The sequence below is a fragment of the Equus asinus genome, chromosome 2, assembly GCF_041296235.1.
Source record: "Equus asinus isolate D_3611 breed Donkey chromosome 2, EquAss-T2T_v2, whole genome shotgun sequence".
In the NCBI taxonomy this organism is placed as follows: domain Eukaryota; kingdom Metazoa; phylum Chordata; class Mammalia; order Perissodactyla; family Equidae; genus Equus; species Equus asinus.
Window position 1 is genome coordinate 122,689,578 of NC_091791.1, and position 255,205 is coordinate 122,944,782.

A 255,205-nucleotide genomic window follows, 5' to 3' on the forward strand; every position below is an offset into this window, starting at 1 on the left:
GAGGCTTGCACGTGTCCAGGCCTCATCACACTGTCTGAGGGTGGAGGGGCATCAGGCTTGCTTCCTGTCTGTGTTTGCAGCAGCCTGGCTGGCCCAAGGAGGCCCTGGGGACCCACACTCTGAGTAATGGCTTCCCAGGGCTTTCCACTGTCTGCACGGCAACCCCTTACAAGGGATGGGGAGCAGGACCTGGTGCAGTGGCAGAGCCCTGGGGTCCCCTGTCCCAGCTCTGCCACTGCTGTTGTGCTGTGCGACCTCAGACACTCCCAGCCTTGCTGAATCTGTATCCTAGGAGGAGACACGCTCCCAGGTCCTTGGCTGCTCCGTCTGTCTGGGAATACTTGCTGGAGCCACCCCTCCCCCACACGGTAGAAAGACATTTGATCTTAGTCATTCTCCAGTGTTTTTCCGATGATGGGGGTGGTCCCCAGCAGCAGCTGGGCCTGAGCTGTCAGCCTAGGCAGGAGGCAAACAAGCCATGACTCAGGCAGGGCATGTCACAGTGGTGGAAAGAGGGGTACCTACCATCCTGCAGCTAGGGGGCTGCTCCCATCTCAGTGACCCCAGCCCTCACCTGCAGCTCGGCCATAGCTCTTGGGGCCTCCCAGGCCCTGCCCCACCCTCCAGCCCATCACAAGTGACTATAACTGCATTTCAAGCCAGAGCTTTATACAAATTAGTTTATTTTGCCTTTTAATATAATTCCCAAATTTAACTTGAAGATGAGCATAGAAGCTGTTGTGACATAAAAGGAGTCACTTGGCAGTGTCCTCCTGAGTCCTCCAAGGCCAGCACCCAGCCTCCCGCCTGCAAGGACTGCCCCAGGCAGGCCCTGCTGCCCAGAACATATACAGGAAGACAACACTGCAGAAAGCGAGGGGTGAGGATTTGTGCAAGAATACAAACATTTAGTTAAAAAAAAAAGAAAACAGACTGGCTATTTACCTAGAATACTTCCTATATCAATATAATGTAGTTGAAACCAGAATTGTTCCCAGCAATCAACACTCCTGGCTGCTGCTAGACAGCTGTCAGCATGACTACAAGTAGCACCTGAGGCTACCTGGGGTAAGAAGTGGGCCCAAGCATAAGTGAAAGTAAGCAGTGGGCAAGGCTGGAGGTCAAACATGGCACAGGAATGAAGAGCAATTTAGGAGGTTCACATTTACATAAATACACACAAGGGAGTCATGACACAAAAGAACTTGTTATACAAAATAGATGTACATAATCTAGAAAAACCTTGATAAAAATAGCATATAAAAATATAAACTGTAGTGAAAATATACAAAAGTATTAACAGATGTTCAACCCATAAAAAACCAAAAACCCATCGATGTGAAGGCTGGCAGTTCCCACCTGGTGTGATGAGGGTAGCTCCTCTTGGCCATGGTGTGTGCATTTGGGCAAGCAGGCTGGAGGCTGCCCCAGCCCCCCGGCCTGCAGCCTCAGCCCCTGGGGCCCATCCTGTGGGGGTCCCACGCTGGGGGTTGAGGCATTACCTGTCAGAAGCACACTCCCCACAGGGGCAGGTGGAGGTGGCACTGGAGAGCACAGAGCAGCTCTTTCCTCAACAGCACAAGGAGAGGGGAAATGTTGGCTCAAAACAGTGGGACGAGAGCCTGCAGTTGTGGAGGAAAGAGTTGGCTCCATCCTGTCCCCAGTCTGGAATCAAGCCAAGCATTCCCTCTTCTGCCTTCTGGACACCCAGCACATTATTCCAGAGAGGAGGACCTCCAAGAAAGCGTTCCCAGTTCACTTCCTCCACCATCTCTCTGCTCTCACACCCACTGCCCAGCCACTGAGAACAACTGCCTGGAAGTACACACGGCTGCCGCTCAGGGAATGGCTGAAAGCCTGGGCTTGCCACAAATGGCAGGTACCTGGACCTAATTCGGGTGCTTTTAAGATGCATCTTTTCAGGGCAAAACAAGCCTATGCCTAAAGACAGCATTTTAGCCTCAGGACTTCGCAGTTCCAGGGGGAAATCAACTTGGAAACTGACATCTGAGGGAAGCTGGAGTGGATCCATGGGGTCCCAACTGCATTCTGACTGCTCATCCTCTGCCGACAGCCCGCGTGGGAGGTGGGGACTGGAAGGGGGTCTCCAGCAGCCCCAGTGGTCTTGCCAGGGGTCTGTGACTAGCAGTGAGGCTGTGATACCCATCTTGGAGCAACTCAGCTTACAAGGCAACTTCTTGAAGAAGTCAGACCTCAAACAGCCGCTCCCAAAGACAAAACAGTGATAAAACACATTTTTGATAACCTGAAAAGAGACAAGGTTTTGGCTAAATATAGAGACCAGCTCCCTCTACAGAGTGAAAAATCAAATTTACCAACTTAAGACAGAAAAGCTGAGCTCAGTCTAGTCTTGAAATGCTATCCTAACTATGTAGAAGGTTGACAGTAATGAACAGAAAAACCATACTTAGGAAAAAAGCACTTCAGATTATACCACTTCCATTCTTGGTTTGAGTGTGTTTAGCTAGGATATCAACTAAGGATTATTTCCAATTTTTTCCAGGTAGTGCAAAGAATTCCATTTAAAATTCTTATTCTTTTTTTTTCCTTCTTTTCTTCTTTTTCTTCTCCCCAAAGCCCCCCAGTACATATTTGTGTATTTTAGTTGTGGGTCCTTCTGGTTGTGCCATGTGGGACACTGCCTCAGCATGGCCTGATGAACAGTGTCCACATCCAGGATCCAAACTGGTGAAACCCTGGGCCACCGAAGCAAAGTGTGCGAACTTAACCACTTGGCCATGGGGCCGGCCCCTAAAATTATTCCTTTCATATTTGAATAATACTATGCCAGAAAACATTCTCTCATACCTACACATTAGGGAAGGCCCACATAATGATTAGGCAAAAATAACCTTCCTTACACAAAGCCTCTTTTCAGGGCTTTCAGAGAGGTGGTGCTCGGAGTCCCCAGAACTACCTGACACCCTGACCTGCTGGAGGCGATGGTGACCCCAAGTGAGAACCACACTTGCCTTGGGGAAGGGGAGGGCAGCAGCCGAGAACAGGGATGCTTCTGGGCGGCAGTGGGGAGGGGACCCGTCTGGGAGGACTCACCCAAGCTCTGCCCCAGCAGCAGTTCCCAGCCCCTGGCACTGGCAGCGAGCCTCCTGCCGTCCCAGCCAGGTGGAAGAGACACTGGGAGCACTGACTCTTCCTGAGGAAGCCATGGTTTCCGGCTGCCCAACAGCAGTCACTCAAGAGCTGTACCACTGCCCTGCAAAGCACCCCCAGAGAAGCTTCCTCCATCCCGTCCACCAAGGCCCGCCGGAGGGTGGGCCTGCTTTGCAGGATGATGATCCACAGTTTCCCTGGAATCCCATTCCATCCAGACATGGAGAATGATTCCAAAGGTCAACTCTCGGATGGAAAGAAGAGCTTTCCAGAGAACCTCACGGCGCCGTGCCAGGCAGGGGGCAGAACTGCCCGACAATCTGCCAACACCAGCTGGTGATAAGAAGCGAGCACAGGGTGTCTGGAGAGCCAGGCCCCGCTCTAGCAGGTTGGGAGCCATCGTTTGAAAAGTTGCACATGAAAGGGCAAAAGCTATTCCAGAAACAGGGCATGGCTGGCAGCAGGAATCCACCAGCAGAAGTTTTGTGGGCTTTCTTTAGGTCTTTCCTGAACAAGGGATGTACCTGCTTTCCTAAGGAAGTCCCTTTTTTCACACCAACCTCCTGCCGCCTGAAGCACACTCTGGCCTAGGAATGTCTGAGTGCAGTGCACATCCTTCACAGTGCCACCATTCAAAAGATGCCCACAACTGCCCACTATACAGGAGATCCAACATGGGGAGACGGCCCATGTAAGGGTTTCTAGGGGCAAAGACACCAACATGACTGACAGGCTGTAAACAGGCTCTTGAAAACAGCAAACTGCAAGCCTGGTAAGGCACCGTCAGTCAGAAAGCATGACAGGGATATGTGTGACCAAATGCCATGGCATGCTGATGGCTGTAAACAGATTAGACCCCTACCCCGAGTGGAAATGAGAAAGTGCAGTGTGGCCTTGGATGTCTGCCCAGCAGATTTCCAGAGACCATGGGTGTGACATTCTGGCTTTTAAATGAGCAGAGACATCTCTGCAGTTCACTCTTTTGGCACACTTTGGTTGTAAAGGCAAGAAGAGCAGCATCATGGGGCAGGGGGCCACTCAGGTGTCCTCCTCTTCATCGCTGACCAGCTCACCCTTGTCAGGGCTGGTGTCCCGTTCACGCAGGAAGTCCTCCCGGATGGCCTCCAGCTCCGTCAGCTCCAGCCGGACCTTCTCCAAGTGGTAGGTGCGCCGGTTCCGGATCTGGCGCAGGGGGAATGGGTTCAGGTCGCCAAAGGAGATACTGATCAGCTTCCTGGCAGGACACAGGACAGAGCACATCAGGGGGGCTCAGGCGAGTACTCATGCACAGCCCTCACTTCAGCCCAGCCCAGAGGCCTGGGGGGCGTAGAGAGGTAGACCTTGGATACTTTGCTGAGGGGCTGCTGTAGAGATGTCACCCAGAGGCCAGTCCTTATGTAGAGGCTACAGGGGCAGGGCCAGCTCCACCACATGCGCACTGTGTGATGCGGGATGGGTGAAGTTACTCCCCTTTCCGGCCTCCAATTCCTCATCAGTACTCTGGGATAATAGCAGTCCTGCCTCCTAGGGCATGGGCTGACTTGAGTTACCACCCGTGAGCACTAGGACAGTGTTTGGCACTTGCTCTGTGATCTCAGGGGCCTGCGAGCCTCTGAGTCCTTGGAACCAGCAGGAGGCCTGTCACAGGGAGTATCCAGGAAGACTGTCACAGGACTGACTGAGGGGGAAAGAATGGACGCCCGAGCAAACCTGGCAATAACTGTCAGACCCAGTCCACGGTGTAACAAGGGTCGAGACCGAGCCTAAGGAGCAATGTGTGGTTTGTGGGTTTCACACTATCCCCACATCAAGGCACTGATCTCCAATAAACATTTAAAAATCCTGGTAACTTACCCCTAACTACTGGCTAGCAGTTTAATAAAAACAGAACTAAAAAGTGCCCCAAGGCCTGGCTATAGATTTTCAGCAGTAATCAGGTCACCCATAGCCATCTGGCGGGCCACAACAGAAGCTGGTTCCTCCAACACTAGGAGCCCCCAATCCCCTCGATTCTGCAGGCCCCAGATGCTCTCTTCCCAGCATTAGAGACCAGAGACCCAATGCACTTACAAACCCCAGGAAAGGCTGTGATGGAACAGAACCGTCACCAGGGACTTCCTCCCGATCTGTCAGAAAACAAACATGCTCCTGCCACTAGTCAGTCACTTGAACTACTTTAAGATGACGTAAAAATATACAGGCCTTTAGCACTTCTCCCTTTTTTTTTTTTTTTTTTTTTGCTGAGGAAGATTCACCTGGAGCTACCATCTGTGCCAGTCTTCCTCTGTTTTATATATGAGATGCTGCCACAGCATGGCCACTGACGAGTAGTGTAGGTCCATGCCTGGGAACCAAACTTGGGCCACTGAAGCAGAGTGCACTGAACTTAACCAATAGGCCATGGGTCCGGCCCCACATTTCTCCCCTTTATATTTTACAATACCTACTACTTAGATTTGCCTGGGTCCAAGCCAGAGGATTCCTGCACAGAGGGAGAAGGTCAGAAAGGATGTCTGTAAATGCTGCATTCCCCAGAGTGTGTTCTAGAACATGGGACAACACGAGAGGCCTGAACATGAATATCAGTCTGTGCAGGTTTATCAGGTTCTGCCTCCTGCTCAGCTGGGCTGACTGGGGCTGGAGGAGGGTCTCTGTGAAACAAAATCCTGGCTGGGGCTGGGCACCAACCCCTTTTCTCCCAAGCTATGAGTCACAGGCTCCACACGCATGAAACCTAGAGTGTCCAGCCCCATCTTTGCAAACACAGGAAGTACTACATTACATTACTATTTTCACTGACTTCTTCAGTTGGTCATCACTGACTGCGGCCTCTCAGCCGAGGCTGGGGGACACCAGGAATGTACACACTACCTCTGCCTCGGGCCTGGAAGTTCCAGTCAAGAGATGAGAAAGTTCCCTGTGGTCAGCTAAGTTTAGAAGACAATGCTTGGCATGTTAAAGGCTCCCAGAAATCCTAATTCAGAGACTGGTTTCATCTTGTTTAACCCAACATGCCCGGAACACATCTGACTCAGAATTCTCTCCTTTTCTGTAGAGCCAATCAGTGTACTACAGAATTGGGGTGCCTGGGAACCAGTGGTCCAGGGAGCTCATTAAAATACTGGGGCATCTGCAATTTTAACAATCCTTGGGTGATTCTGCTGCAGCCAGCCTGGCTCATTAATGCATTTGGGAGCTCCTGGTCCAGTGGACCTGGACTTCTTAAAGCAAACTGATGGGGAAACTGCCCCAAGAGCCACTGAGAAGGCGGTACCGCAGGAGCACACAGGACCGGCCTGGGCGGGAGCAGCCCAGCTCTGCCTGTGGTGGCCAGAGAGGGGCCGGTTGGTTGGGTGGCCGCCCGCCAAGCCAGCACCCCCTGTACCTGTACCCTGGCAACACCGACAATCTTCATAAGACTTATCAGGGGCCAAGCAGGATGGCCCTTTGGAACCAAAATGCTCTCCAAATGTATTACTTATTGGACTGAAGTTCATTTAATGCCATTCATGTCATCTTGACCCAATGCGAGATTAACGAACACTCAAGGCTCACTCAGAATCAGTCTTTCACAGGCAAACATCATTCTCAGATACCCTTTTTCATTTGGCAAAACTAAGGTCACTGTTTATATATCAATAAGCCTGAAAATATCTTAAACATCCAATTCCCAAGTAAAAGGTCCTAAAAATAGTGGTGACTTCTAGGAAGCCAGGTATGGCCTCAGCCAGCACCTTCTGCTCCCAATGTCCACCTCCCTGGTAGCCAAGGCCTCACTCATTAGAATCACAGGGCATGGAGCCTCGGCATGGTCCTCAGCCCCATCTCTCCAGCCCTGGGTGCTCTCCTGCCCCGACTCCCACAGCGCTGATGCGCTGCAGCTCCTCCTGGCTGGGCCTTCCCTCACTGTCAGGTGAGCTGAACAGGTCGGCAACTGGCATTTTCCAAGTAGGTTGTGACTCATTAGTGGATCGAGGAATCAATTTAGTGAGGCAAGAGGAGCATGTTAAATATGTGATATGGAACCTAATGAAAATAGCAGAGCGTATAGCACAGATCTTTAGCAAGAACTGCAAATATTTCAACAAATTTTTTTGTTTCAGTTATCTACATACACTCTACCGTGTGTCTCCTAGATTGGGAGATAAAATGTTGTTCTTATTAAGAGTTGTAGTCAAAAAAGTTTGAAAAACATTAATAAGCCCCAAATACTTCTCAGCAAAAGGACTTGTATGGTTTTCACATGGGTGCCCAAGTCTGTTGCAGGACTCCATCCCTATGCAGGGAGAGGCAGCTCACAACCCTTCGGCAACAGTGTATTTCAACACCACCTCAATGGTTTGGAGAGAGGGGCTATCCTCACTTGCCGAGTGAGCAGCAGGCCCACAGAAATCCCCTTGGAGAATGGGGTCTCAGCTGCCAGGGCCAGAGCAGCCACCGGCTATGGTCCATGGGACACATCAACAACAAGGGTAGCCCAGAATAGGCAAGAACCACGTGGCTGGGGGAAGACGGGTGAAACAAATCCCAAACACTTGGCTGCCCAGGGGAAGCCAGAGGTCTTCCAAAGTCAAATTCTTCCTCCACTCTCCTCAATCTGGACCCCCGGTCTCCCAGCTGCTAGTCCTGCTCCAACCTGACATGCCCCTCTCTTGCCTAACCCTGCAGTGACTTCCCAACGTTCTTAGGATGAAGCACAAAGTCCTGGGCAGTCTGTAAAGGCCTTACCTTAACAGCCCAGCTCTGCTCCAGCCTGGCCTCCATCCCTGCCATGCTGGCCCCACCTTGGCCAAACCACATCTACAGTTCGCCAGACACACTGTGCTCTCACATCTCTGTGTGCTGGTCCTGAAGTTCCCTCTGCTCAGGATGCCCTCTCCTCGTGCCCCTTCCCAGCCCAGTTCACACAGCCTTTCTTCTGCACTTGCCGTGTCCCTGGCCTGGGCTTCCTCCATCACAGCACTGATCAAATGATGCTATAACATGCCCCCACAAGTTCTTCAAGGACAGGGGCTGTTCCTCATCTATAATCCTCAACGCCTGGCAGAGGGCCTCCCACATCACTGATACTCAGTGAATGCTCATGAGACAAATAAAAATGTGGCTTTGGCTGTGGGGACATAGGTTGGTTGGATAAGGGATAAATCCATCTTTTACCCTAGTTCCTCCCTATTTTCTGGAGGCCACCTGCTGCTTCCTTCCTCCCCCTTCCCAGGAAGGAAACATCTCTCACACTGCACAGCTGGCAAGGCTGCGTTCAGGATGTGAGGACAGGCTGTTCTCAAGGAAGCAGAGGTCAGGACTCCTGCTCTCTGTGACGTCTGGGAATTCCCCCAGGGACTCACCTAGCATCAAGGATAGTGCGAGTGAAGTAACGGAGATACTTGAAGATGGACATTGAATCTTGCAATTTCAGGATCTCCTCTTCCTTGTATTTAAAAAGTGCCAGGGCAAAACGGAAAATAACCTGTGGAAAGGATGAGAACCTGTAAGGAGAGAAGCACTGTGGCTCCAGGCACCAGCTCTGGGCACACAGGCCTCCCCGGGGATCAGCAGGCACGGGTCCTGCCCTGGGGCAGACATTTGACCTGAGGTGCCATGTCCACTGGCAGGGGCAAGGCCTCTTTCTTACAGAAAAATTAACTGTCTGGGGGTTTTCACAACACTTCAGCCAAACCCAAAACTTCCCTTATGGCGTAGAACCTTTGTGGGATCCTTCCATATTCAGTTAACATTTCTAGTCACTAAGGTTTACAGAACTAAAAATAATTTTTAAATAAAATCAAAACCAGGGTCCTTGGATTCTGAAACTCTTAAAAACCTCCATCTCCAAAGGCAGTTTTTATTTCAACTAGTGAAACTAGGATCTGAATTACTGACTTTTGAATATGGTGAAAGAATTCAGATCCCAGGTACAGACCTAGCGCTGCTTGTCAGGCCATGCTGTGGCAGCATCCCACATAACATAGACAGAGACTGGCAACAGATGTTAGCTCAGGACCAGTCTTCCTCACAAAAAAGAAAAAAAAACGAGCCAGATCCATATGCTCTGATACAGAACTATCTCCAACATATTTTAGACAGACATAGAATACCCTGAGAAGGATATATAGTAAGTTGAGATGAGCAACAGCAGACTGGGGTCGTTCTTTTCTACTGCATGCCCTTAGTTACCTGATCTGAGTTTATCATGTGTTACATATTCACAAACTGATTTTTTAAAAACATAAAATAGACTGGGTGGGGGCCTGTGGCAGTAAGGCTCTGAAGTTGGCCTCCTGCGTTTGTTCCTGACTCTTTGCCTGCTCTGGGCCTCTACCTCCTCATCCATACCATGGGGATAATACTGCCATCTGTTTGACAGATGGTGAGGCTCAGACTGCAAGCCATCAAAGCCCCAGTGCCTGGTACAAGCTTGGCACAGACTAAATGTTTTTGATGAACTAGCAAATAACTGCTGTTTCCTGGACCCCCAACCGGCCTCCAGCAGCACAGGGTGCCAGGATCCCTCCATCCCTGTGGTAATCCCCATGTCGCAGGTGAGCCTGCCACTCTGCCACCACTACCCACACAGTCATCCAGCGGGCAGACTCACCTTTGGTCCCTCATAAAGGAAAGAGTCCCATATTTTGAAGAGGATGTCACTAACAACGCTATCCACAAACACCACCAGAAACCAGTTGAACGTGATAAGCGTGTAGTCAACTTTGTACTGTTCAAAGTGGGTGTGCAGTCGTGGCAGCTTCTCACTCATGAGGTCTCTGAACACCCGCTGGTCCACCTGGAGAGAGAGCAAAAAGGAGAAGTGTATGACGCCTGCCATAGTACCGAACAAGCGATCTGGGGCTCAGGGGTGCAGGCCCGTCACAATGCATACAGCACAGCTGTTCTAAACGCATGCTGGGCTCATCTCAGAGCAGATTACTCTGTGTCCTAGAAGCAGCTGATCTCACACACTGCAGGTGCTCAACAAGGGGCCACTGACTGTCACTCTGTCCACAGGGCACGGGGGAGAGGGTTCTATGGCCTGAAACCCACCCCTGCACTCAAAGTGCCCCGTGAAAACAGGCTGCTGCAAAGAGCTGGTAGAAGAGTCAGAGTCAGCCTTGCTAATCCATTTGTAAAGACAAGGATGCTGCTGCAAAGGGTCAGGGCCCAGGACAAACCCAAGTCCTGGGCCAAAGAGGAAGTGTGACATCACCACATCCTTTCAACAAGTATTTACTGGGCTGTGCAGGGCAGTGAGGGTAGCCCAGGCTCCCGAGTCAGATGGACCTGAGTTTGAATCTCAGCTCTACCACTTACTAGCTAGGTGGCCTTGGGCAAATTATGTTCTAGATAGCTCTGTGCCTCACCTGGAAAACAGTTCATGATCTGTCTCTCACAGGGCTGTTGTGAGGATTACATGAGACTTATGTAAACTACCTATCAAAACAGGTGGCTATTACCCCTCCATGCTCTGTGTCAGGCACAAAGCCAGTGCTGGGCAGAGGGTTGAATCAGGTTCAGTCTTAACCTCAAGGAGCTGAAAGAAAGTGGGGATGCCAGACATATGGACTCTTATAATAGCTGTGGTCAGGGCTCTGGTAAAGATGTGTTCATAGAGCATTACAGAGCCCATGGATGGGTCCCAGCCAAGCCTGGAGGAGAAACAGTATCAAGGGCAGGAGGACAGGCTTCCAGGCAGAAGGGATCAGAAGGAGGCAGCACAGCCTGGGAGAAGCCACTACATCACACTGAGGAGAGACATCATCTACATGCCAGGGGCTTCCCAAGCCTTTGTCTGGGATCTACAAGGAAACATATGTCAACCATCACTCAGTCGGCACCTCGCTGTGTGTATGCATAAAACAGAAATGTTTCATAAAACAATACTTAGGGGCTGGCCTGGTGGTGCAGCAGTTAAGTTCACATGTTCTACTTCGGCGGCCCAGGGTTTGCTGGTTCCGATCCCGGGTGTGGATGGCACCACTTGGCACGCCATGCTGTGGCAGGTGTCCCACATATAAAGTAGAGGAAGGTGGGCACGGATGTAAGCTCAGGGCCAGTCTTCCTCAGCAAAAAGAGGAGGATTGGCAGCAGTTAGCTCAGGGCTAATCTTCTGCCAAAAAAAAACCAAACAATACTTAACCTCACATAGTAGGACACACTTTGCTGTTTTTAATTTTCGTGTATTCAACTTCATTTGATGAAAAAAAAAGCTAGTGCCAACCCACTAAACCAATTTCTCTACCCATGTGTGAAAAGTGCAGCAGGCAATGAGAAGCACGTTTCAGCAGGAGAGTGATCTGAGTGAATCTGTACTGTGGATCCGTCTCTCCACCTGCAACAGGGGGCTGAGCTGGACGGGAAGCCAGGCTGGAGACAGAGGCCCCATGAAGGCTCCATGGTGGCTGAGGGCGGATGTGATGAAAATCTGAACCAAAGAAAGGTGGTGGGGAGGAGGGGAGCATTTGGATCAGAACTATGTGGAGGTAAAGTCTGTAGGACCTAACAACCCCCTTGCTATCAGAGGTAAAGAAAAGAGGGGGCTCAGACAGCGCAGACTTCCCACCTGGGGGAGGGAGAGGGCAGATCCCAGGAACAAGGGCTGGGCTGGGGAAGACTGGGACATGCCAGTGCCCAAGAGGCACCTCTATCAGGAACCTGCAGGACCGGAGACCCAGGCTGAGGCCCCAGGGGAGGCCTGGGTGGAGTGAGATGTCACCAGAGGTAAGTGGTGAAACCACGAGGAAGAAAGAGAGCAGCTGAGGAGAGAAAGCTGCAAATTCACAAGGGGCAAAGCCAGGTCATCCAGCAGAGAAGGGAATGGTGATGAAGAGCCAACTGCATGTGAAGTATGTTGACCTCATTAATGTTCCCTGAACTGTCTGTGAAGACCAAGAGCTATTCAGGAAGTCTTCTGGTACACTGCTAATGGGAGTGTAAACTGGTACAACCTCTGGGAGAGCAATCTGGCAACACCCAGAAAATATGGAGACACTCACACCCCGCAGCAGGTCTACTCCTAGGAATAAATCCCAGAAACACCTGCAAAACTTTGAAATGCACATCAGCTAAGTTAGGGTAAAAGGTGCAATAATTCCTGGGATTACTGTAATAATAAAATAACTACAAACAATCAAGAAAAATGTTAAAATGGGGGCCAGCCCAGTGGTTAAGTTCGCATGCTCTGCTTCGGCGGCCCAGGGTTTCGCTGGTTTGGATCCTGGGCACCGACACGGCACCGCTCGTCAGGCCATGTTGAGGCAGCGTCCCACACAGCACAACCAGAGGCATTCACAAGTGGAATATACAGCTGTGTACTGGGGGGCTTTGGGGAGAAGAAGAAGAAGAAGAAAAAAGATTGGCAAGAGATGTTAGCGCAGGTGCCAATCTTTAAAAAAAAAAAAAGAAAAATGTTAAAATGGCATTTTTAAATGTTCTTTTTTAGGACAATCCAAAACTTTAAAAACCTCAATTATTTTTCGTTTTTGGAAGATTGGGTTTGTTTGTTTTTAATATAGAAGTCTTGACAGTCAAAAACGTTTTTCAAAAAAGCATGTTACATAGGTTCAAGTAAGCATTACTGGTTGAAACTGAAAATTTTAAAAGGCAAAGTAACAAACTAAAAACATTGTTTTTTACAAAAAATTCTAAAAAGTTGTAAAGTCACTCTATGGTGCATAAGGACAACAAAATACAGGAACCATGGTTAGAAACGTACATTTTTGACCTGTTTGCTTTCTGGCTAGAATAAGAGACAAAATTTCAAAGTCCCAAATTGGCTGAAATGAATTACAATTAATTTTTCTTAGAAGACTTAAAAAGCAAACAAAAGGGGAGGGGCTGGCCCTGTGGCCTAGTGGTTAAGTTTGGTGCTTTCTGCTTCAGCAGCCCAGGTTTGGTTCCCAGGCAAGGACCTACACCACTCATCAATGGCCATGCTGAGGTGACCCACATACAAAAGAGAGGAAGATTGGCACAGATGTTAGCTCAGGGTCAATCCTCCTTGGCCAAAAAAACCCCAACAAATAAAAAAACCAAGTTTATAAGACGTTATAAAACCATTATCCCATGGTGTGTAAAAACTATCAGCCTCTCACCTTCTCCTCCACATCCATTCCCCGCCCCTGTACAATTCTGACAGGTGGACAAAGGCAAGATGCAAATCCATCCCGGGGTACACACAAAGTAGCTAGGATGACAAACCACACGTGCACATCCTCTTCAGTCAGTCTCTCTGGAAGCCCTGTTCCCCTCACTGGCAGGGTCAGCATCACTCACTAGTGACGGTACTTCTTTTCTGCTGGTGTTATTCCATTCCTCAACATTCAAAGGATGACTATGTATTTGCACACACTTCATGCCTGGCACTGGCCAGTGCTGAGGATAAAAGACAATAGGGACCAGGTGCTGCCTTTAAGGGGCTGTAAACTGGCAAAGGAGTTGGACAGCTGACCACAGGACCAAGTGATGGCAACGTGATTCATTCTGCCTGGAGGGTCTGGGCTGAAGACACCTGAGAGGAAGGGACCAGTAAGTTGGCGTTAAAGTGCCCACACTTCTCCTCCCAGTTACGTGGCAGATGGCGCCTTGTTCTTGAAGCCACCCAGTGCTTGGCAGGGGGTGGGCATGGAGCAGGCTGCCAGGGAATGCTTACTTGGGCCTCTGTTCTGCCCCCCTCTGCCTCTGAGCTCAGGAGGACGTGGAAAGACTGTATCATTAGTCTCTGTGTTCTCAGCGTCTAGGAAGGTCCTAGCGCACAATGTGCATTCAACTGATGGAACGGATGGAAAAGCTGCCAGGCATCTGGACTGCAGCAGGAAGGGGCAAGGGGCTCGAGCACTCGGTTCTGGAAGGAGGTGGGATTTGCAAAGCACTGCACACATTTTAAGAGTAGCCTTACACAACATTAATCATAAAACGGCTAAATACACTTAGATGCATTCACCTGATGGAATATTATAGTCACCAAATACGATGGGTAAAAAGAATATAAAGACATGGGAAAATGCTCATGCTGTCATGTGAACCAGCCAGAATGCATCATGCCCTCAATTTGGATACCTAAATGTATTGGGGGGAAAAAAAGCAAAAAGGAAATATATCAAAATGCTAACTGTATTCTCTAGCTGGTAGGATAACAGGTGATTTTCATTTTCTTCTTAACATATTTCTATATTACCTAACTTCTCTTTCACGAGCATTTATTACTTTTATAGTCAGGGGGAAAAAATCTCCTTGGAGTTTACATTTATGGTTATGTGACAACATGATGCAGATTTTATCTTAAATCCACATACTTTAAATAGGTCTGGAGCCCTGAAGTCAGGGGGAAAAAAAAGTCTCCTTAGAGTTTACATTTATGGTCATGTGACAACATGATGCAGATTTTATCTTAAATCCACATACTTTAAATAGGTCTTCCCTTCTGCCTATAACAATAATATTAATAATTTCACTGACTTTTTACAATGTTCTAAACATTACACTAAACTATTAATGCATCAGCTGAATTCAATCTCTATATGAAAGGAGAACAGTGCTCATCTTAAAGATGGGGAAACTGAGGCACAGAGATTTTAAGTGATGTGGCAAAGCTTCGCAGCTCACAGGAGGGAGGGCCTGGCTTCTGACCCAGCCGTGTGGCCCTCAGCCCAAGCTCCTCACCAGTGTGCTCAACATACGTCAAGGGAATTAAGAAAGATCAATGCTTTATTTTTCTTATTCTGAAATACTGAGTTACCTGAGATTTTTAATTTGATTCTTCACAGCTATTAGCTTCCAGTTGTCCGGGAATACATAAAACTTTCTTTACCGACCTCTCTATTCACACCCAACTATGACTGCTGCCTCTTCTCACTGCTCTTCATTTCTTAGTTTATACACTATTTTGACAAAAAATAATCTCTAGGTTAATTAGCAAAGTGAAGTGATCACAGAGAGACCAGATGAGCTTTTCCTGGGATCTGTCAACATCCATGAAGCTGGGACAGGGACGCAGGTGAGGAAAGTCCACTCCCCAGGATGGCCAGAGCTCAGCCTACTCCCACCATCCTTCTGTGGTGTTCTAGAGGCAGGGGGCAGAGGGGGAACTTGGGCCCAGAGCTACAGAGGTCTGAGTCCACACCCCAGCTCAGGCCCTCAGTGGTGGTACCTCAGGCAAGTTGCTTAGTGTCCATGATCCCCAGTTTTCTCCCAAGTGAAATGGGGATAATGATGCCCCTACTCATATGGCTTTGTGCAGGTGCACAGCTGCTGGCATGGGGCTCAGGCTCCCTAAATGCCAGCTCTCTTTCCCTGGTCAAAGGGCTCATGTAAGTTCAGATACTTGCTGTGCTGAGGGCTAGGGAAACTAAAATGAAAGACAAGGCCACAGCCCTCAAGGCACCGCTGACTAGCTGGAAGACAAGCCAGCACACAAGGATAATCCAGTAAGATAATGGCCATCACCGAGGCCTGTGCCAGAGCAGCGGCAACAGAACCGGAGCCCTGAAGTTGGCCTTGGGAAGCCAGGAAAGTGTCACAGAGGAAGTGGTCTATGAGCTAAGGCTGAGCAGGAGCTTTCTAGGAGGCAAGCAGGGCGATGGTGTTCTAGTAGAGCAAGTGTTACATATCAAAAATACAGAGCACGACAGGGCAGGGCCAGAGAGCAAGTGTTCTATCACACTGTGCTTCCTGCAGCCCAGGGGGCAGGCAGCGTCGGAGTGTGGACGGAGGGCCCTGGGCTTTACTGTGAAGGCCTTGAGAAGCCCTGGGAGCCCAGCAGCAGGCGACATGGCTAAATCTGTGAATGAGATGGATGGGGGAACTGGGGAGGTCAGTGAGTGAAGGCAGGAAGAAAGGGGAGGAGGCAGCTGCAATGGTGTAGGAGAGGGGATGGCAACCTACCAGTGTAAGGGGAACAGATGGGGAACAGACATGAGAGCCACCAGCAGGTGGCAGTGATCAGAAGTGTAACTATGGGGACAGAGAGGGAGAGGAATGAGAAATCCAGGCTGATGCGTTTCTGGCCTGGGGACCTAGAGAGGTGGTGACAGAAGGCAATAATGAGGGCCCCTCCCAAAGGCAGAAATGCACAAATAACATGAAACTCAGTCAGGGCCCGACCAAGCAAAAGAAGCCACCCAGGGAGATGGTCACATTGGTGACAGAAAAGCTAAGAAGCCAAACAGCCAAAGACGAGGTGGCCCTGAAGCAAAGGCAGGAAGCCACCCCCAGGCTGGACCAGAGAGGACCTGGAAGACAAGCTGGCGCCATGGAGGAGATAAAGCCACTGACAGGCAGTGCCCCTGATGAAGAGGGAGAGAACTACCCTCAGCTCCCTTTCTGCCATCCTCCAGTCTCCTGCCAGTGCCTCCGCGGGCCGAGTCAGGAGCTGGGAGAGGGCCTGTGGGCGGAGCTCTGTGATCTGGAGCAGAGCAAGGGTGGGGGGGGGTGGCGGGGAGTGGCTCTGGGAGCAGGCTGGCTACGCACTGGCATAAGCTTGAAGAAGAGGACACAATGGAGCACAGACAGGCACTGCCGTTGTCAAGAGAGAGAAAGGTTCTTGGGCAGGACCTAACTGAAGCTCAGACATGAGAAGGGTTGCCAGTGGGAAAGTGGGGAAAGCCCATCATGGAAGCCAGTGACAGCAGCAGCCCCAGCCCAGCCTAGGGAGGAAACGCCCTGGGCTTTAAGGGTCAAGGGTCTGGTCCAGAGCCAGGACTGTCCCAAGCAGAGACAGAAACTCTGGGCTCTCCCAGTCCACGTCATCCGACCCTGTCCCCTGGCTTCAGACTTCAGGTGTGGCAGGCATGAACTGCACCGCTCAGGTCTCCTGCTGCAGGAGGTGACTGATGGCCCCAGCACAGCCCCTCTGGATCCATCACTGGATTCGTCTGCAGAAGCTTTCTGCCCACTGGCTCCTCCCAGCCACTGAGTGAGCACTGCAGGGGCACTAACGTAGCTCATTCCTATGAGACGTGTGCGCCTTTAACAGGTGACCTTGGCTTGACGACTCCCCACTGGCCTAGCCAAATCTTTCTCAGAACCACATGGTACCCTGAGACCCTTCCCACCCAAGCCCCCTTCCTTCCCCTGGTCTGGGGGTTCTCCTGGCCTTCCCCGCTCCCTCCTCTTGGTCCTTCACAGGTGTTTACCCTCAGAAATCTCCGGCACATCTACTCCTGCCTTGGCCTCTGCTTCTTGGAGAGCCTAAGCTAACACATCAGGCTCCCCAAGCACCCCTGAATTGCGGCTTAGCTGGCCAGGTAGGCTGTGCCCAGGGGAGAGAGTGCTGAGCAGGCACCTAAACAGCAGGTTTGCAGGGCTGGCCTATTTCTCACAATCAACCTGCTGGCTTCCAGCGCGCTGAGGGAACCCGACCCATCGCTCGCTTGCTCACTAACAGCCCAGCTCAGTCTCCAAGGCATGCCCCGCCTTGCTGCGCACCTTCTTCAGGGGTCAGTCGCTGAAGCCATGCACATGGAGCCCCCCCGAGCCAAGGCTTAATTCAGGTCACATTTCAGCTCTAATTCTACAAGCTGCTGACTGAAGGACAATATTTTTAGAAGTACCTGAGATCCTAAAAGAGTCTTTGTGTAATAGTCTCGAGGCATGAAAACTTCCACTATGGTAACTAGACACCAGAAAGCATCTTCTTGTTCCAGGTACAGGAGGGCCACTGCCACCAATCTACAAGCAAATGGAGAAGAAGGTGAGCACCAGTGCCCTGCGCCCAGACACAGACAGTGCAGCCCGTCTCCACGGAGACACGTGCAATGTGCCATTTTCTCCCTCACAACCACGGCTACATCTACTTCTCCAGTGAAGGAAAATAAGCAAGTGTTCCTTGGCAAGCAAGGTGCTTCCCAAAGTTTGAGAAGCAAAGCTACACCCCACACTTCATTTGGTTTTTGTTTAAAGATAATGAAATTGTTTCCCAATGATCAACCAGCCTCATTTAAAAAAGATGTTTTCATTATAAGATTTTTGCTAATGCAGCTAATTCTTCAAGTTCATCATTCAAGAAGTTCCAACTAAGCCTTTTATGCACAAAAAACCCAGAGATGAGTGAGTGTAAGAGACAAAGAACATATGATGGTTTAAAAACAACTTTCCCGGTACCATTCTGCTTGAAATGGGGCTTCAGACAAATGAGCCACTCTGTAGGGCTTTCTAAAGGAACTGTGTCCACAGCATGCACACGGTGGGAAAAGGAGACCATATGTCTAACCACATGTTATTCATAAGGAAACCTGGGTAGAGCTTTTCCAATGTCAGTCATCAAGAGTACTTATGCAGTCATCCCAGGTTTGGCTCCGCGCAGGCACTCAGAGCCGAAGGATGGAAAGACAGAGAGCAGAGAAAAACTCCTCTCCACGTGTCTGAGAGCTAAGAACCTCTGCTCATGACATGAAGCTTCTGTGCATTACTTATGGGAAAACCCTAAAGCCATTCTCAGAATTTGTTTTTTCGCTTCCTTAGATAAAATTATAATGAACTCATCTCAAATTAAAAGGTTAAAAAAAACTAAAAAGACTTGAGATGGATGGGAAGGGGGTGCCTCAGGTAGGCATGAATGGGACGGAGAGTAGAAAGGCGACAACGTGCAGAGATGGGTAAGGAGAGAAAACCAGGACATGCAAGCACAGAAACCAAATCCACAGCATCTGAGGATGCCAGGAAAAGGGGCAAAGAGCCTAAATCAGCAGAGCATTTGAGGACATCACTCTAAATTAGCTGATGTTCAAGATGACAGGCCTGAATCACTTAGAAAAGGCTGAAGTTATTCTGGTAAAGTTCTGGGTTCTCAGAAGGTAGGTACAAATATTTTGAAGAAAAAAATCCAATAAGATGATTAAAATTTAGAGGCCCTAATGGTGATGGGGGTTGAGGTACACAGAGAAAGCTTCAATTTCTGAAGTTGTACTTCTGTGTGAAAGAACTGATTCCATGACTATGCCAGATAAATGGGGTGTTACTGTACTCCCAAACAGGCATGCTCAAGTCCTCGCCAGAATCCCTTGGGTTTCAGAGGTTTTCATCTTTCAGGAATTTTTAGATAGAGAACAAGACTGTTTTATATTAGGAGTATTCTATTTACAGGCTTTTCTTTCTTTCTTTCTTTCTTTTTTTGGTGAGGAAAATTGGCCCTGAGCTAACATCTGTTGCTAATCTTCCTCTTTTTGCCTGGGGAAGAATGTCTTCCCCACACATAGTGGCATAACATCTATGCCACTCTTCCTCTATTTTGTATGTAGGATGCCGCCACAGCACGCCCTGATGAGTAGTGCGTAGATCTGCGTCCAGGATCCAAACCCACAAACCATGGGCCACCTAGTTGAGTGCATGAACCCAACTACCACGCCACCAGGCTGCCCCCTACAGGTTTTTTTTAAATGGAGACCACTGAGGAGCAGCTGAAGTTCCTTTTACTTTCAGGGCACAGAGAGACCACCCTGTCCTCATCATCACAGGGGCAGTGAGTTCCTGGAAACTATTTGGTTTCAGGTCTTAACCAGGTAACATTCCAGTTTAAAAACCTTTCTTCCTGCAATACTCTCATTTCAGATGCAAATAGATACCCTTATCTGGAGGTCAGTATCTGGCACGATGAGGATTAAAAAGGCCCATAAGCAGCCAGAATAAATGTCAGCATTCAAAACTCAACTCACGCATTTGACTTACAGGAGAATTCCTAAAGAACGCACACTGAACTTCTCCATTTGTACCTTATCCAAATTTATAACAAGCTTGGTTACTGACTTTCACTACACAGAGAGGAATATAAATGGACAAGCGCAAGGACAGCAGTGAGCAAAAGCAGCAGATAATGGATCCCGCTTAGAGCAGCAGACAAGAGGTAAAAAGCCACCAGCACTCAAAGTCCAGTGACAGGGAGCAGCTTCATGGAGAGCAGACCTCAGGACCTCCCAGGGTCTCATCCTGGCCCAGCTCAGCTCAGAATGAGGAGCCTCACTCACCATGAAAAGGTGAGAAGCTTTTCAGTGTCCTCTGCCTGTGGAAGCAGGGACATATGCAAGACCTGTAGAAAGACTCTAGTCCAAAAGAAAACGAGTTTGGGCTCTTCAAGAGCTAAGTTTCAACCAGTTGAAGAATTGTTTGGGGCAAGTTCTTGATTCACAACAATCCTGTATAGACGAACAGAGGCTACCAGTTTTCACTCATGTCATGAAATTAAAATTCTGATCAAAACCGGAGTGTGATGAGCACAAGAAGGAATCAAAAATGAGAAACCTTGGGGCTGGCCTGGTGGCACAGTTGTTAAGTTCGGTGCACTCCACTTCAGTGGCCTGGGGTTCACAAGTTCGGATCCCAGGTGTGGACCTACACTACTCATCAGCCATGCTGTGGCAGCACCCCACATACAAAATAAAGGAAGACAGGCACAGATATTAGCTCAGGGACAATCTTCTTCAGCAAAAAAAACCCTTAGTTGTTTTTAACTTTGGTATTCTTAATACTTTCTGAAAGCATGTTTGTTTCTCTCAGTTATTCTAGAATTAGGGATATTGCACAATCAAAACTAGCTCATTGCAACTACTTCTTTCCCTTAAAATATTGGCTTTTCTTGACTAGAAGGGAAGGGAGCTGTCAGGCAGTGCCTGGTGCCTACAAGTTATCTTAATGGCAAAGAGGCATATTCTGTGGGCTGAGCACACACCTGTTTAGACCTTGGCAGTAGCCGATATCTGGATTCCGCCAGGAGAAGGCAAGCAGGACATTGCGTAACTTCTGTATGCCTTCTGAGGTGGGGCAAGAGTAATGTTTGTTGTTGGGGAGAGTCCGCAGCAGGTCCAGCTCAATCTGCTTGGAGGCTGGGTTCTGCTTCTCCAGAGCCTTCTGAAGCAAGGTCTGGAAGTAACCTGGCTCAGTGCTGTCCTTGAACTTCTTGGTGTGAAGGTCCACACACCACTTCCACACCTTGGAACGGTGCTCATGTGGAATGCCTGCACGAATCAGGTTCTTCAATTCTGGAGAGCACATCATCTCCCTGTTCATTGTGCTAGCAAAATAGTTTTCCCACTTGACCCCAGTGGAAACCTCCTGGTTTTCTGTGAGGTAGAGAGTCTTCAGGTCCAAAGCTCGGACTTTGGCAACCAACTTCTCTTCTTCGTCATCCTCTGGGACAGTCCTAAACCCATAAATATCATACTCACTGTTGAGAAAAACAAAGGGAAAAATTAAATGATGTGATCTTGGCAAAAAGATCAATGAAACAGAAAAGAGAACCTAGAAATCAACCCATGTATAAGTGGCACTTTGACATATGACCAGGCATTCAATCCAGTGAGAAGATGATAAATTTCCTGACACACAGGGAGAGGAGAACTGGCGAGTTACATGGAAAAAAATTTAATTCAGCTTTCTTCTTGATGATATGCGGGAAAGAAAAATCAATTCTAGATGGCTTAAAGCCCTAAATGTGAAAAGCAGTGAAGAAAATATAAATAATACTGCAAAAACAAGGCTCAAAAATCTGGCTATATAAATGTATGTGTGTATGTATGTTTATATATTATACATATGTATAACTTTTTTTTTTGTTTGTTTTTTTTAAAGATTTTATTTTTTCCTTTTTCTCCCCAAAGCCCCCCGGTACATAGTTGTGTATTCTTCGTTGTGGGTTCTTCTAGTTGTGGCATGTGGGACGCTCCCTCAGTGTGGTCTGATGAGCAGTGCCATGTCCGCGCCCAGGATTCGAACTAACGAAACACTGGGCCGCCTGCAGCGGAGCGCGCGAACTTAACCACTCGGCCACGGGGCCAGCCCCAACATATGTATAACTTTTATGTTTCAAAAATATCATTTTAAAAGGTGAAAAGACAAGTGGGAAAATATCCGTAAGATATTATGGATAAAGAAGAATTAAGGCTGTGGTAGGAGAACAATGGCCCCAAAGATGTCCTTGCCCTAACCCTGGAACCTGTGACTATGCTATGGGACACGGCAGAAGGGGCATCACAGATGGAATTACAGTTACAGCACACAAAATGGGGAGATGCTCTTGGGCTTTCTGGGTAGGCCCAATGTAATCATAGGAGCCTTTAAAAGTGGAAGAGGAAGGCAGAAGAGTCAGCCAGAGAGATGCAACAATGAAAGAAGAGATAGGAGAAATGTGAAACGAGATAGGGACTGGACCTGCTCTTGCTGGCTTTGAAGACGGCAGAAAGGGGTCATAAGCCAAGGAATGCAGGTGGCCTCTAGAAGCTGGGAATGGCCACAGCCGAGAGCCAGCAAGGACATGGAAACTTAGTCCTACAACCATAAGGAACTGTTTGACAACCTGAATGAGCAAGGACACAAACTGTCCCCTAGATCTTCCACAAAGGAACAAAGCCCTGCTGATACCTTCATTTGCATCCAGTTAGACCCGTGTTGGACTGTAAGATAGTAAACATGTATTGTCTTCAGCCACAAATTTTGTGATAATTTGTTATGGCAGCCATAGGTAACTAATACAAAAGCCTTTCACACATTGCTGCTGAGTACATAAACTTGTACACGCACTTCAGAAACTGCAGCTAGCAGAGTTCACGACAGGCATTCCCTGTAGGTCAGGAATTCCACTCCTAGTCTGTACCCAAAACTCTCTCACATGGACACACGGACATGATGTTCATTGCAGCAAGGTTTGTAACAGAAAAAATGAAACGATCCTAAATGTCCACCATGAGAGGAAGGAAAAAAGATGTGGTGGCATACTCATACGATGAAGCTGTGTGAGGCAGGTGAAAAAATGCTCAGGAGCTACATTTATCAACCTGGATAATTTCAGAAAATAATGTTCAAAGAAATAAGTTGCAGAAAGATATGAATATGGTGGGATTAGTATATTAAAAAGTGTCATCAGAAATACATATTGTAGTGTTTAAAGGTGAAGCGACATGATGTCGGGCACTTGCTTTAAAATATTCCAGAAAAAGAAAACTTGGGTGAGGGGAAATAAGACAAGACAAGATTGGCAGAACATTAGTAATTGCTGAAGCTGGGTATCAGTTGCATATGGGTGGGGGTTGATTCTGCCTACTCTTTGTGTGTTTCAAATTTTCCATAATAAAAAGTTAAAAATAGGGGCTGGCCCCATGGCTTATTGGTTAAGTTCAGCGCCCTCTGCTTTGGCAGCCCAGGTTTGGTTCCCAGGCGCGGACCTACAACAATCGTCAGTGGCCATGTTATGGCAGCAACCCACATACAAAATAGAGGAAGACTGGCAACAGATGTTAGCTCAGGGCCAATCTTCCTCAGCAAAAAAAAAAAAAAAAAAAAGGAGTTAAAAATAAATCAATATGCACAGTCATTGTTCTACTTATAGCTAGTTTGAAAACATACAACATGAATGGTAAGAGTCCAAAATCCACAAAGGAAGACAATGCGGTGCCTTCAAAGCAGCTTGCTGGAATGCCCTCACAGCTTACCACCACCACCACTGTGAACAAAGCAGAGGTATGCAGCCTGGAGATGCTGCTCCTGAGCCTGGGAATCTGCCTGCCCAGGCTGAGGTCCCATCCTTGCCACTCACAGGCTGTTACATCACCTTCCTGACCCCAGCTTCCTCATGTGTAAGTCTGGCACACAGACCTCAATAAGAGTTTTGTAACAATGGTATGGGTCACGTTCTGAGCATATTTTCCACTGTCATCTGAACTGATGAAGGCCAGTGCTGTATGCTCAGAAAACAGAAGGATCGTGTCAAACTGAAGCAAGGAGGGCCTAGACCTGGGCAGCAGGCCCCTGGTGGCAAGGGGGTGGAAGCAGAGGAGACTGGACTGAGTGAAGTGGCCGGTTTCTCCTCACTCCAATATTTCATGATCTTATTTTTCAGAAACTAGGACACGAAGATTCTTAATCCAAAATCCATCATAGGCTTCCAGACTGATTTTCTGAAAAATATATGCAATACTGTGTGTGTGTGTCCGAGTGCATTCTGCAGGCAAGTGTGTCCACAGCTCGTATCAGACCCTTACTGAGTTCTGGACCACTGAATCAGGCTACTCAAGTGTTTTTCCCTTACAAAGAAGCCATTCCCCACTTAGGGACCCCCTTTGTTTCTGAACTACCTGTGGGTGCGGCTGTGTTTCAGGAAATGGTTCCTACTACTTGGAACACTCCTTGGAAGACTGGCTCCTCTGGCTGCAGGATGGGAACTAAGGCTATCGTCTACCTTGGCATGGTACATGGGAGAAGGGTCTTGGAATCAAAAGACCTGGGCTGAATCCTAGCTCCATCACTCATTACAGCAAGAATGATGAGATTATCTGTTCTAATGACTGGACAGTACTTGTCATGAGCATCAAATGAGACACATGCAGTTGTGTCAAGTTCTTTGTGAATGACTACTGCTGTTGAAAGAGGGGACTTCAGAAATGGGTCACAATAGCCCCAACAGTTGCTAGCACCTTTACCTGACAAGATGAGGTTTAATGAATGCTTGTTCCGGCTGCTCTGGGCTCTCAACCTGCAGAGCATCCTCCAGCAACTGGGCTATGACATCCCGAGCGGGCCCCTGTTCTTCTGAGCAAACTGGTGTCTTCATTTCTTGGAGCAATATCAAGTATTTGCTTTCTATCTGACAGAGCTTGGCTTCCAGGCTAGAATACTGCAGAGAATGTGGTGGTTACCTCCATCCAGACAGAGACACAGGAAAAGCAATCTTTAGGTACCTCAAGCAATCAATGAATGACAAGCCCAAAACTACTAGGAAGTGAGCCAGAGACTATATCAAAGACAAGAGATGACTTTACGCTATAGGCCACTGGTCATGTTTAAAATGGCCTGCCGTGAGCCCCCCTCTTCCTTTTAGGGGTTCTGGCACAGAAGAGGTACCGGTAATAAGACCTCTGGATGCCATCACATGCATCAGTTCTGGACAGGGTTGAGGTGAGCAGCAGAAACCAGGCTACATGCCAGTTACTGAGGTCAAGCTAAGTGCCACTTGGCACATGGGCCATGAGCAGCCACCCCATGCTATATCAACACTTTTTTAGGATCCTGTGACCTAGGACTAATTCCCATCTGCCACCTTATCAGACAAACCAAATACACTCCTGGAAAATATGCAAGAACAAGGTTTGAGAAGATGCTTTGAGGAATGTTCAAAAGGTATACTAGGTAAATAACAGCTGTTGACACAAGCGTCACTGAATTTCATTGGATTATAACTGTAATGTTTGTGATGTCTGTACACTTTGCAAAGTCCTTTCCAGCCACAATCACATCGGACTCTCACATCAACCCTATCAGGTTCACATAGGAGGCATTATCCTCATGATACCCATTTATAGATATGAAACTGATTCACACAACTCAACAGCATAAACCAAAATCCAAATAACCTTAATTTGGGAGACCTTAGAATTGTATTTAATTTTTTTTCTATAAACTCCATTATATGTGTGAATGGAAACCACATCTCAGGGCATTTCTCTTTGTCTTCACCAGAGACAAAGTGAGACTAAGTACATAGCTCTGTGCACCACATATATTTCAAATATATTTTGGCATCAGTAACCACAGCCCTCCAAATGGGAGTTGAACTGATTTTAAAGCATAACCATTTTTAAGTGGTTTCTGAATCATATCTCCCAGCAGATAACAGAATATATCCATGCTCACCCACCTTTGCCATCAGATCTCTCTCTCTCCTTTCTGCATTTCTCCGTAGAGCCGAGAGTTCCAAAATTTCCTTATTTAGAAATTTATTCTGGGTTTTATACCCCTGTAGATTATCCTGTTGGAAGAAAAACCCCATCAATTCCTACTGGTAGAATATTGACCAACTGTTCTATATAATTAACATTCTGCTGCCGCACCAATCAAAAAGCCCTGCTGATTAGAAGGCGCTCTAAGGAACCGAAGGTTGGCTGTCAGGCACTTTCTGATTAATCTTTGTGGCCACTCTTGGCAATGGGAGGAAGGCAGGAACTACCACCGTAATGAAGGAGATGGGGAAAATGAATTCATTTAACGGTGGTGATTTTTCTCAACTGACCACAGGAGAAATAGCAGGACATATTTCCTAGATCGACACAACTATTTTATCTACCCGCATTCACTGAGGTGGTACAAAAAGCAATATCTTGCATTCATCTCTTTTTTAACTAGCGGAACTGAACATACTTTCTGTAGGTTCTATTTTTATGTATCCAGTTTACACAGAAAGGGTACACACATATATACAAAGCCCTTAATTAAAGAACCACAGGTAGCAACGAGCACCTACAGCCTACAGTATACAAGGCACTTGGGAGAACACGCTCCTCAACATCTTTACATTGAAAAGTTTCAAACTTACAGAAAAGTTGAAAGAAAAGTATAAGGAAAACAATATATCGTTCATCTAAACTCGCCAATTGTTAACTTTTGCCACATTTGCTTTATGTTTTTAAGAGATCATCACAAGCTGGTGACAAGTTCTGCCAAGTCCAACCGAAAGTTCAGGCTTGGCAGAGGTGGATGCTATGTGTTAGCTTCAGTCCTTGAAACTCTGAGCAACGAGAGTGAAAGGAAACCTTTGAGACAATCAGGGCAGGGACTCCTAAATGCTCTCTACCAATTCAGTAGTCCATAAATGTGTGTCCCCCCACACACTCTGTTTGAAGTTCTGAGGAATTTCTGATCCCTCAGTCACAGGAAAAATTCTGGTTATGACAGCTCCAAGGGCAGGCCAGGAGTAGTCAAGAAAGGCACTGACTCTTGTGCTGTCACAGGACAGAGACTGTGGTCACTCCCCAAAGATGTGTCTGGAGATGTGCCCCAATCTCCAAACTAGAAACCATCATGGGGGTACACAATTTCCCCTACAAATTACAGAAGAACTGAAAATGTTTCAACGGTCCTTTTAACTGCTAACATGTATGGAACACTTGCTATGGGTTACAGGTGCCCCATGCTAGGCACATAAGATTCTTAATTTCATTTAAACCTCACAACTCTTAGGCAGCCACTCTCCGCATCCCCATTTCCTAAGTGAAGAATTGAGCCATAGGGAGACTGCACAACTACTAAGTGTCAGGGCTGGGAAACAGACCTCTAGAGCCAGGCCTGCTGGGCTCTTGGCCCCAGGTGCTTGGCCCCCCAACTCCCACTGAGCTCTGATATGCATCACACCTGCCCAATCACAAGATATCCAATTTCAAAGCCCAAAGGACTTCCCTTTCTGATCCAAATCATGATGTTCTCCATTCTCCTGGCATCTTAAATACCACAGAATTTATCAGAATCTCAAAATACCACAGAAACAGAAAATGGCCATGTATTAGACCAAAAAAGAAATGTTAGCAAACTCCAAAAAGCAGAAATCTTTACAAGCCATGTACACTTATTATAAAGCAAGAAACAGGATAGTAACAGTAACCATAAAAAAGGATAGCTCCCCCCAACCAATATACACCTAGACGTTTTTTTCCCCACCTAGATATTTTAAATTTGGGGTCAAAGGAAGAAATATGGAAACACAAAGCGAAAGGCAGAGAAGTAAGAACAGACCCCCTTATGTCCACAGCTCTCCCTCCAGCCTTTCTTCAGTTCTCCCAGTGCCACTGTGGAGGCGGCGTGGGTTAGGTGTGAATGCCTTCTGCACGGCTGAGGGGATGCCCCTACACTGGTAGTAACAGGCTCCAGGCACAGCAATGTCAGAAAACATGAGGTCAGGACCCAGGCAGGACTCACCTATCCCACTCAGAACCCACAGGCCACAGGTAGGTCCCTTAACAACCATTCTGCCTCTTCATAAGCTATGTCACCACTTAACCTGACTGTTGTGGAATTTTGGAGCTACAGGATTTAAAAGTGTAAAGTTGAGAAATGCTGGAGAAAAAAATGTGACTGATTTAAAACCACCCACCCATTATGCTGCAAAAAGACAAGGGTGAAAAGTCTAATTCTGATCAACTCTGTTAGCTGTCTCCAAAAGGAGTTGTATAGAGCCACAACAACAAAGTGACACACTTTCCCCACACACCCAGGCTCGGCTTCCTGTAAAAACTTGCTCCATGTGCTTCCCCCACTGCCCAGCCTTGCGCGCTGCAACCTGGGAACCAAAAGCCCCAGCGTCAGTCTCTAAACACTACAAAAATAGACATCCTTGCAAAATATCAATTTCAGTTGACATTAAATAAGTAGTTGTAACATGGTGTATTACCGATGGGATGTATACTTAGGGTCAGGCACATTCCAGGTTTTATATATAAACAAAACTGACTTTTACTGGCAATACTAACCAAGACCTCTTTTTTTTTTTAAACACGGCTATTTTTGTACTGGATATGATTATAAAGTAATGAGATTTGGGTTTTTGTTGGTTTTGTTGCCCTTATGGCTTTTCTCACTAACCAGTCCTTCTGGCCTCACACATCGACTGGGTGTCGTCACTGACAAGTGGTCACTATGGAGACCACATACACATTACAAGTTACACATTACAAGAGGTTTCCATTATTCCAGTGTTTCTAACTGCCATTGTGGAATTACATTTAAGGCTCCACACATCCATCATTTAGTCATCCTGCTCACTGACACTGCATGAGAGGTACTGCTGGGCATGAAGTAAGTGCTCAGTAATGAACTCAACGGGAGCCAATCTTTGCCCTTAAAGGATGAACGGCATTTGGTGGGGGGGGTGGGGGGGGGCGGCAAACACCCCTGTGTCAAATTATTTGCAAAAAGAGGGTAGTCAGGTGAGGAGGACATGGGGCTACGTGGGACCTACAGCTACAGACCTGTTTGGGGTCAGCTAGTGTCAATTGGGCTAAACCCAATGTCTCATGTCCTAGGAGACACTTCACCCAGAACTTCTCCAACTCAAGAATTGGTGGCAGCAGGACTTCTACAACCCTGCGGCCTGGCTGACAATGGCCCAAGGCCATTCAGCTCTATGCTCAGGATTGGCAGGCTTTCCCACAGGCACAAAGAGTCAGACTGCCCCTGCCTCCTACAAAAGCTGTGTGCTCCTCCTACCTCATCAGCTGGTCACCATTCCAGAGAGTCACCTCTCTGCAGGAACCAGCCTCCCACCCCTGGGGCCAGCCGACTGGGAGGGGAGCTCTTCCCTCCCTTCTCACAATGTCAGGACCCTCCCAGTTTGGGTGCAGGGGACACCGACTCTGAGCAGGCCCTCTTCCCAGGCCTGCCTGACAGCCGGGGTCTACTTTCCCAGCTGACCCCACACGAGCTGTTGGGAACAATGATCCCTCACCTGGCCCCCATTAGGTCCTGAGGCAGGCTGTGTAAATGATGCTGGTGGGTGCATCCATGCACAGAGGGAACAGCCTTAGTAGGTCACATGGAATAATGAAACCCTAAAGATATATAAGTAGAGAAGTCTCTGCTACATGAAAGCAAGGGATGGGAAAGAGCTGAAACTGTTTTGAGGAACGGCAGTATGGCTGGACTTGGACTGTCATTGTCCAAGGAAGTTTCTTAGAAAACTAATAATTATGTGACTACAAGTACTGTTGTACAGCTGTTCTGCTATCACGTCAAATTAGCTCCCTGAGACCAGCAGCTCTAGAGTGACACCAGCAGACAGACTATTAACAGGCTTTTGGATTTCTCGTCACAGTAATCAGGGCCCACGCCCTGTACTTACTTTCAGCCTGTCCAGTTCTAGCTGGTCCCTGCCGGAGGGGGCGGCCGAGGGGGAGCCAGGTGCTGAGGTGGGAGAAGACACACTGCCCTCGCACTCACTGAGCTGCCTCGAGAGCTTTATGATGACCTCATCCTTGGCTTGGATGGTCTCCATCAGCATCCCCAGCTGCTCATTGAGCTCGCCCACTTTGCTCTTCAGAGTTCTCACTTCCTGCTGAAGACTCTCTTTTTCCAGGTTGAACCTCTCAAGCTGGCTGGTGAGGCCCAGAATCTGGTCATCCTTTTGGTGCAGAAGTTCAAGAGTGTCCTTTGGGATCCCCTCACAGAGTCGGCTGCTCGTGAAGTACTTGTCGTACTGTGACGACCGCACGGTCTGCTGCAGCAGCCGCACGAGCTCCTGGGAGCCAGAGGAGGACGGAGTGAAGGGTAAGGAGTGCCAGGGAGAGGAGGAAAGCAGAAAATGTGACAACTCTACCTGGAACAATCACTGGAATTTGAGGAAATGAAGAAACTTTACTGGAAACATTTTAATACTGAACTTGCTCTTGAAGGATCTCAAAAATAGAGGAAAAAAAATTTACTCCATAAAGACTGTAGAGAACAATAATAGGAAAGAGGAAACAACAAGCACACATACTGTAATTAGCAATGCTTCCCTGTAAATGTTCATGCATACTAAAAAACCTAGCTCTAAAATTCACTGGCCTGCTGAGCAATTCAGTGTAATTAGATCTAACTAGCACAGATGGAAACTGCATTGCTGAACAGGATGTAGAACCTCTTTAAACAAGTGTTAATGGACTCTGGGCTGAAGCTATGTTCAAAGAGACTTAATGTGAGGGCAGCGGGGGGCATGGTGCAGACCACACCCTCCCCTGACCCACTTTGAGGGTCTTCATTCTCCTTGGAAACTCAAATGTCACTGAACAAACGATCAAGCAGAGCAGCAGGGCCTGGGACGGTGGCCACAGAAACATAAAACTTTCAGGGGAAGAGTACCTTCTGGGAAATAAAGGATTCAGAAACACGAAAGCCAGGCTTTGCTCCTCAGGTCCCTGGGCTGCTGATACGGGATGGGACAGAAACGTGAAGAAGAAAAGTTACCTTCTGACTCGACAGGTCTTTCTTTAACCGGTCCAGCTCTTCCTGCTGGTTCTGGACCTGCAGCTGCATTTCGGAGATGGGCTTGCTGGTGCTGCCACTGCCCGAGGTCCCCTCAGCTGAAGGGTCACCACTACTGTGACGATTTTTGTACGATCCAATCATGTCTTTCAAAGGGCGCTTTCCTTTGTAGGGAATGCGTCCAAAATCAAAGGGAAATCCTGAGCCAGTTACTCCTACATAAAAACAAAACTTGATCTTTAAGTACAGGCTAACTCTGCCCTTAGGAAACTGTAACACACAGAAGCATCTCAACTACCAGCCTCCAAGGAGTTCTGCATTCATCACCTAGAGGACATGGGCAGGGAGATGCCTCTCTGCGCCCACCTCATTCTCAATAATAACAAGTCTAAAATCAGATGACTCTCCCCACTGGCTCCTTCCTTATAAAACTCTACCATGTGATCATTCCAAAAGAAAACCTTCTATTGGATTGCTCAATCTTTGCTTTAAAACAAATGAAAAAAGGTAGACTGGTACATTGGCACTAATTAGGAATTTATTACAAAATGGTACCATAGTTCTCTAAAAATGCTTTTGTAATGCTAGGTTTATTTTCCAAAATCTATTCACAAAAGCTCACTATTAAACCCATATGTTCACATCACCATTTTTCCATTTCAGGTATTTTCAGGACCAAACAGAACAGACACAGGCCAGGGAAGAACATGGGTGCTCCAAGCTCCCACAGCATCCTGAAAAACCACATCCCTTCCCCCAGGGCATCTTATTGAGGATGGGCCCCCACCTACGAAGTTAGACAGTATAGGTTCCAAGGGCAGGACTTAAAGACATACTAGGAATCCTTAATTTCTGTTAATCTGTCCTTAGTTAAAAAAACAAAAAAGCATCCAAATGTATGTTTTCTTAATTGTAAACACATATTTTAAAGCATGATGGTATTCCCTTCCTTAAAAATGGGTATTTAAAAATATTCAGGGATCCAAACAAATTTTAGCGTAGATGAATTCAAATATATATTCAAAACATACAGAGGAGACACAAGAGTACATATAGACAGATCCCATTTATATAAAGTAAGAAAACACAAAATAAATCTCTGCTGTTCGGAGTCAGGACAGTGGTTGTCCCTGGGGCAAGGGGGTAGTGACTGGAAGGGGGTCTGGGAATGGAGGTGCCTCCTGAAGTGCTGGGATTGTCTGTTTCTTGAAGTAACTGGAGGTACATGGGTGTGTTCACTTTGTGAAAACCCATCAAGCTACACATTTCTGATTGGAGGACTTTTCTGTATGTTAAACTTCGATTCAAAAGTTTACTTAAGGGGCTGGCCCTGTGGCCAAGTGGCTAAGCTCACGTGCTCTGCTTCGGCGGCCCAGGGTTTCACCACTTCAGATCCTGGGCGCAGACATGGCACCGCTCATCAGGCCACACTGAGGTGGTGTCCCACATAGCACAACCAGAGGTACTCACAACTAGAATATACAACTATGTACCGGGGGGCTTTGGGGAAAAGAAAGAAAACAAAAAAAAAAGTTTACTTAAAAATAGAGGGAAAAAAATAAAAAGAAGGGTAGTCCATTCCCCATAAATATAACACAGACTAAAAACTGGTGGGGTGATTCTTGGGGCCATTAAAGGAAACATCCATGAATCAAGCAAGATCAAAGTCCAGAGACATCTTTGTCCCTCCATGTCTTTCACACAGGCTCCCCTCTCAAAGGGATCAGGGGCTGGGCAGAGGCTGAGAAGGCTGCTCCATCAAGAAACTGTCTAGGGTGCTAGGAGTTTCTTGCCTTTCCCAAGTTTCTGAGCCTTTCTCATTCCTCCTTCCCAATCTTGTTCACATTTATCCCTTCCATTTCATTCCTCCAGTCTCCACAGGAAGTCAGAGCCAACAATGCTTATCTTCAATAATTCAAATCCCCAGCCCAAATCCCTCTGCCTCCAGAAGGCATTCCCAGTTCACAATGAGCCCCTCTCCTGGGTCCTCCCACTGGCTCTGCCATGCATTACTTAATGAAGCATACTCGGCTTGGCCACATTTTACACCAGGTCACACTGGATGGCAGGGTTCCATACTACGATCCCGTGGAACACAAGTAGGCTTCCCTTAAAGCAAGTCATGGCAGTCCTTTCCCAGGGGACAGAAAAAATACTTCCTTTAGTAAATACTCTCCCAGCAAAGACTTCCTAAAACCCTGCCTCCTACTCCTGCCAATCTGTGCTAGAATCAAGCATAAGGCAGAATTTCAAAATTATTTATTGTTATTTTACATTTAAAACATCAATACAGGGGCCGGCCCAGTGGTACAGCGGTTAAGGTCACACATTCCGCTTCTTAGCGGCCCGGGGTTTGCCAGTTAGGAGCCCGGGTGCGGACGCGGCACTGCTTGGCAAAAGCCATGCTGTGGTAGGCGTCCCATGTATAAAGTAGAGGAAGATGGGCATGGATGTTAGCTCAGGGCCAGTCTTCCTCAGCAAAAAGAGGAGGATTGGCAGTAGTAAGCTCAGGGCTAATCTTCCTCAAAAAAACAAAACAAAACAAAACAAAGCAACCATCAATACTCCCTCAATGGATCAATGGATATAGCACCAAGAATGGCTGCTAAACACATCAGGCAAAAGGCCGATGGAGAACTGTATGAATGGATCAGGCTGACAACCCTAAATCCTGATTGATCTTAATACCACAAAAAGAGAGAAAACCAGACACGACATGCTTCTAGATGTGATGAAACAGGAAATACACAGCACCCCTACGCCCCTGCCCAAAAAAAGTACTCTTATCATAATTAAAAGTTAACCTTGAATCTGGGCAGGCCTCTGTTCTATCGACCAGTATACAGGAAAGACAGCAATGAAGGAGGATGTTAAGTTGACCCCAGAGAAGTACAATTAGCAAAATCTGGAACGTGGGAAATTCCTTGGCACAGAGACTCTGTTTCTTCAACAAGCATGGCAAGAGAAAGGGAAGACAAAAAGAGAGCAGGGAGCTGTTCGGACTGAAAGATCTAAGAAGACACAGCATCTAAATACACCTGCAGGCCTTGTTAGCCCCTCATCTGAACAGGCTGACTGTACACAGACATTTATGGAACAATTGGGGAATTCGATAATAAAGAAATAATAAAAAATAAAAATAACTGTCCACAGACTGGACAATTATTTATTCCTTGTTACATCTAATTTTTCAAGCCTTCGTGTTTTATCTCCCACAAAGAGAATGCAACTCCCATTGGGCCTTATGCTTCTAGAAATACCTACTACCAAAGGGTCTGCTACATCACTGGTGAGTAACAGATAGCAGTGGAGAGAATGACAGACAACGGGAGCCCTGTCTATACCTCTGTTTCCTTCAGGGATTGGCTTCTTCCTTTCTTCCTGTACCACAGACTCTTCCAGGTCCTTAGGGCTTGGGTCTAAAAGCTCCCACTCTTCATTGGTATAAAACACGCTCTTCCGACTTTCGTTATGTCCTCTTCCAGGACGGAAAGAAGACATTGAATTTCTAGTGGGCAAAAAGGAAATGCGTTATTTTTTAAAAACTGTAACAGAAAACAATTTCACATATATAGGGTTGGCAAAAATTAAAAGATGTGATAATATCAATTGTTGGCGAGGATATGGAGAAATGGGAACTTTTCAACATTGCTGGTGGGAGTATAAATTGGTACTATTATCATGGAGATTATCTCAGCAATATACAGTTCAGGTGAAGAGGTGCCTGCCCTAAGACCCAGCATTTCCTAAACAAATTCTGGACATGTGCACAAGGAGACACAAATGAGGACATCCACTGCAGCACTATTCATATTAGCAAAGAAAAAAAAAGCGACAGGTATCATATGGATAAATATTTTTTTAATGCTGAATGAAAAAAGGAAGAAAACTGAAGAATGACATGACATTGTTTTAAATCTTCAAGATAATACTAGTAATAGATATTATCTATTGATATACACATAAGTAGTAAAACTATTAAAAAATCCAAACATCAATGATAATTATCAAATATAGAATACTGCTTACCTCTGTAAAGGGCAAGAAAAGAATGGAATCATGGAAAATAGAGGACTTGAAATGTATCTGTAATGTTTCATTTTTTTAAAAGTGTATCAGACTCTTACTGTTTGCAGATGACATGATTTTATATATAGAAAACCCTAAAGAATACACTGGAAAATTATTAGAAATTATCAACAACTACAGAAAAGCAGAAGGGCACAAAATCAACTTACAAAAATCAGTTGCATTGCCATACTCTAATAACAAACTAACACAAAGATAACTCAAGAATACAATCCCATTTACAACCACAACAAAAAGAATAAAATATCTGGGAATAAATTTAACCGAGGAGGTAAAAAAACCTATACAATGAAAACTATGAGACATTACTGAAAGAAATCGATGATGACATAAAGAAATGGAAAGATATTCCACGCACATGGACTGGAAGAATAAACATAGTGAAAATGTCCATTGTACCTAAAGCAATCTACAGATTCATGCAATCCCAATGACATTCTTCACAGAAATAGAACAAAGATTCTAAAATTCACATGGGGTAATGAAAGACCCCGAATAGCTAAAGCAATCCTGAGAAAAAAGAACAAAGCTGGAGGCATCACAATCCCTGATTTCAAAATATACCACAAAGCTACAGTAATCAAAACAGCATGGCACTGGTACAAAAGCAGACACACAGATCAATGGAACAGAATTGAAAGCCCAGAAATAAAACCACACATCTGGGGCTGGCCCCGTGCCTGAGTGGTTAAGTCCGCATGCTCCCGTCAGCAGCCCAGGGTTCATCAGTTTGGATCCTGGGCACAGACCTAGCATCACTCATCAAGCCACGCTGTGGTGGCAGCCCACGTAGAAGAACTAGAATGACTTACAACTAGGATATACAACTATGTACTGGGGCTTTGGGGAAGGAAAAAAAAGAGGAAGATTGGCAACAGATGTTAGCTCAGGGCCAATCTTCCTCACCAACAAGCATAAAAAAAAAACCCCACATCTACAGATAGCTAATCAAGGAGCTAAGAACATACAATGGAGAAAGGAAAGTCTCTTCAGTACATGGTGTTGGGAAAACTGGACAGCCACATGCAAAAGAATGAAAGTAGAACATTATCTTTCCCCATACACAAAAATTAACTCAAAATGGATCAAAGACATGAAGGTAAGACGTGAAACCATGAAACTCCTAGAAGAAAATACAGGCAGTACACTCTTTGACGTCGGTCTTAGAAGGATCTTTTCAAATACCATGTCTACTCTGGCAAGGGAAACAAGAAAAAATAAACAAATGAGACTTCATCAGATTCAAGAGCTCCTGCAAGGCAAAGGAAACCATGAATAACACGAAAAGACAACCCACCAACTGGGAGAAAATATTTGCAAATCATATATCTGACAAGGGGTTAACCTCCAAAATAGATAAAGAACTCACACAGAGTGACATCAGCATCATGGCAGAGTAGACTTGCCCGGGACTCTCTCCCTTCCAACATACAATGAAAAGGGACATCTGTACTCCAACAGAAGACATCCTAACAACACAAAACCTCAGAGAGACATGCAGCCACACGACAGAGGGCAGAGAGGCTAGAGACCCCCTCGGATGAGCTGGAATGGGGTAAGAGAGAACTTCGCTCCCTCCCCTAAAGACTGTGATCACTGCTGCGGGAGGCTCCATGAGGGAAGGAGTCAGGGAGGGGTTGCTTGTTTGCGGGATCACCCAGGACTCTCAAGTGCCCTTGCAGCCTAGAGGGAAGCCTTCTAACAGGGCAAAAGCTTTCGTGTGGGGGTGACCTCATCAAGCCAAGACCCCAGGACCCCAGATAGCAAGAGCTGATGGAGAAATCCTGGAGTGCACGCAGGAGAAAGCACCCCTCACCCCACCTGCTCAGCACAGCTCCAGCCCCTGGGATCTCAGCTGAAGGCAGAGGGCTCAGAATATGTGGCTCTCAACCCCCACCCAGTGGGGACAGGCTGTACCTGCAACCGAATAATATCAGAAGGAGAAAGACCTGACCTTCCAACATCAGATGCTACACCAAATCTCCAGATCAGAGAGAAAATGACAAGCACCAGAACTTAGTCCAGAGGACACAGAAATATGTAAGCTAAACAACAATGAATTCAAAATAGCTATCATCAAAAAACTCAACGAGGTAAAAAGAGAATATAAACAATTCAATGAGTTCAGGAGCTACTTCACAAAAGAGATTGAAACTATAAAGAAGAACCAATCAAAAATATTAGAGATGAAGGACATGATGGAAGAGATAAAACAAAATACGGATTCCCTGAATGCTCGAGTGGACATCATAGAGGAGCGTATCACCATAATGGAAGACAGATGTTGAAATGCTCCAGACAGAGGACAGAGAACTAAGACTAAAAAGAAATGAAGAAAGTCTCCGAGAAATATCCAACTCAATGAGGAAATGCAACATAAGAATTATAGGTATCCCAGAAAGCGAAGAGAAGGAGAATGGAGCAGAAAGCACGCTCAAAGAAATAATAGCAGAGAACTTCCCAAACCTAGGGAAAGAGAAGCAAATAAGTGTGGAAGAAGCTTCCAGATCTCCTAGATTTGTTAATGTAAAAAGACCTACTGCAAGGCATATAGTAGTAAAACTGGCAAAAATGAATGACAAAGAAAGAATACTCAGGGCAGCAAGGGAGAAGAAAATAACTACAAAGGAACCCCCATCAGGCTTTCAACGGATTTCTCTGCAGAAACCTTAAAAGCGAGGAGAGAATGGAACGACATATTCAAAACTTTCAAAGACAAGAATCTTCAGCCAAGAATACTCTATCCAGCAAAAATATCCTTCAGATATGAGGGAGAAATTAAATCTTTTCCAGACAAACAAAAGCTAAGGGACTTTGTAGCCATGAGACACCCCCCTCCCCGCCCCCCCCACCCCAGCCCACAACAAGAAATCCTCAAGAAGGCCCTCATACCTGAAAAAACAAAAAAAGCTAGAAAGGGGTCACAAAACTCAGAGTAAGGAGATAAATAGGTCGACAGAATCAGAATAGGATAGCAAATATTCAAGCTTAATGCCTGGGGACAGTTTCCAGGCCACGGTGCAGGAAGGTGGATTCCAGGTGGAGTTCTGCCATGAGTTGATAAGACAGAGTTGGGAATCCCAAGGCAGGTGGAGTTCACAGGGCATAGTACTGGAGAAAAGAGAGCTGTACAGAGAGGTGCAGAGATAGCCAAGGTTCCCCAACTCTTGGGGAACTACGGTTTCCTAAGTCTCCAGCTGAGAACTATCAGGCTTGTGCAGAAGAAAGCTACCCAAGAAAAGGAAAGAACCACCTGAGAGAGGCAGAAGGAACAATCCCTGAGGCTCAGCAGGATTAGTGTCTAGTTCCACTAGCCAGAATGGAAAACCTCATATGTCATGGAGCATCAGATAGAGCACTCAGAAAAAGGCTACTAACATTATCCCTAGACTAAAGGCTGCTCTCATCCCACCTAAAAAAGCTTAAAAGAGAAATTCAAAAGCATCAAACTGTTTCTGAGTAATTAAACTACATTCCAGGACAAAGCTAAAGAATATTTATAGGAATACAAAAAAAATTAGTACTCAGAAAGGTAAAACTCACGCTATCAGCCATTCAATAAAAAATTACCAGGCATGAAAAGTAGGAAAATACAACTCATTACAAGGAGAGAAATTAATAAACAGAAACAGACCCAGAAATGACAAATGTTAAGTAGTAGTTAAAAGTTATAATTGTTTCACCACATTTAAGACACTAGAAGAAAGACTAAACCTGTTAAATAGAGACACGGAAGATGTTTTAAAAAATCCAAATCAAAACTTCCAGAAATAAAATGCAACGTCTATGATGAAAATACCCTGTATGGGGTTAACAGCAGATCAGACATTGCATAAAGAGAGATTAGTGAACTTGACGACATTGCAATAGAAACTATCCAAAATGAAACGAGAGAAAAAAGACAACAGAAATGAAGTAAGGCAGGAAGGATCAATGAGCCATGGGACAATGTTAAGCTTGTAATAATGTCAATGATGGGTGCCAAGAAACTCAATGGGGAAAAGACAGCCTTTTGAAAGAGCAGTATTAGAACTGGTTATCTGTATGAAAAAAAAATGAACTTCAACCGTTACCTCACACCAAACATAAAAATTAACTCAAAATATATACATGACCTAAAGGTAAGAGCTAAAATCACTAATCTTCTAGAGGAAAACATGGGAGAAAATATTTGTAATATTGGGTTAGGCAAAGATTTCCTAAACAGAACACAAAAAGCACAATCTATAAAAGATTAAAATGATAAAATGATAAAATCTTTTTATCAAGATTAAAAGTTTCTCTTCTTTGAAAAATATTTGCAAAACACAAATCTGAGAAAAGCTTGTATTCAGAAGATATAAAGAACTCCTACAACTCAATAATAAGAGGACAAACACCACAATTAAAAAATGAGTAAAAAATTTGAACTATTCTTCAAAGAATATATGCAAATGGCCAATAAGCACATGAAAAGATACTCAACATCACTAGTCATCAGGGAAATGCATCTTAAAACCAAAATGAACCACACCCACCACAATGGCTAAAGTTAAAAACACTGGCAATGCCAAGTGTTGAGAAGGATACAGAGCAACTGGAACTGTCATGTACTGCTAAGAGGAATGCAGAATGGTGCAACCACCTTGGAAAACAGCATGGCAGCATCTTATAAAGTTGAATATACACTTAACTAAATGACACAGCAATCCAAATCCCTGGTATTTACCCAAAAGAAATAAAAACATATGTCTACACGTAGGAAGTGTAAGTGATTATTCATAGCAGCATTATTCATACAAACTGGATACAACCCAAAAATCCATGAACTGGTGAACAGATAACCAAATTGTGATATATCCAATACTCACTGCATATCATGCAGCAATAAAAAGGAATGCAATATGAAAACACTCAACAATATAGATGAGTCTCAAAAACATTACCCTAAGTGAAAGAAGACAAATAGAAAAGACTACATACCGTATGATTCCATTTATATGAAATTCTTTAAAAGGCAAAGCCACAGTGACAGAAAGCAGATGAGAGGTTGTCTGGGACCAGGGGTTAGGGGAGGGGACCAACTGCAAAGGAGCATGAGCAAACTTTGTAGGGTGACTGAAATGCTCCATAACTCAACTATGGAGGTGTTTATGTGACTATGGCTAATTTCTAAAATTCATCCACCTATACACCTAACATAGGTGAATTTATTGGAGGTAAATTATACCTCAATAAGGTTATTAAAATAAACAAACAAAAAGGAGGAAGAAATGTGCATCATTTAGTTTTCCTGAGGTCGACAAAAGGTAAGGGCAAAAGGCAGCTTCATCTCTAGTGTGAGCCAGGCATTCTCATGTAAAATAGTCATTTCCCAATGTTTATGTTTTTTAAAGCATGATTTTTTCCCTTATTTAAATTTCATTAAAGTGCTTTAAAAATTTGGAAGAATGCAGAGAAATTACTTAAGACACTTTATGTTCCCATCAGTCTATCACAATACACGAATGGATGACTTTTTGCTAATTGTTTTAACGAGGAGTCACCAGGAACCTGGCAATTATACCTGCTTATATGTTTATACCTGAGATATGTTTTCTTACAGCTTATTTACTTGGGACCAAGAGGGAGGAGGCAAATAAACAATGTAAAGCATCTTACACGTTCTATTTATTTTCCAAGTCTCTTCTAGAGTCTGGCAACTTCATAGAACACTGCATAGCAGGATTCTAGTCAACTCCCCACCATAACCCAATGAGCAAGACAGTGTTGTGGCAATGTCTGATTTCACAAAATTATAGAATTGTGAGGAAAGCTATTTCAAAATAGTTGCTCCGGAAGAAAAAGAAACTCTCACAAATGCCTGACATACTTTTGCTCATTTCTTTGACACAAATGGTCCCTTACTTCGCTGAGCACTGAAACCACTGGGCCCATTACACTATAAAGCAGCAGTGGCCCTGCTTAAGGCAGGGTCTCTGAGCAGCCTTCACTCACATGTGGCACGTTATACATCATCATCAATGTGAGGAGTTAAATTCTCCTGGCCATTTGCCCTAGCCTTTAAACTGTGCTACTCAGCTCTGGTTCTTAAAGGGTGGATGCAGGAAGAAGGAGAAATAAGAGGGCAGGGAAGACCCCAACACGGCCTGGGAAGAAAGAACAGCTATTTACATGACGCAGAACTTCCACACACCCTCCTGCCCTGAAAGATGGTTTCACCATTACTACCCTGTCTCGAGGCCCACTTGCACAAAAGTCATGCTCTCATCTGCGGCTGAGGGACTGCGGTCGGGGGAGGTACCAACTGCCAAGCCCTGGGTAATGAAAAGAAACAGGACTGGGCTCAAATCGAAAGCCTCTTTAAGCTGTAACACTATAGGGCCAATCCCTGTTTTAGATCTTACATGGTGAAACCCAATTCTGTGATTCTGCAAGGGGGTCATTAGAGTACATACTTCTCAAAGCACTCATCCTATCTCCTCTGCCCTCTGCAGAGGCCTCTGTACTGACCAGGCATCCTGCCTGTGCACTCTACTTAGAGTTCATGGCCAGTCTAAATGGAGTTCTTCTCCAGGCTGACGTTCCAGGCCATTCTTGGACAGTACCTGCTCCTTAAAGACCCTTCTCTCATTTAACAAACCTTCTCAAGGGTCTTTTGTGTCCTTCCAGGCACCATGATAGGTGCTTGTTTTGTTCAATAAACACTCAGGGTACTCTGATCCAAAATGGAAAGTTAGGGACCACCAGGTAGCCAAAGGCACCTTGACAGCTACAGTATTCAGCCTGAAATTTTTTTAAATGAACACCAGCAATCTATATAACTAACAAGAAAACTTGTTTCCAAGTTTACATATTTCAGATCGATTTCTTCGCAAACAGTTTAAAATGTCCAACTAAAACAGTAATAATTTATTCAATCTTAATTTGAATTCTGATAATCAGCTAGAACTTCAGAAGTTGACAGAACTGCTGGGAAACGCCCCATCAAATCCCTCCGGTGCTCACAGCTCCACAAACTCCCTGCACAGGCCAGTTTTGGCCTCCAGCACCACCTTGTCCAGTGCTGGGAAGAAATGGCAGGAGAAAAGCAGGCCACCACCACAGCAGCCAATCAGCTCCCTCCTGCCCAACTACAAACCCCATCAAGGGAAACAAGAAAGATGGGCAACACTAGCCCATAAATGTGAGGCAGCATTTCCTCTTGTACAAATCAACTCTTTGGGTATATTCTCACAAGGAAACATAAATATATGTATAAGGCTATCAGGACAGTGTTATTTGAAATGACAGAAAAGTAGAAATAACCAAAAGGAACTTGTGGGTGTGACTAAATCAAGGATCTTGAGATACGGAGATTATCCTGGTTTATCTGAGTGGGCCCTAAACATCATCACAAGTGTCCCTATAAGAGGAAGGCAGAGACAGATTTCACTACAGAGGAGGAGCAGGTGAGATGACTAGGGCAGCACGGGTTAGAGTGATGGTGCCACAGGCAAGGAGTGCTCACAGTGACTGGAACGGATCTCCCTGGAGCTTCCAGAAGGAACCAGCCCTGCTGACACCTTGACTTTACTCCAGTGAGACTCATTTTGGATTTCTGGCCTCCAAGACTGTAAGAGAATGAATTCGTGTTGTTTTAAGCCAACAAGCTGATGGCAATTTGTTATAGCAGCCAGAGCAAATGAATACAACCACTCTCCAATAAGCTACTGCCCTTCAAACCATGGACTTTGAGAGATTCTTTTTGTTATAGTGTAAACTTCAGCAGGCGTTCAATTTTGGAACATCACGTTTAAAGTTAAAATATATTTACTGCCAATAGAATGACCTGGGAAAGTAGCACTGTCAGAAAGACCCTCTCCAAAATATCCTATACTTTTAGGATGGATAGATGAGTATACCATCCTTCCAATTCTGAAAACATTTAGAGGAAACACCTGATAAAATGATCACTGCCTCAAAAAAAACAAGCATCAAAGTAAAAATATTCTCACCAGAGAACTTTCGGGTCAGCTCTACGGGTTCCCCACTGCCTGAAGGACGGACACCACCCTACTCCTTCACACTGGGCCTCAGCTCCACTCAGTGCCTAAGCTCCTGGCACAGGAACTTGTGAACTCAGGAAACCCTGTTCTGACTTCCACACCTTTGCACAGGCAAGTCTTTGCACTTGCCTTTCCCTTTGGTAGGTCCCTCCATATCCTTCAAGTCCTAAGTCAAAACTCATCTTTACCTCAAAGGATTCCCTCACCAACCTTCTCCCCCACCCCGACCCCCTGGTGCGCCAAGGGAGGCAGCACCATGCTGGGTTTAGCCCTCAACTGCACTGCACAGTGCCTCGTGACAGATGGACTCCTTACCTGCCTGTCTGGCTATCTGTCTCCCTTGAGGTCTGTAAGTACCTCAAAGGTAGGGAGGAATCGCCTCTTATCCAAGGGACCATCCTCAGCACGTGACCCACAGTGGAGGCCGTGGAGTGGGGAGAGGAGGATGCAAAGGTCTCTAGAAGGGAGCACCAGCCTACACAGCCAGGGCAGTGCTTCTCAAACTGTGTGTGGAAACCCATTAGCGGGCCATGAAATCAAATTAAGGAGGCATGAAATCAATTTTGAGGGTCACAATGAGAATTTAACACACTGGAAGAGAAAACAGTTACCTAGCTTTACTAGACGTAACAGTGAAAATTTTATGAAATTTCTGTTTCAGTTTTATGTGCTTACAAACAGTAGACATTTATATATGAACATATATTATTTGCTCTGGGTTCCCAGTCAAAAAGGTAAACAACACTGTGTTGGAAGGTGACCTCCTTCCCAAGAGGCCACAACAGTACCGCGAGGAACTGTGGCTCCTGGCAGGGAAGGGAGCATGACACAGTTCAGATGGGTGTAGACAGTGCCACGCACACTGTGTACAGGGCAGAGGATAAACAGTCCCCAAGCAGCAGGAGCGGAGAATGTTTCTGCCCCTGGAAGGGTACTGAGCTCTTCATTCATCATTCACTCCTCAAGCAGGTTCTGGACACCCACCACATGCCAGGCACTGTGAAAGGTGCTGGGGATACACTCAGCCAAGACAGACAAGGTCCCTGCCCTCATGGAGCTCCCAAGCTCACAAGGGAGATGGACCATAAAGTACTCAAAGAAATACAATAATTACAAAAGTTACTAAGGGCTTTGAAGGAGAAGCACAGGGTGAGGGGTGGGTGGAACAAGGCTCCCCTGAAAGGTAACCAGGAATAACCAGGAGAAGACAGAGCCTCCCAGCAAAAGGACAACCTAAGGCAGGGGCCTGTAGGGAAGACAGTGCATGTAAAGAATGGAAAAAAGCCAAGAAGGCCTGCAACAGAGGAGATGAGCCTCCTGGACCTCAAAGATCATGTTTAGCGGCACAGCCTTCAGCCTAAAACAATGAGAAGCCTCTGAAAGGCTTGAGGTAGTGGAATGAATTGATTCAGGTCCCTGAGAGTAGGGTCCCTGCAATGGGTGGGCACGGGACTGGCAGAGGATGCAGACAAATCTCCCTTCCCAGTCCCCAACTCTAACTACAACAGGAGACATGGGCCAATCGCTCCCTTGGGGGCCCTGGACAAGGCACCTAAGTTCTCTGAGCCTGAGTTTCCCATGTCGAGTCAGATGACTACACGTCCCTGCAAGGGTTAAAGGCTTCTGAGTCTATAAGCCAAGTTGTTGTTTCTCATGACTGCAGTGATCCTCATGAAGCAGTGTCATGCAACAGTGGCCCTGCTGATGGGTAGCCCCTGGAAGAGCGTGGACAGAGTCAAGATCAAGAGGACTGATGGGACAGAACTGCTGAGCACAACCTCACACTCCCCAGGGAGCTGTCAGAGAAGACTGGGCACCAATGCCAGCCAAGGTGCAGAGAGCCCAGCCAACACCCACCATCACGGAAACTCCACGGGCCCAGAAGCAGGTCACCTTCCTTCATGTTTCCCTCTCCAGGAAGCCTGGCTTCTAAAACATCAGTGTGGGGCAGCAGCATACTGACTAAATTCCTCATCTTTCTTGGCATAGATAGAGCTGTGCCTTATAACAAGGCAAACCACAAATATCATGTTACAGCTACTGGGCATAAACTCACCAAACTCACCAAACATCTGGGTACCTGCTTCAGAGGGCTGGGCCCTCTGCTACAAACTGGGGCTGAAAAGATGACCCACCAGGCATGGTCCTAACAGTCTCCTGGGAACACCAGCCATGCACACAAATAACTATTTCTACCAGAGCTGAGGGGTCAAGAGGGAAGAAAAAACAAAAGGTCAGAGCAGGGCCAGTTCCAGGGCCAGCAAAACACACCTCAGAGGCAAGCCTGGAAGGATGAGCACACCTGCCCAGCCATCTCGGTCTTCACACTTACCCTCGAGAAAGGCACCCGATCCATCAGATGGATAAAGTGACGATCCACTCCACTCACTGGCTCAGTGAGGCAGGGTAATGACAGTGGCAGCAGGACTGGTTCATGCAACCACCATTTACTGAGCACTTACAATGAACCACACACTGGGCTCAGCAGTTGTTATTGATAATCTTAACACTCAGCCCCCTACACACACACCAATTTACTAACAGAAAATATAAAGCTCAGAGAAGTTAAGTAACTGGCTCAACAACACAGAGCTAATGAGTAGCAGGGCTGCGATTCTAAAACCTATGCTGACTGCAAAGAGCACTAGCCACAGGGTGACCCTACTCCTGAACTGAGGGAAAGCTAGGCCGTGGGAGCTGCCAGTCACACGTCAGGCACAGCTCAGCACCAGCGATGGACTCACAGTCCAGGCCCACAGAGCCCTGCTCCCTGCGGTCACATAACCTGCAGCACTGCTGCAGCCTAAGCACACCTCCCACGCACACCCATCTTGCTCAAACGCTGCATGGGCACCAGGGCACATACTCACCGGGTGCTCAGGTATGTGCTTTCCATTCTTGCTCACACACTCCCACTCCCACTCCCGAGCATGCACACTCATACACATGGACTGGCCAGAACTTCACAGGAGAGCTAATTCTATTACCTCAAGTGACCTGGACTGCTGGAAGGTTAATGAACAAGTTGGTTATGGCAGGAAACCATTTAAAAATAACTTAAAACAAACACATGCACCTATAAAGGCACAGATGTCTGTTCGCTGATTTGCCAATCTCCTGATGCAGGCCAGCCAAGGCCTCTTCCTCGTGTCTGGGGCTATGGACCCCAGTTCCCTATTATCTTTCTTGGATAAATCACATCCATGACACATTGTCTAACTTTTCCAAATTTGTTCAGTTTTTTTTTAAAGTGGAACAGCAACTTACAGTTGTGAAACAATCTAAGTATAGAATCTTTACAGGTTTTAACACTTTTTTCCTCTAATCTTTTGCAACTGTGTTACCCACATCCTGACAGCAATTTTTTAGTGACTCACCTTATTAAAATCTCCCCAAGCGTTCAACTTCTTTTTCATAGGAAAAACAATTCCTTTTTATACATTAGGGATTTACTAAGTATTTCACCAAATTACGTAACAAGCACAACAGGCATTAACTAGTTAGGAACAAACCCAGCTGACTCTTGGTGAGTTGGTGACTGGCTGGTGGGAGCTGAGGCACATGGTGCCCTGCAGGAGTACTTACTGAGTGTCAGGTGCTGCTCAAAGCAGTTTATATGCATTAACTCATCATCATCATGTCAATCTTCTGTTATTACTCCCATTTTACAAACAAGAAACAGAGGCACAGAATGTTAAGCAACTTACCCAAGTTACCCAGCTACTAAGTCACGGAGCTGGGAACTGCACACAGGCTGTCTGGCTCTTAATCACTACGCTACACTGTGCACAGTTGATAGAAGATAACTCCTAGTGACGTTTAACCCTGAATGTAATCCGTCAGTTGTTAGAAACAAAAGTACCATGTGCTCACTTTCCTAGGGAGGATGCCCTGTAATCACCCATAGCTCAAAGAGCACCCAGTGTTACAGGTCTGTCTCCCTCTCATTGCATTATCTAACTTTGAGGGCAGATGAGACTAGCTAGGTATGAAAATATGGCAAATTGACAGTTTCCCAAATACATTCTTTTCATGAAAGGTGGAAGGAACACTGGGCTCCAATCAAGGGACCTAGGTGCCTTCCAGCTGTCCACACACTTGCTGTGTCCCTTGAGCAAGTTGCCTTACTTTTCTAAGTCTCAACTTTCCAGCCTGTAAAATGAAGGGACAGGCTCTCAGCAGCTTTCTAACATTTTAGGAGCACAGCACCCTTTTGTTAAGGAGCAGGCTGACAGGCTGAAGCCGATAAATGCAGTGCTGCTCGAGTTGCAGGACTCTGAGGATGCAGCCCCACCTCACCTCCTCCCTGCCACCTTCCCCTGGGTGCTGGCAGATGAGTGGGACTGAATCAGATGAGATGGGGCACACCGGGCAGAAAGATATCCTGGGGATGAAGGTCCTGGGTGAAGAATAAGGTGCAGAATGACAGGAACACAGTGGCCCAGGGAGTAAGACTATGGGGAAACAGTTGCCCAAGGAATAGATTCAAGTTAGACTGCAGAGAACCTCAGATGTCGGACCAAGGAGCTTAGAGCTGACCCTGCAGGCTGAGGAGCATCAGTGATACTTCTGATATGGGGTGACAACACAAGCAGAGCTGTCTGGAGATGACAGAAGAGCAGAACATGAATGGATGGGAACCAGCAGGACCAGGAGTGTGGGACTGCTGCAACAAGCCAGGAGGGGGGCAGCCAGGAACCAATCCAGTGCTATAGGGGATGGGAATCTCCCTCACGAGGGCTGGCTCCTGAGGTCTGGGTTGCCCTGCCACATCTCATTCAGTTTCAGTATAAGGCTAGGCCTTATCTTAAGAACTGACAACACAAAGAGAATCAATTTGTTAATTTGAATTCAACCATAAAGGTACAAAAAGAAAGAAGTCACTTTCTGAAACAGCAAGTCCCTGTATGTGTAGCAGTTCCTATGGCCAAACCACTCCCACCCTGAAAACCCAGGGGACCACCTCTGGGTTCAGCTGGCCAACTGCATACTGACCACTGGGCTGGGCACTGCAGGAGAGCAAGAAGCTTCCAAGTCCCACAATGCACGGCCTCTACAGCCTTCCTACTAATCCTCATTGTCTAAACAGAGGCTCCTGTTCTGTGGCCACCAGGTGGAATGCTTCAAAGAATAGTAAAAACACCTCTACACTCAAAAACTACAACTCAATAATAAAAAGATAACATGGACCATTTCCAATTCTGCATGTAAGGAGCCCCTCTGTCCTAACAAGTAAAAAGCTAAACAGACTGAAAAATCAACAACTCTCCTTGGATCAATAAAAAGGGAGGACACAGGGCAAATCACTGCCCCAAGACTAGAGAGACAGACAGGCAAACACGGGAAGACGTGCCTTTCTGGAGCAGAGAGTCACTAGTGGAACCAGGGCCAGGTAGGAAAAACTACTATAATTGACAAGTTGCTGGAGGCTGAGTGCAAACAACTCTGAGTTAACAACTCTAGGGGACCCAGGTATAGGGGGCCCCCATAATATAGTGAGATTCAGCCCAAGAGCTCCACCGTTCCCATAGCGAATATCAGAGAAAAATCCCCTCAGGCTTCTGGGCAGGGAGAGCTGAACCCCGTTGAAATACTCCAAAGCATGCTGTTCTTAACAAGACCTGCCTTCAGGGGAAACTAGTTAACCAGAGCCTAAACTGCTGGGGTATTATCAGAGCCTAATGATCTTCGGGGAGGGGAAATACCTAACTCCAGCCCCCTCTAGTCGCCCTGTCCCACCTAAGGGAGAAGAAAAAGACTGAGACACACTTGTGAAGTTCAGAGTCCAGAGGCACAGGCTTACTGAAAGACAGAGACCTAATCGTGGGACTACAGTACACTTCTCCTCCCCCATACCTCACCACTACATCACTAAAGGCCTATTTACAGCAGTTCCTTTTACCTAGTACATCACGTCCAGCTATCAAGAAAAGATTACATGAATGGCAATTAGATTTTTGGTGGTGAACATGACGCAATCTATACAGAGGTCAAAATATAATAACGTACACCTGAAATCTATATAATGTTATAAACCAATGTGACCTCAATTAAAAAAACGAAAAAAATCACAAGGCATACCAAAAGGCAAAAAACACAGTTTGAAGAGACAAAAGCAAGTATCAGAACCAGACATGGCAGGGATGTTGGAATTATCAGACCAGGAATTTAAAACAACTATGATTAATATGCTAAGGGTTCTAATGAATAAAGCAGACAGCATGTAAGAGACGGATAATGTAAGCAGAAAGACGTAAATCATAAAAAAGAACCAAAAAAAGTGCTAGAAATAAAAAACACTGCAACAGAAATGAAGAACACCTTTGATGGGCTTATTAGTAGAAAGGATACAGCTGAGGAAGGAATCTCTGAGCTAGAGGATAGATCAACAGAATCCTCAGAAACCAAAATGCAAAGAGAAGACAGACTGGAAAAAAAACCCAGAAAAGAATAACCAAGGACTGGAGAAGAATTGCAAAAGGCATAAGATATGTGTAATGGAAATACTAGGAGGATAAAAAAAGAGTGAAAGGAACAGAAGAAATATTTGAAACAATAATGACAGACTATTTCCCCAAATTAACATCAGACACCAAACACAGCTCCAGGAAGCTCAGAGAACACAAAGCAAGAAAAATGCCCAAAAAACTATACCTCAGCATACCATTTTCAAGTTATAGAAAATCAAAGACAAAGAAAAAAAAATCCTGAAAGAAGTCAGAGGTAATAAAAACACCTTACCTACAGAAGAACAAAGATCAGAATTACAACTTCTCAGAAACCAGGCAAACAAGAAGAGAATGGAGTGAAATATTTAAAGTGTGAGAGAAAACCCCACCAACCTAGAATTCTGTACCCTTCGAAATTAGCCTTCAAAAGTAAAGGAGAAATAAAGACTTTCTCAGGCAAACAAAAATTGAGGGAATTGGTTGCTAGTAGACCTGCCTTACAAGAAATGTTAAGAAGTTCTTTAGAGAGAAGGAAAATAATACAGGTCAGAAACTTAGATTCAACATAAAGAAAGGAGTATCAAATAAGGAATAAGTGAAAGTAAAATAAAAACCTTTATTATTCTTATTCTAACTATCTAACAAATAGCAGTTTGTTCAAAATAATACCAACAATGTATTTGACTATGTATACTACATACACATATCATGCATATATATATACACTTATATGTATGCTTTATATGCAAGTAAAATGGATGACAACAATGATACAAGGGACTGGAGGAAGGAATTCGGAATATTTTGCTACTATAAGGTACTCACATTACCTTTGAAGTGGTATAGTGTTATTTTAAAGTGGATGTGGATTAGTTGTAAATGCATACTGTAAATGCTAGGGCAACCACTAAAAAAAGTAAAGTATAACTGATATGCTAAGAAAGGAGAGAAAACGGAATCATATAAAATGCTCAATTAAAACCACAAACAGCAGGGGGCCAGCCCCATGGCCTAGTGGTTAAGTTCACATGCTCCACTTTGGCGGCCAGGGATTTTGGGGTTCAAACCCTGGGCACAGACCTAGCACTCCTCATCAAGCCACGCTGTGGCGGCGTCCCACATAAAATGGAGGAAGTCTGGCACAGATGTTAGCTCAGTGCTGATCTTCCGCACACACACACAAAAAAAACACACACAAAAAAACCCACAAATGGCAGAAAAAGAGTGGAAGACAAAAATAGGAACAAAGACCATGGGCAACAAATAGAAAACAGTAATGAATATGGTAGATATTAATCCAACTATATCAATAATCACTTTGAATGTCAATGCAACCACCTAAATGCACCAATTAAAATACAGAGATTGTCAGAGTAGGTCAAAAAACAAGACCCAACTATCTGTTGTCTATAAGAAACCCACTTGAAATATAAAGACACAGACAGATTAACAGCAAATGGAGAAATATATACCATGCCAAGACTAATCAAAAGAAAGCACGAGAGTTATATTAATTTCAGACAGAGCAGACTTCAAAGTAAAAGAAGTTATCAGGGATAAAGAAGGGCATTACATAATGACAAAGGTGTCAATTCTCCAAGAGGACATAACTCTTACCATGTATGTGCCAAACAAGAGCATCAAACTATGTGAGGCAAAAATTGATAAAACTACAAGGAGAAATGGATGACTTCAATATTACAGTTGGAGATTTCACCCTTCTTTCAGAAATGGACAAATCCAGCAGACAGAAAGTTGGTAGGACATAGTTGAACTCAACAACACCATCAATCATCTTGATATAACTGGCATCTATAAATTACTTCATCCAACAACAGCAGAATACACATTTTACTCAAGCTCACGTGGAATATTCAACAAGATAGACCACATTCTTGGCCATAAAACATACTTTAACAAATCTAAAAGAACAGAAATCATACAATGTCTGCTTTCAGACCACAATGGAATTAAACTAGAAATCAGTAACAGAAAGATAATTGGATAATCCCAAAATATGTGGAGATTAGACAATACACTTCTAAATAACACACGGGTCAAAGAAGAAATCCCAAGAGAAATTAAAAAACATTTTGAACTAAATAAAAATACCAAAATTTGTGGGATGCAGCAAAAGCAGTGTTTAGAGGAAAATTTATAAAATTGAATGTATATATTAGAAAAGAAGAAAGATCTAAAATCAATAAGCTAAGCTTCCACCTCAGGAAACTGGAAAAAGAAGAGAAAATTAAGCCCAAAGTAAGCAGAAGAAAAGAAATAAGAATTAAAGCAGAAATCAATGAAATTGAAAACAGGAAATCAATAGAGAAAATCAATAAAACCAAAAGCTGGTTCTTGGAAAAGATCAATCAATTTGATATGCCTCTAGCCAGGCTAACTAAGAAAAAAGGAGGGGGCCAGCCCCATAGCCAAGCCGTTAAGTTCACATGGTCTATTTCAGTGGCCTGGGGTTCACCAGTTCGGATCCTGGGTGTGGACCTATGCAGCACTCATCAAGCCATGCTGTGGAGGCGTCCCACATAGAGGAACTAGAGAGACTTACAACTAGGATATACAACTATGTACTGGGGCTTTGGGGAGAAAAAAAAAAAAAGAAAGAAAAAAGGAGGACACAAACTACTAACATAAGAAATGAAACAGGATATCATTACAGAGCCCATGGAAACTGAAAGGATAATCAAAGAATACTAAGAACAACCACTCACAAATTTGATAACCTAGACAAAATGGACCAATTTGTTGAAGGACACAATCTGTCAAAACTCACACAGGAAGAAATAGATGATCTGAACAGGCCTATATCTATTAAAGAAATTGAATAACCTTCCAAAACAGAAAGCACCAGGCCCAGATGGGTTCACTGGTGAATTCCATCAAACATTTAAGGAAGCAATTATACTAATTCTCTATAACCTCTTTCAGAGGACAGAAACAGAGGGAACACTTCCTAACTCATTCTATGAGGCCAGCACTCCCCTAATGACAAATCAAAGACATTACAAGAAAACTACAGACCAATGTCTCTCATTAACATAGATGCAGAAATGCTCAACAAAATATTAGCAAATCAAATCCAACAATGTATAAAAGAATTATACTCCACCAAGTGTGATTTATCTCAGGTATGCAAGACTTAGTCAACATTCAAAAATCAATTAATGTAATCCATCACATCAACAGACCAAAAAAGAAAACTTACATAATCATATCAATAGATGCAGAAAAAGAATTTGACAAAATCCAACATCTATTCATGATAAAAACTCTCAGTAAATTAGGAATAGAGGGAACTTTCTCAATGAGATAAAGACTATCTACAAAAAACCTAGAGCTAACATCATACTTAATGGTAAAACACTCAAGGTTTTCCCACTAAGATAAAGTACAAGGCAAGCAGTCCCCTCTCACCACTCCTTTTCAACATCATACTGAAGTCTCTGCCACTGCAGTAAGACAAGAAAAGGAAATTAAAGGTATACAGATTGGGAAGAAAGACATAAAACTGTCTGTATTCACAGGTGACATGATCATCTATATAGAAAATCTGAAAGAATCAACAAAAAAACTCCTGGAACTAATAAGCAATTATAGCAAGATTGCAGGACACAAGGTTAACACACAAAAGTCAATTGTTTTCCTATATACCAGAAATAAACAAGTAGAATTTGAAATTAAAAAGATAGTATCATTTACACTAGCACCCAAAAACATGAAATACAGGTAAATCTAACAAAACATATACAACATCTATATGAGGAAAACTACAAAACTCTGATGAACAAAATCAAAAAAGAATGAAATAAATGGAGAGATATTCCACATTCATGGATAGGAAGACTCAATATAGTTAAGATGTCAGTTGCTCCCAACTTGATCTATAGATTCAATGCAATCCCCTAATCAAAATCCCAGCAAGTTATTTCGTGAATACCAACACAATAATTTTAAAGTTTATATGGAGAGGCAAAAGATCCAGAACAGCCAAAATAATACTGAAGGAGAACAAAGTTGGAGGACTGACACTACCCAACTTCAAGATTTACTATAAAGCTACAGTAATCAAGACAGTGTGGTATTGGTGAAAGAATAAACAAATATATTAATAAAACAGAATAGAAGGCTCAGAAGTAGACTCACATAAATATACTCAACCGATCTTTGACAAAGGAACAAAGGCAATACAATGGAGCCAAGATAGTCTTTTCAACGAATGGTGCTGGAACAACTGGACATCCACACGCAGAAAAATGGATCTAGACACAGACCTTACACCCTTCACAAAAAATGGATCACAGACCTAAATGTAAAATACAAAACTATAAAAATCCTAAAAGATAACACAGGCGAAAACCTACATGACCCGGATATGGTGATGACTTTTTAGATTCAACACCGAAGACATGCTCTACGAGAAAATAATTGACAAGCTAGACTTCATTAAAATTAAGAACTTTTGCTCTGCAAAAGACAACATCAAGAGAATTAGACAACAAGCCACAGACTGTGAAAAAATATTTGCAAAAGACATATCTGATAAAGGACTGTTATCTAAAATATACAAAAAATTCTTATAACTCAGTAATTAGAAAACAAACAACCCAATTAAAAAAATGGCCAAAGACCCTAACACATCTATTAGAATGGCCAAAATCTGGAACACCAACAACATGAAATGCTGGTGAGGATGTAGAGCAAGAGGAACTCTCATTCATTGCTGGTGGGAAGACAGTTTGGTAGTTTCTTATAAAACTAAACATACTCTTACCATCCGATCCAACAGTCATGCTCCTTGGTATTTACCCAAAGGAGTTGAAAACTTAGGTCCACATAAAACCTGCACACAATGTTTATAGCAGTTTTATTCATAATTGCCAAAACTTGGAAGCAATCCAGATATCTTTCAGTAGGTAAATGGATTAACTGTGGTACATTCAGACAATAAGATATTATTCAGCACTAAAAGAAAATTACCTATTAAGCCATGAAAAGATATGGAGGAAAAAAAGAAGATATGGAGGAAACTTAAATGAATATTACTAAGTGAAAGAAACCAATCTGAGAAGGTTAGATACTGTATGATTCCAAATATATGACATTTTGGAAAAGGCAAAACTATGGAAGCAGTAAAAAGAGCAGTGGTTGCCAGAGATAAGAGGTGGGGGCGAGATGAATAGGCAGAGCACAGATGATTTTCAGGGCCGCAAAAATACTCTGTATGACAAAATAATGACAGATAGCTGTCATTATACATTTGTCCAAACCACGAATACCATGAGTGTACAATACCATGAATGAACCCTAACCTAAACTATGGACGTTGGCTAATAATGATGTGTCAATGAAGGTTTATCCTTGGTAAAAAAATGTGCCATTCTGGTGAATGATGTTGATAAATGGGGGCTATGCATGTGTGGGGGCAGGGAATATATGGGAAATCTCTGTACCCTCTTTTCAATTTTATTGTAAACCTAAAACTGCTCTAAAAAAATAGCCTTAAAAAATGCAATTAAAAAGTAGACACAGGGTCTAAATAGATGTCCCTCTAAAGGTATACAAATGGCCAATAAGCACACAAAAAGTTTTTCAACATCATCAATCATCATGGAAATGCAAATCAAAACCACGAGATACCACTTCACATCCACCAGGATGGCAAGGATCAAAAAATCAGATAATAACAAGCGTTGGCAAGGACGTAGAGAAACCATAACCTTCATACACTGCTGGTGGGAATGTAAAATAGTGCAGCGTCTTGAAAAACAATTAAGTACCTTCTCAAAAGGTTAAACACAGAGTTACCATATGACCTAGCAATTCCACTCCCAGGTATATACCCAAGAGAAATGAAAACACGTGTTCACACAAAAAACTTGTGCACGAGTGTTCACAGCAGCATGATTCATAATAGTCAAAAACTAGAAACAGCCCAAACGTCCATCCACTGAAGAATGGATAAACAAAATGTGGTATACCCATACAATGGAGTGTTATTCAGCAATAAAAAGAAATGAAGCACTGACACATGCTACAACCTGGATGAACCTTGAAAACATTATGCTAAGTCAAAGAAGCCAGACACAAAAGGTCTCATATTGTATGATGCCATCTATATGAAATATCCAGAATAAGCAAATCCATAGAGATAGAAAGTAGATTAGGGGTTGCAGAGGGCTGGAGGGTAGCGGTTCGGGGTAAATGGGAAGTGATTGCTAATGGGTACTGGGGTTTCTTCTAAAAGTGATTGTGGTGATGGTTGCACAACTCTGCATATATACTAACCACCACCAAACTGTACATTTTAAATGGGTGAATTACATGGTATGTGAATTACATCTCAATAAAGCATTTTTTAAAAACAAAAACAAAAACAAATCTACCTCCCCTCTCACTAGCCCATGCACAAGCAGATGACAGAAGTCCAGAGCACAGCACCTAAGGAAACCCTGGGGTCCTAGAAAGGGAGCTGGCCCCTGGGGCAAGAAGCCCCACCTCTGCAGCCTGGGACCTTGGGACCTTAGACAAGGACGCTTCCTGAGTCAGTTTCTGTTTCTGTAAAATGTCAACCATACGACCTCCCTCACAGAGTGGAGCAATTAAATGAAACCATGAGTGTGAAAGTATTTGGCACAGTATCAGGGACATAATAGGCCCTCTATACAAGCTGAGAAAACCCAATGAACTGTGTGAAAGCACCTTGTAAATGACAAAGACCTTCACCAATGAAAGGTGGTTTTATAATTTCATATATAAAACCATAATATATATTATCAGAAATAACCCATTTTCAGTTTCATATGCTGCTTTCCAAAGACTCACTTGAGCTCAGTGCCCCACTGTTTCAAAGAGAAATTAATGGGATTTGGATGCCCTGGGGCTGGCTGACTTGCAGCTTGTTCTCCCACCAGCTCTCCAGGGACAGTTTCCACAGCTAGGAAATTTCTGGCTTTTTCTGCAGAAGCATTTGGGTGTGGGTAAATTAAATCTGAAAGAAAGGCAAACAAATGTCAGTTACTCAAAGCTTCTACACAGAACTTGATATCCTACATAAAACACTGACGATATACTATAGAAATCTACACTATATGTATTCTAGTATATTTTTAATGTATACTAGATAAAAATTCAATCTGTGGGTGGCTTTGGTGTTCTGCAACCATTTCATCTAAAGTAGATCCATGTTTCTCAAAGGAAGGTCGTGATATGCTTCAAACCCCCCAGTGCTCACAGTGGCAGCCCAGGGAAAGGAGACACTGGGGCTGTCCTCCGCTGTCCTGTAGACCAGGGGACCTGGCACAAAGCTATGAGCAAAGTCCACTCACTGGTACCAACACAGAACAATTTTCAGGATAAACTGTCAGGTAAGAAAAGCAAACTGCAGATCAAATTATACTACACCCCCTTTTCTCTAAGAAAGTGGGAGGCATACAAATATACACATATTTACTAGTATGTGAAAAGAGTGACACTGAAAAAATAAGTTTGCATATCACAGAATAGTAGTTCAGTAAATTCATAGGCAAATGCACCGATGCTAAAGCATAATCAAATTTCAGACTACAATATCTTTAAACCGTAGGCTTTTGAAATATTTAAGGTTGAAATGATATGATGCCAGCATTTGCTTCAAATAACACATTATTTGCTTCAAAATAACAAAATAAAGTGGGGAGGGGTATCAATGAAACAAGATGGGTCATGAAATAATAATAGTTGAAATTACCTAATAAACAGGGGGGTCATAGTATGTTATTCTCTCTTTGCAAATGTTTAAAACTTCCCATAATAAAAACTTACTTTTTAAAAGTTTTGCCAAAAACACATCCACTACAAATACTTCGTATTCTTCCAGATGATATAATCCCCCTGAGAATACGGCATGTTTGCAAACAGAATTAACACTGCTTCACAATAATCAATTTGATCTACACTTCCCTTTAATAAAGCACCTCTACATTTGCAATATCAACCAAAACAAAATCAGAATGGGACTGCTGAACACTGATATCCAAGAAAAACTTAATTTCTAATCAGATGAGCACACCACCTGAGTCACTCAGGACAGGTCTCTGCAAAAGTTACTGAGCACTGGTGGAGGAAGCAAGCACAGGGCATCCTGGGCCACAGGGGCCCTTGGAAATCTGTGTCCCAAAGGAGAACACCTTACGATTGGCTTGTTCTTTGCAGGCAGGTCACTAACTTGACCATGGGCAGTGTGAGAAGGGTTCCGAGAACACACTGGAAAAGCATCCTGAGTGTGACATGAAGAAGTGATTGCTGTGTACCTATCAGGGGAATCTGGCTCTGGCCAGGAGAGTCAATACCCGGCTTATAATAGGAAAAGCAAAAGGGTGTGTTAGGAGACAGAAGAATTACGGGCTTGGTAATGGATTACCAGTTTGAGTTAAGAAAGCCAGAAGTTACAAACCACCATGGATTCCCAATTCTTGGTTCAAATGACTCTCAAGTATTAAGCACTAGGTGCTGAGAGTTCAACAGATGAGGAGACAGAGCTGTTGCCTAAAGGAGAACACATCTAGGAGAGAGACACAAAATAGTAAAACGTCAAGCTAGAAGTCACCACAGAACACCTCGAGTCCCCGGTACCCAGACCCTTCCTCTGAGCCTTATGGTTCCAGGAAATGCCTGGGGACTATTAGAGGAAGAGGAGGAAGGAATCCCACCCCAGCTTCCACCACAGCAGTTCCTCTTTTCACTCTTTTATATATTGGAGCTCCCTTGAAGATTTCATTTGGAAAAGGACTTCCCATAAACAAACAAAAAACAAGTTCAAACACCACTAATAGGGTCTAGTCTCCTCTACCTACTTTATTTGTCAGCAGATGAAAGCCCAGAGCCAGGGCTAAACATGTCACCTGCCCCTGCGGTAGACAAACCTCACAAGCAGGTGCAGTAACTGTACCTCTCAGAGGTGGCACCCCACATTTGGAGTGTGTGTGTCAGTCAATGGGCAAGAAGGATGCTCAACCTCCTTTATTCAGAGAAAGATAAAACTGACACACAGGCTTCTCAAAGGTGGGCTTTCACAGACCCCCTCACAGGCAAAGCACTCCAATTCTAAGCCAAGCCAGGAAAGAAACACAATGCACTGTAAGGAGCCGAGCCCAGCCTCTCCTTCCTGTGTGGGCTGGCGGCAAGGTGAGGAGCAGCCCCTCTGCAGGAGGGTGCAGACTATCAAATGCTCTTGTGTGGCAAAGCACCTACAAGCAAGGAAACCCCAGACCTTGCAGCACCCCTCAGCCCACACTGGAAACGCTTCCTGAGGAACTCGGGGCCCTGGGGGTGGGGTGGAGAAAAGCGACTGGAGGCCAGGGAGGATGTAGGCAAAACAGGCCATTTCTAAAAGTAAGTATGTGACATGAAAAAGAAGCTATTTCCCAGTTTTTGCTATTATTGTTATTTTTGTCTGGTTTTCGGTTTTTAACAGACCACGTGAGATTTAATTAAAAAGCGGAGCTGCTGGCTTCTCCTCAACACATGTCCTAACATTAGCATTCAGGGAACTGCCCCAAGAAGGACACAAACTAGGACACGGCAATATTTACTTGAGGTCTTCAAGAGGATGGACTGGATTCACAAACGTGCTTTATCTTGCAACCTCAGCGGGAAGAGAAAGTCTATGCTGGAAGGATTGTGGTATTTAGACCTTCTCTATTCTTTTTAAACATTTGCAGCCTAAATGACAACTCTGTGTGAGTTTTAGACTACAAGTTTTACATTTCCTGTGTTGTGACTCCAGCACGGCCTCAGTGCCAGGGTGGTCTGCAGCCGTCTCGGCTTCCAGAGCTCCATGAGCCCTTCCTACTGGACAGCACTCTAACAGACAGGGACCCACCCAGGGGAGGCTCCTGCTCACATCTGGGAGCCTCAGTGAGTCTGTCCCCTCCTCCCACGCTGCCTCAGTCGGGCCCAGGCCCTCTGCAGAGAGCAGAGCTGAGTGGAGGATTCCCAGAAAACCAAACCCTGGACGCAGTGTCATCCAAGAAAGAAGAAAAGGGCACTGGGAGAAGGCCATTCCCACGTGTGTCCAAGACCACTGGTAAGCAAGCCTGGCAATCACTGTTGGGAGTTGGAGGAGGACAGAGTGGGGTTAATCTGAAAAAGCTGCTTCTTTTCTTTATCTAAGTGAATTTTAGTCTAGATTGTGAAGGAGTGGTCAAGAGCAGTAGAGATATCTTCCAAGTGAGGGCCTAGTGTGCATCTAAGCACCAAAAAGGAGATGTCGCAAGCCACCTGGTTCTGAGAGGCCCCAGGGTAGGCCAGCACATGTGTCTAGTTAAGTTACTTGTCCATCTACTTTCTCCCATCCCCCACCAAGGACATACATCTTGTGAGAAATGGACACGGGTCTGATTTCCTAACAGCTGCATACCCAACACCAAGCACAGAGGAGGGACTTAATGAATACTGAGGGACTCAATAAATTTACTAAGGGATTCAATAAATGGCTGAATGAATAAATAAAAAATGGAAACCTACTTACATGGTACAGCAGGGAGGGCCTTCTTCAAGTTGAGAAAATTGAGCAGGAGGCAGGAGAGGTCCCTGCAGTTTTCTAATCATTGTCCTCTCTCCTGCCACCTCTGAAAGACCCCCTGAATTAGGGGTAGGAGAGCACACCTGATTCCATGGCTTCCCTCTCTTTCCCCTCACATGTCTCTGCTCTCCTGAGATTTCGCTCAGTTCCCCAACCTCAACATCAACACAGCAACATCAACCCTGTGTTCCTCTGCACCTGATCCCACCCAGAGCATGTCTGCACTGGCACCAAACTCCAGCCTGTTCTGGACAGTCTCCTTTCAGATCTTCTCCAGGAGGCTCCCAGAAGACTCCTCCCAGATATCCCTGGAATCTAACCCTGCTCATCATCTCCGTCCGCCCTCCCTCCCACACTTAGGCTCCCTTTCAAAGCCTGACTTTAGGAGTTACAAAACCTCCAAGTCAGAAGGAACCTCACACAGCATCTTGTTCACAGATGCGGAAACACTGTGCCCAAAGTCTCCTAAGCTTTCTCCACTAGATCACGCTGCCTCTCAAACACAATGCTGCTAATTACCATGACTTATACTTAAAAATAACACGTGGCATTTTATAGTATTTTACAAATGAGATTACATAAAAGCACAGCTTCTTTGATCACTTTCTGGGATCATGACATTCACTGATTACGAAGAACTCCCGTGACTTTGCCAAGACTGGGTCTGCATTCCACCCTGTGGTTTTCCTTCTCCAGCCCCAGCACTGCACAGAGAGCACAAACTGCAGGAGGACAAAGTGAATTGCCACTTCCCTTCCCCTCCCCCTGCTCCTACACAACAGTTACACTGTGTGATGCAGCTGCTTCAGAGGAGGAAACGTGTGGTCATCCCTCAAACCGTCTCCACGAGACCATTTTCTGCAAGAAATACCATCTGTACTCCAACTCAAGAAGTCTCAAAAACACAAAGTCTTGTTGTCCCTTGCTTGATTGCTTATTAGTTTGAGGGAAATGAAGTAAACAGAATGTGCTGGACATACATCCTGAAACGAGGCTATTAGCTATTTATGGATGCCTCCTGTGGCTCTGGCTGCCTCATTCTCAACCACTGTGAAGGTCTGTGGACCTTTGCTTTTATTTTAGCAAGTTATTCCTTCATGTAGAAAGCAGGTCTTTATTTATCATAACACAGAAGACGCTGCAGAGTGGTGTCTGAGGCATGGCATACTTTCAGAGGCCATGCTGCAGAATGGACAGCAGACAGAGCAGATAAAGAGATGACAAAGTCATCTCACTTTCTAATACTTGCTTGATTAATATAAAGCTGCAAATTCCAATCACACAGGTAACAAACTCTTACTCTGAAGACGTGAACTCTAGAAAACAAATTTAATGTGGGCAATTATGTGACAGTGCCAGCTGCCTATGCAATACTCATTCTAATTCTGCCTTCTTTACAGACTCTGGTTTTGACAGTGGCAGCATGCTTGGTTTAAACACTTGCCTCCCGAAAATTCCTTCCAGCAAAGGATGGCCATGTGACATAGTTCTAGCTAATGAGATATAAGCTGAGGTTTTCTGGGAAAGTGTTCTTTTTGATATAGGTGCCACCCCAAGGGACAGCTAGCATGAGCAGGAAAGCTAATACACTAAGAATGAAGAACAGAATGCGTCCCTCAGTGGCACTGGTGAGTAACTTTGCCAGCCATAAACTGCCTATCATGAGACAAATCCCTATTTGAAAGTCTCTATTAGTCAGGTTTCCTGTTAATTGCAGCTGAACATAATCCTAACCATTTCAAAATTATATCTCATATATATATATATCTTTACACTTAATAATACAGCTTGCCATCTGATCCTCATAACAGAACTATGAGGGGGGTTGACAAGGTCATCGTGAGTATTGCAATCCCATCTGAACAACTGCCTGGGGGCCAGCCCCATGGCCAAGGGGTTAAGTTCACGCACTCCGCTTCTGTGGCCCCCGGTTTTGCCAGTTCGGATCCTGGGAACAGACATGGCACCACTTGTCAGGCCATGCTGAGGTGGCTTCCCACATGCCACAACTAGAAGGACCCACAACTAAAAAAATATACAACTATAGACTGGGGGGATTTGGGGAGAAAAAGCAGGAAAAAAAAAATTTTTAATAAATAAACAACTGCCCAGGCCTGGGGCCTGGACAGTACTCTTTACCCTCCCTCTCCCTCAAATCTAATCTCATCTCTGAAGCCTCCAGTTCTTCCAGCCTACAATCTCCCAACTCTGCCCATTTCTACTCATCCCCTGCTACAACCCTAGTCAAGGCTACCACGATTTCTAGCCTGGACCACACAACAGCCGCCTAACTGGTCTCCCTCCCTCTTGTCCTGCTGACAAATCCATTCTCTACCATTCAGTCACAGTTAATGGTCTCAAAATGCACATCTGATACTATCACTCACCATGCCTTCGCTTGTCTTACAAAGCCCTTCCAAGTCTGGTCCCTGATCATCTATATCGAGCTTCCTCTTTGTCACTCCTGCCCACCCACTCTACCTTTGAGCCAAGGACTTGGTCTCTAGGGCCTCCAGGTTCTTAGTTGACCTCCAGGACTCAGTTCAGCTGTCTCCAAGTCCAAGAAAGCTTTTCAGACACCACCAACACCCTGTGCTCCAATACCCCAGGCACAGATAAGTTTCCTGTGCTCATCTCTGGCTCTGTGCTTATCAGACTACATTGTACAGGTCTCTACCTGTCTGGGTCCTTCACTAGACCAAACACTCCTTGAGAACATGTACTATGACTTACTTGTCTTTACATCCTGGGCACCTGGCACAATGCCTAGAATACAAGAATGGCTGGAGTGAAAGACTAAATGAACAATCTCCATTTTCCAGATAAGGAAACTGAGGCTCGAAAAGACAGAGAGATGCCCAAGACACTAGAGCAGGGGTCAGCAAACTTTTTCTTAAAAGGCCAGATAGTAGTAGATATTCTAGGTTTGTGGGCCATATGGTCTCTGTCACAACTATTCAACTCAATGACTGTTGTGCAAAAGCAGCCACAGACAACACACAAACAAATGGGTGATGAATTATTCCAATAAAACTTCATTTCCACAAGCTGTAGTTTGCTACCCTTGTGCTAGAGGAAAGATGACTTACTCAGAATCTGACAAATAGTAAATATCAGATCCAAGTCTCAAACCCAGGACCCTGGAGCTTCTTCCACCAGATTGAGCTGCCTTCCAAGAACTATACTGCCTATCAATGGAAAATGTTAATTCCCTACATCTTTCCCCATATTGACTTTCGGTGCTAGGAGGGTACTAATGGGTGACACCCACTAGACAACAAATGAAAATGTTTATAACAATTGGGTAACGAGGAGAGAACAGTAGGAAAAGTTTTATTTTTTAATGCAAATCAGAGTTAGAAAAACATTATCTTCGATTCTAGCTAGAGTTAGCATGGTTAGGCTATGCTGAGCAGATAACTGCAAACATAGCTTCAGAAACATCACAGAGCACCATTACAAACTGTAACACATTTTACCTCTTAACCAACTTTTACCTCTGATGATAAAACAAAAGGGGCTAAAATACAGCCTTCTCTCCTTGACTTCCTCCTTTAGACTTTTTGACTTCCTGAATAATTATAGTCTCGCAAGTTGCCCAGCGTTTCCAACTTTCATTATTTGTTCTTAACAGCTATCTAAAAATCATTAGAAGTCTAAAATTATAGTCATTTCCACACATAAAATCTTCAAAGGCACTCCACTGCTTTTAGGATAAAGTCTAAAATACCAAACAGGGAAGTCAAGGCTCTCTCCACCCTGGCCCTCACTGTGCCTCCAGGCTCAGCTCACTACAGCCTCGTGGGCCTTCTTTCAGTTCCTTGAAGGCACCACCAGCTCTCTCCAGCTCTCTCGCCTGAAACTCCTCTCAGGCTAACTCCTGGTCATCCTACAGGTCTCAGCTTAGATGCCACTTTCTGAGAGAGGGCTCCCAACCACCCAAAGCTGTGCTGGCCCCTTTCCTGGGCCCTTGGGACCCTGTAACTTCCCTCTCACACTTATCTCATTTTTTCTTCACACTCTGCTTGACTAGAAACTCCATGAGGAGAGGGACCAAGCCGATTATGGGTGCCTACTTTGCTGAATGAATAAGTAAATGTCAGATGGCACAAACTCTAATTTCCCATACTTAGAGTCCCAAAACCGAATGAAGAGAACCAAATATGGGCTTCAGATGTTCTCTCCGGCTCCCTAGCCACAGCATTTGGGCTTAAAAGAAGGAAGGGTATGTGTTATAGAGATTACAGGGCTGGGTGCTACTTCTTTGCCCCTCCTTTCAGTTTAACACCTGAGTCTCTGTCAGAGAGAAGCACTCTGTGTTCTCAAAATACAGGAACTGAGGCAAATCGAGTGTCTTCTATGCCAAAGGCATTAGCTACCATCATGAATACTGCCGGGTCCCCTACGGGGGTTTCCAAATGTCTCAAATGACTTTGATACTGAGTTAGAGAGCTTCTTTTGATCAAAAGCACTATAATAGTGGCTTTTAAAAACACTCAGTAGAACTGTGAACTAAACATAGAAGGGGTTGAAGCTTGAAAAATGAAGGCATCACCTCAGCTCTTGGTATAGTTAGAGAGTTAAGACACCCATGACGATGACTTGAGAACTCTCACAGGACAACATATCCACAAGTATGAAAGTGCATACGGTAATTTCTCACTGACGGAGAGGACTAACCTGCTGAAAAAGACTGTGAATGGTAAAAACAAGGTTGGCAGGAAAACAGGGGATTTGGAGGAAAAAAAAGAATTAAAAGTCTCAGAAGGCATCTGTTTCTGAAACAAGTTGGTTGCCCATGTGCCCACACCATCCTTAGTTTACAGGGAACTCAAATGTAGCCTGTGTTCTGCTGAGCAGAGGGTTCCACAGGTGTTCTGAAGTGCCGACCACATCTCTTTAAAGTGTCAGAACTAGCCCTCACTGGCTTAAGTTTCAATGTGCACTCCTTTGATCCCTAAAAAATGCTAGTGTAATGGCCCGGCCTTTTCACGTCTTACTTGAGGACTCAGGGGACTGCTTTTTTCTGGGCCTGCTCTTTTTCCCTGCATGAAGACAAGGGGCCACAAAAACAGTCCTACCCTCATAATCTTGGGGGGAGGGGGCGGGACTGTCAGCAAATAACTGTTGCCCTGTTCTTTGCTTAACACAACCAGTCATGAGAAGATCACAGGGTTTTAATTTTTGATATTCAAATATAAAACCACATTATCTCTACATTGCAATCGGCCAGGGATCACCAAGAGTTGTAGAAATGCCACAAATCCAGAATAAAACGGAAACAGTGTTTGATAGTTAAAGTTTTCCTAAGAAACAAGGAATCACAAGCAGAATGCTTTGGGAATGCTTTCCTGGTGTAGACACACATCTGTAAACTCCAGCAACCCTGCCCTGCATGAATGTGCAGGCATGGGCCTTTCACTTTCAGGCAGGGTGGAGCAGGCTGACCCTGGAGTCAGAGTGGGAGTTATACTACCACAACTCACCACCTGCCGACCTCAGCTGTATCATCTCTTCAGGGTGCTTGGCACTGGCCTTGCCTGACTCCCAACGTTGTCATTAGGCTTGAATATGATTCATGTACATGGAAGTACTCAGTAACTATGGAATGCTGCCCATTCATGAGGAATCATCATCATTATTTTCATTCTGAATTTCCCTGCTAAGTTGATTTGCTGTGCCAAATGGCCTTACACAAAGAACTGACACATTACCCTCCATTTCTGACTTACCTGTGTTATCTCTGGCTACGAGACCCTTAGAAAAATCCCCAGGGGTTGGGGAGGTCCTGCTGGCCCACTTTACCATGTCAAGACTGTTGCAATATTCCCATCTCTTCTGCTGAAGCTCCTGTAACCAGTAAGTCATGAGTTGACGATTAGGAGCCTAGAAAGAGGGAGGTGGAGGAAAGTGTTATGGCCACTAGTAAGATGAAGAACTTAAAAAATTACATTGTGTGAGGACAGACTATACACCTCGTCACACGAAAGGGAGAGCTAAAGACAAGAGGTCAAAGAAATTTCAGTCTCAAGATTAGTAGCTTCTGCTCACAACAAGCTGGTCAAGCAAATAGCAATTTTAACATAAAGAATGTTAAGAAATCTTTTTAAATTCTAAAATTACAGAATGATACAATATAACATCTTCCTCAAAAGGTTTTAGGAAGGCTTGATATTCCTGCAGCTCTTTCACTCTGAGCACCTACAAATCCCATCGGAAGAAAGCCAATCTCACATAGGTACTGATGACCTCCTTGCCAAATCACATCAAATAATGGTATTTAAACTCTATGAGCTTCTGGGAGAGCATACAAAGAAAAGGGAGGATTAAAAACCACAGTCATATGTTGCTTAACGACAGGTTCACGTTCTGAGAAATGCATCGTTAGGCCATTCCATCATTGTGTGAACATCATGAAGTGCACTTACACAAACCTAGATAGTATAGCCTACTACACACCTAGGCTATACGGCGGTAATCTTATGGGACCACCGTCGTATATGTGATCTGTTGTTGACTGAAACGTTGTTATGCAGTGCATGATTACAGATGGCCCATCTACTGTAATGGCTAAAATTTTTTGATATTGACAATACCAAGTGCTGAAGAGGGTACAGAGCAACTGGAATTTTCATACACCACTGGTGGGAATGTAAAATGGAGCAGTCTCTGTGGAAAACAGTTTGACAGTTCCTTATGAAGGTAAATGTACACTTACACAGTGATCCGGCAACCCCACTCCTAGGTATTCTATTTGCCCAAGAGCAATAAAAACATATATTCACACAAAAACCTACATGCAAATGTTCAGAGGCTTTATTCATAATCATCAAAAATTGAAAACAAGCCAAATGTCCTTCATCTGGTAAACAGATAAACTTTGGCACATCCACACAATGGAATACTATTCAGCAATAAAAAAGGAGCAAACCATTAATTCACACAACATGGATGAATACCTAGACCCAAAAGGCTACATACTGAATGATTCCATTTATGTAATATTCTGAAAAACCAAAATTATAAGGACAGAAAACCTATCTGTGGTCGCCAAGGTTTAGGGGTGAGGGGAGGAGCTAACTACAAAGGGACAGCACAGGAGAATTTTTGGGTGATGGAACTATTCTGCATCATGACTGTGGTGGCAGATACATAATTCTAGGCATTTGTCGAAACTCATAGAACTGTATGCCACAAAGAGTGAATTTCACTATTTGTACAGTAAAAAAAAAAATCAAGACACAGAGGGAACCCAAAACAACGAACCCAGCTATAAACAAACTAGACGGCAGGTGTGGGTCATAGGTCTCCAGCTGCCCCCACAAAGGAGTCCCAAGGAGAATGATGCCATGGCACGATTATGGGAACCTCATCAACACTGGCGTCCTGCAGCCATAGTACACGTCTGAGTAGACAGCAGACATAGGGGGTCCCAGGGTCAGAGACAGTCTGGAAAACTGTAGGCCTGACAGCAAGTGACAGGCCAGAGACCAAACTGCTACTGTCCACAAAGAAAGGACAACCTCTGGGTGCTCTGACTACAACCTGGAGACTTTTCAGTGACATGCGCCCACACAGACCCAGGTAAGGAAAACCATCCACTAGAGGATCACTGTGTATTTTACAGAAAATTTTTCCAACTATCAGCCAAGCTATCATTTCATCCATTCATTGAACTAGCATTTACTATTAACATTTACCTCCTAGGGACCTGGAATCGGGATTTGGCTGAGCAAGAAAGATAAGACAACAAACCAGTAGTTTCCAGTCGTTTCAAGTGTTAAGTGCTATGACAGAGGTCAGAGAGGGTGAGATAGGGCTGGCATGACTGAAGAGCACAGATGAAAGACATCTAGCCCAGTGAGGGAGGTGAGGCAAAGGCCAAGGTACTCAAAGGTTAGGAAACCTGCCACCTGCAGATTCAAAAGGTACACAAGATTGGCTTAATGTCTGTCTTCTCCAATAAACATAAACTCCAAGATGTCTCCATTTTCTAGCACCTAGCTCAATGCCAGATACATAGTAGGTTTTTGTTGCATAAATAAGTGAAGAAATGAATGAACAAGTAATCAGGAGGTAATACAAGAGCTTGGTCTTAAAGGGCAAGTAGGAGTTAGCTGGAAAGACAAGGTTGAAAGAAGAAGTTCTAGGCAGTGAGAAGAATATGTGGAAGGGTCCAGAGGCAAGACAGCAGAAGTGAGCGGAGGCTGGAGGGATCCGAGGGAGGTGAGGCTCAGATAGGCAGGGACCAGGCCAGAGGGGACTCAGGTGCCTTCCTGGATTCTCAGCAGGGCAATGACATGATTAGACAACTCGCTGCTGTAGAAAAGGGGAAGCAGAGTTCAGAGAAGGGAGGAGACTAGCTCAGGCCTGGAAGCTGTGAGCCCTTGAGAAACCCAGAAGCAGAGCCTGAGTCTGCGGCAGGTAGGTCACAGGGTGGATGGTGGGGGCTCAGCCTGGCCCTGGGGCAGAACAAAGAGAACCCAGCATTCTCAGAGGAGGGAAGACGGGAGTGGCTGAGAAAGTAAGGGACTGGGAGACACAACCACAGGCAAAATCAGATCCCTAAGCCCACCTAGACCCGCTCCTTCCTTTCAGAGTTCATAGTGAGCCTGCAGTTTCCCAACCCCCAGCTTAGAGGAAAGTATGTTTGGGTGGTGTGTGCTTGCGTGCAGTGTGCATGTATGTTTACGCACGCATGTGTGTTCTGGTCCTCCCACAGGTTCCCCTGCCTGCCTGGCCCCCTATGCCCATCCTAGGGAGAAGACCACTCGGGGTTGCCCAGACACTTGCTCGACTCTCTCTCCTCAAGCCTGCACATGCTACTCTGCTCCTATTTGTGCTCGGTAGCAACAGGCTGCTCAGAAATCAGGCACACACTCACCGGGTCAGATCCCTCACTGCTCTCAAGCTGTCTCCTGCAATGCAGGCACCATGAAAAATCTGCTTTTTACAAGAAAAAACCTTTTCCTTTTAAAATTCTGGGTATTAAATCGAACTGGGGAACAATTACTAACCTCTTAATCATCTCTCACTAAATTCCTGGGGCAAAATAACTTTTTGGATCACATGCTTTCAATGTCCGACATATTATTCATGTTACAGAAATCTGGTCAATAAAGCAAAATTATCTTGAGACAATGATTAACTGGGGCTTGTCTCTTTTTTAAAAATCACTAGAAGAATCTGACTTCAATCCCCAAGTGGCTTGAGAAAGGCTGCTGGGGGCTGTCTGCACATGGCTCTGGGGCATGTGCCATCATCAGGGAGGCCGAAAAGCCCCAAAGGGCCCTTCTCCCAGTGGGCTGAACCCAAAGGCAGAAATGCACACAGGTTATCAGACAGGGCAGGACTCAAAGTAAAACACAGCAAAATCAGCAGAAATCCAGAGAGCCTCTGCATTCTCCATTTGGTATCTTTTTAACAGAGTCTGAATTGAGATTTGGCCTCGAACAGTACTAAATAGATGTAGAATCACAAACTAGCCTCTTCGCCCCAGTCAGTTTGACATATAAAGTCGGTCTACATCTGCCCTGTCCAACAACACAGTAGCCACTGGACACACATGTCTACTGAGCACATGACATGTGGCTACTGCCACATAATGAAATATTTTGGATACACTGGGTTAAATAAAATATATTTATTAAAAGTAATTTTACCTGTTTAAATGTGAGTATTTGAAAATTTTAAAGTGGCTATTATGGCTCACACTGTATTTGTATTGAACAGTGCTAGTCTAGATAATGATGGCAAATAAATTCCATTTTGAAAGCCAAGATTGGAGGGAAACCCATCAGGGTGGGAAATGGCCAGGAGATTAAAACACAGGCCAAGGGGGCTGCCCCATGGCCGAGTGGCTAAGTTTGTGAGCTCCGCTTTCACGGCCCAGGGTTTCACCAGTTCAGATCCTGGGCACAGACATCGCACCGCTCATCAAGCCACGCTGAGGCAGCGTCCCACATAACACAACCAGAGGCACTCACAACTAAAATATTCAACTATGTACTGGGGGCCTTTGGGGAGGAGGAAAAAAAAAAAAGATTGGCAACTCAGGTTATGCTCAGGTGCCAATCTTTAAAAAAGAAAAACGCAGGCCAAGGGCATGGGGTTCTTGGGGGTGTGGGGCAGCCAACATTATTCCCCTTCCACAGGACTTCATGACTTAACTTTCTTCTTTAACTGGGCACCTCCATATCTCCAACCACCCCATGCTCTGTTAACGCCCACTGAGATGCCAAAATTATTTCGGCACCCAAAAGAATGGGTCTGCCTCGTCTGGCTGATGGCTCATAGTTTAAGTACCTTTATTATCCCCTACCAAAGTGGGGCAAGTAGGACCCTTGAATGATCTGGCTTCACAGATAGCACCTCACGGGTCTATTACCAGGAGTTCTGTCCATGGAGCTACAGCTCAGCTGGTGACAAAGAGCACGTCATTGCTGAAGCTTATCACCATCACACTATATTCCCCAAGCACCCAGGGGCCAGAGAGCTAAGAACTAAGACTGGGAGAGAATCAGTATCTGCCCCATCCTACCCTCAAATGATGATTTAAATGCTTTAATCTCAAATTCTGGAGAGCCACCAGACATTCCCAACATGCTGGAAGGAACAGAGATAAGGCAAAGCTCCACAGCTTAGCAGAGAGTGGGAGCCAATGCCAGGCAAGCACCCAGCAGGAGGCCAGGTATCTGAGGTTCACTGGGGCCATATCTTGAATCTCCCATAACAGTTATCTCTCCAACTTCTACTCATCCTTCAAAATCTAATGCAAATGCCACCTCCAGAGGAGGTTTGCCTGACCTGAGCCTGCATATTCTCTCCACTCTCTGAATAGGGAGCTCACAGCACCATTCAGCCTAGGTCAGCTTCCCACAGGGGTGAGAATTCTGAAAAAACAAATAAGGTGTGGGGCTTTGACCACCGAATAGGTAAGCATATTATAAAGCCACAATAATTAAACCAGCACTGTATTGCCAGAGAATCAAAATATGGAGCTAAGTAGACATCAAATGCAGGATTTCAAATAAAATCAGTGGGAAAAGCATTAATTATTAAACAATATCATTAGGACAACTCATTAAATATTTAGAAAGAAATAAAAGTATCATGAACTATGACCTAGGTGTGAAACCTAGGTCATAATATAAAATAAAATGAATTCAAATTTGATTCAAGATTTGAATGTAAAATAAAAACCATTTAAATTACTAGAAGAATGCCTATGTAATTAAAATTAAGTTTCTATCTCTTTCTGCATCTTGTAACAACAGTTGCATACATTTCTACCAAATTTTAAAAGTATGCAAGGGATAGTCAGACTTAAAAATCCAGCCATGTGGCACAGCAGAAATTCACACGGAAGGTTTCAGCAGAGACCTCCAGAACAGCTAACACCGAAGCGCGATCAGCAGCCACGAAGATGCTGTGGACAAGGAAAACCAAGCGCTCTTTCAAAACTGAGCCCCAAAGTGAAAGCTAGAAAGGCAGATCTTCAAACTGTAAGCCACAGACCTGCTTCTCACAGGGGCAACTCTAGGGAGCCGGCTCCAGGCTGAGTAGTGGCAGGGAGGCACTGATTTTAACAGGGTTAATTATTCTCCCCAGCAACATAAAGAAACCACTTGCTGTTAACATTTCTATTCTCTTGGAATGTAAACGCCTTTCTAAACCCAAAAAGAAAGACAGCAGAGAAAATGTCTACGTGTTCAAAAACACCACAAACAAAATTCAAAGACAGACAATAAACTGAGAAAAAAACCACAATAACTTCCAAGTTGCTGAGCATGGTGTGACGTTTCATGCCACCACAGCTGTGCAGAGGCACCTCGCTCTGCCAGCAATCAGAGAACTCCTGTTTGCCTGGGGAGCTCCTATTCATCTTTTTTTAAAAAAAAAAAAACATATTTTTGGCTTTTATCTCTAATAATAACAACAACTCACATTTGCTGTGTAAAATTTAGAAAACACAGAAAAACAAAGAAGAAAATAAAATGAACATAACCATGCTGCCAGTAATAACGTCAATCAACTCTTTGTTGTACGTCCTTTCAGATATTATTCTATCCATAAATACATATACCAATTTTCTTTACAAAACTGGAATAAAATGATATAGACTCTTCCATAATGTATATTTACATATTAGTAATAATATCCATTAAGTAAACAGTTACTACATGCCAGACATTGTACTAAACATCTCATACACACTAGCATCTAAAGCTCCTAGCAATCTCACAAGATAACATTACCAAGTGCCCACGGACCCTGGAGCCTAAATGTCTTGGTTCAAATGCTAGCTCTGCCATTTGCTAGCTATGTTAAGCAAGTTACTTAACTTGTCTAGGCCTCAAATTCCTTCCTCACTGGTAAAATGTGAATAATAACAGGAACCTACTTCATGGGGTTGTTATGAGGATTAAATGAGTTAATGCACGTTAAGCTTACAACCGTGCTTGGCACACAGTAACTACTCATTAGGTATCAATTATCCATATTATCCCCACCATCTAAGATCTCACAGCCAGTTGGCACAGTCAAAATTCAAACCTGGTCTGTATGACTTGCTACCAAGGAGAAGAATGAGAAGTGCATGTCCAAGACAAAATCCATCCTCTCAGCATTTCAGCAGGAATCAGAAGTTCCTCTATGGTTTTTCTCAAATACTGAAATGTTGATGACCCCAACGAACAGCAAAGTTTAATTTAAAACACTGTAAATGTGTTGGCTTCATGGGCAAGGACAACTCCCGCATCAGAGGCTGATCCTTTACCCACCCCGCACCCGGTCAATGGAGAAGGTCCTCTAGACATCAAAGAGGGGTGGGCACAGCTTTACTGAGTCAGAGAGAGCATGACCATCAGTTTATAAAGTGCTTCCACTGGATGCTGTTAGCAACAATTCTGCTCTAAGGACCTTTCTAAAAAATGGACTGCAGTGAGCAATAACACCACCATGTATAAACAAATATGGAGAAGAGAGAAACTGTTCTCCAGCATAACAGAATCACCAGGTCTCCAGGTCCAAAGAACCCTCCTGTCAGCCTCTCAGATTCATGCTCCCTGACATTCTCCAGGTTTATCTACCTCAAGTCTCTGCAGCAGCATCTTAAGTGCTCTTGCTGTCCTCAGTTTCCCCTCTCCAAACCCTCTACTTACACCTAGCCAATGAAGTCATATATAAGCCCATGCTAAAAACTCTCTGACGGCTTTCAAGTGCCAAGAAATTTGGCATGGTAATCTGGTCCACACTGCCCCACACTCCACAGGAGTACAGCCTTTCTTCCACACAGCAGGCACACAGAAGCTAGTTCAGCTTCCACAACCCCTGTACTTACTGCACTAACACCCACCTGCAAATTCCTACTTACTCCTCGAGATGCAACTCAAACATCCTATCTATGAGGCCATCTGAGATCCCTTACAGAACCAATCATGCTATCTGTGATGACACAGCGCTTCAGTCACCCATTTAGGGTGCAAACTCCGGGCACCTCCCCAAAGGGTCAGGGCCTACCATGTTTATAAGCCAGAAGAACAGCATAACCAATGGTCACGATGGAGCCACAGAAAGGAGAATACACAGACAGATGGGTTAAGTTTGCACACTCCACAGAAAGCAATTTAAACTGGATGGATAGTTTGACTCACTCATAAGTCTTAAAAGGATGCAATGGCTGCTCATAATGAAGGAATTTTTGTTTTAAATCTAAAGTAGGATACCTGGATTTCCAAGATGTGTCTAAGGCAATTCTTCAAAAGCAATACAAAGCACAAGAATATTATAAGCAGCCTGATAACACAAAACAAAACTCAGATGAAAAACAGACCACAACTCCAAATCTGATAAATAACTTTAGGTTCCAAATTTTCTTTTGAATGTTCCAAAATCATGAGCCTGGAAACAATCTCAAGGGATCTGGCCCAGCAGCAATGAAAAAAAGTGAAATTTTTCCCTGGGAAGGTTTTGAAATCTTCCGTTTCAGTCCAGTGACAGATGCTGAGAAGAGAAATGACACTGATCTCCTGGCTCCTCAGAAAATGGAAGGCCTCTGCATGGACCTCCATTCCTCTAGGAGACACAATAAATTCTTATTTATCTTTTTACACTGCTATCTTAAAATCAGTTGTTTTCACATATCTCATTAAAATAATTATATGAATTCTAATCTAAATCCTTTTCAAATGCTGAGCAAGAATCCAGGTCCCACCGTCATCGTCCCTGGACAGTGTGAATGGGAGGCGGGCAGCCTTCCCCTGGGAAGGTGCCCCACTTCTCACCCACTCTGGAAGGTGGGAGTCTGAGTTTTGCCATCTCTGACAGTCAAGCATCCTCTTCTAAAAAGCAAACACCTTGAGAGAAAAGCCGTTTCTTAAACTCTTCTTCAGCTTCTTAAACCCTTCTTCAGCTGACACCTTTTTCAGCTTTAATGATTTAACAGAGATTAACAATAAGGGCAACGGAAGAGGAGAAGAGAGGCCAAAGACAGAACAAAGACAAGCAAGCACATGTTCATAGAAAAGGTGGCATGAGAGATTTCATGGGCTGGGCTGGGCAAGAGATTTCACCCAGACAGGGACAAGGCCACTCTCTGGGCCTGCTCTTCCCTGCAGGAAATGTGGAAATGTCAAAATGCTTTCTGTTTCAGAGAGAAAGGGAGCACGTGGCCTCCAAGTGACCACAGGGCTACATTCCTAAGGCTCCCTATCAGCTCTGCCATTGCACAATAAGAGAGAGCCAGGGTTTTATGAGCTCAGGATAAATAAAAACTCTGCAGCCACAGCCAGCAGCCTGTTGGAGAGCCCCATGCCACCTCTGCCTGCAATGGTTTCCACATACCATGCAAAACTGCATGCGTTGCTCTGGCTTGATGTTTTTTAACTTAAAAGTAGGACACAGGGGGGCTTGCCCCGTGGCTGAGTGGTTAAGTTCGCGCACTCCACTGCAGGCAGCCCAGTGTTTCGTTGGTTCGAATCCTGGGCGTGGACATGGCACTGCTCATCAAACCACGCTGAGGCAGCGTCCCACATGCCACAACTAGAAGGACCCACAACAAAGAATATACAACTATGTACCGGGGGGCTTTGGGGAGAAAAAGGAAAAAAGTAAAATCTTAAAAAAAAAAAAGTAGGACACAGGAATGACTGACTTAATATGATGTTTTAGGAACTGGGTTTTGGGAGGGGCAGACTCCCAGGCTCCACCAATCAGAAATGTGGAGGGCAGGGGAGCCTGGTACTAGAAATCTGCCCAGGCCTTCAGTGAATTTACAGGAGTGTTTGTGGAGCATGTTGATTTCTAACAGTCTTTTAAGGTAGAGCTGATGTCTCAGGAAAGTGTCAGATGGTTCTTCTACACTATTCTCTTATTTACCTCTCTCTGGGTGAAAAGTTGGGGGCTCTAAAAGTCCTTACCAGTTATTCAATGGCGGCAATCATTAAAACTTACTCTCCCAGAAACACCCTAAGGACGCCAGGCAAACACTACTGCCCTCAGAAGCTTCCCTCTGAATGCCCCGGGAGGAGCCTTGCACATGGGGGTGTGCCAGTGACTAGGCAATCCACACAAGAGACAGAAACCTCAGGGCTATCAGGGAATTGGGGGGAGGGCGTAACTGACCCCAAATCATTGCTCTGGAGCATAGAAACTCAGAATGCAAAAAAGATATGCAGATAAAAACCAGAGTGTCAACCTAAGGATAAATACTTCACTGCTCTCCACCCACGTAGTTCAGTTATTTCTAGTTCACTTAGAAAACCATCAACAGCGCCAGTCCTTACTTCAGAGCCAAAGAGAACAGTCATTCATGATCTGGAGAGCAGTGCTTCTCAAAGAAAGGGCCACAGAGGTCTGTAGCAGAAGGGTTGGGATGACGGATAATAACAGATTTCTGAGGTCAATCCTGGCCTACCAATTGAGTCAGAATCTCTGGGGGTGAAACCCCAAAATTTGCATTTTAACAGGATCCCAGGAGGCTGCTTCTCCATGCTTAGTTTGAGAACCACAACTCTGAAAGAGATGCATCCCTTTAAAGAGAAATGAAAGAAAGCTTTATCAGCATGTTATCTCTGGGATAGCATACGGTGAGAGAGCTGTGTAAGCTGTAAAGCCTAAAAAGCCGGTTCACTTCCAAGGCTAGAGTGTATGGCTCACAGAGCAGCAAAAGAAAACACAGCCAGCTACCAAAGGTCTGATCTCCTCTGGTGCACATTTCCAAAGAGAAGCCTGCTGAGCAGGGATGCACAGGCCTAGTTCCTGCCAGGGAAGCACCACTAATGTCCATTATCAAGTCAAGCCCACTGGAAGGTCATCATCTATACTGTTAATTTCCAATCTTCATGACTAAACCTCTTAAGTCTATGCCAAAGCACAAAATAGGTAACAGTACAAGTTAAATATCTGGATACAACAACTAAATAAACAAAATAAGCCTAATTTCCTGCCGATGGATTAGGATAGAAACATAAAGCAAGTATCATCAAACTGCTGGGTTTAAAATAGTAAAATATCATGTGTCTGGGGAGGTTTTAGTGCCAGAGCTGCCACTACCCAGCTGTGGGACTCAGTTTCCTCACTGTGTCACAAAGCGGGCAGGGCAGGCTAATCTCTGAGGGTCTCTTCAGTTCTGCCTAAGGGATAATGACCCTCGGAGCCAAAACACCAAATGAGTTCCTCCAGCTCACAGAGCCACTTACTGACAATGCCCTAATCACACCCCAGAACGGGACAGGACCAACTCCCTGAGGCCAGAGTAATAGTTAACTCCAGCTAGATGCCCATCAGGGCCTTGCTCAACACAGTCTGTTAGGCGAATGGCTGGCCGGCTACATCACATTTTGAAACTTGGGCCACCTTCCCTGCAAACACAGCCTCCCCTGGACATCACAGAGTTGGAAAGGGAAATGAAAACTGGGCCTGCTGCCTAGAAATAATTCCTATAATCCAAGATCAACATCTCTGATAACACTGGCCTGCCCACCTCCAGCCTACCGCCAGGCCTACCAACCAAGACTCACACAAATTCTCACCTGAGGGGCAGATTGCTCAGGGAAAGTCTGCTCTTTCCGATAGGGCTGGCCCTGGAAAGGGGCGGAAGAGAAGCCCAAAGGATCTCAGCTCCTAACTCTCCCCCTTCTCCACCAGATCCCAGTTCTCCTACACAATCCATCTGAAGAAGTTAAGCAAATGGCCAAGCATGCAAACTCATTAAAAGACGCTGATTGCCATCTGAGTGGGAACACATCTTGCTGACCTAAGAAGAACTAAATCTTTGAGCAGCTACACAATTATACCAAAACCTTACCAACTCTCCAGGCCACCTTCTCCAGGGAGCGCTTCCCAATCATCAGTCATGCAGATCTCTCCTATTCTGCAACGCTCACAGAAATGGGTATACAAACCACAGATTTCTGGCTCTGGGCCATATCCACATCAGTAACTTACATAGAGAACTCCCCCTCCTCTTCATCTGCTATGGAAAAACGCCAGACCTCCCTCAAAATCAAAAAACTCGCAGACATTTGATATTTACTCCCAAGGCTGAACACTACAGACAAACATAGTTTCTCTCCAAATTTTTTTTTGAAGCTATCAGGTGCTAATCTGTTTTTAAAGTCTTAACACTGTAGTTTCCTAAATGAATGGAAAAATTTCACTGCTGTATCTGCAGAAAAAGCATAATGCTTACAACATGGCAGATGCTCAAAAATATTTGCTGGGGAGGGGCCAGCCCCGTGGCCGAGCGGTTAAGTTCGTGCACTCCGCTTCAGCGGCCCAGGGTTTCGCCGGTTAGAACCCTGGGCGCAGACATGGCACTGCTCATCAGGCCACGCTGAGGCGGCATCCCACATGTCACAACTAGAAGGACCCACAACTAAAAATACACAATTATGTACCAGGGGGCTTTGGTGAGAAAAAGGAAAAAATAAAATCTTTAAAAAAAAAAAAAATTGCTGGGGGCTGGCCCAGTGGTGCAGCGGTTACATTTGGCGCACTCTACTTCAGCAGCCTGGGTTTGCAGGTTCAGATCCCAGGTGCAGACCTACTCCACTCATCAGCCATGCTGTGATGGCAACCCACACATAAAATAGAGGAAGACTGGCACAGATGTTAGCTCAGGGTTAATCTTCCTCAAGCAAAAGAAGAGGAGGATTGGCAACAGATGTTAGCTCAGGGTGAATCTTCCTCAGGAAAAAAAAAAATGGCTGAATGGATAAATCTCAATTTGCAGAGGGACACTGCAAATCTCCCTCTGACCATGCAACAAGAGCATACCACACACACCCCAAGAGAGCATGAGGGCCTGAAGCATTCCTTCAGTCAACTAGTATACACTGAGCATCTAATACATGTCTGACACTCCTCTAAGCATAAAAAACACAATGGTGAACCAGAGACAAATCTCTGCCCTCAGGGGGCTTCTGCTCTACTAGGACACAGCATCAGATGCTGCAAAACGAGACCAGGACTAGATCCATTTCAGGGAGCAACACCATCCTGAATCTCTGTCGATTTGGGGTTTCCCATGCTCCCTAGTGAGCTACTGTTTATTGCACAATCATGAAACCTGCAGTCTCCCCAGGGACCATCTCAGCCTCTTGTCCCTCAGAGTGCCTTCCACACACAAGTGCCAAGCATGTTCACTTCACTGATTCTCCAGTTAGAGTATCTAGCAGCAGGCTAGTTACAAGCATCACTACTTCCTAATTCACCATTCCACACTGCATTCACTCTGTGAAAGCAAACAAAATCCACCTGAGGACGGGCTATCTGACAGGATGTAGGCAAACACCCACTCTATTACATAAATAGATGCTATTACATAAACCTCTAAGAGAACTGAAAATTCCTAATCAAAACCTCCTCCCCTCCCTTAATCTGGGAGTCATTTCTACAATAACAGGGTTCTTTTCTTTCTTTAGAGGGAAGGTTGTCTGTGTTTTGTTCTGACCGCAGATGGGAAGGCTGTACCAACCCAGTGGCTGATGGGTACGGGCACCAGGACAAGGAGATCTGTCCACCCCTCAGAAGCCTACGTGAGGAGGGAGCTCATGTTCACAGCCCTCCCACGAATGCATTTGACCCCTCCTTCCATTTCTCAAGAAACAGTTACCTCCAAAGGGGAAGGAAATTGGCGATGTGCGTAAGAGCAAAGCAAATGGAAAATGAGAGAGTTTAATGAAGGTGGCCATTAGGAATGCTTCAGGAAAGGCAGCCCACTCTGGCAGGACAAGCCCCAGACACACAAGCCCCCAAAGCCTGCAGTATCCCCCACTCAGGAACAACAGGGCTTAAGAAGCAATGGACTATGATATCTTCAACTTTACATTTATTCACTTTTAAGCCAACCTGTCTGCCAGTGTGTAACACAGATACTTCAACCCTTAATACACAGACAAGGTAATCCTCCAACATAGTTAGATGAAAATACTGGACGTCACCCAACCATCAGTTTGAGAGAAAGAAAGAAAAAAAAAACTATTTGTCAACCCCTCCTTAAAACTCTTCACTTTCCTACAGCTCTGGCCCCAAAGGCCTCCCCTTACACAGGCTATGTCCCCTTTACCCAAGCTGCCATCTGGCACTCCTTGGGTCCCACACAATCAATCCCCCCACCGAAGGGCCTCTGCTTCTGCCATTTCTTCTCCCTAGAACACTTTACTTCCCTCTCCATTCCTCCAGTCAACACCAACTCATCCTTTATTCCTTTTTTTTTTTTTTTTGAGGAAGATTAGCCCTGAGCTAAAATCTGCTACCAATCCTCCTCTTTTTGCTGAGGAAGACTGGCCCTGAGCTACCATCCGTGCCCATCTTCCTTTACTTTACATGTGGGACGCCTGCCACAGCATGGCTTGACAAGTGGTGCATAGGTCCGCACCCGGGATCCAAACCGGTGAACCCTGGACCACCGGAGCAGACCATGTGAACTTTACCATTGAGCCACTGGGCTGGCCCCCCAACTCATCCTTTATATCTCAGCTCAAATGTCACTTTCTCAGGAAGTCTTTCCTAGCCCTTGCCCACTCCAAACTAGCTTAGGACCCTCTATTATATATGCATCACACCTCTTTCCTTTCATACTTTGTAGCACTGGTTGGCGTTTTACTTGTACTAATGTCTGTCTCCCCACTATACAGAAAGCTCCACAAGGACAGACACTATGTTCATCTTGTTCAGTCTGTAACCTCAGTGCCTAAGTACACAGAATGAGTGAGTGAATGAACGAATGAATGCGAAGTGCCCGAGGGCTTCCTAAAACACAAGAGGCAGTGAACTACAGCCCAAGGGCCATATCCAGCCCACTGCCTATTTTTAAACACCTATGAGGCACGGATGGTTTTTACAGTTGTAAACAGTTGAAAAAAAATCAAAAGAACAATATTTTGTGACATGTGAAAATTACATGAAATTCAAATTTCAGAGTCCATAAATAAAAATTATGGGGACACAGCTACACTAATTCTATGGTTGTTTCTGTACTGCAACAGCAGAGTGGTCACAGCAATGGTATGGTCACAAGACCTAAAATATTTACTACATGGCCCTTTACATAAACATTTACCCACTGCTATAACAGTGTCCTCAGAGTCCAGACTGTGTGCATGAAATACAAGAGACCTGAAATACAAGACTGACTGTAACCTGGGTGAGTCGTCCCTCTTTGGTTTCCTGATGCCTGTTATACTTAGTGGGCATTCACTGAATGGCAGACACCTCCAGGACATGAGGTAAGAATGTCATTTAATACATTTGAGAATTCTGGCTGATCACTTCTAAAGGGTTGGAGCTCACACCAAAAACAATGCTTACTGGGTGACCACCTTCTACTCATTCTTTCAACAAACGTCTACCCAGGCACCTGCTTTGTGCAGGTACCATTCTGGGAGGTGAGAATACCAACAGCAGCCCTCAGGGGGCCTCCTGAGCAGGAAATAGGGTGGAGACTATGCTATAATGAGGACTATGTGCCAGGCAGCGGAAGATGGAAAGCAACTGATATGATACTGTACTTGCCTTTAAGGAATTTACTGATTGGAAGGCCATGACAAACCCATGAAAAGTTAAGTCTCAATAAAAGATTTAAACAGTACTTCAAGCCCCTAAGCAGATGCCCCAGGGCAGGATGTCTTAGCAGAACCATTCAGTCAAGAAGACTGGCTCATCTCATCTATTTTGTAGTGAACACACTATGATTACCCAGGCTAACAAATGTTTGTCATTAAGCTGAGAGCAGTTTCAACACTAGAGAATGTGCATCCTTCCCACAAAAATGGGTTAAAAATGGGATGCATGACTGTTGAGTTATGTGTGACTTGGAAACCCAACACACCTGTCCATTTGAGCACCAAATGCCTCAAGAAAGGGAGTAGAGGGAGCAGAATTCATCTGCCGATAGGCTGATGATGCTCCTTGCTCCAGAGACTGCAGAGATCTGACAGAGCAGGGTCGTTCAAGCTTTACCCCCAGTCAGTCACATGCTCTCCTTCCCAAAGTGCCAGCTGACTCCAGAACTGTCTCCCGCTCCTCAGATCCCAGTGAAGCTCAGTAGAAGCCTCCACCACCCCTACACACAGACACACACACACACGAAGCCTCAGCCTCTGCCTGCCCAGTGTAGCAGTTTCCAAATATGTAGTAACAGGTACTGTAGAGCCTGGTAAAGAATTGTTCAGTAAAATGTTCATGGTGCATTCTTACTCACTTTTCTGTGAAAAGGACAGAAATCAAATGCAGTAAAGGAAAAACCACTACATCTTATCTAATCCAAAACCACTGATATCCAAAGTAAAAAAAGGTAGACTTGTCAGCACATAGAACACAATTAGACACTCAGCATTTTGGACACTCACTGTTCCAGAGTCTCTACTATTAAAGAGAGAATGAGTGGAGCATCACGACCTCAGGCAAATCACATCCCCGCTCTGGCCTCCATTCTCTCATCTGTAAAATAAACTGGACCAGATCCGAGTTTAGGAATAGAGAAGTTAACTAAGAAATTCCAGTATCAGCTTTCATTAAGACTCAAGCAGCAAAACATTTTGGAAAAGCCCAACAAAACCACAGCTTCTCCAGAGAAGGCAGAGAGATGCTTTAAACAAGAAACATGATAATACAATAAGACTTTTCTTTTCTCTTTAACTCATCTGTCAAAAGAAATGGTATCTGTAAAATTATATACAAGTAGCTGAAGTTTAAACAGGGCTTAATCATCATTAGCCTAGAATCCCCCTCAGAAATCAGGGTCTCCCCTATGGCTGAGCAGCCCTTAAGTGAAGCAATAAAGCTTATGGGCATCAGTTCTTACATCTGAAGGTGAAAAGGAAAATAAATTGCTAATTTCCACTCTTGCCACCAAAAAATTTTTACTCTCACAGCTCAAAAGGAATCACTGTACACTAGAATTCATCCTTCTTAAAATGCATGCCTACTCTGAAACCCTACATCCTGACTGCTCCTTTCTTTTGGAAAGCCTTGGTTGTGGTTCCATTTCCACTGTTTTTTTTTTTTTTTTTTTAGGAAGATTAGCCCTGAGCTAACATCTCCTGCCAATCCTCCTCTTTTTGCTGAGGAAGGCTGGCCCTGTGCTAACATCCGTGCCCATCTTCCTCTACTTTATATGTGGGATGCCTACCACAGCATGGTGTGCCAAGCAGTGCCATGTCCGCATCCGGGATCGGAGCCGGCGAACCCTGGGCCGCCGAAGCAGAACGTGCGCACTTAACCGCTGCACCACTGGGTCGGCCCCCCATTTCCACTGTTTTTATGAAGCAGACCCTTGGCCTCTGGCATTCGGTCTCATTCTGTGACTACTTCAACTTCACATATCAAAATATTCCTGCAGAGTCAGTAACTCACACAAAAATGGATTTCCTTTTTTTAAAGAAATATTCTGAACATACAAAAAGATGGATAGAATAATATAACAACACAGGTGTATCTACCATCCAGTCCTAGAAATAAAATACTGCAAGGACAGTGGAAGCCCCTGGGCGCCCATCTCCATTCACATTCCCCTCTATTCCCATCAGCAGGAACCACCATCCTGACTCCAGGACTCTTCACACCAGCAGCTCTCCCACTCACCACACACCATGTACACTTACATGATCTGCTTAATCTTTACTAAACGGTATCATTCTGTGTGTACTCATTCTGTAACTTCATTTTTCTTGCTCAATTTTATGTTTATGAGAGTCATCCACATTGACACCTATAGCTCTCATCCCTTTGTGTTCACTGCTGCATAATATTCCGTTATAGGAATATAACACATATTTGGCCAAAGACACTGCTTGTTGTTTCATTTGACTGCCATGTAGTGTCAACTCTGTCCCAGCCGTTTTCCATAACATTTTCCAGAATCCTCACAACCACCTAATGAGGAAGGTCAGATTCCCAACAGACCAAAAACGAACCTGGAACAGAGAGGTGGCGTTAACTTGCCCAAGACATGTGAGTTGCAGACTCAGGCTGTAAGGTCAAGTCCACCCAACTCGAAAGCTGCCGACACTGCAGCTTGTAGCCCCACTTATGCAGATACCTCCATTATTTAATTTTTTTTAATGAAAAAACTGATACAGGGCTCCAAAGTCACCTGAGAAAATCTGAAACAGGATGCTCTATTTTCTTTTTTAACAAACAATTCCATAGGAAATTCATCTGACACAAGAATAGTCCATGTACACAGTGAGGACAAGCCTTTACCTTTGGCAAACGTCCCTGTGTACTGGCTGGAGTCATTCCCAAGTTTATACAAATGCTTTCTAACTAAGCCCGAGTTGAACTGCAAAGCTGCTTGGCTTCCTTTGGAGAAAGAGGCTGTCTGTGCCCACTTAGAGACAGAATGGAGGAGCCTGAAAGAACGTGGGAATCAGACTCTGCTTGAAATGGCAAGAGCTGAGTTGACAAAGCTCTAAGAACGACCTCAGGGAGCAGCTCCAGCTGCTCTGGAGGTCCCACGGACGCTGTGCTCACAAGGCCAGAGCGCTAGGCACAGCCCACTTTGCTCTCCACTTGGCCAGCTTTGCAGAGAGCATTCATACGTCCCAGCCCAGCCCTGCTGCTCTGGAGAAAGCCCAGCTTGCAATACGGAAGAGAAGTAAGAAAGACGAGCAAGGGTGGAGGCTCACAGGAACCAGGCAGAGAGCAAGGCCAGGAGAGAGGCACCCGGGTCCAAGCCATTGCCCAGATCCCCAGGTGCTCGAAGCAGGAGGGTCACTAGGAGATGAAGGGGTTTAACACTCTAGGAACTCCGAAGGACAAGGGAGGCCTCTTAGCACCAGGACCAGGACTCCTGACTCTAGCCCCATACTTCTACACTGCATCTCCCACACCGTGTTTCTCTGCTAAAAGATTAAGGAAGCCTGGAATGAGGAAGGCAGAAATGGTTGAAGCAATCCTTTCCCACCTCTCCCAGCCAAAATAAGGAGCAAGAAAGGCTCTGCCGCTCACTGGCTGTGTGACTTCAGCTGGAGCAACACTGCCCACTTTGGAGGGGACTGTAGTGGATTTATCTCTAAGGGCTCTGCCATCTCTGACTCTGTCTATAATACCGAATGCAATAACATTTACTGAGCAGTTTAGAGTATAATTCATTTAATCCCAACATTCTTAAGGTAGATCCTACTAGTATCCCCATTTTACAGAGGAGGCAGCTGAAGCACAGAGAGGTTAAATAACTTACTCAAGGTCAAGAGGCCTACAGTCATGGATGCCTGGGAGGGATGCACAGGATGGGGACGTCGGGCGCACAACAGTGGGGCCTGAGGGTAGGCTGAGGGAGATGAGCGGTCAAAGCGTCTGAGGAAAGGAGAGGTGACTGAGCAGCCCCCAGTCACCCTGGCCTAAGCCTAGGTCCTTAGGGCATAAAATGGGGACTCGCGGACAGAGTCTGGGGAAGTGGGGAAAGGAAGGCAGACTAGGGCCTTAGAGAAAGCAGGATGCATGGAGAAAGTGGACATAGCTAGGCTGGCTGGGGGTAGGGGGCGGACCTGGAGACTAAGCAGGGGAGCCGACCAAAGGGCGTGTGACGGGTTCTGCGAGTCCGGGTGCGGGGATTTGAGGGGCGGGAGGTCGCACCTTGAGCACTGTGACGGTTCCCGCGCTGTGCACCTGGAAGTGCGCGGGCAGCTCGGCGCCGGGCTCCGCCGCCTCGTCGGGGCCCTGGTAGCTGAAGCAGGCGTCCGCGATGTCCAGGTGGCCGAGGGGCAACGCGTCCTGCGGGCTCTTGAAGTAGTAGAGGTAGCAGCGGCGAGCGTCGAACACGAACCAGCGGCTGCGGTAGCCGCGCAGCGGGCCTTTGCCCGACAGCTTCTGCAGGTAGCCGCACAGCCGCGCTGGCTCCCGCCCGGGCCCCACCCCAGGCTCCGCCGCGGCCCCCGGGGCCGCGCCCTCACTACCGCTGCCCTCCTCCACCCGGGCACCGGACCCCGGCATGGCCGGGCCGCGCGCCCACCACCAGCACCCCGAACCCCTCGCCTCCTTGCCGCCGCCGCCGCCACCGCGCCCCTCCCCGCAGTCCCGCCGTTCCGCACGCCCTGCGGGCGCGCAAAGCAGCCTGGGACTTGTAGTCCCGCCCCCGCCCGCCCCCGGGAGCCCCTGCCCTAGTCCCAGCCCTGTTCCCAGCCCCGGTCCCAGCCCCGGTCCCAGCCCCAGTGCCAACCCCGGGTTCCTCACCGCCCCAGAGGCGAGGTCTGGGCGGGTCGCCCTAGCGCCTCATTACTTTCCTGTAACTTGAGGCTCAGAATCCCGCACTGCCAGGGTGAAACATCGTTCTATTTCTTTACAGGAGTGTGGTTTACATGGGAATGTGCGTTTCTCAAAACCCATCAGAGTGTCCTCTTAAAACTGTGCATTTCACTGTGTGTGAATTATACTTCAGCGCAAAACTTTATTTTTAAATCTCTGCCCTGCAAGAATCACGGGCTAATGCAAAAATGAGAGAGCCTATTGCCTGGCCCGGAGTGGGTGCTCAGTAAATATTCGCAGAATGCATGAATGAAAGCATAAGCATTTCTAACCTCTCCACACTTCAGTTTGTTCACTGAAGTCAACAAATATTTATTAAGCACCTTCTGTGTGCCAGGTACAGTTCCATACCCTAGAGGATGCAGCAGTGAATGAGCCAATCATTTCTGTCCCTCATGGAGATGATATTCTAGTGAGAGAGAACACACACATGAGCAGATAAATACTGTATTGTATAAATGCTGTGATGAGATTTAAATAAGGATTACCACTTAAATAGCACTTATTGCTTACCAGTGCTTTATAAACCAACTCATTTGAACTCTCACAACTACTTCAAGAGGCAATTACCATTGTTTCTCAATAAAGTAGTACAAAGACCAGGTGATAGAAAGCAGGAGTGGCAGGCTGTTCCACAAAGATCGGGAAGGCCCCTCTGAGGAAGTGGCCCGGAGCAGAGACCTGTATGATGTGAGGGAACAGGCCTGCAAAGATGTGAGGGGGAAATACTCCAGGCAGAGGTGACAGCAAGTAAAATGCTCACTTTTCTCAAAGGAAAAAGGATGGTTATAGTTATGTTTGTGAAAGAGCCAAATCAAGACAAATATCTCACCTTCATTTTGCATCTTTTTACAAGACACACTAATAGACACAAGTGGAAATCAGGCTTTCTGAGACGGACGGGGCCACCAAATTAGACTGCCTACTTGGAGTCAAACAGGTCGGAAGGGTGAACCCTCTGGGCCTCACCCTGTCAGCCAGCCAACCATCCACAGGCCTTACGTTAGCTTCCAAATGAACTCCCCTTTTCCGGGGCCTGTCAAGGGTGCCTCAACCTTAGGGCCCTTTGGTTCTCTTTGAGCACAATTCTGCATAGTGTTAAGGGCTGGGCTCTAGAGCCAGACTGACAGGATTTGTCTCCTAGCTCTGCCACTAAGCAGAGGTGTGGCCTTGGGCAAGGTACTTAACCTCTCTGAGCCTCAGTCTCTTCATCTATAAAATGGATATAATACAAGTAGCTACCTCATACCATTGTTCTTGTAAAGGTTACATGAGAAATGCATATGAAAGTACTTACCACAGTGCCTAGCACGCGGTGAGCACTCAATACATATCAGCTGTTATTATTATTATTCTTGTACAGTTAACATTGATGCCCTCCTCAGCAGATTCCAAAAGGGGGGAATCTAGCAGTCAGACCAGCCCCCACACATGGGAGGCCAGAGAACGCACTATAGGAGAGGGATAAGCCGCCCTCTGGAGCGAGGGAATGGAGTTCAATTTAAGCCTCACCCTGTGGGTAGGAGATGTTGTGACTAATTGGCTCGTGGGGAGGCAGCCCGGGTGGGGTGTGACCAGGAAATCCCATGGAAAGGCGAAGAGCTGGGAGAACTGAGTCTGTACAGCCATAGTACTGGGAGGCTGCAGGGCAGGGCAGGGTACAGCCCATCTCTGTCCTCTGCTCTATCAGTGAGTTGTGAGAAAGTGTGGGTGGCTTTGCCCTGCAGTCCCAGAGAAGAGAACTAAGCCTTGTAGGGTATTGTGTGGAGGCAGACATCTGCTAGACGTGAGGAAAGTGTCCTTCACAGGCAGAGGGAGTGAGCCTCCTCCCTGGGGCAAGAGTCTGGGCTGGCTGGCTGGGGCATGGCAGATGGTACTGGACAGAGGACCTCTACAGTCCCTGCTGGAGCTGCTGTCTGTGCTTCTCAGTGGGCAATCTGGGCCTTGACCCTGACCCTTCTACCCTTGAACCTCCGCTCTCTCCCTGGTCACCCAAGGCAGAGGAGCAGGGCCATTTTAACATGCTTGCAGGCCCTTGCCCTCTTCCTTTTGCAGGCCACGCTCCACACCACATCAAACGTGTTAAAATTGCCCACATCCCATAGTAAACGTGTGCATAATTTTTGTTCTAGAAGAGTTCGAAGGAATTTCTATAATTATGCTCTTGATATTATCTGACTATGAGGAATTCATTTTAATTTATGATTGGCTCCAGACTCTTGGCAATCATCACGTCTATGTGAGAAACCTGGCTGAATGAGAAAAACCCAACCTACAATTTTTTTTCAAAGGGAATGACATCTTTATGGTTACTGCAAAGTTGACATAATGTTATACTTTGTAGACATTTAATTAAATGTTTATTAATGATGATTTTACTCTTTGTCTCAGGTTTTGGAGTCAATATATTTTTCTTAGGCTACAGACATTTCATAGGCCCCTTGAAAGTTGGCGGACCCAAGCACTGGGCCTAGTATCTAAGAGATAAACTGGCCTGGCTCTTGCCTGGTCTGGCCAGGCCCAGAATGTGACCCTCTGAGGAAGATGCTCAGCCACAAACCCTGAGACCCCAACGAGAGTGTGGAGGCCTCGAACTCAGCAGCAATGCCTCAGCGAGGTTCCTGGAGGCCCTGAGTCTCTGCCCACCCAGCCAAGCCCAGTAGAAGTGGCCTAAGCACTTCCAGGGCTCTGTAGGGCCTCCAAGATCAACCCCAAAACCCTCTTGGCCCTCCAGACCTATCCCAGGTCCCCCTGCCCTGCCATGTCTCTCAGGGCCACTCTAGGATGCTGGTTATTTCATGAGCAAACCCTGTGTTGTCTCGCCTCTCATCCCCACGAGCTGAAGGGGCCTACACAGCAGGGCTTTAGCTCGTCTCTCTTAGCACCTCCTCCATCTTCAATTTGTATAATTTTTATAGTTTATGTAAAATGGTAAACAAATGCAGCTTCTGTTTCCCCCCTTTTCTAACCAGATCACTGCCCTCAAGGCCCTCCTATATGGAAATTCTAGGGCTGCCTCTGGTGGCTCCTAATTCCTTAGAACCCTTCTTAAATGACTTGACATTTTGCAGTTCCCAAGGTCTCTTAGATTTAATATCACTGTCCCGTGGTCAGGGGCCCAGCTTTACACAGCCTATGTTCCTCCCCTTTGGCTAAAACAGGTATGCTTGGTGTCAGAGGGTTTGCCCTGCATGCCCCTGTGAGCCTCTGCCCCCTCAAGACTCTCGTGGACACTGGAACTCAGTGACCAGAAGGAAGTGGCCAATCTAGGAGGAAGTAGCTGCTGTTTACTGAAAAGGGGAAATCTGGGTAGTGAACTTGCTCCCACATGGCCAGTCTCTGGGCAAACCCCAGGGGGAATACAGAGCCAGTGACTCATCCTAGGCCAGTTTCCCCAGAGAGGGACGGGGTGAGAGGCCTCTGAAGAAGCACCCGGCCACACACTGCCTCTGAGTCTCTCAGACCCTATGGAGACAGAGCTGGCCAGGAAACTGACCTGCCACAGCAGGAGCTCACAGTCCTGTGGGGAGCCCAGAGAGGCTCTCACTTGATACACTGTGCGTCCTTAGGGGTGTCTGTGCCCTCTCTGGACTGCAGTTTCCCACCTGTAAAACAAGGGAATGGATGGCTAGGTGATCACCAAGGGCCCTGCCCCTGCCGGCTCTGAAATGTATCAGTGGCATGAGGCACAGCTGTGAGGGCCTGTGGTCATTCTTCCTATAGCTCTGCAGACCAGTGGAGGTTCTGCTCTTTCAAGCTCAAAGGCCTCTTGATTTTTCCAGCCATCCCAGCCAACCTATCCCTTCCCTTCAGGGCTCTCTGCCATCCTACAGGCTTGGCTGCCCACTGTGGTTAGTGCAAGCATTACCACCTTGGGGTCACATATTTGCATCTTCCCTGGGCCCTGCTGGAGAAGCTGCCCTAACCACCACCCTCACACACAAATGGAGGCCTCTGTCCCTGAGACAGAGAGTACAGGCAGAGATGGCTCCATTATTTGGGAGTGGGGGACACAATGCAATCCTGGTAGGGCCTGGTAGGGCCTAGCCCAGCAAACATCTGGAGGAAGTTGGCCTGGATGGGGAGAGGATTGGAGGTTAAGGGGGTGAGGTTGGAGTACTGGAGCTGTGAATGGGTTAAGCACTGGAGGGCTGGAGAGGGAGCAGGAAGAGCAAGACCATCTTCAGAGCAGAGGCTGCAATGACCAGAGTGAAGGGCTCCCATGGGGAGACCCCTCCACCACCACCACCAGGGAGAAGGCCATCCATGAGCTTCTACACAGGCCTGCACCATGCCTCCTGCCCTGATAGGGTGTCAGTAGGAGGAATGGACTGGGCTCCTGGGGGCAGGGAGAGGGTTCCAAAATAAGGGAGGAGCTCTGTGACATTAGGCAGATCACCCAGCCTCCCTGTGCCTCAGTTTCCTCATCTGTAGAATGGGGCATAATAATAGCATTTACCTCCTAGAGTTGTTGTGAGACTTAAATGAGATAATAAACGCAAAGCGCTTGGCAGAGTCCCTGATACACAGTGAGACCTCAGTATGGTGGCTAATTCATTCGACATCCCCAGGCCCTGCTCTTGGCCTCTGCCTGGTGTTAGGTGATGCTGAAACTCAGAAAAGGCCTAGGCCTGGCCTTCCTGCAAGGAGCTCTCAGTCTGGGCAGGTAGGGGAGCTTCAGAGAGAAGAGCCCCGCCAGGGAACCCTCTCGGCCTGGATTTGCAGACTCTGACTTCCAGGAGGCTTCATTTCCCTACCAAATTGACAGGCAAATCTACACAACTTGTGGTTCTCCTTCCTGGAGGGAAGGCATCTGAGATGCTGGCCAAGCTCCCAGCCCTGAGGGCCAGGAGACCAGGACTCGGACAGGGAGAAGCCTGGGTGCCTCTGGGTGTGATGGAGGGTGGAGGTTTGTCAGGGGATGGGTGCCAGGAAGGGGAGGCCTGCAGAGGAGTTAGGGAGAGCCACACTGCCCAGGGAGCAGGTGAGGACTGGACCCCAGGGGAGGTGATGGGGCTGCTGCTGCAGAGGCCCAGGGTCCTTTCTCTTTACTGTCCTGGTTCCAGGCCTGGCCCTGTGCCCAGGAGACTGTAAGGCCCTCTGCCTTCACCACTCCCCTTTCCTGGAGGCCCTCTTGCCATCCCCTTCCCAGCCCCCAATTCCTCAGCCAAGCCTGATCTCAGACCTCAGATTCTTCCTCCCTTCCCACACAAGCACCAGGGATGGCTGACTCCATCCCTGACTCTACCGCCCTCCTGAGGCTTAGTCTGGGAGTGGGGTAGGGGGAGCATTTTAACTGACAGCTTGAAGAGATGCTGTTCTGATGGCAGACATTCAGGCACCATCCTGGTTGGGCGGAGGGGGTCTCCAAAAGGAGTTTAAAAGGTGCTTATGCAAGCAAAGCAATAAGGGGACAAGACTTTGGAGGGAAGATCCGGAGGGCAGTCAGGATGTGATAATGGGCAGTGAGAACACCCAGAAAGGGCCAACCCTGGAGTGAAGAGGGGAGTGTTTTAAAATGTGTTTTGTATTTTGAAGTTTGAATATAGTGACTAAACAGTTATGAATTTTGATTTACTGCATTTTTAAGGTACTTGCAGAATTTGAGTAGCAGGGAAAGGAGCCCCAGGCAGGGAAATGGCAGGAGCAAAGTCATGGAAGGTGGATGCAGCATACATAGGGAAAGCAGGATGGGACAGCCAGGTTCTAGTCTTGGCCTTGCCACTGACTTACTCTGTCTCAGGCAGGCCCTTTCCTGTGCTGAGTCTCCGTTTCCCGTCTTTACAATGGGGACAAATGGAGACGGCAATACTGCCCTGTATACCTGTTATAAAGATGAAAGGAAGTCATGTATGCACGTATTTGAAGTGCTTGGCACATAGTAGGGGCTCACAGGTCATTAGAGATCTACTGTGGGCCTTCGTTTCCCCAGCTCTGAAGAGAGGGGAGGGGAGACTGGGACAGGAGTAAGTGAAGGGCAACCCCAGGGGTCCTGGCTGTCCAACCTGTCAGCTGTGCCAGGCCCCATGGCAGCTGTCTAGCCTCCAAGAAGCTAGAAAACAAAGATTCTCAACAAGTGGTCCTTGACCCGTGATCGTCTCACTGGGCCCTAAACTAATCCTAAATGCTTGTCCCTTCTTCAGTTCTCACGAGCAAACGGCACACAATTCTGCAGATTTTCATTTTAATGTGGGACTCAGAACTATTCACTGGTGAGGCTGGAAAATCTATAGAGAAATTAATTTGTGTCTTGTTCTTGCTGCTAAAATGACAGGAGGAGCCCCTCTGATCTGAGGGGTGGTTTCTCTTTTCTCTGGGGACGTCAGAAACCCATAGGCCCATTGCAGGGGTGCTTCTTGGAGCAGGTGGAGCTAGCAGAGTTTTTAAGACCTGGGGAGGTCCAAGACACTCTTACCTTTGGAATCCCCATCTCACTACGAATCAAATAAGTGTGTAATTTTTTTTAATGACACAGCCACATTAAAAAAATTATATATGTATATATACATTGCTTTGAACTCTTCAGAAAAGATTATTTTCATGATATTGCTTTCAGATGATTTGGCTTTGAGATTCATTTACTTGACAATTGGTAACAATTTCTTGGCAGTTTTCCTGCACACTCAGGAATTCTTATGAGGTAAGACAATCTGATCTCCAAACCATTTTCAGATACGATGAAACTTTTATGAATACTAAATGAAGCTGATGCAATATTACATTGTATAGACATTTATTCATACATTTATTAATTGTGATTTTGCGGTTTTCTCTTTTTGCATTTTGGAGCCAATGCTGGTGGGTTGTTTTTTTCAGGTCTCAGACATTTTTAGAGGCCCCTGAAAGTTCCCAGCACCTGGCCATCAACCTATGAATAAAACAGAAAAGCTTGTGTTTGGTGAGAGGATGGCTCTAAGGGGCATCTCTGGGTACCGCCCTCCCACCCCAGCAGCCATGCCCTACAGATGACAAGACAAGCTTGCTCCGCGGCATCGAGGGGCCAAAGAGTCACAGTAAAATTGGTGACTTCTCTGAACCAGTGTCAACCTTCTCTCCAGTTTTTCTTGGAAGCTGGGGGCCCCAAAATGACTGAACTTGAAAATATTATCCATTTTTCTATTCATTCATTCAACATTTACTGAGCATAAATGAATACAACCCGTAAAGATGGCAATTTGGCAGTATCTATCAAAATTACAAATGCAAATACCCTTTTGATTGAGCAATCCTACTTCTGGGAATGTATTCCATGGATGTATACACTCTTACACTTAATCAAATCTGTACAAGGTTATCTATTGCTGCATCGTTGGGGGCGGGGGGACATTGAAACAACCCAAAAATGGTCAATGGTGGTGAGGTCTGAGATCTTACAAAAATTGTGGTGCAGCCATATGAGGGAAAACCACACAGCTGTAACAAAAAGAATGGCGTCCTTCTATGTACTTTAATGGAAGGAGCTCCAAGATGTATTATTAAATTGTTTCACAAAGCAAGGTGCAGAACATTGTATAGTATTCTACCCTTTATATAAGAAAGGGAGGAAAATAAGAATAGACATATTTATTTGGATATGCATAAAGAAACCTAGGAAGGATGTTCAAGAAATGAATAACAGTGGTTACCTATAGGAGTGAGATGGGAACTGGCTGGATGTGGTTTAATACTTGGGGGGAGAATATTTTTTTTTATTTATTTTTTATTTTTTTTTATTAATGTTATGATAGATTACAACCTTGTGAGATTTCAGTTGTACATTTTTGTTAGTCATGTTGTGGGTACACCACTTCCCCCTTTGTGCCCTCCCCCCACCCCCCCTTTTCCCTGGTAACCACCGATCAGATCTCCTTGTCAATATACTAACTTCCACCTATGAGTGGAGTCATATAGAGTTCGTCTTTCTCTGACTGGCTTATTTCGCTTAACATAATACCCTCGAGGTCCATCCACGTTGCTGTGAATGGGCCAATTTTGTCTTTTTTTATGGCTGAGTAGTATTCCATTGTGTATATATACCATATCTTCTTTATCCAATCATCAGTTTCTGGGCATGTAGGTTGGTTCCACGTCTTGGCTATTGTAAATAATGCTGCGATGAACATAGGGGTGCAAGGGACTCTTGGGATTTCTGATTTCAGGTTCTTAGGATAGATACCCAGTAATGGGATGGCTGGGTCATAGGGTATTTCTATTTTTAACTTTTTGAGAAATCTCCATACTGTTTTCCATAGTGGCTGTACCAGTTTGCATTCCCACCAACAGTGTATGAGGGTTCCTTTTTCTCCACAACCTCTCCAACATTTGTCGCTCTTGGTTTTGGATGTTTTTGCCAATCTAACGGGTGTAAGGTGATATCTTAGTGTAGTTTTGATTTGCATTTCCCTGATGATTAGCGATGATGAACATCTTTTCATGTGTCTATTGGCCATATTCATATCTTCTTTTGAGAAATGTCTGTTCATGTCCTCTGCCCATTTTTTGATCGGGTTGTTTGTTTTTTTGTTGTTAAGCTGTGTGAGTTCTTTGTATATTATGGAGATTAACCCTTTGTCAGATAAGTGGCTTGTAAATATTTTTTCCCAATTAGTGAGCTGTTTTTGTTTCAATCCTGTTTTCCCTTGCCTTAAAGAAGCTCTTTAGTCTGATGAAGTCCCATTTGTTTATTCTTTCTATTGTTTCCCTCAACTGAGGAGTTATAGTGTCTGAAAAGATTCTTTTGAAACTGATGTCAAAGAGTGTACTGCCTATATTCTCTTCCAGAAGACTTATTGTTTCAGGCCTAATCTTTAGGTCTTTGATCCATTTTGAGTTTATTTTGGTGTGTGGTGAAAAAGAATGGTCAATTTTCAATCTTTTGCATGTGGCTGTCCAGTTTTCCCAGCACCATTTGTTGAAGAGACTTTCTTTTCTCCATTGGAGGCCCTCTGCTCCTTTGTTGAAGATTAGCTGTCCATAGATGTGTGGTTTTATCTCTGGGCTTTCAATGCTGTTCCATTGATCTGTGGACCTGTTTTTGTACCAGTACCATGCTGTTTTGATCACTGTAGCTTTGTAGTATGTTTTGAAATCAGGGATTGTGATTCCGCCGGCTTTGTTTTTCTTGCTCAGGATTGCTTTAGCAATTCACGGTCTTTTGTTGCCCCATATGAATTTTAGGATTCTTTGTTCAATTTCTGTGAAGAATGTTGTTGGGATTCTGATTGGGATAGCATTGAATCTGTAGATTGCTTTAGGTAGTATGGACATTTTAACTATGTTTATTCTTCCAATCCATGTGCATGGAATGTCTTTCCATTTCTTTATGTCGTCGTCAATTTCTTTCAAGAAAGTCTTGTAGTTTTCATTGTATAGATCCTTCACTTCCTTGGTTAAGTTTATCCCAAGGTATTTTATTCTTTTCTTGCGATTGTGAATGGGATTGAGTTCTTGAGTTCTTTTTCTGTTAGTTCATTGTTAGTGTATAGAAATGCTACTGATTTATGTATGTTGATTTTATACCCTGCTACTTTGCTGTAGTTGTTGATTATTTCTAATAGTTTTTCTATGGATTCTTTGGGGTTTTCTATATATAAGATCATGTCGTCTGCAAACAGCAAGAGTTTTACTTCTTCGTTACCTATTTGGATTCCTTTTATTTCTTTTTCCTGCCGAATTGCTCTGGCCAACACCTCCAGTACTATGTTGAATAGGAGTGAGGAAGAATATTTTTAAGGATACTTTTTTATATTTTTTACTTTTAAAAACCATGCGGACATATCATATGTTTGCGTAATAATTTAAAATGCACCTATTGAGCATCTAACTATTCCTAGCACTGTTCTAGGCACAGAATACAGAGGATATTAAGGCAGACAATTTGAGAGAAAAGAAACAGGATTGTCAATTCTCCACTCCCTAGTATTGTCAAACAAATTCATGCCCACTAATGGAATAACTAAGAGGTAAGAAAATATAGTGTTCGTAAACTAAAACAAGCATGTGTCAAGAATTTACTGAAAAGTCCACTTTGGCTTTCTACCTGGGAGTCTGGCTGCCAGCAGCACTTGGCAATGTACTGGGTTTCCACTGCACAGGCTCAAGAAAGCAGGAGTGGGAAGCTTCGTGCTGGGGTTCTGGCCACACTCAGTGAGCCTCATCAAAATGGCTGGAGAGACACTGCCTCTGAGCATCCTTCTGGAGAAACCTCGGAGGTTTCCCCCTAAGAGGGCAAGCCAGACAGAGTACCCTCAGGAGAGAGAAGTTGATTGGAAAATCTTTTATCATCTACTGGTCCTACAGGAGAAGTATGACTTTGAGAGAGGAGAATCCAGGACAAGGAAGTTTTGATGAGACAGAGACTTAGAATTCTGGGGACTTCCCAGCTTGGCAATGACTTGGAGCTGAGGCTGACATTTCTTGCATGTGCATTGTGCCTCCCACATTGTGCCACTGTCCTGCATGGATTAACTCACTGAATCCCCAAACCCTACCAAGCAGGCACTTTTTCTCCCCTCCATTTTTGTAGATGAAGAAACTGTGACACAGTGAGGTTCAGTACCTCCCTCAAAGTCACAAAGCCAACAAATGTGGGAGCCGGTATTCTAGGCCAATTAGTCTGATTCCAGAAGCCTCTTAACTCCTCTCTTTACACCTCTGGGCACCCAGGGGTGGAGAAAGAGGGTAGGGCTGCTCCAGTGTCATCTCTATGTCCCAGGGCCCAGCCCTTGGTAGGTGACCACAAGTGATGAACTGAACAGTGGGAGGTGGAGCACTGTCAGAGACAATCTACCCCAGTCCCTCACGGAGCTCATGTGATACCCCCAAACCTGGGCCTTACCCCTCCTCGGCCTCACATTTCCTCTGAGCATATAGATTCCTTATTTGCCTGACTCTGGAATCTTCACCCCTGGCCTGCAGCTGTCCTGGGCTCTGCCCTGAGGTTGTACACAAAGCCTTTGTCTTCTTATGCAAATGACCAGGTTCTGCTCATAAAAAAATCTGGCCTGAAAGGGAGGTGGAGAGAGAACACATCATGGAAAATTATAGACACACATTTCTTTGTATTTGAATACTTCCAGGACTTTACACTGGTCTGACCAACTGTGGGTCAGACCCCAGCTTCTTAGCCTTTTTTGGGCCATGACCTCTTTGGTATCTGGTGAAGCCCATGGACTTCTTCTCAGGATAGTGTTTTTATTTATTTAAATTTTTTTTTTTTGAGGAAGATTAGTCCTGAGCTAACATCTGCCACCAATCCCCCTCTTTTTGCTGAGGAAGATTGGCCCTGAGCTAACAACCATGCCCATCTTCCTCTACTTTATACATGGGTCGCCTACCACAGCATGGCTTGCCAAGCGGTGCCATGTCCACAGCCAGGATCCGAACCTACGAACCCCGGGCCGCTGAAGCAGAACATGTAAACTTAACCCCTTCACCACTGGGCAGGCCCCAAGGATAGTGTTTTTAAATGCACAGAATAAAATACGTAGAATTATGGTGGAAAGCAATTATATTAAAATAGGATTATCAAAATATTTGTGATGTAGTAATACAATGTGCTTCTTTATTAGCATGTTAAATAACAAGATCCAGCACTGGGTCTAATTATTATAATTTTAAGGTAATTATGAGCGAAAATGATATCTTAAGATGTCAGCAACAGTTGTAATGTGCTATGAAAATATCCTTTGCTGTTGTGATATGAAATGTGATATGAAAATATCCTTTCCGTTATCACCAAATTTCTGTTGGTGACAGTCACAGGTGCTGCGAACACTAATGAGGTTTGTTCCCTACACTTGCCGTGGAAAGAAATGCTGAATTTCAGTGAGAAGGTTAGGGAAAATAAAGGTCCACCCATCCCTCTGCCCTAATTTGGAAAACTCCAGTCCTTGCCAGCTTGGGCCTGGGATTTCCATTCTGACCCCAGTATATCCCTGACTTATATCTGTGGCAGGAAGATCAATTAGTAAGTATGTGAATCCATCCTGGTGTTGCCTGGCTGGAGTTGGTTCCTCACTATCAAGGCTGAAAATTGTTTATGAAAGTGATGTTCCCAGTAGCTGACCCTCTGGGAACACTTGCTGTGTGACTATGTGCCTGCCACTGCATGGAGAGCGTGACCTGCACTGTTTCACTCCAACCTCAGGTGAGGCAAGTGGATGCCCTGTTACTCTTTTTTCAGATGTGGAAAATGACTATCAGAGATGGGGAATAAGCTGCCCAGACTGAGGTCGCAGGTTTGCCTCATGCCCTTTCCCTTCCTCGAAATCATATGCATCACACACCTGCCATAGTCATTTTTATCTTGATTGAGATGACCATAATGAAGTTATAATAATAGTAATAATAAAAATAGTTACCAACAGGGGAAGATCCACCATATTTCAGTCATTACATCATTAACCATCATCATAAATGTAATGGTTAATCCTAATTGCTTATGTTATTCCAAACGCTGTTCTAAGGACTTCACTCACTTAACCTTCCTTACAACAGGTTGTATTATAGTCCCCATGTCAAAGATGAAGACACTAAAGCCCAGAAAAGTTAAGTCATTTGCTCAAGATCACATAGCTAGTCAGCTGGAATTGGAACCAAGGAAATATGGATGTAGTAGCTTCATTCTTTTAGTAAACTGCTTTGTTGAAGTAGAATATATGTATATTGAGAGAGAGAGAGAGAGAGAGGGAAAGAGAGAGAGACAGAAAGGGCATAGATCGAGAGTGCAGAGCTCAATGATTTTTTTTTTTTTTTTTTGAGGAAGATTAGCCCTGAGCTAACATCTGCTGCCAATCCTCCTCTTTTTTGCTGAGGAAGACTGGACCTGAGCTAACATCCATGCCCATCTTCCTCTACTTTATATGTGGGATGCCTACCACAGCATGGAGTGCCAAGCGGTGCCATGTCCTCACCCGGGATCCAAACCGGCGAACCCTGGGCAGCCGAAGTGGAACGTGTAAACTTAACCACTGCGCCACCGGGCTGGCCCCCTCAATGAATTTTCACCAAGTGAACACACCCACCTAAACCACCACCCAGATCAAGAAATAGGACATTATCAGCACCCAACAGCTCCTGCCCCCTCCTAAGTCATTATTTCCCCAAGGTAACCACTATGGTAACTTCAGTCACCATTGATCAGTTCTGTCTATGTTTGAATTTATATATATGTTCCCTCATTCTTAACCATTATGCTATCTCATTTAGTCTTCATAATGACTCTAGAGTCTAGAAGGTAGCTTATTATTATTCATTCCCATTTTACAGATGAGGAAATTGAGCTATCTGCAACAATTTAGTAACTTCCCTGAGGCCCCATGGAAGTGGGATTCTAGCCCGGATCCTGGGGGCTAACTTTGCAACATCTGCTGCCTCACTCTTGACCAAGGCTGGATTTCTCCTGTGAAGCTCGGAAGCATATTAGAGATTCAGGGATGTTTGCATGAACAAATATCCTGTGCCCTAGCTGGTCCAAAGCCTGCTCTCAAAGGTCTTACTGCAGCCCTTCTAGGAGACCCACCTACTCCAGAGGCCCCCCTGCTCCAGCCACTCCAGCTTCTGGGTGGTTCCTTGGGATTTCTAGCAAAGTCCCACCTCATAGTCTCTGTACGTACTCTTCTCTCTGCTGATGAGCAGCATCTCTTCCCCTAGACACTTGCCTGACTTCCTCCTCCACTGGTCCAGTGTGCCCTCTTGGGCAAGGCTTCCCCCAACCCCAACACAGACCCCCTACCTAAATAATATGACCCACATGCTCTTCTGCCTCTCTCTTTTTCTTGGAGTGCTTCTTACACTTGGTGCCATATTCCATGTATGTATTTGTCTGTGGTCTGTCTCCCTCCTCTAGAATGCATGTGCTACGAGGGCAAAATGCTGTTTTATTCACTGCTTTATTCCCAGGGCCCAGATGTATGTGGCATACAGTAGACACTCAATAAATCTTGAGTGGAAGGAGGAATTAATCAGCACAGAGGCAAGAGGCCTCCACGAGGAAGGATAAATAGAATTTAAATCCACTGCTTTGCTAACGGTGGCCTTGCTGTGGACTTTAGCCAAGGTCTGGTCCTTAGATGTGACAAAGACTGGAGGTTGGAGAAGAAGGGCCAAACCCAGTAGGGTAGCTCATCTGCTGGCAGGAAGTCAGGGATCTCCTCCCCTACCCCACGGTGGCTGCTAATGTGACCCTCCCCCTAATGTCTCCAGCTGGCCAAGGTGCTCCACCCCAAAACCTCAGAGAGATCAGCCAGGAGCCCAGAGGTGACAATAGGACTCCTGTGTGCTGCGGGGGTTGGGGAGGGCATGGACTCAGGCAAATGAGGCAGAGCACATACAGATATAGAGGCCTGTGGGTGGTCAGCACTCTGCTTCCACTTCAGTGCTCCCCAGAATGGAGGGCAGCCTAAAGCAGCTCAGCCTGGGGAGGGGGCCCGAGGGGGCAGGGGATAACCAGGCCCTGGCCGAGCTGCAGGAGCTGGCCCTGAGATGGTTCATGGAGACGCAGGCCCCCCTCATTCTGCAGAACGGAGCCCTGCCCCCCTGGTTTCACGGATTCGTCACCCGCAAGTAAGGCTGCCCCTGTCCACATGCCCAGCACAGCTCACAGCCCCTTGGGGATGAGAAAATGGTCTGGGAACTCTGGGAGAAGACTAGTTCCTGCCCTCTCCCTGGGCTGGGCAGGGCCCTGGGGAGGCAGTGGGAGGGGAACAGACAGGACCGCCACGTTCCCTGGCAGCTGCTTCTGCGGGCAGGGTGGGCGGCAGCGGCACTCCCACTCTGAATATAGGGCTAGGACAGAGAGGGCAGGGGGGAGCAGAATTAGGAATAACTTGATGAATAACTAGGGGTAACATATCATGTATCATTCAGACCAGAACTCTATTAGTACCTAACCCAGGAGAACTGTTCTAAGTGGGGACTATCCCAGGCAAACCTGGCTGTACAGTTGCCCCAGGAATAAAGGCCAAGATGTGGGGTGGGTTCTCTGATTGGGCTGGATCTCCAAACTGCCAAAGCACTAGATGAAGGAATGACAGATACAGCCAGCCATGAGGTCCTTCTGGCACAGCACCTGGCATTGAACCAGTGCCAGCTTTATGGGTATCAAATTGTATAGTTGCACAGGGCCCTCTGCTCAGAAGGACATTATTCTTGTTTTAATGCTCTACTGTCACCATCTTGAAGTTCTTACTTTTTAAGTAAGGGGCTCCACATTTTCATTTAGTGCTGGGCCCTGCAAAATTTACAGTTGGTCCTGCACAAAGCAGGTAGTCAGTAAGTATTTGGTGAGTAAGTAGGTGAGGGAATTCTGGTCTATGTAACTGCTAAACCAGAAGACAGCTGGAATTTTTCACCATGCCTCTAAAATACTTGGCACCATTTAGAAATATCCATAGCTGCCTGAGGCTGAAGGGAAACATGCAGGGGGCATGAAAACCTATGAGTTGCTACTGTGACCAGACTCCAGACATAACAGCACCTTCTCCCTGAAGAAACTGTTGTGTAGTGCACATCCTACACAGCTGTACACAGCGGTCCAGAGACAAGGACCTCACAACCCTAAAAATCTCCAGCTACATGGATTCATTCTTGTTACAGAGCCATTCAGGTGGAAAGTGGGTAGCCAGGGTCAGTGGCTGCTGGTGAGGCTGCAGTGAAGGGTGGTGACTGTGGCCTCAGGACTGCAACCAAGCCCCAGACTGAGTCTTGAGCTTGTTCAACTGAGCCCAGATAGACCACAGACCCAGCCAAAGTCCTGAGGGAATCCTCTATAAAGGGTTGAAGGTCTGTGCACTGGGTCTAGCACTCATGGGCGTGGTCAGCAGGGATGTTAAGGTTGCGCTGTAAGGGCACAGGCCTCAGCTAACGGCATGTCTTCTGCCCAGGCAGACGGAGCAGCTGCTCAGGGACAAAGCTCTTGGCTCCTTCCTCATTCGCCTCAGTGACCGGGCTACCAGCTACATCTTGTCCTACAGGTAAGAGAAGAAGACCTCCGCAAGGGAGCAGGCAGGCTCACACTCCCATAACCTAACCTTGCAGATAAGGACAGAGGCCCCACCAGCCCACACTACCTGGCTTTCCCTGTGGGCCCTGACTCCTTGACTCCCTCGTTCATCCATCCCATGCTCATCAGACATTTCCTGAGCTGCAATGGCCAAATACTAGGGTGAAACTCCAGGGTTCAAAGGGGTGGGTGGGGAGCAGGGAAGAACCTCCTCCTGAGGGGAGGATGGGAAAGGCTTCACAGTGGTGAGCTTTGAGCCCAGGATAGAAGGAAGACTAGCAACTTGCTAGGCAGAATAGGAGGTGTGTTTGGGGTCTAGGAAGGCATTTCTAGTAGATGGAACTGCATGTGCAAAAGCACAGAGGCATGGAAGACTAAGGTGTTGTGGGGAGGCACAAGATGCTGGGTGCAGCAGGATGCATGGTAGGGAGGAATGCCTGGAGAGATGGGCGGGGGCAGCGCAGGATGGCCTTGGATGCCTGGCTAGGTCTGTGGACTGTGAAGGGTCATCTGGTCAGACTTTGGTTTTGCAAGGATCCTTCAGGCAGCCTATGGAGGGAGGACTGGAAGATAGATGTGGAGGTATGTGGGCAGTGGGGACCCTTGGGGGGTGAGGTCTGGGCTAGATGACAAAGTCTAGCCTAGGGTAAGGCAGTGGGGATAGAGAAAAGGAGACAAGATGGCCAGGACAAAGTCAGAGATGGTGATGTCAGAGCCTGTCCCTGAGTAGGCTGGGTTTAGAAGGCAGAAGGAAGGAAGAAGACTCTCCCAATGGCCTCAGATTCAGAATTATCAACTGCTCAGACTGCCCCTGTTCAAATCCTGACCTTGAGCAAGTTAGTTCGCTTCTCTGTGCCTTCTTACTCATCTGTAAAATGGGAACATTGTAGTACCTACTTAATAGGATTGTTGAATGGGTTCGATGAGTGTATACATTTATTTAAAGTGATTGGGACAGTGCTTGGTACAGAGTAAGGACTAAGTAAATTTTGGTCATTATTAAAATAATTATTGTTATTCTGTGTGCCAGGTACTGTGCTGGACACTTTGAAATATATGAACTCAACAGTTTTCAAATGTCTTTTCAGCATTAGGGCTTTTTTTTTCAAATGTGATCTTAGGTGGAGTTCCAACTTATAAAAGAGATCAAAGTGAGGCTGCTCAAAGATATACAAATAGACCAATGGAACAGAATGGAGTCCAGAAACAGTCCCATGCATTTGGTTACCTGATTTACAACAGAGGTTCCACTGCAATTCAGTGGGGGAAAGGCCAGTCTTTTCAAGAAGCAGTGCGGGAGCAACTGGATATGGAAAGAGTGACCCCACCTCACACCACACACAAAAATTAATTAATTCTAGATAGATCATAGATCCAAGTGAGAAAAGCACTTTAGAAAACAATACACTTCTAAAAGAAAACATAGGGAAAAAATTTCATGGCTTTGAGATAAGCAAAGATTTCTTAAGACACAAAAGTATTAACCATAAAAGAGAAGATTGATTGGATTTCTTTAAAATTAAGAATTTTGAGGTCCGACCTGGTGGCGTAGTGGTTAAGTTTGCATGCTCCACTTCAGCAGCCCAGGGTTTGCCAGTTGGGATCCTGGGCGCAGACCTACACACAACTCACTAACCCAGGCTGAGGTGGTGTCTCACACAGAAGAACTAGAAGGACCTACAACTAGGATATACAGCTATGTACTGGGGCTTTTGAGGAGAGAAAAAAAGAGGAAGATTGGCAAGAGATGTCAGCTTAGGGCCAATCTTCCTCACACACACACAAAAAGAATTGTTGTTAATCAAAAGATACACTTAAGTGAGTAAAAGGACAAGCCACAGAAATTATATATTGCAATACCTAGATCTAACAAAGAATCCATTTCCAGAATGTATAAAGAACTCCCGCAAATCAATAAAGCAAAGACAATGCGTGAATAAATGCAAAAGACTTGAGCCTTCATAGAAGAGGGGATGCAAAAGGGCAGCATACTGGTGTTCAGCAGCGTCAGTAATCGGGGGAATACACAGGAAAACCACAATGAATGGCTAAAATGAAAAGACAAGAGGGTATTGGACAGTTGGTTAGGACGTGGAACAACTGGAACTCTCATACATTGCAACAATTTTAGAAAATGGTTTGGCATAATCTACTAAAGTTAAACACAGGTGTATGCCTGACCCACCAATTCTACTCCTTGGTGTATGCTCAACAGCAGTAAGTACACATCTTCACCTGAAGACATGTACACAAATGATCACGGCAGCCTTATCTGTAACAGCATATCTGGAAATAACCTAAATATCCATCGACAGAATAGGTAAATTGTGTCATTAAATGGAAGACTACACATCAACGTGGAAAAAAGAAGCTAATTCCACATGGACATGAATCAATCTCAAAGATAAAATGTTGAGTAAAAGAAGCCAGACACAAAAAAGAGATACTGTAAGATTCCATTTATATGAAGTTCCATAAAAAGCAAAACTAATTTATGGTGATGGGGATCAGAATGGTGGCTGCCTTTGGGGCCTAGACTGGAAGACGACCCAAGGGAATCTTCTGGGGAGCTGGAAATGTTTTCTATTTTGTGGTGGTTACATGGGAGTATTCATAGGTGGAAATTCATCGAACTGCACCCTGCTGACGTGTGCACTTCACTGTGTATGTATCACTCTTCCATAAAAAAGGAAAATGAAGAGGGTGGGACTTTACAGCCTGGAGTGGGGGAGGGAGCTGGAACTCCATCTTTTCAGCAGATCCAGGATGAGGGTGGGGCAAGTGAGGCTGAGTAGTGCAAGTGCAGGGTCGGACTTTGTCTTTATTGTAGATTTTTTGGTATTAATTTTGATTTTCTAAAATATTGGATTTTTACTTTTCTTGATTACTGAGTTTTGTGGTGCCCCTTTAAATTTTGCACCCAACCTGAGTGCCTCACTTGCCCCACCCTAGCCTGGCCCTTCCCTCCCTGGTCCCACTAGAGCAGGCCTGGATGCTTCCCAGTAACCAAGGGCCTCATGGTTTGAAAACCACTCCCTAGCTCCCAGCCCACCCACAAGGCTAGACTTGCTGGATGTCAGTCCCACTTTATAGAGGAACACACCAAGGCCCAAGTGGGCAGCATGGCCCGAGTCTGTGCTGGAGCCCCTCCCCTGCACATAGGCCCCGAGCTCTGACCCTGGCTGAGGCTGGGCTGCCCCTGGCCAGCAGCCCCAGGCCACAAGAGCTTGTGTTGCAGGGGCAGCGATCGCTGTAGGCATTTTGTCATCAACCAGCTTCGAAACCGGCGCTACCTCATCTCAGGGGACACCCACAGCCACAGGACCCTGGCCGAGCTCGTGCGCCATTACCAGGAGGTGCAGTTTGAGCCCTTCGGGGAGACCTTGGCTGCTGCCTGCCCCCGGGTAGGCACCCCCCTTCCCCTGGGTGAGGGTGGCGGGGCAGGGTGCCCAGGCATGGGGTGTTCACCACTCGGGTGCCTTTTCTTGCCTTTCCTGTTTACTGCTGTCCAGGGGCAGTCACTGCAGGCTCATGGTCCCCGTTTGAAAAGAGGAGACCGAGGCAGTGTCTTACTCGAGGTCAGGGACCCGCTGGGATGTTTCAGTCCCCTGCCAGCAGCCTCTGGCAGGTGGCTGGAGTATGGCTGGGGATATATGACCACGCGCCTGCTGTACCCCCACCACCCCCAGCCAGAGGACAATGATCTGTACGACGCCATCACCCTGGGCCTCCACCAGACCAATCCAGGCCTGGAAAATCCACCTGCAACGGCAACCCCCACGGTGGTCCCAGACAAGGCTGCCAGCCCCCGCCCCTCTCCAAAGCCCCAGGTCTCCTTCCTCCACACAAAGAAGAGCTTTGATGCGAGTCCCTGGAACCTCTCCGAGGAGGAAAGCGTGGAGGTGAGGATGATTCTGGGCCAGCTAGGGTCAGGACTGCTAGACCAGGAATGCAGGTGCCACGTCCAGTCAGATCCTGAGAGGTCACATTAGCCAGTCCCCCAGGCTGCAGAGGGTGAAAATCAGGCCCAGAGATGTGCAGGCCCAGCTTGGAACCACCCGGTGGTTCACCCATGCCAGGGCCTGTCTCTGGCCAGCTGGATTTGGTTCAAACCTTGGCTTGGGCTTTCTAGCTGTGTGACTTTGGGAAAGTCACGTAACCTCTCTGAGCTTCAGTTTACCATTCCTGAGGTTCCTGTGAGGCTTGAATGAGAGAAGGGATAGGAAATGCTGGAAAAATCCCTCTGTAAACTGTAGAGCAGGTGCCTGTGAGTCAACACCTTATTCTCCTCCATAGCACCTCATGGGAAGGGCTCAGAGAGATTTTTCTTGATATACATCAGATCACAGCATGCCAAGGCTTCTTCTCATGTTTAGCATAAAATCTAGTATCTTCACAGGGTCCACAAGAGCCTCACCAGATGCCCTGCTACCTCTCCCCCTTCTCACTCTTCTCTAGTTTCATTGGCCTTCTGGATCTTCCTTGAACACACCCATCTTGTGCCCAGCTCAGGACCTTTGCACTTGCTGTACTCTCTGCCACCAGATATCTGCATAGCTCACACTCTCTGCATTTCGTTCTCTGCTTTTATGTCATCCTCTCAGAAAGGCCAACTAAACTGTAGAAAATACCCCCTTTCCCACCTGTCATTCTATCCTCATACCCTGCTTTGTTCTTCTTCATAGAAGATCATGACCTGACAGTATATTATCTTGTGATATATTATTCTGTCATGTATTACATCAATCATATTAAATAATACAGAACGGTATACTGTCCATCTCCCAGGTTAGAACAAAAACTTCCAAGAGTTGGTCTCATTCATCACTGAGCCCTCAGCACCTAGGATAGTGTCTGCAGACAGTCAGTGCTCACTTAATATTTGTTGAATAAACATGAATAATGGACTTGGGTGTTGGCCATTCTGAAGGGCAAGGGAGCATGGGTTCGGGGGCTCTGAGGGACCAGTGGACCATCCTGAAGGGGAGAGGAGCAGGGCAGGATGAGCTTGGGTGGGAGGCAGAGCTGGTAACCTGAGGCCTTGAATGCCAAAACAAAGACTATACTCACAGGCCTAGAGAGCTGGCAGGGGCCCTGAATGCCAACCAATCCCTGTACATGATACTCAGGTAAACTGAGCCCATGACAGGAAGCCTCAGCCTGTTGGGAGAACTTCAGTTTACCCGAGCGCCTCTTATCCATGGGTCACTTTTAAGAGATTCTGTCCCTCTTTCTCCAGGCCCCCAGCAGGGTGCCTTCCCTCCCTGAGAGGAGTACCTCCCTTCTGGACAAGTCTTCTGGAGGCCCCAACAACATCATCTATGCAGACTTGAGGAAGACGAACCAGGCACAGCTAGGCCTGGGCACAGACATGTCCAGCAGGCATGGGCCAGTTCCAGCTGGCAGCCAGGCCTGCTCCACAGGCAAGGAGACCCCAAAGAGAATCTCAGATAGAAGCCAGAACAGGCCTGATGGCCTAGGGTTTGCCTTCTCCGAGGTGAGCCCAGACCAGGGCCCTACAGTGTCTCCTACCTCCTGGGGCATCCTCCTGCCTCCCAGTTCTGAGGCCCTAGGATCCTCAGCTGCTATCTGGAGCCAGGAGTCTCCGAAGTTGAGCCACAGGGCTCAGCTCCACTCACAAGGCAGTTCTACAGACACCTCTGAGCTCATCCAGACAGCAGGCCTCCTGCAGGAGGCCAAGGATGTGCCAGACCAAGAAGGTGGCAGTACCTATGAGCAGATCCCAGTCAGCTGGGGTGGCCCAGCCAGGCCCTGGCATCCTGGGACCAGTCCCACATATAGCAAGCTGTCAGGATCCACAGACTGTGGCTATGAGAGGGTCTCGGGGGCCCCAGAGCTCCCTGAACCCAGAAACACCTATGAACAAATTCCAGCAGTCAAGAGCAAGGAGACTGGACGAACACACAAGGTGGGCTCCCTGGGCAGGGCAGGGTAGGGTGGGGTGACTGCCAGCCCTTAGAGAGTACTTGTGGTAGGAGGGACCTATGGCCCTCAGGCATGGGCAGGTCAGGTCACCACCGCTGCCCAGAGGTGCCCAGAGCTTTCCAGCCCTAACATCTGCTTGAAGGTGGTGGGAGAGGCAGCTGTTAGGTTTGGATGTAAGATGGGGGCTTCCAGGCCCTTCTGCGGTCTTTCTCTGCAGACCAGGGATCCCTGCCCCTCTCTCTTGGCTACTGAAGGGGTCTCAGAGCCTCTAAGGCGTGGAGAAGGAGCCCTACCTCCAGGTCTGACTTGCCTTGGCCCTCATCACAGCTCAGCCAGTCCCTAGCCATGTGACTTTGGGCAAGACAGACATCCAGTTAATTTGGATTTCAGATAAATGGGCATTTTTTTTTTTAGCACAAGTATGTCCTAAATACTGCAATTATTCCTTGTTTATCTGAAATTCAAATTTAACTGGGCATCATGTATTCTTATTTAGCAACCCTACCCAGGACCTCCATTTCCTCATCTGTAAAATGGACTGGTCCTCTGGCTGTGTCCAGGGGTGGCTGCCCAGAGGATAATGCTGGACATCCTCACATGCTCAGGACACAGCCCAGAGATGGCTCTTGGTGAACAGAGCTGTTGTTCCTGAGGGTTTCTGATGAGAAAGGAGGAAAGGGGATGCAGGGATCAGGAGGGCGGAGGGAGGTATTCAGGGCTTCCCAGGGAGGCACAAGAAACCCTCTTGAGCCCTCAGCCCTGGCGTCCTCCAACTATATCTGGAGCTGATGAGCCAGAACAGTCCACTCCCTGTGGGGACAGCCTCAGATCTCCGGCATGAGCAGACCTCCTCTCCTGGCCTGAACAGTGAAACCCTCAGCTCCCAGCTGAAAGGCCTTCACAGGAAGCTCTGCCATCTCTTCCCTTGGGGCAGAGCTGTGCCCACACACCCTGGGACAGAGAGCTCACTCCACCCTGACTCTCCTGGGACCAGAGATTCTGCCTGGGGGACAGTCCTTCTAAGAAACACAGAAGCCACGTCCCATGTCTGCTCTTCCCCTGCCTGAAAAGTCCCATGTCCTCTCTGGTCCCTGGTGGCATCATGCACAACCCATCTGCATTCCACCCAGGATACTGGCTAGGGCAGAGAGTGCTGGGGGTTGGGGGCCCCAGGGAACTCCAATGAGGGCACGTGGGAAATGGCCTTTCTTCTCCACCCCCTTTCCAGACCCCTTCCTCCCTTAGTCTGCTTAAGCAGAAGAGGGCAAATCCTTCATCAAATACCAGAGGCTGGAGGTGGAATTTCCAGCACTGTGAGAGGCTTGTGGAGCAACCATCGGTGTTCCAACCTGGCCTTTTTCCGGGCTTGAACACCAGACCCCGGTCAATGCCGATGGACCCTCTGAGGCTGGGTCTCCCCTTTCCTGTCCAGGGACCCCAGGCTCCAGCCTCTTCTCCCTCCTTGCAGCCTGACAAGCTCCGGAGGCTCTTCTTCACGGACAAGAAGCACAAATCTTGAGGAGGGTCTGGTTTCCAGCAGCCCACCAGTGGGTTTCCCAGGACTCCGGCTACGCCAGGGGTGATTGGGAAGCCCTCAGCCCACCAGAAGGCAACCTTGGACCCTCAGATCCAACCAGCCTGCTGTGGAACCAGGCTCAGAGACAGAACCTAGGTGCCTGCTTGGAGATGCGGTGGGAAGAGACCTTCCAGCTGCCTATAGCTCTGGGCTATGTCCTGCTTGCCAAGAGCCTCCCACCCATCCAGAGGAGGAAATCAATGCCCGAGAGGAGAGAGGATTGGCCAAAGGCAGGGGTCAGCAACCCTGTTTCCGAGACGAACCTGCTGAGGCCTGGTTCAGCTGAGCCTGCCTCCCCCCACGGAACACTTACTGAGCATGTGGCAGGCCCTGTGCTAGGGCAGGTCTTTTCCTAACTGGCTGAGTGACATCATGCAGTTGCTCTTGAGGTCAAACCAGTTCCTTTTCTCATGGCCCTATCAGCACAAAGAGGAGAGGGCCAGGAGCTACATCCCTACTCCTGCCCCATGGGTTTAGGGCAAGAAGCCAGGCAAGTGGCAGCAAAGCCCGAGCCTCAGGGGTGATGGTTCTGATGCTGGAGTGGCCAGGCTCCCAGGGACTACCCCCTGAGCCACTCTCTGCCCACTGCTTACATCCCAGCCTCACCATGCAAGCCAGGCAGACCCTAGTCTGACCCCTTCGTGTGCAGATGGGGAAACTGAAGCCCAGAGAACAGCAGCAACCTGATTGAGTTTATATAGTCAGAGGCTGTGCAGATGCCCCTTAAGGTAGGTCCAAGCCTGGCTCGCTGCCTGGGGTCAGCCTGGGTGGTTTTGGAAGCACCCAGTGGCCCCCTGCCGGCCATCTTTATATGACCAGGTCACTCTCATCTGCCCTCTGCCTCTAGCCAGTGTTGGCCTTGAGGGGTGGCTTTCAGGCCCCTCCCATGAGACCCAGACCCAACCTGGTGGCCCTGCCCTTCAAGGAGCCCCTAGGGCCTCACCCAGGCACCAGCTCTGGACATGGGCACTCAGAGCCCACTCACTACAGCCATTCCCGCAGGTCAGGCTGGCTCTTCCTGCATCCCCTTCCCTCGGGATCTGCTTCCTCCCTTACCCATGTGTCTCCACCTCCATAAAGGTGAGCAACTGGCCTGCTGCTCCCTCCCCACTGCCCCCGGGCATAGGAGGTGGAAAACAGAACTGACCATCCCCAGATAGAACATCACAGGCCCCTGCTCCTCCCTGCCTGCATCCCTGGGCAGGTGGCTCAGTTCACATTGCTGGGGAAAACCTACCCTTGGCAGCCTCTTAGCTCGGCTGGTTCTCCCTCTGACAAATGGGGCTGTAAGAGTCCCTACCTCCCAGGGGGGTTGTGAGGATGCAGGGTAAAGTAACTAGCCCTGGGCCTGACCCACGGTGAGCACTCCACACATGTTCACCACGATTCCTATTGTTATGAGGGAAATGGAAACAGTTCTCTTCCAACATCCATCTGTCCTTCATGGGGCTCAGTCAAAGATTCGGGGCACAGATGTGTCTTCCTCCCAAAGACACAAGCATTGAAATAAAAGTTAGGAATGCAGTGGTCAACCCTGAGAGGATTTCAAGGACCAGGAGAAAAGGGACCATCGAACATTTCCTAACACTGGCAGAAACAGAGACCACGGGGACATGAAAGTATTTTACTACCAGAAGTTCACAAACCCATGGACAGCACACACCAGTGATGACTCCACACCACTGGGGAGGGTGAATGGGGTGGTACTCAGGAACCAGACAGAGACAGGGACAGAGCCCTTGGACCCACCATTCACACAGCTTCACTTTGGGAAGGGGGAGGGCATAAGACAGGTGGGGGCAGAGGGCAGCTGTGTGTTTTGGAGAGATTGCATAGCTTGTTAAAACCTTGTCCTCTCTTTTTTTTTTTCTTCCCTCTTTGCCCTGGGGGACTGGCATGTCTGCCTGGCACTTAGACAAGTCAGTACCCCCTGCCCTGTTAGGTGTTTTGCCTTCCCCTCTCAGTGTGGCCATTTCTGATGGGGAGAGGACCAGGATGTAGGGGAGGTCGGGGGGACAGAGTGAGGGCCTGAGGAGGGGCCATGGGTCCTGGGGCCAGACCACAGGAGACATGGGAAGGGCCCTACTCCTCACATCCTCCCTTCCCTGGTTAAGGATTTTTTGCTGAAGGGCCCAGGAAATGTTCGTGGGTGTAAACCCCGGAGGCCACAGCTCCTTTCCTGGGGAGCTTGGAGGTCACACTCGTGGAGAGAGCAGAGCTGGATGGTGGGCTTCTGGGCCCTTGCGACCTGCACTGTCCTCAGATCCGGATGTGGAAAGTGCTGGAAAGAGAGGGAGAGCAAGAGAGAGTGAGAGGCTCTGGGCAGGTGGATAAGGCTCCTCAGCAAAGAGCCAAGCAGGCCCCGTGCCCAACCCTGGACAGTTTATTAGGGAGGATGCAGAGGACACAATTAATCAACACTGAGGAAAGGAAGGCATGGAGGCCGAGCTGTCCCCAGTGATTCCAGCCCCCAACATAATCAAAGGGGCCCTGAATCTGTATTCTTCACCAGAGAGTCCAGCTCTGCAGGGGTCAGGGGACTTCCGAGTCACACATTGAGGGAAGCTGGACCTAGAGAAGCTGGACCTCCTGCCTCCTGGCCCACACAAGGCCTGCCAGGTACCACTACTCTCCTGAGCAATGACAGGGCCTCAGCCCCCATGGGGGTCCCAGAAGGCCAGGATTCCTGGCTGTGGCCCCTGCATTCAACCTGCCCTGCCCAAGCCAGCCCCTCAGGGGGGGCACCTGAGGAAGTCAGGAGCCTTGGCGATCATATCCTCAAAGTCAGCAAAGCCCAGCTTGCCATCGCCATCCAGATCGGCCTCCTCGATGACCTTATCGCATACAAGCACCACCTCGTCTTCGTCCAGCTCTGACTTCGTGAGCCGGGCCAGTGTCCGTTCCAGGTCCTCCTTGCAGATAAAATTGTCGGTGTTGAAGTCTGTGGGGCGAGGGGTAGAGACACTCAGGCCAGACCTGGCTCCCACCCTGCATCACCTCTCCTCCAAGCTGGTCACACCAGACACCTCCATCAGCCTCTGCTTGCACACTCTGGGGACACTGGATTCTTGTCCCCAGCCAACAGGGACCAAAGGGACTCACCCACAAGGCACATCTTAAATACTGCATTCAACGAATCCACATACACAGCCTCCTCACACCCCCATAGTGACTACATGCACAACCTTGGCCTGAGACACTTCAAAAGTCCAAATCTGAGGCCTCCTGGGAACTTTGGGCCCAGGCCAAATGGCCCCCCAGCCGTGCTCCACAGTGGACGCTGTGTTCCCTCTAGAGCTAAGGAAACCAAGGCCCAGAAGGGCCAAGAGACTGAATCAAGGTCGGAGGGCTGCTCAGAGGTAGAGCCGGGACTCTGACTGGGCTTACAGCTGCATTTGCTACACAGCATCACAGAGCCTCCAGCAGGCCCCCAGCCAGACACGCGGGTCAGGAGACTCAGGCCTGTAGAGAGAGGCCTCATGGCTGGCCTTTGTACATGCAGAGCAGGGAACACAGTTTGATTCTAGTTGGCAGAAGTCACTACCACTGCCCCAAAGCTCAGCAAAATGCTCAGAGCACTGAGGCCCGCACAGCCCATCAGTGAACTCAACACCCTTCTGACCATTTTCCAACCTATCAGATCTTCACACATGACGTTTCTTCCGCCCAGAGGGCCTATTTACCCTTCAAGTTTGGGCTCAAACCTCACCTCCTGGTGGTGGGAGCTTTCTAGACATAAGGGCTCCCTGCACTGAGCTGTCCTGGCTCACTGCTCAAAGCCTGATACTAACAGTAGCAGTGATGAAGAGCATAACCGCTAATACGAGCAATGCATTCTCTGTCTTGTTTAATTTTCAAAACCAGCCTATTTGGTAGGTACAATTAGAATACCTACTATACAGATGAAGAAACAGTGGCTTAGAAAGGACAAGAGGTCACATCCCTGGTCAGTGTTGGATCCCAGAGCCCAAGTTCAGGTCCCCTGCACTGCCCATCTCAACACTGGCCTGTGAACCCCCTGGGCAGACACGAGGCGGGATGCATCTCTGCCTTGCAGTGGTGCCTAGTACGCTCTCTGGAAAGATCTGCTAGCTGAATAGCTGGCTGACTGGATTCTTGTAGGGTTGCCGAGATGGAGATTCCTGTGCCCATTTTATATGGGAAGACTGAGGCCCAGGAAGGGGATGATTCTTGCTAGAGATCAGACCCCAAGTCTCCCCAGGTGCCCAGCTGCCTGTTCCCCTGCACCCCACAGCCCAGGACAGCAAGGGAGCCTTGGTTCTCTCTTTACATGTTTACATGTCCCCATGCCGCATTCTGTACCTCCCCATCTCTGTGACAAGAGCCCTTCCCAGGAGGGAATGCCATGAGGTCCAAGACTAGATGGATGACGGGTAGAATTCAAGAAGCCTTTTTTTTTTTTTGAGAAAGATTAGCCCTGAGCTAACATCTGTCCTCATCTTCCTCTACTTTATATGTGGGACGCCTACCACAGCATGGCTTGCCAAGCAGTGTCATGTCCACACCAGGGATTTGAACCAGCAAACCCTGGGCCACTGAAGTGGAACATGTGAACTTAACAGCTGTGCCACCGGGCCGGCCCTCAAGAAGTTTTTTATGTGAGCCAAAGCAGGCATGCTTTGTGGAAGCTAGACAATGTGGGTTCTATGTTTCTGATATGCAAACACAATGTGGATACACAGACCAAAATCCTCTGAAATAAACATGAAAAAACAGCTCCTAGTAGGTCTGTTGCCTTGGTATCCACTGGTTGATCAAAGGTGAGGACAGGAGGTTTGTCTGTGTCTCCTCTGGTTCAGGACACGTCCCAGCCCCTCACTGGGCCTTGGTGTTTCCATCTGAGGAGTATGTAAGGATGTGACACCAGTCTGGAGGCCAACACAACGGGTAAGCTATGTGATGAGAAGTTTTCTCTTAGCGCTGTAGAACCATGGGCATGGGTTTCATGGGTACCTGGTGCCCTCTGGTGGACAGTGGGACAGCAGGACCGAGGGCTGGTCTAGGGTGAAATGAGGTAGCCCCACCACTGGCAGCATGGGGGGCCTCTGGGAACTTCACCACCCAGCAGAGGCCTCCTTTCTACTTCCTGGCCTCAGTCTAGCTCCTCCCATTCACACCACCAGGATGCCAAGTGATCTTTCTAGAACATAGAACTGCCCTGCCACACCTGAAACCCTGCAGTGGCCCTGGTGCCCTGGGCACCAAGTCCAAACTCCTTGGTTGGCTCCCCACAGCCCAGTTGCAATGACCTCTCCTGACTCACACCGCCCCTCGTCCCACCACATTCCTCTCCCCATCTCCTCATCAAACCCTGCACTTTCCTGCTTCCCTGAGTCTTCACAGGCTGCTCGCTCTACCAGGTACGCTCACGCCAACTTCTCCTGTCAGTAAATCTCTTGTCCCCCAGGCCCTGCAGAAATGTCACCACCTGTGAGTTCTCCTCACATTTACCACCCACCCAAGGCGGGTGGGTTCCTCTCTCCTCTGCTCTGAGGATCTCACAGATGTCTCTCAAGCACTCTTTGTCACCACTGGCCCACCCATTGGACAGGCACCCTTCAGAGTGTTCTTGGTGTCCCCAGCATCCCAGGGGCAGGAGCAAGCAGTACTGGATGGCCCAAGGGACCTGAATGCCACCACTCGCAGCATCATGGCCCCTCCCCCAGCCCCTTGTTACCATAGATCTTGAAGGCGTAGTTTGCCTTGAGCTCGCGGGGAGCCGACTCACAGAGCACAGAAAACATGTCCACAAAGTCATTGAAGGTGAGGTTTCCCTCGCCGTCCTCGGAAAAAGCCTCCACGATCCTTTCCTTGAAGGGATTCTCCTGAGGAAAACAACCGCAGCAACCAACATGGGTGGAGGTGAAGTGGACGGACTCCAGAGCCAGAGAACTTAGAGCCTATGTGACCTTGGATGAGCGACCTAATCCTTCTGAGCCTCAGTTTCACCATAAGTAAAATGGGAATAATAATAGCACCTACTTACTTGGGCTGTGAAAGGGTTGACTACGTTAAAGTATGTAAGGTGTTGGTATGAGGCCTGGCACTTGTAAGAGCTCGGCGTTACGTTACATCTTGTTGCATCATTAAGATGAGCACAGAGAGCTTAGCAGAGGCAAAGTGTGCTCACTGGAGGCATTAGCTCATGTGGGGACAATAGCCCCAAGTATGGGCAGCCCTCAGCTCAGGCCATGTCAGGCCAGGATAGTGGGAGGCAGAAGTCGGGCCCCAAATGGCCAGATAACTGGACTGGGACAAGAGTTAGAGGGCCAGTCTGACCCCAGGCCAGCAATCACCCAGCTCCTACGAATTCTCCTAGACCGGCCCAGAGGCTGCCTCCTCTGGGGAGCCTCCATCGACTCCCTCTTCTGATCCCAGATCACTTGGGCTCGCCTCTCCAGGAGTCCTCCACCCGAGGTGGGCCAGCACTTGGCTACCCCGACTCTGTGCCCAGCCCAGGTGGCTCAGGGATGGACCATGTGGTTCCTACCCAAGTGCCTCACTCTCTCCAATGACCCTCAGCCTGCTCTCAAGTCCCTCTCTAGGCAGGCTGGGCACTTGTCCAGGGCTGAGCTTGCGGCTCATTGTCCCTCAGGACTGAGGTCACAACAAAGGCACAGGGCCCAAGTGGATGCCATGCGGTACCCTGACCCCAGAGTCACACATCCCAGGCCTGGCGAGGGGCTATTTGCAAAATACCACAGCCATGTAGAGTTATGCCCCAAATGCCTTCTTACTGCTGGGAGTGCACTGTATGTATATTATGGATAAGAAACTCATGAAATGAGACTTTTATGTCAAATATATCCTTGGGCTGAGGACCAGCAGCATCAGCCTCACCTGGAGCTTGTTAGAAAAACAGAATCCTGGGCCCCACCCCAGACCTACTGAAACTGAATGGGCGTTTTGGCAATATCCCTAGATGATTCCTGGGCACATTAAAGTCTGAGAATGATGCTATGGATGGCTGTGCTGTGAGATGCCATAGCCAGACAAGGTGGAGACAGAAAATTTATCTAAAAAAGCAGATACAAGGTCTGCAAAGACAGCAGACTGGACATTTACCAAAGGAGTGAGCAAGTGAGCTGTGCCAACAGCTCTGCAGAGTGTAGGGCAGCACCGATACTGCACTCTGAAGGGGCCCCCAACACAGCACATTTATTAACACGGTGTAGATGAGGAAATTGAGGCACAGAGAGGTTCAGCGATCCACTTAGGGACACATAGCTACAAAGGGTAGAGCTGGGGGTCAACCCAGCTCTGGATGCCTCTGCTGCCCTGCCCCATCCAGAGGGGCAGATTCCCCGTCTCCACCTGCCTGGCCTTCTCTAGATGCTTCTCCTGCTCTGCCCAGCAGTAGTGGCCTCTCACATACCCGGAGCTCCGGCATCTGGATGATGAGGCTCATGGGCACGTGGACAATGGGGCTCTTTCTGTAGTCCATCGGGACGAGGTTAGGGGCCAGCTCATAGAACCGTGCATGGAGCCTGCAAGGGAAGCAGAGGAAAGTGCTGGAGGGGGTGCAACCCCCAAGCTTCTGATAGCCCAATACCATCTGCCTGTACCCTGGCCTTCCGCACCGGAGACCCATGTTGGCCTGGGGCCAAGTGAGGGGTCAAGGGGAGGCCAACTGCTCTGCCCACAGGGTGTGGGGTTTGGGAAGGAAGCAGGTTCTGCCCAGACCCCTGTGCTGATAACCAGATTGTGTCCTGGCCCTGTTTCCACCACATACCCCACACCCACCACTATGCCCAACCCTCATCCCCCACCCCCAGGGGCCTGAAACAAGATATTTTTATTTTTCCCTCTTTGGGCTCTCTTAAGGTCTGCCATGTGCCAGGTACATCACCTTGTTTAATTCTCCCTCCCACGACTGTGCAGACAGATGCACTGTGACCCCAGTTTACAGCTGGGCAAACTGAGGCCCTGAAGAGGTTAAGAGTGACTATTGTCCAAGACCATATAACTAGGAAGTATCAGGGATCCGGCTGGAACCCAGGACTGGAAATCCAGAGCAGAAAGTATTAACCCCTCCCCCACCCCATGCTGCTCCTGCCACCCCCGACTCCTGAAGCTGTCGAAGCTCTGGCCGAGGTGCTGCCCCTAGTCCCCAAGCTAGGCCCCAAGGGGTGGGTCTCTGCAAGAGCTCCCAGCAGCCCTGACATCTTCAGGAAGCCTCTGTGAATGGGCCACTCACAACCTCTCCCCAGCTGGGAGCCATCGGGACCAAGCCCACTGTCCTCCTCTAGGAGGCCTGGCCCTCCTCGCTGACAGGTCAGGTCCCCAGTTCCCTCCCATCCTCCTGCCCTGCTTGTCAGGCCCATCTGCCTCCCCGCATGCTGTGCAGATCCTCAAGGGTGTGAGGCATCCTGACACCATCTCAATTGGAAACTCCTCCCCCATTAGTCAGTCCTCTTCTGCCCTGTGTCACTTTGTCCATGTCCCTAACATCCCAGAGAATAGCCCCCCACTCCCACTTCCAGACAGGTACAAATTAGGTTCAAATGAAATTGTGTCCGTGAAGTGCTGCCAGATGGGGGGACAAGTGTAAGGGGCATTGACTGGGGGCTGTGGTAGGTAACCTGCCCAAGGTGAGGCCCAGGGCAGTTGGGGATTGGACCAAGGTGTGACCTCATATCTCCTGGGGCCCTGCCAGCCCTGCTACCCCAAAGCCAGATCAACCCTGGCTTTCTTCTAAGTGGCCTTACTCAATGACACACTTCTAGGCTCACCATTAGCAGGTCCTTCAGCACAGCCACCCAATCTCCCATCAGTTCCACCCAATTCTTGTCGCCCTGCTGCCCAGTCCTCTCCAAGAGAGCATTTAACTACTTGCCCATTCACGTAGATAACATCAGCCACCATTTAGTAAGTGCCAAGTCTGTGCCAGGCTTTGGGTTAATCTCGTGTGGATTACTTTACTCAATTTAATCCCCAAAACACCCTGAGAGGTAGATATCAGTCTCTCCCTTTTTCAGGTGAGGAAACTGAGGCTCATAGGGTTAAGTGCCTGCCTGGTTTACAAAGCCAACGAGTGGCGGACCAGGCCCTCTGGACTCCAACCACTTGGCTCCTCCCTACAAGCCAGGCCACCCTAGCTAGCACATCAGCCAGCACCTGGTTCAGAGCATGTGCAAGGCAAACACAAAGCAGAATGCCGTGAGCCCACTTTCCCAGCCACGCCTTCCCATAAAAGGGCCTGAAATCACAAGGAAGCTCCGTGGCTTGGAAACACAAAGCTGAAAGGAAAAAACCCCAAACCTGGTTCTTTAGGTGGGAGAGGGTCAGCAGATAGCTGAATGACAGGGACTGGGACTCTCCACAGGGGGCATTCGACAACTTTCTTTGCTCTTACTTTTTGCATTGAGGAAAAATTTGCCCTTTTTTACACTGTCCCCTAACATGGAACCAGGACTTACAAATCACAATTTATGCATCTGGTTTCATGTACTTTGGACAGACCTGTTGAATTTCTAACGGTTACATTTCCCACTTGAACTTGACATGTTAGGATATGATGTTGATGGGGCTGACCGAGTGGTGCAGCAGTTAAGTGTGCACGTTGGCTTCGGTGACCCAGGGTTCACTGGTTCGGATCCCAGGTGCAGACATGGCACTGCTTAGCAAGCCATGCTGTGGTAGGCATCCCATGTATAAAGTAGAGGAAGATGGGCATGGATGTTAGCTCAGGGCCAGTCTTCCTCAGCAAAAAAAAGAGGATTGGCAGCAGATGTTAGCTCAGGGCTAATCTCCCTCAAAAAAAAAAAGGGATATGATGTTGGGGTGATTCTGGGGGTTGCCTTACACTGCCAAAGTTATGTGGGGTGGCTGCAGCAGGAGCTTGAAGTCAGACTGGGATTGGAGCCCTGCCTACATTTCTCACTAGCTAGTGGGCTAACCAATCCGTGAATAAATTTCCCTCTCAGTAAAATAGGGATTGTCCTACCACCCTCACACTTGTAAGGATTAAATAGCATGACATAAGTAAAACCACCTGACCCTTAACTGGTAGCTATCACTATGCTGCCTGCATGTCAGGGGCTCCCTGCAAGTGGGGGACTTGGGAGAGGGGCTGTGAGGCCGGCAGGGTTGAGGGACTGTCTTCTGGGTTGGGAAGGCCAACTTCTGCCCTGGGACACAGATCTGTTCTGACTCTATGACTAAGGTGATGTGGGAATTTTTTTTTAGGAAAACTCCAGGAGAATTTGGAAAGCTGAATCTGTGGGAGAAACTCCAAAAATAGCTAAAGAACTGCATCCCTGTTACCTTTCCTCCCAACAAAGGGCACAACTGAATTCAAGACAATTTACATATTAGTCCCATCATAAGATCCAGGAGCAGAAATTATACCTATGCTACTTGACCTGTTTCAGAGCATGGGGCAAAAAAGCAAAAACCTCCTACTTTATTTTGGAAAGTTAGCAAGAAGAACCCAGCTGCCAAAACCCAACAGGTAGCATCCAAAATGGACCAATGGCATTTACACATACAGATGCAAAAATCTTATAAAATAACATATTGATAAATCAAATCCAACAGCATCGAAAGAGTAATACACTAGGACCGAGTAGGATTTATTCCAGGAATGCAAGGATGGATCAATGTTTGGAAATCTGTGACAATAAATCATATTAACAGGCAAAAGAATATTTTGATCAACTTGATGGTTGCATTTATGACTAGATGGTTGTATGGACACAGAAAAACAGCTGAGAAGTATACACCACATGTTTACACTGATGGTCCCTGTGAGGTGGGAGTGGACAGGAGTGATAAGGAGGCCAACTCACTTTTTTACCTGCTTCTGAATTGTTAGTTTTTAAAGTATTTATTAATAAACATAAAAATAAAAGCATTTTTAAAATATGTATTACTTTCGTCAATTAAAAAACAAAATCTTTAGTAAAACAGAAACAGAAAGATACTATCTCAAATCAACACCTAAAATCACACTTAAATCATGAAATACTAGAGGCATTCCCACAAAGGGGGATGCCTACCATCACAACCTGACATGACATCTCCCCCAGGAGTGCTAGCCAGTGTAATCTGTCAGGGAAGTCAAATAGTATATTGAAATATTAGAAAAGAAGAGGCAAACTATTATTTGCTGGAAAACCAAAAATAATCAGTTTAAAAACTATTTGGGGGCCGGCCCCGTGGCCAAGTGGTTAAGTTCGCGTGCTCGGCTTTGGCCGCCCTGAGTTTCGCCAGTTCCTGGGCAGAGACATGACACCGTTCATCAGGCCATGCTGAGGCGGTGTCCCACATGCCACAACTAGAAGGACCCACAACTGAAATATACAACTATGTACCGAGGGGCTTTAGGGAGAAAAAGGAAAAATAAAAATCTTTAAAAAAAAATAAAAAAATAAAATCTAGGAGCCGGCCCTGCGGCCGAGTGGTTTAGTTCACGCGCTCCACTTGGGTGGCCCACGGTTTCACTGGTTCGGATCCTGGGCATGGACATGGCACCACTCATCAGACCATGCAGAGGTGGCGTCCCACATAGCACAACCAGAAGGACCTACAACTAGAATATACAACTATGTACTGGGGGCGCTTCAGGGAGAAGAAGAAAAGAATTAAAAAAAAGAAGATTGGCAACAGATGTTAGCCCAGGTGCCAATCTTTGGGGGAAAAACAAACAAACAATTTGAATGAGAAAAAACTCAGTAGCTTTTCTACACAATAGTTTTTCTATATATTAGCATTAGCCTATTCAAAAATATGATATCTAAAACAGATCTAATTCACAATACAAAAAAAGAAACCAAAACAACTAAGTATAAAATAAATATGAAACGTGTACAAAGAGAACCATGAAACTTTACCAAAGGATATAAAATATTTAGGGAGTCAGATAACTCCCTACGTGTTCTATAGATAACTAACTCTATATCCTGACTGGAAAAGCTTAACACTGTAATGATGACAATCTGCTCTTAATTTTCCTGTAAAATGAATACAATCCTAATTGAAATCTGCAAAGGATTTATTTGAGAACTTGCCAGCCTGATTCAAAAGTCTGTCTGGAAGAATAAATGAGGAGAGTAGGGAGAAAAATCCTGAAAAAAGAGCAGTTGGAGAAACACTGGCCCCATCAGATGTTGAAACATAGTTTAAAGTTATAATAAGTAAAATCGTATGGACTAGACATTGACATAGACAAGGCAGATTGGTAAAAGAGGCAGACCCGACTATAAATGAGGATTAGTCCATGATAAACAGCACTTGAAATCAATGGGGAGAAGATGGATTCTTCTGGAAGTCACAGGCTGGTTGGTGATCCATATTCCTGCCTAGCTTTCATGTAAAAATAATTAAGTTAAAATAATAATTTAAAATGTAGTTGCCAACACTTACAAATTAAAAGATTTTACATGAGGGGCTGGCCCCGTGGCCGAGTGGTTAAGTTCACATGCTCCGCTTCGGTGGCCCAGGGTTTCGCCAGTTCGGATCCTGGGCGCAGACGTGGCACCGCTCATCAGGCCATGCTGAGGCAGTGTCCCACATGCCACATCTAGAAGCACCCACAACTAGAATACACAACTACGTACTGGGGGCTTTGGGGAGAAGAAGGAAAAATAAAAAATAAGGGGCCAGCCCCGTGGCCGAGTGGTTAAGTTCATGTGCTCCTCTTTGGTGGCCCAGGGTTTTGCTGGTTCAGATCCTCGGCGCGGACATGGCACCGCTCATCAAGCCACGCTGAGGCGGCATCCCACATGCCACAACTAGAAGGACCCACAACCAAAATACACAACTAGGTACCAAGGGGCTTTGGGGAGAAAAAGGAAAAATAAAATCTTTAAAAAAATAGATAAATAAGATACAATATTTAAAAAAAAGATTTTACATGAAAACCCTGGATTCCCTGATCACGCTGGGCCTGGACTCCCCCAGGCAACAACCAGGTGGGGCTCAGGAGCTATTTCCGCAGATCCCAGTCCTAATGCTTTCCCAAAGGACTGGATGGCTGCATTTATTTACAGTATATGTTGGCTTCTACACACAGCTGAGTTTTGAGACTCTTGAGATACTCAATAAATGATTTGGGGACAGAAGACAAAAAAGATATAGCAGCCAGTGTGATTGTGGAAGTAGAGAAACAGGAACTCATACCGGCTGCTGGGGGTCTAGACTGGCTCAACACCTCTGGAGAGCAATCTAGCCATAAAACCCAAAAGTCTTACACTGTCCATACCTTTTTTTTTTGAGGAAGATTAGCCCTGAGCTAACATCTGCTGCCAATCCTCCTCTTTTTGCTGAGGAAGACTGGCCCTGAGCTAACATCTGTGCCCATCTTCCTCTACTTTATATGTGGGACGCCTACCACGGCACGGCCTGCCAAGCGGTGCCATGTCCACACCCAGGATCTGAACCGGTGAACCCCAGGCCACCGAAGCGGAACGTGCGCACTTAACCGCTGTACCACCGGGCCGGCCCTGTCCATACCTCTTGATCCAGAAATCTCTGTTAGAAATTTACCCTGAGGAAGTAATCTCAGATGTGTAGGTGCACATCATGCTATCACAAGGATAGTAACCACAGTGCTCATTATAATGGCGAAACGTTGTAACTAAAACGACCCACTAAATGAATTCAGGTGGTGGGATCATTTTTATTTTTAGCTATGTTTACAATTTGCCTAAAGAAAAACAACTTTAAGCTAATTACAAAACAACATGACCCAACTTTTTGATAAACACACAAAAGAAAAATACTGGCACAATACACACTAAAAGGTTAAAAACACCAAAAGGTTAACAGTTGTTATTTCTGAGTTGTAAGATCATAGGTAATTTTTTGTCCTCTTTTTTAAAATGTATTTTTATTTTTTTGCAGAAGGTTAGCCTTGAGCTAACCATCTGCCACTGATCCTCCTCTTTTTGATGAGGAAGACTGGCCCTGAGCTAGCATCCGTGCCCAGCTTCCTCTATTTTATATGTGGGACGCCTACCACAGCATGGCTTGCCAAGCTGTGCCATGTCCGCCCCCAGGATCCGAACCATTGAACCCCAGGCTGCCACAGCGAAACGTGGGCACTTAACTGCCGCGCCACCAGGCCAGCCCCTGGTCCTCTCTTGACTGGCTTTATTTTCTAATTTTTCTACAGTCATCATGTATTACATGTGGAATAGAAAATTAAAGTTGATTATACAAAGTTTTTAAAAGGTTGAGAAAATAAAATAGACAAACAGGCAAATACCCTGGGCTGCTAGCTGTGTGGGCCTCTGTACTGAGGGGACAAGGACTCGTGTCCCATTTATTGAGGAATAAGGAGGGGCAAGCAGGAGTCAGAGTACTAAGCTCTGACCTACAGGAAGAAAGGTGGCCAAATGGGGGTGCTGCCCACTCAGGCTCAGCGTGGGGATGGAAGAGCTGTGCTCAAGGGAGCAACTGGATCCACCTGTGGGGGAGGGCAGAGGAGGGGCGGAGGGAGAGAACTTCCCCAAGGGTTATCTGTGACTGGGTATCACTGACCCAAGGCAGCCAGACCGCTGGGCCCCATGCTGCAAAGAAGCACCTACTGCTCATATTTCCTCCTCACCATCTGGTCGTACTCAGGATGCAGCTCACCAAGAAACCAAACAGGGGGTGGGGGTGGGGGAAGCAGCACTGAAAGGCCCTTGGGAGGAAGGCCCTGGGTCTGGGGCCTGGCTCTGCCACTGACCTGCTATGTATTGCTGGGGAGTTCCTTGCTCCTTGCCCTCTCTGGGAGCTAGGCCTCTGTTGTCCCACCTGGACCTGAGACGTGGATAGTAGAGAGGGCTAGCCTGGCAGAGGTGGTCAGTCTTTGCTGGGGCCCAGAGAGGAGGTTGGAGAAAAGTGAAGGGGCTAAAACCGGAATTGAGCTATCGTAGCCATGCCTGGTCCCTCCAGGAACAAGTAATCCCAAGCGCTGCCTGGTCTCACCACCCTTCTTGAGGGCAGATGGGTCGGCAACAAAACTCCAAGCAGCCCTGCATTTTGTGGAATGACACTGTCACCCTGGCCCGCCCAGCCACAGGGGCCTGTGAGAAAACAGCTCCAGGGAGCACTGTTATCCCCATGCTAATGTGGCAACTGAGACACAGCAGGTGCCACACGGTGGGGACCAGATCCCAGGACTCCTGCTCCCAGGGGGGCTTTATCCCATCCCCCTACCCACATGACTACTTCCCAGAAAAAGTACTGGCTCTGGTCCCTTGGGTCCCCAATGAGTGCAGACACAGAGGTGGAGCCTGAATGAACCAGTGACAGAGCAGGCAGCAGGGGACTCAGGAGGGGCATCCAGTTGCCAGGAGGGATCCTTTCCCCCTTTCTGGAGCCCAGGCATGGTCTGGGCTCTGGTTGAGCTACAGAGGCTAAGGTGCTGAAGGGTACAGAGTTGGGCAGGCCAGGGCTGTGGGGAGCCAGGACCCCATCCCCAGTGCTCCCATCTGCCAGGGGTTCACCATTTGCAAGGGGCAAGGGACAACCCCCAAAGGCATATCATGGTGAGTCTAAATTCCTGGCCTGGCCTTTGAGCCACCCTCCTCCCCCACGGGCAACCCTGCTCTCTCAGTAAGACCACTGGAGGGTGGGGGTGGGGTGAAGCAGGCCTGTGTCCTTGACCCTGCTACTTCCAGCTGGAATGTTCTCCCCTTGGCCAACCCTACCATCCTTCACCCACACTCTTCAAGTGCTCACTGTGGCTTACAGGTACCATGCCCAATGCCAGGCACAGGGAGCCTGGGTCCTGCCTGACTGCAAGTCTGAGGGAGCTGGGCACCTGAGACATGAACCCACAGAACTCCCTAAAAGAGTAACTGTGAGAGCTGGGGTGGCAGGGAGTTGGGGAGATGACTCTGGAGTTGGGCCTTGAAGGATGTGTAGGAAGGCAGTGGGTAGAGGTGATGAAGAAGGGCACTCCAGGAAGCGGAGACAGCATGCAAAGACCTAGGGGTGAGCTGCTGTTGCCAGAATAGAAATGGTCAGGGGGCCGGGCTGGTGGTACAGCAGTTAAGTTCGTGGGCTCTGCTTTGGTGGCCTGGGGTTCACTGTTTTGGATCCCGGGCGTGGACCTATGCACCACTTGTCAAGCCATGCTGTGGCAGGTGTCCTACATATAAAATAGAGGAAGATGGGCATCGATGTTAGTTCAGGGCCAATCTTCCTCAATAAAAGAGCAATTGTCGTGGGCCTCAGAAGACAGCATTCTGGGCTTGGTATCTACAAAGGTGGGAGTTCAGGATGGTGGGAGTTCCCTGCAACAGAAGATGAACGTGGTGAGGCTTAAGTGGGGATTTGTGCCAAGAACTTGAAAGGTAAGAGGTACCAAAGAAATGCCAGGGATGATGGCTGTTATTACAGTTCTAAGGAGCATCCTGTCCAAACGGGACCCCATCCCACACATCACTCAAGCTACAGACCAAATCTCATTTATCAAACACCACACCCTGGTGTTCCTGCCTCTCAGCAATGCTATGAGGGGAGGTATCATTATCTCCAGTTTACAGAAGAAACTGAGGCTCAGAGAGGCTCCAAGCTTGCCCAAGGCTACAGAGCTGGGCAGTGGAAGGAGAGCCCAAATCTGCTGATGCCAAAGCCTGGGTGCTTTGCCCTTCACTCTGCCTCTCTGGTAAAAGTGGAAGCAGGTCGGAAGAGCAGCCTGGGCAGAGAGGAAAGGCCCAGCGAGGGACACTGCCTGTCTGAGCAGAGTGGTCAGGGCAATGACAAACCACAGCTCTCCGGGGAAGCTGTAACAGGCTCTAGCCCCAGCATGCCCATCGACCTCCAGGGAAAGTGATCCTGAGACCTTGCTGGCTTTTAGTGCCACTTGATAGCCCAGGCAGGGGGCCCAGCAAGGCCCGTGGGGCCAGGTTTCCTGGCATTCTGTGAGTCCGGCTCACCGTCTGGTCCTGGTGCTCTGAGGCTGCCAATCCCTTCATCTCTCCTATCTAGGCCCACCTCCCCCACCCTCAAAGAAAGGGGATGTCCTGGAAAGGGAAAAGACCCTGGTGGACAGCTCAAAGGTGGTGGGGGCATTGTAGGCCATGCTGCTGACTTTTGGGCTTCATAGGAGTGGGAGGACATCAAAGCCAGAGCTGGAGGGTCCTTAGAGACCCCTAGTCTAAGAGACAGGGACCCCTTAGTCTGACAGGCCCCAGGATACAGCAAAATAGCAAGGGGCCTGGAGTCAGAGGCCAGGCCTTCAGTCCCTGGCTATATGACTTTAGCCAAGTTGCTAAGCCCCATCTGTGTAGTGAGGATAAAAGGATTCTCCTGTTACAAGGTCCCAGTGAGAATTACATGAAAATGTGTCTGACATCACCCACCACAGGGCCTGGCACTCAGTAAGCAGATGCTCAATTCCTGGCAGAAGGATCTGGGTCCAGGGGCAAGTGGGAAGTTCTTGAGTTCACACAGCAGCCTGTACTTGGCTCCTACGGAGGTGGAAGCTCTTCCTCAGCTCACGCTGGTGCAGCCAGCCCATGAGGTGGGGGTCCCCAGCCCCCACCCCTGCCCCCGTCTCAGCTCCAAAGGAGTGAACAAGAAGCCACACTTACTTGAGGATGTCCTTCTTATTGAAGAAGGTGCAGTCCTGTAGAGGGAAAACACACACACAGTTGGTTGTATGGGTCCCACGCTTCTTCTTTCCTCAGCCTCACAGGAGCAGCACTGGACAGGGGGCAGAAGAGTCCCTACTACCCCTTCCTGTCTCCGCCCACTGGGGATAGCAGTCTAGTGGATCCAGGACCTGTCTCCTGGAGCTTTCAGCCTGACCCAGGGAACTGAGTGCATGGCATGCGGGGGCTGGGAGGCATGCTTGGGGGAGTGCTTTTAGAGGGCAGATGGAGAGTTCAGAGGTGGATGTCATTAATTTGTGGGGTCAGTGGGATACCCTGTGCGATACCATGGGGAAGTGGCTGGGAGAACTCAGGAGACAAACTCAGGAGTGAGGACTGATAGGGTCACCACAGAGGGCAGCTGCAGGGGCGCCATCCACACTGCAGCCCCTGAGAATCGTGCCTGGTGGAGTTGTGTGGTGTGTGTCCTGAGAGGCCACGGGCCGCAGCCCTGTGCTCAGAGACTGTGAGTTCCAGGCACACAGACTGGGGAAGCACCAGCATCTACCTGGCATCTGAAGCCACAGGAATAGATGAGGTCACATGAGGAAGGCAGTGGAGAGGCCAGAGGCATGGGGAAGTAAGCGGGAGAGGAGGAGGTAGGCAGGGAGGAACTGGTAGCATCTGGACAGAGACAAGGGCAGAAGCTGCTGGGGACCCCCAGGTAGGCATTACTCAGGGTGGGGGCAGCACTTGGTCCTGAGGTCATCCAGATTATAAACTCATCTTGGGGTTCTGGCCTTTGTCTTGATGACCTGCCACTCATAGTCTGCCACCTCTGTCCACAGCTTGGCCTGCTTGGTGATGATGGCTACTATGCCAGGCCTTGGTGGGAAGTACGGAGGTGAAAAGGACCCAGCACTTGGTAAAATGCCCAACCTTGTAGGGCCTTTATGCTTATCCCCTGCTGTTTGGCTCCTCCGCATGAGGGAAGAAGGCGCCTCAGGATCTGCAGAGCCCAGAGCCCGTGGGGCCTCCTAGGGTGGTATGCTGACCAGAGCTGCCTCTGATGAGGGGCTAAAGGCTGCAGCCCAGGCTTGCAGACAGCCAGGCTTGCACTGGATGAGACCTGGAGCTGCTGGGCACTGGGGCAATTGGATTGTACAATGAGGAGGACCCAAGAAAGGAGGCCCACAGGATGCATACATCTAGGGTTTCCACTGGGCACCTGCAGGAGAGCTGAAGAGGGGAAAATTGGTGGGAATTTCCAGGCCCCATTTGGCCCCACAAGTCTGTCTTTCTGAGCCACATGCTGCTTCCTAGGAGTTAGACTAAGGACCCCCATGCTGCCTTTCCCTTCTTGGAAATATAGGAGCTTCTCTTGCGGGGCTACGCTTTGCTTTTAGCAATAGCTCCTCTGTAGGGGCAAGGAAAGGCTCAGGCTGGGGAAGCAGTGCCCCCGTCCCTACCCAGCATGGACAGAGAACTCCCCACCTAGCAGGCCTAAGACTCAGACAGACTAGAGATTGTGTGGGCTGATTTCTCAGCGGACCCCAGAAACGTGGAGTAGGCAGCAAAGGTAGCCTAGTTGAGCCTTCCGGGTACAGACTTCCCTTGGCCCCAGGGTTGGTTCTATGGCCTGAAGGTGCTCAGCGGAAAGGGCCAAGGCTCTCCCAACCAGCCTGGTGGCGGGGGGGAGGGCAGGTGTCAGCATAACTCGGAACGGGGAGAGGTCTTGGCTTCTGCTCTCTTTTCTCCTGACCTATCTTCTTCCTTCTTCCCCATCTCCTCTCCTCTCTCCCATCCCTGGGTCGGAAATGAAGTATCTGAGTCCTGACTTGAGGGTTCCACTGGCAGAGAGATGCAAAAGCTTCTCACAAGACCCTGGTCCCTTATCACAACTACTTACACCTGTCTACATCAATGGCCCTCAAGGCGTGGTTCCAGACCAGCAGCATCAGCATCATCTGGGGACTTAGTGGAAATTCAGATTCTCAGGCACCACTCCAGACCTACTGAATCAGAAACCCTGGGAGTGAGGCTCAGGAATCTGCATTTTTAAAAGCCCTCCCAGTGATGCTGTGCTTACTAAAGTGTGAGGGCCTCTGCTATAGAGCAGAGTCACCTGAGGAGCTGTTTAAACTCCCTGTGCCCCCTCCCACCACTACCAACAGACCCCAGACCAACTAAATCAGAATCTCTGAGGGTGGATCCAGCCATCAGCAGTTTTCAAAGCGATTGTAATGTGCAGCCCAGGCTGAGAACCACATCACAACCAGTCCACGATTACCATGGGCCTGCTCTGTGGGGCCTCTGAATAGCCAATTTTGTTTAATCTCATCACTAGCCTATGGGGGAGGGGCAGGCATTCTCTCCCCTTTTTATAGATTGGAAAACTGAGGCTCAGCACAGTTGAATGGCTTGCCTTACATTACACACGCAGCCCAGGAGGGCTGGGCTGGAACTCAGGCTTATGTGCTTCTTGACTACTGCCCACTGACCGTAAACAGAGCCGCAGTCCACCCATGACCATCGTACACCAACCACTCCTGGTCCTGCTTCTGCTGTGTATTCCTGTATCTGGCACACAGTGGGTGCTCAAGACAGGCTGGCGGGATGAGTGAACAGACTTTTCCACATAAACTTTCCATTGCAGTTCCATTATCATCTCACTGGCTGCAGAATATCTCACTGAAGGCACTGGCTGGCTCCGTTTAACCTAACCTTTCTCCTCTTTCTAAACATTTAGGAACAGCTATTTCTAGGTTTTCAACATTACCAATAGAGCTGCCATGAACCTGCTCATCGACTGATGTTTTGCTTTTTCTTCTGTTGACTTATTTCCCTGGAACTCATCCCAGGGAGGCAGCTCACAGGGGATGCACATGGCAAGTGCCTTAAAAGCTTCTTAGGGCTCTGAGTAGTGTAGCACCATAGCAGAGGAAAAGGTTTTGTAGTCAGATTCAAATTCTTGTCTTGCTTTGGACCCTTAGGCAAGTCATTCACCTTTCTGAGTCTCAGTTTCTACATCTGTAAAATGGGATACCGCCTCTCTGAAAGGGGCAGTGAGGGGAGCAAAGGAGATAATGGGAAGGAAGCCTATTGGCCACAGCTTGCCAAGGTTCTCTCCCTCTTTTGTGCAACAGCTCCATCCACTACCCCATGTCTCAAAGGCATCCCTTCAGAGCCTGCAGCTCCATGTCAGCCCCCACTCTGAAGTAGCCAAACAAAATCCCCACCCCCTCCATATACTCAGCTGCCCAGGGAGTTACAGCCATCCGTCTGCAAGAAGCCTTCCTTATAATCCACTGAGAGCAAATGTCCCTGTCACTGCTTGCCTCCTGACAGTTCATAGGGATAGGTCTTCAGGCAAGAGTCCCAGCTCAAGTCAGAGTCATGAGGGGTAGGAGCGAGAGAAGGAGGCAGCGCAGCCCAGCAGAGGTGGGCCTTCAGGACTCTGGGGTAGCAGAAAACAGGGCAGGCTGGGCTTTTACAGTGGAGGCTCAGAGGTTATGCCCTTTAAGGCTGGAGTTCCTCCTCCAAGCCTATATTCACCCTGTTCCCCCACCTGGAGTGCACTCCCCTTCTCTGAATCCTTTCCACTCTCCAAAACTCAACTGAAGGGCTGCTTTGTTCAGGCCACTTCCCTGCTGTCCATCTCACACATCCCTGCTCTGCCTGTGCCAGTGGTCATGAGCCGAGCCACAGCCAGTCCCAGCTGAAGTGGTCTCTCCATCCAGCTCTGCCAGCTCAGGCCTCAGCACTGCCCAGCTGACCACCACACAGCTCAATTGATGCCCACAAGAGCCCTGTGACATGAGCACAGCAGGGTTAGTAGTTATTCCCATTTTATTTTATTTTTTATTATTTATTTTTTTTTTGAGGAAGACTGGCCCTGAGCTAATATCTGCGCCAATCTTCCTCTTTTTGCTGAGGAAGACTGGCCCTGAGCTAACATCTGTGCCCATCTTCATCTACTTTAGATGTGGGATGCCTACCACACCATGGCTTGCCAAGCGGTGCCATGTCCGTACCTGGGATCCGAACCCCAGGCCACCGAAGTGGAATGTGCGAACTTAACCGCTGTGCCACTGGGCCGGCCCCTATTCCCATTTTAGAGGTGGGGACACTGAGGCCCAGAAGGGGACAGTGGCTTACTAATGCCTACAGCGTATACAGCCCAGCCATGACTTGAACCCAGGACTTCAGAATCCCTGGAGTTCTTTCCCTTCCTCAGAGGCATGCCTTAACAACCACTCATTCATTCATTCATTCACTCGACAACATCCTCCAGGGCCTCTTGTGTGTCTGGGCAGGGGACACACAGGAAGGAAGACAGAGTATAAACAGACAGTGGTGACTGGGTATAAACCATTCTGTGTCCACAAAAAGGATTTGGGGGAGGGGGCCAGGGAGACTTTCCTAAAGAGGTAAGGCCTCACCTGGACAAAAAGATGGGCCAGACTGGGTTGGTGCAGAGGGGAGGGGAGTGCGCCATGAGAACAAGGCCAGAGGTGAGGGCTAGAAGCCCTTCAGTATGCCTGGAAGTTGGGGTGCAAGAGGAGGGGAATAAGAATGAGGCTGAGGGCTGGCAGAGCCCAGACTAGGTCAGGGTAAGCTCTGCTCTGGACTCCACTCAGGCTATTATCCCAAGACACAGTGGAATTACAGGGAGAGGAGAGGGTCATGCCCATGTTCTAGAAAGATCTCTCATATCCTGCATTTCTGCTCCAGGCATTCATGTCCTACGGACAACTCCCTAGGGTCTCCTACAGCAAAGGAGACTGGTTAATACAATGCAAGTCTCTGTCCGTGGATTCTTTTTATAGAAAAAGTTGCTTTACAATGGGATACCAATTGTGTCTGTTGAAAGAAAGAGAAAGGCAGGAAGGAAGCTAGGAGGGAAGCGGGAAGGAAGAAAGGGGGTGGAGTGAGAAAACTAAGGGATTGTGGTAGAAGCATATGGGTGGCTGAAGAGGGCAGACAGGAGGGGTGGGCAAGGAAGTAGTTACACCTTCAGTTCGCATGAGATGAGGAGGCCAGGCCCAGGACTCTGGCTGTGGAGGCATCCCTGTGGAGGCTGTGGGGTATCCCCAGATGAGACCTGATGGAGGCTGAGTTACAGCACTTGTTCTTAATGGAAAATGTAGGCTGCTGAGAGCAGAGCTGGAACAGCTGGAGGAGCAGTGTGGGTTCCGGGGAAGGCAGTGAATCCCTTCTGGGAGTTTGAGAGGTCTGGGGAATGGAACTGGAAGGCAGAGAAGTGGTCTGGGAAGAAACCTGAACTTTGGAAGTCATTGGCACCTGGGGGCTGGGGAGGGGATCACTTGGGGGAATGGCTGGCTATAACTTGGGGTCACCTCCAGCTGCCCCTGGTTGGCTGGTGGCTGGTTGGAGTCAGAGGGAGGGAGAAGTGGGGATCTCAGGCTTCACAGCTCTCCCTTCTCCTCCCCGGCCCTGATGGGGTCCAGCCAGGCTCTAGCAAAGCATCAGAATCCTGGGACTGGTTCCGAAGGATAACCCAATGCCAGGCTGGCCTGAGTAGGAACCCGGGCTGCCCAACCCCACAGGACTACTCTTTACTTCTGAGCATGGTCTACCGGCTTGTCTGTGCCCACCTTCAAGCCTTTACCCAAGCTGTCCCCTCCACCTGGAATGCCTCCTTTTGGGACCTCCTGGGCAAAATCCTATCTTTCAAGTGCTGCATTATTTCTGAAACTTCCAGTCAAAGCAAAAGCCCCCCTTCCCTGCTAGTCTCCCACTGCCCATTACTGCCCTCCCCTAGAGCACACTCTGCCACCTGCCTCTGACAAGGGCCACATGGTGGTAAGGGTCTGTCTCTCCAGCCAGTGAGTGCCTTGAGGACAAAGAGCACACACAGCCCACCTTCCACCCCCGCAAAAAGAGTGAGCCTTGGATTCATGATTCACATTCCTGTGTGAGCCCTGAATGGGCAGGGTGCTGAATGGCTCCGTAGCCTTTGTGTACTCTTTTGTAAAATGGGGTAATAATCCACCTCACTGTGATGATCAAATGAGTTGATGCATAGAGGGCATCAGTCACAATGCCTGCTAGACATCCATGAATGTGGTCCCCCCCCCCATTCCATCTCACGGCCTCACATGGAGCTGAGAAATCTGTTACTGGATGAGAGGGGACCTTTATTTTACATCTGCCCACATCAGAGGACCCACACTTCAAGCCCGATCCCAAAATAAATACGCAGGAAAGCAGCAGGCGCCTACGGAGACCCTGCTGGTGTTCATCTTTCTCACAGCACACTCCACACAGGCAACAACACAGTCCGGCCCCCCTTGCCTGGGAGAGTCAGGAAAGAGGCATCAGAGCTGGGCCTTAAAGGATGGGAGAGATCATCTGGAGATGGGAAGAAGCATTCCAGGGCACGGGCAAAGGGAAGGAGGACAGAGCCTGCTGGTGTTAGGGAACTGAGGGTAGTTCTGGGGTGGCTGCAGCGCACAGGGCAGGGGAGGAACCGGGCAGGCTGGCCAGTGCTCTGGGCAAGTCAGGGGGTTGGGCTTCATGCTGCAACCACAGAAAAGTTTGTACATGGGTGAGAGGGCATTGGGACCGCTGATCTGGACAGCTCCCTGGCTCTGGAGGCAGGGGGCCCTAGAACGGTTTAAGGGGGTGGCTGCTGCCAGCCTGAGGGAGCTTGGAGAGGTGACCATGTAAGACTGGTACCTGGCTTGCCTTCTTGCTCCAATTATTTCCATGCTGGGCCAGATGGAGAGACTCTAACGGATAAAAAAGACACCCCTAACTTAAAACGGCATTGGAGACTGATGCAGCTCACTCCCAACCCAGATAGGGCCCCAGCTCATTTCTGCTTTATAGAGACTCACTCTCCTGGGCTGCTTCCCGGGATTGGAGGAGGAGAAACGGGGTCCTCCGTCCGGCCCACATTTGCTGACTCTCCATCTCCCTGCCAAGGTGGGCGCTGGGATGGGAGGCTGGGGAGGGGTTGGGGTCCAGCCCGGGTACAAGAGTAAGAAGGCTGAATTGGGGAGGGAAGAAGGGGTAGCTGGAGCGAGGCACGCCTTGGAGAATCTTCTAACTTGAAAGCGCTCTCATTCCACGAGTGGGGAAACTGAGGCTCGGAGAAGTCACCAGCCCAAGGTCACGCTTCCACCTAAAGGCAGAGGCAGGGTTTGAACCTGGTGAACCGGCTTTCGGGCCTCGGCAAGCGACGGGAGAAAGAGGGGAGGGGCAGAGGGGCGCCGCTTCGAGCTCGGGGCACGCCGGGCTCACCTGGTAGTTGTCTAGCTGCTCTTCGGTGAAGATGGTCTGCTTGTTTCCCATGGTGGCCCCGGCGCAGTCGCTGCTTGCCCGCCTGGACGCCGCCTCCCATCAGCGGCCACCGGAGCCCCGCGCCCGCGGCCCTGCCCCGCGGCGGAGAGCGTCCGACGGCGGCCCGCCCCACCCCACCCCGCCGCCCACCCGGAGGAGGCGGGGCAGGGGCCTGGGAGGCGGGGAGCGGGACCGCGAGCGGCGGCGACTCCGCCCCACGGCGGGAAGAGGGTGGGCACCCCGCTCCCCGGCTGCACGGCGTCCCGGGCCCGCCAGGGGGCGGCCTGGCCGCGTGAGGCGCTGCCCGGCTTGCCGGGTGCCCGCGCCAGCGTCGGCGGCGCTGACCTGGGACTTCCGGCCGGCGGGAACCCACGTCGCGCGGGCGTGAGGGTGCAGGGCCTGGGCACATCCATTCGAGGGGTGCCGTGGGAGCGAGTGCAGTGATCCTGGAGCCCCGTGGCCTGGGGCAGGGGCGTCAGCGAGGAGCAAGGGGAGACCCCTGGACTGTGAGTGTGGGGATCCAGCCGGGGCCCAGTTCTGCCACCTGTTGCTGCACGACCTTGGCCACGCCCTTCTGGACCCCAGCTTTCCGCGGAAAAGAAGGGGGTCAGTCCAGCTGACCTTTGAGGCCCCTCTCAGGCCAGGCCCAGGGAAGCCATTCTGGTCTTTGACTGCGGCCGGGGCAGGGCGTCTCAGGCCCTCCGGGTCCCTTAGGGAGGAGGACGGGATTTGCTTACCTTTCTTTGAGTCCCCGGATACAAACGTGATGATGCCCGCCCTGCTATCAGTTCCCCTACGTTAAAGGCAGCATATATGGGGTTAAAACCAAAGCACTCTTTCCCTACTTACTCTCTGGCTCCCTGGCTCCGGAATCCACTAAGATGCCTTGGAGACAGACAGGGTCAAGGACAGCCGCCTGAATTCCTTATTATCTCCTCCTCCTCCCTGCAAGCGGTGTCCCAAGGTGGAATGCAGGCTGGCTGGAAAGCTCCCACCGGCAAGGCCACTGACTCCCCCCTGCCATCTACAAACAGCCACATTCCTTGCAAACCTTTAGAACCCCTGGCCTCCCCTCTTTCGAGGAGACCAGAGGAAAGGAGAGGAATTTGAGGGCTCACTCTCGTCTCCCAGCTGATATCATCGGAAATAAAAACCCTTTCCTTCCAGAAGCCTGGGGTTCCAGTTGTTGTTTGGCTCCTCTTGTGTGGCAGTTAGGGAACCTATGTTTGTAGGTACTAACAGTGAGACTTGAGCACATTGAAAGGATTTACTGTGTCCAGAGATATACTGGGACAAAGGCCAGGATGTTTTCTGGGGCTTTTAAACAAATGCCATCCACCAGCAGCAAATGGAGCAACTGCTAAGTACTTTTTAGGGGTCCAGGTGGTACATGTGTTATTTCTAACCCCAGGATAACTGGTTCTATAGGTATTATCTCCATTTTACAGGTGAGGAAACAGTTTCAGTAACTTGCCCAGAGTCCCACAGCTGGGAACTGGCAGAACTTGGCCTGGACTCGGGCTGGCTCAGCCCACTCTTCCACACTTGGATTTTGATGGAGGGGACAAAATTTGTTTCTTTAATGCGTCAGAATCGCTTGGGAGGCTCCGCCCCTAGAGTTTCTGATTTAGTAGGTCTGGGGACCAAAAGTGTGGGCATCTACCAAGTTCTCAAATGATGATGATGATGTTGCTGGTCCCGGGACCACACTTAGAGAATCATTGCTTAGGCTGAAGGTTGGGGGTTCCAGTAGGAGCAGGGGTCCAAGTTTGGCAGATGATCCTTGATGTTTTCACATTTTCCTTTTATACCTGAGGTTCCTGGTTGGGGTTTTCCAACTTTATTCTGCCACCTGTCAGTGAGAATAGCAGCCATCAGCTAAGCAGACAAGCCCCCCTGTTGATATCGTGAGAGTCATCAGAGGCATAATGAGTTGTTACCAGACGGGCAGGAAGAAACTCAGAGCCCCAGGGGATTGTTGACCAGCCTTCAGAGGCCACATCATCAGCCTTTGTTTGTATTGGACACATGTGATAGGGGCCTCAACCTTGGGAAAGAAGGCAGGATATGTGGGATTTCAGAGAATGTGGAGTCTTAGAACAAAGACAGGCCTTGATAAGATTCTCTCCATCTATACTTCCCCTTTCTCCCATGTTAGAGTTGGGAACCTGAAACCCTCTCCGAACCATGCAATGACTACTACAAAAGTTCTTCTTCCCACCCTAGATTCCACCTTGCCCACAAACAGGCCAGAATTGTGTGTGTTCAGATCCTGCTCGGGTACATTCTGTTACCACAGCTAACATGCTGTTCATTTGCATACCAGGTGTTCCGGGTAAAAAAGCCAGAACCTCTACAAAGAAGACTGTGTTTTTGGTTCTGGGAGGTCCCTCCTTTTACAGGTGATAAATAGAAGCAACCAACCTGACTAGAAGATTCCCTTAATAAATCCTTGTTGATCGCTATTGCCATCGCCTTAAATAAGGCCCTCTCACTTGAACTATTACAATAATGTTGTGAGGAGGGTGAAGGGAAACAATTCTCATGTTACAGAGGAGAAACTCTGGGCTCAGAGAGCCAAAGGGACTTGCCCAATGCCACGCAGCTAGGAAGGAGAAAAGAAGGCTCTAACCTCATTCTCTGATTCTAAATCATGTGCTTCTGCTGCTCTCAGATGTTGGGTGTGGTTCCTGAGAAAGACAATGTGTGTGTTTTTTTGAAGGGATGGTGGACAGAGGGAGAAGAAAGACATTGATGACCTACTCTGTGCCCGGGGTTGTGCTGGATGCTTTATCATTTACTGAATATGATTATTCCATGAATGCCTCTTCAGTCTATAGAGCTTGGTATTATTATCCCATTTCACAGATGAAGAAACAGCCTCAGAGAAGGTGACTTGCCCCAGGTCACACAGCTGGTAATGGGTGGATTTTAATCTGGGTCCTGACTTTCTTGATCACTCTGTCTAGGGCAAGGGAACATGTGGTTACCACTGTTTAAAGGGGGCCAACTCCTAGTCAGATAAAACAAGAGAAGGTAGTGACAAGGGATAGTTAGGGGTGTCATGGTGATGCCAGGCATTTTGCAAGTACTCATTAAATGTTAGTTTCATTTCTGACTGACACAATAAACTTGTAGGGAAAATAGGAGGAATAAATACTACAAAATGCCCAAAGAGTAAACACGACAGGAGGTGAAGGGTCTCAGTAGATACAATCAAACATTCGTTTCTTTCCTTCTTTCCGCAGTCCTTCCTCCTTGACTAGTTGCTGTTCTTTGTGATGAAATATCATTGATCTGCAAGTTGTTCTTCTAAGACTTAGAGTCTAAGTTGATCTTGATGGCAGAGATGGAGTGCCCTGGGCCCAAGGCCTGGGCAGGAACATCTCCTAAAGTAACCCTACCTTCTAGCAGACCGGTAGGCCCAGTGAGCCACTCGCCAGAGCTCCACTCAAATCCTTTGCTGTCCCATCTCTAATTTGTATCAGCTTCAAGGCCCCTTCTGAAATGTCCTGCAACTATCTAGCCTCATCTGAGTCTTGTCTGTCTTAGGGGCAGTTCAAACCTCATTCCTCCCTGAAGTCTTATATTTTCTCACAGAGTACTTGACATCTCGGCCTCTCCTTCGACATAGCTGCCATGTATATTTATATACTAGGTCTGCCTCACTCAGTCTCTTTCTCTGTCTCTCTCACCGCCCCCCCTGACCCCGCAACTGACCTATATCCTACCACTGAACAGCTTGTCTGGTAATTTTCCTGTATCTCCAGCATTTTGCACATAGATTCTTTTTGTTTTCTCTTTTTCTCCCCAAAGCCCCCCAGTACATAGTTGTATGTTCTAGTTGTAGTTCCCTCCAGTTGTGCTATATGGGACGCCACCTCAATGTGGCTTGATGAGCGGTGCCATGTCCGCACCCAGGATCTGAACTGGCAAAAGCCTGGGCCACTGAACCACTTGGCCAAGGGGCCTGCCCCTAAACATAGATTCTTAGTGAATATTTGATGGGTTAATGAATATACAGCCTGGGGCTGTCTTCTTTGAAGAGAGATTTATTTCCTCTCAAATACTAACATTTAGGAGGACTGGCACCACATCTCATTTGGCTCCATCCCCAGGGTCTAGGACAAGGTTTTAATAAATATTGAATCATCATTCTTTGAAAGAATACATTTTCCTGGACCTGTCCACACACTGAATCAAGTAACTCCCCAAATATTCTGACCTGGAAAAGATTTTCCTACTGGAGAACTGAGTGACCAGGCCCTTTAGTACAGAGCACAGTGAACCCACTCTCTCCCTTCCTGAACGACCCCTTTTGGCCAGTTCTAGACCCTCTCCCAGAAGCTATTCTGGATGTGAGAAGTTCCTAGATGGCCTAGAATGAGATCCCAACCTGATGGTGACTGTCCTGTTGTTGAGGGAGGAGGGGTCAGTCTCCTCCACAAAACTGCTTCTCCTGCAGCCTGCCATGTCTGTCCTTTCAGGTGCCGTTAACATCCTCAAAGCCTTCCTTGATTCCCCTCTTCTCCTCACACCTCACACTCAGCCCATCAGCACAGCCCCTTATATCTAGAATCCAGCCACTGTGTAGCATTCGATCACTATCACTGTGGTCCAAGGCCCCCCTCACATCTCTCCTGGATTGTTGTTGTAGTATCTACCATGAAATGACTAAGCCGATTCATTCACAGCTTGGTTCAATTTTGCTGTAGATCTCAGTAATCTCCAGTAATGAGCAGTAGATGAGCAAACCTTGCTCATAAGGATATTGAGGCAAGTGGGCAAGTCTCAGACTGAATTCTACTCCATGGACCATCATTTATTAGCCAGTAGGTCCTCAACTGTTATATAATCTGCTCTGTAAGTTCAGTGAAGGCCCAAATTCCTGTCCTTTTGAGTGTTCCAACAAGTTTCCTTCTTTAAAGATTTAGTCCAAGGCAGAAGCAACAATATTTGAGGAACAAGATTTGGACAACCTTCAGTTTGGGATCAGGTGACTGCATCCTCACTCAGTGGCTTGAACTTGAGAGCAGGTGGACTCCTAAGATCTAGAGACCATCAGAACTCACTAGATTCTTATGCTCTGTCTGTGCAAGGGTAGAGGCCCTTGCACAGCACTTCACACACCTGGAACACTGCTTGTTTGACCAATGGACAATTATTTTGTGCATTCATTTTGCTAATGAACGGATCCTCTGCCGCTGGAATGGCATTAATACAATTGAAGCACTGGGCAAGTGTCTCTGGAGTGTGCGCTCCTGGGTTAAGTCCCTATTGCCTGCAGGGCAGCAGTTCTCAAAGTGGTCCCTGTGGTCCCTGGGGCCTTTTCTGAGGGTCTGTGAGGTCAGCACCATTAGTATTTTCATGATAATACTGAGACATTATTTGCTTTCTCACTCTCATTTTCTCACAAATATAGAATGGAATTTTCCATAAGTTACATGTGTAGTATTGCAACAGGTTGAATGAAGAGGCAGATTTGGGAATCCAGCTGTCTTCTATTAAGCCAGGCTTTAAAGACATCGGTAAACATGTAAAACAATGCCACTCTTCTCACTAAATATTTTTTGTCTTCAAAGACATAATTTTTCATAAAAATATGTTAATTAAACTAACATATAGTGGGTTTATTGTTATTTTAAAATTATTTAATACATATTTTAAAAATACCTATGAGATAATGTGCGTTTAGTTTCTAATATGATAAATATTAATAGATATAATTTCTATTAACAAAATTTGAGTCCTCAATTTTTTTTATACGTTCTTTTGTGTGTGTGTGTATGTGTGTGTGTGTGTGTGAGAGGAAGACTGGCCCTGAGCTAACATCTGTGCCCATCTTCCTTTGCTTTATGTGGTATGCTGCCACACTGGGGCTTGACAAGTGGTGCTAGGTCCATGCCCGGGATCTGAACCTGTGAACCCTGGCTGCCAAAGCAGAGCATGTGAACTTAACCACTATGTCACTTGGGCCAGCCCCAAGTCCACAGGTTTTAAGAGTGAAAAATACCCCTGAAACCAAAATGTTTGATAATCATTGCTCTATGGGTCAGCAAACTTCTTCTGTTAAGGGCCAGCTGGGAGATATTTTAGGCTTTGCAGGCCGTATAGTCACTGTCTCTGTTACATCTACTCCCCTCTGCTGTGAGAGCAGCTATATGAGACAAATGGGCATGGATGTGTTCCAATAAAACTTTACTTATTGACAGTGCAATTTGAATTTCATATAATTTTCAAGTGTCACAAAGTATTATTCTTTTGATTTTTATCAACCATTTAAAAATACAAAAACAACTCTTAGTTTGTGGGCTGTCCAAAAACAGGTAGTGGGCCACTGTAATTTCCAACCCCTGTTATAGGGGATTTGAACCAGTAACACACACATATACATCACATTATTTAAACAGAAATGTTTAAAGACAATATAGTAGTTTTCTAATAGTTTCTGCATGTGATGTCTACAGGCTATGCTTGTCACAGCAGCCAAACTGATGGTCACATCTTGTCACTCTCTGCTCAAAGCCTCCAGTGACTTATCTCATTCACCATCAGCTCTTATAACCCCCTACATAATATGCTGCCCATCCATCTAACACAACTCCTTCTACTCTTCTCTTCATTCTGCTCTAGCCTGTTCCTTGAAAAAGCCAAGCCCACTTCTTCCTCAGGACTTTTGCATTTGCTATTCCCTCTGTCTGGAACGCCCCTTCTCCCAAATATCCACTTAGCTCATTCAAATGTCTCCTCAAATATTTTTTCTCAGTGAAGCCTTTCTTTTTTATATAACAGTTTTATTGAGATATAATTCATATACCATACAATTCACCCATTTGAAGTATACAATCAGTGGTTTTTTTGTGTGTTTACAGAGTTGAGCAACCCTCATCATGATCAATTATAGAAAATTTTTCATCGCCCCAAAAAGAAACCTCATACACATTAGCAGTCTCTCCTCATTTCTCCCCAACCTCCTCAATCCTCCTCGCCAATCTACTTTCTGTTTCTATATATTCACTTATTCAGGACATTTCATATAAATGGAATAGACAATATGTGCTCTTTAGTGACTGCTTTCATTTAGCATAGTGTTTTTGTTACTGAACCTGAAGTGAGTTCGCTCACCCATTGCGCAGCAAGCCAATCTCTGACACCAGGTATAGTGGAAGAAAGTAGGAATTTTATTATTGCACAGCACTGAGCAAGGAGAAAGGGCAGCTAACGCTGAAATCCCAAACTCCCCAAAAAGCTAAAAGGGAGAGTTTTAGGTAGGGGAGTGGGAGCATATGGCCTTGCTGGTGGGAGCTTTCCCACCAGCCTCTCGTTGGTCTTGAGACTACTTGCAGAGAGGAGGGAGCCCATGACTTTGCTGGTCAGCAGCTTTCCCACCAGCCCGTATCTCTTTGCAGCAAGGAGATAGTAAATCCAGTTGCTTGTCTTTGGCGATGTCTGTCTCCATGGAGGATAGTGGATTCTGGAGCCAGGAAGCCAGGAAGTAAGCAGGGAAAGAGTGTTTTGATTTTAACCCCATCTAAGCTGGGTTTCATGTAGGGAAACTGATATCAGGGTTGGTATCGTTCTCAAGATTCATCCATGTTGTAGCATGTTTCAGCACATCATTCTCTTTATGTTTGAATAATATTCTGTCATGTGGATATACCACAACTTACTTATCCATTCATCAATGAATGGATATTTGGAGTGTTTCACTTCTTGGCTATTAGGAGTAAGACTGCTATGTGCATTCATGTACGAGTTTTTGTGTGGACATGTGCTTTAATTTCTCTTGGGTATATATCTAAGGAAAGAACTCCTGGGTTCATGTAGTAACTCTATGTTTAACTTTTCGAGGAAATGCCTAACTTTTTTCCAAAGTGGCTGCACCATTTTACATTCCCATCAGCAATGTATGAGGGTTCCAATTTCTCCATCCTCTCCGATCCTGGTTATTAGCTGTCTTTTTGATTACAGCCATCCTAGAGTGGGTGAAGTTGTATCTAATAGTGGTTTTGATTTGCATTTTCCTGAAGGCTAATATGAGCAAAGCCTTTCTTGATCACTCTAAGTGGCAACCGCTCCTCCCTACTTCATTTTTCTAAAGCACTTATCATCCCCAACATACCATGTATATTTCACTTGTTTGTTTACTTAGTATCTGTCTCCTCTCAGGGGTAAATTCCAGGAGGGCACAGATTTTTGTCTGTCCTGTGCTCTGCTGTATTCTCAATGCCTATAGAAGATCTGTCCAATGGAAATACAATATAAGACATGTATGTAATGTTAAACTTTCTAGTAGCCACATTAATAATATTTTTATTTAACCAGATATATCTAAAACATTGTAATTTCAACAAGTAGTCAATATAAAAAAATTACTAAGGTGATAATTTATATTCTTTTCTTTACACTAAGTTTTTGGAATCCAGTGTGTATTTTCCACATGGCACATCTTAATTTGAACTTGCCACCTTCCAAGTGCTCAATAGCCGCATGTGGCTAGTGGCTTCAGCACTGAACAAGATAAGCCTAGAACATTCATTTGATGACTGTATGAATGACTCCTTCTTAGAGACAGTTTGATTGATCACTGCCCTGGGGACTTTCATAAACGTATTTACATGTGGTCTTGCAATTGAAGGTAATCCTGGATTTGTGTTTCCAATCCTGACTTGCTCACTATGACCTTGGGCAAGTCATTGTTCCTCTCTCAGCATCAATTTCTGCAGCTGTGAAATAATCTTATGGTTCCTCCCAAGCCATCAGAATCAGAGAGAGAGATGGGGGTAAAATGGGGTAAAAATGGCACCCCAAATGCCGTAGATCCCCACAATTTTTAGGAGCAGGCTACTTTCGCTATCACTTAGAGGAACTCTTAACCATACAGAAACGTTGTTCAGTAAGACCTCTTGGAGAGTCTCAGTGAGCTGAGAGTTTCTGTGGCTTAGAGAGGCCCTGGGGTCATGACTTACACAAAAGAAACAAAGGAATCTGTCTAAGAACCCCTGGCGCCTCCCAAGTCCCATCATCGTAACATGAGCTGTCTCCCAGAATTATCTGTGTCACTGACTGGCTGTGGGTTCCTCAACATCTGGAACCAAATGATCTCATATTCATTTCTGTGTTTGGAGGATTGTTAGGAAGTCTGTGTAGAGAGGACTCTGATTTAGTTCATTTCCCTGCATCTTTCTGATTAACTCAAGAGAATGGGGGATTCAACAGGTCTTTTGCCAATATATTAGCTTCTACTTGGTAAAGCATTTAACGTGTTATAAGGTGTCACATTAATCATAGAATATTCAGAACCCTCTGTGGGGTGGGAATGGGGACTCAGGTTTGCTGAGATCTTTCTCTATTGCCCTGGTACCTTCACTGAGAGTGGACATTGTCTCTTTGAAAGTGGTCATGAGTTCCTCTGTCTACCCCAAGGATTGTGGGAGTGAGCTTTCAAGAGTTCACTCTATTAACCTTGCAGACCACAGGCTGGCTTCTCTAGGAGGAGTGCTGGGCTGGGAGTCACATCTGCTTTCAGGGAAGCATTATTACTGTTTATGTAGCTTCTCTGAACTTGATCTGTCGACTTGGATAGACAAAGTAAAGCCAGGTCCTGCAGTGTATGGGAATGGAAGATAAGTCAATTTGATTTGAGCAATACCCCTGGGTTGCATTTCTAGGCCTTACTTCTGGCCTGGCTCCAGAGATATTATTCCCAAAACGGACCTCAGGGGAGCAAATCTTTTGCCCAGCGTTCATTAAGCAAAATAATGCACTTATGAGTAAAACACATAGTATGTCAGATGGCTCCCCATTACCTCCCCAGGACAGAGTCCAAACTGCTTCCTGTGACAGGAGTGTGAGCATCTGGACCTTCCCTGCCTCTTCCTCCAGCCTCTTCCTTCCTGGCCCTTTGTGCTCTAGCCCTTGTATTTCCCCACTAACCACATGGATTATCATCCATCTCCAGCCTTTGCTGATGCTGTCCCTCTGCCTAGCACCCCTTCTTCCCGTCTTTCTGTCTGAAAAATGGGCCTCCCTTAAGTCTTGTCTGCTTGTAGTAATCTCTGCCTGCTTCAAATCCCGGGATACTCTGTCTCCTCTCCCCTAGTTCCTGAGGCACCCCAGGCTTGGAGTACCCACAGACCCTGGAATCCATATCACAGCACGCGTTACACCAGGTTGGGATCAACTGTTTGAATATTGGCCCTCTAGACCAATGTTCTGAATGGAATTCCTGTTCCCCAAGGAATACTTCGAAGTGAATGGGGTGTTCAGTGGATGCAGTGACAGGAGGGTGCTGCTTCCTTTTAGTGGATGGGGTTGGGAATGCTGGATGTCCTGCAATGCTGGGACAGTTCTGCCCCACAGAGAATGTCCCATGTCCCATGGGACTTTGAGAAGTACCACCAGATACTCCTGTAGGTAACATACCTGTTTGTAGTGATCTGACCTTGGAAACTAACTATTTCACACATAAACTTGGTATTTTGGGGGGCATGGTTTTAAAATATGATGAATTTTCCAGGAATGCAACTACTATGTAAATCAAAGGAAGACTGAACTTTGCTTTGTTCAGAGCTTCAGCAAGGATTGATGACCATTTTGGAAAATCACGTCAGTGGTGGCAACTTGACTCATGATTGAGAAAGGAGAAATCACCCCCGACGCCTGCTGGTATGCTAACTGTTTGACGATTTTGTTTGACCATGGCGAGTCCCCATATGGCACACCTGCATTCGTCTGCATTTATTGATGTCACCATCGCCGTCATCCATGGTATATAAAAACCTACTTTTTTAGCTCTTATTTTCAAATATCAAAAATAAATGAATAGTACCTTACCTCTCTTAAATCCAAACTTCTTTGTTATAAGTAGGTGCAAACATGTGACCACTTCATGATGTCTTCTAGCGTATTAGGCCAGAGCATTTACAGATTGAAACACATATTTTATTAGAATGCTCTTTTTATTTCTCTTTTATATTAGTTATATTATATTGGTTTTGTTTTTTCATTACATGTATAAGTAGGTTATATTATCCATGAGTTTCATTTCAGGATGACAAAGAAGATATGAAAAACATTTGATATAAAAAGGGGGCATTGGGGCCAGCCCATGGAAGAGGGGGTAAGTTCATGTGCTCTGCTTTGGCAGCCCGGGGTTCATGGGTTTGGATCCCAGGTGCAGACCTACACACTACTCATCAAGCCATGCTGTGGCAACATGCCACATGCAAAACAAATGGAGGAAGACTGGCAAAGATGTTAGCTCAGTGACAATCTTCTTCAAGCAAAAAGAGGAAGATTGGCAACAGATGTTAGCTCAGGGCCAATCTTTCTTACCAAAAACAAACAAACAAAAAGAATGGGGGCATCATATCTGGCAGTGTTGAGAACCACTCTAAGGTCCAAGAGGGCAGGGACTTCACCTCCGTTGTGTTACTGCTTCCTCCCCTGTGCCTAGCCACAGGCCTAGAATATGGCAGATGCACAGAGATTCTTCTTCTTTTTTTTTTTTGCAGGGGACAATTCACCCTAAGCTAACATCTGTTGCCAATCTTCCTCCTTTTGTCCTCCTTTTTCTCCCCCAAAGCCCCAGTGCATAGTTGTATATAGTTGTAAGTTCTTCTGGTTCTTCTATGTGAGCCACTGCCATAGCATGGCTACTGACAGATGAGAGTGGTGTGGTTCTGCACCCAGGAACTGAACTTGGGCTGCTGAAGTGGGGCATGTCAAACTTAAACCACTAAACTGTCAGGGCTGGCTCCAGAGAATCTTTTTTGAGTGAGCGATGGAAGAGTTGAGGGTGATTCCCTGGTTTAGGTTTGCTGAGATGAGGAACATGGGAGAGAGGGCACTTTAGAGGGAAGAGTGATGAGTTCAGTGAAAGTGTGGAGAGCCCTGGAACTTCCAGGTGGAGGTGCCCAGGGGCACTGTCTCTGCAGCCTGCATTGCTCTCCAAATGCCACTGAAGAGTGGCAAATGCAGTCAGAGTATCAGTTCATCTGTTTGATCAGTAAACATTGCTGAGTGTCTCCGTGCGTGTGGGATGAACAGACCAGCTGGGGCTGCCTGGGAGAGGCTCACAATACTAGTGTGTGTCTCTTCCTGTGGTGATTTGTGTATCTGCCCAGATCCTCAGAGGGCAGGGGCTCCTCTGAGGTTGGGGATGAAGCTTGATCTCTAGCCCCAACAGATTCAGACCTGGCCTGACAGAGCAATCAGCAGTGATTGCCAGAGGGACCCACACAGAAAAACCTGACTGTGGAAACAAGAGGATTCAGGGCAACTTTCTTTGACCTGAAGTCATTGCAGTGGAGGAAGTAGGAGTAAGTTTGCCCAAGGCCCACCTCTTTCCCACTAGGCTCTGTTGTGCCTTTGTGGCGAGCCCTGGGGCACGCTCTTGTTTTCTAACTGGGAGGTGTGACAAAGGGAGAAATCACTGGATTGAAGACTTATCCAGTCTTATTGCAGACAGGCATCTTTTCACTCCCCCAGGAAGGGAACAATTCCAGGCTTTCGTGCCATATAGTGCGTGTTGTTTGTGTGCTTTAGGCAACACACATGCTATTAGAAGGTCAATGTATGGGGATGTTTTGGAACACATAATTTTTATTGCACAAGTAACATTTCAGGAACAATAAAAGAAATCAAAGGAAAGTGGATGCTCTTAGCAGCATTATTCATAATAGCCAAAAAGTCGAAACAGTTGAAACGTCCATCAGCTGATGAATGAATAAGTGAAGTGTGGTGTATCCACACGATGGGATATAATTTGGCAATAATGAGGAATGAAGTACTGATACAAGCCATGACATGGTATGAGATAATAGGAAATATATATTGGTCTCTGCCCTCGGTTCCTGACACAAGGCTCCTGAAACCCTTGTAAATCCCTAAGTGATATGAGCACTAGGAGCATCTTTTGTTCTAATATTTGACCTTTGATCCCAGTTCCTGACACAGGGCTCCTGAAGCCCTTGTAATTTCCTGGGTGATAGGAGTGTCTTTTGTTCTAATGAGGTGACTCTGGGTGGGCTCCTGTATGGCTCTTGGATGGGAGAGGGTCACCAGAAAGAACAAGCCATGATTAGATCTTGGGATTTTCAGCCCTGCCCCCCCATTCTCTTGAGAAGGGAGAAGGGCTGGAAATGGACTTAATGATCAATCATGCCTACAGGATGAAGCCTCCACAAGCATCCCAAAAGTGTGGGGTTCAGAGAGCTTGCAGGTTGGTGAACACATCCATGTACTGGGAGGGTGACACACCCCAACTCCACAGGAACAGAAGCTCCTGTACTCGGGACCCTCCCAGACCTCACCCTATGTATTTCTTCATCTTGTTGTTCATCTGTATCCTTTATCACATCCTTTAATAAATTGGTAAATGTTGGGGCCGGCCCGGTGGCGCAGCGATTAAGTTCTCACATTCCGCTTCAGAGGCCCAGGGTCCGCTGGTTCGGATCCTGGGTGTGGACATGGCACCACTTGGCAAGCCATGCTGTGGTAGGCGTCCCATATATAAAGTGGAGGAAGATGGGCATGGATGTTAGCTCAGGTCCAGTCTTCCTCAGCAAAAAAAAAAAAAAAAAAAAGAAGAAGAAGAAGAAGAAGAAGAAGAAGAGGATCGGCAGCAGATGTTAGCTCAGGGCTAATCTTCCTCAAATAAATAAATAGATAAATAAATTGGTAAATGTAAGTAGGTGTTTCCCTGAGTCCTATGAGCTGCTCTAGCATATTAATCGAACCTGAGGAGGAGGTTGTGGCAACCTCAGATTTATAGCCGATTGGTCAGAAGTGCAGGTGACAACTTGGACTTGTGATTGTTGTCTTAACTGTGGGAGGGAACAGTCTAGTGGGACCGAACGCTTAACCTGTGGGATCTGACACTATCTCCAGGTAGATAGTGTCAGAATTGAGTTAAATTGTAGGACACCCTGCTGGTGTCACAGAGAATTGCTTGGTGGGGACAAATCTCTACACATTTGGTGACCAGAAGTGTTGTGAGTGTGGCAGTAGGAAACAGGATGAAAAGAACTGAGGTTTTTCCAACACACATGGATAAGTCTTGAAAATATTACTTAATTTCTAAGAGAAAGAAGCCAGTCACAAAAGAGCGCAAATTGTATAACTCCATTTATATGACATGCCCAGTGTAGGCAAATACATAGAGACATGAAGTAGATTGGTGGCGGCCAGGGATAGGGGTGGGGAGCGGGGGATGAGGAGTGGCTGAGGGAGCAAGCCATTTGGAAGAGCATTCCAGGCTTTAGGAACAGCAAGGGCAAAGGCCCTGAGGTGGGAGGAAGTGTGACCTGACGAAAAACAGCAAGGAGGCAGGTGTACCTGGAAAAGAGTGGTGAAGGGGACAATGGTGGGAGATGAGGAAAGAGAGGCGGTAGCAAGACCAGACTATTTAGGGCCTTATGGGCCCCTGTCAGACCGTTGACTTTTGCTTGGAGAGAGCTAGGGTTTCACTGGCTGTTTGAGCAGAGGAGGGGTATTTGTCCTATGCTTTCAACAGGATCCTGAGGGCAGGAAATGGGTGGTGGGCAAGGGTGAAGCAGGGAGGTCAGTTTGGAGACTACTGCATCGGTTCACGCGGGAAATGACTCTGGCTCGGACCAGGGTGGGAGTGGTGGAGGTGAGGAGAAGAGTCCAATTCTGGATTTATTTTGAAAAATAGAGCTGACCTTCAAGTCTTTTGGCCTGAGCAACTGGAAGACTGGAGTTGGATTTTATTGAGTAAAGGAAGACTGTGTGAGGGCACAGGTTCCTTGCTAGTTTTTGCTCACATACAGGAAGAAGTGAGAGCAGAGCATAGGAGATATTTTAAATGTTGATATTTTTTTCTTACACTTACAAAGAGTTTTCATTATGATCGCTTGTGAGGGCTGTGTGGTGTCCCATTCAATTCATTTTCCCTAAATTATATAACCATTTCTTCGGTTAATCATCTAAACTGGTTTTGTTTTAATTTAAAAAATTATAGATAATCTTATAACGAATATCTTTGTGCTAATGGCTTTGTCTTTGTGGATTTTTTTGAAAGGATTAATTCTCAGGAATGGACTTACTAGGTGAAAGAGCAAGAACACAGTAGCTCTTAAGACGCATTGCTAAATCGTTTTCCAAAAAGATTGTGGCAACGTATAAGGCCAGCCAAAACTTAGAGTGTAGCAATTTCACCATAAATTAGTATAGGACACTAGCATTTTATTAACACTTTCTAATAAAAAGGGGTAAAAAAGTTTCTAATTTTTAAAATTTTTGCATGCATTTGATTATAGTTAAAGTTGGACTTTATTATAAAAACACTTTTTTTAAGTCTATTTAAGTGTGCTTTATTTATTTAATTTAATTTTACTTTTTTTAGGAAGATTAGCCCTGAGCTAACATCTGCTGCCAATCTTCCTCTTTTTGCTGAGGAAGACTGGCCCTGAGCTAACATCCTTGCCCATCTTCCTCTACCTTATATGTGGGACGCCTACCACAGCATGGCTTTTGCCAAGCGGTGCCATGTCCCCACCTGGGATCCAAACCAGCAAACCCCATGCCAGTGAAGAGAAACGTGAAATTAACTGCTGTGCTACTGGGCCGGCCCTATTTATTTTTTTTAAAGATTGGCACCTGAGCTAACACCTGTTGCCAATCTTACCTTTTTTTCTTCCCTCTTCTTCTTCTCTCCAAAGCTCCCCAGTAATAGTTGTATATTCTAGTTGTAGGTCCTTCTAGTTGTGGCATGTGGGATGCTGCCTCAGCATGGCTTGATGAGTGGTGCCACGTCCGCACCCAGGATCCGAACCAGCGACCCCCTGGGCTACCGAAGCAGAGTGAGTGAACTTAACTACTTGGTCACGGGGCCGGCCCCAAGGTTGGACATTTTTGAAGTTTCTTTATTGTGTTTCTTTGGCTGTGAACTAATTGTTCAGGTCCTTTGCCCATTTATTTACTAAAGTCCTAATATTTAGGAAAATACAGAAATTCTGTTGAAATAAATTTGTGTTCCTTTCATAAAAAATAAAAAGAAGCATTTAGTATGGCAATAAGTATACTTTATTTAGCTGATTTATTAATTTAAAAATTGCCATCTTGATTAAAAAATTTTCTTAGAGTGAAGCACACCTGGTTTTGGTACTGCTGTAGTAACAAATAAGGGCACACCTAGATCCTTCTCCTGAGTTGCAATGTTTTCCCATTATCTGGTCCAAACATACCTTGCTGATCCTATCTCTGGACACCACAAAGTTCAAGGGACAGGACAAAGGGGCTTGTCCTGAGGAGAGTGACCTGCATGTTGGAGGAACTCTGGAACATGTGTGAGGAGTAGTGACTGGGAGTTCTGGAGCCTAAGGGCTGACTCAGGGAGCAGGTCCCAGCTGAGAGCGAGGGAGCTTTCTGTCTCTCTGACACCCCTCCAGCTGCTCAGGAGGCACGGAGCCCCTTGTTGTGGGAGCTGGACTGTGAAACTTGTGAGGTTCCTTTCAGTCTCCAGAATCAGAGCTTCTGAGGGTTCCACACTTTCCTGCCTGGAAGTCTTTGCTGGCACTGTTCCCTTTTCATGGCCTCAACTCAGGCTGCTGACATTTTCCCTCTTCAAGGACTGATTCAAATGCCATCTCCATAGTGGAATCTTCCCTAATCAACCCCTCCCTCCAGCCCTTACAGCCCCTGTCACTATCTGGATTTCTTCTGTCTCTCCCTCACTGGACTCAGAGTGCAGGGCCGGAGCTTACTCACGTCGTTGTCCTCACAGTGCCCTGATAGGGACTGTGCTTGGGAAGCCTTTGTGGAACTGGTTGGCTCCTCAGAGGAAACTTAGCAATTAGAAGAACTGCCTTAGTAATTAGGAGGCTTCCTAGTATAATGCTGGCATCATTGCTTACTAGATGTTTCTCAGTTTCCTCATAGAGTTATTACGAAGATTAAATGGAAATTGGAGAAAGTCATTCAACTTTTGTTTTATAATCACCGTGCAGCAAGTACTCTTGATGTGCTAGTCTCTCTTCCAGAAACAAAGACATAAAAGATAGTCTCTGGGCTTGAGGAAGATCTTCTCAGTAGTACACAGCAGAAAATAACATGATAAAGTTCCCAGGAGAGCTGGGAACCAGGTGCCAGCGAGCTCTGAGTAGGGAGAAGGGACACGTGAGCAGGTCTTGGGGGCTTCCCAAAGGAACCAATATCTAAGCTGAGTCTTCAAAAGTGCCTGGAATTTCAACAGGTTGAAAATGGGGCAAGAAGGCATTCAGGCAGAAGGAATGGCATAACCAAAGGGCAGAGAAAATATGGGAAGCATTTGGGGGCTAGCCAGAATCCTACTTGGCTGGCACTCCAGGACTTTAGGGCTGGAAGGAGTAACAGGAAATATGGCTGAGAAAAGAGAGTGGTGAGAGGTGAATGCAAGGGAGAGCCAGGAGGTTTTAAAGCCAGGGTGGAACCCTGGTTAGAGCTGTGCCTGAAGGAGAGGACTGTGGGGAGAAACTGGAAGGGGGAGGTTGGTGGGTGAGGGGGCTGTTGCAACAGTCTGGGCATGAGATGGTCAGGCCTGGATGAGGGCAGGGGTGGTGAGGGGGATGAAGGTGATGAGGACTGTGGAGAACACTTCAGGATGGGACTCCAGGGCCTGATGAGAAGGCCACGGTGAAGAGGCTGATGGGATTCCTCTATCCTGACAAGGCCACAGACTTTGCTGCAGGTTTATTACTTATCTCATGAAAACCTTTGGCATCGTTTCTCCACCTAATTCATCAGCTCTCTGGGCGGCTGGGTAGCTCCTCTCTGGACAGAACGCTTTCCATGTTGGGGTGAGGGGAGACTTAGTCTAAATCACCCCACCTCCTGGGCACCCAGCTAGGGGCCGAGATCAGTGGAACTTCAGGATTGTGGTTGCTGAGCAGAGGACAAAGAGGAAGGTGAGTAAGGGTGTTATTTCCTGAGGGAAGCCTGCTCTGGTCTCTCTGTTAGATTTGAATCAGGTTCCTGATTTTGCCTTCTCATAGCTCTGTGCACTTTTGCTTCTTGACACTCATCGAGGTTTTAAATTACGTCTTTGTGTGATACTTGAGGTCTGTCTTTCCTACTGGACTGTAAGTCCAAGCACTTAGAACAGTGTCTGGAATCTAGTTGTAGCTCAAAAATATTTGTAGGGCTCTAAAGAGAGAAAGCAGATCAGTAGCTGCCTGGGACCTGGCATGGGAGACAGGATTGAAGGCAAACGCACACAGGAACATTTCCGTATGTTCAAAGACTGGATTCTGGTGATCTGTGCAACTGTTTACATTTACTAAAAATCACTGAACTTACAGTGAGTGAATTTCATGGTATATAAATTTTACCTCAATTAAGCTGTTAAAGTAAAAATCCGTGGAATGAGTAAATTATCTATCTGCCTCCACGAGACTGTAGACTCCGTGGGAGAAGCCATATCCCCCAAATCTAGAAGAGTGACGGGCATCTAGTAGGCGCGGAACAAACTTCTTATCTAAACAGTGAATCAACGAACGAAGGAAAAGCGAGAGGAGACTTCCGGGAGATCACGGTCAGGCAGCTCCCGGGTCGCTGCTCCGCGCTCGGCGGCGTCCGACACCGCGAGACTAGCCCGGCGATTGGCCGGCGGAGGTGGTGGGCCCCCAGGGCTGGGGCGGGGAGCGAGAGCGGAGAATCCCTCAGGCGTGCCCGCGGGGGCGGGGCCTTGGGGCGGGGCCCGGCGGGGGCGGGCTCCGGGCGCGCGCCGCGCATCTGCGCACTGCTGCCGCCGCTGGGGCCGTGCCGAGGAGGGGGCGCGATGGCCGGGCCCGCGTGGATGTCCAAGGTGAGCGCCGGGCAGGCAGGCGTGGGGCAGGCAGGCGGGCCGCGTGCTGGGGTGGGGCGGGCCCGGATGGGGAGGCGGCGGCGCGCGGCCGCCAGGGACCGTTTGGGCGTCTGTCCCGGTCGCCCGTGCGCCTCACACGGTGGCCCGCGTGCGATGTGTGGGCAGCCCTGCGCCGGATGGCCCCGCCTGAGGCGGGGACGGCGTCAAGGTCAAGGCGGGGGGCGCTGGGCCTGCTCCTGGCGAGCCCTGGTGCCACCGCCCGCATCCGCCCGGGCCGGAACGCGCGCCTCGCGCTGAGCCCGGGAAGGTCACAGGAGCCGTCTGCCCGGCCCCGCCGGCCCGGCCGCTCCCGAGGCTGCGGCCCTGCCCCCGTGCTGTTGCCGCGGAGCGTCCCCCTGGCATGGCCCGGGCCTCCCCCGGGGTCTGCTCGGCCCCTGGCTCCTGACCTCACGGGCTGAGGCTCTCCCAGATGAGGGAATCGCGGGGCCACGCCCCGGGCAGATGGTTGCGCCCCGTGGAGCTCCTTCCAGTCTGCCCTTGCGGCTGTTTCCCCGTCGGAGGACGCGAGGCCCCTTCCACCGGGGCAGTACCACCGGGACCCTCGGCGAGGGAGGCGCCGCGCCTGCCTTTCCCCCTTTGTTGGTGGGAATGCTGCGACCTGAAGAGCTCTCGCTCTCCTTAACAGCTCATGCCGGAGCTGAAAAGGGTTTCCGACCGGCTCTGCGGTTCCTTGGTTCCTCGGGGAGGTAACCTGTTTCTGAAGGCGTAATTGCTCAAGGTCACACGGGAAGTCGGTGTCAGAACTGGCAGAGGAAGCCAGGCGTCGTGGTTCCCAGTTCTCAGTCCCATTCTGCCTGCTCTGTGGCCGAGTTCACACAGCACAGTATAGGCACAGGGAAAAATGGGTCCTCGAGTCTCCTGTTGCTCTTAAAGAGTGGTGGCCTAGAAATCTTCCATAAGCAGTATAATTCTTTTTCTGTAAAATTTGATACTATTTTTCTTTTTTGTGTTGAGTTTAAAGAGAGGTCCAGATACACTGTTATCTAGTGAAAAGAGCTCTACACTGGAATTCAGGAATCTTAGGTTTAAATCCTGGCAGTGCCACTGATTGGATGTGTGACCCTAAGGAAATTACTTAACATCTCTGAGCCTTATATGTCCATCTGTGAAATATCTATACTTGCCTCATGAAGTTGTTTAAGGATTAAATCAAGTAATCTGAAAGCACCTAGTACTTGCAGAAGGAACACAAATATCTGAAGCTTTCCTAGCTATCAATATATTTATCTTTCAGTCACCAAGCAGACACTGGTTCTTGGGCATCAATAACTGGGTTTTATTCAGTAACAGGATTCTTTGTTACCCTCTTCACACCTGGGTTTGTGTGTGCTGGTAACTTACGTCACATTTGTTCCTGAAGGTAAAGCAACTTATGTCTCACTGTCTAAAAAGGAATCAATCCTTTAATCACTGAGCTTACTCAACACCTAATTCATTTTGGTAGGTACAGTAAGCCTTCAGAATGAGGGACTGAAGCAGCCCTGTTGCTAAGGAATGTGCTAGTAAATTTGCTTTGTCTTTAGTGTGGTCTACAAGAAAAAATCCACATGCTAGGTGTTCAGAAAGTCATGGGTTGTGGAATCAGAAGACGAGGTTCTCCTCTGGCTTGGACTCCCTGTGTGACCTTTGGCAATCATTTGACCTCTGTAGGCCCGTTTCTCCCTTTAGGGATTGGAGCAGGTGCTTCAGAGACTTGATGCCCCAGGATGGTGGGGATGCTGAGCTGGATGTGGGTTTCAATCAGAGCAATTCCTCTATTGGGGTTCCATTTAAGTTTTTATTTGAAAAAAGGGATCTGTAGCTTAAAATTTTTTTTTCTAAAAAGCTTTATTTAGAGAAAATAGTGGGTTTCTAAAGACCTTTCTGGCTCTAAAGTAGTGTATTTACAGTACAGTATTTACTGTACAATGCGCCAATTCCCCATCAGCAGGCATTTATTGAATGAGTACCTGCCATACCTCCAACACTGTATTTGTTTTTAAGTTGGAGTATGAAGGTGAAAAGGGAAATGAGGAGCTGTGAATTAGGATGGCCCAGAACCTGAAGTCAGAAGTTCAGTCCAGGCTCTCTGAGCTTGGCCTTAGTCTTTTTTTTTTTTTTTTCAAAGATTTTATTTTTTTCCTTTTTCTCCCCAAAGCCTCCTGGTACATAGTTGTATAATCTTAGTTTTGGGTCCTTCTAGTTGTGGCACGTGGGACACCGCCTCAGTGTGGCCTGATGAGCAGTCCCATGTCCGCGCCCAGGATTCAAACCGACGAAACACTGGGCCGCCTGCAGCGGAACGCGCGAACTTAATTAACCTCTTGGCCACAGGGCTGGCCCCGGCCTTAGTCTTCTTATCTGGAAAGGACCACTAATACCTATCTCTCCAGGTTTTATAGAAATAAAATAATGTAGTATATATGTACAAGTACATTATAAGGTAGATGACCATCTATGCTTTAAGAAATCTTACTTTACTGAAAGTTCTGGGTGATTTTAATGATTCAAATGTAGTACTACCTATTCTAAGGTCATGTAGGAGAGATGACAACCATGGAAGTGACTGGTGGTTAGAGAAAATCAATGCAAATATTAAAGCTGTTTACTGGTGTGGGAACTTGTCAGATAGATGCTTGAGGCTGGCCTCAGTTTTTCCAAAAAATGTTTTTATTGAGCACCCACTATGAGCCAGCCACTGTTCTAGGCCTGGAGATAAAACAGTGAGCAAAACATAAAAATCTTTGCACTCGTGGATTTACATTTTAAATCAGTCGTTGGCTGGGTCATTTGTCACAAAGACATGGGTATGTTTTGTGTGAATGTCTTTCCCTTCTTTTTGGGGGGTGGAGAGGAGGTCTCATGCAAATTTTATAACGTTGCTTGTCACAGAGTAGCTTTTATTTTTATTTTTTAAAATTATTTTACTGAGGTGACATTGGTTTATAACATTGTGTAAATTTCAGGTGTACATTATTATATTTCAGCTTCTGCATAGACTGCATTGTGTTCGCCACCAAAAGTCTAGTTTCTATCTGTCACGATACGTATGAGCCCCTTTACCCCTTTTGCCCTTCCCCAAGCCCCGTCCCTTCTGGTAACCACAAATCTGTTCTCCTTATCTATATGTTTGTTTATCTTCCGCATAGGAGTAAAATCATACAGTATTTGTCCTTCTCTGTCTGACTTATTTCACTTAGCATAATACCCTCAGAGTCTATCCATGTTGTTGCAAATGGGAGGATTTTGTCTTTTTTTTAATGACTGATTAATATTCTATTGTGTGTGTGTGTGTATATATATATATATATACCACATCTTCTTTATCCATTCATCAGTTGGTGGGCTTCCACATCTTGGCTATTATGAATAATACTACAATGAACATAGGGGTGCATATATCTTTTTGAATTGTTTATTTCATCTTCTCTGGATAAATACCCAGAAGTGTAATAGCTGGATCATATGGTATTCTTTTTTAATTTTTTTCTTTTTTAAAGATTTTATTTTTTTCCTTTTTCTCCCTAAAGCTCCCCCGGTACACAGTTGTATATTCTTTCTTGTGGGTCCTTCTAGTTGTGGCATGTGGGACGCTGCCTCAGCGTGGTTTGATGAGCAGTGCCATGTCCATGCCCAGGATTTGAACCAACGAAACACTGGGCCACCTGCAGTGGAGCGCGCGAACTTAACCAGTCAGCCGCGGGGCCAGCCCCATTCTTTTTTAATTTTTTAAGGAATCTCCGTACTGTTTTCTATAGTAGCTGCACCAGTTTGTATTCCTACCAGCAGTGTATGAGGGTTCTCTTTTCTCCACAACCTCTCCAACACTTGTTATTTCTTGTCTTTAATAATAGCCATTCTGATGTGTGTGAGGTGATATCTCATTGTAGTTCACAGTAGCCTTTAACTGGCCTCTCTTCTAATAGCCCATCCGCTGGTGGATGAATCATGTTCTAGGATTAAAATTTTTTTTTTATTGAGGTTATGATAGTTTACAACATTGTGAAATTTCAGTTGTACATTATTGTCAGTCATCTTATAGGTGCGCCTCTTCAACGTTTGTGCCCACACCCCCACCACCACCCCCCTTCCCTCTGGTAACCACTAATCTCTTCTCTTTGTCCACATGTTTATCTTCCATATATGAGTGGAATCAGACAGAGTTTGTCTTTCTCTGTCTGGCTTATTTCGCTTAACATAATACCCTCAAGGTCCATCCATGTTGTTGTGAATGCGATGATTTTGTCATTTTTTTATGGCTGAGTAGTATTCCATTGTGTGTGTGTATAGATACCATATCTTTATCCAGTCATCAGTCAATGGGCACTTGGGTTGCTTCCATGTCTTGGCTATTGTGAATAATGCTGCAGTGAACATAGGGGTGCATGAGTTTTTTTGAATTGCTGATTTCAGATTCTTTGGTTAAATACCCAGTAGTGGGATAGCTGGATTGTATGGTATTTCTATTATTAATTTTTTGAGAAATCTCCATACTGTCTTCCATGGTGGCTGTACCAGTTTGTATTCCCACCAGCAGTGTATGAGGTTTCCCTTTTCTCCACATCCTCTCCAACATTTGTTATTTTTTGTCTCGGTTATTATAGCCATTCTAATGGGTGTAAGGTGATGTCTTAGTGTAGTTTTGATTTGCATTTCCCTGATGATCAGTGATGATGAGCATCTTTTCATGTGCCTATTGGCCATCTGTATATCTTCTTTGGAGAGATGTCTGTTCATACTCCCTGCGCATTTTTTGATCGGGTTGTTTGATTTTTTATTGTTGAGTTGTGTGAGTTCTTTATATATTATGGAGATTAACCTTTTGTCAGATATATGATTTGCAAATATTTTTTCCCAGTTGGTGGGTTGTCTTTTTGTTTCAGTCTAGGATTAAAATTTTTGCCAGTGGTTTTGGCAGAGTATTCTTTCGGGTCTTGCCCTATCTTTTATTTTCAGTCTGGAGAAATGACTGTAGACACCAGGTTAGAGAATACAGCTCATTCGTATCTTCTTGACTGTTCGTTGGTGTCTTGTTAGTAGATGCCAATATTACAGCAAAGGTTCAGGTCTTGTAAGAACTGTCCCCAAAAAGGAAGACTAAGGCAGGATGTAACAAATGCATCTTTGCTCATGTATCTAGCATAAAAAAAAGTTACCTTTAAAACTTTTAATACATTTTAATACCTTTGGTCTATGTACCCAGTTTCTTTGATTACATTCTGTTTCTTATAATGTAATATGACTTTGTACCAGTTTTCAAGGGCCAAGTTTTTCAAGTTTGAAATAACATTTTAAAATTTATATTTCTGGCATGTAATAGTGTTAAGTGGAAAAAAAATGTACCAGTGGTAACATCTTGGGGTAGTGAGGTTACTAGGTGATTTTTTTTTCCCTTTTTGTATCTTTCCCCATCCCAGCAATTAATAATAATGACCACATTACCTGTATTATCAGAAGAAATAAATTATTTAGTTAAAATCTTTATTGTATATGACACAGATGTCAAAATAGCATTAAGTAAACTTTTTTTAGATTTTATTATGAAGTGTGATTTCTTAATATTCATGGGAGAAAAAATCCAATATTCATCTGAGAAAAATCCATTGTTTGAGCTAAAAAAAGTATAGTTTCATTCTACCTTCAACGTCTTTTGACAACTTATATTCATAAAATTGATTTAAAGTATATAGTACTTAAATTCTCAAAGCAAAGGTAAACTGAATGTTTAGGTTTTCAAATCTGAGATAGCTTGCCACTTTGAGCTAATATATGAGAAAAATATGCCTTGAAAGTTCCCAAATATGTCTGTGCAAATTTGCAGCATTATCAGCCATCAGAAATGGCTTCATCTCTACCTTTTACTATATGTGGTTTAATTCTGTGCATGATATTTTTTTGTTGATATTAATGTAGGTCTCTCGGCTGCTGGGGGCATTCCACAACCAAAAACAGGTGACCAGAGGTTTTGCTGGTGGTGTGAGTATAATTACATTTTTATATTTTCCTTTTAGAAGTTTCTCAAGAAAGATGCTCTAACACATTTATTATATAGCATTTTATCTCCATTTATTTAAAATTAGGGAATATTGGCCATACTTAGACTATGTATTTAAATTATTGGCTAACATGCATAAATTTATTAGGTCACTTGCACATTTGAAAGAATTACATTACAGCTGGCTGTGTAAGCCTGTCACATTAATGTCTTCAAAGAGCCTTGTTAAAAATAGATAGAAATTACCCTTGAGCCTGTTACTTTATTTCACAATCTCATTTTGGTAAGATGGTGTTTTTCAAAACTAGTACAAGTTGAGAGAAAATTGTTGAGAAGCTTCAAAACCCGCTTTGCATTTTTATTTTGTGAGCTTCCCTAAAAACAGTTGATTGGTCGCCAGTTAGGAATGCCTCAGACATCTGTAAGATAAGCCCTGTAGGCATATACTTTCCTTAGGAAGTCTTTATAAACTAGCATGTTAGTGGATCACCTATTTCTCGTTAAATCTGCTGGTTTTAGAATTCTCAACATTAGAGTTCTGTGCTTTAAAAGCTGATGCCACATTTTTAGAGTGTTCTAAGACTGTGGGTCAGTGACTTCCTATACGTTTTTATTTTACCCCCTTCTTAGGAAATCTGATTTGGATTTCATAATGCCTATACGCCCATAAACATCTTATTCTGAGGGATGTATAAGACCATGGCACGTTTTTTCCCATTTGCCTTTGGTACTGTGGAAGAAAAGTAGATTTTTCTGGTGGCCTGATGACATTTATTATTACATGTTGGGAGAATCAAAAGAAGAAGCCAAAGATTTCTTTTGTCTCTGCTTATGCAAAAGAGGCAGAATGAGGCTTGCACTTAAAGCTCAAGAATAGTGAACCTAGCTTTTTTTTTTTAAAAGATTGGCACCTGAGCAAACGACTGCTGCCAGTCATCTTTTTTCTTCTTCTTCTTCTCCCCAAATCCTCCCAGTATATAGTTGTATATATTTTTTTAGTTGTGGGTCCTTCTAGTTGTGGCATGTGGGATACCACCTCAACATGGCCTGATGAGTGGTGCCATGTCCACGCCCAGGATCCGAACCGGTGAAACCCTGGGCCCCCGAAGCAGAGCGCTTGCAACTTAACCACTCCGCCATGGGGCCGGCCCCCACATATGCTATTCTTATTGGTTGCAGATAAACTTTGCTGAGCTTATTTAGATTGCATTTGTCCTTAAGGAACCAGTTTTATAGAGGAACTCGGAAAAATAGAGACCCTCTCTTGATGTGAAGTCTGATTTTCTCTGAGTACCAAAACAGACCTCAGTGGTATTCTGGAAATGTGTCTGAAAGTGTTTTGTAAGACTGAAGAAGTGGTGTGAGAAACTAAGCTTTCCAGGATTCCACTGGAGAAGAAAGCGCTTACTCTCATTAGAAACCCTGTAAATTTTAGTGAGAGAACATTGTTGAAATTCTTTGTTCTTTTGGTTTTACAGACTTGAATTAATTGGTCTCTTTCTAGCTTGTCCGAAAAGAAATATCAATTGGGATGTCTACTTGGTAGTTTAATTTATTTTTGTTTTATCTATAGGGCATCACTTAAATTCTTTTTAAAACCCCTGAACTCAGGTAAAGAGTAGAATTGTGGAGTCTCTTGACTCTTACCTCCATTTTGACGAGCCCTTGGGCAGTTGGTAGGTCTCTTTTCTTAAAGGCATTTGGGTTTTTTTGAGATCCCCCCCCCCCCGCCATAAACTGGATTTCTTTGTCAATGATACTCTTTTTTAAACCTTCAAAAATCAATCCTTACTATCTTCTTTGATGATTTCTTGTATTCAGGTTCAGACAGTAACTTTAATTCCAGGAGATGGTATTGGCCCAGAAATTTCAGCTGCAGTTATGAAGATATTTGATGCTGCCAAAGTAAGTGGGCTTAAAAATTACCTTTAATAATAATTTGTAGAAAAGTTTTCTTGGCCAGTTGGAGTCTGTGAACCCTGTGAAACGGAATGAATTGTTCCCGTTTGTCTGCAGTTCGTAAGGTCTGTTGTTCGTCTTCACAGATTTTAACTTTAACAGTGTTGTTTGCAGCTGTCTTTGTCGATAGTTTAAGCTCCTGCATTAGCTTCGGTTGTATATGAAGTAATCAAAGTAGTGCTGGCATATTTGTGGATTTTTGAATCCTGCCTGGGTTTAAGGTCTTTAAGCCCTGCCAAGTCACCGGTCTACCTCAGTCTGCCTTCCTGCCAAAAAGGAAAATTGAATTGATATTTCAAAAAATGATATAAGAGATTTTGAAAGACTTCTTAAAAAAAAAATTTCTGATGTGGTATTATCATCAAGCCTGAAGTAGTATTATTCTAACAGGTAGATATTTTAATAGCTTCAATGCAGGTAGATATTCTTTTTAATTTAATTTTTCTTCAGTTAATAATAGGTTACAATCTTGTGAAGTTTCAGTTGTACATTATTGTTTGTCAGTCGTGTTGTAAGTGCACCCCTTCCCCCCTTGTGCCCACCCCCCACCCCACCTTTCTCCTGGTAGCCACTGATCTCTTCTCTTTGTCTGCATTTTTAAATATTTCATGTGAGTGAAGTCATACAGAGATTGTCCTTCTCTATCTGGCTTATTTCACTTAACATAATTCCCTCAAGGTCCATCGTGTTGTTGCAAATGGGACGGTTTTGTTCTTTTTTATGGCTGAGTAGTATTCCATTGTGTATATATACCACATCTTCTTTATCCATCATCTGTTGATGGGCACTTAGGTTGCTTCCATGTCTTGGCTATTGTAAACAATGCTGCAATGAACATTGGGGTGCATGGGACTTTTGGAATTGCTGACTTCAAGCTCTTTGGATAGATACCCAGTAGTGGGATGGCCGGATCGTATGTTAGTTCTATTTTTAATTTTTTGAGGAATCTCCATACTGTTTTCCATAGTGACTGCACCAGTTTGCCTTCCCACCAGCAGTTTATCAGGGTTCCTTTCTCTCCACAATCTCTCCAACATGTGTTACTGTTTGTTTTAGTTATTTTTGTCATTCTAATGGGTATAAGGTGATATCTTAGTGTAGTTTTGATTTGCATTTCCCTGATGATCAGCGATGATGAATGTCTTTTCATGTGCCTATTGGCCATCTGTATATCTTCTTCGGAGAAATGTCTGTTCATGTCTCCTGCCCGTTTTTTGATTGGGTTGTATGATTTTTTTATTGTTGAGTTGTGTGAGTTTTTTATATATTATGGATATTAAGCCTTTGTTGGATGTATGACTTGCAAATATTTTTTCCCAGTTAGTGGGTTGTTTTTTTGTTTCAATCCTGTTTTCCTTTGCCTTAAAGAAGCTCTTTAGTCTGATGAAGTCCCATTTGTTTATTCTTTCTGTTGTTTCCCTTGTCTGAGAAGACATGGTGTCTGAAAAGATCCTTTTAATACTGATGTCAAAGAGTGTACTGCCTACATTTGCTTCTAGAAGCCTTATGGTTTCAGGTCTCACCTTTAGGTCTGTGATCCATTTTGAGTTTATTTTGGTGAATGGTGAAAAAGAATGGTTAATTTTCGTTCTTTTACATGTGGCTTTCCAGTTTTCCCAGCACCATTTGTTGAAGAGACTTTCTTTTCTCCATTGTAGGCCCTCAGCTCCTTTGTCAAAGATTAGCTGTCCATAGATGTGTGGTTTTATTTCTGGGCTTTCAATTCTGTTCCATTGTTCTGTGCACCTGTTTTTGTACCAGTACCATGCTGTTTTGATTACTGTAGCTTTGCAGTATGTTTTGAAGTCAGGGATTGTGATGCCTCCAGCTTTGTCCTTTTTTCTCAGGATTGCTTTGGCAATTCGGGGACTTTTGTTGCCATATGAATTTTAGGATTCTTTGTTCTATTTCTGTAAAGAATGTTATTGGGATTCTGATTGGGATGGCGTTGAATCTGTAGATTGCTTTAGGTAGAATGGACATTTTAACTATGTTTATTCTTCCAATCCATGTGCGTGGAATGTCTTTCCATCTCTTTATGTTGTCATCCATTTCTTTCAGAAAAACCTTGTAATTCTCCTTGTATAGGTCTTTCACTTCCTTAGTTAAATTCACCCCGAGGTATTTTATTCTTTTTGTTGCGATTGTGAATGGTATTGTGTTCTTGAGTTCTTTTTCTGGTAATTCGTTATTAGAGTATAGAAATGCTACTGATTTATGTAAATTGATTTTATACCCTGCAACTTTGCTGTAGTTGTTGATTACTTCTAAGAGTTTTCCAGTGGATTCTTTGGGGTTTTCTATATAAAAGATCATGTCGTCTGCAAACAGCGAGAGTTTCACTTCTTCCCTCTCTATTTGGATTCCTTTTATTCTTTTCTCTTGCGTAATTGCTCTGGCCAAAACCTCCAGTACTATGTTGAATAAGAGTGGTGAGAGAGGGCATCCTTGTCTTGTTCTTGTTTTCAGGGGGATGGTGCTCAGTTTTTGCCAATTGAGTATGATGTTGGCTGTGGGTTTGTCATATATGGCCTTTATTATTTGAGGTAGTTCCCTTCTATCCCCATTTTGTTCAGAGTTTTTATCACAAATGGCTGTTGGATCTTGTCAAATGCTTTCTCTGCATCTATTGAGATGATCATGTGGTTTTTATTCCTCAGTTTGTTGATGTGGTGTATCACGTTGATTGATTTGCGGATGTTGAACCATCCCTGTGTCCCTGGTATGACTCTCACTTAATCATGATGTATGATCCTTTTGATGAATTGCTGAATTCAGGTTGCCATAATTTTGTTGAGAATTTTTGCATCTATGTTCATCAGCAATATTGGCCTGTAGTTCTCCTTTTTCGTGCTGTCCTTGTCAGGCTTTGGTATCAGTGTGATGTTGGCCTCATAGAATGTGTTAGGAAGTGTTTCATCTGCCCTAATTTTTTGGACTAGCTTGAAAAGGATAGGTATTAAATCCTCTCTGAAAGTTTGGTAGCATTCCCCAGGAAAGCCATCTGGTCCAGTGCAGGTAGATATTTTAAAATTCTTTGGGGAATTTAGGAAACTTGGATTTTGTTTGACATGATGCTTTATTATTGCTATTTATAGCTGCTAGGTGAAAAAATGTGTAAGATTAAAACAGTGATGGTTATATCAACAGCTGTAAATCAAGAAATGCAATTTATTTAAATTATACATACATTGTTTTTCTATATGAGCTTCTAATTAAAACTCCTACAGAGGAAATGATACTCAGGCAGTAGCAAATTCCCCGAGTGAACTGAAATATGATCGCTCACTCAATTGTAAGCTCCTTGTGAACAGGCTCATGTCTTACTCTGTTCCTATTCCTAGTACATGCTCAGTCAGTGTGCTGGCTGTTAGATGTGCATGTACACATTGAAGGATGTGGGTGGAAAGAAAGGAAGACACTGGTTTATACCTTAAAACTGGTGCCTTCGCAGGTTATGTAGTATATCTTGTTTTTTGTGTTTTTCTTTAACTGCTTTATTGAGATGTAATTCACATACCATACAATTCACACATTTGAAGTATGTAATTCAATTCAGTGGTTTTTAGTACAGTCATAGAGTTGTGCAGCCGTCACCACAATCTAATTTTACAACACTTTTATCACCCAGAAAGAAACCCCATACTCTTTAGCAGTCACTCCCCATTCCTTCTCTCTCTCACCTAGCCCCTCTCATCACAAGTCGTAGGTAACCACTGGATTTACTTTCCACCTGTAGATTTGCCTATTCTGGACATTTCATATAAATAGAATCTTATAATATATGGTCTTATATGATTTATTTCTTTCACTTAGCATAATGTTTTCAAGGTTCATCCATGTATCAGTACTATGTAATGTTTCTGCAAACCATATTTCTCCACTCCTTGTGGTATTGTAATTATAGCCACATTAAAAGTTGTGAAAAAAAGTGGGGAGGTGGCAGCTAGGAGTGATGGCTGGGCAAGGGTAACGTGGAGAATCCCTCTGGGCATGCTGGAGAATGACATCTCATCTTGCATGCCAGGAACTTCCTAGACCTTTATTGTGTGTGTTTTCACCAATTGCATCCAAAGTTGAAGAAGTTTGTTTGTAATTGTAGTGTGAATGGCAGGCATGTTTAAGGCTTTCCAGTTCACTGTGCTCTGTGGTGTGACATCTAGGCGCCTATTCAGTGGGAGGAGCGGAATGTCACTGCCATTCAAGGACCGGGAGGAAAGTGGATGATCCCTCCAGAAGCCAAAGAGTCCATGGATAAGAACAAGATGGGCTTGAAAGGTAGCACAGAAATGGATATGATGGTTATTATTGATTTCTGCTACAGGTGCTATATTTTTAAAGTTTATGCATTTAAACTAACTAAGGCCTGACTATTAAAGTAAAACTGTCCTTTTATGAAGCAACTTATTCATAGTAAGATGCTTTATTTTTAATTTTGGGACATATTTTTCCCCAGTAAAAACATTAAAGTACTATTGGCAAAGGTCAAATGAAAGTATATATGTATCTTCACATAGATTGGTCTTTTGCATAATTTTTTACATTTTTATTATTATTTTAATTAGTTGATGCTTATGGTCATGATTCAAAATACTAACATGTGACTGATTCAAATTCAGCATAGGCTTTAAATCCAGACAGATCCAAGTTTGAATCTCATCTCTGACGCTCACTGACTGGGGGAGGCTTGGGCTAATTTCTTACTCTTCATTTTGTTTTTTTTCCTTCTTTTTTTTTTAGCTGAGGAAGGTTTGTGCTGAGCTAACATTGGCTGCCAATCTTCCTCTCTTTTTTTTTTTTGTATGTTAGCCACTGCCATAGCATAGCCACTGGGAGATAAATTGTGTAGATCCGCACCCAGGAACCAAAAGTGGGCTGCTGAGGAAGAGCATGCCGAACTTAACCACTAGGCCACCGGGGCTGATGCTTTCCTTCACTTTTTTTTTTTTTGAGGAAGATTAGCCCTGAGCTAACATCTCCTGCAAATCCTCCTCTTTTTGCTGAGGAAGACTGGCCCTGAGCTAACATCCATGCCCATCTTCCTCTATTTTATATGTGGGATGCCTACCACAGCATGGCTTGCCAAGCGGTGCCATGTCCGCCCCCGGGATCCGAACTGGCCAACCCTGGGCTGCCAAAGCAGAATGTGTGAACTTAACTGTTGCGCCACCGGGCGGGTCCCTTTCCTTTCCTTTTCTTTTTTTTTTTTTTTTTTTTTTGAGGAAGATTAGCCCTGAGCTAACTGCTGCCAATCCTCTTCTTTTTGCTGAGGAAGACTGGCCCTGAGCTAACATCCATGCCCATCTTCCTCTACTTTTATACATGGGACGCCTACCACAGCATGGCTTTTGACAAGCGGTGCCATGTCCGCATCCAGGATCTGAACCGGCGAACCCCGGGCCACCGAGAAGCGGAACATGCAAACTTAACCGCTGCGCCACTGGGCCAGCCCCCCTTTCCTTTCCTTTCCTTTTAAATGACAGAGTTGATACATCATGGATTGGTGGCAAGGATTAGATCATGTCAAGCACCTGGTACAGTGCTTGGTCCTCAGTCAGAAGGTGCTCAGTATTATTAAGGAATGCAATAGTGTTCCAGAAAGCCTCCATGAAGAAGTTTTCTTCCTCCATTTGAATCTGAGGGAGAGGGTCAAGTTAGAGGCAGAACACATTTTACCAGATAGCCCAGGGGGTTAGTAGGTGATATAGAGAGTGAGCACCGAATGATTGCCTGAGAGTGACCAGCCATGGGTGGACTCATTCACGATGAAGAGAACATCACACTTCGAAACAGAGTGTCTGCCTGTCCTTTCAAAGGACTCTTGCTTGGTTCATAAACACGTGTGTTCAACATGTGGCACAACTACATCACGTCCAAAGAAAGGATCCTAAGTACAGCTCTAATGGAAAAGTGAAAAAAAATTGAAATTTCAAATAAACATTATGTACTTGTGTTTATAAAGAAGAAGAAAAAAGATTAGAATGTATCCTATTGTCATCTGGGTATTCTTCTTTATTACAGGCCCATTAAAGACCCCAATAGCTGCTGGTCACCCATCTATGAATTTATTGCTGCGTAAAACATTTGACCTTTATGCAAATGTGCGGCCATGTGTCTCAATCGAAGGCTATAAAACCCCTTATACTGACGTAAATATTGTCACCATTCGAGAGAACACAGAAGGAGAATACAGTGGGATTGAGCATGTGGTATGTTTATTTCAGATACTTTTTTGTTGTTAGTTGGGTTGCTTTCTGTGCCTTTGGCACAGTTGGTCAAATGCCTAGCTGAAAATATCTCCCAGAGACAGTTCACTTTCACCTCTGTGAGGTGTTGGTGTTTGTCTTGGTCCTGGGTCTCTGGCCAGCAGTGCTCAGATGGATGCTAGGAGGAGCAGGACATAGTGGTTAGGAATATCCCTCCGTTTGTATTTTGAATCCTTAACTTCACAGATGTGCTCTCAGGCAGGTGACCATCTCTGCAACTCAGTTTTCCTCGTCTGTACAGCAGGGCTTATAATCTCTACCCCGTAGGGCTGGGGTTAACGTTAACCACACTGACATACTGTACGCATGGTGCCAGGGTAGCTGGCACTGTGGGAGCATGTCACAAATGCTGTTGGCTACACACCACCAGCTGTGTAGCACTGAGTTGTTGCCACACTCTTTCCAGTGAGGCAAGACTTCCTCTCTTTCAGATCGTGGATGGAGTTGTGCAGAGCATTAAGCTTATCACTGAGGAGGCGAGCAAGCGCATTGCTGAGTTTGCATTTGAGTACGCCCGGAACAATCACCGGAGCAATGTCACAGCCGTGCACAAAGCCAACATCATGTGAGTCCCTGCGGGGGCCAGCACCCTGTCTTGCTTTGTGGGAGAGGAATGACAGGGCTTTCCTTTGTTCGCTCCAGCTTGCTCATTGATTCCTGATATTTCTGAAAAATAACCTTGTAACCACTCAGAGGGTCAGGCATTTCTCTTGTGTCATAAACTCCTATTAAGTGTGCCTCACTGGGTGAATGGAGCAAATTTGGAAGGGACAGGAATTCAGGTCCTGGAAGGTTAAGGAGGGACTGAGAATTTTCAGAGAAGGAAGCTGGAGACTGGATCCCCAGATACTGTGTCCAGTTAACTAAGTCCACATAGATAAAAGGGCAGGGTCATTTAAGTTGTAGAAGTGGAATAGTGGGAGTGTTTCTAAAATGGCCACATGCTCAGGGGCTTACAAGTCAGTGCTAATAGTGCTAACGCCATCTGATGTATTATTCTAGCTGTTTCAATTCTCCTCGTCCCCAGTCTATTAAAGGCCAACTCTGAATGTATAAGGAAACATGTTTCCTAACCTAAGGAAAGTGTTGAGCATATAAAATAGTAAAGTCATTTAAATAATTGAATAAGTTAACCTTTTAAAGTAATTTTAACATTTTCTTATTAATAGATATTTCTTAATTTTTGCTGGACAGCACTGTAAAAGTATAGTCTTCTTTATTATGCTCACACTGTTTTACGTTTTTGTGCTTTCAGAAGTATCCCAAAATATTTTTTTTCTTTTAAAGATTTTATTTTTCCTTTTTCTCCCCAAAGCCCCCCAGTACATAGTTGTATATTTTCAGTTGTGGATCCTTCTAGTTGTGGCATGTGGGATGCTGTCTCAGCATGGCCTGGTGAGTGGTGCCATGTCTGCGCCCAGGATCCGAACTGGCAAAACCCTGGGCTGCCGAAGCTGAGCACACGAACTTAACCACTCGGCCATGGGGCTGGCCTCCCAAAATATTTTCAATTTGCATTTTATTAACTGCCTAAAAAAAGAATTTTACTGTAATTGAAATCAGACATCTTGTCTTCTGGAACTTAAATATCTTTAACTTACTTCTCTGATTTGATCCTTTTCTTTCTGCAAGTCTTTGCTTTCAGCAATTTTTATTTGATTAAATACAGGCGAATGTCAGATGGACTTTTTCTGCAAAAATGCAGGGAAGTTGCAGAAAACTGTAAAGATATTAAATTTAATGAGATGTACCTGGATACAGTATGTTTGAATGTAAGTATATATTCATACTTACCTGCTATTTTTTGTGGTGTATAGTGTGTATGTATGGTGTGCTGTTTTTGATTGCTAAATGCACAAATCCATTCCTTGTAGATGGTCCAAGATCCGTCCCAGTTTGATGTTCTTGTTATGCCAAATTTGTATGGAGACATCCTAAGGTGAGTCTAGCTGCACCCTTTTAGCATATATTTATTTATAAACATCCTAGGACAAATTATGGCTTAAAAATTTCAATCAAATATTATAAAATACAGCATTTGTTATAAGATATTAGTTGAATTCTAATAATTCAAGTGGTGATACAGGTGATTACAAGTTGGCTGGGTTATTCTTTCATTTATTTGCCAAATCACCTCTGGGCTGTTGTTCCCTAATCGTTAGTTCCCTTTTCCCGGTTTTCAGATGTTTTATGAGTTAGTTGATTTCAGTGTTTTGTATAGCTAGGTAGGTGGGTAGTCATTTTTACAATTTTTTTTGTAGCTTTTGACATAATTTCAGACTTAGAGAAAAGCTGCAAGAATGATACAAAGAATTCCTGTGTACTCATCACTCACATTCCCCAAATGTGACATTTTACCACACTTTGTTACTCTCTCTCTTTCTCTCCCATTCCCTCCCTTCCCCCTCCTCCTCCTCCTTTTTCTTCTTCCTCTCTCTCTACACACACACGATGCTGGCCATATGGTGATTTTCTAAGTCCATTATTCCTTCTACGTTTATTAGTTGACATTCTACTGTAAGGATAAGCTTTTTCTTCTCTCTTATTTGTCTGCCTAATTATCTATATCAGTTTGGCCCATGGTTTCTATTTTATTCAATGGCTATATCTATCACTCTCCTCATTTGTATTGGTGCTGTCCCGACTTGGCCAGTGGGAGTCCCTTTGAGCCGTCTCCTGTGTCCTCTTGGTGCAGCCCATCATTAGGTTTCTGACACAGTAAGATGCTTCAGCCTCATCCTCTCTTTTCCTAACTGTAGTCCTGGCATCAGCCATTTCTCCACAGAGCCCTGCTTCCTTTTATTGGAGAATGGTATTTAAAACCTGGAGTCTGAATGCTAGGTGAGATGCTTGATTTTTCAAAACATCCTTTGAAGTGCTTTTCTGCCCCTAGTGACCTGTGTGCGGGATTGATTGGAGGTCTTGGTGTGACACCAAGTGGCAATATTGGAGCCAACGGGGTTGCCATCTTTGAGTCGGTAAGGACCCTGGTGACGCCTGAAGCAGAATTCGAGTCAGAATGGCATGAGACCCTAGGAGGCGTTATCTGCATAAATGTTTTAACTCTTGAGTTTTTCCAATTGTCGAAAGAAAATGATGCTTTGTTTAGATTTTTGATATAAGCTTGGTTTATTCGTTCATTCCTCTCTAATTTATTTGTGTATCCTTATTATTTATTATGTATCCTTCCTCAGTTAAAGTATTTTACAGGGGCTGGCCTGGTGGCGCAGCAGTTAAGTTTGCACGTTGTGCTTCGGCGGCCCAGGGTTTGCCAGTTTGATCCCGGGTGCAGACATGGCACCGCTTGGCAAGCCATGCTGTGGCAGGCGTCCCATGTATAAAGTAGAGGAAGATGGGCACGGATGTTAGCTCAGGGCCAGTCTTCCTCAGCAAAAAGAGGAGGATTGGCAGTAGTTAGCTCAGGGCTAATCTTCCTCAAAGAAAAGCAAAAAACAAACTAAAATAAAAAAATATTTTACGAAAGGTTGATTGGAAAAGATTGTTAGTCTATATTTTTGCAATTTAAAAAAAGGTTACTTTAGCTCTTTATTTTTCTGAGGCTTTATTTCTAAGATCTCTGTCTGATAAATTGGAACAGTAGCTATTCAGTAACTGTTTCCATTGGTGAGGAAAGATGATTAAGATGCCAGCTTCCCTGGAAGAGGGCTGTTTGTTCTTGTCTCTCTCCTGATTGTGCTGTTTTTCTCCATGGGTAGGTTCATGGGACCGCCCCGGACATTGCAGGCAAGGACATGGCCAATCCCACCGCCCTCCTGCTCAGTGCTGTGATGATGCTGCGCCACATGGGACTTTTTGACCACGCAGCAAGAATTGAGGCTGCATGTTTTGCTACAATTAAGGACGGAAAGGTATCAGTCATCTTGCCACACTTGTTCTGGGTAGAATACATTTCTTCCCTGTGTTTTATCTGAGTGAAGGGAACAGGTGATGGGTCTCAAGAGGGCCAAGGGATCTGATGTTGAACAAGTATTCTTAATGTGGGCTCCCTGAGTGAACTCAGGGTATGCGTGCACACGTGTGCATTTTCTGAAGGGAGGAGCCACATGTTTCATCAGAAGAGGGTTGAGAAGCACTGATAGACATCAGTGTGCACTGGGAAGAGCAGTGGTTTGGGAGTCAGAGCCGGTTCCAGCTTAGTTACCCTGTTGTTAGCTGTGTGATCTTGGCCAAGTCCATTAACTTTCTAGGGAACTTTTTCCTCCTCCTAACAAACATCTATTGTGTACGTTATAAGGTATGAAGAATATAATAAAATGAGGAATAAGGTAAGGTCTCAGGCCTCAAGGAGCTCAGTTCAGAAGCTAGTGGTAGATAGAGATGCAGATGTGTCTCTAATACAGTGGTGTTATATGTTATAGTCTGTGCTCTATAGTACAAAAGTAATACAGAAGTTGTGTAAAAGTAATGATAATGGCTAACATTAATTGAATACTTAGATGATTTTATGTTCTTTATATATATCATCTCAGCAAATCTTCTCTTCCTCTCTGTGAAGTAGATACTATAATTAATCCCATTTTATAGATGAGGAAAATGAGGCACACAGAGATTAAGTAATTTGTCCAAAGTCTGACAGCTTTTAAATGGCAAAGTTGGGGTTCACACCCAGTCTGGCTTTTACCCAACAAGCTTCAGTGTTTCCATAAGCAGTTGTGGCCCACAGAAGGGGTGTGATGGATTATTTTGAAAGTAAGAGGAGCACGGAGGAGGTCATGGCTTCACAAGGCTGAACCTTAATGGCTGATCCCTAATCTGAGGTCTCTCTCTTTTCTTTATTTATGGTAAAATGTACATTATATAAAATTGACCATTTTAATAATTTTGAAGTGTACAGTCCAGTGGTATTAAGTACTTTCACATTGTTGTGCAACCTTCACCACCATCCATCTTCAGACTTTTTCATTTTCTTAAACTGAAGCTCTCTTTCCATTAGACTGTAACTCCCTATTTCCTGCCCTCCCCACCAGTGCCTGGAAACCCCCCTTCTACTTTCTGTATCTATGAATTTGACTGCTCTAGGTGCCTCATATAAGTGGAATCATATAATGTTCGTCTTCTTGTGACTGGCTTATTTCATTTAGCATAATGTCTTCAAGGTTGGCTCCTTCTTTTTAAAAAATTCTATAATTTGAAATTACTTCTTATGGCCAAAATATAAGAAATCCAAGCTTATTTGTAACAACCTGATAGTCATATTGAAGGGCATGTGACTTTGTTTTTTATTCTGATGCTTTCTTTGAGAAGCCACACTATAGAGTGCAGCAGAGAGATGCCTAAATTACACAGTGGGCCCTTTTAATTGTGTAGGATGCAGTGAGACAAGAGAATTAAATATATTGAGATCTGTTGAGGAGTAAAGAGAAGATAAGCTGATAGAAAACAGAGTGGCCGTATGGAAGAATTTCTTTCCTGAAGGGGGAAGTTTAAGCATTAGTGTACCTTAGTATTTGTTCCCCATCTTCCAAAAATAGGTGAAAATATGTCTTAGGTTTTTTAAACTTTAAAAATTCAAGGGATTTATGAAATCTCTTGTTTGTATTTTCTTTCATTTAAATGTCCATAATCAGATGTTCTTAGGGTCTATTGTATAGATGAAGGGACAATTTGGGAAAGCCTCCCTGCTTCCCTTTGTAGCGAGAGCATTTCTTTCTTTTCAGAGGGTTTTTGTGTCACTATCTAATTGGATTTTCCCAATCCTCTTGGGGTAGGTGGCTGGTGGGGGGCTGGGGCCTCACTTGGAAATGAGGAACTAAATGAAAGAGCAGCCAGGTAACTTGCTCAGCTGCTATCTCACAGAGGGCTTTAAATAAATGTCTTTTTTTTTTTGGTTTTTCCTTTTCTCAGAGCTTAACAAAAGATTTGGGAGGCAGTGCAAAATGCTCAGACTTCACCGAAGAAATCTGTCGCAGAGTAAAAGATTTAGATTAAGGCTTCAAATGGTGTTTGCATCAGTCACTCCTAATGGACACCACATAAAGTTATATTAGAATACCTCCCATTATGTATGCATTTGCTTTGCTTGTTTCTTGACAGTACATTTTTAGATCTGGCCTTTTCTTAAAATATGTACAAAGGATGCAGGTAATGTCCCTAGGTCTGCTTTCAAAGGACTTTTTCAAGTGCTTGTTTTATTTATTAAATGTCTGTGTTTACAGTTTATCATTTGCTGTTGTTAACCATTTTACACTAAAGTTAAAACAGTTTTTCCTCAGCTGTAAATATCATGAGACAGAATTAATAAGAGAAAACATCTAACTTTTTAAAGAAAAACTGTTTTCCTTGTTTATGAAAAATATAATAGAAATAAAACAGAATATTGACATAACAGCACAAGACAACATTCTTATAAAACTAAATGGGCACAAGAGAAATTTCCTAGGAAAGTTCACATCAAAAAAAGGGAATACAGTATATTTCTTAGTGATGTAGAATTAGGACAGATTTTTTCCTTTACATGAATTACTGAATATGAATAAAGTCTTCTGATCTAAGAAATATGTAATGAGAGATGTAATTTTTGTTAATAAGATGTAGGTAATATATTTGGTACAAAGACAGAAATGCATTATGTATTCAATTATTTTGTTATCCTGAGATTTACTATACTTTCTGAGAGCTTTTAATGAAGTGAAGGGGTGGTACTTCTTTTCATTGGACACACTAAGCATCACAGCCTTTGAACCCCTGGACTGCCACTCTTGAGTCAGACATGGGAGCTACCATTGTGTGCAGTTACTCTTCTGCAGCACGCATGTCACCGTCTGGAAATTGACCACACTCCAGCTGATACTGCTAAAAGGCCTGACCACGTATATTTTGGCTGCAGTTGAGGAACTGGGGATGCTGGCTATTAATTTTATATTTTAACGGCTGCCTTTTCCCTTCCCCAAAGCACCAAATCACTACCCTCCACCTCAACACCACCAGTACAAGATGAGATTGCAGAGACTGGAGCAGACTCAGCCTGAGTGGATACATAAAATTGTGCCATACTGGGGCTTGGGCTCAGTTTTTGACCTTCAGGCATCTCCCCTGCCCCTTCCACTCCCTGCCCCAGCATGAGTTTTCTTAATCTTTGGGCAGTAAGTTACTGTTTTCATGAACAGTTACCCATTGGCCTCACATCAAAGGTAGCTCATGCCCTCCCTTGCCCCTTGTGTAACACTGTAACCTGTGGCTTTGCAAAATGTACCCAGGTCACAAGGGGATTTCTTAACAACAACAGATATCTCTGCCTGGGTTCTTTTTTAGGCTTGTAACCGGACTTAGAATCTTAGATGTATTTTAATTTCTTTAAGCTGCTGCTTCCTGTGTTTTATTGGATTGTGCTAATTATCAGTGATTCTTGGGTTCACACAAATAAAAGAATTCCAAAACTGGTTGAGATATATGCTTTCTCTACTGTTTCTTGTTTAGATGCTTTAGTCATTTTGGCTCAGTTTGCTGCTAAGTGGCTGCTTGAGGTATTCAGAGTGGAAGGGGTGGCGTGGTGGGGACAGACTAGCACGAGTCGGCTGCTTTTACTAGAATGCTCCGCTTGACCCCCTCCTGCACCTTTGCTTTTTCCAGGGCACTAGTGGTCACTCATATGCCTATTGCACACAGTCTTGTGGGTTAAATACCCACTACTCTCTGGACTGATCCCACCTGCTCAATTGACAAAAAAATCAGGTACTTGTTGGCAGTTCTGTTAAAAAGTTTAATATTCAAATTACACATTAAATACAATCAAGTAGGCAGCAGCAGTTTTATTAAGCATCAGGTCAGTTGGCATGTGTGTAGTGAGGAAGTCCCTGGTAATGGGACGGTAGGGTTGGCAGTGTCCACTGAGATGCAAAGGCCGTTAGGTAAGTTATAATTATTGGCTTTCCCCGTAGCACACACTAGTAAGATGAGCCATCTCCCCCATCCTCCCTCCTCCAACACAGCCTGCCACTGGCTAGCCTGTTACGTGAGCTGGCAGTCTGGTAAATCTACCTGAAGCTAAGGCCAAAAACTGTCAGCCCTTAGTTCTGGAAGGAAAGCTGATCTCACTTGTCACTTCAACAAAAAGCAATACTTAAACAGAATTAAACTACCCACACTTGAAACTTCTCAGAATTGTCAGCTATTGTTGGCAGAAGACCTGGAAAATGTAGATATCACTGCTGTATCCTGACCTGGAGACCTAACAGACTTGCCAGAAGTCCGTGTACCCAGACTGAAGAGGACCTGGAGCTCAGGAAAACACTTGGGAAGGCCTGCCATCTTCAGTAGAAACTGCGGAAGCACGGCCCCTGTTACTTTTGCTCTTGGTAAAAGGAATCAATGATATCTTTGTACTTCTCCAGAACTATGAGCCGTTTCAGTTTCATTGTGGGACCTACAAGAGAAATTGGAAGAAATGAGTGAGGCCTAGGCTCTGAGAAGGTGAGTGGTAAAGATCCAGGCCCAGAGAATCCTCTAACTCTGGAGACAGATGAGTAGCCAGCCTCCAAGATGGCCCTCAGTGATGCCTGCTCCTGGCAGTCACCTCTTGCTATAGTTTCCTCCCACCTTGTACCAGGGCTGGTCTAAGTGGTCAGCAGAATACAGAGGACGTGATGGTATGTCACTTATGAGAGTGGTTATGAAAGATTGCACTTTTTCTCAGATACATAGTAAAGTGGTGTAAAAGCCACATCCACCTTACCCTTGACCTGCACCCATTTCTGATCCTCAGTGCATCTTCTGTTCTGTCCCTTGAATGAATAAATGATTCAGGCAAGCAAAAGACTATAATTTCTGTCTTGGTCTCTCGAATTATTCTTTCTGGGGCAAGCCAGCTAATATGTTGCAAGGACACAAAGGCAGCCTGTGGAGAGATCCACTGGTAAAGAACTAAGGTCTCTGGCCAACAGCCAACAGGGAACTGAGGCCTGCCAACAACCATCTGAGTGAGCAAGGCAGTGGGCCCTCTGAGCTCCAGGGGACTGCCACCCAGCCAACGTTTAGACTGTCACCATGTGAGACACCTGATCCAGAACCACCCAGCCAAGCTGTCCTGGATTCCTGACCCACAGAAACTTTAAGGTAATAAATGTTTATTTTTTTAAGACATTAAACTTTGGAATAATTTGTTACAGAGCAATAGGTAACTAATATACAGATCATCCCCGCGTTTCAGTGGAAGTTCATCCAACGTTGGATATTATGCTTTGATGGCTTGTGATGGGGCAGGGGAAAGCCCTGGCTTAGTGAGGGCCTCTGCTACGTCTTTTCTAGAGGTTTTCCCCACTTCTGAAGGTTCCCCCCTCTAAAGATTGAAAGAGCTCTGAGTTGAGGTCCTGGGTAGTTTAAAGTCCTTTTTGTGTTAACTCACAGTTGGCTGGTAACTGGAGACTTCAAAATCAATCATTTATATCAACTGCTTGGAGGAGACATCTTCTATCTGGTTGACCTTGCATTCAACTTGTTAGCACCAGACAACCAGATAAACTCAAGGTCTCTGATTGCAGCTCAGCATTACTGTAGATAGTTGCATCTGGGTTCAGCCTTGATGGGTTGCAGGGAATCTCACTGAAGAAGCCATTTCCGCCTCCTCCTGTGCTGTGCACACCCTAAGATGCTACAGCCAGGAGCAACTTCATCCATCTAGCTGAGGCCATACCAGAGGCCTTTTCTGGTTCTGTGGACCATAGTCTAGAAGGGCTTCATCCCTTTACCTGTCGCATGAGCTGACTTTACAGAAGATTATGGTGGTCTCACCTCTAGAGCCAGGTGACTCCAGCCCAAACACTAATAGGGCCATGATGTCTGCCTGGTGGTCCCATTAGGTGATTTCAAGGGAAAATGATCCCATAGTGAAAGCAAAATTAAATGTTGTGTCTTCAAATTAATAAGTTCCGGCACGTATCTTATACGTTTAATAGGCTCTACACAACCACAAGCCCATGCACTGAGTATTCAATGTCTTCCCGTGGGAAGGAGGTGGGTGTCATCTAAAGTGCTGACAGTGACCTTCTGCTTGTTATGGCTGCTTCCTAATAGCCACCTCCCTGGTTCTGTCATGGCCTCTGCCCTCCCACACCCCCTGGAATAGTGAAAAGAAAAAAACCTACCCAACTCTCCACCCGAAATGGAGAAGTCCCTCTCGAGAATGGCCCACTTCTGGATGTGGTAGGGTTGGGCAGCTGCATTCATGTTGACCCTCTGTATCCCCTCTTCAATGGCCTGATAGACAGCCTCATCCTTCTTCTGCACGATCTCAGATACTGTGGTAGCTTTGCTGCCTACTCTCTGGCAGAACTCCACAGCCCATTCGGTGAGATTATCAGTTGGGTCAGAGGTGTCTGGGTCCAGAGTGCACTGAAAAGCCAGAGACCAGATCAGGACCAAGCCTCACTCCATGAGACATAAGTCCTGGTCTTGGAGGAGGTCTTACTGCTAACATCTAGGATATGGATCACTGTGAGCTCTGTTTCAAAGAGTTGGCTCTAGAATGAGTAGGATGCTACCCTGACTGTGTTGAGCCCTATGGGGTGGTGGAAGGAGCAGTGGTCAGAAATCTAGAAGATGTCAGCCAATGAAGTCATAACTTAAAACAGGGACCATAACTCCTGCCCTGTCTACCATCCTGGGAGACTGAGTATCTGCTGAGGAGAATGAGGGCAGCAGCACTTTGTAAACATGTTGTAGTACACATTAAGGATCATCACAGCAGCATATTATTAATTGTACCTCTGGGGACAGAAGGAACTTCCACATGCTACGGCTACCCCTTAGTGCAGGCAGTACTGGCTAGTTATACCAGAATGAAGTCATGAGATCCAGATGTGTCCTGGGCTCAACATAGCTTCTGTCTGGGTCAGACCCCCAGACCACCCGTTGGCTGCTTCTCCAGAGCCAGAACCCCCAGACACACCTTCAAGGTGAGCAGCATGGACAGGAACTTCCTCTGGTCCCCAATCAGCATGGCGTTGCTGATGATGGGCAGCTCTGTCTTCACGGCTTCCTCAATGGGCACGGGGGGAACATTCTCCCCGCCGGCTGTGATGATTAACTCTGGGGAGGCAAGGCCAGGCCCCCAGCACAGGCTTTAGTCCAGGTGCCCCGGCTGAACCAAGACTCAAGTCTTGGCCACAGCTGGGGAGGCCAGAGCAGTAGGCAGTACTATTGGAGACTTGGGGAGGTTCAGAGATGCCCCCTGACAAGCAGGCTCTCAGAAGGACCTCACACCTGCGGGGGGTGATGGCAGTTCCCAGAGGACAAATTCTCGCCCATGGCTCCCACTCTTCTGCTCGTCACTGAACTCTCCTCTCCTCATTACTGGAGACTTTGCCTGCTCAGACACCTCATGTACCACCCCCTTCTGCTAGACCCAGTTCCTCAATGGACCTCCCCCTCACCCCTGAATAACCATGTCATTCCCCTCCCTGCCTTTGCTTAATAACTGTCACCCATCACTTATAAGGCACTCTGCATGTGCCAGGCACTGTGCTAAATGCTCTCTGTACAGTAATTCATTTAATCCTCACAATAGGCCTATAAAGAAGCAGGCAGTATTCTCATTTTACAAATGAGGAAACTGAGGCACAGAGAGGTTAAGTAACTTGTGCAAGTTCACATGGCAGAGCTAAGATTTAAGTGCAGTGCATTTCCAGAGCCCCTGCTCTGACCCACCCTATTCTGGTACCTCTCACCCGGCTTATACCTTTCCCAATGAATACTCTCCCCTTTTCTCCATCTGCCCAACAGACTGCCTGTTCTTCAAGGACCCACTCAGTGGCCTCCTTCAAGAAGCCTCCTCCAACTCTTCCAGTACACACTAACTCTCCTTTCTCTGACCTTTTCTCATAGCATCCATCCACTCATCCACTGGTTCATTCTTCTATTCAAATATTTTTTTGTCTCAGTGTGCAAGGCCAGGTACTGGGCACTCAATGCACTGGTCTTCTGTTCTCTGAATGATGTCTTACTTTCAGGCTAGATGGTAATAAATAGGCATTTAATAAATACACCTTGACTGATTTTAGCTAGATTGTACTCCTATCTCCCCAGTTACGTCTAATTCAACAAAGATAAGTTGGTCACATTCTGTGCATAGGTCCTGTGTTGACATCAGGCACAGAATAGAATAAAACAGTCCCTAACTGCAAGGAGCTCACAGTGCAGTGGGGCAGTGGATGTTAAGCATGAATTGGGTTTGACAGGCAGAGGGTGCACATATGCAGAAGTACACAGGCCTTTAGGGAGCTTCAGGTTATACAGGGAGGGAAAGGCTGGAAAGGGAGCAGGGCCAAGGACAGAGGCCTCCAATGCCAGCTGAGGAGCTGGCCTGGACAGGTGGGAATCACTGAATGGCTGGGAATCAAAGTTTTAGGACACTCTGGTGACCAGGGTAAAGAGTGGTTATTCAAGGGGCGAGCTGGCCAGAGAGGAAAGCATGACAAAAATTCAGATGATCAGAGTTCATTTAGGGAAGCAGGAGTGGGGCAGAGAGGAAAAGATAGACCCCGGAAACATGTGGCAAGGCAGGATGCAGCCTCTCACGCATACACTCATCATTGCTACCTCATTCTTGCTCTTTTATCACCCCCCCGTTCTTACCAGCATCTATTACTATAAATGAATGATAAAAACCCTTAGCAAAATAGGTATAGGAAGGAACTTCCTTAATCTCATAAAGAATATCTACAAAAAATCCATACGAAACATACTTAAAATATCGAGAGCTTTCCCCTGAGATCAGAAGCAAAATAAGAATGACCACAATCACCACTTCTATTCACCATTATTCTGGAGGTCCTAACCAGTGCAATAAAGCAAGAAAAAAAAAAATCATATGAAATGGAAAGGAAGAAATAAAACATTATTTGAAGATGATCTGATTGTGTCCATTGAAAATTGGAAAGAATATACAAAGTACTAGAATTCATATGTGAACTCATCAAGGTCATTTGACACAAGGCCAATATGCAAAATCAATCCCATTTCTATATGCTAGCAACAAACAAATAGAAAAAAAATTTAAATGACACTATTTACAATAGCATCAAAAAAATACTGAGGAGTGATGTCAGCAACATGGCGGAGTGAGAAGTTTTCTTTGTCTCTCCCCTTTTGAACTACAACTAACTGAACATTCATCGGTCAACTAAGGATATCCACACGGCATCTCAGGACGCTTGAGAGACCCGCGCTGCTATACATCAGAAGGTGGACGGACTTCCCCCTGGGTGGAGGTGGAGATAAGTGAAAATTCTCCAACCCCTGGACAGCCTAGTACCTGCAAGTGACTTTCTACTGGCTGACACACTCTTAGAATCGCCATGGCACCAAGGGCGGGCGTCCATGTGCATCAGCGGCACGATGGTTGAAACAGGTGACTACAGCCCTACCTAAGCCCCCCGCGATTGCTCCATACCCCAGTGGGAAAATCCACGGTCTCACAGCAGCTGCAGGGAAAGCCTCTACCTGGCATTAGCGGAGAGACCCTTCCCAGCAATCACATGCCTGGAAGGCCCTGGGGCAGGAGTAGCACAGCTGGGTGAGCTAACCACAGACTGCAGTAGATAACCATAGCTCTGCTGCAGACCATAGTGGACAAGTGAGATCTTGCGGGCCCTGACAGTGGCAGAGCTGCGAGTCTAGGTGAACCTGCTCCTGGCCGCTGTGAAAGCCCATAACACTGCTGCAGACCCTAAGGAGGGAGCATGTCTAGGCAGTCTGTGACAGCAGGTACCAGCAACCCAAAGGCCCCCTTGCGATTGTCCCCCCAGCCGACGAGAGACTCCACAGGGCCACTGTGATCACGAGGAGGGGCCCAGGTCTGGTCAGCAACAGCTGACAGGGATCCTGGTTGGTGCAGATTACACAGCTGCTGCTCTGCCTCACCCCCCCCACACACCAGTAGAAGCAAGTGGAAGCAGTAACTAAACTCTGTCTATATGCAGAGGCACAAATCCATGCCATCAAGCAGTATGAAAAAATATATTAAATCTCCAGAACAGAAGGAAAATGACAAGTACCCGGAAAACAATCCCAAAGACACTGAAATCTATAACCTAAATGACAATGAATTCAAAATAGCCATCATTAAAAAATTCAATGAGATAAAAGAGAATGCAGATAGACAATGAGTTCAGCAGCTATGTCACAAAACAGCTTGATACTATAAAGAAGAACCAATCAGAAATGTTGGAGATGAAGAACACAATGGAGGAAATTAAGAAAAATCTGTACTCTCTGAACAGTAGGGTTGATAATATGGAAGACAGAATTAGCAATTTGGAAGATAGGAATGTAGAAATGCTGCAGATAGAGGAGGAGAGAGAACTAAGACTAAAAAGAAATGAAAAAACTCTCTGAGAAATATCTGACTCAATTAGGAGATGCAACGTAAGGATTATAAGTATCTTGGAGGGGGAAGAGAAGGAGAAGGGGGCAGGAAGGCTGTTCAAAGAAATAATGGCTGAGAACTTCCCAAACCTGGGGAGAGAGATGAAACTCCAGGTGACAGAAGCTAATGGATCTCCAAACTTTATCAATGTGAGAATACCAACCCCAAGGTATATAGTAGTGAAGCTTGCAAAAGTCAATGACAAAGAGAAAATACTAAGGGCAGCAAGGCAGAAAAAATAACCTACAAAGGAATCCCCATAATGCTGTCAGCAGATTTCTCAGCAGATACCTTACAGGCTAGAAGAGAGTGGAATGATATATTCAAAACTCTGAAGGACAAAAACTTGCAGCCAAGAATACTCTATCCAGCGAAAATATCCTTCAAATATGATGGAGAAATAAAAACTTTCCCAGATAAACAAATTTAAGGGAGTTCATTGCCACAAGACCTCCCCTACAAGAAATGCCCAGAAAGACCCTCATACCTGAAAAAACAAAACAAGGAAAGGGGTTACAAAACCCAGAGCAAAGGAAATAAGAAGAAAGACAAAATCAGATAGTTGCAGCTCTGCATCAGAACAGGTTAGCAAAGGCTAAGTATAACATTAAAGATAAAAGGAAGGGAAACACCAAGAATAAATATAATCTTGTCATTTTAACCTCAAACTCACAACACAAGAAGGAAAAAAAATCTGACAATAACAACCTAGAAGGGGAAGAGGAAAGGGATGGAATGGCTTAATCTAAGGAAATAAGAGGCTATCAGAAAATGGACTATCTCATCTATGAGATGTTTTATACAAACCACATGGTAACCACTAAACAAATATCAAGAATGAAGACGCAAATTACAAATAAGAAGAAAGCCAATATAGAAAACTACCTACCTGAATTGGTAGTCCAAAAATCATGGGGTGAGAAACAAAGGAAATGCAAGAGAACCGGAAAACAAGCGATAGAATGGCAGCATTAGGCCCCTAAATTTCAATAATCACTCTAAATGTAAATGGATTAAACTCTCCAATTAAAAGACACAGAGTGGCAGGATGGGTTAAAGAATAAGACCCAATAACATGCTGCCTCCAGGAAACACATGTCAGCCCCAAAGACAAACACAGACTCAGGGTGAAGGGATGGAACACAATACTCCAAGCAAGTAATGAACATAAGAAAGCAGGTGTCACCATACTTATAACAGACAAAGTAGACTTCAAAGCAAAACAGATAAAGAGAGACGAAGAGGGACAGTATATAATGATAAAAGGGATACTCCACCAAGATGACATAACACTTATAAATATATATGCACCCAACACAGGAGCCCCAAAGTATGTAAAGCAGTTATTAACAAAACTAAACGGGGATATCAACAACAATACAGTAATAGTAGGGGACCTCAACACCCCACTAACACCAATGGACAGATCATCCAGACAGAAACTCAACAAGGAAATTATAGAATTAAATGAAGAACTAGACCAGATGGACTTAATAGATATATTTAGAACACTCCATCCCAAAACAGCAGGTTACACATTCTTCTCAGGTGGGTGTAGAATATTCTCAAGGATAGACCATATCTTGGGAAACAAAGCAAGCCTCAACAAATTCAAGAGGGTTGAAATAATAGCAAGCATCTTTTCCAACCATAATGCTATGAAACTAGAAATCAACTACAAGAATAAAGCTGGGAAAGGGGCCAAAATGTGGAGATTAAACAACATGCTACTGAACAAACAATGGATTATTGAAGAAACTAAAGAAGAAATCAAATATTATCTGGAGACAAATGAAAATGAAAACACGCCATACCAACTCGTTTGGGATGCAGCAAAAGCGGTCCTAAGAGGGAAATTCACTGCAATACAGGCTCACCTAAATAAACAAGAAAAATCTCAGATAAGCAATCTCAAACGACACCTAACAGAATTAGAAAAAGAACAAACAAAGCCCAAAGTCAGTAGAAGGAGGGAAATAATAAAAATTAGAGCAGAAATAAATGAACTGGAAACACAAATGACAGTAGAGAGGATCAATGAAACAAAGAGTTGGTTCTTTGAAAAAATAAACAAAATTGACAAACCCTTAGCCAGGCTCACTAAGAAAAAAAGAGAGAAGACTCAAATAAATAAAATTAGAAATGAGAGAGGAGAAATCACAACAGATACCACAGAAATACAAAAGATCATAAGAGAATACTATGAAAAACTATATGCCAACAAATTGGACAACCTAGAAGAAATGGATAAATTCTTTTTTTTTTTTTGAGGAAGATTAGCCCTGGGCTAACTACTGCCAATCCTCCTCTTTTTTTTTTGCTGAGGAAGACTGGCCCTGAGCTAACATCCATGCCCATCTTCCTCTACTTTATATGTGGGATGCCTACCACGGCATGGCTTTTGCCAAGCGGTGCCATGTCTGCACCTGGGATCTGAACTGGCAAACCCCAGGCCGCCAAGAAGTGGAATGCGCGAACTTAACCACTGTGCCACCGGGCTGGCCCCCAGAAATGGATAAATTCTTAACAAAACTGAAGCAGGAAGAAATAGAGAATCTGACTAGACCAATCACGAGAAATTGAAACAGTAATCAAAAACCTCCCGAAAAATAAAAGTCCAGGACAAGACAGCTTCTTTGGAGAATTCTACCAAACATTCAAAGAAGATTTAATACCTATCCTTCTCAAACTATTCCAGAAAATTGAGGAAGATGGAGCATCCCCTAACACATTCTATGAAGCCAACATCACCCTGATCCCAAAACCAGACAAGGACAATACAAAGAAGGAAAACTAGAGGCCAATATCACTGATGAACAGATGCAAAAATCCTCAACCAAATTTTAGCAAAGTGAATACAGCAATACATTAAAAAGATTATATACCACAATCAAGTGGGATTTATACCAGGGACACAGGGATGGTTCAACATCTGCAAGTCAATCAACGTGATACACTACATTAACAAAATGAGAAACAAAAACCACATGAGCATCTCAATAGATTCAGAGAAAGCATTTAACAAGATCCGACATCCACTTATGATAAAAACTCTCAGTAAAATGGGTATAGAGGGAAAGTACCTCAACATAATAAAGGCCACATATGGCAAATCCACAGCCAACATCATACTCAATGGGCAAAAACTGAAAGCCATCCCTCTCAGAAAAGGAACAAGACAAGAGTGTCCACTCTCACCACTCTTATTCAACATAGTACTGGAGGTTTTGGCCAGAGAAATTCGGCAGGAAAAAGAAATAAAAGGAATCCAAATAGGCAGTAAAGAAGTGAAACTCTCGCTGTTTGCAGATGACATGATATTATATATAGAAAACCCCAAAGAATTGATTGGAAAACTATTAGAAATAATCAAAAACTACAGCAAAGTTGCAGGGTATAAAATCAACATACATAAATTAGTAGCATTTCTATACTCTAACAACGAAATAACAGAAAAAGATCTCAAGAACACTCTCCCATTCACAATTGCAACAAAAAGAATAAAATACCTTGGGGTAAATTTAACCAAGGAAGTGAAAGACCTATACAACGAAAACTACAAGACTTTCTTGAAAGCAATTGATGATGACATAAAAAGATGGAAAGACATTCCATGCACATGGATTGGAAGAATAAACATAGTTAAAATGTCCATACTTCCTAAAGCAATCTACAGATTCAACACCATCCCAATCAGAATCCCAATAATGTTCTTTACAGAAATAGAACAAAGAATCCTAAAATTCATATGGGACAACAAAAGACCCCGAATTGCCAAAGCAATCCTGAGAAAAAAGAAAGCTGGAGGCATCACAATCCCTGACTTCAAAACATACTACAAAGCTACAGTAATCAAAACAGCATGGTACTGGTACAAAAACAGGTGCACAGAATAATGGAACAGAATTGAAAGCCCAGAAATAAAACCACACATCTATGGACAGCTAATCTTCGACAAAGTAGCTGAGGGCCTACAATGGAGAAAAGAAAGTCTCTTCAACAAATGGTGCTGGGAAAACAGGAAAGTCACATGTAAAAGAATGAAAATTGACCATTCTTTTTCACCATTCACCAAAATAAACTCAAAATGGATCACAGACCTAAAGGTGAGACCTGAAACCATAAGGCTTCTAGAAGAAAATGTAGGCAGTACACTCTTTGACATCAGTATCAAAAGGATCTTTTTGGACACCATGTCTTCTCAGACAAGGGAAACAATAGAAAGAATAAACGAATGGGACTTCATCAGACTAAAGAGCTTCTTCAAGGCAAAAGAAAACAAGATTGAAACAAAAAAACAACCCACTAATTGGGAAAAAATATTTACAAGTTATATATCCGACAAAGGGTTAATCTTCATAATATATAAAGAACACACAAAACTCAACAACGAAAAATCAAACAGCCCAATCAAAAAATGGGCAGAGGACATGAATAGACATTTCTCCAAACAAGATATACAGATGGCCAATAGACACATGAAAAGATGCTCATCATCATTAATCATCAGGGAAATGCAAATCAAAACTACACTAAGATATCACCTTATACCTATTAGAATGGCAAAAATAAACAAAACAAAAAGTGACAAATGTTGGAGAGTTGTGGAGAAAAAGAAACTCTCATACACCGTTGGTGGGAATGCATAGTGGTGCAGCCACTATGGAAAACAGTATGGAGATTTCTCAAAAAATTAAAAATAGAAATACCATATGACCCAGCCATCCCACTACTAGGTATCTATCCAAAGAACTTGAAATCAGCAATTCCAAAAGTCCCATGCACCCCTATGGTCATTGCAGCATTATTTACAATAGCCAAGACATGGAAGCAACCTAAGTGCCCATCAACAGATGAATGGATAAAGAAGATGTAGTATATGTATAATGGAATAATACTCAGCCATAAAAAAGGATAAAATCGTCCCATTCACAACAACATGGATGGACCTTGAGGGTACTATGTTAAGTGAAATAAGCCAGATAGAGAAAGATGAACTCTATGCGACTCCACTCATAGGTGGAAGTCAAACATAGAGACAAAGAGAACTGATTGGTGGTTACCAGGGGAAAGGGGGGATAATGGGGTGGGAACAAAGGGTGAAGTGGTGCACCTACAACATGACTGATGATAATGTACAACTGAAATTTCACAAGGTTGTAAACTATCATAATCTTAATAAAAAGTAAAAGACAAAAACAAAACAAAACAAAAAAATACTTAGGAGTAAATCTAAGGAAAGATGTGCAAAAATCTCTACATTGAAAACTATAAAAATTGTTGAGAGAAATTAAAGACCTAAGCAAATGGAGAGCTATAGCATGTTTTGGGTTTTGTTTTTGTAAACCATCTGTTTCTTCCTGGGACCCTGATCAATACAATATGAGTTGCAAATATCTTTTCCTAGCATTGTCATTTGTCTTTGCTCAGGGTGAGTTGACTACATAGAAGTTTTGTTGTTGTGGGTTTTTTTGGTGAGGAAGATTGGCCCTGAGCTAACATCTGTGCTAGTCTTCCTCTGTTTTGTATGTGGGATGCCACCACAGCATGGCTTGATGACAGTTTGTAGGTCCATGGCTGGGATGCAAACCTGCAAACCCCAGGTCACTGAAGCCCAGCACATGAACTTAACCACTACTCCACTGGGCTGGCCCTTTGTTTTATTTTTAATGTAGTAAAATTTCACTGGTCATTTTTTGTGGCTCCTGTATTTTGTGTCATACTTAGAAAGAACTTCCCCATTCCAATGTTATAAAGGATTTCTCTAATGTTTTCTTCGAATTGTTATACGGTTTCAATTCTTTATGTATAAATATTTTATCCTTTTTATTGCTATTGTAGATGTACTAATTTATTCTATCTTCTAAACTTGTTATTTGTACAAATGGAAGCTACTGATTCCATACAAAATTCTCTTGGTTTTTCTATACACGTGATTTTATTATACAGAAATAATGATAGCTTTAACTCCTCCTTTCGACCTTTTTTTTTTTTGAGGATGATTAGCCCTGAGCTAACATCTGCTGCCAATCCTCCTCTTTTTGCTGAGGAAGACTGGTCCTGAGCTAACATCCGTGCCCATCTTCCTCTACTTTATATGTGGGACGCCTACCACAGCATGGCTTGCCAAGCGGTACCATGTCCACATCCAGGATCCGAACTGGCGAACCCCGGGCCACTGAAGCCGGATGTGCGCACTTAACCGCTGTGCCGCTGGGCCGGCCCCTTGAACTTTTTACAACTCTAATTTCTTTCTTTGTCTAATTACATTGGCTGGTACCTCAAATACTGTTAAATAATACTGGTGATAGTGGGCATCCTTGTCTTGTTCCCTACTTTAGTGGGATTGAGTCTGTGTTACTTATGACTGATGCTGACTTTTGGTTTGGGAGAGATACATTTTATTATGTAAGGAAGTATTCATCTATTTCTATTTTTATTGAGTGCTTTTTTCCATGAATCGGTACTGATTTTTGTCAAATGCCTTTTCAGTATTTGTACAGATGATCATAAAATTTTTTTCCTTAGATCTATGAATATGATTAATTATATTATATATCCTTGCATTCCCAGAATAATCCCACTTAGTCATGATGGGTTATTTTTTAATGTGCCACTAGATACTGTTTGCTAATATTTTATTCAGGATTTTAGCATGTATATTCATAAAAGTTATTGGTCTATGGTTTTCTTTTTAAATATAATCTTTTTTCAGATTTTGGTATCAATGTTATACTCACTTCATTAAAAAATTGGAAGTTTTCCTTCTTTTTTATGCTCTGAAACAGTTTAAATATCATTGGAATTCCTCAGTGAAACTGCTGGGCCCAGTGCTTTGTGTGTTTTGTATATGTGGTGGGGGGAGCTTTCTCTATTAGTTCCATGGAAATAAGTGTGTTTAAATTTACTATCTTTTCTGAAAATAGTTACATTTTCCTAGAAAATTATCTAGTTCATCTTTTTAAATATATCTCTACAGAGTTGAGCAATATGTACCATGTTTATGGATTGGAAGACTTAAGATTGTAGATGTATGTTCACACCAAATTAATCCGTAGATTCAATGAAATCAAAATCAAAATCCTGGCCAGTTTTTTCAGGAAATTGACAGTACGAATCTAGCCAAGGTTGTCTTAAAGACAAAGACCAAGCTATAGGACTAATGCAACCAGATATCAAGCCCTATCATAAAGACACAGAAGTTAAGACACTGGAGTTTCATGCACGCATAGGTAAATAGACCAATGGAAGAGAATAGAAAGTGCAAAATCAGACCTCTCCTAACAGTCACTTCATTTATGACAAAGGTGGCACTGTAGGGCAATGGGAAGGATGGTCTTTCCTGGAAGTGGTGCTGGTTCAGTTGGATATTTATAAGAAGAAAAAGTATCTGGGCCCCTACCTCTCATCATACTGCTTGTAAAAGGAAGTCCAATTCTGGTTGAATTTTTTTCTGGTTACTCTCCCTCCGTATGCAGGGACACAGGTTCCCTTCACCTGCCGTCACCCTGGAGAATCCTAGGCAGTGCTCTCGGCACACCCAAGCAGCACTACAGTTTGGGCAGGCATCTCCTGGGCCATCTGGGCCTCAGGCGGGAGCACCAGCCAGGCTTCACTGGCCTGCACATCCGAAGACCCAAACACCAGGATGTCCAGTCCATCCCAAGGCTCAGGCCGAGGGCACCCAAACTCTGCCTGGAGAGCCAACCCTCTGTAACCAGCAGAACCCCAGGCTCAATTGCACGCACACCTGCCTGTGTAATTTCCAGAAAGTTGTTTACCCACTCACTGAGCTTCAGTTTCCCCTGGGAAACTGGGGCCAGGCTGTGGGATGGGGATGGGAGTGGGAGGATTCCCACATGGATGCTTCGGCATTACATCTGCTCGCTCCTTCAAAGTACACAAAGCACCCTTTCCACGGGGAAGTCTCCAGCTTACTTTCCCGGGAAAGCCAAGTTCTTCATGGAAAATTTCTTTGACATCTCATGTTTTACTTTAAATTTTATATCCAATTTGCATTGTACTCTACATCATATCTGTGTTTGCATATAAAAATACATATTTATGCCCTAGAATCTTCTGGAAAGACTTGCCTTGTTTCTCTAGAGAGTTTGAATCTCAGCTCCATCATTTACCAGCTGGATGACCTTGGGCAAGTTACTTAACCTCTCTGGGTGTCCTCATTAATGAGTTGGCTTCATAATAGTATCTGCCCCACAGGAGACACTAGTAAGTAAAATGATGTCAGTCAACGTGCATGGCACTTTGTAAGGGTTCAGTATTAGTAGTGGGTGTAAATAGTGGTGGCAGTATCATTTCTCCCATGCCCCAAAACAGCCTCAAACCAGCTGGCGCTCACCTTTGAGACGCCCAGTGATGTAGAGGAAGCCGTCGGCGTCCAGGCGTCCAGCATCGCCTGTATGCAGCCAGCCATCGGCATCGAGGGCCTCACATGTCTTGTCTTCCATGTTCAGGTAGCCCATGAAGATAGTGCGGCCCCACAGGCAGATCTCGCCAATGCCCTCTGCATCCTGGTTCACCAGCTTCACTTGGCAGCCTGGCACCACCTTGCCAGAGCTGGGGGTGGAGGGACCAGGGGCGTGGTCAGAGGGAGCCCATTCCTCCAAGCCCTGGATCAGCTCCCATCGTGAGCCCAACCTCTCAGTCTTCACTGATGGCTAGAAGGTGTCTCCTCCCAGGATATTTGTATTTTAATAAGGGACTTAGAGTTGAGAGGTAGGGCCAATTTAAGGTTTGTAGGGGAATGAATGAATGAATGAGTAAAATCCTAATGGGACAACTTCAAGCACTGTGACAGGCAGGCAGTGAGGGGAGATATTTAAGCATAACAGATGATCCTTCAACTCATTGCCCAGAACTGACTGCCCTCCCTGCCCACTAGAGGGTTGGCCTTGTCCCCCAGATTCCCCCCTCAAATGGCGCCTGGGCCATCAGCGATACTGGGACACTCTAACACACCCCACTCTACTGGAGCGAGGGGACAAAGAGAAATTCCTCCATCAGAACCCTGATCAGCGGCCCCTGGGCTGTAGAGCTGTTTTCAATTACAGACCCATGTGACACTGGCAGAGACCACCTCCTTGAGACTGAAGCCTGGCCAAGATGTTTGGCCCAAGATGGAACTGTTGGATCTTGGAGACCCCACAGTCCAGTGGCCCAGGCTCTGGGACCCAATCAGCAGGTGAACACCAAGGGGTGTGCAAGGGTGTGTGGACATGTGTATGTGCTGCAACCTGGGCCACACCTGTAGAGCCGGTAGTTGTAGGGGCTGGACATGAAGTGGGGGCCTGAGGTCTCACTAAGGCCATAGCCTGCATACAAGCGGATGTTGAGGCCCAGGAAGAAGTTCTGTGTCTCCACGGTCATGGGGGCTGCTCCATAGAAGTTCTTCTGACACCTGGCAAAGCCCAGCGCCTGGCGGACCTTGGCTAGCACCAGGTAATCTGCCAGTCTGGTTGTGAAGGGCTTCAGATCACTGGTAGGAGAAGGAGTATGGTCCACAGAAGAAAACATACAAACACTCGCATTAAAAGGGTGGGTATGCAGTGGGTACACACTGGTCTGGCCATTCCAGTTACCTGTTCTGATTGGTTAGTGCCAATGCCAAACCCATTGGTAAATATTTTTAATATTGGCCTTGCCTCTGAACATGAGTGTGCATATTGTGCATGTAGTTGTGTGCAAATATGTCGAGCCAGGAAATCAGACAAACAGATTCAATTGTATACAGGAACACGGGCAACAACCCAGATGTGTGAAAGTCTGCGCATACAATAATACACATGTGCAGAGACTTGAAGTATATATGCATGGGCACACATGTACAAACATGTATGATCCCCTTTGAAGCCCATGAATGGGTCACTCGTGCATCTTCACTTTTATATCTGTGTAAATGAAGCTGTAGGTCTACAGACACGTGTAGACATGTCTCATGAGACATGATACAGTTTCACAGACACAGTAGTAACAGAAGATATTTCCAAATTGGAACAGGCCAGATTTTTGCCATTGACCCTCCCACAGCACTGTGTGGGAATTTAAAAAGCAGTCAAAAGGCTGTGGGGGAGAGACCCGAATGGTTACTTGGGATGATGGAAAGCCCTCATCACGGTGGCTCCTTCTCTAGCCACCTATTGAGGTCAGGAGACCCTCAGGAGTCTGTGTCAGGAGCTGCTCCCAGGGAGGTGAATCCACCTCAGAAAGAGTAAGTCAGTCCTCCCAGTCAGAACCCAAAGGTGAGGTGACTGTCTCCTGTGGGAATCTGGGAAGAGGACAGGACCTCTGTACGGGGATCTCCAGAGCCGACAGGTTAGTGGGGCTAAGACAAGCCTGGCCTATCAGATCCTTGGTTGTGTACTGAGGTTATGACCCAACCCTGCTGACTCCCCAGGCCTCCTGCCGTCCAGCCCTCTGTACCTCCCTGGGCAGGTGAGGTTCTGCTCCAAGTTCACTGACATGGCCCACAGCAGCATCTTGCGCCAGATGAAGCCAGACTGAGCCGCCACCTCCTGGATCCGCTCCATGATCTTCTCCCACACCCGAGGCACTCCCATATGGGATGTGGGCTCCACCTCCCGCAGTGTGTTCACCAGGCTCCCCTGTTCACCCCCAGAGAGAGATAGGCCTGCTAGCTCAGGGCCAGCTGGGACCAGGAAGCTCCTTGCACCAGAGTCAGTATGCACACACCTCACAGGCATCCTGCACACAGATGCTCATACAGGTGCACACACATCTCCATGCAACTTGTGTCATATACTATTGGCTGTGACTCAACAGCCATCCCCTCATTGCCCTTTTTAGCTAACAGAACTCTGATGTAGTTCAGGTATCAGAGTGGCCAGATGCTTCCGAAGTACCTCAGTGCCCTCCTAGTCTGGGGCAGTGAATCTTTATTAGTCTCACTCTAACATGATACTCCCATTCCCCTAAGCAGTGACTGATTTAGGAACGGACATGTGACACCATTTGGGCCAATGAGATGTTGGGTGGGGGGAAATCTGCTAGGGGGCTTCTGGGAAAATTCTCCTCATGGTTAAAATAAGGTTCCAAAGAATAAGTGTAGTTTATGAGATTGGGATGCAGTGCAGCACTGTGGCCAGCTGTGGCCATCTTGTGACCTTATTCTGAGGATGGCCTATCCTTGATAGCATGGTGGACCCACCGAACTACTCTAACTCTACTTCCTTTATGTAATTTTATCAGTTTCCCTTCTTATTTGGTCATTTGAGTCAGGCTGTGCTAATTGTAGCTGAAAGAATTCTGACTGATAAATGTACAGGAAACGCACACACTCACGAATGCACACACAGGGCCCATAGACACAAATATACACTTGGGGATGCCCTTGCACACATACTCAGGTACCCATGCAGGCAGAGAGGCAGACTGACCTTCAGGGCATCAGGCTCGGCAAAGCAGACCTGAGCCCCCCACTGGATGCCTGTCCACAAGTCATAGATCTGGGCAGCAATGTGGCTAAGGGGAAGGTAGCTAACCACCACCTCCTGTTGGACTTCTGCTGGCTGGATGTCACCGGCCTGGCTGCCGTACCGTGCTGTCCACGTGATCTGGAGGACAGGCAGTTGGGCCCTGGCAGTGTCTACAAGCAAGCCCTGGAAGTACTCACATCTGTGGCCATCCTGGGGGCTTGGGCTACTTCTGGAGGGATCCCCAGGGTGTTTGCCCTCCTGCACATCGCTGCAGGAAACCCCCAGGGACAGGCCTACCCTCCCTTTCCCTCCCCTCTCTGTCTTACTCTCTTTTGCTGGGCTCAGTCTGAACCACAGATTGATGGGCTGTCCTACTTATCCCAGCTCCCTGAGCTGAGAAGCCAGAGGAACCTCCCCAGGGCTGTTGTGACAGATCCACCCACAGCCCACCCCCACCCATCTGGGCATCTATCCTACATTGTCTTGACTCAGCATCACGCCCTTGGGGTTCCCGGTGGTGCCCGATGTGTAGACTAGCACACAGCACTGGTTGGGCTGCTGGGCATCAATGATGGTGTCCAGGGCCTCCTCAGGCACCTCATTCCCCACCTCCATGAATTCCTCCATCTGTGGCAGGTAGGAGAAATCAGACAGCCCAGGTCAGCTAGGTGGGCCCAGAGAGGCCCCACCTGATACCCAGGGCCCCTCTACCCATACCGTGTACACATTGGCCATCTTCTTTGGAGGAGGTTCTCGATATGTCACCACTGCCTTCAGATGTGGCAGATTTTTCCAGATCTGCATTGACAGGAACAATAAATGGGGTTTCATAAAAAAAAAAGCCACCTCCTGAGAAGAGCCCCATCTCTGCCCGGCAGTCACTTTGTGGCAAAGGCTGCTGGGTTCTCCAGCTGTGACCTTTGACCCAGCAGGACACTTGCTACTCTTCATGCAGTTTTCCCATCATGAGAACTTTGAGTGGTAAAGGTGGGATAAGCAGGGGGCTGGAATGTCTCTCCGTGAAAGGAAAACCAAGCCATCTGGGCCTGGTTGAACAAACTATGATCTAGTTCTATGGCAGAGAACTATTTAACTGTAGAACAGAGAGGCAGAGAGGGCGAGGAAGAGGGAGACAGAGAGGGAGACAACTCAGTCGTCTCACTGAGTTGAGGTGACAGAGACCCAAGTTAAGGAAGGCCCAAGTGGCTGGAATTTGTAGGACCAAATACCAGAGAGGAGAGAACTACGTAGAGAGAGTTCTAGAAATCTCTTTAGGAGTCCTTTTAAGTCTTTGGCTGAATACCAGTCTGCACATGCACAGGGTGAAACCCCATGAAGCTGGAGAAAGGACAGCGACTGGGGCTAGAGACAAAGAAGAGCCCATTCCATCAGCCAGAATGGAGGGATCTCATGAGGCATGAAGTAGGGACCCCAGAAGGGTCGGGTCTTAGTAATGGGGCTAAATTAGCCTTAGAGTAAAGGCTATCTAAACCTGCTCTGAAAAGGCTTAAACACAAGTCTCAAAATGAAGTTCAGAGAGAAGAAAAAAAACTGCTGATCTAAGAAAAATTTGAAATACTACAATGTATAAAGAAACTCTTCTGGTTTAAACTTGATTTGGCCTAAATTTGCTTTTAACCAGAGGAGCCTGACTTGCGGCCTGTCAAACATACATTGCACATCTGCTTTAGCTCACCATCCTACAGTAAAGAATGTACTCTTTGAAGATAAAGATGATGCCTCACTCCCTGTGGTGCCAAAACCAGTGTTTCCCTTCCCATGACACCCATGTCATGTTGCCCCACAATGTACCTGCCAATCTGTAACAAAATGACTCCTTGAAATCTTTTTTTTTTTAAAGATTGCCACCTGAGCTAACATCTGTTGCCAATCTTCTCTTTTTTTCCTTCTTCTCCCCAAAGCCCTCCAGTACATAGTTGTATATTCTAGCTGTGAGTGCCTCTGGTTGTGCCACGTGGGATGCCACCTCAACGTGGCCTGACAAGCAGTGCCACGTCCGCGCCCTGGGCCACTGAAGCAGAGCATGTGAACTTAACCACTCGTCCATGGGGCTGGCCCCTGTCCTTGAATCTTGAAAGAAGGTACACCTGTCATGCTGGATGTACGTTTCTCTGGTCCAAGATGGTAGATAACTGTGCTGAAGGTCAGCCCTTCTCTAGAGCGCTCTCTTCCTTTGTGAAGGCTGCTCTCCTGGGCCACAGTCCTCAGATTGGCTCTATTGAAACTCTCTTCTGTTCTTTACTGTAGATTAATTATTGATTATTTGCATCAATACTGGGAACAAAATGACCTATGAGAGAATACCAAGACATCTAACATACATGTAAGTGGAAGCCCAAGAAATAGTTTTTAAAAATTGAAAACTAGTGTGAGAAATTTCCAAATTTGATTAAAACTATAAACCCACCAATTCAAGACTCTCAATGAACCCCAAGCAGGATACACACAAAGGAAAACCACACAAAGACACAACATAATCGAATTGCTGAAAACTAGTGATAAAGAAAAAAAATCTTAAAAGCAGCCAGAGAAACAAGATACACCGTGTAGAGAGGAACAAAGATGAGAAATCATAGACTTCTTGTCAGAAACTATGCAAAGTAGAAAATATTGGAATGGACTCTTTAAAAGGCTGAAAGGAAAAAAGAAACCCTGTTAACCCATAATTCTAAATATATCATATCATAGAAATATATTCTAAAATAAATACATTCTAAATATATCATATCATAATTCTAAAAATATCTTTCAAAAAAATTAAGGCAAAAATAAACACGTTTTGAGACAAAAAGAAGCTGAGAGAATGTTTTGAGACAAAAAGAAGCTGAGAGAATGTTTTGTAATCAGTCTTGTATCACAGACAACGTTGAACAAAATTCTTAAGAAAGAAGGAAGATGAAATCAGATGAAACTTGGGTCTACATAAAGAAATGACGAGTGCCAGAAGTGGCAAATATGTGGGTAAGTATAAAAGACATTTTTCCCTTCTTTTAAAATTTCTTTGAATGGTGACGGTTTAAAACAATGTATTGTAGGGTTTATAAACTGTGTAGAAGTAAAATGGATGACAACAGCACAAAGGATGGGAGGAGAGCTGGAAGTATACCATTGTAAAATTCCTACATTATTTGTAAAGTGGTATAATATTATATTATGATGTTATAATGTTATTTGAGAGTAGACTGTGATAAGTTAAAAATATATATTGTAAACCATAGAGCAAACATTAACAAAATAACAAAGAGGGGTAGCTCATAAGCCAGTGGAGATAAAATGGAATACCAAAAAACAAAACAAAATGAAAACAAAAATTCAATCCAAAAGAAGTCAGGAAAGAGGGGGAAAGGAATGAAAAACAGATGAGACAAATAGGAAACAGCCAACTGGTAGATTTCTAGACAATTTTGTCAGATTGGATAAAAAGACAAGATCCAACTATACGCTGTCTATAAGAAACTTGCTTTAAATGTAAGGACACAGATAGGTTAAAAGTAAAACAATACAAAAATATACACCATGCGAACATTAACCATAAGAAATCTTGAGTGGCTATATTAATTTGAGACAAAGGAGCTTTGGAACAAGAACTGTTACCAGGAAATAAAGAGGGACATTTCTTAATGATAGAGGGATTAATTCATCAAGAAGACATAAGAATCTAAATATGTATGCACATAACAGAGCTTCAAAATACATGAAGCAAAAATAGATAGAACTGAAAGGAGAAATAGATAAATCCACAATAATAACTGGAGATTTCAACACTACCTTTCTCAGTATTTGATAGAAAAAGTAGACAGAAAATCAACATTGATATAGATAATGTAAACAACGTTATAACATCATCAACCAAGGTGACATTTTTAACATTTATAGAGCATTCTACCCAACAACTGCAGAATGCACATTCTTTCAAATATGCATGGAACATTCACCAATAGACCATTATTCTGTCTACCACACCTGTTCTGTACAAACAGGGTGCTTCAGGTAGCAAAGAGCCCAAGGTGAGAAGAGAAAGTTCTTCTTTTAGAAAAGAATCCTAACTGATGATTAGAAAACCAACATTTTGCCATCTGTCATAAAATAATTAATTCAGGCAGAGATCATCAATGGAGAAATGTTGATGGGGAACTTCACAGTGGAGGAGCAGGTGGCCACTGCCTGAACCCACTGATGAACCTTATCATCACTACAAGTGGTACCAGCTGACATCATTTGCCTCTGGAGGTGGTGCAATATGAAGTACACAGCGTCACCTCTGGGGTGTTCTTGCCAATAAATGTTTAATCTGGACTGTAAGAAGCCTTTGGCTCTAACAGGAAGTACAGAGGTTAGAGGAAGAAGTTGAAGGACAGTGAGAGGAACCAGTTAGACAAATCCAGGATGCGGGACACTTCAGAATGGCTGACCTAGTTTCTGCAGTATATTGACAGCAGAGGTTCTCACACTTGAATCCATGTTAGAATCACCTGGAGGCATGTTCAGCACAGTGTGCCAGCCCCACACCCAGAGTTTCTGATTCAGTGGGTCTGGGGTGGGGCCTGAGAATTTGCATTTCTAATAAGTTTCCAGGAGATGCTGATGTTGTTGGTCTGGGGCCCTAGTGGTTTATGCAAAGAAAACAAAAGGTTGGGCTTTGTTCTGAGTTAAAAGACACTTGAGAAGCACCACCACATGCAGCATATGTGGGCCAGGTTTAGATCCTGATTCAAAGAAACTGACTGTAAAAAGACATTGTGGGTATTAGATAATATGAAATAATTGTTTTACTTGTGTTAGATGTGATAAAGTGACTGTGATTATTTAAGGAAAATTTCATATTTTTTAGAGATGCATATTGAAATAGTCAAGGGGTGAAATGACTGGTGTCAGAGATTTGCCTTCAAATTCTTCAACAAAAAAGGTGAATCAACAAAATGAGTATGATAAAAAACCACTGATGAGGATTAAATCTGGATGACCAATATTAAAGGGTCCAGTAAACTCTTCTATTTTTGTTTGTTTGTTTGGAAATTTTCCATAACACAAATGTTATTATTTTTTTTGAGGAAGATTAGCCCTGAGTTAACCTCTGCTGCCAATCCTCCTCTTTTTGCTGAGGAAGATTGGCCCTGAGCTAACATTTGTGCCCATCTTCCTCTACTTTGTATGTGGGACACCTGCCACAGCACGGCCTGATAAGCAGGGCGCAGGTCTGTGCCCAGGATCTGGGCTGTGCACCCCGGGCCGCCAAAGCAGAATGTGTGGACTCAATCGCTGTGCCACCAGGCTGGCCCCACAAATGTTATTTTGAGTAATTTCCTAGGGTAGATATTTCCTAACTCTAGGGCTCAGTTTCTTCAGTTACAAAATGGGGCCGGAGGAGGGCATTTGGATCAGATCAACGATCAATGCAGAGGGGGTTGGCTCCCTGAGGGACGTGGCAAAATCTATTGGGGGCCCTTCAAAAGCTCTACCGCCCTCCCCACCCCAGGATTCTGATATGAGCGCCATGTTGAAGAGTGGGTGACTTTGGTGGGTGAAGCTGAGGAGATGGGCTAACCGTTGTGTACTTGGCAGCCGAGGCCCCTGTCAGCTTAGCTCTCAAGGAAATCTTAGAACATCGAGGCCTCAGGTGAAGCTGGCCTGGGAGAACCTGGGTCAGCTCTTGGCGAGGGCCTCTGGGGTCTACGAAGCCTCCATACCTGAGGAAAGCAAGCCCACAGAGTCCTAGGGTGCCTGGACAGGCCAATGATGGGACATCCCTGCTGGCCACTGTTCCCTTTCTGTTTAGTGAGGGGCCTGCATGCTTGGGGTAGGGAAGGGTGAGAAGGAGGCGCTGCAGACAGCTCAGGCTCACCTTGGTCTCTCAGAGCAATTCGTTTTGGGCTGCATAATCCACACACATATCTCCTCTCTCAGTTTCAATCATTTATCCAAGTCAGACAGAATGCAGACATTCAGAATAAGAGATCCTGAAAACACAGGGTTCAAAAGGAGACAGAAAAGGACCCCCGCGGAGGAAGACAATCCCTGCATTGGTAAAGTGAGTCCATCTCATAAACCCTAATGGTAAAACAAAAGCAGATCCAAAGCCCCTGTGAAAAAGAGGGTTTTCGAGATAATTCCCAAATGGCATCAAAGAGAGAGCACTTACGTGGATTAGAGCCAACCGTCAGAGGGGGTCTGGAGCCTGTGGCCGGGACTGACTACATGCTTTGCAGGGCTGAGTGCAGAGTGCAAATGTGGGGCACTTGTTCAAAACTTATTAAGAATGGCAGCAGCAGAGCATTAAGCCAAGCACAGGGCCCTGCGTGATGCACAGGAGACATGCCCATGAAGCCGGCCCTGCTTGAGGGGTGTTGACCCTATAGTTGCTCACCCATTTCCCTGCCCAGACTCTGGTGGGGGTAAGGGGCCCATAGGCCCCCCCTCCCACCGCGGTCCTGGGCTCCCAGGGCTGTGAGGAGCCACCACAGCTAGGTAATGTATTTCCTTTTAGTCCTGATAGGGCACCTTGCCCCCTTAAGCTGGAGGGTCGGCTATGCCTCAGTGGTAATATTAGGGCAGGCCCTGGGACTTCATAAACGTTGTATAAATGATGCCCCCTGGAAAGATGTGGCCCCCTCAATTTCTCTCACAAACGGTTCTTATGATTCCCTCATAAGAACCTGGAGTAAAGAGGGCCTGAGCTTCCGTCCCTATGTTGCCACTTGTAAGGGATGGGGCTTTGTGTAAGCCGTACTTCACCTCTCTGACCCTGCTTCCTTGCCTGTAAGGTGGGTTGTAGGACCCGTCTCTCAGGGCTGCTGTGATGTACAGGAGGTGCCCAGTGGAGCCAGCACTCCGTGAACAGCATCGATGTCATTCTTACTACTGAGCTGTGGGGCCACCTCCTTTTCTCCTCTGGGTCTGTTTCTTCATGTGTGAAATGGAGAGAGGGTGGGCACTGGATGAGTTGCCTTCCCCGGGCCCTCTGAGCTCTAAAAGCTCCCTAAGTTTTAAAAAGAACTCCTTTCTTTCTTCTCATGTGAGTCAAGACTTTAACAATATAACAATTTAAAAGCACTTATATGGTACTGCAATGGGTTGAATTCTGTCCCCCAAAAAGATATATCAAAGTCCTAACCCTCAGTATCTTAGACTGTAACCTTATTTGGAAATAGGGTCTTTACAGAGGAAACCAAATTTCAGTGAGGTCCTTAGGGTGGCCCTCATCTGATATGACTGATGTCCTTATAAGCAGGACCTTTGGACACAGGGAAATGCACAGAGGGAAGATGGATGTGAAGACACACAGGGAGAATGCCATGTGAAGAGGAAGGCAGAGTGGGGGCAATGCCTCTACAAGCCAAGGAACAGCAAGGATTGCCGGCAACCCACCAGAAGCCACTAGTTTGTGGGACTTTGTCATGGCAGCTTTAGCAAACTAACACAGGAGGCCACCGAGAGCCAGGTACCTGCCTAAGAGTTACTGCCTAACAGCCTCTGGGCTGGCTGCTATTGCCGTCAGCATTCTCTCCAAGGCCACGCAGGATTTGAGCTTGGTCAGTCCAGCCCCATCGCCTGTGTGTTTGACCACTTCCCTAGGCCACCTCCCAGCTTAAACTCTGCCAAGAAGCCTTTGTACTCTCGCCTGGGCAGCTCTCAGGTTTTCCCAGGTCTTTTCTTTATATTGCTGTGAACCAGCCTTTGTCAGCCTGGGCTGCTCATGGCCTCACTGAGCTAAAATATACTCTGATTTGGTGATGCCCTCCAATCAGTCCTGCCTTGGGGGTCTGGGCTATGGCCTGGGCCTGCCCCAGAGACTCTGGTGCTGCCCTGTTGGGAACCATGGGCCCAAGCTTGCTTCTTTCTTTCAGGCTTGGAGACCTCTCTGGTTGAGCTGAGGAAAGGCACCTGCTCTGGCCCCTCTGAGGATCCACGTCCCACAGCCCCGGAAGGTTGAAGACCACTTCTCCCACCTTCAGGTACAATGTGGGGAGCTTAGGCCCATGCGACATCTCCAAGCCAACAGGTCAATCCTGGAGGCCTCCTCTGGGACACAGGGAGGATCTCACAGGCTGCTGAGTGCAGCTTTGGCACAGAGGTCTCCCCACGCCACCACACGCCAACATGGTGCATGTGAGGACAGACCCAATCAAGGACAGGTCTAAAATGAGTCAAGAGGCATCATCAATGCTCTAGAAAAGAGCCAGGAGGCTCAAGAGCTCCTGCTATGCCCCTCTTGTCTTTAGAAACCCCTGCAGCACTTGCTCTGGTTTGGCCCAACCCCAACCCTGTGGCAGCCCTCACCCTCACTCCCCACTGAGAGTCAGACTTGAGTGCGCAAGGTGTCCGAGCCCTGAGCTGCCCTTGGTGCACACAACCCTTCAACCCAGGAGAGGACCCAGCCCCCTCTCAGGAGACGCTGCCCTGAAGGGAAGGCCATGGGAAGTAGTTGCCTGGCTGGGAGTCCTAGGCCAATGCCCTATTCTCCACTTCTTGGGTGACCTAGGGCATGTCCCTTGGGCTTTCAGAGCTCAATTTTCTGACCTGGCAAATGGGTAGATAGCCATTGCCCTGTCTTGCTCTCTATGTGTGTGTGTGTGTGTGTGTTGGGGGGAAGGGGTGAGGCTGTTGAAGATGAGGGAGGACTCTGGAAATGAGAGTGGAAAAGTCCTTTGTAAGTTGGAGGTCCACGAGGACACCCAGCCTCTGACCCCCATGCCTGCTGCCCCTTTCCCCTTAACCTTCAGGATCTTTTCCAGCTGCTTCTGTGTGTCGACTATGATGACGTTGGCGTGGCAGTCCTGGGCGATGTACTGGCAGGCCTCAGGGGAGCTGGTTGTGTAGATGCCGGTGACGATGCCACTGCAGGAGATCCGGGAGGATTCATGTCTGGGCAGGTGCAGAAGGCCTCCCCCTCAGCCCAGCCCCCTGCCTGATACACCTACAAGCCCTGGTCCCAGAGAGCTCCCATGGGCGGAACAGGCAGGGCTCCCAGACCAGCTCAGCATAGCCCCCCCCAGGCAGGGAACAGGCCAAAGGTGGGTCTGCAGAGGGCCCAAGGGAAGAGATGGGATGTTGTAGGGGGGCCTGTAAAAGAGATAATAACCCTCTCTCTACTCTCTACCCACCTCCAACCCACTGGAGACTCTGCCCCTACCCCAGCCACTTACCCTGCAAATACTGTGCCCACTGCTGAGAAGAACCACTCCGGGGAGTTGAAGCCGAGGATGGCCACGCTGTGGGCCCGCTCCAGGCCAAGCTCCAGGCCAAAGGCAAACAGGCCAGGTCAGCCAGGCAGGGAAGGTGGCCTCTTATTCCCATCAAGCCCCCTTCCAGACTGCAGGGGACCCTGTAGGCCCATCTCAGGGACCACCCTCCCAGGGCCCAGCCAGTCAGAGAATGCCCTAGGTAATCAGCCACTCAACAGCCCTTGCTGCCCCTCCCAGGGCCTTCCCAGGGAGTCCCTTAGCCCAGCACACCAGGCTTCCCAGCCCACCTTAAATGTGGTCACAGGTGAAAAGCTCATATCAAGTGCCTGCACGTGTAAGGGCTCAGTCAATGTAAAACCCTCAGTCCACGGCCCAGCACACACCATTAGCTCAGTAAATGGTAGTGATTTTTACAATTATCATTTCTAATGGCTGGCCTGGTAGGGTTTGGGGAGGAGGCCTGTGAGGGCCCAGAGCTGGAAGGCAGGCCTGGGGAGGGGAAAGGCTGCGCCCTGAGGGCCCCCTCACCTTCAGGAAGCCCTTGGCAGCTTTGCGGGCAAGCAGGTAGTACTGGGAATAAGAGATGTACTCCCACGTGCCCTGGCGCTTGAAGCCCAGAGCGCTGAGGTCCCCATACTTGTCCAGGGCTTCGTAGAACATCCGGTGCACGGTGTAGGGAGGCTGTGGGCAGCTGGGGTCCATGCGCAGGTGTACCCGCCCGTCGGCCCGAGTCGTCCACAGTGCCTCCTCTGCAGGGTGAGGGAGACCACAGTTTGGATCATGCCAGCCCGAGTTGTCCCCAGGGAGCCCCTGTCCTGCCCTGGGCAGAGCTCCCAGCCCTCTGGCCCTGACAATGCCTTAGGCACTGGGCCATGGGGGCTGGTAGACAAGCCAGGGTCTAGGGTAGGCTGGAGGCTGTGTAAAGCAGGACATCTGACAGCCTTGAAGGATGGGCAAGGCTTTAGGGTGCAGCAAGGAAGAGGAGAGGGAATAGCTGGAGGGGAGACGGAGGCCTTGGAGAGATGAGGCCCCTAGACCTTTTCCTGTATTCATACCAGCTGGAATTTGCCCCCTGAGGCTGGGCAGCGGGTAATGGAGTTTGGGCTGCCTCAGAAGAGTAGGACTGTCAGATCTCAATGTGCCTTCAGGGTTTTCACCCTTCCTCTGTCTCCTGAGAATGGGTTGGAGACAGACCCAATTGGATAGAAGGTCAAAGTATCAAAAGTAGCAACCCTCCCAAGGTGTTAGAGGAGACTGAAAACCAGTAGGCTCTGATCACCAGCCTGAAAAGTTTCCACATCCCAGAAGACAATAAAACAGTCTTTGCTCATTCTTGCCGATTGCCAGGAACCATGCCAAATCCCTCAAATAGGGATCACATCCAGTCTTCACAACATGGATCTGATAGCTCCATTTTACAGATGGGACAGCTGCAGCTCAGAGAGACTCAGTCATTTTCCCGAGGTCACAGCAGGAAAGGTGTGCCTGGTGACACTGCTCACATTTGAGGCAATGTCCGGGGCATCACTCAGCCTTTAAGCTTACTTTGTGCGTGTGCTAGGTGGGAACAGAGATTTACATTTAGTATGTGAGATTTGGGGCAAGCCATTTAACCTCTGAGTCTGTTTTCTCGGGGGAAAGGTGAGGATTCAGTTCTCAGAGATGATATGACAATCAAAAGAAATGCTGTATATGCAAGAGCCTTGGCATATAGTTGGTACTCAATAAATGCACACTTTCATTCTTCCTCCTGGAGGAACTAGAGAATCCAAGTTCTCTAGGTTGTTTGCAAAGGAGGCTTGGATGAGTGGTCTAGACCCTTTTGTCCGTGGGGCCTCCTTGCTCTGAGCCAGGGTGGTCATTCTAAGAAGATAATTATGGGGAGGGAGAGTGAGGGCTGACTAGGATGACTGGGGCTGCTCTGCCACCTGCTGGCTAGACCCACACTGAAATGGAGAGGCCCAGCCTCAGCGGATGTTCATCTTGAGGTGGCACCAACAGGGTGGCCTGTGACTGGCCTTTCCTGGAGGCAGGCAGATGGACTGGAGGGACTTGTCCCTTCAACACTCTTAGGGTGCACGTAGACCCTAAGGTTGGCAGAAAGAGATAAAGATCCTGGGACTGGGACAGGAGAGCCCATTCTTCCTCCCCTGGAGGCTAGGAACAGGGAATGAGAGGCCATATTCAGGCCCAAACAGGAGAAAGAAATAGATGAGGCAGGGGTGTGGCAGCCCGTGGGAATGCAGGGTGGGGCAGAGAGCAGCTCACCCAGGACAGGCCCTGTGTATTGGCAGAGGTCAAGACCATGCTGGCCACATCCACCACCACCTCCCCAGATGGAGGCCTCACCACTAGCCACTGTGGGGGCCCAGCACCCTTGGGTGGAGGTATGAACCAAGGGCTCCTGAGGGCCCCCCTCTGATCACTCCTCAGACTTCTCCAAGCCCATTCCCATATCCTGGGACCCCAGCCTGGCAGACCCCAGTCATCAGCCTTTTCAGAGTCTCCAACCTCTGCACTTTGCAAAAGTCCATGCCCACAAACAGACCAGGGTGAGACGGCAACCTGTGCAGTCAGGTCAACCTGGGTTCAAATTCAGTTCTGCCACGCCCCGCTGAGTGACCTGGCAAGTCATCCTCCTCCCAGCTCCGTTTTAACCATCTTAAAGTGTGAGGGGTTGGCAAGGATGTGGAGAAATTGCAGCCCTCATATGGTGGTGGTGGGAACGTAAAATGGTACAGCCACTTTGGCAGTTTCTTAAAAAGTTAAACATAAATCTACTGTACGACCCAGCAATTCCACTCTGAGGTATCTATCCAAGAGAAATGAAAATGTACATCCCCATACAGAGTTGCTCACAAATCCTCATAGCAGCATTATTTATCATAGTCAAAAAGTGGAAACAGGGGCTGGCCCGGTGGCGCAGCAGTTAAGTGCACACGCTCTGCTTTGGTGACCCTGGGTTCCCTGGTCCAGATCCTGGATGCAGACATGGCACTGCATGGCAGGCCATGCTGTGGTAGGCATCCCACATATAAAGTAGAGGAAGATGGGCATGGATGTTAGCTCAGGGCCAGTCTTCCTCAGCAAAAAAGAGGAGGATTGGCAGCAGATGTTAGCTCAGGGCTAATCTTCCTCGGAAAAAAAAAAAAGTGGAAACAACCAAATGTCCATCAAATGGGAAATGAAAAACAAAACATGGTATATCCATATGCTGGAATACTCTTCAGCTCTAAAAAGGAACCAAGTACTGATACACACTACAATATGGATGAAACAAAAACATGTTCGGTGAAGGCAGAAGAAAGGACCCCCTATTGTCTGATTCCATTTATATGAAATGCCCAGAAAAGGCAGGAATGATAGAAAGCAGATTAGTGGTTGCCTGGCACTGGGGTGGGAATGGGGAGTGCCGACAAATGGATGCTAAGAATCTTTATGGGGTGATGAAAATATTCTAAAATTGCATTGTGGTGACATTTGTGCAACCGTAAATTTGCTAAAAATCATTGAGTCATACAGTAAAATGGGTAAATTTGATGGCATATAAATTATACCTCAATAAAACTGCTTAAAAAAATGGGAGGACAACACTGACCTCCTAAACAGGCACAAAGAGTCTGTGAGATAGCCCAGCAGAGAGACTGCTCAAGCCGGTAGCTCATTTTCCTTCCCTGGCACAGATTCCTCCTGGTGCTCAGACAGAAAAGGTGGGTTTTCCTGTGGGCACTTCCAGAGGCTCATGCTCCACTGTATTTACCTGTTGCCCTGGGTTGCCAAGAAAATCAGAGTTATGTCTTATGATCTGTTGCTAAAGCTTCCCTCAGCCAAAAGGTTTAACTTTAACACTTACGATCTTCTTTTAAAATCACAAAACGGTACATACTTGTTCTGAGAACTACTAAATAATTTACAAGCATATGATATAAAAAGTAATAGGCCCTCTTTAATTCTACCTCTTTAGATACCACTGTTGACATCCGGTGTGTGTACGTCATCCTTATACAAATATACATACAAGGAGTTAGGTTTTATTTTGTTGGTGTTGCTGCTGTTGCTTTTTAGCCACAGGAGAAAACAAAGGATCATGTTACTATTGTGTTAATCAAGGGTAGGAAACCCAAAATGCCCTTAGGGGCCAGGTGGGTAATGTATCAGCATCATAATAAATAATGTATAATAATAAATAATAAATGAATAAAGTGCCTCAGGATTTGCATGTGAACCACAGAGGCACAGTCTTCGTTTCCACAAAGAAATAGGCTCCCTCTCGTTTTCCTTGAGACACATGGCTCTTCTAGTCTGCCTTTTGTCCCTCTGCTTTTGATAAAGACAAGGAACAGTGCAATCCTTCCCTAAGGAACACTGCACTACAAGGACAATAACTGTACTGACCCCAGCCTCAGTGTCAGGGAGGCCCCAGGGGCTTGTGGGCACTTTAGGGGTGGGAGGGCACACACCTCATCTAAAGTGGGTGGCTGCTCTTTAGCTCTAGGCTTTGGTGCCTAGAAGGAATGGAGACAAAGAGTTACTTGAAATCTAGGTGCTTATGTACAATCACCTGATTTTTAAATGTTTCTAAGCAAATTTATAATCACTTGATTTTTAAATGTTGGCTCACACTTAAAAAAATTATGTGGGGGCTGGCCCGGTGGCACAGCAGTTAAGTTCTCACGTTCTGCTTCCGCGGCCTAGGGTTCGCCGGTTCGGATCCTGGGTGCGGACATGGCACTGTGTGGCAAGCCATGCTGTGGTAGGCATCCCACATATAAAGTAGAGGAAGATGGGCACAGATGTTATATCAGGGCCAGTCTTCCTCAGCAAGAAGAGGAGGATTGGCAGCAGTTAGCTCAGGGCTAATCTTCCTCAAAAAAAACAAAATTATGTGGATTGAATTGAACATAGCCATTAGCCAAATCATTCACCTTTAACTTTTGTGACATTAATAGGTCTCTGCTATTGTGTGTGTGGCTATACAATACTCCGTTCTTTGGCCATATCATAATTTACCCAACCACTTCCCATTGAAAGACATTCAGACGATTTCCAGCTTTCACCTTTTGTCCTAGCCTTTCCAAAGGATAGAGTTCTAGAAGTCAGTTTACTGGATCAGAAGAAAAAAGCATTTATAATGTTGACGGACGTTTTGGACACAGCTCCCTCCTCTGAGTCCTTCCCCCCGTGGACTGCGCGGCCCTGACTTCCTGCTGCACCATGGACGTCTCGTGGTGCCTGTGCTCCTGTTAAGTCATCTCATAGCCTTCTTGGAAGGAGGAAAGAAGGGGTGGAAAAGACAAGGAAAGGCACTTGGTCTGTGAGTTCAGTCTCTTCTTAGCCCAGCCGTTTTGCGACAGGGATGAGAGCCCTGGCCTCTGGAGGACCCCATATCCTTTGGGAAGGGTGACGGGGCCCACTGGCCCGCAGCATGGCCCTGGTCTAGCCCTTTTTCTCTCCATTTTCTCCATGGGCTCAACTGAGCCAGCTGGACCTCTATGAGCCTCTAGACCAGCCAGAAGAGAAGACTCTGGTGGGAAACGGGCCTACTGGCTGCCTTCCTAGAGGCCCAATCATTCTCCCCATGAAGGAATTAAAATGGTCACGGCTGCTGTTTACTGAGCACCCACCTTGTGCCAGGTGGGCCATATGCCATCTCGTTTTATGACCACAACCTTCTGTATTACATCATAGCTAAACCCATAAGACTGAGAAAGGCTAAGTAATGGCTGGCAGAGCTGGGATTCCGACCCACAGTCTGACTCCCAAATCCACACTGTTCCAATCGGCCGCGCTGCCTCTCACAGTGGGGATCTAGGCAGACTCTAGCACCCACATCTCCTCCGGGAAAGGACCGTCATGCCTCCTGTCCCAGTCCTATGCTGGGGCTCAGACTGAGTGTGCTGGGCAGCCACGACCTCCAGCCACTGCCTTCTCCCACATTCCAGAGGCTCTTGGAGCAACATTTCTGAACCCAGATATGACCTGTTCAAAAGCCTCCCATGACTCCCATTGACCACAGGGTGACATTCACACTGTGGCCTCTAAGGAAGGCCCTCCCCAACCTCTCCCTACCTCAATCCACTCCCTTCCTGACAGCCAAGCTGAGCTGTTCCTGGTTCCCTCTTTCCCTACCTCTGTGTCTTCGTCCATGCTGTGACTCTATCTAGAATGCCCTTCCCTCCATCACAAACCCAACTCTCCCACACTCCACATCTCAGGTGCCACCCCCTCACTGAAGACTTTGGTGCCCAAGCCTCACTGAGGGTTGAGTCGTGGTTGGGTCTGCCTCTCCCACAAGGCAAGAAGCTCTTGAAGACAGGCCTGCCTCCTCCCTAGGTCCTGAATGCAAAAGCCTAGCCTGGAGCAGAGGGCCTTCGGAAAGAACGAGATAGCCTCTGACATGTTCCAATCCCAGGAGGGCTGGACTGAATGACTGTGTGTCTAGGGGCCCCAGGATTTTGCATCCCTCCCCACGACCTCCCCCAAGATGGCTTGATGATGATACAAGACACATTGCTGCCCAAGTACAGAGAAAGACTGGCCCACAGAGCAGGTGCCTACCCAAGAAACCCATGCCAGGCTAAACTCCCATCCCGCGTGCCTGAGAGCCCCAGGTAGGGACTGGCGAGGGCCTACCCTGCTCAGTGTCCTTCTGGCCCGAGGCTGCCACAGCTCCGTGGCCTCAAGCTCTGGTGCCAGCTGCTGAGCCCACCCTTGTGCTTGGGAGCTGAGAGAAGGGAGGAGAGAGAAATCTAGTCCAGGCGCCTCATCCTCTCTCTCTTCGCATGTCCAGGTATCCCCACCTCTGGTCCTTTGCTCACGCTGTTCCCTCTTCCAATTTCATCTCTGTTAGAGCAGGAGAAATCTCTGGACTATGAGTTAGCTATCAGCAAGATGGGCAGAGCGGTCAGAAGGGCTCCCATGCTCACAAAGCACTGAGCCTTGGACATTGGCTTTGCTCCCCTGGCACAGGAGTGAGACCAGAGCTCCAGGCCCTGGACAAAGGCCATGAGGTCATGATGTAGGACACTGTCCGGCAGGAGCGCTCCTATGGGTGGCGACTGATACACTCAGAGCCTCTCTCTTGCAGAGTGTGAATGCAACTTGCAGCGCTCAGGACAGACATATGGACATAACGGGGTGGTGGAAGGCAAGCCTAGTGTGGGGAGTGGAGAGAAGCAGGTGGCAGCGGCAGGGCTGAGAGGGGCTGAGCTTGAGCAATGGCGGCTGTCACTTGGGTGTGGACCACGGAGGTGTATTTCTTCCCCTTCCCCACTGGCCACCTTCTCAGCTGCTTTACTTCCTGCCCGTCCTCACAGTAACTTCCCCCAACTGAAGCCGTTTGAACTCACTTACCAGCCTACCTACCCATCTGGGTTTCTCCTAAAATGAGAGCATGTGAAGTAGCAAAGATGTAACCAGACAAGCAGACATCTTCTTGGCCAGGGTGCTGTGTGATGTGGGAGTGTAAGTTGGTACTACCTTCCTGGGGGCAATTTAGCAATATTATAGCGAAGGACTTAAAAAAGGAGTGACTTTTGACTCAGCAATCACACTTTGAGAGAGGACCCATGGGAAGAAATCAGACACGTAGAGAGAGATATCGTTACAGCTCTGCTTCTATTCGCAACGTCATTGGAAACAATCGAATGTCCAGTAGGGGACGGGTTATATTCACTAGGGTATAGCCATATCAGGGATTCCTGGGCAGTCATTAAAGTACTTAGAGAATGTTTAATGGCACAAACAAATGTTCACAGTATGACATCAAGTGAAAAAAGGAGCAAATGAAAGTGCATATGAAACGTATAGACAAAACTGAAAAGATGTGCATGAATGTATTATTGTGAAAAAGCTTAGCACATTGAGTGCACAGGAAAGGTCTCTCCATCCTTTTTGACTAGACTCTGAGCTTCAGGTGCAAGCATTGGACTTGCAATAAATGTTTGCCAAAAGAATAAACAAAACTAAGCACGTGATGCCCATCAGGGGTGCAGACCAAGACCCCAGCCAGAGGGGCATCTTTGAGAAGTGGGAGCAGGGAATTCCTATACATAGTGCATCAGAGGGAGAGGACCCCTTTACAGATGAGGAAACCAAGTCCCATGGGGGCAGGGATGGCCAAGGTCACAGCAAGGTAGGGGCAGAGTTGGGACAAGACCTCAGTCAGTCCTGGCAGCTGCCTTGCACCCAGTGGCTCTGAGGCTGGTCAGTGAATAAGGTGCAGGCTCAGGGGTCCACTGTCTATTCCCCTGGGGATGGTGTTAAGGTTGGAGGAGAGTGGTGCCTGAGGGACCTAACCCCCTGCCACATGGTGGGCTGCTTGGAACCAAGTAGGAGGGAGGGATAATGAATGGGCCCCAGTCTGCTGTGGGAACCTCTCAGCCTGCCGCCCTGGGGATGGTTCCCTGAGGGATAACAGAGACGTGAGAAATCAGGACGAATTGTGAACCCCTTCAAGGTGTCCCAAATCCCCACTGAGAGGCTCAATGGGAGCACAGACCCGTCTCATGCCTGACCAAGGTCACTGCTGTAGCAACAGCGAGGAACATGGCCAGGACCCAGTCAAGGTCCTTGTCACCAAGCAAGGCACCCAAGATCCCAACTGGACATGAGTCCAAAAGGCAACCAGTGATTAGATCTACAGTTAGATCTATGGAGAATCCTACCAGCAGGCAGCCTGCAGCCAGCAGCCAAGAACCATCCCCCACCCCACCATGCCCCACCCCGCCCCCGCGCCGCCATGGCCAAGAGAGCATCAGCTGAGCTCCGGGGGTGGGCTTTCCCAAGGCCCTGTGCACTTTCTGCTGCCTGTCTTGGCCTGACCGTGGCCTGTGTCTTATCAATTGCCCATTATGCTGGGGGTGACTGGGTAGGCAGGGAGCTGTGTTCTCTGGGGCTCTGAAATAAAGGCATCTAAACAGCAGAGGAAGTCACTCTCAACTAGCTGGGAAGGAGAAAAATATGAAAGCAAAAAGGGGAGGCCCCGAAGTGTTTTCTGCAGTTTGTGGGAACGGCCTAGGAATGAAGCTGATTACGCAGACAGAGGGACAAGCTGTCCTGGGGCAGAGGCGGTTCTCAGGCCTGGGACAGGTCTCTCTCCAAGAACGCTCCTTTAAGCCACCCGGTCCCGCAGCCCTGCCACAAAGACCAGTCGGCGACTAGCCCCACCAGGGTCCCCTCTCCATATAGGGGCCCTTTGCTGAGGGCCTTGGCACTTGCTCAGCCCATGCCAGGCACTCTTGGGGATATGTAAGAGGAAGAGGCCTCAGGACATGATGAAATATAGGGACAAGGCCGGCAAGGGAACAAGACCTTGGCAAAGCGGAATAGAATGTACCCACTAGAAAGCGGGTGACTGCAGCTCTGCTGTGCCCGAGGCCTACTGCAAGTCCAGGGAGGCGCCCCTGCCACTTTTGGCCACTCACCAGCCTTCTCCTCTGAGGGTCAGGAGCCCTGAGTTCTAGCAGAGTAACCCTGGGCAGACCCCTGCCCTCCCCAGGCCTCAGTTTCTGTGTCTGAATTACAAATGAGCCCTGGGAGGGGACAGCCAGGTAGGGGACACCCAAGCAGTATCTGAAGAATGTTCCAGGCAGGGGCTGCATGGATGCCTTTGCCCCTGGGGTCCCTGCCTGAGACCCAGCAATGCCTGCAGTCACCACCAGCCTTGGGGGTGCCCTTCCTCCAGGAAGCCACTGAGACTCTTCAGCCCCGCTGACCTCTGCTTCCCTCTGCCTGCACCTCCTTCCCAGCTTCCATGTCGTTTTGGGCATATGCCCAGCCTCTGATCCCTCCCTTGCACGTATACCTGGTTAGCACCCTGGGGACAGACATGGGCAACTCTGGGCCTGGACATAGCACCTCATACACACTTGTGACATGACAGAACTGGACATTTTGATTAGGAAAAGGTTTCTACAAGGGTCCCCAGAAGCTCCAGTCTTTTTGGCTGGGGGGCTGGGATTACCACCTGTTTCCATCTCTCAGCTGAGGAGACACCAATGCTAACTTCCTCTGACCTCTGGGAAGACTTTCTGACCTTCCCTTCCCCTACTCCCACCGCAGGCTGAAGTGACAGTGGGTCCTCTGCCTCCCACTGTCCCTGAGGCCTCTCCCTGCTCCCCAGCCTCAGGCTGTGAGCTCCCTGAAGACAAGGGGAGTATCTGGCTCCTTTCTGGCTCTCCAGCTCATGGCTCCAGCCGAAACACCACCCATGCCCTTGAAACGTTTGGGAAGGGTGGGAGGGAGGGACAGGAGGAGGCCCAGTCCTTCCCTTGACCCACCAAGGGCCTTACTGGGCTGGATACCAAGCTGAGCTGAGTGCTTAGCCTCCCGACCTCTAGCTCAAAGCTCCCCAGTGGGTGTGGGGGTTTTCTAGGAAAAGTGGGGGTAGGAACAGCGCTGGCCAGCACCTGCACCAGCCCCGTCTCCAGCAGCTGTTCCTGCTGGATCCCCTCCCCTTCCCTATGGTCTTGATATTGCCCTGCTCCAGCTGGGGTTCATGCTCAACCTAAAAAGGGCTAGAAAGAAATGTGTCTCCAGGGCCGGGCACAAGGCTGCCTTTGTGTGAAGGTCAGATTCTGACAGCTCTGTGACCCAACTCAGTGGGGCTGCTCCCTGGGAGCAAGCCATCTGGGAAGCTTGGAGCTCAGCCTGGGGACTAGAGCTTGAGGACCCTCCAGCTTCTTGGGAACTCAAGGAGACCCAGCTGACCGCTGTTTCCTGAATGTAAGACTCCAAGAGCTTCCTGGAGGGGCTGCGAGCTTAACAGTTAGCTGGAGGGGAGGCAGGGACTGGCCAGGCCTAGAGGGTACCACACTGCTATCTAGGCCCCAGAGAGGCAGTATGGCCCGTTAAGATCTTATTAGCTGTGTGACTCTGAGAAAATCACTGAACCTCTCTGAGCTTGGTTTCCTCTATCAAATGGGAATGATAAAATTACCTACCCCACTGCTGCTATAAGATAAAATGGAAGAATATAAGTCAATCCCTTAGCACAGAGCCTAGCACATGGTAAATGTTCAATAAGAGTTCGCTCTTGTTATTAGGGGGGCAGCTGTGTGGGGAAGAGGGATTTAACCCCTCTCATAATCCCCAAATTTCCTTCTTCCCAACAGTCTTCCATGTAGATAGTTGCGTTTTCTAAAACTTATGGGAAATGCTTTGTGTAAAGGCAGCTTCAAGACCCCTTCCGACCTGCGGCTGCTCCAATATCCTCCCCCACAGAGTCTGGGAGCCGCAGAGGTAAAGACGTCCACGCACGGCAGCTGCATCCCAGAGCCTGGCACTCCACTCGTAGGGACTCTGGGGCCACATGAGAGGGTGCTGGGCAGAGCATGACCCCCACTCCAGGCCTCTGGGGCCAATGAGGCCTGCTGGCTCTGCCCTGGGCAGTGCCTGGGTCCCTCAAGGTTTCCGTTCTAGGTGCCTGCTGACAGCAACAGTGCCAAGAAGCACCTTTAGCCCCTCCCAGACTGTCCCTTCTTTCTTATAAGCAGCCCCAGAGGCCAAACTCCCAAGGGCAGACCTCTCAGCTCAGGCCCAGACCCAGAGCAGGCTTGAGGGTCTGAGGCCAGCTAGAGGTCCTCCTCATCCAGGAAGCCCACCTTGATCACCCAGTTCCCAAGTAGCAGGCCTTCCTTCCTCAGCCTAGCTGTGCCCTTCACCCAGGGCCTGTCTGCCCTCAGACTAGGAGGTCTTTGAGGGCAGGAGAGATAACTTGTCCATGTCAGTATCCCTGGCAGCCCAGCTCTCGCCTGAGATGGAGGGTCCTGGTGCACGCCCAGCCTGGCTGTCCACACCAGCTTCCCAAAGTCCTCATAAACCAGAACAGCCTTGCTGCCTCCCCTGCACTTGCCTACCCATCCCCCTCCATAAGTCCAATGCTCCCCTCCACCCACCTGGCCCTGACTGCTCTCCAGCCCCCTCTGATGGGACACTTTCTGGCATTCCCTACTCACTTGCTGAAAACTTGTCTATTCTACTGTGGGGCAGCCAATCAGATTAAGTGATTGAGGCCCACACGGCTGGGGATTACTCATTCCTCTGAGCTTTCCCCTCACTGGCTCCGTTCGTGTCCCTCGAATTGTAGGAACACCAACGCTATCACCCACGGTCAGGATTTCCTCAGCTCCAGTGCCTGGCGGTGCACAAGCCCCTGGCTGACAGCAGCTCTTGGAATACTGCAGAGAAGGAACTATCCAGTATTAGGAAAGCAAGCCTGAGCAAGCTGATGGGACCTGCCTGGGGTGGCACAGCAGCAGAGCGAACAGTGAGGTTCCCTGGCTCCTGGGAGGAGAGCATGGAGGCTGCCTGGCGCAGCGGGCCCTCTTCCTGGGCTCTCTCTGGTGCCTTTCAAACCTTCCCCTCAGAAACCAGTTGGTCCTCTCCCGGGCCCAGTCTCTATCTCTGAAGAGGAGCATGAGAGGCAGCGTTCACTCCTGGGAAGTGTACCCCGACCCCTCAGGCAGATCCTTGCAAAGGCTACCCCGAGACACTGAACCTAGAAGGGGGCAGCTTGTCTGATGGCAGTGGCAAGCCCTGCTGGGGTGGGAAGATCGGCATTTGGTCTCCAAGGAGCCAGGTGGCCTGGGGAACAGGGTGCCCAGAGCCCAGGCCAGGAATCTCCCCTAGTTATGTCTCTCTGCGCCTCTCTCCTCACTAACTATGGGTATGGTGCCCTTTGCCCTGCCTCCCACCCTCTAGCCCATGACAAGGCTTGTGACAGAGCAGAGAGGTCCTGACTCTGTCCCCGTCCTCATACCAGGCATACTCTCTGACCAGAGTAGCCAGGTGAGAAGAAAGTCTGAGGGAAGAGGCCTCAGAACAAAGGCCCTGGGCCTCCTCCTTCCTCCTGTCCTTGGTCCCAGCCTCATCACTGCCCCGTTCCCAGAACCTGGGAACTGGCTTCCTCTAGGCCCTTCCTGCCTAGCTAGTCCCGCTCCAAACACTACCACTCACTCCCCTAAACCCATAACCCCTGCCTGACCATGAGGAAGGCACCAGGCATACCCAACTGAAGAACATTCTGCAAAACCACGACCAGCCAGGGCACCAGCACCCCAGGCAGCTCCCACGCAAACGCCCGTGCAAGCGGGGCTAGTCTTGGGATCGCGTGAGATCCCACCAGCCTGCTACTCTGAGGAGCCTGCAGCTGGGAAGTTCACAGCCGAGAAGCTTTCCATCCCCAAGAGGGGACACAGGCCAGCACAAGACGGCAACAGTGTACCCTCCCAAGGACAATGCAGAACGCGGGAAGCAGTGACCCTCTGTGCCGGGCCCCTATTGTTCTCCTTTTTTTTAACTTCTGTTGTTGCTACAATATTGTTGTACAGCCAATAAAAATGAATAAAAGCTGTGTTATTATTATCATTTTGATGACTCTTTGAGATAAATGGTGAGCCTGCCTCCCTTAAGGTGCAATTATCTGAGGGTAACAGTCATTAAAAGAGCACGTAGCTTTCCAAGCCTCCAAAACAAACTCCGCCAGCCTCCGCCCACAGGCATGCTTCTTGCCCAGTTACCCAGGCTGGAAGCTCCAGGGCCATGGTTCCCTGGGCCTCCTCTCGTTCTCCAGCAATCCTCACCTGTGCTCCCAGGTCCCCACAGCCTAGCCTGGGATGAGGCCTCACTGTCTCCCTGTCTCTGGCCTCTCTCCTTCCCACCCTTCTTGAAGAAGACATCTTGCCCCTACTACCTCCCATCACACTTGGCCCTGATGGTGGTGATGGTGGCCCTGAGGGAAGGGGCATGGTGGGGTCTCTAGGGGCATGGAGATTAGCAGGATTTTCCTCTGCTCTATCTCCCACAATTCCGTCCTGTGGCTGCCCTGGCTCTCTTCTGCCTGAACTACCCCCCTCAGCACAGCCAGGACAGCTCAGTTCTCTACTCCTGCCCCACTCTGCCCTGCCCAGCAGCCCCCAGCTGGCTCACCTGGAGAATCCAACCGAGCATCGGTCGCCTTCTCCGGGGACGAGAACTCAGGGGCATGGCGTGGGGACGCTTTGGAGAGCGTCTGCCCATCAGTCAGGAAGCTGGCGGGGTCGGGAGAAAACAACTGTTAGAATGTGGAGGACTCTCATGGGCTCCCAGACACTGGCCCAGCATAGGGGTGACATTGGCATCTCTGCCTCCCCAGCGGGGTCAGGGGACAAGATCTCAGTAGTTGCAGGGGTCAACCCCACCCCCATCCCCACCCAGCCTCTCCCTGCAGGTTCTCAGGGCTCAGTAGAAAGAAAAATCAAGTCCTGCTCTGCTCTAGTTTGCTGTGTGACTCTGGGCAAGTGCATGCTTCTCTCTGGGCTCCGTGTCCCCATCTGGACAAGGAAAAGTTTGGGGTCTAACAATGGAGGATTCTGAGCACTACTCCACGGAATGCAGGCTTTCACGGTTGGGAGGAGTCTCCATGGCTCGCTCTGCACACCCCGAGTCCTCAGGCATTGAGAACAGTCATGCTTAGAAACTTAGAGTGTGGTTGAGGACATCCCTAGGCTCTCACGGATCCTAAGCAGGCCCCCAAATGAGGACCTCTCCTCCTCAGTGGTGCCTGTGGGTGTGTCCTCTGTCTGCTCACCCACAGAAGAACAGCATGGGGCCAGGGAGAACTCATGCCATCTGCCTTCACCCCTGGCCAGGATTGCCCTTGCCTCCCAGGCTTGGTGGCCCTGGACAATAGATCTCTTCTTCCGACCAGCACAGCCCAAGGGGTTACTGGGCTTCTATTTTCAACCCAGTCTCACTGCTCCTCGGCATCATTCCTCCTTGAGGTTCACCTGGCCAGACCTCAACCTCCTGGATGGATGGGTAGATAGAGTGCAGTGCACACCTCAGGATCAAGCCAGCCTGCAACATTATACAACTCCAGGGACACATTTCACAGTCATCAGCTACGTAAACAGAGCCTCCTGGAGTTGTGTAGTGTGCAAACTGTGCAGCTGGTCATGGCAGCCCTGATGGCCCCAGGAAGTCTTGTCTATCTGTCAGGGTGGGGCCAGTCCCCTCCCTGCCCAGTTCCCAGGCAGCTGGGCCAGTTACCTTCCCACATTCCGCCTTAGTCCTTGCTGGTCCCGCAGGTTCAAACTAAGTTTGTGAACACACCCAGGCCCACCAGGTGGCAGTCTGCTTAAGAACCTGAGATAAGTTTTAAAGCAAAAGACATCAAGACGTTATGAAGGGAGGGGATGGGGAGAAGGGGGATAAATGGGGTGCCAAGCTGGTCCCGTTCTTGGGAATTTTGTGAGCAATGTGTGGGCCACAGGGCTGGAGTGGCCCTTCTGTTGCTATGATGACCTGCTCCAGGGATGCTGCCCGAAGGACTGGAAAGATGACAAAGCATGCTTCTGGGGTGAGGCCTGGTGTGCCGGCAGAGGGAAGGAGAGGGTTCTGAATGCCATGGAACTTGTCCTGATGACTTTGGATCATCAGTGACTGACATTACTCTCTTGGGTTGTGGAGTAGAAACTACTTCCACTTTGTGACAAAGAAAACTGTAATATTACCAAATGGCCCCTGAGCTCTGGCCTCAGACGGTTACAGGGTGAAAGAGGGGGACACGCAACTAGCCTGAGGGCCCCACACTGTGAGTGTCCTGGGGAGGACTGTGAACTTGGTGTAATGTCCACGCTTTATCTCCGCCCAAGTCCTCAAAAGACAGGGCTGGCTGCAGGGCAAACCCAGTGCTTGAAGCTGATCGGCCTTTGAAACCACCAGCTGGGCAGACACCTCCAAATTAGCCAAGGCCATCATTGGCTATAATCTCCCACCATCTTAACTGCTTCCTCACAAACAAGTCTGTTTTTAAATCCTCACCATCAAAAGATACAGGCAAAATTTCTCCTACCTCATAAAATTTGTGTAAACTGGTTCTGGTTTTAAAATAGCTAAACAGAAACTAAATGAAAAGACAGCCACCGAAGGAAGCTGAGGGCCAAGTACACTTATCATAACTAGAACCTTCTGTTTATGGGAGGAGAGGCTATCGAAAGAGCCTCCTCGCTGGGGGCACAGGAGAGGGGGGCCTTTTCCCGAGTGTCTGGCAGGCCGTCGCAGGAGCAAGTCTCTGTGGCTCCGACACTGTTGTTGTCCCCTCCCCTGTGCTATCCTTTCTCTCCCTCAATGCTAGTGTGGACTCTGGCCCTTGCCTGTACTTGGTGTGACAGGAACACCTCACTTACCCTTGAGGATGGCCCCTGGAGGGTCTTATTCAACCCTCCATGCCCTGTGCCTGAAGACCATTGGATGTCTGATTAAGAGAATATCAAAACCTAATTGTCCAAATGAGTAAAGTATACCCTTTCTCTTGCTAGAACCATCAAGATTTAGTCTCTTTAGGCATTATATTAAGCGAAATAAGCCAGACAGAGAAGGACAAACACTGTATGATGTCGCTCATATGTGGAAGATAAACAAACTTATGGACAAAGAGAACAAATTAGTGGTTACTGGGGGAAGGCAGGGAGGGTGGGCACAAGGGCTGAAGGGGTGCATTTATATGGTGTCTGACAAATGCACAACTGAAATCTCACTACGTTATAAGCCATTATGACCACAATAAAAAAAATAATAAAAAACTAAAAGAAACTTTAAAAAAAAGAAAGAAAGAAAGGAAAAAAAGAGATGTAGTCCCTTTAAGGGGGTGTCATCCTTGCCCATCATCTGAAACAGAATTTCCTCCCAAACCCCCCTGTAACTTTTTCCTGCTCGCTCAGGGTCATAACTAGCAACAGACTTTGCTGGCCTGCCTCCTAACAGAGAAGTGAGCCAAACCACATCACATCTAGGGCTGTCCACCCCTTCTCAACCTGGCTGCTGCCTCACAAGTCGTGGTGGTGGTGGTGGTGGTGATAGTTTTCAGTTTTCAATCCTCGCCTGTGTTACTAGCAGTCACTTCTTGCCACTGGCAGTGTGCAGGCCTCCAGCAACTCATCTCCCTTCGACTTTGCAGGTTCTTTTTGTAGCAGACTAGGAAATAAGATAGCCAAGCTAGACAGCCAAGCCTGTTAGAATTGTAGATTGTCAGAGAAGATGGCTTCCAAAACAGAATTTATGTTTTCCTCAAACAAAAGCACTTGAGATCTGGGGAGTAATACCTACTGTTTTGACTTCTCAAAAGCATTGTGAGCCCTTCTGATTCTTGCTATTATTCCAGAAAGCACAGGTGGCCAGTAAATGACCCCAACAGGTGAGGCGCGACTCCTGTCACAGGGATCACAATGAGCCTGTCAAAGGTGATGAACACAGTATTCCTGTCATTCTGGACAATTAGACTCTTCCTTGTATGTAGCACTCCAGAAATTGGCTGCAGTCTCAGGGGCAGAAGTTCTAAGAGGGAGAATGGTCCCAGGAGGCTGACTTGCCTCTGTCCGCTTTGCTTACTCCTCGGAGGGAGGAGATCTGAAAAGGACCACCTCGATGAGGTCAGGAGTCCATTCTCACCCCCAGCTCACCCACACACTGTAAGTACTTTGCCTTACTCTCCTTTCACACAAACAAAAACTCCTTTAGCACCCGCCCAGTAGCACAGGGAGCAAGAAAACACTTGAAGGGCGTATACGAGTGAAGGGCATGTGAGGTGTGGGAGGCAGGCAGAGGAGTCTGGGAGAGCCCACACTCTCCCTTCCTGTTAACCATCTCTGGGCAACTCATCTCTCTTTTCTTCTCCTACTTTGCCAGAGGAGCTGATAGGGAACCATTTGAAGACAGAGTCTGCCAAGCCTCCTTCAGCTCCTGCTTCAGGAAGCCCTCTTAGGTTATCCCCAACACTGTCTCACTCTTGTGGCCCTTGGACACTCAGGTTTGTGCTTTGAAGGTCACATAGGGCTTGGGAAGTTCCTTGGGAGCAGGGGTGATGCCTGATTCAACTCTGTCCTCTGGCTCTGAGTGTTCACTGAGGCACACAGTTGGAGCTCAGTAAATGTTGGTTGGATCTTATCCTTCTCAAGTTGTCACTATGTGTGTGACATGTAAGTTGAGGGGAGCCTTCATTTTCCATGGAATCTCTCATGGATGGGGATCCATCTTCTATGTATTTCTTTTTCCCTTTCTTCCTATTCAGCCCTCAGCAACAAGGCCACTGCTCTGTATGCAGTAAGTGCTCAACAAATGCTTTCTTGAAACAACATAGAATTGAGGTTCTCCAGAGCTGGCCTGCCTGGGTTTAACTCACTTTACTGTGTGACGTGGGCAAGTCAGAGTACCTCTCTGAGCCTTAGTTTTCTGCCTAAATCCTGTGGCTTTTGTGAGGATCAGATGATGCAAAGTAAAGTACTTAGGACATAGTAGCTCTCGTCATTATTACTGGTGGACTATCATGGGTCTTTCGGGCAGTAAGCAGAAGGAAACTCTTTGGTGAGGTTAGGAGGGTGACTGAGTCTAGGGGTCCCGGTGCTGCCCCAAGCCAGGGTACTCTCCCTAGGAGGCAGCATGGGGGCCTGGAGGCGGGAAGAGGGTGGGATCTTCGTTTCTTACACAGTCCTCAGGATGGAGCTGGCAGACCTGAGCAGGAGCACCTCTGGCATGGTCCCTGTGGGGTGGCCACACCCTGCAAGCTCACCCTGGAGAGAGCGAGAACCTCAGAGAACGTGTTCCAGCGTCCTCTGGGAGAGCCACATCAGCCCCAGGGAGGCCCAGCTCCACCAAACTGCCCTGCAACAGAGATACGGTGTGAGTCACCACCCAAGGCCTGCCTGGGCGAAGGGGCAGTTGCCCTTCTTCCTGGGAATGACTCACTGGCTCCCAGGGCTGGCACCTGACTGCCTCGTAATCCGTTTCATTGAGAACAACACAGTCTTGCAGCATGTTACTGCCTTCTGGATGTGGTCTTTCCATTTCCCAGGGCAAATCACGTACCAGGATGGGCAAGTAAATCAGACTCTCAAGACACTTTCTTTGCAAAGGCTCCTGACCATCACTGGCTATGCTCCCTGTTATTTGTTCTGGTTCTCTCCTCTCTCTGCTCAGGGGCAGTGGAAGGGGGAACCCGTCTCCCAGAATGCTGGAGAAGGTCTTCAATGGAGGGCCTTGCCCAGATACTTTCCCAAGACCTAAACCCCCAAGCAGTCAGGAGAGCAGTGCCTCCTCCATACCCCACGGTCCCGGCCACACCGGCCAGTCCCTCCGCAAGGACTGGAGCTCTCCTTGCACAGCCTCATCTCCAGCTCGGCTTCCACATTGGCTTCTCCATTCCCCCGCACAGCGGGCCCCAGGCCCCTCCCTTCTCTTTAGTCTGCATGGCCTGTCTCACCTCAAAGATCAAGCCCCGTGGCAGCTCCTCGTGATTCTCGATTCCCGATTCCTGGCCTGAAGACCCCCGCAGAGGACTCACAGCAGAGGGAGTGCCCAGGATGGTCTGGTTGCCGATGGGTGCCCACCTTCCTCTTTCTTGTGGCTGTTAGTCACGGGCTCAGCGTCTCCGGTGCTCCTTCAGCCAAGGCATCGTGAGTGTGGGGCCAGCCCGGCCAGTGCCCGGAGTTCCAAGTGACAAGGCAGTGGGGCTGGGTGTGAGTGAGGATACACCTCAGCCTGCTCTGGGGCTGCAGGTGGGGTGTGGCTCCTGATACCTCTGACCCACCTGGCACAGGCTCCAGCTGCCCATCTGTGAGTCTTACGTAAGAAAGGCAGGAGGTGGGAGAGGCCCCTGCCAGTAAAGGTAGTAGAGGCAGCTTGTTGGCTGTCGTCCTTGGCAGAGCTGCAGGAAGACACCGCTTCTGCTGCTGGGATCTCCACCTGGAGCCAGTCCTGGGCCCCTGGGCTGGGTGGGAAGCTTGACCTTATTTTTTTTTGCCTTTTTTACTTTTCTTTACTAAATGTAGGTAACATGCCAAGTGCTTTATGTGTTTTGACTCTTCGCATTCTCTCATCAGCCCCGTAATTTATTAACAGTCCCTTTTCCAGATGAGGCAACAGAGGCCCAGAGAGCTTTAGACTTTTTCCTTATCACTTGCCCAGCAAGAGGCAAAGCTGGCATCTGAGACCCAGGGCTCCACGACTGGCTCTGAAGCCAGGTGCACTAGATTTGCCCTTTATTTGCGTCACAAAACTCAGCCAACCACTCCCTCTCACCCTTGCCTCTGGATAGCCCCTATTCCATGGTAACAAACGTCCCTGCACCTTGCCCTTTGCCCTCTAATGCCCCCTCCACTTCTTCCCTCACTTCAGAGACTTGCAGGTTTGTGGCATTGGATAAGATGAAAAAATGGAGGCAGCCCCACTGGGTATTAGGGGGAAATTTTAAGCCAAAATTTGAAGGCCAAGGGGCGGGGCACAGCAACGATGATGGGGACAAGGATTATCCTAAGGCCTTCTACCCAGTCAGGTGGCAGACAACCCCTAGGTTGCTACACTAAGCTGGTAGGTCAATGCCAGAGCACCAACTTTAAGAAAATTCTGCCCTTCACAAATTCTAGTTCCTTAAAGGCCTCTCTTCCCAGTGATCCTTGCCCCCTGCAGCCTTGGGACACCCTGACAATTTGGGTCTGGGTTGCTGGCCCTGAGCCTCCCATGGGTTATAAGCCCCTTTGAGAACTTGCTGGAAACCCTCCCCTCACCCCCATCAATGCACCCAGATGCTGTCTCACTGTTTTGGGGTTCCCAGGGGGCTTTGGAAGCCCATGCTATGTTAACAACCCAGCCAGTGAATCTCAGGCAGGAAAACAGAGCCCTCCTCTGTCCTGAAGAGGATGTGGATTGTTCCTCTCCTCCTCCTCCTGTTCTCCTGATGAGGACAAAGTAGTGATGTTAATGATTGGAGTTGGCCCTTGGGGTTGATGTGGGTGGGGGTGGGAGTAGAAATGACCTCACTTTAAGGCCTAGGAGGAACCCCACGCCTAGATCTCTTAGCCTCTACTGGGCAGCTCGATGATGTAGAATTTCCAAATTGATGAAGAGGCAGGGCAAATGGGCTTATTCCAGGATCAGGAGAGCTTGCAAAATGTGTAATCTTCGCTTCCCATCTCCTCCCCAAACCATAACCTGGCCTGCCCTGGCAGAAGCCTCCTATTCTTCTTCAGACCCCTCCTCCTCCAGGAAGTCTTCTGGGAGGGAATCCTGGCTCTCATGCTTCTTTCTGGAGCTTCCCTGGTTGAGCCCCTCCCAGAGTACTTAGCATTTAGAGGCTGAGTGTTGCTTTTTTAAACATAACTGTCTACCATGAAATAAAAATCTTAATTGAGTCCATATTCCTGGAGTTGGAAATGATCTCTCCCTGGCCCGTGACTGACAGCTCCATGAGGATCCTCCTTCCTACCATGATTATTGACTTAGCACCGCCTCTGTGCAGACATTGCAGGGGGCATGGAAATGGGGGTAAGCAAAGTGAGCCTGGTCTCTGCCTCAAAGACTTAGAGATGATGGGATTGACAGTCAATAAACAAAGATGCATTCAAGGGCACTGTGGGGTCACTAGATCCACACTGGGGTAGGGGGTATAACAAAACTAAAGGAAGAAAGATGGCAAGGGGTGAAAGTTTGACTATTTCATGTGAGGCAGAGGGCAAGCGTCCCAGCAATGGGGCAGTGGGGGCGGGTGGCGCAGAGAGGAAAAGAGCCAAGGCCCCTGTGATGGACCTAGGCTGTGGACCTTTTCCAGCCTTGGTCTCTCAGCTCACGGGGGGGGGGGCCTTGGCCACAACAGAGATCTTCTGGAGACCCATGGTCTCTCAGAAAGGGTAAGGACAGGGCAGGGGTGGTCTAAGACATATCCTTCTATATCCACCAGAAGGAACATATTTGGAGCAGGCACCTGGGACCCTTGATTGTGACTGAGCCCCCAGTCCAAGGACCCAATAGGAGTGGGCTTATTGAGAGGCCTCAGCCCCCAAGGTTCTTCCCAGCTTCACCTTGGCTCCTGCCGTGGTGTGCATGGGCAGTCCAGCCAGCCAGCTCACTTCTAACCCAGTTGGCAGCACCCAGAGTATCCAATCCTGTTAAGCCAAATCACACATCCTGCATAGAAATAAAGGGATTAATCATCAAGTTACCCTACAAGGCCCAGAAAGAGTCAGCAGGCAGGCTGGTCATGTCCAAGACAAAGTTATCTGGGCACCAGGACAACTAGACTCTAGCCCAGGCTCTGCCTCAGGTGGCAGGTCCCTGGTCCTCTATGAGACTCTGTTTCCTCAGATACACCATAGACGAAGGGCCTTCCAATTTTCTATCTGTGACAGGTGATTTGAGTTTCTGGGCTGGAATTCTGCTGCACCAGGCAGGGACAAGGCTACAAGGCTAGGTGTTGCCAGGCCTCCAGGCCTGAGGGGGCAGAGGAAAACAGACAGGAATAACAGCTAGTAGCTGACATGTCTGAGCACTTACTGTGTGCCAGGCAGTGCTCCCTGCACCTTCCATACATCAACACACTGAATTCTCACAACAGCCCAGTGCAGTGGTTCATATCACTATCCCCACTTTACAGATGAGGAAACTGAGGTACAGGGAGATTACATAACTCTTCCAAGATATTTTGGTTAGCATAGTCAGGATATAAATTCAGGCAGGTGGGAGTTTCAAAGTTTATGCCCTTAACCAGCAGGCTACACCCAATGATCTCAGGCCTACTGGGTGATTGAGGTGGATAGGCAGGGGCAGAAAGGGGGAGATGTAGAAATGTGGGCATCCCATGGTCCTCTAAACTCCTGCTTCCAATCTTTCATCATCAGACCCTTTTAGTACACCCCTCCTCCAACTAACGTTTTGAAAATGTTGTGTTTAAGCAAGGTGCATGTATTAAATCATAACTAAACCACTTTTTATGTTGTATCGAAGACAGACACAGGTAACTGCCAAGTGGTACTTTTGATCATCACTGGGAGGGCAAAGTTGCAATGACTCCTAGAAAATTGCCATCTCCTGTCACTTGCTATTTTTATTTGAGGTACCACAAGAGTGGGGTTGGGCACACTCCTTCTCCTGTTAGGGCTTCTGTTATCCCATCTGCAAAATGAAGGAGTAGATGGGATGGTCTCTAAGTCCCACCTCTGATGATAGGTGGTTTTCCAAGTTTCTTCTAGGGAGATGAGAAAAAGGAAGAATACTGCCTATTCCTCAGGCTCTGGACCAGTTCTCTCAGCCAGAGGAGTTCATGGTGCAGGGGAGGGGGTGAAGCTGGGGGTTAGACTTCCACCAATAGGGACATTATGCTCCTGCAGTGTGTGGATGCTGGCTCTCAGACTTGGTCCCTGCCCTGGAGGAGCCCACAATCTAAAGAGGAGGGTAAAGGAGAGAGGCACCTACATGGTCTGTACACATGAGAGGCATCTGTGAACATGGCAGGCAAGGGGGTCACACAGTGGGAGCACAGAGCAGCAGGAGATTCGTCTTTCAGGGCAACATCATCTCACTTTTGTAAAAGTGAGAACTAGCATTTACTAAGCCCTTAGTATGTGCCAGGCACTGTTCCAATTGCTTTACATGTATTGGCTCATTTAATTATCTCAACAATCCTATAAAGTAGGCGCTGAATAATAATTCCCATTTTATGAGGAAATGGAAGCACAGTGAAATCAAGTAACTTGCTGAAGATTATACAGCTAGTAATTGGAATATCTGGGATTCAAATCCGGGCAATCTGACTCCAGATTTTATGTTCTTAACCACTATATGCACTACCTCAAATTGGGTCAGGATCTTGACCTCTCCACACACCTCAGTAACACGGGATTTCTTAGGAGCAATTGACTCAGAAAGGCAGAGCCCTGTGGCTGAGATACCAGTTTAATGCACATTTAAAAAAAATTGTTCAATTCAACATACTCCTGACATATCATCACAATATACAACATACAAGGAAAAATGACTAGACATCTGAATAAGAGAGAAATGTGAGCAAAAATCAAGAAAAAGGCAGCCAATAAAAACAAACTCCGATATGACACAGGTGTTGGAATAAGCATACAAGGACTTTAAAACAGCTACTAGAATACATTTGAAAATTTAAAGGAAAAAATAGACATAATTGGAGGATCTCAACATGAAAATAGAAAATACAAGAAAAGCAGAATCTCTGAAATGAAAAATTCGCCAGAGGAGCTTAACAGCATATTGGAAACTACCAAAAAAAGTTCATGAAACTGAAGACAGAATAATAGAAATTATTCAGTCCAAAGAGTAGAGAGAAAAAATATTTTTAAATCGAACAGAACAAAATATTGTTGGAAGAAAATGATCTAAACAAATGGAAAGGCATCTCAAGATCAAGACACTTAATATTGTTAAGATGACAACACTCCCCAAACTCATCTACAGGTCAACACAATTTCTATCAAAATCTCAGCTGGCTTTTTTGAAGAAATTAGCAAGCTGGTCTAAAATTCATATGAGGGGCCAGCTTGGTGGCGTGGCAGTTAAGTGCATGTGTTCTTCTTTGGCAGCCCGGGGTTCACCGGTTCAGATCCCGGGTGCAGACATGTCACCACTTGGCAAAAGCCATGCTGGGGTAGGCGTCTCACATATAAAGCAGAGGCAGATGGGCATGGATGTTAGCTCAGGGCCAGTTTTCCTCAGCAAAAAGAGGAGGACTGGCAGTAGTTAGCTCAGGGCTAATCTTCCTCAAAAAAAAATAATTAAAATAAAATAAAATTCATATGAAAATTCAAAAGACCCAAATAGCCAAAACAATCTATAAAAAGATTAAAGTTGGAGGATTCACATTTCTTGATTTCAAAGCATACTACAAACCTACAGTAATCAAGACAATGTGGTACTGGCATAAGGATAGATATAGAGATGAATGGAATAGAATATAGAATCCAGAAATCAACCTTCACATTTACAGTCAATTGATTTTCAACAAAGTTTCCAAGAAATTCAATGGGGGAAAGAATAGTCTTTTCAACCAATGATGCTGGGACAACTGAATGTCCACATGCAAAAGAATAAAGTTGGACCCCTTCCTCACACCATACACAAAAAATTAACACAAAATGTATCAAAGCCCTAAATGTTAGAGCTAAAACTGTAAAAATATTAAAAGAAAATATAAGAGTTAATCTATGTGGCCCTGAGTTAAGCAAAGCCTTCTTAGATATGACACCAAAAGCACAATCAACAGAAGACAAACAGATAAATAAATTTGACTACATCAAAATTAAACCTTTTTGTGCTTCAAAGGACACCATCAAGAAAGTGAAAAGATAACCCACAGAACAGGAGAAAATATTTGCAAATCATATAACTGGTAAGAGAATTGTATGTAGAATATATAAAGAACACTTACATCCAATAATAAAAAGACAACCTGATTAAAACTGGGCAAAGGATTCAAAGAGACATTTCTCCAAAGAAGATATATAAATGGACAATAATCTTGTCCATATATCACATTAACAGATGCTCAACATCATCAGCTATCAGGGAATGCAAATCAAAACCACAAGAAGATAATACTTCATACCAGCTAGGATGGCTGTACAAATGTTCATAGCAGCATTATTCATAATAACCAAAAAGTGGAAAAAAACAACAACAAATGTCCATCAACTGACGAATGGGGAAACAAAATGTGGCATATCCATACACTGGAATATCATCTGGCCATAAAAGGAATGAAATACCAACACGTGATACAACATGGATGAATCTTGAAAACATTATGCTGAGTGAAAGAAGTTAACCACAATAGATGATGTATCAGTCCATTTAAGTAAAATGTGCAGAATAAGCAAATCTATAGAGACAAAAGGTAGATTAGTGGTTGCCTAGGCCTGGGGGCTTGAGGGGAAATGGCAAGTGACTGCTAATGGGTTAAAGGTTTCTTTTTGGGATGATGAAAATGCTCTAAAATTGGCTGTGATGATCACTGCACAACTCCGTGAATATACTAAAAACCATTGAACTTTACACTTTAAATGGGTGAGTCATATGGTACGTAAATTATATCTCAAAGCTGTTATATTAAAAAAAAAATGAACAGAGCCTCAGTGACCTGTGAGACACTATCAAGTGGTCTAACATACATTTAATTGGAGTCCCTGAGAAGGGGAAAGAGAGAATGGGGCAGAAAAAATATTTGAAAAAAATAATGTCTGTTTTTTTTTCATATTGGGTGAAAAACAACCACCTAAAAATTATAGATGAAAGTCTAGAAATTATGGATGAAGATCACTGAACCTAAGCTGGACTGAAAAAAAAGAAACCCACACTTAAATTCATCATAGTGAAACTGCTGAAAATCAAAGATATAGATAATATTTTAAAAGCAACCAAGGCAGAAGTGGAGGAGAAAACATATTGCATAAAAGGAAACAATGATAGAAATGATGGCTAACTTTTCATAAGAAACAAAGGAGACCAAAAGACAATGGAACAATATGTGTTAAAGCACTAAAATAAATAAATGATCACCCTAGAATTCTCTTTCCAGTGAAAATATCTTTCAAAACAAAGGTGAATTAATGACATTTTTCATTTCAATGAAAGATGAGAGGATTTTTCACCAGTACACTTCTGTGATGCCTTGAAATCATGCCCACAAATTCTTGAACACTCTTGCCCTCAATAAGTTGAGTCTAATTCTCCTCTCCTTGAATATAAGATGGCCTTAATGACTGGTTTCTAATAAATATAGTGTAGTAGAAGTGAAATTATGTGATTTCCAAGGCTAGATCACAAAAGATGATAGAGTTTTCACCTAACTCTCTCAGGACACATGCTTTTTGGATCCCTGACCCACCACGTCAGAAGCTTCGCTACCTTGAAGCCCCCGTGAAGGAGAGCGCATGAAGAAGCCACGTAGAAATGGAGGGAGACACTGAGGAGCCTCAGCTGCTCCAAATCCAAGTTTATTGAGTCTTCCCACCTTAGACGTCAGATATATGAGTAAGGAAGACTTTGAGATGGCCCCAGACCCAGCCACCAGCTGCCATGTCAAGCGGACATTCAAGCAGCTTATAGAGAGGTCCACTGGCAAAACTAAGGTCTCTGGTCAACAGCCAGTGTGGTAAGTTGAAAAATGTCCCCCGAAAATATCCATCTCCTAATCTCTGGAACCTGTGAATATTACCTTATATGTCCCCGCCGCACCCCCCCCCCCCCACCAAAAGGATTTTGCAGATGTTATTAAATTAAGGATCTTGAAACAGGGAGATTATCCTGGATTATCCAGGTGGGCCCTAAATGCAAACACATGTATCTTTACAAGAGGGATCCCAAGGGAGACATACACACGGAAGAGGAGAAGGCAGTGTGACCGCAGAGGCAGAGATTGGAGGGATACAGCCATAAGCCAAGGCTGGATGCTGGTAGCCACCAGAAGATGGAAGAGGCAAGGAATGGCTTCTCCCCTAGAGCCTCTGGAGGCTCTGCTGACGCTTTGATTTTAGCCTAGTGAAATTGATTTCAGACTTTTGGCCTCCAGAACTATGAAAGAACACATTTCTGCTATCTTAAGGTGCCAAGCTTGTAGTAATTTGTTACAGTGGCGATAGGAAACTAATACAGCCAGTCAGGCACAGAGGCCTGCCAACAACCCTTTAAGTGAATTTGAAAGCAGGTCCTCCAATTCCAGATGACTGCCACCCTGGCTGACATCCTGAGTATAACCTTGTGAGACCCTGAGCTAGAACCACTCAACTAAGTTGCTCCTGAATTACTAACCCATAGAAACCATGAGAGATAATAAATGATTGTTGTTGATTTGAGACACCACATTTTTGAGTGATTTGTTAAGCAGCAAGAGATAGCTAGAACACTTTCACTACCAGAAATGCTATAGGAATTTATTGGGGCTGATGGAAACTGTACCAGATGGAAACATGAATCCACAGGAAGGGATGAACATCACTAGAAATGCTAAATATATTTAGCATTAGTAACAGAGCAAGGATGTCCACTCATACTACCTCTATTCAACATTATATTGGAGGTCCTAGCCAGTGCAATAAGGCAAGAAGAATTAAAAGGCAAAATGATTGGAAGGGAAGAAGTAAAACTACCTTTATTAATAGATAATGAAATTGCGTATACAAAAAATCCTAGAGGATCTAAAAAGAGTACTAGAACTGATAAATTAATTTAGTAAGATTACAGGATACAAGGTTGATATTTTAAAAAATCAGTTTTATTTCTATATACCAACAACAAATGATTAGAAAATTAAATTTAAATAACAATTTACAAAGCAACAAAATCCATACAATCCTTAGGGAAAAAATTAAGAAAAAGTGTGCAAGACATCTACACTGAAAACTGTAAACCGTAATTGAGAGAAATCAAAGACTTCAGTAAATGGAAGTACATACTATATACATGGATCAGAAGATTCTCCTCAATTTGAAATACAGAGTCAGTTCGTTTGCAATCAAAATTTCAACAGTCTTTTCTGTAGAAACTGACAAGGTGATTCCAAATTTTGCATGGAAATACAAAGGTGCTAGTGTATTGGTAAACTACTGTTACATAACAGGTATCCTCTGGCTCTAAGTCTCTCATGAGGATGCAATCAAACTGTCACCCAGGGCTGCCAGCTCATCTGAAGGTTCTAGTCGGGGAGCATCTGCTCCTGAGCTCACTCATGTGGTTGTTGGTAAGATTCAGTTCCTTGCAGGTTGTTGGACTGAAGGCCTTGCTTCCTCACTGGCTATTGGCCAGAGGTCTTCCTCAGGTCCTTGCCACACAGCCCTCTCCCTCAGAGCGAGCAAGTAGGAAGATGAAGGAGAGCAATCAAAATAAAAGCGTGGTCTTTTGTAACCAAATCTCTGGGGTGAGAGCCCATCACTTTTGCCATGTTCTGCTTGTTAGAAGGCAGTTGTTAAGTCAGACTGCACTCAACGGCAGGGGATCACACAGGAACCTAGCAGGTAAGAATCATTGAGGAGCACCGTAGAGGCTGTCTGACACACCTAGGACAGCTAACACAGTCTTTGAAAAAAAAAAGAATCAAGTTGGAGACCAACACCACCTGTTTTCAAGACTTAGTATAAAGCTGTAGACTTAGTATAAAAATAGTACAGTATTGACATAAAGATAGAAAAACGGTTCAACCGGGGCTGGCCTGGTGGCGCAGCGGTTAAGCGCGAACCTTCCGCGTCTCGGTGGCCCGGGGTTCGCCGGTTCGGATCCCGGGTGCGGACATGGCACTGCTTGGCAAAAGCCATGCTGTGGTAGGCGTCCCACGTATAAGGCAGAGGAAGATGGGCACGGATGTTAGCTCAGGGACAGTCTTCCTCAGCAAAAAGAGGAGGATTGGCAGTAGTTAGCTCAGGGCTAATCTTCCTGAAAAAAAAAAAAGCTAGAATTCTAAAGATTCAAGCCTTCTCACAAAGGCAACCAAATCTAAAAAAAAAAAAGAAAAGAAAAGAAAAGAGAAAGGAAAATAGCTCAACAGAAGAAAATCCAGAAATAGGCCCATACATATATGGTCAACTGACTTTTTTACAAAGAAGCCACAGCAATTTAATACTGAAAAAAAAATTATTTTCAACAAATAGCACTTAAATAACTGGATAAACGTGGAAAAAAAGAAAATATTAATTTGAGATGGATCATAGACCTAAATGTAAATGCTAAAACTATAAAGCTTCTAGTAGAACACATAGAAAAACATCTTTATGACCTTGGTATAGGCAAAGATTTCTTAAAGAGAACGCAATAGCACCAACCATGAAAAAAAATCAGATAAATTGGATTTTATCAAATAAAAAATGCTTGCTCATCAAAAGAAACCATTAGGAAAATGAAGAATCTCTACAAATTGATAATAAAAGGATTAAGAACCCAATTATAAAATAGGCTAAAGATTTAAATAGACACTTCATAAAAGAAGATATAGAGATGGCCAATAAGCACATGAAAATATGCTCAACATCATTATCAGGGAAATTAGAATTAAAGCCACAATGAGATATCACCATTTGCCCACCAGAATGGCTAAAATTAGAAAGAGTAACAATACCATGTTGAGAAAGATGCGGAGCAACAGAAACTGCTAGTGGGGACAGTACAACCATGGTGGAAAACTTCTGGTGGCTTCTTTAAATATATGCCTATCTTTTTTTGGTAAAGAAGATTGGCCCTGAGCTAACATCTGTGCCAATCTTCCTCTATTTTGTATGTGGGATGCTGCCACAGCATGGCTTGATGAGCAGTGCATAGGTCTGTGCCCAGGATCCAAACCTGTGAACCCCGGTCCACCAAAGCAGAGTGTACGAACTTAACCACTATGCCACGGGGCTGGCCCCAGCATATGCCTGGACTTCTTCAGGCTTAAAGAAGCTAGTGTCTCTACTGGACAGATAGTTTAACAGGGGCTCTGGACACACTCGATAGACACGGGTGCCGCTGATGGATGGCATAGTCTAATGCCGCGGCCTCAAAGGGCACAGAGCACAAGCTGCCAGATCAGTGCCAGACCGGTCCCAGCTCCAGCCCAGGAGTTTCCATCTCTCCTGGCCCTGGCCTGGCTTCTTCCCTCTAGACACGGCCCATACTACTCGGCTCCAGCCCTGCAACTGGTGCAGCACAAAAGGGAATTCACGTGGGTCAGGCTGGTGTGCAAACCCTCCTCTGGCTCTTTCTCCCCTCCCTGCCCCCGCAGTCCCCCTCTCTGCAACAGGAAGGGGGGAAGGGCAGGCCCCTCTCAGGCTATTGGAGAATTGCAGGCTCACCCTCCCCCAGGACTAGTGGCCTGCCTGTGGCTACAAGGGCAGGCCAGATGGGCAAGCCTGAGATGGAACCCTTTGCTGCTAGGATCCACCTGGAGGGGCAGAGAAGCAGAGAGGGGCTGCAGCAGCAGTGTCCATCTCAACTTTAGAACAACGTTCAACAAGGGTTCAAAGTCTTTTCCTCACAGCTACTCTGCAAGGCTGAGAGAGGAGGCATTATCCTCCCCATTTGATAGATGGGGAAACTGAGGCTTAGAGAGGGTGTCTTGCCAGGGTCAGAGTAGGTCTAGAGCAGGGCTGGATAGGAACCCAAGGCCCAAGCCCCCCAGCCTGATGCTAAGAGAGTCCCCCAGGGTTATTGTGCCTGTAGGAGTGGCAGCCCCTGTGCTTTTGAAAGCATTTCATACACACCAGCTGATAGAATCTGCCCAGCTTCTCTGCAAAGTCAGTAGGGGGTCAAGCATTTTGTCTTCATTTGCACAGAGAGTGATGTTGAGGCTCAGAGAAGCTGAACAACTTACTCAAAGTCATCAAGTAAGAAAGCAGAGGGGCCGGCCCTCCAGCTCTGGGTTTTCAGCCATCTCTTCCCCCACGGGCACCTCACCTTACCCTTCCCTGCACTAGGCTGAGTCTCAGCCCCAGTCTAGCTGCCTCCCTTTCATGGTATCTGCAAAGCAGGCCCAGGCCTCTGTGAGCCCAGGTACTCAGCCTCCTCCAGAACGGCCAGGCCCTTGCTGGGCACAGAGGACCCTCTGCCTCCCCTTATCACCATGGGCCTAAGAGATATGGACTTCAAAACACACCAGGCTCCTGACCTCCGCCTTGGCCCCTCATTCCCGGGGTCAGGGAAACTTGAGAACCAGCTGACTTTCTTTCTTATTTTCAAGGGCTGAGCTTTTGAGGCATGCCTATGAGTGCCTTGTGAGGTGGAAGTGCCTTGACTCCCCTCTTCCTGAGCCCTTGGGCCCCAGGGACGAGGAGACGTGGTAAGATCACCGGTACCCAGAGAAGATCCAGCATCTACCCCTGGGAGCCCCATCTAGCTTACCTCAAGGGGCCTATTGACCCTCTCATCTGGCCCCACTTCTCGGACAGACGGGGCCCAGGCCCAGTGGGCACTGGTGAATGTCTGACAAATGGAAACTGCTTCTTCTGAATCATAGGGATTATATACACAGAGGTTAGAGGGGTATACACAGAGGTTAGAGAGGTATACACAGTGGAAGGGCTTTGGGGAAACTTCAACCACTGCATTCATGTACAGACAAGGAGGCTGCAGCCCAGAGAGGGGGAGGGACCTGCCAAGGTCACCCAGTAAACTGGAGCTGGACCCTCCGGCTCTCCCCTGTCCTTGTCTGTTATTGACTCCAAATGCCAAAGGCCCCCTTGAGGAGACAGAGAAACATTCTTATTGACTAAAAACTGCGGCTCCTACTCCTGTCCCTGGGATGTGACTCATTCTGCAGTTGAACCCTCTTGGCCACAGAGGGGAGGAGACACCAAGTAGCAGCTCCAAATGACACAGGTGCCCGTCCAGTGCCTATTCCATTTAGAGGCCATTCAGACCCTTCCCTTCATTTTCCAGATGAAGAAAGAAACTGAGGCTCAGAGAGGGAAGCAGCTTGCCCAGGTTCATACAGCAGAGTCAAATCCAGAACTTGGCCCACAGGCTCAGTGGACAGAGACCCCACCGCCAACTTACCTGCTTCCCAAGTTTTCTTGGGTGGTCCGTAGGTTTGCATCCTGCCGACTCTCCTGAGGGGCCTCTCTGCTGTCTGGCATGCTGGGGTCCTTGGGCGGGGGCAGCTGCTTCCAGTTCCAGAATAGCGTGGCATCTGCCTGTGGGCATCTGCTGAAGAGAGCTCAGTCTTCCACTGCGCAAGAGGTTGGCCTTGAGTGGGCCGTGGGGGCGGGCATGGGCCAGGGGAGGCGGCAACTGGAGTAGCCCAAAGAGGCCCATTTCCTCTCTATTTTTAGAAGCTCAAAACACTGCTTAGCGGTGAAGTTGTTCAGGATTAAAACTTTCTTTTTCTTCTGGTTTCGTTTCACTCAAGATGAGGAGAATTTCAATGAAGCCAGTGTTCTTTTTGATGCAAATCTGCTCCGGTTCTCCCAGGGAGTTTGGCCAATGGGCTCAGGGCTTCTGGGCCCCCCAGAAAACCTCTTCACTGGCTTCAAAAGGCCACACTGGAGCACAAGGGGTTCTCAGCACCAATCTGGACCCAGATCCTCTGGTAGCTAATGACCCCGACTGCCCGCGCTTTGCAACCTCACCTCGCCGTCAGCGGGCTCCAGCCTCGGGATTTCACCCATCAGCCCACCTCCCCCAGGCCCAGGGCTGGCAACTGGAGACCTGAGAAGGACCGTGGCTCCTGCCTTCAATGAGCCCCAGTCTAGGGGAAGGAAAGAGACAACTCCCACACTGAGGACTATTATATAGTTGACAGAAGCATTTGCACTGAAGCAAGCATGATAGAGGGGACCTAGGAACCTGACTGCCCAGGGGCATGAATATACCCGTGGATCCTTCTCTTCAGCTTAAGGAAAGAAAAGTGTTAATGGTGGGTTTTCAGGCATCTATAAACAGATCTAGGAAACGCATGTAGGGCAGGGAGAATAGAGGGCTTTTTCTGAATACCAGCGATCTCCCCGTGGGCTGCCGAACAAAGTATCCTAAACTAGGGAGCTTAAAACAACAGAAATTTATTCTCGTAAGGTTCTGGAGGCCAGAAGTCTGAAACCAAGGCATCACCAGGGCCTTTCTTTGCCTCTTCTAGCTTCTAGTGGTTGCCAGCAATCCTTGATGTTCCTTGGCTTGTAGATGCGTCACTCCAATCTCTGCCTCTGTCTTCACATGGCTGTCTTCCCTCTTTGGGTCCATGTCTCTTCTTATTAGGACACGAGTCATTGGACTAGGGCACACCCTGACCCAGTAAGATGTCGTCTTAATCAATTACATCTGTAAAGAACCAATTTCCAAATTAGGTCAATTTGGGTAGACACGATTTCAGAGGGGGAGATCCTGGGGAGAGACTTGGAGAAGAGCTCCCTCAGGGACATTTCCTGAGCAGTCTGGAGGGAAGAGGGTAGTCGGGGCCCTAGGCTACCCAGGAAAGTGACAAGGCCCTAGAGTGCCCAGTGCAGGCCACAGAGAAGGAGATGGTTCTAGGGCACCAGGGGCAAGAAGGCCTGGGCAGTCCCCCTCCTCAGAGCAGGCAGTGAGCCCGCCCCACCCCAGGCTCTGCCCCAGGCTCCCATCAGCACTCCTGCAGATAAGTTCCCTTTCCTGGACAAGAGGGGCCTGTTCACCCGCTAATTTGCAACTGAATACCTCTTTGACACTGATGAGTATGTCTCATGGGCATGTTTAATTTAATGTATGTTCTTTGTTCTAGAAAGGTCTAAGACTGTGCTGAAAACTGTGCTTCTCCAGAGCACTTTCTTCCTTTGCGGAAAAGGCCTTCCTGGATTATTGTCCTCACTCTGACTCCAGTAAAACTCACCTTATCTCTCTTATCTATGGAATGGTTATGGGTTATTTGCATGGACAGAGATGAACTGGGAGACTGGGCAGGTGCCCAGGACAGAGCTGGCTGCTAGTAGCAGCTTCCTGGTAGCACTGCTGTGTCTTGTGGTAATAACCTGGTTTTCTGCGTACTTCTCTGCCTCCTTCTGTCCCTTGGTGCCCTGTGGGAACCAAGTTTCCTCTGCTGGTCCACGCTAAAACAGAAACAAAGATTCCAAGAAGCTGCTGACCTAGAACCAGATAATGCAAATGTGCACGCAAAGCCAGTTTCTCCCCTGCCAGGGATTGGATAAAACGGGGTTGGGGAAAGGACAGCAAAGGTAGAATGAGGAGTCCTGGAAATGGTAGGAGACCGGAAGGGATGCAGAGAACGGCATATGCTGAGGTTGGAGCCCCTGGCCTCCATTAGCCGTGGATGAATGGCCTTCCAGTCCTGGATTTGAGTGAGCTGCCCTGAGCAGGGTGGGGTCTTGGACTCCCTGCATAGGGATGAGGCCATGAAGGCCATTACAACTAAGTCCAAGAGCACATTGCTCCTCTGCCAGAATCGTCCAAAGGCTTCCCTTCTCAGAATAAAAGCCGAAGTCCCTTACATTGGGCCACAAGGCTCCCTATGTTCCAGTTCCCATCACCTCTCTGACCTCACCTCCTACATCTCCTGGGCCCCTACCCACCACACTGGCCTGCTTGCTGTTCCTCCAGCCTCTGGGCCTTTGCGTAGGCTGTTCCTTCTTCCTGGAACACGCTGTCCCCATGTATCAGCTAACTCTCTCCTTCACTTTCCTCAGTGCTTACTCAGCTATTACTTCTCAGCGAGGCATTCCCTGACCATATCATCCAGAACCACCCCCACGGTACTCCTCACCCACTTTCTGTTTATGTTCCCTGCCCTGACATCGTTGGGCTCTTGTATGCTGTGTGTTTGATCATCTGTCTGTCCACCAGAACTCCTGCTCCCGGAAGGCAGGGACTTCCGTCTCTTCAGCTCCTTCTCTACCTACAATACTCCAGAACAGTGCTGGGCAGAGAACAGGTGCTCAAGAAACACTTGTCATTCATTCAAATGAATGACCTGTGACCCATGGGTGCAGTCATGGTATAGCCGTGGACCTCCGCCACTGGGGCATAATAAACAGCTCCTTTTGGAAACAGTTCCTGGGTGTCTCTGGGCAAAAATGGGGACTCCATGTAACAGGCAGTATGATAGAGATGATGACTCAACCTGAAGATATACAGTCTGGTTAACAAGGAAAAAAAGGTGATTAGGAATACTAAGAAAAACAACTTCAAAAATAAACCATGGTGCAAGTAGGAATGTGGCATGACTGTTACAACCAGTTGGAAGAAAATAGTCTCCACATGCACGATGCTTGGCATATCATTTCTTGCATAGCCCAGGGTCTGTGGCACAGCCCATAGAGAAGGCAGCATGACTGCCAGGAGCTACTTGCCTCAGCAGTGGCTGATACATACTGTCATAGCAACGCGGTTGCTGTGTTCACTGGCTTTCCACTCTGAGAATCAAGTTTTCCAATCAATTTCCTAACCATTTTCACGATTTTGCTGTATCTACGTACCTCTGGAATTGTATGTCATTTCATATTTTTCTTCACCTCAACTCACTTTTGAAATTTAAAAATTGATTCCATCTTCATTCTGAGCAATTAGATTTTTGAAATCACAAATTGAAGGACTCGTTATATTTATATTTCCTAATAATTTTAAAATTAGTATAAAATTATTTTTAAATGTTTGTTCATGTACCACCTATAGTATTTGTCATAGGACATTTTTGGAATCTGCTATAGAAAAAGCCAGCCCAGTGGTGCAGCGATTATGTGTGCACATTCAGCTTTGGCGGCCTGGAGTTTGCCACTTCGGATCCGTGGTGTGGAAATGGTACCACTTCACCAGCCATGCTGTGGCAGCATCCCGTATATAAAATCGAGGAAGATGGGCATGGATGTTAGCTCAGGGCCAGTCTTCCTCAGCAAAAGGAGGAGGATTGGTGGCAGATGATAGCTCAGGGCTAATCTTCCTCAAAAATAAGAAAGAAAAAGAAAAAACTGGGAAATTTTCATTTTGTTTTCATTCAAGAATATAAGTGTTATTCATCTTAACAATGCCAAAATCAAGGAACGGCTGACAGAAGACAGGAGGTAAATGGGAGTAGGGGTCGCTCAGATCCTCATCTTACACTGAGGGCTCTCAGATCCTGTGAAAAGTGGATGGAACAAGAAGTAGAGGCATGTAAATACACTGTTCAAAGGTACAGAAGCAAATCATAGAACCAAAGGTACGACAATCAAGCACTGGAAAGAGGCAGGGAGAGGAGCTCAGTGCAACGAGCTCGATCGTGGTACATACGTGTTTATGTTGCTTGTGTTTGATAAGTCAAGACCTAGAGAGATAATCGTGTGCTTTAAACCTGTGGAACCCTCTCAAGAAAGAGGTGTTAAGAATAGAAATGGTTAAAAAAACAAGTTACCTCTGGGGCTTGGGCAGTGGGAGCGTTTCTGTATATTTTCAGTATCTGCTCTTTTAGGCTAATTTTTGTTACCATATGTATGTACTAGAGGATATCATTTTTTTTGTTTGTTTAATTTTTGAAATGCTGCATCCTGGGGCTCTGGTTTGAGGCCTCAGCATCCAGGTCCAGGACTCGGGAGAACAGAAGAACCACAGGCCTCTGCTTGCCCCTGCTGGCCGCTGTGCCTCCCACCCGCAAAATTTTCCAAGAACCACGGATCTCGCCATCACCACTTCACCCCCAGAAACTGCCTTCCTTCATCCGCCCCCAGGACACCTCTGTCAGCTACCACGGTGTACCCTGGACACAGGGTCCCAAGGCCTAGCTACAAGACTCCTGTGCACCTGAGGCTGCTGTGGCCCTGGGCTGCATCCGCGTCCTCTTTGGTCCCTTTCTATACTGAATGAGTGAAGTTTAAGTCCCAGGATCAGAGCTGAGTTTCCTCCAGCTCTATAGATAGAACCCAGGGATTTCTGAGGCTCAATCCCCTCTCCCAGGGGCTCGAATTCTCAGAGACTTAGGCCACCAGGGCAGAGCTTTCCTGTGAGCAGGGGCAGAAGAATGTGGACGTGTAGAGGATTCTAACAAGTGGGAACGGGGCTGGGAGTGGGTAACGGGGCCACCTGGGACCAAACCCTTTAAGGGAGGCAATTAGGGCAGAAGAGAAGGAATGGAGCAAACCTGAGGCCTGCCTAGGCTCCGTGGAGAGACCACCTTCTTCCCTCACCTGGAGAGACCTGGATGGAGGGCGGCATGACCTGCCTGCCTTCTCAGGATCCAGAAGGTACAGGGGAGAGGCTGAGCAAACTAGTTTTTGGATTAGCTATACACTCCAGACCAAGTCACCTCACGTCTCTGAGTGTTTCCTCATCTGTAAAATGGGGACTATGGGTGGGAAGGGGCAGAAGCCCTAACTGAAACCGGCTTAGGCAAAAAGGACAAGAAAATGACTCACGCACTCCAAGACGGGTTAACAACTAAATATGGGAGGGCGAGGGGTGCAGACTGGGACCTGGATCTGGTCTGCCACCTGGATGGCCTCACAGCTTCCACTGGCACTCTGCCCTCCTTCCCTGTGACACATTCCTCACTGTACACTGGCTCCCTCCTGTGGAGACACAGGAGATCGGAAGGAGGCAGGAGGATCTTCTCTCCTTTCTCCCCTCAGGGAACGGTCCAAAGCGCAGAGCACAGGTCTGTTGAGATGTCCTCTGTGACAGAGCAAAGAGCTCTGTTCTCTTGTGAAACAGTGGACTGCTCAGGAATGCTCTCACTACCTTGTATTTGCTCTCCTCCTTTTTCTGCCTAATCGCCTTTCCCCCCTCACTTTTGTGCCCTAGGATGCACTCTGAACAAAGCCTTCGGGCATAAGCCCTGCCATGGGCTCTGTTTTTTAGAGAAACCTGGGATAATAAGCAGCGTGACCTTGAATATACTACTTAACCTCTCTGTGCTTCAATGTTCTCATCTGTTAAATGGAGTGATAATAATTCCTATCTCAGAGAGTTGTGGTGAGTTAAATACACGGAAAGCCCTTAGAGCAGTGTGGAAGCTTTCAATAAGAGTCAGTGTGGAGAATTTTTATTGCCCTGGGACCCGAGCGAGCTCTCTGCACTGGTACAGGGTGGATCTTCATGAGAAGAATGGAGGTTTGGACGACTTTCTCCTGGGCTCTTGTCAGGGACAGAGCTTCGTGACTGAGGATGCCTGCTGCCACCCAGGCCACACCCTCTGTGGGCTGGCTGCCCTTGAAGTTGGAGAGTGGGCATGGCTTGGTTTTAGCCTGCATGACCCTAGCTGTGGCCTTCCCGCCTCAGAACCTCAGTTTCCTTGTCTGTGAAGTGACTACATTGACACGCACACCTGTGTCTAGGAGCCTCACCTCGGCAGAGGCTAAGGGTGCTCCAAAAGTTTAATTATTCCAAAACACTGCGAGCACTTACGTCAGGTGAGGTCGGTGAATGTCAGACCTGATGGGCCTGGAGACCACTTCCTCCAGCCCTCTGCTCCCATTGCAGAGGAGAAAACAGGTCCAGAGAGGAAACAGCCTGGACAACGTGATGGAAAGGGCTTGTGGCATTGGACAGGGACAGAGGAGTGTACCGGGAGGAGGGGTACACAAGTCCCTCTCTCTGAGCCTCAGAGCTGGCTGGGGAATACCTTCCTCTGGCACAGACTGCCAGTATCAGGGAGCCTGTGGTGGGGGTTCTGCTCTGAGTCTGGGGACCTCTCCAGCTTCCGCTTGTGCTGTTGCCTCTGTGACCTCCCCAGGGCATGGCTGGGAATGGGGAGCATGGACAACCAGCCAGGACCCCAGAGTGCTGACGAGTGGCCCAGGCAGCCAGGATCCAGGGCCAAGGCAGGCTGGGGCAGGTCAGGGCTACTCATCACGGGGGCTGGACATCCAAGCATGGAGCATGTGCTCCCTGCTCAAACCCCGTGTCTTACTGAATGACAAACCTCTAAGGCCAGGCATCTTTAGCAGAACCAGGCTGAGGCTTTCTCAGATTCTAGCTGACTTTTTCCTTTCCCAGCCCCTGCTCCTTCATGTCCAGAGGGCACTAATTGGGAAGAAATAAAGTGCCCAGATAAGTCCACTCTCAGGTATGTGTGGCTCCTTCCTAGCCTAATGGTGCTGGGAGCCTGTCCTTCTAAAATAAGGGAGGAGGGGAGGTTGCCCTGGTGCCACATGTACCCCGAGCCACGCCAGGCATCCACATCCCAGGTTCATGTGTGCCTCAGGACAGCCCTGCCAGGAGGCATTATTAGAACCGCATCATGCCGATAGGGACTCTCTGAGAGGGCTGGGACATGCTGAGGCCCCACAGCCAGCCATTATAGATGTGGGACAAGAGCCCAGCTTGTCTGACCTCTGACCTTGTCCTACGTCCCCAGGGCCGAGGGCCCGCCAAACTGTGGGCAAGAGCTTGGAGGAACCATCTGCAGCCAGAGGATGATGAGGGCGTGTGGAAGCTGCACTGGCTCTGGGCAGGGAGCTCAGCAGTTCTCAAGGGCCTCCCACAATGCAGGGGACAGTCGCAGCTGAATGAATTGGCACGCTTTCCTGTAGTGTTGCTCAAGATAAAAAAAAACTCCTTTTCTTTTCCCACACAGGAATCTGATCACCCCAGTAGACCACTCTTGCCTGGCAGGCCTTTAGGAGCTCCTTTCTTTATCGAGGTCTCCTTGAGGCAGAACCCAGACAGACCCTCAAACCTCCCCTCCAAGAAGGCATGGGGGAAAGAGCCCCCGACCCTGGCTGATTGGGAACAGCTGGAGTCAGCCGTGATCGGCCTGTTTTGAGGACCCCTGGATCATAGAAGAGCCATCTCATCCCCAGGGACCTTCTCAGCATTTATAACTGACTTCTCTTAGGGCTTTGCCACCATTCAAAGGCACATGCACACTGCAGGCCCTGGGAGGCTAAAGAATGTGAAGGGGCAGAGGGGTGGGGAGCCCGGATACAGAGGCCGGACATCTCCTTCCCTCTCCTCACTCCAGGCTTCTCACACTCACCTCCTCTGGGAAGCCTTCCTGGATAACCCTACATTTTCCAACTTTCTTTGGTATATTTCGTGTAGACTTTATCCCTGCCACTGAGAGCTAAACTGCCACTTCTGCTCAGCCTGGGGCCATGGGAGCCTGCTTTTCTTGCTGGCTCCAAGGGTCCAGTCACACACTCAGCTAGATGATTGCAAATAAATATGGCCATGTGTTCATTCCTTCATCCTTTCAACGCAGATCAACGAACACCTGTGACTGTGCCAGGCGGACGTTTTAGGGGCACAGGGGTAACCCTGGTCTACTTGTAAGGAGTTACAGCCCAGCTAGGAGGGGAGTCTTGGACACCAATAACAATTTTAAATCAATCCTTTATGTATTCCAGGCTCTGTGCCCAAGTGTTTTATGTACATTCTCTGGCTTAATCTTCATACAACCTTATAAAACCATCTTTCTTATTATTTTTAATTTTTATTATTATTTTGTAGATGATATTTTATAGACTGACACACAGACATTAACTTGCCTGAGGCCACACAAGTAGCAGATGATAGAGCCAGGCTTGGAGCCCGAGCAGCGACGCCTGTCAGAGCCGTCGTCTGTGTGTGCGACTCCCATTTGTTCATTTTTGCTTTCGTTGCCTTTTCTTTTGGTGTCAAAGCCATAAATTCATTTCCAAGACCGAGGGCAAGGAGCTTATCCCCTATGTTTTCTTCTCGGAGTTTTTACAGTTTCAAGTCTTCCACTCAAGTCTTTAATCATTTCGAGTTAATTTTTGTGTATGGTGTTAAGATAGTGGTCCAGTTTAATTCTCTTGCATGTGGCTGTCCAGTTTTCCCAACACCATTTATGGAAGAGACCGTCTTTTCCCCATGGTATATTCTTGCCTCCTTTGTTATAAATTAATTGATCACATATACATGGGTTTACTTCTGGGTTCTCTATTCTGTTCCATTGATCAACATGTCTGTTTTTATGCCAATATCATACTGCTTTGATTACTATAGCTTTGTAATGTCATTTCGGATTTCTGGCCTCCAGAACTGGAAGAGAATAAATGTACATTGTTTTAAGCCACTAACTTTGTGGCAATTTGTTACAGCAGCCACAAAAATGAATAGATGGCTCTAGGCTGAGCACAGTGTGGGGCACTGAGACTCTCAGCAACATTGTCCCATTGGCATTTTAGAAAGCTGGATTTAATCCCACAAATATTTACTGAGTACCTTCCGCGTACCAGGCACATTGCTGAGCCACGGGGAGATAGTGGCAAAAGAGAGAGACACAGCCCCTGCCCTGGGTGGAGCTACGGTGTCATCAGAGGTCACTCTAGCCCCCATGTTGGGTTAGACACCAGTGCAAGATGAGCATATTATCACTAACTGACAGCCTGAACAGAACCAGTTCCCAACTGGCAGCTGCAGGGCCTTTGCTTAACTGAAAAGACAGTTATCTGAACAGCTCTGAAGACAGCACGTCTCAGCAGAAGTGCCAGAGCCAGCCGGGGCAGCCATTTGGCTGCAGCAAGTTTGTACTTGCTGCAGCCCACAGCCGTTTCTCCACTGTGCAACCTGAGAGTCTCATGGGCAACAAGGAGGGGGGTGGCCCACAGTGGATTTCTCAAAGCACCAAGTAGGAGCCTCCACTGGCAGGGGGAGTGTGTCAGGGGAAGGCACAAGGGGCGAAGAAGTGCCACTCCCAGTCCACTAGCAATTCCACTCCTAGGGGTATATTCAGCAGAAGTATAAACATACATGCGCCAAAAAACATCCTCTAGAATGCTCGTGGCAGCCCCAAACTGGAAACAACCCAAACGCCTGACAACAGTAGATTGATGGCTAAAGTGTGGCATATTCACACAATGGAACACTGAACAGCAATGTGGATGAATGAACTATTGTTAAACCCAGGAACACTGATGATTCTTACCAACTTAATATTGAGCAAAAGAAACCTGACGCAAAAGAATACCTATTACATGACTTCATTTATGTCAGACAACTTTTTAAATAAAATGTTCATAAAGAGGCAAAATGAATCTACATGTGAGAAGTCAGGATAGGGGTTGCCCTAGTTGCAGGGGAGTGTGTAGTGATTGGGAGGCGGCACAGGGGGCCTCCGGAGTGTTGGTAATGTTCTAATTCTGGACAGGGGTAAAACAGGAGTGTTCACTGTGTGATAATTCATTGAGCTGTATACTCCTGATCTATTTTATATGTGTACATTATTTTGCAGTGATAAGTTTATTTTAAAAGTTATGAATTAGGGGCTGGCCCTGTGGCTGAGTGGTTGGGTTCGCGTGCTCTGCTTCAGTGGCTCAGGGTTTCGCCAGTTTGAATCCTGGGTGCGGACATGGCACTGCTCATCAAGCCATGCTGAGGCGGTCCCTCATGCCACAACTAGAAGGACCCACAGCTAAAATATACAACTATGTACTGGGGAGTTTTGGGGAGAAGAAGGAAAAATAAAAATAAAAATAAATAAAAAATTTTTAAAAAGTTATGAATGAGCATATGCAGTGACTAGGGTATTTTGGTGGCTATATGACATGGAGGACATTGGCTGGGAGTTAGAAGGCCTGGGTTCTGGCCTTAACCTGCCTGAACTAAGATGCTACGGGACCCAACCTGTGGCCCCTTTTTGGGTCCCAGTTTCCTCATCCAAAAATTGGGAAGGCATTTATGTGGATTGTATGATTTTTGCAGAAACGTAGCAAACTGCTTGAACTGTAGCTAACCTGACTCCTCATATATATATATTAAAAAAAAAAAAAAGGGAGAATCCAAGAATTTGTTGGAACTGGAGATGTTTTCCTGTTTCCTTGTTAGAGTGGTCATGCAAGGATTTGGCTCCATTCCAGCGGCCCAGTTATCTGACCTTGGCCGCAGAGGCAGGTGTGTGGTGGACTGGAAAGAACACAGCGGGTTTTGGGATCCTTCTGTCTGGGTTAGAGTTCTGGAAGGGTCCCCGTCTTAGTAGTGTGTGAACTTGGCTGAACTACTTCACCTCTCTGAGTCTCAGTGTCCTCACTGGTAAATAAAGGCAATTGTACCCACTCTGCTGGGCAGGTGTGAAGATTAGAAGTGAAAAGTGCCCAGCTGTTGGTAGGCGCAGCTGCTTTCCCTATACCTGGTGGGGTCCCTAAGTTAGATAGGTCTCCTGCTGGACCAGGCCAAAGAAGACATCTGATCAGTCTGACAATTTGCTGATCCAAACTAAACAAAGAAAATAGAGGTGGCCAGGGAGCCCTTGGAGAGCAGAGCCCTCCTTTACAGGTGGTGCAGAGACTGCATCCTGAGGGCCTTGCCTTACCCAGGGGAACTCAGGCCTGCCCCTGCCTTGAGGCCCTGGGAGGCTGGGGCTGGAGGAAGGATCAGAGTAGGAAGCAGAGCACAAGCTAGTGTTCTGGGTGCCCGTCTTCAACCCCCCTGTGTAGCCCTCCTAGTGCCTTGTTGATGTGCTAACAGCAAGCACCAGGAGGTCTAACCTTTCATTCTGCGCCCCACTCTATAAGGGGCTGTCGAGGAGGGGTCCTGGGGAATGGGGAAGGACCTTGACGTATGAGGGACAGCTGGAGAAACTGCTGGGGTGGGGGCAGTGTAGCTCAGAGAAGAAGACTCTAGGGGCCTAGGATCACTGCTTTTGCTAATCAAATGGGTTCTCTGAATTTCCTGACCTGTGTGGAGACTAGTGTTTCCTCTACTTTGACTCTCAGAGAATCCAAATCTGCTTATTCCTAATGACTTTTTTCTAATTATATACACACATACACACAAACATACATATACATATGTTCATACAAAAACAATTGAAACATATAGAAAAGCAAACTAAGAAAATAAAATCATCCAAAACGTTATCTTCTGGAGATAGCGATTGTTGGTATTTTTGCGTATATCCTTCAGATTTAGATACATAATGACCGAATATATTCTTTCAGTCAGAGTTTTTGGTGGCAGGCAACAGAAACTGGCTCTGACGACCTATATTAGTTAAAGTGCAGTTAGCTGCTGTGTTAGGAAAATCCCAAAATTGCAATAGCTTTATACAGCACAGACTTATTTCTTGCTTCCATAAAGCCCCAGACAGCTGTTCCTGGTGAGTGTGGGTGGCTCCACCATTCAACACATGGCTCCCTCAGTCACCAGTCAACATGCAGCCAGCAGACAGAAGAAGAGAGAGTGAAGGATTATACAGGAGGATTTTGTGGGCCTGAAGTGCTGTCCACATCGTCCCTTCACTTTCCATTAGTCAGAATTCAGTGACATGGCCACACCTAACAGGAAGGCTGTTGGAGGACTGGTAGAATTGACAGGATGCTGGGGCACTGGCCTTTAGACTGAGCAGTCCTCAAGGTGTTCCAGGAAGCCAAGAAGCAGAAAGTAACAAACATGGCAACTGCCTTGTAGCCAGGCAGGGAGGCCACCACCGCTCCACCTCCATCACAGCTGCCAAGAATTCTTCCTTAGCTCCTAGGCTCACTCTCTTGAGATCCAGCGTGCTAGAAGAGAGCATCTGGTTGATGAAGCCCAAGCAACGCCCTCATCCCTGGCTTCACCAGGGCCAGGAGAGGCTGAATCTGGCCCTATAACCCCAACATGGGGGGAGGCAGGCTTTTCCTTCTGCCGGGGTTGCTCCATTCCCTCCCCAAGGAGAGACAATTCTCTGAAGGACATTGGGAAAGAGGATTGGTGTGGACAGTCAACAACACAATCCCTTATGCTATGTATTTCACTGCACTGTGTTACCAGGCTGGGACCCTGTCGTTTATGTCAGTCCTACTCCGCTTGGCTCTTCTCCCTACGCCAGGGGCCAGAGCCATTCCAGGGTTTGTACAGCAATGGAGGGAAGTCAGAGCAGATCTGGTAAATGGAACTGCCTGGAAGCCTCAGGGAAAGAAGATATGTGGAGTCCAAGATGACTCAGAGCAGCAAAGTCTTGCCAAGCTTTCTATGTGTCAAGCCCCCCAAGACATAAGAACAACTTCCACAGTCCTCCATCACCAAAACAACCCACAGCCCATAAAAAGCAGCAAGAGGCATAGAAAAGAAAAAGCCTACAAACGTACATTTCACCTCCTATTCCCCAATTTGGAGGTGTTACGTCTTTAGGGGACCTCCCTCCATGATTTCTTGGGTCCTTGACACATCCTAATTGGCATTTGAAACAATAAGTACATAAAAAAGTGCTCAGCATGGTTGGTTCTCAGGGAAATGCAAATTAAAACCACAAGATATGAGTACACATGCACCAGTAAGGACTGAAATTAAAAAGACTGATAAAACCTAGTGTTGACGAAGATACAGAGCAACTGGAACTCACACAAACTGCCGGTGGGAGTATACAATCGTACAACCACAATGGAAAGTTTTTAGCAGTTAAACATATACCTGTTCCATGACCCAGTAAGTCCACTCCCGAGCATTCACCGATGAGAAATAAAACCACATAGTCACACAAAGATTTGTACAGTAGCTTTATTTATGATAGACTAAAACAGGAAAGGGCAAACGTCCATCAGGAGAATGGATGAGTTGTGCTCTATTCATACAACAGAATACTTCTCATCAATACAAATGAACTACTCATATGCACACGGCCATAGATAAATCTCAAAAACATATGATGAGCAAAAGTAACCAGACCAAAACAATACATACTGTATGGTCCCATGGACATGGAGGTCAACAATAGGCAAACTCAACCTGTGGAGATAGAACTCAGAATAATGAGGAAACGTTCTGGGGTGATGGAAATATTCCATGTCTTGATCTGGGTGATGGTCAAAAGGGTATACACATGTAAAAAGTCACCTAGTAGTCCACTTAAGTTTTGTGCATTTTACTGTGTTTTACATTTTACTAAATTACTATGTAATTTATACTTTATTAAAGTACTATGAAAATCTAAAAACTAAAAAATTTGGCCTCTTTTGGGCTTACAGCGGTCCCTTCCCCGAATCTGACCCCCAGGTCTGACCCCTGGCTTCTGAGTGTGTAGGGATTTGTTCTTTGTGGATGCTGGGAGTGGGACTGGACCCACATTCGGGGTGCCCGTCATCTGGCCCCTGCTGGCCCTGCTGGCCTCCTTTTGCGAGGCTTGCAGCAGGGGATGTGGCACTCTCTCCACAGCACAGCGACCAGCAGTTTCCTTGTTGACTCTGCCTTTCCTGGTCCTCACCTGCAAAAAATGGTATCACACTGCTGTTTTAATATGCATTTCTTGGATGAGTAGTGAGGTTGAACTTCTAAATTTACTGGTCATTTTTATTTCTTTGTTTAGAGCCTGATGTTTTGAGGGCCCTGTTCCATAAACCACTTGTCAGCTAACCAGAAAGGAAAGATATACTTCTGCCAAGCAACCATTTCTAAAGGATCTTTTTTTGCAGCAAGATTCTGCTCTTCTTTCTTCTGTGCTTCTCCCAGGAGGGAGTATCTTTGTAGAGGATATTTTTTTTTTTTTTGTAATTACAACAATAATAATAACAATAATAAACGGAACCAGATAATCATCAAGGGTTGGTAAAATAGGCTCAAACTCGACAGCCTGTAGCACTACAGAGCTCTGTCCACAATTTCTACGCCTTTCCAGAGGCTGAGAAGCCTGTGGCCTCCTCTGAATATGCTCAGCCCCTCCTTCCAGGTCTACCCTATGCCATACACACACACACAAACACACACACACTCACACATGCTGCCAAATGTTGGTGCATTTAGCACACTGAAGACGGGGCGGGTGGAGGTAAGGAGATGGAGGAGCTGACAGCTCGCCTCGTCCAAGCTGCTCTTCATCTCACCAGCTCTTCTCCCTCCTCCCTTCTCATTTGCCTCCACACTCCTTCCTCAAAGCAAAAATCCCTCCCCCATGGCACACCAAGCAATTTAGCCATCAACATTCAAGGCCCTGCCCTTAGAATTGCAAACACCTCTCTAAACTGCTTATCAATGTATTTTTCCAAAGATGGTTCCCATTCTAGGAACAACTCAAAGCCAGCTACTTAGATGTATATGTTTCTTTAAATGTTACTTCACCATCATCATAACAGCATTGTGGTGTCTCTCTGCCCCTGAACAGATTCCAGGCTTGTGAACAGCACTGCGCTGTTCTGACAGTGCAAATAAGAGTTCTGAGTGGGACTTGGAGCCAAGAAGGATAAGCTGGGTTCAGACTATGGAGAAACTGCAATGCCAAGGGAAAGAATTTGGATTTGATTATTCTATTCAGGGATTTATCAAAGGTTTTAGTGCGGGGCTGTGACTTGAAGAGAACTGGGCTTCTGAAAATTTCATAATCTGGCTTCTGCTTAAGTAACTGGCATAGAAAGAGAGTGATTAGAGGGGCTAGGCAAGGATGATGAGGGCTTGTCTTAAGGCAGGGGACAGATCTGGGAGACTTCTGAGGAATATCCACAGCCTTCGGTAGTGGGGAAGGAGCGAGAGAGGATGAGATGAAGTATCCTTATAAGGGTGAAGCCAACTCCTCCCTCCTGGTCTGGAATAGTCTGTAATTTGCTAGGAACAATTTAACATGGACCATTACTGCTGAGACAGGACCAGCCAAAGCCTGGAAAGATGTGAAGAAACCATTAAATAAGTGTAGCATTTACGAGATACACAGGGCATCCTAGAACAGTGACGTCATTAAGGTGTCTCAGCTCAATGTCCCTGGAGAAGGGAAAGATGTTTCAGCCTTCCATCTTACTGGGCTGTTTTGTATTTCCAAATGTGATACTTCTAGGCAGATGCATTTACAGAGCTCTTTGCGTCAAATAACAACATTAGCCAACATTTATTTCATGTTGTGCCAAGTACTGTCCTAAGGCTTTTTTTATTGTATAATTCATATATGTTTGTGTGTGTAATCATATATATAACGTTATATACTCCTCACAGCCCTACAAAGTAAGCATTCTTTTACAGACGAGAAATTGAGGCAAAGAAGTTAAACAACTTGCCCAAGGTCACACAGCAAGGAACTGGCAGAACCAGCATCACACCCAAGGGTGCTAATGAGTTTATTTCCTGGGAAGAACCAAACTAGGAGACAGTAGAACGGGCTTCTGGCCCCAGCTCAGCTGCAGCCATTCCAAGCTTGGGTGGGTCATCTTTCAAATGTACACTCACTCATGAGGACACTTTGGGGAGTGGTGGATATGTTCACTACCTTGATTAAGGTGATGGTTTCAAGCGTATATGCATGTATCAAACCTTATCAAATGATACACTTTAAATACGTGCAATTCATTGTATGTCAATTATCTCAATAAAGCTGTTTTTAAAAACTGATAACAATTACACAATGAAATTAAAATATTTGTAATATTTCTACAGCAACTCATTTATCTTATGTCACCCCATTACAATGTGTGGGCATGATGCATAAAATTCATCATTTATTTCTGAATCTAAGAATTGCTTTGAGAATTTTGCTACGCCTCAGAAGAGCAAAGTGTCTCCAAATTAAGACTAAGAGCTACAATGACTCAAGAAATGTTTCATAATCTGGCATTACTGAAAATAGAACTCAAAGTATGCAACATTGCTGTTTATAACAACATAGTGATTTTGCTGAAATAAGTAAAAAAAAGAAATGGAATATATGGAATTTATGGAACATAAATATACTACAATTTTTTTAAGTGCACTGCTTAAAGCCATTTCGGGTCTTCTTGGCTCCCTGAAGACTCCAGCTCTGCCTAATGGTCCACACTCCACTCCATCTCTGTTCCAGAAAAACTGGTTCCTTTCTCGTTCCTGGAAGAGGCCAAGGTCTTCTACGCCTTGGGGCCTTCACGCATGCTGTTGCCTGTGCCTGCAACTCTCTAATGCTGGCCCTGCATGGCAGGCTCCTTCTCAACCCCCAGGTTTCAACATAATCACACACACACACATACACAACTCCCTGACCACCCAGAACTCCATAGAATAGTTTTCCTTCGTGGCTGTCATCACAGTGCATAGCTAGAGGTTTATTTCCTGGCTGGTCCGCGTGAGCCCTGTGCAGGCAAGAGTGCAGTCTGTTCCCGTCTGTTGTCTGGTGTGCTCTAAAACCTCCCAAGGGGCTGGGACACAAAAGGTGCTTTATTGACATGCCCAAAGGATGAATGGATGTCTCCTCTCTGGGCTGTGTGACCTCATGAGATGGGTGGCCTGATGAGAAGCCTCCAGAATGCTGTCTGTAAAGTACAAATATGCACCAGGAAGGCCACTCCCTCCCTTTCTTAGTTCTTCCTCCCCAAACAGAGGTACCCCGACCTTGGGTGGCAGCAGCTCTGGGTGAGGGCTGAGCTTCAGGAGGAAGTGGGCTCTTGGAGACCATGTCCCAACCCACAGAAACATTGCCAGAAGCTTGGGCTTTGTCTGCTAAAGCGAGGGGACAATAGTTAACTATGTCAATACGAGTCCTTGGGTCCAGAGTGCTGACAACATAGGCCCGCTGGGGGATACCCAGAGTGCTTGGATTCAGGTGTTTGGGCACAGCCAGCCTGTGAGCCCCTCAAGGGCAGGCCCTACCTGAAGCCCGCACAGTACTGTGGGTGCCCAACACCAAGCCAGGCACACAGCAGGTGTGCACCAACTATCTGTTTTGATGAAATCAATAAACTCCATCTTGTGAACACTGGTCCTCTTCTGGCATGTGTTATTCACTTTATGCACACTGTCTCCACTAATCTTTATAATAACCCCATGAAGTTGGTGTTCTTATCCCCATTTTATAGAGGGGGAAATTGAGGCTCAGAGAGAAGTAAAGTAATTTGCTCAAAGTCACACAGCCAGTGAGAGGCAGGAAAGCAGAAGTCCCTCGTGATACTGAAACAACGGCCTGGAGTAGCAATTGCTATTTTGGGGGCCAACAAATTAGCATCCTCTCATTGGAGAAACCCTGTGACCGCCCCTCAAAGCACTAGCTCCTCTATTCCTGGCCTCTCTGCCACCTGGGCACTGTCCCATCTGCTCCTTTCCCCACTCTGACCTTTCATGGTTTGGCTCCTCTCCACATTCCTGCTTCTCCTCTTGCCTCTCTGATGGCTGTTCTTCTTCCTCCCACTTCCTAAAGGCAGATGGTCACCAGGGCTCCTCCTCAGGGCTTTCCTCCTCCCTCTACATCCTCTCTCTGGGCCACCCTGTCAACAACCTGGCCCCTCTAATCTGCATGGCCAGCTCAGACCTCTCCCAGCAGGTACGGACCCACCCAGCCCCTGATGACAGCTGCTGATTATCCCTCCCAGAATGTAGCTCCTGCTCTGAGACCTTCAATGGCTCCCAGGGTCCATCAGAGGAGCAGGAAACTCCTCCCTAAGACATTCAGGGCTCCACTGTACCCATGTCAGCTTCTTGCCCAATTCAGTGCCTTCCTCCATCCTAGCACTGTGCTCTCTGCCTTTATTCTGCTGTCCCTGCAGCATGGCTTCCCTCCCTCTCACCTCTTCTCAACACAGTTCTCCCTTCCTGGTCTATGGCATCTGCCCCTCCTCCACAGGGTCCTTCTTGACTTCCCTCCCGTCGGATGTGGCTCTCCCTCTTCAGTAGACTCCAGGGAGAACCTGTCTCAGGCCACCTTTGCAGAAGCTATTTCTGTTCTTGCTTAGACTCTCCTTCCCCTCAGATCACAGAGGGAGTCTGCCACGGGGAGTCAGGGACAATGCCCATCTTATGCCTTGTAGTTTTGCCTCTTCATCTAAAAGTCTCCTCAGCTGTAAAGTGTGGTGGTGGAATTGGATCAGTATCTCCCTGATTTCAGTCATTCAAGTACCACCATTGTTGCTTTATCATTGTACCACCTGTATTATCATATACTTACAAGTATTATTTACCTTATTTATGTACTCCTTTCTTAACCTATAAAAAAGGAAACTTTACATTGCTTACTGTGACTGGAAAACCAATGCCACTTGCAATAAGGGTTGCAATACAGAAAAGGCAACCATGAAAATAAACACATAACTGATAAAGTAAGAAATGTCTGTGTACAGCCTCAGATGCTCCCATGTATAATTCTGGGAAACAACGTACTAGATCATCAAAGCCTTTGTCCAAGGGAAACAAAGCTGGCACTAGATACAGTGGTAAGGACAGGCTTCCATCAGTAACACACTATTGCAACATGGAAAAGAGTGCAGCGTGAACCGAACCCAACTTCAATTTGTACAGAAATAACTGGGTGTTTTAAAGGAAGACTGAGGGAGTCGGGAGGGGGGTCAGTGGGGCTCAGTGGAGACAGGGAATTGAGAATCACAAAGAGTTGGTCAATGCAAATGTGGTTAGGCCAGCTGTCTGCTAGCTGGCAAATAGTTAAGTTAGGACTCTATCCTCCCACAGAGCCTGGGAGACAGATGCCTGATGCTCAGGTGCTGGCTGAAACAAACAGGAAAAGTTTTAGGCAGCCTTGAATTTTCTCAGGCAAGCATTTTAAAGGACGGCTAGAGTCATCTTAGAGATGTGGCCTCAAGCTGTCAGAAAGTATGCTAATGTTTGTTCAAGTCATTATAGGCCAAGGTTGAGGCCTAGTCCAGAAGAGGGCTCAGAGGGGTCTGGCTAGAGTTTGATAAAGGAGAGAATCTTTGTCAGCCTCTTTAGCCTAGGCGAGAGTTAAAAAAAAAAAAAAGCATCGACATGTGTTGAGACTCCATGCTGGGTGCCTCCCAAGGTCAGGAAGCAGAAACTGTCAGTATCATCCCCATCAAAAGGCTGAGGAAACTAAGTTTCAGAAGGGCTGGGTCATTTGCCCAAGGTTCACACAAGCCTGAAGTGGCAGTGCTGGGGTTTGAATGCAGGTCTCACTGATTCCAGAGTTCATAGCTGCATTCTACGCCTCTAGGCTCTGACCACTCACATATCCCCATCCTGCCAATCTCACTGGTCCAGAGTATTGACTCTGGAGAAGAGTGTGGTGCTGGACATTGCTTCCCAGCTTTGGCTGCACGCTGAAATCACCTGGGGAGCTTCAAAAATAGATGCCTGGGCTCTGCCCCCAGAGGCTCTGATGTAGCTGGTCCGGGGTGCGGCCTGGACGCAGGGATTTTTAGAAGCTCCCTGGTGATCTCTGAGCGGCCAGCTTTGAAACCCACTGTGACAGAAGCCTTCACAGTCATCATCCCACTCAATCCTTGCAAGAGCCCTGTGAGGACGCAGGCAAATGACCATGTCCCGCTGATGAGGAACCAAGTTCAGAGCGGCTAAAGCTCATATACTTAATAACATCTGGGTACGGAATCCAAGCTTCCTGACCTCCAGCTCTGAGTTCTCTGCCCAAAAGTTACAGCTCTAAAGAGGCATAATTGAAAGGAAAAAAGCAGTATCTCCTAAAACAGAAATGAGCAATTTAATTTCTCTTGGACATTAAACGTCCTTTCCCACCCCACATTGAACACGTGGAGGAGGGATAGTGACTACCTCAACCACAGGATCCAAAACAAGGCCAAAGGATCCCAGAGAGGTAAGCGGCGGCCTCCCCTCTCTGACAAACTGTTCCAGCAGCAGACGCCAAGGCTGGGCTAGAGCAGAGGGCCTGCGGTTCTGTGATAACGCTGTTCTCCACGCCCATGTTTCTGCAGCGGGTAGGGATCATGGCTTCTGAGCACTTACAGGTAGCTGGACACAACCTAGGGAACTCGGGGATCTGTTACTGAACCCTCCCAGGCAGCGTCCCGGGTGATCCAGCACAGTCGCGGGCTCCAGAGCCACTCACCCCACCCGCTGTGCACAACACTCGGCCCACGAGCCTGGTCCAGCCTTGGTGATTGGCACAATAAAGATGAGCGGAGGGGAGGAGGCGGTTTCCCACCTCGAAGAGAAGAGGGGCCACTGCCCACCCTTGGGAGACCTGGGGGATACCACTGCTCACCCTTGGGGCACTTCAGGAGTCCCAACCGTGGGC

At 46.7% G+C, this 255,205-nt stretch overlaps 5 protein-coding genes and 1 long non-coding RNA gene across 27 annotated transcripts; 2 read left to right on the forward strand and 4 right to left on the reverse strand.

Moving 5' to 3' along the window:
- Positions 1-652: 652 nt before the first annotated feature.
- TBC1D2B (TBC1 domain family member 2B) lies at positions 653-85,488 on the reverse strand. 3 transcript variants are annotated; one of them, XM_044763785.2, is made up of 14 exons: positions 85,053-85,488; positions 65,702-65,855; positions 56,231-56,396; positions 34,173-34,336; positions 30,811-31,043; positions 29,708-30,103; positions 25,739-25,849; positions 24,525-24,718; positions 20,783-21,277; positions 17,673-17,790; positions 9,728-9,913; positions 8,478-8,599; positions 4,206-4,366; positions 653-735 (listed from the first exon to the last, which is right to left on the reverse strand). In XM_044763785.2, the coding sequence occupies exons 1-14, from the start codon at positions 85,407-85,409 to the stop codon at positions 677-679; spliced, it is 2,916 nt and encodes a 971-aa protein (XP_044619720.1). In that variant the 5' UTR covers positions 85,410-85,488; the 3' UTR covers positions 653-676. The 3 variants fall into 3 exon arrangements, with proteins under 3 accessions (XP_044619720.1, XP_070353582.1, XP_014711898.1); XM_070497481.1 differs by lacking the exon at positions 653-735 and adding an exon at positions 81,824-81,926 and having other exon boundaries at positions 2,521-4,366; positions 85,053-85,067; XM_014856412.3 differs by lacking the exon at positions 653-735 and having other exon boundaries at positions 2,521-4,366.
- A 7,096-nt stretch (positions 85,489-92,584) lies between these two features.
- On the forward strand, positions 92,585-110,683 carry SH2D7 (SH2 domain containing 7). 4 transcript variants are annotated; one of them, XM_070504375.1, is made up of 6 exons: positions 92,585-100,265; positions 101,585-101,674; positions 104,942-105,107; positions 105,393-105,605; positions 106,943-107,632; positions 109,082-110,683. In XM_070504375.1, exons 1-6 carry the CDS (start codon positions 100,090-100,092, stop codon positions 109,166-109,168), a joined length of 1,422 nt encoding a protein of 473 aa, XP_070360476.1. In that variant the 5' UTR covers positions 92,585-100,089; the 3' UTR covers positions 109,169-110,683. The 4 variants fall into 4 exon arrangements, with proteins under 4 accessions (XP_070360476.1, XP_070360477.1, XP_070360474.1 ...); XM_070504376.1 differs by having other exon boundaries at positions 109,118-110,683; XM_070504373.1 differs by having other exon boundaries at positions 104,942-105,605.
- A 152-nt stretch (positions 110,684-110,835) lies between these two features.
- On the reverse strand, positions 110,836-134,233 carry CIB2 (calcium and integrin binding family member 2). 9 transcript variants are annotated; one of them, XM_044763856.2, is made up of 8 exons: positions 134,047-134,202; positions 133,641-133,927; positions 133,480-133,532; positions 126,778-126,812; positions 116,622-116,733; positions 114,924-115,071; positions 111,971-112,166; positions 110,836-111,506 (listed from the first exon to the last, which is right to left on the reverse strand). In XM_044763856.2, the coding sequence occupies exons 2-8, from the start codon at positions 133,714-133,716 to the stop codon at positions 111,485-111,487; spliced, it is 642 nt and encodes a 213-aa protein (XP_044619791.1). In that variant the 5' UTR covers positions 133,717-133,927; positions 134,047-134,202; the 3' UTR covers positions 110,836-111,484. The 9 variants fall into 9 exon arrangements, with proteins under 9 accessions (XP_044619791.1, XP_044619777.2, XP_070360487.1 ...); XM_044763842.2 differs by lacking the exon at positions 133,641-133,927 and having other exon boundaries at positions 114,975-115,071; positions 134,047-134,222; XM_070504386.1 differs by lacking the exons at positions 133,480-133,532; positions 133,641-133,927 and adding an exon at positions 126,547-126,654 and having other exon boundaries at positions 134,047-134,205.
- A 114-nt stretch (positions 134,234-134,347) lies between these two features.
- Positions 134,348-174,561, forward strand: IDH3A (isocitrate dehydrogenase (NAD(+)) 3 catalytic subunit alpha). 9 transcript variants are annotated; one of them, XM_070504379.1, is made up of 14 exons: positions 134,409-134,591; positions 136,808-136,976; positions 144,605-144,753; positions 149,799-149,912; positions 158,846-158,908; positions 160,749-160,832; positions 165,050-165,164; positions 166,908-167,095; positions 167,584-167,717; positions 168,822-168,924; positions 169,027-169,091; positions 170,046-170,130; positions 170,869-171,021; positions 173,018-174,561. In XM_070504379.1, the coding sequence occupies exons 4-14, from the start codon at positions 149,829-149,831 to the stop codon at positions 173,099-173,101; spliced, it is 1,158 nt and encodes a 385-aa protein (XP_070360480.1). In that variant the 5' UTR covers positions 134,409-134,591; positions 136,808-136,976; positions 144,605-144,753; positions 149,799-149,828; the 3' UTR covers positions 173,102-174,561. The 9 variants fall into 9 exon arrangements, with proteins under 9 accessions (XP_070360483.1, XP_070360482.1, XP_044619759.2 ...); XM_070504378.1 differs by lacking the exon at positions 136,808-136,976 and having other exon boundaries at positions 134,385-134,591; XM_070504383.1 differs by lacking the exon at positions 149,799-149,912 and having other exon boundaries at positions 134,439-134,591.
- On the reverse strand, positions 173,430-234,622 carry ACSBG1 (acyl-CoA synthetase bubblegum family member 1). Its single transcript, XM_014856424.3, is given in 15 exon segments — positions 173,430-175,535; positions 177,253-177,499; positions 178,056-178,195; positions 189,892-190,109; positions 190,798-191,028; positions 191,973-192,154; positions 192,947-193,123; positions 193,463-193,612; positions 193,703-193,783; positions 201,721-201,841; positions 202,150-202,238; positions 202,717-202,937; positions 216,118-216,218; positions 234,475-234,566; positions 234,569-234,622. Coding segments are annotated over 15 exon segments (2,172 nt in total). The 5' UTR covers positions 234,608-234,622; the 3' UTR covers positions 173,430-175,452.
- Positions 217,339-221,711, reverse strand: LOC123282541 (uncharacterized). The gene is made up of 3 exons (XR_006522682.2): positions 221,426-221,711; positions 220,651-220,827; positions 217,339-219,401 (listed from the first exon to the last, which is right to left on the reverse strand). It is a non-coding gene; the product is annotated as an uncharacterized lncRNA (long non-coding RNA).
- Positions 234,623-255,205: the final 20,583 nt, after the last annotated feature.

Excerpts from the sequence above, each read along its gene's own strand:
- TBC1D2B (XM_044763785.2), bottom strand. The coding sequence starts at position 85,409 with ATGCCGGGGTCCGGTGCCCGGGTGGAGGAGGGCAGCGGTAGTGAGGGC. Across the intron at positions 65,856-85,052 it reads GAACCGTCACAGTGCTCAAG|GCTCCTAATCGTCAACTCAT; the intron begins GTGCGACCTCCC and ends CCCTCTTTCTAG. Across the intron at positions 56,397-65,701 it reads CGTAGCCAGAGATAACACAG|ATTTAATTTACCCACACCCA; the intron begins GTAAGTCAGAAA and ends CCTTTCTTTCAG.
- SH2D7 (XM_070504373.1), top strand. The coding sequence starts at position 100,090 with ATGGAGGGCAGCCTAAAGCAGCTCAGCCTGGGGAGGGGGCCCGAGGGG. Across the intron at positions 100,266-101,584 it reads CACGGATTCGTCACCCGCAA|GCAGACGGAGCAGCTGCTCA; the intron begins GTAAGGCTGCCC and ends TCTTCTGCCCAG. Across the intron at positions 105,606-106,942 it reads CCGAGGAGGAAAGCGTGGAG|GCCCCCAGCAGGGTGCCTTC; the intron begins GTGAGGATGATT and ends CTCTTTCTCCAG.
- IDH3A (XM_044763824.2), top strand. The coding sequence starts at position 149,829 with ATGCTGCCTCAGCATGGCTTGATGAGTGGTGCCACGTCCGCACCCAGG. Across the intron at positions 149,913-158,845 it reads CCCTGGGCTACCGAAGCAGA|GTCTCTCGGCTGCTGGGGGC; the intron begins GTGAGTGAACTT and ends ATATTAATGTAG. Across the intron at positions 167,718-168,821 it reads GTGCACAAAGCCAACATCAT|GCGAATGTCAGATGGACTTT; the intron begins GTGAGTCCCTGC and ends GATTAAATACAG.
- CIB2 (XM_014856420.3), bottom strand. The coding sequence starts at position 134,146 with ATGGGAGGCGGCGTCCAGGCGGGCAAGCAGCGACTGCGCCGGGGCCAC. Across the intron at positions 126,813-133,479 it reads GGAGCAAGAAGGCAAGCCAG|GACTGCACCTTCTTCAATAA; the intron begins GTACCAGTCTTA and ends TTCCCTCTACAG. Across the intron at positions 111,507-111,970 it reads AAGGCTCCTGACTTCCTCAG|CACTTTCCACATCCGGATCT; the intron begins GTGCCCCCCCTG and ends CTCTCTTTCCAG.